We start from the raw sequence: 288,358 nt of genomic DNA, 5'->3' as shown, positions 1-288,358 counted from the left end.
TACAACATGCGACCATAGGCAATCAGTGAAATGGAAGTTTAAGGTTGACAGATAGAAATTTTGATCCAGTTCTTGGGTGGCATTAGAGATGGAGGTTATGAAAGATGTGTCTGAGATGAAAGAAGGCAAAGAATATACCTGATGATGAGAAAACTATGGGGAGAGACAGAGAGGAAAGAAAACATAAAGCACGATCAGTTTTGTTGAAGGCGAGGCCATTTTAGAGGAGCAGCGAGTCATTGAACTGGAAAGGTAGGCAGGGCCTGACTGTGGAGCATTTTAAATTCCAGCTGGAAAGTTTAGCCCTTAGTAGGAAGGCAGCAAGGAACCACTAATGGCTTTTAACAGAGGAGTGAAATAAAGAAATGTGTAGGAAGATTTTAAACCAGTGGTAATGTGCAAATTCCTGGAAGAGGCAAAAACAAGAGGCAGGAAACTAGGATGGTAGCACAAGAATCAGAGCATGACAAAAGGGGACCAGTTAAGATTGTGGTGGTGGGAATGGAAAAGTAGGGTCAGAAGGAAAAGCCACTAGAAAAGAATTGAAAGGAAGTGGCCACCCATAGGAATGAAGATGGCAAGACAGATGAACTCAAAGGTGACCCCAATCTAAGCCCGGGTGATGGAAATGGCTGTGCAACCAACAAAAATAAAAATAGTAAAGACAGGGAGTTGCTGGTATGGACAGAAAGGATGTACAGGTGTTCCTCACTATGGTGTCATGACAGCCCAATAAACCCATCTTAAGTTGAAAATATCCTAAGTTGAAATGCATTTAATTCACCTATCGGACATCATAGTTTAGCCTAGCCTACCTTAAATGTGCTCAGAACACTCATATTAGCCTACAGTTGGGCAAAATCATCTAACACGAAGCCTATTTTATAATAAAGTGTTGAATAGCTCATGTAATTGATCGAATACTGTACCGAAAGTGAAAAACAGAATGGTCGTCCGGGAGAATGGCTGTTAAGTGTGTCAGTTGTTTACCCTCGCGATCGCCTGTCTCACTTGGAGCTGCGGCTCACTGCCCAGCATCACGAGAGACGATTGTTCTGCATATCACTAGCCCAGGACGAGATCAAAATTCAAAATTCAAAGCATGGTTTCTACTGAATGCATATGGCTTCCACACCATCGTAAAGTCAAAAACTCGTAAGTCAAACCATCTTAAGTCAGGGACCATCTATAGAGGAAAAGTGAAGACACGAAGTTTAACCTTCATCACGTGCAGTTTGCAGAGTGAACAGTAGTCCCTTGGCAGGAAATATGGGACTAAAATTCAGGAGAGAAGTTATGGGCTTGTGATCAAAACTTAAGGGTGAAAAGACCGAGGGAGAGGTTGAATCCATAGATGTATAATCAGCCCAAGGAAGTAGGTAACTCGGCGAAAAGAGCACAGGCGTCTGGGGGTGAGGGCAGCGGGGAGCGAGAGAAGAACAGAAAAGAGACTTCAAGGTAGAACGTTGGGAAGTCTGCCCCCGCCCTGACCCGTGCGGGTGTACCTTCCTCTGATTCATTTGGGGGAGGGAGTGCGTGAGGCATGGCTGGCCCGCGATCATCATGTGTTCCCCTGACCCCCTCTCGGCACCGCCTTGGGCTGCTCACACCACTCTTCCTCACCTGGACTCTGGGTCCTGTTCTCCCTCAAGGGATACACCTGGGTGGGGTGGGGACCGTGCAGAGATGTCAGCGCGTCTCCTTCCTGGGCCGCCCCTTATTTATCCAGGAACCACTCAAGCGAGGCTCTGGGGCATGCTGAAACCTTTATTAAAGCTTTGGAAATAACTACAGGAAATGGCAATGTAGGAAAGAAGAAAACTCAAGTCTGATTGCCAAGTAGATGATTATAGCCCAGAATCCTAGAGAAAAGGAAAGATGTCACCCCTTTCCCAGGGCCTGCTCGCTTCCTAATCCTGCTTGCATGACTTGAAGCCCATCCTTCTCTCTCTCTCTCTCTCTCTCCTTAAAGAAAAGCCCATCTTACTTTGTTTTATTTCTGTCAAATCTCCACGCCTCTATTCTGGACCCAGTGGATTGTCTAACACTGCTCCACACTGACACAATCCAGGGCACACAGGAAGCTGCTGGGACATTCCCCAGAATGGGAGCTAATCAGTCTAGAATGACAATGCAGGTGGCTTCGGAACAGTCCACAGAGGGCTTTCCTGTTCCAAGTTCAGTCCCTTTTCAAACATCTTTAGGGGGAGGCAAGGAGCCCTCTGAATTGTCCCACAGGTAACATGAAAACACAATCTTGCACACCCTTTTCGAGGACAAACAATAATTCCCAGAGACCATGTAGTAGTCTAAATACACATTAAGGAAGAGAAATATTTTCCTAAAGGCAATATAGCCCATAAAAATTTCCCCCGTCTATCACTGAAATTGCTCTTCACGGCAGAACAATTTTTTCCCCTTTTTTTATCCTCCTGCTCTAGGATGTGCCTAGGGCCCACCTGTGAGAGGCTCGACTTTCCAACAACAGAACCATTCATCTTCCCCAAAGACCCTGCAGAAACTCTAACATTATAGTTGTTTCATAAGGAATGTGAGAAAGGCCTCCAGCTGCAGTGGCAGAGACATAATGGTCAGAAAGGTAGAATAATAAGGGGAACAGAGTTACACTTTAGGTCTAGGAAAAAAGAAATTTAAGGAAAAGTAGGTCACAGTTTCATGTGCTCCAAAGAAATCAACATAGAAGAAAATGACAAAAATTCATTGCCGACTTAGATGTCGTTGGTGACCATCTAACAAAGGAGTTTCCATAGTGAAGGTGAAGGTGGAATGGGAACCAGAGTGGTTTTCTCTTCAGGGAAGGATATCCATGTCAAGAAGGGAAAAGAGGAGCTGACAGCCTGAGATGGTAGGAAATTTGAGGTAAGGTTTTATTTAGGCTTTGTTTGGGGGTAAGGTACCTAGAGATGGTTGGAAGCAGCCCGACAGGAGAGATTGAAGACAGACTGTCCTTAGATGGTGAAGCAAGATGAGATGGGACAGAGAAAGCTGAGGCCATGCTAACAAGAGTTCAACCATTTTATTTTGAGAAAGGGAGAAAGTAGACAAAAACATGGGAAGGTACAGAAACACACAATCAAATAATAATTTAAAAACCAATACTGAGGCAGAGAGGAGGGCTTTGAGAAAGATTTGCTTCCTCAGTCGAGCAAAAAGCTAACACTGAGACAGAAGAACAGACGTTGACTTAGAAGCTTGAAGGTTGTGGCGAAGGAAACAGTGGCTCCCATGTGGAACCTGAGAGGCAGTAACAAAAAGGGTAGAATTAAAAAACCCATGGAAAAGAATATGAAAAAGAATACATATGTGTGTGTAACTGAGTCATTTCTCTGTACAGCAGAAATTAACACAACATTGGAAACCAACTATACTTCAATAAAATTAGAAAACAAACAAACAAAACCAGAAAGAAACTCACTCAGCTTCCTTTCCAGATAGTTCAGACCAAACCTCACAATGAGTACAACTAGAAAAGCAAACAAAATAGAAGAAGCAACTATTTGAAGGGGGTGAAAGTCTGTGAGAATTACTCAGCTAGATTCAGGAGATAATAATCCAGACAGGTGCGCCTGGCATTTGGATTCCTTTCCCCTTGAGGGTGTTTGTTAATTCCTACAGAGGCGTCTGAGCAGTGCTTTGGGCCTTATGGAGTTAGAAGGCAGACATAAACTCAATTAGTCAAATGCCCTAGGAGGATATAAGGCTGAAGGACCAAAGACCACAGTGAGGGAGAAGGGTGGATTCATGGATGTGAGAGTCTGGAAGAAGTAAGGGGTATTGCACACCAAAGAGAGCACTAACGTACACTCCAATGCAATGCAGTGTGTTGATAATACCACGAACACAAAACAAGCATCTTTTAGCCTAGTATTCACTCATTCGTTCAACAAGTATTTACAGTAAGTCCCTTACATACGAACGAGTTCCTTTTCGAGAGCACGTAAGTCCAATTTGTTCATAAGTCCAACAAAGTTCGCCTAGGTACCCAACTAACACAATCAGCTATATAGTACTGTACTGTAATAGGTTTATAATACTTTTTGCACAAATAATACATAAAAAACAAACACAAAAATAAAGAAAGCATTTTTAATCTTATAGTACAGTACCTTGAAAAGTACAGTAGTACAGTATGGCAATGGTATACAGGGGCTAGCATCGAGTGAACAGGCAAGAAATAAAGATACTGTACTACTGTACTCTATACAGTACTGTACAGTAAAATACACAAAAGCACACCACTTGTAGAGGATGCACGCACGTGACATGTACACCAGACACGTGAACTAACTCACGCGATTGGACAAGTGAACACATGTTCGCATCTTTGAAAGTTTGCAACTTGAAAGTTTGTATGTAGGGGACTTACTGTAATGAGTATCAGGAACTGTTCTAGGTGCTGTAGAGGATACAAAAAAGCGTAAGACAAGTCTTCTCTTTTGTTTTAACTAAGATAAAACATACTCTCATGAACATTTTAGTAATAATTTGAGATTCCAATGCCCAAAGGATAAAACTCAATCCCACTCATAGTATATAAACTCCACCCTAATTGGACCCCATCCAGTGGTACTGTTACCGACCCAGGCCCTTGGATTCTTTAATCAATAGAAATTGACAAGAGACCAGATGAGAGATTCAAGCAAGGCTTTACTGGGACTGGTGCTACAGCAGGAGGGGAGCGAAAACAAGTAACAGGTGCCCTTGCTTTCTCTTCAAGGAGGGTGACCTGGTTCCTTACAGGGGTGAGGGTAGGGGCAGATGGGTAGGTCAGGCCGGAGTGGGGGGTTTAGATGGTCTGCCCGCCCCGTTGGTGGTGCCGTGCGCAGGGATCATGCGTAGTTCCCTGCTTTTGCTCCTGGCACCTCAGAAATGGCAATTGGTTTGTGGCCTTTTGTATAATATCTTATTGTTCATAATTGCCCTGACTGCACTTGAGTGCAGTTATTTTTAGCCCCTTATAGTTTCTTTGTATTCTGTTGCTCCGAGAGACCTTTGCCCAGATGCATGCTCGAGCACTCCAATAGAGGGTCTCAGGTCCCAGCCTGTCTCAGTATTTCTCCCTGGGCATCTGCTCTTCCCCAGAGTGGTTCATTTTCACTGATCCTGTGACCACCTGGCAGGCAGGCACCTGGCAGTTCTATGCACTTTACATCTATTCACCTCACTTTGGGAGGTACGTACTGCTGTTATTCACTGTCTGAATGAGGTAACAGGCCCAGAGAAATTAAGTAACTTGTTCATGGTCACACAGCTTGTAGGTGCCGGGGCCAGGACTCCAGCCCTGGGAGTCTGGCTCCAGTGGATGTGCTCTTAACAACCACGATTGAACCACAGCCATCTTTCTCTTCCCTGACAAGTCCAAACCCTTTCATCTTACTGTGGCTTTGGATTGCTCCCTGCTGGCTTCTCCACGGAGAGAAATCTATTCATCTCCCCAAACCCAGCTTGAAGGCTGCCTTCCTGTGTAGCCTTCCATGGCCTTCTCCTCAGGGTCAGGCTCTCCCTTGATCTTTCATGGGCCTCTCCTAACTCTGAACAAGTCCCTGGATGTCCTCAAGGGCAGAAACTTTGACTTGTTTGTCTATCCATCTTCTCCAGAATCTGTCATACCTGAGATCACTGGCAATGTTGAATTGGATCTGAAGAAGAATGTAAACCCTAAATAAGTGTTGTCAACATTGACAGTCGTTAAAGTTAGAAGAGAGCGGCTTCTGAACCTTAAGGAATGAGCAAAACATGAGTAGCTAAGGATGATGGAGGGGGTGACCAAGACAGGAAAGGCTGTGTACACAGGCCTGGAGGCTGCAATGCACAGGTGTCTCTAGAGGTCGGTCTTCAAAGCAAACCCACCAGAGCAGAGGCTGCAGGCAAAGCAATCAGGGTTCTGGAGGCAAGCAGCTCCTAATACAAATACCTACCCCGGGAACCCTCAGAAAGTTTTGCTCCTTAAGTAAATCCAGAAAACTGGAATACTTCTAAGTACAAGAGACCTGGGGCACGGGGGGGTGGCGGGGGGAGGGGGCAGATTCCAATTTAATCAGATTTAGATTTTTTGGATACTTTTTATTGGATAATATGGTACACAATTAACTGCAGGGTTGGAACTGCCCTGAATCAGGCACTGTGTTAAGTGAATCAATATCAGCGTGTGGAGATTTTACTGCAGCCAGGCGGGCTGAGCTATTGCCATCAACCAGGGTTCAGCCCGAGATGCACACGGTGCCCACGTGATGCCCACCCAAGCCAAGAGCAAGCTTCACATAGTCGTGGTACAAACAGTCCTGCCACACACAGGCTCCAGCCAGGAAAGGGGGCACTGGCCATTCAAAAGGGGTATTTCGTGAGAGGGACTTGGCGTGGACTTCTTGTGGTTTCTTCTGGGGGGCCTGGAAAATATATGCCACTGGGTCTGGGTATGTATTTACTGAGGGATGTCTCTGCAAAGCAGACTGAACGGATGGGGAGGGTTGATCTCTACTAGATGGACGGTACCTCCTGTCCTGTTTAGCCCTTGCTCTTATGATCACCTTTCTTCCAGGTGAAAGTTAGGAACATCAGGAATATATTAATATTATTTTCAGCAGAAGTCTAAAAAAGAAACGCTCTCTGCTATTCCACAGAAGACCCCAGACCCATCGCAACTTCCTTAAAGTATGTGAGAGAAGCCCCTGCCCCCCAACTAAATGAGGATCAAATAGATTCAGTAAGGTCATCATCACATGAGAAAATCTTTCCTTTTACTTCTACAGATTTGCCTGAGATCCTTCACAAATCGTAACAATACATTTCACTGGCTCTCCTACATCTACGAATTACCTCAATGACCTTGATCTCATTTAAACTCATTGCGCAAACAAGCAAAAGTTTTATTGGTTGCCTAAGACTGCCAAGTTACTAAGTCGTGGAGTCAGGCCCAAGCCTAGGACCTGTGTCCAACTCTGTTCCACTTGAGAGCAAACACATTACAACATATTCCCATCCCACAGAACACATAAATTTTTGCTGTATAATTTTTATAATTCCAATTTGGAGTTTTCTTATAACATAAACGTTTTCTCATGATTCAAACGGTTCCATTTTTAGGTAATCACACAGGGTTTGAGTTGAGTAGCAGCTGACACTGATATCACGTTACATTTCACAGACTCCTAATTAAATATTTATTCCAATTTCAACGTTCTATTTTCATGGTCAGGAGCCAGTACATTATTTCCAGGTCTGAAATATTGCCGTGGGTCCTGGAAAGGTCACAGGGCACCAAGCCAAGAATGCCTCATGGCAGAAAGAGCCCTACTCTGGCTGCCCAGCACCCGGCCCCCAGCACAGGGGTGCGATGTGAGCAAAGGCTTTGGAGGCTGGGATACAGAAGGCAGGAAAAGGTGGCTGTCACAGCCTCAGCTGGCAGGCACAGAAAGGACAGGCTCCAGTCACAGGCTGGCCTTCTAACAGAAGCGTCTCTCTCTGTGGGTCTTCTCTGGGACAGTCTGCTGCCTGCCTTCAGGGACAGGCTGTGCCCTTATGTTAACCAGGCTATTAATCCACAGAGTTAAGCCAGCATCCAGAAAAACTTCAAACGTGATCAAAGGGAGAGTTTATTCTAGATGTAGAGTTCTCCCTGCAACAAACCTCAAGGGATTCGGGGATGCTAGTCTAGACTGACCTTGTCACCCAAAACCCCCAACCCCAGAGAGCGCTGGGATTGGAGAGGAACCCAGAGCAGGAGGGCGCCCCTTCTTCTATTGCCATGGAGACACGCAGACCCCTCCCACCGAGACGGGGAATTAAAGCTGTTTCCACTGCACCTCCCGGGGCCCCGGCCTTGCTTTATAGGCAGCACATTCCCAATAATTCTGAGTAAGCTGAGATTTTGTAAGATCCATTTTAAATGCACAGGCCAGGGAAACCTAACTATTTAAAGGCATACTGCTCCAAATTTGTTTAGAAAAAAAAAAAAAAGAAATCTTTAATAGTGTAAGCCATCACTCCCTGAATTCTCTCTTTGGATGTCCATATTTTTATGTTCTGCAGAGCTTCATTAAATTAGAACACATGACCACCATACTTGCTAAAAGCCTATTGCGTCAGGCCCTGGAATTTAGAAAGAGAAGCGAGTTGTTGTTTATGCCACTTCTCTTCAGTAACTGAAACAAATTTGAAGATAGAGAGAAACCTGGGGATTTGGGCAAAGCTCTGTACTCATCTACGCTTCTAGTTGCCATGGAGAATAACAGTTTTAAAGGCATCTTTAAATAAAGTCAGCCCCGAGCTGAAACCTCTCTTCTTGAGTGAGGTAGGCAGGGGGAGACAAGGGTCTTTGTGCTCCAAACAGCAAAATTATCCCAGGAAGACACTCCTGAAACTTGCACTAATTCAGAAGAGAAATTCATGTGGAAGAAAAAGCACGCTCCCGGGGCAGTGCGCCAGTCAGACTTTCCAGGGCCACCCTGTCACCTTCGGTATCCGGGGCCACCCTGTCACCTTCGGTATCCGGGGCCACCCTGTCACCTTCGGTATCCGGGGCCACCCTCTCACCTTCGGTATCCGGGGCCACCCTGTCACCTTCGGTATCCGGGGCCACCCTCTCACCTTCGGTATCCAGGTTCTGATCCTCGGAGCTACAGACTTCCTTCTGAGAGCTGGTCCTCCCCGTGTTCACGAGGCTCCAGTTACCAAACCTTCTGCTTCTGCGGCCCGTTGTCCTGGGGCTCCCGAGCACGTGGTCCACCCCATCACCTTGCCTACAGATAACTTTCTTTGCCCATCTTCCAAACTCTCCCCCTCCTCCTTCAAATTTCCCCTCCGATCCTTCATCCCTGGGGGGGGGGGCCTCTTTTGTTCTGTTTACCTTAAGGAAGGAGGGGGCTAGCTAGTCATAATCACAATCATAATAATAGACATTGATTAAGCACCTATGAAGAACTTAACGCGGATTTTTATTTTATTTTATTTATTTATTTATTTCGCCGTGTCACGCAGCATGTGGGATCTTAGTTCCCTGACCGGGGATCAAACCCGTGCCCCCTGCAGTGGAAGTGCAGAGTCCTAAACCACTGGACCACCAGGGAATTCCCTGGATTTTTAATCCATGGATTTTTTTTTAATGGATTTAACATTTTTTACCTCATTTTAATCTTCCAGCAATCTTAAGATAGGTCCTAATTCTACCCCATTTTACAGAGGAAGAAACAGTTTTAGGAAGCATGATCAGCTTGGCCACATTGTTGGCAGGCAGCAGAGCTGGGGTTCAGCCCAGACTGTCCAACTGCAAAGCCTCCACTCGTATTTTCTCTCCATCGAATCATTCACTCATTTACGCACCCAAAATTGATCAAGCCCTCACTATGGGCCAGACGCTGGTCAGGGTATATACAGCAGTGATCAAGGCAAAAGAGGATTCCAGCCTCATTCGGGTTCTTTGATTCTAATAAGGGGAAACAGACAAGAAATGAACAAATAAATTAAATAATTTCAGAGTGATAGGAGCTGTGGAGAAAATACTTGAAGGAATGGGACAGAGCAGTGGTCCTCAGACTTGAGCGTGCATGAGCTCCCCTGGGGGGCTTGCTGAATCGCAAATTGCTGGGCCAGCCTCTCAGGGTTCCTGGTCCAGGTTGGCCGTGGGGCCTGGGAACTTGCATTTCTAACAAGCTCCCAGCTCAGGCTGAAAGCGCTGTTCTGGGTCCATGCTTGGAGAATCACTGGGATAGGGAGTCACTAGGGTTGGAGTGGAGCGTGGGGAAAGCTCTCTCGGAATGTGTGCTTCTGAGCTGAGACCTGACTGAGGAAGATGAGGAAGCCACCTGGAGACGTGAGGAGGGGTTCCAAGCAGAGGGTCCAGGAAGTACGATAAAGTCCTCATGGTGGAAATGAGCCCGGGCATTGGACGGACAAAACCAAGATTTGCGGGGAGTTGAATGAGTGAGAAAGAAGAGAGACAGACGAGGGCCAGCTTAGACCCAACACAGCTTCATCATTTCTTTTCCTTCTGGGCTGTGTTGTTGTAACATGAAAACCAGACCGTCATTTTTTTTTTTTTTTTGGCTGCGTTGGGTCTTTGTTGCTGTGTGTGGGCTTTCTCTAGTTGTGGCGAGTGGGGCCTTCTCTTGTTGTGGAGCACGGGCTCTAGGTGCACGGGCTTCAGTAGTTGTGGCATGTGGGCTCAGTATTTGTGGCTTGCGGGCTCTAGAGCGCAGGCTCAGTAGTTGTGGCGCACGGGCTTAGTTGCTCCGCGGCATGTGGGATCTTCCCGGACCAGGGCTCGATGCCCTGTGTCCCCTGCGTTGGCAGGTGGATTCTTAACCACTGCACCACCAGGGAAGTCCAAGCAGACCGTCTTTAACCAACTAAATAGTTGCAGTTAGGTGACTTAAAATATAAAGATCCTACGTAAGATGACTTTAAGTGGGCTCCCCCTATGGCATGTTTAAAATATGATTTCAGTTGCTCTTCACTCCAGTGCAATTTTCAATTGTAATTTTTCAAGTAAAAATAATCTATCGTGTTCTACGCAATGTACACCAGCGTTATATATCTTTTAACTTTATTTTTAAAATCTGGGCCGTCTGTCAAATCTGCAAGTTGTTGCAAAAGATCAAAGAGGGATCCATGCCTTTTTTCCCCCTCACTCTTCCACCTTAGTGCTTTCCAAACACAAATGTACCTAGAATTGAACTCACCTACCCGGCGCCCTGGAAAGGGGCATTTAGGAAGGAAAAGTGACCTGGGTGAAGCTCGTTCTTCCCAGAGCCCCTTGTCTCCAGACCCTCCCCCCACCCGCCCCTGAGATGCAGGAGTGCATAGCTGTGAAAGGATGAGGCCCCGGCTTCCGCTGGGGTCTCAGCCAAGGTGAGCCTGCCTGTGTCAGGATCTCTGTCTCCACTCTCTCGGCAAACACACCTGAGGCTCCTTCTGCGGCCAGGGCTTCATTAACTTCCTTTGCTTTGATCTGTTCTGATGAAGCAATGATGTTCTGCATGATTGATAAAGAGAGACTGTTCGTCTCATTCCTGAAAGAAATCGGGGCAATCTATCCAGCACTGGGAATTTCCCAAACATGGCGCAATGGACGGTTGGAGCTCCCAGAAGTTTACTGTTGGTGAGTGCAATGGGCTGAAATGGGCTGAATTGTGTCCTAACCCCTAGGACCTCAGACTGTGACTGTATTTGGAGGCTTTAAGGTTAAATGAGGTCAGTGGGTTGGGCCCTCTGTATGACCGAATGACCGGGGTCCTTATAAGAAGAGGAGATTAGGACACAGACACTCACAGAGGTAAAACCACGTGAACATGCAGTAAGAAGAAGTCTATCCACAAGCCAAGGAGAGAGGCCTTAGAAGAAGCCAACCCTGCTGACACTTTGATCTTGGACCTCTGACCTCCAGAACGATGAGAAAATACATTTCTGTCGTTTAAGCCCCCCCGGTCTATGGTACTTTGTTATGACAGCCAGAGCAAACTAATATAGTGAGTGTTTGTGTCTTAGGTTTTTATAAAAACTTTGTTATCTTTTTCATTCCGTGCTATAAATTTTTTTGCCTTTTATAAAATAAAAGTTAAGAAAACCAGGCCCCTCCTCTGAGCGTATCTTCAAGGTTTCAGTTCAGCAGGAAGCCTGTGGACCAGAATTAGCGGGAGAAACTCCCCTCCCTGGTCCTCCCTTCCCTGGGGCAGGGGGGTGGGTCTCTTGCCTCTGCTACGGCCCACAGTGTTCATGTCTTTAGCCCTAAGACAGCACCATCCCTTGCCCTCAGTTTTACTGACTGGCCTAGTCAGCAGACAGAGCATTCCTGGGGTATTGTTTCTGCTTCGTATTTCACATTTGGTTGAAATATAGCCTGACCAGATTAGCCCACTTAGTTCAGGAGAAACATCCAGGAGGTGCTGAGGAGGGCCTTTGCCTCTGAGGGTTGTGGAGTGCTGAGAATGAGCAGCCCTTCTCTATGCTGACAGTGACAAAGTGTTGGGGGTCCAGGAAAGGAGGGCAGCCAGGATGTGAAGGGGACACCAAAGTTAGCCCCAGGGTCCTGTTGGGGGAACTTCCTGTCTGGATAAGTCAGGATATTTTGGCAGGTGACAGAAAACCAACTCAAAGTAGCTTAAAACAGAAAAGGGTTGTGGGTGGATTTAGGCCTATACAACTGGGATGTTCAAGACATGATGGTTTCAGGTACAGTTTGATCCTGGGTTCAAATTCTGTCATCAGGAAGCTGTCTACCTCTCTCTAACTGGAGACTCTGCTTCCCTATGTTGGGATCTATCCTTAGGCAAGAACTCCTGGTGTGTTAGCAAGGATGGCACAGACTTATTAGCCATAGAGACAGTGATCCCAAAGAAAAGAACATGTCTCTTTCCCCAGAATTAGAGCAAAATTCTAGGGGAGGCTCCCATGTGGTCCAGCTTGGGTGGTCAGCTAGTTTCTAAATCCATCATTGTAGCCAGGATGGTAGAGGACTCTGGGCCACGTGACCCTCGTTTTGGGACTGAGAAGCGGGGTGGAGGTGGTTGGCCCCCACTAAGTCACTGAGAATTCGGAGGGTTGGTTCTTCGGAGATGTGCCAGGAAGAGAAAGAGTAAGCCTACAAAACATTAATCTAGCGCTACATTAGGCTGGCTTATATAAAGTGCTTAAGGGACAAATTAATTAAAAAAAAGGGAAGTGTGCTGTTTCAAAAATCTGGAAGATTCCACTGTCACGTGGAAGAGAATGGAGCGGAAAGAGGAGGAAAACTACACGTGAAAGTTACACGAGAGGCAGATTTCAGCCCAATGCAAGGAAAAGCCCTTCTAGAAGTGAGGGCAACAGAAAGGGGTTCTCAGGAAGTGGTGGGCTCCCCTCCTCTGGACGATCCCAGTGGGGGTGAACGGCCACCAACCAGTGAGGCAGAAGAGGGGGTTCGCAGTCAGGTGCGTTGGGGGACAAATGATCCCAAAGACCTCACCCAACCTCAAGGTCCAGTGATGCCCGAACTACTTGGGCATCAAGTAGAAAACACTGAAGCAGTGAGGAAGGTGCAGCCGAGGGTGCACAGCGAGCAGCATTGAGGTTTGAGGATATCTTTTAAGTTAACATTTGCTGAGGCCTCACTGGGTACCAGGCACTGGCTACGTGCTTGCATCCCTCACCCCATTTCATCCTCACAGCCAACCGTGAAATAAGTTTTAGCGACGCCCATTTAATGAACGAGGAAACCGGGGTACGGAGAGGTTGAGTAACTTGCCAAAAATGACACAGTAAGTAGTGGAGCCCAGGTCCAATTTAATTTAATTTAAGCCCAAGCTCTTACCCTCTTTGGTGCTGGGGCACAGGCAGGCCTGCTCCTTTCCAGAGCACCATACCCCTCCCTCCGTTCACCTACTCCCTCCTGCCCGCTCGGGATCAAGGTCGACAGGGTCCAGATGGCGGCAGGCAGGTCTAATGAGATGTGAAGGGTATACACACAGGGAGCCAAGAGTGGTTGGGAGAGAATCCCAGATTCCCGTCTCCCCACTTGAGATGTCAAGAACACACGTTACGGCCATGCATTAAAAATGAGCCCAGCTACAGAGCCAGCATGGTCACGGAACCCTTTCCAGCTCCCGTCCCTCTGGTCGCTGTGGTCGGTGCATCAGGTAAGCCAGGCCCCTCAACTCCATCACCCTTCTGGGTTTTCAGAACAAGTAACTTAGTTTTTCAACACTTTCTCCTTTTTCCACCCTTTTACAAAAAATGATTTCAGTGCAAACTTAAAGAGCTATCGGGGGAAAAAAAAAAGGGTATCAGGAAGGGAGCAGATTATATTCTGTTTTCATTGACCTCTTTGCTTACCAAGCAAGTATTTATTTGGCACCTACTGTGTGCCAGACCCTGGGTTTTGCAGCAAAGACAGATCATTGTTTCACTTAGCAGTTGAAAACACAAGTTATCTTGAGTAAATAATAGAAGAATCCATAATCGAAAGCAGTACCATTTACCTTGACAATTCCTGGTGGCATCAGTAGTTAAACTATGAGAATTCATGTTAAAAGCTGTGACGGATGGCCTGCACTGTTGGAAAGAGCCTTCCCAGGAAATATTCAGCTGGGAACTGGACAACTGCTTCCTCAAGTTGCAGACAGAGATGAAGGGTCTTGTGCTGCCTTCAGGCCTCACGACATTCCAGGTTTCTATGAGATTCTCTTACACGCTCTCCACACAGGTTGGTAGCTTGCTGTAGAGCAAAACAGAGTGAGCAAGATGGCCTCCACGTTCAAAACTCAACCGGCCCCAGTCCAGGCTTTCCCTAGAGAGCACGGGAAGGAGGCTGTCAGACCCAGACGGCAGCTGAGGAGGCTCGAGTCCGCCTGGACCCTCACTCCCATCCCACACCCCCTGCGCCTGAGCCCCAGTGCCCATTAGGTCCTTTCCCTTTGTGGCCGCAGGATTACTGACGAGCCAAACTCTTTAAAAACATCATTTCATACACCAACTAGTAAGAGAGGTGAAGAAGTAAATAGACAAAGAAAATACACGAAGCATAAAAGCATCCAAGCTTAGGGAGAACCACTTCCTGTCCTACTGCGTGGACCTACACATGCACCAGGTTCAGAAGCTCTATCCCAATCGTTCTCAACCCTGGATGCAGGTTAGGAGCACCTGGAGAGTTGTGTGCATGGGTGTGTGTGTGTGGGAGAGAGAGAGAGAGAGATACCAGTTTCCTGGGTCTTACTCTCCAGTGGTTTGGGAACTTGGCTGGCTGCCCTACGGACTTGCGGACCTCCCGCAGACTCTGATTTGCTTGTTCAGGTGTGACCTCACCACAGGTATTTTTAAAAGCTCCCACGTGATCTAGCATCCTGCCAGGTTGGGAACCCCTGCCTTAGACCGAATGAAACAGAATGATCTGGACACTTGAAAAGCTCCCCAGGCATAGCTGACTGTCCTTCTAGAGACGGTGTAACCTTTCCTCCTGGCTCTTCTACACTGTGTCCTTGATAGGGCTCTCCTTTAAAGGCGGAGTCTGATTGCCCTCCCCTTCCCTCGGCCGGGCTGTGGGCTTCAGCCAGCAGATTGCGGCACAGGTAAGGCTGTGTGGCCTCTAGGGCTGGTGCATAAAGACCACGCGCTCCCACCCGCTTTGCCTGGGACGCTGACTGCCCTCCTGGAGACTCCGGTTCCTCATGGAGTAACACAGTAACAACAGAAGCTAGATCTTCTCACGCCGGAGCCCTCAGTGACGCTCACCCATCAGCTCCTTGAGGCCCGTTGGGAAGAGTTTTACCCATTCTTTAGGGCCTTCTTCTGGATACCACTTGTCATTTCCTCTCAAACTGGTGGGAAATCTCTGCTAGGAGACCCACCTGGGAATTTCTCTTGCCCTTTCTAAGAGAAGGCAAATCTAGAAATAAGACATAGACAATATGGCGGCCTCATGGAGTGTGGCCCCAAGTGTGTATTGTTAGCAGGGATTGAAAAGAGCTGGACGTAAACAGTCGCACCCAGGCTGCGCTCTGGGAGGCCCAGGTGTTGGCTTTCCCCACCCCTCCTGTGTCTCTGCCTCTCTGGGCCTGAAGCTGATGACCAGGTTTCCGGGTTGGCCACAGTTCCAGAAGTTTCGCTGAGACTTGGGGGGATCTGAGCTTGTGGCCTTTGTTCTTGCTTCATCGGAAAGCTCTGAAGTCAACGATGAACAATCTAGCGGCCACCTCATCAGGTCCTTGCTTCTGAAAGGCCACCCGTGATTGACAGGAGAGCTCAGCAGAGGCCAAGGCCGCGGGCTTTTTACGGTAAGCGTGGGACGGCTTTGTCAGGAGTATATTCTGAGGGGTTAACATCGCAGCAAAGAGAGAGACGGGCGGGTCTTAACTCAGGCCCACCAGCTTGGCAACCTGAATTTGACAAAAGGCGAAGTGAGTTTTGGTCTAACAAGAGCCATTGAAACTTTCTTCCTGTAAATGCGTAAGCCTTAAAGGGAGCGTTTTGAAGAGAAAACATCCCAGTACTGTGTTGGGGAAAATTATGCAGGTGCATTATTAGAATACACCAATTAAATGTAATCACATCAAAACTAGATTTACAATGAAATTCAAGTTTCTTGCTGGTAACAATGGCAATGACTCATCTTCTATGTCTTTTTTTTTTTTAATTAATTAATTAATTAATTAATTAATTTATTTTTGGCTGTGTTGGGTCTTCGTTTCTGTGCGAGGGCTTTCTCTAGTTGCGGCAAGCGGGGGCCACTCTTCATCGCGGTGCGCGGGCCTTTCTCTATCGCGGCCTCTCTTGTTGGGAGCACAGGCTCCAGACGCACAGGCTCAATAGTTGTGGCTCACGGGCCCACTTGCTCCGCGGCATGTGGGATCTTCCCAGACCAGGGCTCGAACCCGCGTCCGCTGCATTGGCAGGCAGATTCTCAACCACTGTGCCACCAGGGAAGCCCATCTTCTATGTCTTGAATAAGAGTTCTATTTCAGGAATACTTTATTTTAAAACCACAGATTTGAGGATTGACTTCCATTCAGTCACCTAAACAGTACACACTGCCCAGAAAGAATGAAATTGCATCTCAGAGACCTACATGATACGGTTAGAGCTGGTAAGGGGAGTGTGTGGGTTTTAATGCCTCCTTCTTGTTTGTTCTTTCCTCAAAGCTGCTCCCAATAAGCTACTCCTGGGGGATACAGAAAGGCCCTTTTCCGTTTTGAAAAAAACGAACACTTTTATAAAGAATTATTGTGAAGATTTGAAGGAGACTTTACTGCAGCCTCTCCATCTTTTTTCCCCTCATTTTCCCCAGGGGGAAAAAGGAATTTCTGTAATTCAAAATCTAGTCACAAGAAAGGAAGCACCTGAGATCGATCTGGTGGTGCCAGCAATCAGGCAAATAGATATAATGCTCTTTCGATTTCCGAAGGTTAGTTCAATTAAAGAATAAAACTGTCAGGTAACATTCACAGGACACCCAAGGTGTGATCAAGGTGTGATCCCTAAGTGAGTCTAACATTTTAAAGATTAAAAAAAAAAGACAAAATAATTCCTAGGTTCTTTCTCCAGGGATTACTCTGCCTTAGAAGAAACAGCTGTGTATCTTCATAGGTTAAATAGAGCTAAGAAAGGGAGGCATCAGAACGCACCTGGACAAAACCAACTCCATCAGTTCTGGCTTTAAAAAATGGTTTTCTCATTGAAGATAACATACATACAGAAAAATGCCCATACACCAGGTGTCCAGCTGAGTGAATTTTCACAAACTGAACACACGTGTTTAACCAGCACTCAGATGTAAGAAACAGAATATAACTAGAAGTGCCCTCATTCTCCCACTCCAGGGGGAACCGGCTTCCTACTTCTGAAACCATTGATGAGTTTCGCCTGAGTATGTGCTTTTTATACATGGAATCCTGCGGCATGTCCCCTTTTGTGACTGCTTTCCTTCACACATTTCATGTCCGTGACAGTTATCCAAGTAGTTAGAGATGGTTGACTGTCTCTGTTGGCGGGTATTCCATCGTGTGGATACACTGCAATTTATTTCTCCATGCTACAGCTGATGGACATTTGGGTAGCTTCCAGTCTGGGGCTGTTATAAAGAGCCAGCTGCATGGGTTTTTACACTGGTTGTAGTGTGCTGGTATCCAGGATGCTGCCTCAAGTGAATGCTTCGTGAGGCCATTTGGAACAACACTGGCCCCCGAGCCCTGGCCGGCATTGTCAGTTGGGTCCTTCTGCTGGCAGATGCAGACCTGAGAAGAGAAAGGCCGCAGCTCTCCACCTGTGAAAACTGCCTCTTGTTTTCATGGAAAAAAGGTTTTAGAAAAAATCAGCAGCTGAGAACAGAAGTAAGCATTGTTTGCATTATCGTAGAGACCCAAGCAGCTGGCCATGGGGAATTTGGATCGGAGATAATAAGGTAACTTATCTTATTGAAACAGGATACAGCCTAACAGTCTTGAACAAGGAGCGGGGCATGTCCAGGGAACTGGGGGATCGTATAAGCTGGGAGGGGAAAATGTTGCCAAGAAAACTTAACTGAACCATCTCATCTCAATGGGTTACGGGTTTAAAATGAGGGCCAAAAGCCAAGATTCTTCACACACAGAATCAAGAGCTTAAGTCTTCCCTGAGAGAGGAGAGTTCAGATCGCCACTCTGGACCGCCCAGGGGATGCTGCCCGAACTTTCCATAAAGTTCTGCTCCTCATCTCCAAAATGGGGGTGATAAGCGCACACTTGCGGGACTTCAGGGTCAAAGAGACACCAAAGGTGGAAGTACAGGGAACAACGAATAGAGGCTGATCAAATGCTGTGTCCGCCGCAAGGGTCGTGATTTAGGTGGAACAGAAACTCATTTGCTTAATTGGACTATAATGTGGGAATTAGAGGAAAGTCAGAAGATCGACTGCTTGTTCCTTTTGAAAATGCAAAAGAAAATATGTGAAAAGACCGCATTGGTGCCAGCCCATGGCAGAAGGGTGGGTGGGGAGGGGATCTCAGTTCTCCGAAGGGAGCAAATGGTAGCTGGGGAGGCACGATGGGGGCGGGAGAGGGCCGTGCATGGAGCTGCCCGCCTGTCTGTCCTGCTGGGCTTCGCTCTCTGCCAGTCAGACTCTGGTTGCCAAGAGAAAAGCCTCTATTGTTATTTGCATCTTCGAGTATTCTCGCCTGTCAGGACAAACCCTTCTTAAGCACTCGACCACCTGGCCTGGTTAACAGAGGGAGGCCTGAGGTCTCAGGATTTAGGTGGCCCCTCCCCAGAGCTTCTCTGTGTGGTCCCCAAGGCGGTAGCTCCAAGACAGCCCTTTATTTTTCTGCTGCAGGTGGTGATGACAAGTTTGGATTTTATGCAAAAGACAGTATTATCTTTGGAAATAAATGGGGGGCAACACAATGATGTGGAGGCCCTGCAGCCTGAAGCATCTCTACTGCAGCTCGAGCTGAGCACCGGTTTCCACCGGGCCTGGAGATGCTTCACTGAGGTTTGCAGCTGGGCGTCAGCCCCGCCCTGTGAAGAGGCTACAGCAAACAGAAAGAGCTAGTGCTCTGCAATCAGGTGGGAAAATCACTCCAGCTCAGCTGGTTTCCCCGCCTTAAGGGAGCCTGAGGTTGGAATCCCAGCCGCAGTCATAACAATACTTCACACTCACTCAGTGGATGTGATGATGTTTTCTGGTCCTCAAAGCTACTAATTTTATCCCAACGTGAAAGAGATAAGGTGCATCTCATTACACCCATTTTACAAATAAGCTCATGCGAACCCAGAGAGAGTAGATGATTGGCTCTTGCAGGAAGAGCCAGAGGCCGTAGGTCCAGGTTTCCTGGATGTGCTCACCAGACCATACCTTCCAGAAGGACAGACGTGAGTCTCTGACACAGGCGGGTGTGGCCACCTTTCAGGTTCTGCATTATCAGACCCCAGATTTAGGGGTCAGACAGTGGCGACTGATGCCCGTGTGGGGAAGATTAGCTTCCTATCTAAGAAAGTGAGGTGAACGGATTTGAGGGATGTTTGGGTGGCAGAGCAAACAAGAGTCAGTGACAAACTGCTGGGGAGGAGGGAAGTCCAGATGGCCCTAGGTTTCCAGTCTGGTTCTGCATAATCAAGGCACCCGCCAGCGCTGGGGGTCACCCTTGATCGTAGGGAATAACCAACTGGATCTCGGCAGCCATCGTTCGTCTGTTTCATGACAAACCTCAAGAGCTCTAAGTGCCAAGCCCTCTAGCCGAGGCCGAATCGCATGGGGCTGGAGGAATTGGTGTCAGGAACCATTCCCCTGAGAGCTGACAGATGTGCTCAGAAGTCACCCCTGGCTGCCCGCTGCATTCGCATAAAACTGGGGCTCCTCCCCCAGCTCCCCCAAACCACACGGGAACCAGCCTCTGCAGACCGTCCCACCTCCTCTCCCTATTCTCCCTCTGACCTCCAGCCTGGGGTCACCTCCAACCCTGGAACCCTTTGAGCTTGTTCCCATCTCCGGGCCTGTGGGTTTGAGGCAGGCCTGGAATCTTCTTCGACGTCCTCAAATATCACCTCCTCAGAGAGGCAGCCCCCCACCTCCCTCTTGGATCACCCTCTAGCCGGTTTCTAGGCTTTTCTTCATAGCACTCAACAGTCTAAGAAACTTCCTAATTTATTGGTCAGCCTGCCGGTTAACCACTTCCCCAACCAGGTGTTTTTTTTTTTTTTTTTTAATTGAAGTATAGTTGATTTACAATGTGTTAGTTTCAGGTGTACAGCAAAGTCATTCAGTTATACATACATACGTATCCATTCTTTTTCAGGTTCTTTCCCCGTATAGGTCATTGCAGAGTACTGAGTAGAGTTCCCTGTGCTCTACAGCAGGTCCTTGTTGGTTACCCATTTTGTATAAAGCAGTGTGTCCCAACCATTCTTCATGTTCCACGTCAGAAGGCAATAGTTGAGCAAGATTGTGGGCCCATGGTCACCCTGGTAGAGATGGAGAGAAGTGAGCGGGGTCATTGGGGTGACGTGTGGAGGCACAGCTGACGGGGTCTGTGGGTCAGCCTTCGAGGTCTGCGTGCATGACGGTGCCCATCACTCACCCGGCTTGCCCCAGCGGGGGGTGAGGTGTGGGTTTGAAAAGGTCTGAGTCAGGCTTTCCGCTTACAGATTCTGCGGCACTTGAGGCATCCGGGGGGGGACCTGCCAGGCATGCAGGGGCTCCCTGGGTCTGGAGCTCAGCGGAGAGCTCTGGGCTGGAGTGTAATTGTGTGAGTTGCTATGTACGGCTGCGGATGGGCACAGGGGCCATGGATGACGGGGCTGTGTGAGGGCAGGAGACGGAGAGGGCGGCGGGGACGGCCCTTGGGCTCGAAAAGGAATCGGGGAGGTAGAGGAAGAAAAGCAGGCACGGTGGCCAAAGACAGAAGAGTGTGTTGGGGTGTGGGCGGACTCTTGGGGCTCCCAAGTTGGACCCCTCAGGAAGGTCATCTCCAGCCCTGACAGCGGGATGCTGGGGCTTTCCAAGTGATGCATGACATGGCCTTGACAAGTGCTAACTCACTAAGGCCTCACAAGGACCCTGCCCATTACTTTCCCCCAGTCTTCAGGGGAGAAAACCAAAGCACACAGGGAGTAAAAGACTTGCCCAAGTCACCAGCCAGCGAGTAGAGGTCTCAAGATTCAGCCCAGACTCCACGGTCTTTGTCACCACGCTTGCTAACATCCCCCCCTCCACTTTTTGCAGGCTCCCCTTTTGACTGGGCTGATCCAATATCAGACAATTTGCGATTGCCAAACTTCATCTTTAGTAATCAAAAGAGCTCTGACTGCAGACACAAGGTATGAGCCAATGTTCTCTTAAGCCTTTGGTTAAGACCATGATGCAATCTTGGTCCCTTTTTTTTATTTTTGAATTGCTTTGTCACCATCTGGGATCGTTCCTGAGCTCTGGGAGGCTTTGAAGAAGTTTCTGAGGACCTTGCACAAGGACCCTGGGCCATTCGGGTCCTCCTTTCCCTCCCAGGTGGTGGCAGGAACACCAGAGCCAGACCCACTGGCGTTGTTCACGGTGAAAGTGGCCGCCCGGCTGGCCTGTGCTGGCCACCCCTGTACACGGCAGCTGGGCTTCTTGACCAGCCCCATTGGGCTTTTTTCAGTAATGGCCTGGGTGAGAAGGCACTAACTCAGGGAGCACCTCTGATTTTGTATGACTCTTGTAACAAGCTGTATCCTTCAGCATCCTTCAAAGCATTCTCCCTTCATGTGACATTGATGACCAACATCTCTTTGCTGCCACTCCCCTCACAATGTCAAGAGAGTGTCTTTAAAAGTTTGAAAACTTTGCATTGTAAATGAAAAAAAAAAAAAAAAATCCCGATGGGCAACCAATCTTGTCTTTCACCAGACTAAACAGGAGTTTCCCTTTGGCTTCATCAAATCCCAGAACAGCCAGCCTTCGGGTATATTTTAGTCCCTTCGTATCCAAATAACACTGTGTGATTTGGTGAAAAGCTGTGTGTTTATTATCATGAAATATAAATGTGTTGAAAACATCAAACTGCTATCGTGCAGGCTCTTCTAATAGCCTATTGGAACCTCCTTCACTTCAGAAATGACACACTTTGGGGTAGAACTTCCCATTTTAAAAACCACATAAACTCCCCACCCGTTCCCCTTCCAACACTTCAGCAGTCAGATTACGTAGTATTTGTCTTTCCCACTTCAACTGACGCTTTACATCAAACATTACCAAGCTCTGCAAGATGCACAGGGATGCAGTCACACTAAGGTAGAGTCACTTTGGTGTTTTTGGGTTTTTTTTTTTGCTCTTAAGGTCACCTATTCATTATTTCCACCATTCGGCACAAAAGTCAGGATCTGTCTGGAAAATGTGTTACTGCCCCATGACCAGAAGCCAGAGAGAAACATGTTCGCCTTTAGATGGATGCGATGATTATGTGGATTGTGTCGTTTAAAAAGAAAGCAACTCAATTTTGCAACTGCATTCTTTGTAGCAATCTGGCCTTTGGTTGACTAATCTCATCAACCAATTAATCCCACACTGATTACCCTGCTCATTCATTCTCAGCAACAAAATGTAAGCAAAACTTGCAAAACTCCCTTGAAGTCTCACCTGGGCTCTGTCTGGCTTCTGACACTTCCTCTGGATTTATGTTCATCATGGTGATTCTCAACCGCAACTCTGATTGGCTGGCCCCTCCTCTCGTGGTATCAGTCTCAAGGGCTGTGGAAGCAGAGGACCTGAGTGCACATTCTTGCTATACAGTCAACTGTCTAAGCCAGAAACCTGTGGCGGGTCTTCCTTGACCTATCCCTCCCCCTCCTCCCTCCACAGCCAGTCAGTCACCAAGTCCTGTCCATTCTGTATCTTGAATCACTTGCCTCCCCTGCTTCTCTCCATGGCCACATCCTGGCTCAGCCTCCATCACCCATAGCCTCATATTAGTCTCCCAAGGGGTCTCCCTGCCTCCATATATGGGGTCAATCCATATACAGTAAGTCCCTTACATACGAACCTTCAAGTTGTGAACTTTCAAAGATGCGAACATGCCTTCGAATGTCCAATCGTGTAAGTTCACGTGTCTGCGTACATTGTCACGTGCGTGCATCCTTTACAAGTGGTTGTGCTTTTGTGTACTTTACTGTATAGAGTACAGTAGTACAGTATCTTTATTTCAAGCCCAGGGTGTCCAGAAGCAAGTGTAAAAGCAGCAGTGATGTAGCTGGTATATACTACTGTACTTTTCAAGGTGCTGTACTGTAAGGTTAAAAATGTTTATTTTTTGTTTTTGTTTTTTATGTATTATTTGTGTGAAAGGTATTATAAACCTATTACAGTACAGTACTATGTAGCTGATTGTGTTGGTCAGGTACCTAGGCTAACTTTGTTGGACTTGCGGACGTGCCGTCAGAACAGAACTCATTCATAGGTAGGGAACTTACTGTAAGGGCTCCTTTGAAAATGCAGATTCGACTATGCCACCCTCCTGTTTAACACTCCTCAAGGCCTTCCATCACCTATAGGTTATAGCAGAGGCCCCTCTTCGTCACCCTGAAGCTCCCTCCATGACGTAACCTGGTTATCCCAGCACAGAGCTTATGGCCTCTAGAAACCCGTGCTGTATCCTTGCTCTGCACTCCACCCCAGCCCCACTCATTCCTCCAGGCCCCCCGAGTGCCCATCTCCCGAACTTCCTGGACACCCCTCAGTTGATGGAATTTCTCTCTGGGTCTACCTCATCTTCCAGGCTGACCTCGTTGTGGATGAGGGCAAGCTCTGGTTTTTTTCCTTTATCTCCAGCCCAGGACAGAATCTGTCACAAAGCAGGCATTCACTAAATGCTTGTTCCTTGGTGACATGGCTGGGGTTCAAGGTGGTTCTTAGGGTACTGGACTTCCATCTATGTCCCGTAGGAAGCTCCATTTAGGTTTCCACAAATATCTGATTCAGATTTCATGTTTTAAAGATTGTTAAATTATTTTGCATATTGTAGTGTAGAATAGATTCAAATATGTTACTGACAAACATGTGACACACTGCCGATCGGCAAGCTAAGTGTGTTGCAAAGAAAAATTATCTTCATGAAGACTCTGAATAAATCTGTCATTTGTTGGTTCCTTAAATCCCAAGGTTATAAGGCTGGTTATTTTTAAAAATTGTTACAGTGTACTGCCATTTATCTGTGTGAGTTAGGAATTTCTTATTACAATATGACCAAAGCAAATGGCGGAAATAAACTAGACTGAGGCTGACATCAGATTGCAGTGGTTTCCCACAACTACAGTTCCGACTTTTTCTCATTTATTAAAACAGCCTGTAATCCTCACTGGCTGGTTTCACAGTGCGTGAGTACCAGAGGTCTGAGGTTATAATGGAAATGTATACCGATGAAATGTACCGTCAGCCCCTGGATGTTTTAGGGCTTCCTCTAAGGCGTTGTTTGAAAGATGGGCTTAGCCATTTCTTTAAAAGTTTGGAAACTACTGGCCAGGGGGAAGCAGGGTGCTGGGCTGAGGCTGCCCAGAGATTCAGCTCTCAGTTCCCAAGGAAACGAGGCACCTGCCCAGGACTGGGCCGGGAGGGCAGTGGAAGAGCTGAGGGAACTGGGAAGGACTTAGAGATCTGCGGAGGACGGGGGAAGATCAGGGAGCAGCTCTGTGTCCCCTCTAGGGGATCCCTAACCTCCTCCAGCACCCTTAACCTCGAAGGTCTGTAGGTCGGCTCAGTGCCTGCTTCACGGGGCCGGCTGCTCTGCTGGAGGGCAAGTGATGGGGGAACAGATGCTCACAGCCTGTGTGCTGCCTGCGGGGAGGCCAGTCCCCGTCCCTCCAAATCTGCAAGGGGACTTCCAAAGGGATGGGGGGAGAGGAAGCCAGGCCTCGGGCTCTTTACGGGAACCTGTTGGAGCTGAACGGAATTCAGTGGCTGCCAGCACCTGGGGCCAGCACAAAGAGCCCTTCCTCCTCCTAGACGTCAGGCCAAGCCACTGCTGTGCGCTAGCTCTCCACCTGGGCTTGGTGCCCTTCCCCTGGTCCCGGGAGTTTCCTTCTCACTCATTTAACCAATGGAGATTGGTTCCCTCTCTGGGGTTTCTACAGCCATGCTCGCCCAGGACTCCCTACATACCACCCTAAAAACGTCCTTCCCTTGGTTCTGCTTCCCCCTCCAGCTACCGTCCTATCCCGTCCCTGCCCTTCATACTGAAACTTCTTGAAAATAAGGATTCTCCATCCCTAGACCATCGTGTCACCTTCCCCCCAACCTAACTGCCCCTGGTTTTCCCCTGCTGCACCAATGACATCTTTCTCAAAGGTCACCAGTGACTTCCTGGTGTTAAAGCCCAGCAGCTTTCCGTAAGCCCTGCATCCTCACTGGCAACCGGCATCCACCGCCCACCCCCATCGCGCAGACACTGTTTATTTTGTGACCTGACCTCCTGCTTCCTCCTCTTCCTCCCTGACCACTTCTAGCCAGTCTCCAAGGACTTTTCTGCCTCTTGTTCTTCTCAGGGAAGGTGGCTGTGTTTGCTAGGACCTGCTGGAACGAGGTACCACAGGCCAGGGGCTTAAACAGCCGAAGTTTATGTTCTCAGTCCTGGAGGCTGGAAGTCTGAGGCCACAGTGGCAGCAGGGTGGGTTTTTCCTGAGACCTCCCTCCTTGGTGTGTGGACGGCCGTCTTCTCCCTGTGTCTTCACATGGTCTCTCCTATGTGTGTCTGTGTCCTGATCTCGTCCTCTTATAAGGACCCTAGTCTTGCTGGATTAGGTCTCCCCTTGATGACCTCATTTTAACTTAATTACCTCTGTAAAGACCTTATTTCCAAATACAGTCACAGTCTGAGGTTCTGAGGGTTAAGACTTCAACAGGGCATTTGGGGTGGGGACATAATTGAGACAGTAACAATGATCTTGCACAGATTAGGTTCTTGACCCTTTTTAACGTTACTTCCTACAGCCATTTCTAAAGCGCGTGTATTATTATTGAGTAAATGCTTTTGTCAATTTCATTTTTTTAATTTCAGTTTTGCAATTTCATTTCTTAAATTACAAAAGTAATGCCTCTCGTGAAAATAAAGTGGAGCAATCCTCGAGTGTTCGAAGAAAAGGTTAATCAGAGGATATGATTTCCAAGTCAATAACTATGTCTCCAAGTTCTTTTCTGAGCTTTAGGGTCAAATTCCCAACTTGTTGTCAAGCACCTCCCTGGGAGGGCTGGACCATCACATGCAGAACCACCATAGTACTCTTCATCTCTTCACGCAAATCCCCAACGCTTTCAATCACTTCTCCCCTCAGCCCCACTCCCTGACCAAGCACTTCCTTGAGCCCAAATGTCCGCCTCTCAAGCATATTTTGTGAGACTCAGTTCAAAATCGGTGGGGCTCTTTGTTCAAAAGCTATTAAGAATTTCAAGACAGTGACAGCAGAGCACTTGTTTTTTATTGACATAGAGTTGATTTGCAATGCTTCAGGTGTACAGCAAAGTAATTTGGTTACTTTTTTTTTCAGATTCTTTTCCATTATAGGTTATTAAAAGATATTGAATAGAGTTCCCTGTGCTCTACAGTAGGACCTTGTTGTTTATCTGTTTTATATACAGTAGTTTATATCTGCTAATCCCAAACCCCTAATTTATCCCTCCCCCACTCCCTTTCCCCTCTGGTAACCATAAATTTGTTTTCTATATCTGTGAGTCTGTCTCTGTTTTGTAAATAAGCTCATTTGTATAGTTTTTTTTAGATTCCGCATATCAGTGGTATATGATATGTGTCTTTCTCTGTCTGACTTATTCCACTTAGTATGATCATCTCTAGGTCCATCCATGTTGCTGCAGATGGCATTATTTCATTCTTTTTTATGGCTGAGTAATATTTAAAACCGAGCCCAGGGCCCCTCAGAGAAGGTCACACATCCTAAAGGGGGCCAGCCCCCCTCCATTATCCCCTCCATATCCCGCTGAGCCCCACCCCCATCAATGCCCTGGGTTTCCACCAGGGCCTCCTGGGACCTCACATCCATCCCCCTTCCCCTCCCACCCCTCTGCCTGGTGACGCCTACCGTCACCGTCTGCACATGGTATACTTTGCTCAAAGCCTTTGGCGTGCCCTCGCCTCCACACTGGGCACAGCTCTCCAGGACAGCACTTTAGGCCCTGATTTCCTGACTTGACTCCTTCTCATGCCTCATCCGGACACACAGCGCGGCGTGAACGTTCTGGTCTCTCCCCTGACTGTCCTCCGTGCAGCTCGCCCTGCAAGCCCTGTCTCTCTGAAACCCTACCCTCTCCATCTGTGTCAGTGGAAACTCTCCAAACGCCAGGGCCTCCCTCTTGCAAGTGTTTCCTGGCCTCTGACCTCGGTGTGATGGCTTCTTTCCGGTCGGCCCACACGTCCTGCAAGGGCTGGCGTGCTTTCATCCTTTAAACCTCCCGCTCGCCCAGGGCCAGGCTCTATTTCTGTCGCCTGCGGCTTAGCGGGGCCGGTAACCTTGCACAAGGCTACTTGCACCGGCAAGCGGAGGCCTAGGGCTGCAGCCGCTCCGCCGCCACAGTCTGGCTCAGAGGCCGTGCCTGTCCCTTGCCTTGTGCCGCGCTGGTCCTCCAGCATTGCTCCTGGACCCGCACTAGACAGCGAGCTCTTTGCAGAAAATGGATCTTTTCCATCTTCGTTTTCCTTGAGGTGCTTTGTTTGTCTCTACCTTCAGCCCGTGTGTTTCTGTGATGGAGCAGGAAGTTTTGAAACACTGGGTTAGCCCAGGAAGAGGCAGTGACCAAATATGTTATCTTACATTTCCGAAAACTCAACCAGTTAAGGATTCTTTGGTGTGACAACAGCCCTTTTCAAAAGCAATGTCCTTTGGGGACCATTTAGGGAATGTGAATTTGTCAGTCACACTTAGGAATCAGTAGATTCAACTCTGTGCTGGTTGCCGGCCTTCCTTCCAAATGAGAGCCCTGCGGGGGTGGGGGGATCTCTGGTGGGAGGGAGGTGGTCCGGGTCCCCCCACTCTTACCCTTTTGTTGGGTTTTGCGTTAACCACTGTCTGCACCTCAAACTCCCCCTCCCCCGAGGCTAAGCTATCAAAGCTGAAGGAGAAATCCAGATTTCTTAGTCTCCTGATATTTCTTTTCTTCACACTGGATCTGGGGGAGCCAACTTCTTTTTTTTTTTTTTTTTAATTTATTTATTTAAATTTATTTATTTTTGGCTGTGTTGGGTTTTGGTTGCTGTGCGTGGGCTTTCTCTAGTTGCGGCGAGCGGGGGCTACTCTTCGTTGTGGTGCACGGGTTTCTCATTGTGGTGGCTTCTCTTGTTCCAGAGCACGGGCTCTAGGCACTCGGGCTTCAGTAGTTGTGGCACGTGGGCTTCAGTAGTTGTGGCTCGCGGGGTCTAGAGTGCAGGCTCAGCAGTTGTGGCGCATGGGCTTAGTTGCTCCGCGGCATGTGGGATCTTCTCGGACCACGGCTCGAACCCATGTCCCCTGCATTGGTAGGCAGATTCTTAACCACTGCACCACCAGGGAGGTCCTGGGAGCCAACTTCTTCCAGAGCTTCTGTGAGGCCCAGATGGGAGTGGTTCTCATCTCTCCTCCTTTGTCCCTTAGGACCAGTGATGCAGAGTGAAAACTGAGGGGGGTTAGACAGAGGGCAAGTGGTCAACAGAAATTTAGAGGATATGGGACTTCCCTGGTGGTCTAGTGGTTAAGATTCCACGCTTCCAATGCAGAGGACACAGGTTCGATACCCGATCGGAGAACTAAGGTCCCACATGCCGCGCAGCCAAAAAATTAAAAAAAAAAAAAAAAAAAAAAAGAGATGTGCAACAATTAAACACATTGTAAAATAATATCTAATGACATGGAAAATGTTCATCATATATATAGATATATATAATATATATATATTTTACTTTTGACTGTGTTGGGTCTTCGTTTCTGTGCGAGGGCTTTCTCTAGTTGCGGCAAGCGGGGGCCACTCTTCATCACAGTGCACGGGCCTCTCACTATCGCGGCCTCTCTTGCAGAGCACAGGCTCCAGACGCACAGGCTCAGTAATTGTGGCTCACGGGCGTAGTTGCTCCGCGGCATGTGGGATCTTCCCAGACCAGGGCTCGAACCTGTGTCCCGTGCATTGGCAGGCAGATTCTCAACCACTGCACCACCAGGGAAGCCCCATCATATATTATTGAGGGAGGGAACAAATGGATTACAAAGCAGAATGTGTGATAGAGTCCCATTCTTATATTTTTATATTTAGATAAATATGTGTGTACTGTACTTTACCCATAGACATTTGGGAAAATACTTATTGTAAAAAGGACAACAAACTTTCCAAAGATATTCACCAAAATGTTTTCAGTATCTGGGTAGCAAATTTTGAATGAAACAGTCTTCCCTTTTTTAAAAAATTTTCTCCGCTTACGGTGTGTTACTTTGGGACGTGTGTTTTGCATGGAGCTGGAAACTTACAAGCAAATCTGCATCTGACACATGGGCTTCCTCTGCTGGCATCCTCTCCTCACCTCACCTCTCACAATCCCCCCGCCCGATGCTGTCCAGAGAAAGAGGAGGAAGTAGGTGCCACCAAAGGCCCTTCCCTGCAGTCTGCAGGCATGTGATTGCCTTGCGGGGCAGGAGCTTAGTCAGGAGTGCACCACTTCCCCTCCTGGCGGGAATTCCAGGGCTGAAGTGGTGATGTGATTTGACCTGTGAGGGTGTGACCGCCAGGAGGAAAAGGGAACTGAGCTGAGCTGTCCTGACTCCCCGGTCTGGTGTGGCCACCGCAGTGCCCTCCTTGCTGGAGTTGCCTTTTGCCACGCTTGGGGCTGGATGACAGCCCAGGGGTCCCTGGCGGTTCCCTTTCTGGGACCCTGTGAGGTAGGGACAGGGAGTGATGGCTCAGGGGGTGCCCTCCACCCTGCCAGCTAAGGCCCCTCCCTGGCCCTCTAACTCTCCTACTCCAAAAGTCCATCAGCCGCCCTGCTCCGACCTCTTCTCTGCCCCCCAGGAGCTAGCCCACGGTGAGCATTCTAGAAATGCTGGCTCCGAGCTCCACCCTGATTCCACACTGCTCGTCACACCTCTGCTGGGACAGAGATCGCTTCCTAACTCCGGCCCTCTCCCTCCCCCCTTGCTGGAAATCCAGCCTAAGGGACGAGAAGGGAGCTCACTTCAAAGCACACCCCCTCCCCACATCTCCACATGCCCCAGCTTCAGATAAAAGGAATGGGGAGAGAAAGCATGAACACGATGAAATCAAACCCAGAGCATCTGAAGAGGTGGACACTGCGTCCTACTTGTCCCTGACGGCCCCATCGGAGCTGAGACCTGCCCGGTCCGTGCTCGTGCCCCTCATCCTGCCTGGACGGCCATCCCCCTGACTTCCTCCGTCCCCTCCTTCTGCACAAAGCTTCCCAGCCCACGTCAGCTCATGATAGCTGCTCCCGCCAGGGCTTATACTATGAATTCACTGTTCATCTGTTTATATCTCATCTCCTCCCAGAAGTAAAGCTCTTGGAGGATTGAAAGCAATTCCTGGATGCAGTGAAATGCACTGGTCTTGGGACTGAGACCAGGGCAAACGCCCGGCTCAGCCCCATGGTGGTTCTAAGACCCTGGGTAAGTCGCTGCCTCCGGGCTTGGTTACCTCATCTGTCAATCAGGCAGCAATCATCTCTACCTGGTGGAAAGATGAAATGAGATAACAGGTGTAAGAGTTCTGGTCATTTAGTTATTTCCTGAACATCTGAAACAGATAACATCATTTAGTTATTTCCTGAACATTTCCTTGCCATCCTTCCCAACACCTTCCCTAGCGCGGGGCCTTTCATGTAGTAAATGTTCAATACATGTTCACTGATTGAGTGACAGATCATGAATTCCACTCCATTCCTCCCTGCATCTTATCTGCATATCTCAGAGAGTTGGCCCTTAGGACTGTGTCACAGAAGGGTTTGGATGTATACCTCGATAGCCACCAGAAATTGGAGATAAATATTACTGATTTTTACTGAATCCATCTATAAAGTGGTCTAAGGGTTTTGTTGTTCCATAAGTTTATTACACCCAGAGAAAAATATCATGAAAATAACATGTTCGAGAGAAAGTCTATACCAGACACTCCTAACGGAGTAGGACTTGTATGACCGACCAGTAGTCTCTTCCACAAGAGAGATTTAAGACAATGGGACTATTCAGTGGAAAGTAGTGTGCGGGTCAGGGGGTTGTCCAGAAACAGATGGCATACCCAAAAGGGGTACCTGGAAAAGAGTTTGTTAAAACGCATTTTATTTACAAAGGGTGGTGAGAGACTAAAAAGGAATGTGAACTACTCTGTGTTACAATGATGGGGAGTTTTAGCTCTCCCAGACCTGAAGGGGCCAAGGAAAGGAGGAGTGACTGGTACCCAGCAGGACCTGTGCCTGCCAGAGGGCCACCGACATGAGCCGCCTCTCTCCATCAGAGGAACGCAGACCTGCAGAGAGGGAGGTGGTGGAACCGACAGCCTGACTTTCCTCTCCAATTGTCCTCCAATACCTGCTGGGGTTTCCATTGGCTCGACGCAGCCAGAAGCCAAAAGGAAGTGGGCTATATTGGTAATCCACGGAGGTTAGTCCCTAGGGCACAAGAGTTGGGTGGGCAGTGAATCTGAAAGGCAAAGCAAGAATATCCAGCCTGATGGGAAAAGAGAAAGAAAAGTCAAAAGAAATTATAGTGGGGCTTCCCTGGTGGCGCAGTGGTTGAGAATCTGCCTGCCAATGCAGGGGACACGGGTTCGAGCCCTGGTCTGGGAAGATCCCACATGCCGCGGAGCAAATAGGCCCGTGAGCCACAACTACTGAGCCTGCGCGTCTGGAGCCTGTGCTCCGCAACAAGAGAGGCCGCGATAGTGAGAGGCCCGCGCACCGCAATGAAGAGTGGCCCCCACTTGCCACAGCTGGAGAAAGCCCTCGCACAGAAACAAAGACCCAACACAGCTAAAAATAAATAAATAAATAAATAAAATTTATACAAAAAAAAAAGAAATTATAGTAAATAAGAACACCACCACAAAATAGGTGCTAGAAATGAATCCAAATATTTTAGTAATCAAAATAAAAGTAAATAGATTAAAGAGACTCTCAGATTGAAAAAAACAAGATCACAGACTATCACAATTTCCATTTAAAGGAGATAAGTCTCAGGTGGGATAGGGAGGGTGGGAGGGAGGGAGACACAAGACGGAAGAGATATGGGAACATATGTATATGTATAACTGATTCACTTTGTTATAAAACAGAAACTAACACACCATTGTAAAGCAATTATACTCCAATAAAGATGTTAAAAAAAAAAAAAAAGGAGATAAGCCTCCAGCATAGAGATATCAATAGGAGGAAAATAACTAGAAAAAGGTATAGCATGTAAATATTAACAAAAGGAAGGCTTCTCCTGTAATATTAGTATCAAACCTGAGAGAATTGAAGGTGAAAATTTTTCATGTAAATGAAGAAACAAATACACCAAAAAGATATAAAAATCATGAAATCATACCTATTTAATAGTATAATCTTAAAATTACAAAGCTAAAATTGATGGATTTACATGGGAAAATTGACAAATCTGTAATCACAGCAGGAGATTTTAAAGCATATCTCTCAGAAACTGACAGATAAAGCAGACCCAAAATTATAGGAAATTAAGGCCCTCCAAATTTGAAAAAAAAAACAAAAAACATTTAAAACAGACTAACTCTAGGGGGTAACATTTAGGCTCCTGCACCTGTCAAATAGATGACATACATTTTTTCCAAGCACAAATGGAACATTGTCACAACTTGATCACGATAGGCCACAAAGGAAGTCTCAACAAATTTAACGATTCAATATCATAAAGGCCCATGTTCTCTGAAAGCAGTGCAGTATTAGTGATTATTAGAAATCACCAATAAAAAGATATCCAAACCACTTCGCCCATGTATATTGAAACTAAATGGCACATTTCTAAATACTTCCTAATTTAAAGATAAAATTCAAGGGAGGGCTTCCCTGGTGGCGCAGTGGTTGAGAATCTGCCTGCCAATGCAGGGGACACGGGTTCGAGCCCTGGTCTGGGAAGATCCCACATGCCGCGGAGCAACTGGGCCCGTGCGCCACAACTACTGAGCCTGCGCGTCTGGAGCCTGTGCTCTGCAACAAGAGAGGCCGCGATAGTGAGAGGCCCGCGCACCGCGATGAAGAGTGGCCCCCGCTTGCCGCAACTGGAGAAAGCCCTCGCACAGAAACGAAGACCCAACACAGCCAAAAATAAAAATAATAAATAAATAATAAATTAAAAAATTTAAAAAAAAATTCAAGGGAAATTATAAAACATTTAAAACTAGTAGTTATGAAAATTCAACATATAGCTCTTGGAACGCAGCTAAAGAAGCGGTTAAGGGGATAATCAGAGCCTTTAATATGTATATTAGAAAACAAAAATCTAAATTAATGAGCTGGGAGTTAAGCTCACAAAGCTAGGAAAAAACAATAGTGAATTTAGCATTTGTCTTAAGGAGAGTTACATTTCAATGGGATGACATGTATATACATATATTTTTCTATCCAACATGCAGCAAATTTATAAGGTGCTCTTTTCTGTTGCTGTAGCTGTTATGCTTACTTTGACTTAGCACAGAATAGATGCTCAATACATTCCTTTTTTTTTAACATCTTTATTGGAGTATAAATGCTTTACAATGGTGTGTTAGCTTCTGCTTTATAACAAAGTGAATCAGCTATACATACACATATATCACCATATCTCCTCCCTCTTGCGTCTCCCTCCCACCATCCCTATCCCACCCCTCTAGGTGGTCGCAAAGCACCCAGCTGATCTCCCTGTGCTATGAGGCTGCTTCCACTAGCTATCTACTTTACGTTTGGTAGTGTATATATGTCCATGCCACTCTCTCACTTCGTCCCAGCTTACCCTTCCCCACTCCCCGTGTCCTCAAGTCCGTTCTCTATGTCTGCATCTTTATTCCTGTCCTGCCCCTAGGTTCTTCAGAACCTTTTTTTTTTTTTTAGATTCCATATATATGTGTTAGCATACGGTATTTATTTTTCTCTTTCCTTTTTTTTTTCATCTTTTAATTCCTATGGGGTTCATCATTTCTTTATCAGTTAACATTCTCATTGACAAAAACCAATTTATATTAACTATAGTTATATATAACATATCAAGGGAGTACATGGGAAAATCAGAACACAAGACTTCATCAGCTAAATAAAGTTCAACCCAGTTTGCTGTTATGGGGACAAACAAGATAACAAATACACTGAAGCATAAACAAAATATTACACTCAGAATAACAGCATTCCAGAAGAAAACAGAAAGCTGAAGATACAATAAAGGTCTTTAATTTATAATATGTATAATTATATAATTTATTAAAATCAACATGATTCATGTACAAAATATTAACATGGCAGTCATAAAGTTTGTGAAGCACTTCAAATGCTGAAATGTTAAAACAGTAAAACTACAGTAAGCAACTTTTGCATCAAGGGATCTAATCTAGCTCACTAGTTCAGGCTGAACATTCACTCTCCGTAGTATTTCTTCAGGCATGCAAAAAACAAGGCTAACAGGTTTAATCTGTTCTTCTCCCAAAAGTGACAATCCAGCAATTCCAAATAGAGTATGAAAAGGATCTACCATATCTCCTGGCCTGTCCGCAAATCCTCCCATTTCTTCATCTTGACATGCTAAAATGAAACTGCGCAGTTTCTCTCTGTCAATCCAATGAAGCCTTCCAATTATCTTTAGGGAAGCCAACACCCACTAAGAGTAGCATACATCTGGTAACTTCTCTGGCCTTCCATTGAGTCCACCTGATGGAAGCTGTCGTTCTCAAAGCCACCAACCAAGCAAATCAGAATTTACTCGATGCAACTGACTAGTAATAGCCAGGAATCCTGTGCAATAATAGATCTGCCCAACATGGGATTCAGAACCTGGCCTGCAACCAAATCTTCCATCAAAGTTCATACATGATAAAACAAATTCGATTGCCTTTTCCACATTAATAGCATCCAGCTTCCCCAACAGAGCCAAAGTTGCCACCGCACAAAAAGAGAATCTTGTATCTATTTCTCCCCAAATATCTCCAGCTAAAGAACCATCTTCTTTCTGTAGACTCTGAATATATTCTACAACTTTATTTACATCAATAACATTAATACTATCATAGTAAGAATCTGGACAGCACTAAGAGTGTACAAAAGATGAGGATCATGTCCAATACTAGCACGTATTCCACCACACTCGTGTTGACAAAACTTAATAAATGTCAGCATTTCTTCTCTATTCGTGCGATGTAGCTGTCCCATGAGACCCATTACAGTCAGACCCCAATAGATGCCACTCATTCTCAAATATTCAGACATACAGTATTCGTATTCATCTTTCTTTGAGCCATAGGATGCTATATAATCTGGATGCTTCTCCACTAATAGGGTGTCGGGTGCATCTGACTTGATAATAACATCCTTCTGTGGTGTGCCATGCTTGAGAGTGAAAGGAGCTATTTTTCTCTTTCTGACTTACTTCATTCTGTATGACAGTCTCTAGGTCCATCCACCTCACTACAAATAATTCAGTTTCGTTTCTTTTTATGGCTGAGTAATATTCCATTGTATATATGTGCCACATCTTCTTTATCCATTCATCTGTTGATGGACACTTAGGTTGGTTCCATGTCCTGGCTATTGTAAATAGAGCTGCAGTGAACATTGTGGTACATGACTCTTTTTGAATTATGGTTTTCTCAGGGTATATGCCCAGTAGTGGGATTGCTGGGTCGTATGGTAGTTCTATTTTTAGTTTTTTAAGGAACTTCCATACTGTTCTCCATAGTGGCTGTATCAATTTACATTCCCACCAACAGTGCAAGAGAGTTCCCTTTTCTCCACACCCTCTGCAGCATTTATTGTTTCTAGATTTTTTGATGATGGCCATTCTGACTGGTGTGAGGTGATACCTCATTGTAGTTTTGATTTTCATATCTCTAATGATTAGTGATGTTGACCACCCTTTCATGTGTTTGTTGGCAATCTGTATATCTTCTTTGGAGAAATGTCTATTTAGGTCCTCTGCCCATTTTTGGGTTGGGTTGTTTGTTTTTTTGATATTGAACTGCATGAGTTGCTTGTAAATTTTGGAGATTAATCCTTTGTCAGTTGCTTCATTTGCAAATATTTTCTCCTATTCTGAAGGTTGTCTTTTCGTCTTGTTTATGGTTTCCTTTGTTGTGCAAAAGCTTTTAAGTTTCATTAGGTCCCATTTGTTTATTTATGTTTTTATTTCCATTTCTCTAGGAGCTGGATCAAAAAGGATCTTGCTGTGATTTATGTCATAGAGTGTTCTGCCTATGGTTTCCTCTAAGAGTTTGATAGTGTCTGGACTTACATTTAGGTCTTTAATCCATTTTGAGTTTATTTTTGTGTATGGTGTTAGGGAGTGTTCTAATTTCATTCTTTTACATAGAGCTGTCCAGTTTTCCCAGCACCACTTACTGAAGAGGCTGTCTTTTCTCCATTGTATATTCTTGCCTCCTTTATCAAAAATAAGGTGACCATATGTGCGTGGGTTTATCTCTGGGCTTTCTATCCTGTTCCATTGATCTATATTTCTGTTTTTGTGCCAGTACCATACTGTCTTGTTTACTGTAGCTTTGTAGTGTAGTCTGAAGTCAGGGAGCCTGATTCCTCCAGCTCTGTTTTTCTTTCTCAAGATTGCTTTGGCTATTCGGGGTCTTTTGTGTTTCCATACAAATTGTGAAATGTTTTGTTCTAGTTCTGTAAAAAATGCCATTGGTAGTTTGATAAGGATTGCATTGAATCTGTAGATTGCTTTGGGTAGTATAGTCATTTTCACAATGTTGATTCTTCTAATCCAAGAACATGGTATATCTCTCCATATGTTTGTATCATCTTTGATTTCTTTCATCAGTATCTTATAGTTTTCTGCATACAAGTCTTTTGTCTCCTTAAGTAGGTTTATTCCTAGGTATTTTATTCTTTTTGTTGCAATGGTAAATGGGAGTGTTTCCTTAATTTCTCTTTCAGAGTTTTCATCATTAGTGTATAGGAATGCAAGAGATTTCTGTGCATTAATTTTGTATCCTGCTACTTTACCAAATTCATTGATTAGCTCTAGTAGTTTTCTGGTAACATCTTTAGGATTCTCTATGTATAGTATCATGTCATCAGCAAACAGTGACAGCTTTAGTTCTTCTTTTCCGATTTGGATTCCTTTTATTTCTTTTTCTTCTCTGATTGCTGTGGCTAAAACTTCCAAAACTATGTTGAATAATAGTGGTGAGAGTGGACAACCTTGTCTTGCTAAGTACATTCTTGATGCATTAATGAATGGGTGAATGCCCAAGAAATTTCCCATTTTCTAGCAGCCATGTTAAAAAAATGTAAAAACACAAAACAGGTAAAATTAATTTTAATATTATATTTTATTTAATTCACTATTTCCAACACATGATCACTTCAACATATAATCCATATAAAAAAATCTTGGAGACATTTTATGTTCTTTTTTTCATACTAAGCCTTAGAAAGCCAGTGTATATTTCGTACTGAAAGCATATCTCAGTTCAGATGCTAAATTTTCATCAGAAACACTTGACTGGTTTCTAGATTTCATAAAATTTACCATTGAAAAGTATTTTCACATGCCCAAGTTGTTTGAAAATTACTTCAAAGTTTTCTAGTAACTGAATTGTCAGTTTTTAAATTCAAATACTAAAATTAAATTAAATTAAAAATTCAGTCCTCCAGTCATACTGGGCACATTTTACATGCTCAATATCCACAGGTGCCAGAGGCTACACTATTGGACAGTGTAGGTCTAGTCCACATAGACATTCATGCGTCTAGGAATTGCCCTTTCCAAAGATTGCCACCTTCCCTTGTCTGCTGTCCTATGTTGGGATCTGGAACTTTCCATTCCGACTTCAATATAAAGAAACTTTCCTGCCTAAGCTACTATGTAGAAGTGAGGTAGCCTGGGACTATCAAAGCCCTCCCTCCCCCAATAGCCGGTGAAATTTCTGTTTAACAATAGCACTGATTGATGCTATTTTCTTTCTTTGCCAAGGATTAGTGGACTATACTTCCAAAAAATATTAAAAACCTTAACTAAGGGAAGCAGAAAGCAGTGAGAATTCCCTGGGTCAGCTCTCTCCCCAGCCTCTAAATTGAGACCTTCTGAGAATGACATAGAAGGAAAGCTCCACCCCCAACCCTCCCAGAGCCAGGCCACCTGTCTCCTCCTCCCTCCGCTAGGCTCAGTCAGAAAGGAGGACTTATTTCAGCTAAGAAACTGAACACCACAATCAGGGCATTCTTTACACTTTGGCATAAACTCAAGACTTGCAGAAGCCTTGGAGTCTCCTCACCTCCAGGCCATGCCCTCCTAGCCTCTCAAGGCTGGTCCTTCCAGCTTGTGGGAAGAGAAACAGAATCAGTTCCAGGGCTCTGCCTCTGGGAGGCCACTGCCTTGCAGTGAACCTGGGGCCAGTCTTTTTGGCTGAGATTCTAAAACAGGAATCAGAAGGGAATCGGGTCTTCCCTACTTATATCATGGACTCCTGTGAAGGTCAAAGGAGAATACATATTCCATGTAAAAATACCTGGAAAAATATAGAGTATTTTGTGCACCTAAAGTATCAATTTTTTTTGAATTTTATTTTATTTAGTTATTTTTTATACAGCAGGTACTTATTAGTTATCTATTTTATGCATATTAGTGTATATATGTCAATCCCAATCTCCCTGAAGTATCATTTTAAAATCATATTGGGGTTTCCCTGGTAGCGCAGTGGTTAAGAGTCCGCCTGCCAATGCAGGAGACACGGGTTCGAGCCCTCGTCTGGAAAGATTTCACATGCTGTGGAGCAACTAAGCCCGTGCACCACAACTACTGAGCCTGCTCTCTAGAGCCGGCGAGACACAACTACTGAGCCTGTGTGCCACAACTACTGAAGCCCACTTGCCTACAGCCCATGCTCCACAACAAGAGAAGCCATCTCAATGAGAAGCCCACACACCGCAATGAAGAGTAGCCCCCACTCACCGCGACTAGAGAAAAGCCTGCACACAGCAACGAAGACCCAACGCAGCCAAAATTGAATGAATAAATAAATTAATTAATTAATTAAAAAAATAATAATAAAAAAATAAGGGGGCTTCCCTGGTGGCGCAGTGGTTGAGAATCTGCCTGCCAATGCAGGGTACACGGGTTCGAGCCCTGGTCTGGGAAGATCCCACATGCCGCGGAGCAACTAGGCCCGCGAGCCACAACTACTGAGCCTGCGTGTCTGGAGCCTGTGCTCCGCAACAAGAGAGGCCGCGATAGTGAGAGGCCCGCGCACCACGATGAAGAGTGGCCCCCGCTCGCTGCAACTAGAGAAAGCCCTCGCACAGAAACGAAGACCCAACACAGCCAAAAATAAATAAATAAATAAAATAAAGAGGAAACATTTTAAACTAATAATAATAATAAAATAAAATAAAATCATGTTGGCTGCAAGTCTTCCAACATACGCCCAGGAAAGACTTAAAAGGTAAGCCCAACAAGTTTTCTCAATTCTGGTTGGGGCTATAAATCAGAAAAAAACTTTTTGGAGGGAAATTTGTCAGTATCTACCAAAATGTTAAATGTTCATACCCTGGGGACCATAAATCCCACATTTGAGGGTAACCGGAGAAATACTCTGTTAAAAAAGATGTATATACAAGGGTTTTACTGCAGCGTAGTTTGTAATAGCAAAAATTAAAACCTGCCTCAATTTCCAACTGTAAAAGAGTTAATAAAGAAAGCTATGGAATGACAGAGACCTGTGTGCTCTGTGCAAAAGAGGCCATAATATTCTGATGGTTTATAAAAGCAGATTACAGATAGAATGAATAAATACGTTATTCATATTGCACTAAAAGTGTGGACAACATCAGTAAATAACCTCTTAGGAGATGGGCCTGGTTAGACCTTTCACTTTTTACTTTTTGTTTCTATACTGCTTAAATTTTACTTTGAGCGTATGCCACTTTTTGATAAGCAAAAGAAGTAAAGATGTTTCCATCGTTAAAACAACGAAAGAGAAAAAATTAGGCCAAAAGTGTGCTAGCCAGTGGGGATTTAAAATGATTTTAAAATATGGTCCATTTCCTTGAGGGAGTCACAAATCAGCCAGGCATATTTAAAGAAAAGAGCACTTCCTAAGTCACTTCCTAAAATCATTATCTCGGCTTTCCAAATCACTTTGTAAATTTTATTTTTCGACGATTACATGAGACCTTCCTTCCACAATTTTTTAAGCTTTTTGTAGCTTTTGACGTTTCAAGATATACTTTACTTGACTTTCTCCTTTGTTGTTCATTCAGGAAATGTTTCTCGTACACCTCACAGCCAGGTACAGCCAAGGCACTGTACCGTGTGCCATGGTAGAACCAAGGGATTTCGTCTTCTGACGTTGCAGTCTGATGGGAAACACAGAGATTTATGTAAAGAATAAAAATGCAAGACAGAAAAGGGTAAGTACCCAAAGAGATGCACCAGATTAAGCATTCCAGGGCCTCAGAGAGCATGTCCTGGGGAAACAGGCAAGAGGATGGCCAAGGCTTTGTGAAAGGGGGCGGGAAAGAGTGGTAGGATTTGCAAAAGCAAACAGCACTTTCCAAATTTAGAGATGAACTGAGAGATGTATAGTAGTTACAGCAAGTGCTGAAGCTTACTGCTGTAGTTTTTATTTCCAGTGACTAAACCCGACCCTCCTGCACACACCCACTCCTTTGTGTCGTCAACCAACACCGGAGCACGGGGATTGGGTGCCACTGGTGGTCTCCACTCCCCTGCCCCCAGTAGCATGACCCAGGGGTGGGCTGGGGGAGCCGTGGCTGAGTTTTGGCAGCGCTGCTTCAGTGTTACCACCCCTCGTACCATAAAAGCAGTTCTTGGATAGACTTTTCTGGTAATTGGAAACCCCTCAGCAAACCTGATCTCTGAACTGAGTCAAAAGTCACATGTGTGTGAAACCCACACTCCGCCTCCTGCACATCTGAAAAGAGCTCAAGTTCACCGGGGCCCTGACACCAGCAGCATGAGTGGAACCAGGCCCTTGAGCAAACGCCTCTCTGTGAAGCAGCAGCTCTAATAATTTCCTCCTAAATCCTTATTTCAACATTCTAGAACATCCCTCAATAAAGATGCTCGTTTTCTCTTTAATTTGTTCTCACCGTGGTTTAAGGGAAGCTTGCGTGAAGGTCACCCCTTCCTCTCCCGATAACCCAGAGGAGCCGAGACATGCGGCTGGTGGCTGGGATGGAATAAAACACTCTAGCAAACGCTTGGGAACCACTGAGACTGTGAGCACAGATGTTCCAGGGCACAGTTGCCAGGATGGTTCTCCTCCATCCTGTTCTGTAGACATTTGTTAAGCAGTGAGCATGTCCCAGGCACAGGGGATGCAACAATGATTGACCTGGTCCTTAACCTCCAGACAGCTGCGGGCTGGTGACAGAGACGTGGCAAATCAGATCAACAGCTGCCTTTATCTGGGGCTTCCTCTGGGTCAGATGCTGTGCCAGTGTGGATTCAGTCTTACTCTACAGCCCTGCAAGGTAGGTTTTGTTAGATTCTTTCCACCGATGAAGCGGCAGAGGGCTCGCGGAGCCCAGGGGAGGTGAGCGGAGCAGGGGAGCGCGAGGTAGAGGCTGGGGGAGAAGGGGTCTGTCCCACAGACAGCTGAGGGGCACCCAAGGCCTGCAGGGAGGAGCAGGAAAGCGCACAGAGCCTGGGGATTCGGAAAAAGCACACAGGACTGTATGAGGCAGGTGGGCAGGTGGGCAAGCAGCCCTGAGACCAGCGAGGTCTACAGGGACAGAGTCCCAAATCCAGGAGCCTGGAGAGAAATGGCCATGCGCGTGACCAGGAAACATGCAAGGGCCCTGCTTCCAGAGCAGAAGTGCCTTGAGCTCTGTCTTCTTTTCATCCAAGAATTTTCTTCCCCTCGGTAGCCTGCTTACCTCGCGCATTGTGTGTTCGCCACAGACCAGATTCTCCAGGGGGAGGGAGTGGACCCTTGGGCTGGTCGGCTGTGCACTGATCCCAGAGGTTTATTTACCTTTTCCCCCATTTCCCAACGGCTTTGCTGGTAGTGGTCAAACTCGACCTGTGACACTGGGCAAGACACACTTCCTGTAGAGTCTTGTTGACTCATTTGTATAACGTTCAGGGTTGGACTCAATGATTTCCGAGGTCGCTCCCTGCTCTCAATATCCAGAGGCCTCAGTCAGCATTTTGAGAAGTAAGATGCCTTCTCACACATCTTCACCTCTATTTGATGAGCTATTTTATTGCAATAATCAAACCTTACACATGAAAAGAAGTATCCTAAGTCCTAAGCATCTTGTTACACATGGGGGAAAAAAGGTATCCTAAGCCCTAGTGTATTGACAGAATATGGAAATGTAAGTTTTGAAGATTTTAAAAGTAGCTGGTGGGACTTCCCTGGTGGTCCAGTGGTTAAGACTCCACGCTCCCAATGCAGGGGGCCCAGGGTTCAATCCCTGGTCAGGGAACTAGATCCCGAATGCCGCAACAAAGATCCCACATGCTGCAGCTAAGACCTGGTGCAGCCAAATAAATAAATTTAAAAATATTAAAAAAAAAAAAAGTAACTGGTGTCAGAGAATGCAGGTTTTAATCTAAGTCCTATCACCTATTGGCTACTGAACTTTAGACTCTGCCCGAACCCCAGTTTCTACATCTTTCAGTTCTAGGAAAGCATCTTACCGTGTAGAGCTGTTGCAAAGATGAAATAAGATGATGGATATAGAAGAGTTTTTGGAAAGATAAGAAACTAGACAAGTGTGTGTTAGGAATGGAATTTCCGGCATTAAATTCTTGATGGCCCATGATTTGGCTGGCACGCAAACAACAAGAGGAAATGTACTACGGGTGAACACAGGCAATTATGGGTCAGGACCTGGTGAAGTGGGGGAAAGCTTGCTGACAACATGAGAATTGGAAAAAGGTGATTCGATTTCAGCTGAGGAGAAGGGTGGGAGCGCTGGTGAGCGTTCGGAGAATTTTAGAGGCAAGATAGAAATTCATGAAGCAGGTTCTTCTTTATGTAAACATATCTCCTCCTACGGGAAACCAAGCACGGGGTCAGAGAGTGCTGGAGTTCGCGGTGCTTCTCAGATTGCTCTCCTTGGGATCATATGACCACCCCAATCACAGCGTTTAAGGATGAGGAAACAGACCAGGGAAGGTGGGGTGACTTACCCAGGGTCACAGGAGTGGGAGCAAACTCAAGGGACTCAGGAAAGGAAACATGGACGAGTGAGGGGGGCGGTCAGCACTTGAGCCGGCGTCTGGGGTTAGACAGAGGGCAGATCTCACCTCATTCCAAGGGGTTGTACAGGATGCCACCAGTAAAGGATTCTGACATCAGATATTAGAGTTAGGAGGCGACCTCCTCTGGGGTAAGAAGCAGGCTAGAACCAGCAGGACACAGGTATATGTCTTAAGCTGTATCAAACTAGGTTCCATGACAAAAATGTAAGTTTATACATTACCCACCTCTATACAATATCAGTAGATTCCTCACATCACGGTGAAGTAATTTTGCACCTTATGTGGCTTCCCTGGGCACAGGATGTGCAAATGAACCACTGACAGTTGGTTTGTTGTGGTCATCCCCATTAAAATGGTAGAAATTGGGACTTCCCTGGTGGCGCAGTGGCTAAGACTCCGTGCTCCCAATGCAGGGGGCCGGGGTTCGATCCCTGGCCAGGGAACTAGATCCCACATGCATGCTGCAGCTATGAGTTCACATGCCCCAACTAAGGTGCCCACATGCAGCAACTAAGACCCGACACAACCAAATAAATAAATAAATATTTTTAAAAATTATTAAAAAACTAAAGGAGCTTAAATACTAATTGAGAGGGGAAAAAATGGTGGAAATTATTATTGTGTTATAACTATTATATACTCAGGGCCTTCGATGTGTCCTGTGCTACACTATTATCTATATAACCCCCAGTCTGCACAGGGACCCATTGACATAGATATTTGCAGACGAGGAAACTGAGGCTCAGAAAAGTTAGGTAATTTGCCTGAGGTCACACAGCTGCTAAGTGGCAGAGCCCAGGTTTAAACCCAGTCATGCCTGGTTCCAAAGCCCAGCCACTGTTCCTCCCACCAGTTCATGATGCTCTAGGTCATGGTGATGGCCGAGAAGCAAACGCAAGGGCCAAAACTCTGGACGGTCCTTGTATCAAAATCATTAAACCAATCAAATGCTTCAACTTAAATCAGCAATGAAAATCATCATTTCCTGGACTGAGAGTTTGGGATTAGCAGATGCAAACATATATAGGATGGATAAACAACAAGGTCCTACTGTATAGCACAGGGAACTATATTCAATATCCTGGGATAAGCCATGATGGAAAAGAATATGAAAAAGAATATATATGTATAACTGAATCACTCTGCTGTACAGCAGAAATTAACACAACATTGTAAATCAACTATACTTCAATAGAATAAATTTTTTAAAAAATCATCATTTCCACACTGTATCTAACTACTGTTCTGCTTCTTTCAGGACATTACTTCCTAAGTTTGGTGTCGAGAGCAAGTGCCAAGGTAGCAAGTAGTCCATTAACATAGGACCTCAAAGTAGATGAGGACCCATTTTGGGGGGTATTGTTCATCGGACAGGAAAATATTTATCCTCAGATAACATTAGCTGAGTAATTCAACAGGCACTTTTTGAGCATCAGCAATTACTAAATCCCATGTACACTACCTGGGAAGGAGTGGTTTCTTCATAAGACCTATAGGTGACACTTAAGAAGACAACATCATTATATTTGACTAATGTTTATGAAGTGTCTTGGGACTCTTTTTAGAGATCATCTGTATTAGCTGACTCAGTAATTTCATCCAGCTGGGCCATGGAAGAGGACTGATGAAAAGAAGCCCTATTTTCATAACGTGATTCAGAAGTCTAGAAGGAAAATAAAGAAAGAATTAAATTCAAAGAGATAAGTTTGGAGACAAGAATAAGTGTCTTAGGCAAGATGAAGGGAAGTGTCCCCAAGTTGCTACTGTGGGGATGGCCAGAGGCACTGGCCACGGAAATGCCCACATCCCTCGCTGCTCCAAGGCCACTCCTGTTATCCTTTCACAAATGTCAGGGACCTGGCAAGAGAGGGGCATCAAGCCAAGCTGGAAACATTCTTGTGAGGGTAGTACTGGGTCTTAGGGGTCCCTGACCTTATTTCAGGAAACTCCCCCTTTTAAAATATCCATCAATAAAAATAATTACATTTATTAAATATCTACTAAGAGCTAGCCCCTACAGCAATGTCCTCAGATGCTATTTCTCTATTTTGCCCACTACCTTGTGAAGTAGGTTTTAATATCTGATTTTTGGACATGAAGAAAACAAATTCAGTGAGGTTCACTTGACCAAGTTTACATATCCAGGATTTTCACCCTTGCTTTTCCAATTCTAGGACCCAAGCATTTCCCTCCATTTCATGCAAACTTCCTCTCTTTAAGCCAACCAACATTTACTGAAAGTTCGCTCTGAGTAGTTGCAAACTGTTGTGGAATTCAAGAAAGCGAAAAACATACTTCTGGACAGCAGGGAGCTTAAAATCTAGAAGAGCAGATTTTAAGAAGATTATAATACAATACCTAACACTATGAGAGGCAATAAAGAGAATTAAATGAATGAATGATATTGGCCTATAATTTTCTTTTTTTTGTAGTATCTTTGTCTGGTTTTGGTGTCAGGGTGATGGTGGCTTCATAGAATGAGTTTGGGAGTGTTCCTTCCTCTGCAATTTTTTGGAATAGTTTCAGAAGGATGCGACAGACAAAGGATTAGTCTCCAAAATTTACAAACAGCTCATGTGGCTCAATATCAAAAAAACAAACAACCCAACCCAAAAATGGGCAGAAGACCTAAATAGACATTTCTCCAAGGAAGACATACAGATGACCAAGAGGCACATGAAAAAATGCTCAACATTGCTAATTATTAGAGAAATGCAAATCAAAACTACAATGAGATATCACCTCACACCAGTCAGAATGGCCATCATCAAAAAATCTACAAACAGTAAATGCTGGAGAGGGTGTGGAGAAAAGGGAACCCTCTTACACTGATGGTGGGAATGTAAATTGGTGCAGCCACTATGGAGAACAGTATGGAGGTTCCTTAAACTAAAAATAGAGCTACCATATGACTCAGCAATCCCACTACTGGGCAAATATCGGGAGAAAAACATGGTTTGAAAGGATACCCCAATGTTCATTGTAGCACTGTTTACAATAGCCAAGATGTGTAAGCAACCTAAACATCCATCGACAAATGAATGGATAAAGAAGATGTAGTAGATACATACAATGGAATATAACTCAGCCATAAAAAAGAATGAAATAATGCCATTTGCAGCAACATGGATGGACCTAGAGATGATCATACCAAGTGAAGTAAGTCAGACAGAGAAAGACAAATCTCATGTGATATTGCTTATATGTGGAATCTAAAAAAAAAAAAATGATACAAATGAACTTATTTACAAAACCAAAACAGACTCACAAACTTAGAGAACAAACTTATGGTTACCAGGGGGGAAGGGTGGAGGTCAGGGATAAATTAGGAGTTGGGGATTGACATGTACACACTGCTATATTTAAAGTAGATAACAAACAAGGACCTACTGTATGGCACAGGGAACTCTGCTCAATATTCTGTAGTAACCTAAATGGGAAAAGAATTTGAGAAAGAATAGATACGTGTATATGTATAACTGAATCACTTTGTTGTACACCTGAAACTAACAGAACATTTTTAATCCACTATGCTCGAATACAAAATATAAATTTAAATAAGTAAGTGCATGAAAAGAGGGGCTGGCAGCTTACAGATGGGGAGTGTCGCCCCACACAGAGGGGGAGTTGGGCAGGTCCTGGAACTGGTCTTTGAGGAATGAATAGAAATTAGATAGGAACAGGAACAGAGGCGGGCTTGTGTGTTCTAGCAGGAAATACCTCCACAGTGAGCTTCCCTGCTTCAGAGAAAGCAAGGGCTAAAATCTTGGTACTTTTGAAAGTTTTTGCTCATAGCATGAGCATTCTGAAGATATTTTTGAAAGTCTTGCTAATTTTCTTTTTTTCAGTTAAAAAGACTATGGAGGATAAAATTTACATAGAGCGAAATGCATAGATCTTAAGTATAAATTCGATGATTTTGATAAAAGTACATACACTTGCGTAATCACCACTCCAATAAAATTTAGAACACGTTTGTTACCCTAGAAAGTTCCTTCCTACCCCTTCTCAGCCAATCTTCACTACCTCACCACCACCCACAACAGGCAACCACTGTTCTGATTTCTATATCCATAGATTAGAACTTAAATGAAAAGAATCATATAGTCTGCGTTATTTTGTGTCTGGCTTCTTTTGTGCTGCACAATGCTTTTGAGGTTAGCTCATGTTGCACTAGCAGTCCATTTCTTTTTATTTCTGAGTAGTGTTCCATTGTATGGATGTTTTCTTTATTCATTGTTCTTCTGTTGATGGACATTTGTGTCGTTTCCAGTTTGGGCTACTGTGAATGATGTTGCTATGAACATGTTTTCCCCTAATATCATTTTAAAATCCATGTTCTAGACTCTTCTTTTTCCTTCCTTTGTCTATTTTCCGAGAATTCAGATGACGTCCTGCATAGACACTAAAAGATCTGGAGCTGAAGTCCTTTTCCTGTTAAGAGTAATTACACCCATGAAAGCCTTTATGTCCAGACCTAACCATACAAAATAAGAAAAATCAATAATTTATATGTACTTTATTGTTTTTGTAATGAGTTTTGATGAACTTGGATGAAATTATTTGCAAGTTTTGGAAGAGTAGATCTGAGTCCTTTATAGGGACATTCGAAACTAGAAGACAAAGATTCTACGCCTTCAAAATTCCAGGGGAAATTATTTCAAAACCAAAATTCTACCAAACGCCAGTTGAGGGTGAGGGTAGAAGGAAATTTCTGAAACGTAACCTCACCTGTCACCTCCCATGTCTTTTCTTAAGGAATGCTGTGCTATGCCAAAATGAGGGCGCGATCCAAGCTGAGGATCCAGGAATAGGTACCCTGACCCAGGTGAGAGGGAGGGGCGGCCCCATGCTGACGGTGGGGATGCCCTGCTTGCTGTGGCCGTGGAGCGTCAGACCGGCAGGCCACCAGGGCCAGTAGGAACAGGAGGACAGAGGGTTGCAGAAGGGCTGGCCTCAAGGGAAAAAATGAAATTGGTAAATGGCCTACTATATTTGAACATATTGAGAGGCAATGTACATACTGGGAGATTTATAAGAATTGAGAAAAATTAGTAATTGGCATAGTGAAATCTAAATAGAAAAATTAAGACTGCTATTATTCTCTTAAGAAAGCAAAAGCAAAAAAAAAAAAAAAAGGTCAGACAAGAAAGAAAATGTAGTTAATTTTAGTTAATTATAGTACACCACATGGCTAAGCTTTGAGTAATATTTCCATAGCCGTAGTAATATAAATACAAGATACTGATTTCTACTTAGCAGAATATATTTTTTTTTATTGGGAGGGAAAGTATAATGTATGAGACCTAATTCTTTTCTTCCACAGAAGGGAGACAAAGGATAATATCAAAGCAGAAAAAAATCAAGAAATAGCAGCATAAGCAAGTTATTTTCAACATATGGAGGCAAAAGTCAAAATAAACAACTAAACTAGTTGGAACTAGGAACCTCTTGAAATGGGAATCAAGGGTGGGCAGGCTGGCACGGGGGCTGCTGCTTTTGTTACAAGCTTATACAGCGATTTCACTTTCTGGGACTTCCCTGGCGGTCCAGTGGTTAAGACTCTGCACTTCGAATGTAGGGGACACAGGTTCGATCCCTGGTCAGAGAACAAAGATCCCACGTGCTGTGCAGCGCAGCAGAAAAAAAAAAAAAAAAAAAAAGATTTCACTTTCTAATGTATATGTATAACTTTAAAAATTAGAATTTTCTAAAGAAAAGGTAAAAGATAGGTTTCCAGGCATCTTTAAGTGTCTAGAGACACGAGCACATTAAATGATGCAGGATATGACACATTTCAAAACCCCTGTCCTGCAGGACTCAGCCACCCACAGGTCCTCAGGGTGACATCCCAGCCTATTCAGACCCTCCTCTGGTTCCTCCTTCCAAGCTGGTCCTTAGGTCACTAAAGACGGATGGATTTGTCTTTGGAGGTTTATACCCAGTGACCAGGATGCATGCTCTAGCGACAGTCCTCTGTTTATTTTTAGCATGAGAAAGAAATGCATAGGTTGCCGGCGAATGAACTAAACGTTATATTTAGCTGGGAAGATAACATATCCCTAATGTCTGGATTTATCAAAACAAATTCCAGATGGCAGGCAAGCCATAGAGAGGGGCCATCTGCTAAGTTACAGCAGGGCTCGTTTTTTTTAAAGGTGATAAGTAGTAAATGTCAAAACTTCTGATAGTGAAAATATATCTATCTATTGCTACTACTGGAGTAGCCATCCTGAGCTGTACATCCTATATGTGCTAATTTAAATATCTGTCACATTATGCTCTGTCAAATAACTGAATGATGAACTATGTTTTTAAAAAAAACAAAAAAACAAAAAACACAGTGGGGACTTCGCTGGTGGCGCAGTGGTTAAGAATCCATCTGCCAATGCAGGGGACACGGGTTCGAGCCCTGGTCCGGGAAGGTCCCACATGCCGCGGAGCAACTAAGCCTGTGCGCCACAACTACTGAGCCTGCGCCCTAGAGCCTGCGAGCCACAACTGCTGAGCCCACACGCCACAACTACTGAAGCCCGTGTGCCTAGAGCCCACGCTCCACAAGAGAAGCCACCGCAATGAGAAGCCCGCACGCCGCAACGAAGAGTAGCCCCTGCTCGCCGCAACTAGAGAAAGCCCACGGGCAGCAATGAAGACCCAACGCAGCCAAAAATACATAAAAAAACAAAACCACACAGTGAATATAGTAAGGTCTTAATGTATACCTGCTAAACATATATTGTATGGCGATAGCCATAACCATTTCACAGGCTACAATTACACAAACTGAGAGTAGAAACCAGTAAAAACCAACATTTTTTTCAAAATGATTTAAGATGTTGCTGCCATTTTTGATTTAGTGGAGCAGTGCTATTTTTAGTGCGTTTTCTGTTTGACAGGATGTTTCTTGCACATATTTTCTGCCCTCCCCACTCCCACTGCTGCCTCTGAAACTGATCATTACATGCCTGTGTTTATTCACCCCCTCACCCCAAGCCCCGGGCCCTGCTTGCACACAACTGCCAACTTAATCTTCTTTAAACATCACTCTGTTTATATAACTTCCCAGCTCGAAAAAGTCAATACCTCTCCAACATCCAGAAGATAATGTGCAGGCTTCTACTCACTGACACCCCACTGTCCCACCCTGCCCCTCATGTAAATCCCCCCATCTCCCCAGGCTGCAGCTAGGCTCTCCTCCCCAAGAACTGGATGGAGCTCTGTCTCCAACCTCAGGGCGTTTGGCGGGGACCCTGATTCTCTCTGATGGGCCCAGCAGCCTTCTCCCCAGGAAGTTTGGATGTCGCGCCCTCTACCATGAGCTGAATCCAACACGCCGTATCTAGCGTGAAGTCAAGAGTTCCTCCAACACAGACGCTTCTGTGGCTGAGGCCACCTCCAGGTCAGCTTCCAAGGGTGATGTCAATACTCCAGATCTAATGTGATGGAAAATGTTGGTCACCCCACTGCTAGTCTCAGTAATGGCCTCCCAAAGATGTCTATGTCCTAATTCCTGGAACCTGTGAATGTGTTACCTTACACAGAAAAAGAGTCTTTGCTGGTGTGATTAAATTAAGGATCTTAGGACGAGGAGGTGATCCTGGGTTATCCCAGGTGGACCCAATGTAATCACATGGGTCTTTATAAGAGGGAGTCAGGAGGGTCAGAGTCAGAGAAGGTGGTGTGATGACAGAGGCACAGGTCAGAGAGAAAGAGAAATTTTGAAGATGATAAACTGTTGGCTTTGATGATGAAAGGAAGGGACCATAGACCAAGGAATGGAGGCACCTCTAGAAGTTGGAAAAGGCAAGGAATTGATTCTCCCCGAGATCCTCTGGAAGGAACCACTCCTACCTACACCTTAACTTTAGCCTAATAAGACTGACTTGGATTTCTGACTTCCAGAACTGTAAGATAATGACTCTGTGTTGTTTTAGGCCACTAAATTTGTGGTCATTTGTTTTGGCATTAATAGGAAACTAACACAGCCTCTGCTGGCTCTCCTTGTTCCAGCCGTAATAATCCTGGCCTGTGCTCATCTCTCTGCGGGCCCTTAGTGAGGTCCCAGCAGGCTTAGGCTGAGATTGGTTAAAAGCTGCCTGGGGGCTTCCCTGCTGGTCCAGTGGTTAAGACTCTGCCCTTCCATTGCAGGGGCCACAGGTTTGATCCCTGGTCCTTGGTCGGGGAACTAAGATCCCACCTGCTGCACAGCCAAAAAAAAAAACAAAAACCAAAAAAATCTGCCTGGTCCGACACAGTAACCACTAGTCTCATGTGGCTCTTTATATTTAAATTTCACTTAATTAAAATAAAATAAGACATTCAGTTCCTCAGTTATACTAGCTACATTTTAAAGTGTTCAATAGTAGCATGTGGCTAGTGGCTACTGGATAGTGAAGACACAGAATGATTCCCTCACCACCGCAAGTTCTACGGGACAGTGCTGGTTACAATGGTGCCGTGTGCACCACTAGTTTTTCATAAGCCATGGGAAACCTTTAACCAATCTGATTTTATCTTTCTCCCAGTGGGCTATGGGGTAAACGGTGTAAGTTTCCTGGGGGACATTCCAGGCTGGGGAAACAGGGCTTAGAAGTGGCTGAAGTGAGCACACCTGGGTAAGTGCACCTCCTGAAATGCTCAAGCCCACCCACCTACACCCCACTGCTGGGGGGTGGGGTCTTGAACAAAGCTGAGGAGGTCCCTCCAGGGCATCTCCTAGTGCTGGGTCTTGGCCAGGGGCCTGCTACCTGCCTCCAGGGACCCCATCTGGTTTTTTGAATTGCTTAGGAAATCTGTCCTCATTGTTAAGATGATAAAAACATTCTTCACTATTTCCTTCTAATAAGCTCAGAAGTTTTTACTTTAAAACTTGTTTTAATTCATCTGAAATTTATTTTTGTGTATGATATCAGATAGTGATCTCTAAGTTATTTTCCCCCTTGGATAGCAAATATCTTATCATTCTTTCCCCACAATTTGAAATGCCACTTTGGTGGTGTAATAAATTCCCACGGATAAACAGATGTTTTTCTACTTATCTACCCCTGCGTGACTAGCATCCCACTTTACCTGCAAGAGCTTTGCAGTTTATTTTGTCACCTAACAGGGCAATTCCCTCTCATTGTCCTTGTTCTTCAATATTTTATTTGTTCTTGTCGTTTCCTCTTCCTGATGCACTTCAGAGTCAGTTTGCCAAGTTTCATCTAAATATCCAGTGGATATTTTTTTAGAATCATTTTGGATTTAGACTCATGAGCTCATTGACATCTTTAAAGCATTGAGCCTCTCAATTTAAGAACAAGATTTGCTGTTCATTTATTTAGGTGTTTCTTTTGGTACTTCTTGAAGGTTTTGTATGTGTCTTCATTTCATTGGAAGTCAACTTACAATGCAATAATAAGGTGTTTGTTGTTGCTAATGTGAAAGGGTTTCTTCCCCCATGGGTTTTTTAATTGCTTATTATTAGTGTGTAGGAACTGCTGATTTTTGTGTATGGCTCACTTACTGAACCCTTTTTCAATTTAATAGTGTTTCTGTTGATTCTCTGGGATTTTCTAGATAGATTATCATCCCATCTACAAACCAAGGCAGTTTTCCCACTTTTGTCCCTGCGATCTTTATCTCTCACTTCTTTTTCTTGGCTTGACTCATAGGAATATCCAGTGCGCTGTTGAATAGGAGTGGTAACAGCTAGCGTTCCTGTATCTTCCTGGCTTTCTAATTGGAATATTTCTATTATCTCACCACTAAGTGTAATGTTGATTCAAGAAAATTTCTTTCTTTTTCTAATTTGCTCAGAAAGAGATGTTGAAATTTAACCAGGAGAAGAGGGAACCCTCTTACACTGTTGGTGGGAATGTAAATTGATACAGCCACTAAGGAGAACAGTATGGAGGTTCCTTAAAAAACTAAAAATAGAACTACCATATAACCCAGCAATACCACTACTGGGCATATACCCGGAGATACATGCACCCCAATGTTCATTGCGGCACTATTTACAATAGCCAGGACATGCAAGCAACCTAAATGTCCATCAACAGTGGAATGGTTAAAGAAGATGTGGTACATATATACAATGGAATATTACTCAGCCATGAAAAGGAATGAAACTGTGTTATTTGCAGAGATGTGGATGGACCTAGAGACTGTCATACAGAGTGAAGTAAGTCAGAAAGAGAAAAACAAATATTGTATATTAATACATATATGTGGAATCTAGAAAAATGGTACAGATGAACTTATTTGCAGGGCAGGAATAAGATGTAGATGTAGAGGACAAACGTATGGGCACCAAGGGGGAAAGGGGGGGTGGGATGAATTGAGAGATTGGGATTGACATATATACACTACTAAGTATGAAATAGGTAACTAATGAGAACCTACTGTATAGCACAGGGAACTCTACTCGGTGCTCTGTGGTGACCTACATGGGAAGGAAATCCAAAAAAGAGGGGATATATGTATACATTCGGCTGATTCACTTTGTTGTACAGTGGAAACTGACATAGCAGTGTAAAGCAACTATACTCCAATAAAAAGAAAAGAAATTTAACCAAAATATTATTTTACATTTGAGATGATTACATGGTTTTTTCTTCTTTAAACTGTAAATGTTGAATTACAATAACAGATTTCCTAATATTGAACTAGCCTTATATTTCTGGAATAAACCCTATTTGGCCAATCACGTTAGAATTAGCCTTTAAAGACACATAAACTTCTTTGAGTTTTGTCCAGTCCAGTTTATCTTAGCCTTGTACAATGATTTGGGAAAGTTCCACTTTTTTCTAGCCTCCAGAACCTTTATATGTCCTAAACTTCTGGGAGAACTTTGCTGTAATTGTCTGGGACAAATAGCTTTTTAAAGGTAAAGCCTTCACCAGTTTAACTTCCATAGTGGTTGGTCTATTCTGTTTTCCTGCTTCTTTAAAAGTCACTTTGACTCTCGTGTTCATTATACCATTATTCCCAGTAGCCAAAATGTAGAAACAACTCAAGTGTCTACCAACAAATGAATGGATAAACGAAATGTGGTCTATACATACAATGGGATATTACTCACCCATGAAAAGGAATACGTTTGTGATATATGCTGCAACATGGATGAACTTGAAAATATGCTATGTGAAATAAGGCAGTGACAAAAAGACAAATATTGTATGATTCTATTTATATGAAATATCTGGATAGGCAAATTCATAGAGACAGAAAGTATAGTAGAGGTTCCCAGTGGCTGGGAGAAGAGGGGAATGGGAGATATTGTCTAATGTTTACAGTTTCTTTTTGGGGTGATGGAAAAGATTTGGAAACACAGAGCAGTGATGGTTGCACAGCAGTGTGAATATAATTAATACACTGAATTGTACACTGAAAATGATTACAATGACATATTTTATGTCATATATATTTTATCACAATAAAAAAATTTTAACCCACATAAAGTGCTTTGTGTTTTAAAAAGGTTATTTTTGGTAATTTGTATTTTCCTAGAATATCTTCCATTCCTCTAGATGTTTAAATGTATTGGTGTAAATTTATAGTTTTGTCCATTTCCTTAATTTCATTTGTTAGTATGTCTTTACTTTTTTGTTGTTCAGGTTTGCCCAAAGCTTGTCTTTTATACTGATTTTTTTAGCCCCCAGGAAACAGCTTTTTGTTTTATTGATGATAATAATACTGTTTTTTTTTCTTTTCAATTAATTCTTCCTATTATCTTTATAAATTTCTTTTTTAGGAGTAATTTCATTGTCTTTTTTAGCTTCCTATTTTGGAAGCTAGTCCCTCACTGTCCTTTATTTCAAAATAACTCACAATTTTAGTTGAAATTTCTTTTTTTATCCTAGGGATTAAACATTTTCAAAAATTTATAAGCAAATTGATTTTTTTTTGCTACCTTTTTGTTGTTGCTTATTTCTAATTTTACTGCCTTATGGCCAGATGATGTATCCTGATTATATAATTTGAATTTTTGAACTATTTTGAGATTTTCTGTGTAGTCTAATTCATAGTGGCTTTTATGAGTGTTCTGAGGTCAACTGAAAAGAATATATGTGAATATATGTATGTATTTGTAAATATATGTACGTATGCGTGTGTGTGATTCAGTAGTGAATTATATTATTCAAATATTCCACATACATTCAGAATTAATTTTTTTGCCTGTTTAATCTTTCAATTTGGGGGGAAAGTATGTTAAAATGCCCCCCTAAGATTTTTGATTGTCATCTCTTTGTGTATTTGCATATATATTAAAGCTATGTTGTTAAGAGGGCAGCAGTTCATGACAATGTGTTTTCTTAGCAGATAGTAGCTTTTACCATTACAAAATATCTTTTCTCATTCTATCTAATACTTTACTCTTAAATCCTGCTTTGTCTGATATTAATATTGCCATACTTACTCTCTTTAAATTATTTTTTAATCTCAAGAAATTTTAATTTATATGGGTGCATGGTTTTAAAAATAAAATAATTTTACAAAATGTATAACAAAATGAACTTCTTGCCTCACCCCTCCCACTCTTATTTTTCTCTCCCTAGAGACAACCACTTACTACCCTTTTCATTGTTTCTTCGATTAATTGCTTCCACATTTCTAAGTAATAATCTTCCTGCTGCGATATCTTGATTTTTCAGTTTTAGATTTTATCCATTTCCTGTGGTGGAACATTATTATTTAGCTCTCTTAAATGATTCCATTCCCCTTTCCATTCCCAAATCCTCCCCAAATAGTTATAATTTGAGGTTAGATCAGTATTCAATATTCATTATTATATTTATGAAAATATGATTCACAGCCAAGTTCTTTACTGTATTATGATTATATATCCTTTTAGGTATAACTTTCCATTTTCCCTGGAGTTAATATATCTCCCCCTTCGCGTGGTTGTTTTAAGTATCTATCATTATTTCATCCTCAATTTTTCAGCAGAAGTTAAACCTGTGCCCACATTACACAGTCTATTCTCTGCCCTCTTGTGACGTTGGTGGGTCTCAAGGCCAATTGCATTGCTGGTCTCCTCAGACTCTCTGTACCCTCACCTCTGGCATTCCCTTGATCATTCTCCTGTGTCTTCATTCCCTAACCCCATGGTGGACCCTATCCAAAGCCTCTTAGGACAGGGTACATGAGGGTGGCCTGTCTGAACTGTCTTTATTGTACTCTTACATTTGGTTGATTGTTTGGGGGTCATGTGTAGGAATTCTAGGTTGGAAGTCATTTTGCCCTCGAGATTTTGAAGACATTGCTAGTTCCTAGTCTTGCTGTTGGGATGTGTTGCCAATCTGATTCCCACTCCTTTGTCTGTGGCCTGTTTTGTGTCCTGGAAGCTTTTAGGATCTTTCCTTTGTCCCGGGTGCTCTGAAATTTCACAAGGAGTTGCCTTGGTCTGCATCTCTTTTCATCCACGGTGCTAGGCACTAGTCGGTGCTTTCCTTCTAGAAACTCATGTCTCTTAATTCTGGGATTTTTCTTGAGTTGATGACTTGATAACTTCTTCTAATTGATTTTCTCCCTGGAACTCCAATTTCTCAGGATTATGAGCCTGTTAGACAGATGCACTGATTCTCTGTATTTTTAAATCCATTTTCACTCTCTTTCTTATGCTCTTCATTTCTTACTTTTGGGGAAGCTTTCTCAAATTTAACTTCTTATCCTTTCATTGAATTTGTCATATGTGCTATTGTTTTTTATTACCAAGGCAACTTTTGAATGTTCCTTTGTTTGTAGCCTACTGGTCTCTTTTTTTCGTAGATACAATTATCTACGAATTCTACTACTCTGAAAATATTCCTTTGTTTGGCTTTCTAAGTTTCTTATACTTCTGCATTGTTTCTGTCTCCCCCAAATTTCATTTTTCTCTTTTGTTGAGTTTTTGTTTTGTTTTCTGCCTTTGTGTGGAAGCTTTCTTCAAATATCTGGTGGTCCTGAGACGATTTTTCAAGGTCAAGAGGGAGTCACTTAAAAGCTTATTGGGAACTCTCTCAGTGGGTGTGGCTTGTTTCCTAGTTGGTCCACTTTAAGGACATCTGGCTGGGCAGTGTAGCTACGGAACCCTAACCACCAGTATTTGAAGGTCTTTTCGCCTAGGTTAATCAGATTCCTGGGAGAGATTATCTCTAATGCCTGGGAGTAAAAGTTCAGACTACCAGCATTTTTGGATCCAAATGGAGGAGGGAGACTAGGGGTTTTACACTTTATACTATGTGGCATTTCCTTTACACCTGCTGTGTTTAGTATGGTCCCTCATTCTTCACCTAAGCCCTGAGTCAGTGTCACTCTAGTTCATTATCTTTCTAGTGTTCTGTAGAGGTGGGGAGGATGGTTGGAGATCTAAGTACATCCTATATGGACTTCAATCAATAATCCCATCTTTAGCTGCACATAGACCCCAATGACCATACTCAGTGCTACCTCCTACTCGTGAGACTTTCTGATAGTTTGTGGCACAAAGCTGCCTACTTCTGGGTGTCCCATGGCCCAACAGGCGTTAGCTTTTTCTGTTTTGTTTTGTTTTTTCAATCATTTACTAATTGGTTGTCTAACTGCTTTCCTTTGCCAAGACGTTGTTGCATCTCTTGGTCCTTATTGGTCTATTCCTATATAAGACCAGTCCTCTTATGGCATCTTCAGTGGGTTTTCAGATGGCAGTGGGAGCACCTTCGATCTATCATACTTAACTCAGTGCTCCCTGTTTATTTTCATTAGTATTTGCTTGCTCTCTCTTTGCTTGTTTCTGTATTTTCAAACTTTAAACCTGTCATTCTGTTTCAGGTGTCTCTTACAGTAACAAGATCTGACATTTATTGACACTATTTGCTAGGCACTTTACATGTACTGTACCTGTACATACATGATCTTATTTATGACTCATGACAACACTCTGAAGTAAGTACTACATACTACTCTTATTCTCACTTTATGTGCACCTAGTAAACAGTGGTGTACTCAAGATGGAAACCCAGAGCTTGTACCACTGTACTAATCAGTACTGTAACAGTAATGGCACCTGGATTTCTTTTTTAATACATTAGAGTCTTTGTCCTTTAATAGGGGAATTTCAACCCATCACATTTATTGGGCTAAATGATATGTATGAGTGTATTCTTACTATCTGTGGTGAATTATGTCATTACTAGTAATTATTCTCTCTCTTTTCCATCTGAGAGATGATTATACTTCAGTAAGCCCTCTGATGTTGGGTTTAGATATGTCTTTGTTTTAGTCAACTGAATGTAGGTGCGACTCTCCTTTCCCCTCTGCCTTGAACACAGGTGTATCTCAGATAATGATGCTCCTTCATTCCCAGAGTAAGAAAACAAAGGAAGAGACCCATAGCCTGAAGTGGAGCCATAGCCAACCCATGGCTCTCATGCAATGTGAGCTGGAAATAAATGTTTACTGTCATAAGATACTGAACTTTTTGAATTATTTAATATGGCATCTCATCTTCTAATTTCTATAAAAACTTGTTTTCTTTTGCTGAAGTACACTCTTGAATAGTATCTTTTTAAGAGGTCCTATGGAATATAAACTTTCTTAGTCTTTGAATGTCTAAAATTGTCTTTGTTTAGACCTCCCACTTGAATGTTAATTTGGCTGGGTATAAAATTTGAAGTTTGAAGTAATTCTCACTTGGAATTTTGAAGTTATTTTTTTCTTTTTTCCCCTTTCATGTCTATTGTTTCTAATGCCAACCTGAATATCATTCCTTTCTGGATAACCTGTTTTCATCTTCTGGAAGTTTTAGGAATTTCTCTTTATCCTTGCAGCTTTAAAATTTTAAGATGACATTTCTGGATCATTTTTCCTTTCTTTCTTGCTCAACACATAGTAGACTCTTGAATCTGAAAATTCATATTTTCCATCAGTTCTGGGAAATTTTCTTCAATTATTTATTTGAATATTTCTTCCCTTCTTTTGTCTCTCTTACTTTAAAATTCCTGTAGGAAAAAATGTTCAATTCTCTCTCTTCCATGTCTTGTATTTTCTACCTCATGATTGATAATTATCATTACTTCAGCACTATATTGAGGGAAAATTTCTTGGGTTGATCATACACTTTCAGCTGAATCCATGCTTCTATTTAGCCCACTTAAGTTTTTATTTCATAAATCATTAATAAGTGTTAGGGCTTCCCTGGTGGCGCAGTGGTTGGGAATCTGCCTGCTAATGCAGGGAGCACGGGTTCGAGCCCTGGTCTGGGAGGATCCCACGTGCCGCGGAGCGGCTGGGCCCGTGAGCCATAATTACTGAGCCTGCGCGTCTGGAGCCTGTGCTCCGCAACAAGAGAGGCCGCGATAGTGAGAGGCCCGCGCACAGCGATGAAGAGTGACCCCCACTTGCCACAACTAGTGAGGGCCCTCGCACAGAAACGAAGACCCAACATAGCCATAAATTAAAAATAAATAAATAAATAAGTGTTAGAGCCAGGATTCAAATTCAGAGCCTGTGCTATTAATTACTACACTATTAGTAAATGGTATAAAGACTTTTTTATTTAGCCCAAATAGAGATTTTGTCCTTTAATAAAGAAATTTTAACCCACCTACATTTATTGGAATAATTGATATTTATGAATGTACTTTTACCATCTTGATTTAAGGACATGAAAACCTTTAAAATTTCTTTGAGGATATCATTTATAAAGATTTTTTCCCTTTCCTCTATTGAGGCTGTTTACTCAGGGTTTTAATACTTTTTTCCAATGGGATGATTTTGATGCATTTCTTTTCTCAGGGTTGCTTTTCCACAAATACTAGAGTGTTCATATTTGAGGTTACCTCTTCATCTGTCATTTTTTTAAAATTTATTTTATTTATTTTATTTTTGGCTGTGTTGGGTCTTTGTTGCTGTGTGCAGGCTTTCTCTAGTTGTGGCGAGCAGGGTCTACTCTCTGTTGTGGTGTGCAGGCTTCTCATTGCAGTGGCTTCTTTTATTGCGGAGCACGGGCTCTAGGCACGCGGGCTTCAGAAGTTGTGGCTTGCGGGCTCTAGAGCACAGGCTCAGTAGTTGTGGTGCACGGGCTTAGCTGCTCTGTGGCATGTGGGATCTTCCCGGACCAGGGCTCGAACCCGTGTCCCCTGCATTGGCAGGCGGATTGTTAACCACTGCGCCACCAGGGAAGCCCTCATTGAATGTTTTGATTAGGATAGTCTGCCTCCTTCTGATTGCAGAGAAGGATCAGGATTTGGGACTCATTGGGTGTGGGAAGGTTGTCTTCTGGGTCTCCCTCCCTCCTATAGTTTGCTAATTCTCTGGAGCCTTAGCCCCATTACCTATTCTGTGGGTCTCCTGTGCCAGATTTCCCGCTTAGGAGAAGTACTCTTGTACTTTGGAAACAAATACTGAGTCAGCATTTTCCACGTCTTTCTTCTGTCCTCCAATGTCCCTGTGAGGATCTGGAGGTCCATCAGAGTCCAGTTGTATCTTTCCTTAATTAACCTCAACATAATAAACATTTCTCTTTTGAAAACGGTTCTAAGGGCTTTAACCTGGGGACACATGGTGCACTGGATGTGCACAGTGAAAGAAGGGGAAGAGAAAGGACTGCTCCAATTAAATTTAACGAATTGCCCTGCCAATTGCTAGAGAGTCCAGGCCTGTTCATTGTAATCATTTATGCTGAGTGTGGAGAAATTTTAGAATTGCTTTTGTGGCCCTGAATTTTAAACAAGATTTTCTTGTTCTTGTTTTGCTACCAATGCAGTCTTATTCATTCTTTGTCTACTAGGAATTCCTAAAATTTCTGGACTACTGAAATTTCTTTCTTGTGTTTTTTTGTGTTGTTGTTGTTCTATTTTAGTTATTTCTTTAATGGAGAGAGGGATAAAACATGTCTTCTGTTCTTCAGTTGGCCAACTTGATTCAGTACTCTCTACTTCATTTTAAAAACACATTCTTTGTCTCCGAAACAAAGTAAGTAGGGAATGGGAAAGAGGGTACATTTGTGGGTAAATTGCCTCCTCATGGCCACTCCCAACAGGCTTAACTGAGGGCCCTTTTTCATCAGCTTCATGGCCCACACCCAGTGGAGACTCTGGTGCTTGGTCAAACCAGTTAACTAGCTTTCTGATCACTTATCATACGCTCCCTTTTTGTTTGAACTTTTCACTCGTTCTCCTCTGTCCGCCTGCCTCTCACTTAACTTGAACATCAGAGTTGTCAAGTAGCCTACTTTCTCCTGTATAGAAAATCATCCAAGACACTAATTTGCATTAAAATGTTAGGAATTTAATATATTTTCCCTGCCAGTAATATGTGTACTTTAAAACTGATGAAAGAAGGAAAGCAGGGCTCACCCTAAGGGGTTGCTATGGACTGAATGTTTGTGTCCCTGCAAAATTCACATGTTGAAATCCTAACATCAGAGTGATGGTTTTGGGGGGCAATACCTTTGGAAGGCAACTAGGTCACAAAGGTGGAGCCTCGTGGATAGGGTTAACGCCCTAATAAAAAGACATGAGAGCCCTCGCTTCCGCTCTCTCTGCTCTTTCTGCCTTGGGGACACAGTAAGTCAGCAGTTTGCAACCTGGAAAGAGGCCCTCATCAGAACCTTGATCTGACTTCCAGCCTCCAGCACTGTAAGAAATAAATTTCTGCTGGTTATAAGCTATCCAACCTATGGTATTCGGTTATAGCAGCAGAGGTAAGACAGGGATAAATAGGTAATAGTGGCACTAGAGATCATCAATGCACAATTTTCAGGCCACTGCCCCTTTGCCTGTTCATTAAGGTAGCCCTGCCTTCTAGAAATGGGATCCGCCTCTGTGTTAGCCATACTTTATTCCTTGCCCCGCCCCCCAGCCCCACTGCCCTGTCAGAATCAGAGGCAGTGTCAGGGGTCAACACGCTCTTTTCCCCTCCTGGGTGCCACCGCAGTTACTTCAGAGGCACCAAAACCCAAGCAGCATCCAAGTCCCTGCAGAGCTGTGGCTACAACTCACTTCTTTTATCAACTGTCTCTTGCACTTTAATACCGTGTAAGGGAAGTAGGTGTTTGGTAAAGTTTGGATCATGTGGTGTTTGTGTGTATGTGTGTGTGTGCATGCGCGCGTGTGTGTGTAACATATTAAATACATCTGAAATGAGCAGGCAAATCTGGGAATACTCTCCAAGGTTTTCTTTTTCTTCGTCTTGAATGAATTTAAGTGCACATCACACACAATGATCCCTGACATTCCAAAATGGCGCACAGAATCACACTTGGGGTTGAGCCTGTTTGCCTTTGTTTGGACCAACAAACTGGGCATTGTCTTTGCAAAGGCGGTCAGAGCTCTAAATAGCTGTCAAGAATGTGTAACCAGACATGTAATTACCCAAAGTGCCCCTTCTTCAGACAGCATTGTAACTGAGTGCATTCCCCTCATTTCTCATGTTTGCCAGGCTTGTTGGCTTCTCAAGATTGAAAGCCCAAAGATCCAGAACCATCTGTATCTAGGACAGCACCTATTATGTGGCTGGAATTCAGCAAATGTTGATAATTACGTGCACAGCAAGTTCAATGCTTCCTTAAGATAATGCCAAGTATTTCACCTGTCAACTGATAGAATCGCTGACATTGAGGCTTTCTTCTTGAGGAGAGACAGCCTGATGGAGCAGAGCAGGACAAGCCAGGTGTGGTCCAGGTGCCTCTGCAGAGAGAGGTGTGATTTTTTTTTTTTAATTTTTATTTTTTTATTGAAGTATAGTTGATTTACAATATTTTGGGTATACAGCAAAGTGATTCAGTTATATGTATATATTATATGCTTTTTTGTATTCTTTTCCATTTTGGTTTATCACAGGATATTGAATATAGTTCCCTGTGCTATACAGTAGGACCTTGTTGTTTATCCATCCTATATATAATATTTTACATCTGCTAATCCCAAACTCCCAGTCCAGGAAACGATGATTTTCATTGCTGATTTAAGTTGAAATATTTGATTGGTTTAATGATTTTGATACAAGCACTGTCCAGAGTTTTGGCCCTTGCATTTGCTTTTCTGCTATCCCTAGAAGAGCATGCACCGGTGGGGGGAAGAGTGGCCAGGCTTTGGAACCAGGCATGACTGGGTTTAAACCTGGGCTCTGCCACTTAGCAGCTGTGTGACCTCAGGCAAATTACCTAACTTTTCTGAGCATCAGTTTCCTCATCTGCATATATCTATATATTAATACATTCTTTTTCAGATTATTTTCCCTTATAGGTTATTACAAGATATTGAATATAGTTGCCTGTGTTATACAGTAGGTCCTTGTTGTTTATCTATTTTATATACATACAGTAGTACGTGTATGTTAATCCCAGACTCCTAATGATTTATCCCTCCCCCGCCCCTTTCCCCTTTGGTAGCCATAAGTTTGTTTTCTGTGTCTGTGAGTCTACTTCTATTTTGTAAATAAGTTCATTTGTATCAGTTTTTAAGATTCCACATACAAGTGATATCATATGATATTTGCCTTTCTCTGTCTGACTTGCAGAGAGGTGTGATCTAAGTAAGTCATGTACCTCACCTAAATCTGACCATCATTCTCTGCAAAATGCCAATGGTCATAAAGTTGCATGGGCAGCTGCAGCTTCCAGGGCTGCGATGAGTAACAGTGGAAACAGTGGGCAGGAAAACCCCTTGTAAACTAGTAAATGTCCGGCCGTCTTCACTCACTGAGGAGCAGCTGTCCCAGGCTTCTCAGGGACCACTGAACTCACAGCCGTGAGCTGGGTGGGCAGTGCAGAGCCCTGGTGTAACACCCTTTGTTCCAGCTCTTCTCCACTGGACCAAGGGTCCTTATTGGGCCCCCCTGGGAGACATCAGGCGGCTGCCCATAAAGTATTGAGAAGTGATGGATGATCTACGTTCCCCATGGTGTTATGGAGTCCAAACTCGTTCAGCTCACCGCACGAGAGGCCGATAAATTGGGAGACAGAGGTGCTGGGACAAGGAAAAGAGACTTTAGTCGGAACGGCTGGAGTCTGAGAAGATGGAGGACTGATGTCCTAGAGAACCATCTTACCTGAGTTAGAATTCAGGCTTCTTTTATATTAAATGGGGAGGGTGTGTGATTGGTTGTCGCAAACTTCTTGGTGCTGGAATCCTTTGTTCTTGCGGTCATCCACGTGGGTCAGGTGATGATATTCCTGTAAACCTCCAACAAAAAAAAGTTATTCTCTGTTCCGCAACTTTTTTATCTCTATATGAATAGAAAAGTGTCATACCCTGAAAGTTCAGAGCCTTGAGAATGGGCTCTCCTATATATTTCAGGCTATAGGCAACATTCTGAACTTGAAGCAAAAGCAGTAGAATACAAAGGTTAAGGTAAAAGAAACAGATCTAATAGGAACATGGATTTGTTCTTCCCTGTTACAATGATATCTCCCTGGAAACCCTGTACTAGAACTTGAAACACCCATCTTTAAACCTCCCCCTCTCTTAATTTGGCAGAGCCATTTTGGAAGGAGTTTGACAAAATATACCAAGAACCTTACAAATGCTCAAAGTCTTTGATTTTGTAATTCCACTTCCAGGAATTTATCTTAAGGAAATTACTAGCATATGTGGTATTTAAAACAGTGACTGATTAGAAACAACCTAACTATCCAACACCATAAGATTGGTTAAATAAATTACATGGTAGTAAGTACTGCCATTAAAAATTAGCTTGTAACAGGGTATTTAATGACGGTAAATGTTTGTAATACATGAAGTGAAAAGAAGGAGGTAACCATACAATTCTGATTACATTAAACACACACAGCCTTAAGAAAAAGGACAAAAGAAATATATTAAGAATTAATGATTGTTGGTAAGGATTATAGGTGAATTTTTTATTCTTCTCTGTATTTTCTTTATATTCTGTATTCTTCTTTTATACTTCTCTCTTTTCTTCAATGAATATGCATTATATTTACCATCAGAAGAATGTAATTTTTCTTTAAAAGTCCCTCTGTTGTGTTTGGAAATTGGCTCTTCCAAGACTTGGTTAAAATGCATCAGTTGGGGTTTCCCTGGTGGCGCAGTGGTTAAGAATCCGCCTGCCAATGCAGGGAATACGGGTTCGAGCCCTGGTCCGGGAAGATCCCACATGCCACGGAGCAACTAATCCTGTGCGCCCACAACTACTGAACCTGCGCTCTAGAGCCCGTGAGCCACAACTACTGAGCCCATGTGCCACAACTACTGAAGCCCGTGCGCCTAGAGCCCGTGCTCCGCAAAGAGAAGCCACCGCCATGAGAAGCCCGCTCACCTCAAGGAAGAGTAGCCCCCGCTCGCCGCAACCAGATAAAAGCCTGCGCGCAGCAACGAAGACCCAACACAGCCAAAAAAAAAAAAAAAAAAAAGCTTCAGTTACCTAAAACTTACTGGTCAGAAGTAGGGGTTGTCCACATGAATCTGGCTTTTAAACCTGGAATAGCTACTTTCTGAATGTGCAATCATGGCCAAATGAATTCATGCCTCTAGGTCTTGGTTTTCTCGCCTGTGAAATTAGGAAAACGGGAGGGCTGGCTACATGGGGTTGCGTGAGGCTTAAATGAAATAAGTCAGGGAAAGTGCTGAGCAGAGCACCGGGCCCAACACTCAACAAGGGGGGTGGCACATAGGAACGGTGGCAGTGCTGGGAGAGCCACCCCTGTCCCAGTAGCACGCAGGTAGTTTGTCAGTTTAACTGTGGCCCTTCTTGCAGAGCAGAGAAGAGGGGTTAGGAGTGGAAGAGGCTGAGGACCCGGGAGATCCTGAGCTGGTGGTAGATCCTGAGCTGATCCTGGCCCCATAGTCCTGTGCACAGAGTGGGAAGAACTGATACTCTTTTTATCCCAACAGAATTCCTTTGAGGAAAACTGCCCCCACGTTAACTTTTCTGGACATATCACGTTCAGAGTAGCCAAACACCAGCTGCTGGGAGAACAAATCCTAATTTCCTGACGTGTATAGTGAAGTTACATTGTACTGACATAGTTTTGTATTTAATTTCCTTAGTGTTTTAGACACAAAACATTCACCACAAGAAAATAGAAATAAAAGGGAATAACTGCACAATGGGATACACGTGCTGATCTGAAGATGTCACTGAGAGTCTCATAAATACTCTATATAAATGCGTGTGTGTAACAAGTGAAATAAATATTTTTGCTTCCTAAGGAGTGCATCAGCAATGTAATTGTCTTTAGAAAATATAAAGTGGTGCTTGCTTTATCCATGCCACACTATGGTCCCTTATTTATATTTTTATGTCAAGCAATTCTGCCAAACTTAGCAAAAGACAGCATTCTTTCAAAAAATTAAATAAGCATGGTTAAATTTCTATTTAAAACAATGAACATGTTTCCAGCCATGCTGGGGGTAAAAGTCCCAAAGAACAGTTCAAAGCCAGTAAGACAATATTTTAAAACAGTTAGCGAATTCCTAAATATCCCAACCAAACCAGAGATTACTGAATGCTGAAAAAATAGTCTTTCTGTCTTTAGAACAAGCAAAATTAATTTCTATTTTGACCTATTTCTATTTTAGTTTTCTTCCTTGTTTTCCCCATATCATCTGTTATATATTTGTAAGAAGGTCTAAGAAATTGTTTTTTACAAATCTAACCTAAAGGTAATTCTTTATAGTGATTTGCAGACTGAAGTCATTGATTATAAAGTCAGTCTGTTTGAAAATTGCAGTGTAGATGAAAGCAACTTGTTAGAAAAGAGTTTTGTGTGATTTTTTTTTATTTTGATAGATCAACACAGTGCTATGAACTCAGTATGTGCCTAATAAATACGTGTTAGAAAATGAGAGGGGTCACAAGAGAGAAGGTGAGGAAGTCTTAGCAAAAACTATCAAAGTGACCTACACTTACCCATGTGCTAAAATGTGGAAACCTGTTACATCAGAATGAGGAAGAATAACGGTCTTCAACCTCTGTAAAAACATCAAAGTTGTTAACTTATTGTTATAGATTGAATTGTGCCCCCCTCACCAAAAACATGGTATATTGAATTCCTAACCCCTAGTATCTCAGAATGTGCCCTTATTTGGAAATAAAGTCATTGCAGATGTAATCAGTTATGTATAGACAGCGTGGAGTAGGCTGGGCCCTTAATCCAGTACGACTGGGGTCCTTATAAGAAGACTTGACACACAAGGAGAAAGCCCTGGCACTGGAACTAAGCAGCTGTCAGCCAAGGACCACTGAAGAGGGGCAACCACCGTTAATTACCTAGAGGAGGCAAGGAAGGCTCGACTCCCCTCCAGGTTTCAGAGGAATTGTGGCCTGCCAACACCTGATTTCAGACTTCTGGCCTCCAGAACCGTGGGACGGTACACTTCCATTGTCTTAAGCCACCCAGATTGTGGTACTTTGTTAGGTCAGTCCTAGGAAACTAATGCAATTAGTTTTACTTATTTCAATAGTAGTTTCTTTTATTTATTTAAAATTTCATTTTATTTTAAAATTTATATTCTTTTTAAAAAAATTTTATTGAAGTATAGTTGACTTACAATGTTGTATTAATTTCTTCTGTACAGCAAAGTGACTCAGTTATATATATATTTATATTTTTTTCTTTTTCATATTCTTTTCCATTATGGTTTGTCACAGGATATTGAATAGAGTTCCCTGTGCTCTACAGTAGGGCCTTGTTGTTTATGCATCCTATATATAATAGTTTGCTTCTGTTTATATTCTTTGGCATAAAATATCACATGCTCATAGAAGAAATCTGTACAATCACATGTCCTGAAAGAAGGAAAAAAAAAAATCACTCACAGTTTCCATCTATTGAAAGCTACTAAAATTTGATGTATTTCTTCCTAATTTTTCTTATGCATAGTTTTAGATTTTTATGCAGCTATGACTATAATCTCACACCAGTTTTGTATAGTGATATTTCCAATTAACATGACAACATACATTTCTACATTACTACAAACTTTTTGTAAGTATCCTTTAAGTTTTTCGATATAAGCAATGTTGCCCAGATTATTGTTGGGCAACTCTACTATCTACATCATTTTGGTCGATCTTTTGGTGTTCATGAATGAAAAATGTTTTTGATTATCTCATCAATTCTCTCTAAAGTGTGCTGTGTGAGAGACAGGAAGTAGGTTATTTCATAAAAAAACAGGTCATCAAATAGACCCTAAAAGGCCGTGGTCACACTCACATAGTCGGGAACAGGGACACAGCTGTTCCTCACATCTGTGTATGAGATCTTGTTTGAGAGTGAAGCTTGTGCTACTTAATGAACGAGCAGTTTGTGAATACTTGGTCCCATGACATCAGGCTGGGTGTTCTAACCACCGTGACAGTGGAGATTCCGGTAGAACACATCCAGCGCCTAGGTTCCTAATTTCTCCTCCTGTATCTTCTCTACTGCTCTGCTCAGGTCATGGCAATGATTTAAAAAGTGCCTCTAGTGCTTAGTTTTGAACTCAGCAGAACTAGATCTCCTAGACACCTGCCATGTGATCATGCAAATCTTGGTGCCAAGTATACTTTAGCCTGTGATTTGCAAACTTTTCTTAGCAGTGAAAATCTTGTCTTAATAAACTATTACTCATATTCCCAATGTCTAAAACATATAAAAGCAGAACTGGGGTGGTGGAAGGAGGAAGGGCCGGGCAGTGCGAGCTCAGGGGTCCCCTTACGAACTCCTCCACCTCCCTTGGGAAATCCAGGGAGACCCTGGGAACACAGTTTGCAGAACAGAACACATACTGCTGCTCTGTATCCACCCTGCGTGGAATGGCCACGCAGAAAGGGACTTTCTTAAGGTCCAAGGTATGTAAAGAATTACCAGTTATCAAACATTGCTTTTCAGTTTTTCCGAGGCCACTGGTTCCCTCTTCTGAGTGACTGCCTCATTCCCAGTTCCTGGAAATTTCAAAAGTGGGTGTATGTTGAGTCCATACCCAGATCACTCCCTTTTCAATTCCTCTTGTCAGTTACTGGCATCCCACATCCTCTGCATTTTCTCCTCTCTGTAGAGCTAAAAAGCTAAGCTGTGGTTTTAAAGGCCATTTTTGTGTAGCACTTCTCCATGTGTACTGTTTGAACGCTGAATACATTTTTTACAAGCAAGGCGGCTAATAATAATAAGTTCTAAAGCAATAAAAGATGCAATTCTATAAGAATAAGTGGTCTTTCCTTTTTGCGACTCTGAGGTGCATTTCCAGGAGACGTCAAGACTCCATGCTGATACAGACACATTTTCTTGTTCAACTCTTCCCCTCCCCCACCCCTCAACCTCCAACTAACCTCAAGGAGCTGTCTGTACTCGAGAATTAGGACAAATCCAGGTGATCCAAGTCAGTCAGTCATGGCTGGCCCCTTGACCTGGCCCTGACTACATTTTCTAAACTAGCTGGCCACCGAATATGGAATGCAGACAGGGAAAAGAAGATGAAGATGATAATTATGTTTATTTAAGAGAACAGGACAGGCCTTCACATTTTGTAATTCATCCATGGCATTTGCAGTTCATAGTTTCTCATTGGCATGTCACCACTTAATCTTTCATCATAGGGCATAGTTTAGAAGATTTTGAGGCTGGAGTCACTATAATTAACTTAGAACTACAAATCAATAGGCTGGACCAGCTTGCAGGATCCCTAATGGAGACCTGTGGTTCATTCGTTGTTTTTTTTTTTTTTTTTAATTTTATTTATTTATTTATTTTTTTATACATCTTTATTGGAATATAATTACTTCACAATACTGTGTTAGTTTCTGTTGTACAACAAAGTGAATCAGCCCTATGCATACATATGTCCCCATATCCCCTCCCTCTTGAGCCTCCCTCCCACCCTCCCTATCCCACCCCTCTAGGTGGACACAAAGCACTGAGCTGATCTCCCTGTGCTATGCAGCTGCTTCCCACTAGCTATCTATTTTACAGTTGGTAGTGTATATATGTCCATGCTACTCTCTCACTTCACCCCAGCTTCCCCCTCCCCGTGTCCTCAAGTTCATTCTCTATGTCTACGTCTTTATTCCTGCCCTGCCCCTAGGTTCATCAGTACTATTTTTTTTTTTTTTAGATTCTATATATATGTGTTAGCATATGGTATTTGTTTTTCTCTTTCTGACTTACTTCACTCTGTATGACAGACTCTAGGTCCATCCGCCTCACTACAAATAACTCAATTTCATTTCTTCTTATGGCTGATAATATTCCATTGTATATATGTGCCACATCTTCTTTATCTATTCATCTGTCGATGGACACTTAGGTTGCTTCTATGTCCTGGCTATTGTGATGCTACAAAGGGATAAACCTGATTATGACTGACTCCTTTCTAATGGCGCTTCTGATACACGTTGATGCACATTGGCCAGAATCTGATACATCATATTCAAACTCCAGATTCTAACATTTCATTTGTGACCTATTCAATGGGTGAGCATCAGAGAGGCCTGCTGCTCTGGTCACTTTCTAAGATTTAGCTGCAGGGGCTCAGGACACAAATGTGGGCTCAAGTATAAATAAGCCTGTTGTCTCTTCAGCTAGCAGGCCTGGCTTGTCCTTCCCTCAAAGCCCCTGATTCCTGTTGCCGGACTACCTATCAAAACCTGACATACCTGATAACTATTTAATGTCCCTGTCTGGCTTCTCCCAACCACTTCCTATGGCTCCCATCTTGATTCCTAAAGCTGTCAGGCTACCTCTGACCTCATTTTTGAGGCCCCTTGCGGATTTTTGCAGGTTAAGGACTTTTCGTGGCTGAACTTGATTTAAACAATCCTTACATATAAAATATAAATTTACAAAAAGGATAAGTTAAGGGAAGTAATTCTTTTTATAAAAGATTTCAAATAGGTCTCTAAAGCAAGTTCCTCTGCATTTAAAATACTACTTTTTAAAAAATGTTGACAGAAACCTTTACTGAGATCACAGGTACACATAAAATAAGGTCAGTCTGCATTCTCTCATTTCCCTACCATCTAGGTACATCCGGCCCAGCTGCCCAGTGAACGCTCTGTTCACTGGCGCATCTCCATCCCATGTTCCTTTTTTCGTTTTGTTTTGGGGTTTTTTTTTTTTTGCCGCACCCTGTGGCATGCAGGATCGACCAGGGATGGAACCTGTGCCCCCCTGCATTGAGAGCACGGAGTCCTAACCACTGGACCGCCAGGGAAGTCCCATCCCATGTTTCTTTTTCCCTTTTCGCTCACTTGTGCTTCCCGGGACCATCTCCCAAATAAACTACCAGCACCCAAACCCTTGTTTCCAGATTTGCTTTTGGGAGAGATCTGAGCTCACACAACTTCCTTATCACAGCAGTGGCAACTGCACGGCCCTGGTAGCTGGGGTACGATGTCTGTCTCGCCTCTGGTCTGCTTCATCTTTTTTTTTTTTAAAATTAATTAATTTTATTTATTTATTTTTGGCTGTGCTGTGTCTTCGTTGCTGTGCACGGGCTTTCTCTAGTTGTGGCGAGCAGGGGCTACTCTTTGTTGAGGTGTCAGGGCTTCTCATTGCGGTGGCTTCTCTTGTTGCAGAGCACAGGCTCTAGGCGCACAGGCTTTGGTAGCTGTGGTGCACGGGCTCAGTAGTTGTGGCTCGCGGGCTCTAGAGCACAGGCTCAGTAGTTGTGGCGCATGGGCTTAGTTGCTCCGCGGCATGTGGGATCTTCCCAGACCAGGGCTCGAACCCGTGTCCCCTGCATTGGCAGGCGGGTTCTTAACCACTGCACCACCAGGGAAGCCCTGCTTCTTCTTCTTTTGTTGCCCTTTGATCTGCTTCTGCACCCCAAGCCTTCCATCCTGTTGTGCACTAGAGGAGTTACTTCCTTTTAATTCAACTGATCGACTAGTTTAAAAAGATTCTCTCCCAGTGCTCAAAGATGGCCTTTAAAGGGCTGAGCTTGGCTGCTGAATCTCCAGCATGCCACGTGTTCTACTAACTTCCATTGCTCATGTCAACCCTCTTCTACTCGGCTAGGAGGTGTGAACAGTTCCAGGGCTGAGGCCAGGTTTCTATAAATCTGAGTCTCTAACGTCTCAAGAGGACCTTTCGATCATTTCCACCCAATCCCGGGTGTTAGAAAACTGAGGGGCAGAGAGGGTGAGCTTTTGAACACTTTGTCCATCAGAACTCAGATCTCTGACTCCTAAACCTCTGCTTTTCCCTTTCTGAGCTTCTGAACATATCTCACCCTCGTTTCCTTGCTTGACTCAATTCCCCTTGCTGATCACTACTTCCACCGTTTATTTCCAGTTGCTCTAAGTCTTCAATGACCCTGAACCCTTGAATTACATTCATGCAGTCCAGTTTCATGGCTCTGTGGCCCCCCCCCTTCCCCTGCCCCATTCTGAGGTTGAAAATCAACTTCTACCAACATTTTTGCAACAAAGAAAAAACGAGGAAATAAGTAAAGTGATGTCCGGGGGACTGTCCGTGTCCACCTCTTGCATAATCAAGCTTCCTCCGGAATTTCTGTGACTGGAGGGGAGATGACTGCCAGTGTACACTGGGAAGATGCAGATTTGTATCCATGGCTTGCTGAACTCAAGAGCCTCTCACCTGCCATCTGAGCTCTCAAGAGCCAAGGCTTTACACATTTCCTAATGTGTAAAGTTCTTGACTTGACTGATAATCCGGGATCTGCCCAGGCCTCGGTTTTGTCCTCTGGTCCCACCTAACCTGCCTGGCTTTCTCCGAACTGAGCCCTCTTGCCCAGTGTGGCTGGTTTCCTCATTCTCTCAGCTCCTCATTCTTTGTCCAAGCAAGCTATTTTTTCCTCCAGCCTAAAATGCCAGATTGGTATTTATTTTCCAAATTATGATCTTGATAATCTTTTTGGGTGGGTTTATTTGTGTTCTCAAACAGACGCTGGAGGACAAGGCCCTGACAAATCTGCTTCCCGGTGTCACGTAGGACACCTGGCTTGTTATGGACTAATGTGTCTCCCCCTCCCCCAACCCCGTATGTTGAAACCCTAACCCCCCAGTGTGGCTGTATTTGGAGAAGCGGCCACTAGGGAAATAATTAAGGTTAAATTCATAAGGTCATAGGGGTGGGGCCCTGATCTGATAGGATGGGTGTCCTTATAAGAAGAAACACCAGAGAGCTTAGTGTTCTGTGACACTAGCACTGAGGACATTAGCCAGAAGGCAGCCTTCTGCAAGCCAGGAAGAGAGCTCTCACCAGGAACCAAATCAGCTGGAACCTTGATCTTGGACTTCCAGTCTCCAGAACTACGAGAAAAGAAATTTCTGTTATTGAAGCCACCCCATCTGTGTATTTTGTTATGGCGGCCTGAGCTAACACACGGCTGTTGACTGAGAACATGGTCCCCAGCCTCCGAGCTGGGCAGGTGTACACTGCTTCTGCACGAAGAGTTAACTATCTTTGCAGAGTCCAAAACCAAACCTTCCTTTGCTACCACCATTCAGGAACTCCCATCCTTTCCTCTACTTGTGACAGCATCCTCGCAAGCGTGAACAAGGCTCTGAACCACAAGCAAATCTTTTAACTCCTCGTCTATTCTGCCTCTGGCCTTCCATTAGATGCCAAGTCTAAGAGCATCTCCTGGCCCGACACTTCTTGTATCTCCTTTCTCCAGGCCTTACTACCCTGGCCTGTGCTCTTGAGATGGCCTTTTAACTGTCCTTACCCCCGTCTTTATCTAGTGGACAGAAGAGGAAACGACGGAGGCTCAGAACTTAAGTAACAGGTGTCAGCTTGCATAACTGGTAAATAATAGAACTAGGTCCAGTTTTGCCCCCAACACAGCATACTTTCCACTAGACCTGTTTGGTGCTCTTTCCAGCTGGCTAGAATTTATAATGTTCCGACTTTAACAATAGCGATTTATGAAACTGTCCTACACCCATTAGCAGATTGTTAAGCTCTTTGAGGGAAGCAGATTGTAAACTCTGTCCTGATCTTCCTTATATCCTGGGCAAGGGCTAAGCCAGTGCCTTGCCCTGGGTAGGGACTTAAGAAAAGGTACTGGATTGAAAGTAAGAAATAATTGTCACAATGGTAATATGGGAAAGAGCAGCTTAGGAGAGAGATTTAGAGAAAGCTGGTAGCAAGAGGAGTTGGTTTCTGAATTGAGCTTGAGGTGATGAAGAGAACTTGGCTAGGCAAAGAAGGGGTTGGTCTGGGGTTGGTCTCAGTGTCATGAGGTTAGAGTTGAGGCTGTGAACCCGTGGAAGGAGGCTGGCTTGGGGGGGTCCTGGAGTTTCTGCATCGGGTTCAGCTGTGAACACCAAGCAAGTCAACTAATTTCTTTAGACGTTGGTTTCCTAATGTGTAAAGTGGGAAAAGTAAGAGTACCTACCATTTGGGGTTAATGTGAAGAATAAGGAGATAGTATATGTAAAGGATTGAGCACATTGTTTGGACCCAATACCTGTTACCTATTATTAATAATAAATACTATTAAAATATTATTACTAGCACTGTGGTCTGAAAGTTCACATGTGCACCAATCTAACGCTCTGAGTAAATTATTTATTTTATACTCATAGATAATTCCATTGCTGTTGGTAGATTAAAAAACAGAATTATTTAAAGGTACCACTAAATTCATAGGAACGCTTTGGTTACTATGATTTTCCTAATCAATAGACTCCAGGAGTCCATGAATATATTTTAGCCTTATGAGAGATTCTCACAGTCCAAAAGTTTGGAGGGACTTCCCTGGTGGTCCAGTGGTTAAGGCTTTGCCTTCCAATTCAGGGGGTGCGGGTTCAATCCCTGGCTGGGGAGCTAAGATCCCACATGCCTTGCGGCCAAACAACCAAAACATAAAACAGAAGCAATGTAGTAGCAAATTCAATAAAGTCGTTAAAAATGGTCCACATCAAAAAAAAAAAAAACAACAAAAAGAAGAAAATCTTGGAAACCAAACTTTTGGGAGGCAGGAGAGTGCTAAACATATTCTGGGTAGAAGACTAACTTGGCCGAATCAGAGACTTGGATTTTGGGACTAGGCTGACCTGGTGAGAATCCCTCCACTTCCAGGCTATGCCTTTAAGGGATTTAGGAAAGTTCCTCGGCTTTCAGTACTTTGGTTTCCTCATCCCTAAAATGAGGATAACATCACCCTTAAGGCTAAAGGAGGGGTTAAATTGATACTGTAAGTAAACCCAGAATTGGTAGACAAGGATGATGGTGTTTGTGAAGCCCAAGTAGAAGGGCCTTGGATTTTCGTGAGGCCCCCTGTTCTCAAAGTGTGATCCCTGTACCAGCAACTCAGCATCGTCTGAGAACTTGTGAGAAATTCAAGTTCTCAGGCCTACCCAACACTTGCTGAATCACAAAGTCCGGAGGTGGGGTTGGCAATCCATGCTTTTACAATCTCTCTTGGTGATTCCCGGGCGGGCGCTCACGTTCGAGAACCCGCTGTGCGGGAATAGGGAGCCATCGAAAGTTCTGGACAGTGGAGTGACAGTGATACAATGACTGCTGTGCAGACCATATATTCTCGTTTAACAGGATGAAACTGCCTAACTGCTGACTAGCTTCCAGAGTTGCCGGAAGAAGCCCGTCTGTAGGTCCTCAGTGATCTCCAGGCACAAAACCTGGGTTAGGACTCCTGGCCCCTGACACGGTGCTCAGCTACTGAGCGAGGTTCTCCTCGGCACGAGGCAGCTGGAGGTGATGCTCCGGATTCAGTTTCCGCTGAGAGTCTCGGGCGGGACCCGGCAGCCGAGGGATGCTCAGTGAAGCCCCAACCTAATCAGGCCACCGCTTTAGCCCGGAAAAGAAGAGAAAGGACAAGAAAACCAGGTAGGGAAACCGGAAGCGAGGGTCTTAAGGGGCCAGAATCTGGCGGTGGGGGATGGGACGGGATGGGAAGAGCGGGAGCGGGGGCGGGGCCGGGAGGACCCTCCTCCTCGGGGATCCCGGCGGAGCCGGGCGCGGCGGGCGGGGCGGGGCTCCGGGAGGGCGGGGTCGGCCCGCCCCTCCGCCCCTCAGCCCGGGGGTCCGGGCCGGTTTCCCTTTGTCGCGGGCGCTCCCCCGGCTCACCCAACCCCGCACCCGGCCCCGCGCGCGGCCGCCGTCCGGGCCCCACCCCTGCTGAATATTCACGCCGCGCCGCGCCCCTCGCCCCCCGCCCGGGCCGGCTCCGGGCGCGAGCGCGCTTCCGCCCGCTTTTCCTGCCGGAGGAGGAAAGGGGGAGCTGTTTGCTCTCCTCAGAATACGTTTTCGGTGTCCCGTGTCTCCTCCTCCCGCGCCGCCGCCCCCCGCCGCGCGCCCGCCTCCGCCTCCGCCTCCCGGTCATCTTTGTCTGGCGGCCTCGCGCTCCGGGCTCCACTCTCGGCGGCGCCGCGGCCCCTGCTCCGGGCCGCTCGTGCAGGCGCGCGGCGGGGCGCGGGGCCGGGGCCTGAGGCGCGGGCGACGCCCGGGGTCCTGCCGGCCGCCCCAGCCATGGAGTGAGCGCCGCCGCCCGCCCGCCCTCCGTCCCCGGCCTCGCCCGCGGGCTTGCGCCGCCCGCCGGGCCTCCGACTCCCAGAAACACACCAGAGACCGATTGATTGTGGCCGGGTTTTGGGTGGCGAAAAGGGAAAATGGCGAACGACTCCCCTGCAAAAAGTCTGGTGGACATCGACCTGTCCTCCCTGCGGGTGAGTGGCGGCCGCGGGGAGCGGGACGCGGGGAGCCGGGAGCGGGGCGCGCGGAGCCGGGGCCGCGCCCTGGCCGGCCGGGGGCTCGGGCGCCGCCGCGGGCAGAGCCGCGGGCGCGGCGGCCCCTTTGTCTGCCCGCGTCGGCGGGTGCGGGGCCCGGGGCGCGACCCTCCGCCGGAGCCGCCGCCCGGGACCCCGACCCCGCGCGCCCCGACCCCCATCGCGGGTCTCGGGCGCCGGCGACCGCTCCGGGCGAAGCCCACCTCTTCGGTCGCCGCCCTTTCTCTCCCGCTGCCCCGCTTCTTTTATTCATTGTTGTGCTGCTTTCCGATGCTCACCCCTCCCCTCCTTCTCCTCCAGGATCCGGCTGGGATTTTCGAGCTGGTGGAAGTGGTGGGAAATGGCACCTACGGACAAGTCTATAAGGTCGGTGCGGGCGCCTCCTTTGTTTCCCGGGGACGGGTTGAAACTTCTGGTTCGGGGGCGACGGGGAGGCTGATGGACACGCTGCCGCCCGGAGGCCACGCCGCTCGGCCGAAGTTGGGAGAGGGGTCTCGCCTCGCCGTCCCGCTGTTTTTCCGCAGAGTTTATATGCACACTGGCCTGAAAAGACCTCATTTCCTGGCTCTCAGATAAGGAAATAAGCTCCACTCTTAGGCATGCACTTTTCTCCCATGAAATGGGCAAGCATTTTTGCATCAGACAGCCTACATTTTTTCTCGTCTTTCCCAGATCTGGCCTTCGGAGTTGGTGTGTTAATTATAATTCAGTAGAGGCAGGCCTTGCTTGTGATTATCCCAAAACACTGCCTTGGCCTCCTTGAGAATTGTCTTCGTGTTCCCTCGTTTGAATGCTCGCCAGGCGCCCAGGGAGCGGAGTTCGGTGCTACTTGCTTCTCCTTTATAAGCAGCGTACATTCTACTGATGGGTACATGTTTTGGGGAACCGGGGAACGGTGTGTGTTTGGGCAACAGGAGCAGGAAGAATTACAGTGTGAGGATTATACGGTCTGAATTCCAGGAATAACCTGTTTGACAGGTGTGTAATTGAAACAGAAATGAGGCAGAGCCCAGGAGTGGAGAGGGTGCCCAGATTTTACACCCACCCCAGGTCTTTCTCTTTTTTTTTTTAATACCCGCCCCCTCGCCCCCCGACGGTAAATGAAATTAACAAATCTGGAGACTCTGAGTCGGCCCTGAGTAGCTGACACCTCGTGAGGCTAACCCGTGCTGCACATTTTATCCAGTGCACATTCTAGAGATTATGAGCAGCTCTAGGTAATGGAGGCGCAGGCCTTGAACGTTTGAAACAGAATGTGAAATTCTCCCTCTCCTGATTTGTTTCTTATTACTGAACGCTTTCTCAAAGTTATCTGCACCGGGGGTGTTTGGTAGCAGTTAGTGTTTTCTAGCTGGGTACAAGGTTGGGATAGAATAAAAAAAAAAAAAAAAAAATCTTATGAAGCAGGGCTTTGTGGTTCGCTGTGAAGAATTGTCATTGTCTCGTTAAAAATGGAGGGGGGGTTGGAAGCTAACTGTAGGCATTTTCTTCGCCCAAATTAAGTGTGGATCCCATTGTCTGTTTTCTGCTCTGAGAATAGGGTTCATCTGTCTCTTGAAAGCCTCTCCCCAGCCCTGACTTCCCCTGGCCTGGGCTGTGTCCCGGCCTGTGGCCTGAACTGGATGGAGTCAGTATTCTGAGGTGCTCTCAAGTGAATCAGCATGTGTTTTGTTGGTTAACTGTTGGGGCCAGGGCCAGATTTTTGAATTTGAAAGAGAGCCCTGTGAGCTCAGCCTGCCGGCCTCAACTGAATTTGGAAGCTTTTGGAAATTTTTGGAGAAGATTGTGTTGCAACTCCCTGAGTGGTCTGCTAACTGGCTGAAAGATGTTCTTTCCCGAGCCCCAGTGTTTGTTTAAGCACCAGTCGGTTTTTTCTAACCCAGTTTTTCTGGCCAGATCCGAGTGGTGAGTGTGCCCTCATCCAAGTGAACTAGCCAGAGCTTGTTTTTGACCTGGTTACACAGTAGTTGGATTGTTTGGCTCTTCTTTGGTCAGGGTGGATGTGAAGGCTGGGGAAGTAAACCAGAAGCCAGTGAAACCTGAATGGGTCTTGAAGGGTTTAAGAGCTGGGGGTTCTTTATAGGAGCACGTGGGGCAGGTTCACTGCCGAGGGTTTCCCCTCCTCCTTCCCCCTTTGGTTCCATCCCCTCTTCCCCCAATCTTTTGAGATAAGATTTGCTGAGCACAACATTTGGGGGAAGTTGGGATCCTCAACATTTGGGGATCGTGGCAGTGACCCGGCTCTCTGGCTCTCTCCCTGTAAAGTCAGTACAGTTGAGGAGAAATTCACAAATTATGCAAACCCGAGGAATTAAGAAATCTGTGCAACCGTGCCATACAATCACGAGCAAGAGTGCTTGAGATTTTGCTCGCCTGCAGTTGTTTTATTATTATGGAGAATTTGAACCAGACACTAGGGAGAGAGAGATCACCAGTTTAACAGTTACCAGCACGTGACTAATCTGGTTTTGTCTGTAGTCTTCCCTCCCTCCATCCATTATCTTCACATAAAACCCAGATACCATTTCACCCATAAATACTTCAGTATGTATCTTTTTTTGTTTTTTAGATAGTCTCAATGCTGTTCTCACACCAAAAAAATTAATTCCTTCCTATCAAATATTCAGTTTTTTTTAAATTGAAGTATAGTTGACTTACAATGTGTTAGTAAGGTGTACAGCAAAGTGATTCAGTTTTATACATATATATAGACATGTATGTGTGTGTGTATATATATATATGTTTTTCAGAGCCTTTTCCCTTATATGTTATTACAGAATATTGAGTAGCGTTCCCTGTGCTATACAGTAGGTCCTTGTTGGTTATCTATTTTACGTATAGTCGTTTGTGTATGTTCATCCCAAACTCCTAATTTATCCCCCCCACTTCCCCCTTTGGTTACCGTAAGCTTGTTTCAGATGTTCAGTGTGAACATTTTCCTGATTATCTCATACATGTTCTCTTACTATCATGAGAAGCTCTTTCATATTTATGAACTGATCCTGGGAAGTTTAGTCTTAGAGATGGTGGAAATAGCAGAGACAGTTAACATTTCCATTCTTTTTTCTCTTTAAATGTGTACTTTCTAGAACCGTTTACATCATGCCTAGGAGTTTAGGATTTTTGTTGGCACGATTTGCATAGGGTGGTTTTGGGATTAGATTATTGACCCTGTAGCATTTGTTTACCGTTGCTAAACATCCATTAGTGTGACCAGCATCAGAGTTTGGAAAATACTTGTGTCTAATTTGTTTTTTATAAAGAAGCTTTTTTTTTTAAACATTAGGTGAAACACCTGTAAGCTGAACAACCTGTAGTCCTAATTTATTTCATTGTTATATTTTCTATTTTTTGTTCTTTCTTTGAACTTTTTTAGTCATAGTGGTTGCTTATTTTTAGAAGACTGTGTTTACATGAAGTGAATGAGTCGAGAGGGAGTTTTCTGAGTTTTGATATGTTCTATGAAAATGGCTTTCTTGGGGATAGTTTATAATTTTCTCCATCTCTGACAAAAATGGTAAATAGTCTGGGTATAGTTGAACAGTATGTAACTTTATCTTTAAAAAAGGAGTTGAGACAGGCTGTATTCTATTTAGAGAAATTTATTTTTGGCTTTAGGTTTCTGAGGGATCATAGGGAAGGATACTCATAAATTAAAATGTGAAAACAATTGTGAATTTCTGTTCACAGGGTTTCATTCAGAGTACCATATATTTATAAAAGAAGTGTCTATAAGATGATCTTGTGCATGTTGAGTAGATACAGTGAATTTTAATTATTTTCATCAAAGGGAGAAATGGTAATGTGAAAAATCCAAACCAGAAATGATAGATCAAAGTTTGTTTTTGTGTTTTTGGAGTTTGTTATTTTTAACGTTTATTTGGCCATTTTTGTTTTTTTCTTGGGGTGGCTACTGTTATTTTGCATTTTGCAGGCGTCCAGTGGCCAGTGTTCCAGAATGTCTTGGCTAAAGGCAGGAAAGTCCTGCATCTGGAATGGCATGGTAGGGGGCCCGAGGGGAAGTTAGGGAGTTGAGAACCCAGCAGGCGCAATGCCTGGAGTCAGGGCTTACTCACCGGCCAGATGGAGAGAGCATCTTGACTCTGACCCTGTCTGACCCTGTCCTTGGAGGAGAGGGCCTTGGTGGATTGGACACCTTGAAGGCTGAGGAGGAGGCTACCCTAGGCCCGAAGATGGTAAGCAGAGCTAACCTGAGAGCTGGCCACCTGTTAGGCGCTGTGCTAATGCTGTCCCCCTCTTTTATTGAAGAAAGGGGGGTATGTGTGGCCAAAGGGCTGAGGGTGACCTTTGGGAATGGTAGTAGGGCTTGGGGGTAGTGGGCATCTCGAGGAGGGGTTATTCGTGTTGGCATTGAGGAGGTCCATCATTCCCTGGCACTGAGGAGCCATTGAAAGTTTTGTCGGGATTGGGGATCCCTGGGAGTAGGAGACTTGGTCAGATGAACCTTGGGGAAGGAACAGGTAAGGTGGTTGGCCTGGGGCAGCGGTCTAGGAGAGAGGAGGGGAAGGAAGGCCGGGGCAGGGCAGTAGAGAGAAGAGTGTTGGGGTGAATTCTGGGGCTTTCCTCCTTGCTAAATTTACCCTCCTTGCTAAATTCACACCTTCTCTGCAAGCTTTGGTGTGACCCTTTAAAACGGGTCCACTGTTTGCCTGCTGGATTAGGAGGAGCCTTGGGATTTGTGAAAGTGCTAAAATTGCTTTCCATTGCTCAGCAATAAAGTGCCATGTAAATTGTGTAGCTTTTAAAGATCATCACTGTAACATTTTGGAGCAAGCACTTAAACTTTTGGGAGGGGCGTTCTGCAAATGTTGCTTTGTCAGGGTGACATCTCTTGTTCTTAAATGGAGGTAAAGACATCCACTGGGGCAAAATAAAGTTTGTAGAACTGGATGTTTTCCTTAGGAGGAGGGTTGATCGGCCTCTGAGTGGCATGTACAGACTTGTTCTGAGACACAGAGTTCCTTCACGCTGGAAGGATTCTGGCCCTGGGTTAAGGGAGGGGGGATGAACCAACCCTGTTGAACACACACAGGTGTGTGGCTGTCTTAAAAAATATCAACCCAGACTTCCAAAAACTGTTTTGGCCCTAAACTAAATCAGGAACGTCAAAAGCCTTGCAGAAAAACCAACCACCAGATAAAACCCTGCTCATGATAGTTTTTTAACTCCTTATTGCTTGAAACTCTGTAATACAGTGTTTATTTGCATAGCTTGCAAACTTGTATTTTGCCTTTTTTCTTGACCAATTTTGGATCTATGTCTATTTCTACATATTGATATTATCTGGGGGCGCTTTTGGTACAGTGTGTGTGTTCATAGATTTTTGTGGATTGACCTTTGAAAAGCAAAGATGATTTCTGAAAAAATATATCCTACTTTGGAGATAATGAATCCTTGAACAGGTGTGCTAAGCCAAGGAATAATCTAAGGGGTTTCATTCCCAGGGAACTAAAAATATTATAAACTAAAATACATTTTAACCTAGAGATGGGTGCTTTGACACATGCATTTCATACATGGTCTTTTGTTTCTTTGCCTTCTTAGTAAATAAATACTTTCACCTGGTTGTGAACAGCATCTTGAGCCAAGACATTGCCCACCCTCAGAGCATCAAGTGTTTTCCATCTCTCAGCTGCACTAAGTTTAGATGCCTGTGCTTCTTATCGTTAGTAACAGTGCTTTCACTTTTTCTCTATTCTAATGATTTAAATTGGCAGACAGCAGTGCATGTAAATGATTGTGCAAGTGCACTGCTTTCAGACCCAGGTGGTTCCGGTGCTGAAGCAGGACTGTTGCCCAGAGGGCAGCACTGATACGTGATACCGTGGAAGCTTCCCTCTCATCTTATAAAGGAAAATGTACAAAAGTTCAGACTGTGTGGCCATTCACTGTGTTGGAGTCAAGAACTTAATCTACAGTGAGTTCTCAGGGTCAAACACTACCTATTTAGAATTTGTGATAATTTTACGGGTCAAAACAATATTAGGTCACCACCTCACCTTTTAAAAATCAGTGTTTTAAAAACTTTGTTTCTCGCCCAAGTAGCTAGATATATAGCTAGCGGCTTGTGGGTCATCCTGTAAAGTACTTGCAAATAATTGCTTTCAATATTTACTACAAACAGATTTTTTGTGAATTCAAGTTGGTTTTAATACTACTCTGAATAACCAGTGTTAAAATATTAAGATATATTTAATATGTAATTTGGGACCTGATTACATAGTCATTGGGACGTGATTATCAGAGGGTAGAGATTCCCAAGTACTTTTGGAAGATTTGATTGACAGTTATTTTGCTGTAATAATATGATAACACAAGAATTGAATCAGGATACATTTTTTTGGACTTAGAGAGGGATGGCCAGGAAGAGAATGGAGACCAGGGCAATGTTATATTACCAGTGACCAAAGTCTTAGGTTTTTATGATATTCTGTTAGGAGGCTGGCTCAGTAATAAAAGTCCGCTGGCATCATTCAGAAGAGAAGTGAGTGATGTGTTGGCAGGGATAGAGTTGCGAGGCCCTGTTTTCTGTTAAGAATTTCAAAAGGAAGGACAGAATGGTAAGTTTTAGGACTTCTCTAAAGTTTAAAAAACTGGGATCTTAGAAACTCTGACATCTGCGTAGCATTATGAGGAACTTAGAACTAATTTGGGGACACCAGTTAACCATACAGGGCTGGTTTCCTGCCACTTACAGTGTTCACTGTGCTGCTACCCGAGCTGGGCCCTGCCTGCGTGGTCCGTGTCCACACAGCAGTGCAGGAAGCAGGCAGTGTGTTTACCCTCCGGGGGTGCAGGGAAGACGGGGTGGACACAGCGTGCCAGATGTGTAACATCAGATGTGTACCATCTTGTGATGGCTCTGTCTCCCCAGGCCCTCCACCCAGACACAGCCCGTGCGCCCGACCCCAGAGAGCTTTCCAGCCTCCGCAGGGCTGAAATAGTTCAAACACGTGACCAGAAAAGCGAGGTGAAAAAGTAGACACGGAAAATGCCAGCCTGAATCTTTTTTTTTTAATATTTATTTTATTGAAGTGCAGTTGACCTACAACGTTGTGTTAATTTCTGCTGTACAGCAAAGTGATTCAGTTATATATATTACACATTCTTTTCATATTATATACACATTCTTTTTCATATTCTCTTCCATTACGGTTTATCACAGGATATTGAATGTAGTTCCCTGAGCTATACAGTAGGACCTTGTGGGGTTGTTTTTTTTTTTTGGCCGCATCGCGTGGTGTGCTGCGGGATCTTCATTTCCTGACCAGGGATCGAACCCGGGCCCTCTGCAGTGGAAGCTTGGAGTCCTAACCACTGGACTGTCAGGGAATTCCCAGAACCTTGTTGTTTATCCATTTCTATATACAGCATCTTTTTGTTATTAGAATCAAAGGACATCATGTCACCCTCTCAACTTGCTATAAAAGTTTTTCCGCAGTTGTCAGTATCTGAAGTTACCTGGTTGTCCCCTAGTCAGCAGAACGGACCTGCGGGAGCCCTGAACTGGCAGGGTCGAGTCTGCACAGGGCTCTCTGTGAGCCCTTGGGCTGATGTGTTGCATTAGCGAGAGAATTGGGGGCCTTGTCCACGAGGAGGAGGGAGCCGGAGCCCAGGCTGCTTCCCTCTTTCTGCGGAATTGGCCCTCCATCCCTGGGGCATTGCAAGTATCTCAGATGTGGCCAAGTGTTGACAGGTTTTCCTATCCAATTTTTAATTTTAACTAATTATTAAATTATTAAAAAGGAAAAAGGCCCTCACTTTTATGCTATGACTTAAAAACTTAGACAGGACCTTCAAACACTTGCCAAAGTTAGGAATGCACATAGTTGCAATCAGGTGACAAACTAAAGTTCTCTTATCAAAACTTGGAGTTGTCCTATTCCCAAGGGACATCTATTTTCAGTGCTTTTAGTTGTTCCATTTGAAATTGACTGCTGTATTTCTAAATTAGATGCTTACATGGCTTTTTCTTGATTTTTGTGCACTTACTGACTTCTTGTGACGGTGGTTACAGCTCTTGAACTACTGGAGTGGTCCCATGTGAAGAATTAGCTATTATACTTGTTCCCCTCCCTTAAATGAGTATATCATAATTTGGGGTTAAAATGATAATTGTTTGTATTATACTGTTTATCTCTGAGCCAAGCAATCTAATATGATTACATTTTCTTTTTTAAACACTCCTTCCCCCGTGTGTTGCCTTTTTCGTTTGCTTAGTTTTCTAGGTACTTGTCATTACTTTCCACCTCAAATGCCCTGAAAGTTATATCAAGTGCCTAGCATAGTTAAGCCTTTATCAACAGTTTTTCTAAACACTTAAACACGTTAGATGATTCATGGTTTCAGATAACCTGTAGGTTCCGCTTTTTTCTCCCTGGAGGGGAGCTGGCCAGGTATGCTTGGCCTCCCACCTTGGTGCATAGCTCTGCCCCTGGACCATCTGTTTCCCGGATGCCACAGTCTTTTTTTTTTTTTTGGTGTACTGCCTTTCTTTCCTGAAGCACATCCTCCAGTTGCTTTGTAAGTAAGGGTGCCTGGGGTGTAAAGGTTTTAAGTCTTTGGATGACCCAAAATGCTTTTGTTCTTCTTTTACGTGGGATTTATATGTTAGCGGGTGGAAAATACTCTAGGGTGAATATTCATTTTTCTCTTGGAATTTTGAAGTCATTGGTCTTTTGAGTGTGACCTGTTTTAAACTTCTTTGGGGAAGCTTTTAGGATATTCTCTTTATTCCTGGTGTTCTTAGATTTTATGAGTGTCTTGTGTTGTCGTTCACTGTTCCAGGTGCTTGGTTAATTCTTTTTCTTAGGAGCTGCCCTTTTTTTCTGGGAAATTTTTTTTTCTTCCCCTCCAAATTCCCTGCCTTCTCTTTCTGAAAGCCCTGTTAGTCACCTCTTTGATTTATTTTCTTATCTTTTCCTCTATTTTTGTCTTTTTGTTCTGTTATTATGAAATGTCTTTGACTTTCCGTTTCAATATTTCTATTGAATTTTTAGCTTTGTCATATTTTTAATTTATAAGAGAAACCCTCTTTCACAGTTTTTTTATTAAAAAAACCCGCGTCTATTCTTTCATGAATTTATCTCATCTCTCTGAGGATACTGAGTGTAGATACAGGTATTTTCTTTTGGTTGGTATTCTTGTGCTCCGGTATTCCCCCCCACCCCCACCCCCACCCCCACCCCCACCCCCACCCATTTCCTCCAGATTTCAGTTTTCCTATTTGTTTATTTGGGTTATTTATTTATTTATTATTTGGCCATGCCATGTGGCATGCGGGATCTTAGTTCCCCAACCAGGGATCGAACCTGGGCCCTCGGCAGTGAAAGCCTGGAGTCCTAACCACTGGACCGCCAGGGAAGTCCGGGGTCTTTGTCTTTAACGCTGAAGATTGTCCTTAAATACTTGGAGGTGGGTGACTCTCCTCATATTTGACTGAGGCACCAGCAGTGACTTGGAGGCTGCTGACTGCTGATAATTCAGTTTAGGGGGTGCAGGTGGGCCCAGTATATTCTCGTGGATGGGGAACCCCACTGCTGAACATCTGAAGGGCTTTTCTTTGGGGTTTCTCTAAGAAGAACTCCCAGAAGCTTTTCCTGCTTAGGGGCCGTGCATGTGTTTATTGGCCTGTGGGGCTCAGGTGGAGGAAGGAGGCTGGAGATGTACCGTCTGATATCTTAGCTTTGCAGCCCTGTGGCCTGCCGCTTTCCCTCCTCTGTCATCACATCTGGAGCATTTCTCCTTCAGCTTCTTCAGGGCCTGAACCTCTGGTTTCCTAGTGGTGTGGAGTGACATGGGGCGGCCGCCAGACTGTGAGGTAGAGAAAGGGGGCCTGGGGCGCTGTGCCACTAAGTGTCCCCTCTCCTGATTTTAGCCTCATATTTCGTTTGGTATCAGTTGCTTCCAAATGAGGATCTCCTCAGGGTTCTGTGCAAATTGCCTCACTTTTGGTGTCCCCTCAGTGGGCACTTAGATTATAACTTTTTTCTCTTTGCTCCATCCATTTAAAAAAAATATTATTTATTTATTTACTTGGTTGCACCGCGTCTTAGTTGCGGCAGGTCGGCTCCTTAGTTGAGGCACATGGGCTCCTTAGTTAGGGCACGCAAACTCTTAGTTGCGGCACGCGTGTGGGATCTAGTTTCCTTACCAGGGATCGAACCCGGGGCCCCTGCATTGGGAGCGCGGAGTCTTAACCGCCGCGCCACCAGGGAAGTCCCTCCATTTTTTCCTTGCATTTTATTTTATTATTTATTTTCTTTTGGCCGCACCTTGCCGCATGCAGGATCTTAGTTCCCCGACCAGGGTCGAACCCGTGCCCCCTGCAGTGGAAGCGTGGAGTCTTAACTGCTGGACCACCAGGGAAGTCCCTGCTCCATCCATATTTTAGCGGTCAAAACCTGATAGTAACAATCTGTGCCGTCGTCTCTTCCCCTTGATCTCTTTATGCTTCTGTTTACCTTATACTCATTTTTATGGGAATGAACCCCTGTGACTCAAGTGATCAGTCCCCCGGACCAGGAGTCAACTAGAGGTTGCGTCTTTGATTTCACACCTGTGGTTTTGTTCAGGTGTGGGCTACTTTTCATCCGGAGCAGTAACCACAAAAACAGCAATGCCAGCAACAGAAACGAAAACAGGAGTGGAACAGTGCCGTAGTGCCGATACTTAAAGTGGGAGACGCAACCCAGGGGCGGGGGCCGTGCCGGCGTGCCGGGTGGGCGTCCCCAGGCTCGCCGCGCTCCGCACCAGCCTCCAGGAGACACGGAAGTTTGTTCGGCAGGTTTGTTCTTTTAAACAGCTCTATTGAGGTGTATTTTATATATCACGGGATTCACCCGCCTCAAGCCTGCATTTCAAGGGTTTTTAGTAGATGTGCTGAGTGGCACAACTGTCCCCACAGATCAGCGTTCAGCACTTCCATCGCCCCAGCAAGATCCCTCCTACCCTCTCGCAGTGAACCCCTGTTCCATCCCAGAGCTTCAGACAACCGCCCGGCTATTTTCTGTCTCTGTAAATTTGCCTTTTTTGAACATTGCATATAAATAAAATCATGCCACGTGTGGTCGCTGGTGTATGATTCCTTTCACTTTGCATAATGCCTCTGAGGTTCGTTCATGCCGCTGAGCGTGGTCGTTTGTTCCTTTTCACGTCTGGATGGTGTCCAGGGTATGGACGGGCTGTGTTTTGCCCACCAGTTCGCCAGCTGATAGACGTCACAGTTATTTCTAGGTTTTGGCTGTTGGGAGGCGTGCCTGCAGCAGGTGTTTGGGCCTCGCATCTCAGATGCTTTCAGAGGAGCTGCACCGGGGAGCCTTACATACCAGGAGAAAAGAGGGGACATTTGTCTGCTTGGGTCTACCCCTTTCTCGTCAGTATAACTCAACACCTCCTGGTTCTGATGACCCGGCCGCCTGTCTCTGCTTCCCTGAAACCTTTACCTTCCCCACTCTCAGTATTAGTCATCACTGCATTTAGGTCATTTCTTTAAACATGAAAACAGTTTCTTATCGCCATAAAGACAAACTGTTCACTATCAGTGAGGTCATTGGTATCAGGAACTAGACCAAACCGGTTTTTCCTTCTCACATTTTATTGGGGGAGTCCATTGTCAATAGCCAGCCCTTTGCCATGTGATACTAAAGACTGGAGTTTTCCTTTATCTCAGACAGAAGCTATTGACTCACCAGGATTTGAAAAAACATAACAAAATCTATTATCTTTGGTCAGAAGGACGTATACCAAGTTAAATAAATGATTTGTTGCGTTACATGGGGGAATACAGTTGCTCATTTGATTTTCTTCAGGTGTACCTTTTACAGTATTTTTTTCATCTTACATTTTAAAGAACTTTTTTTTTTGAATTTTATTTTATTTATTTTTGTATACAGCAGGTTCTTATTAGTTATCCATTTTATACATGTTAGTGTATACATGTCAGTCCCAATCTCCCCATTCATCATATCTTTTATTGGGGGCTTCAGTGCATTCAGATCAAATCTAAATTTAATATTAGTATACTTTTGGAAAATTCTTATACTTAGAGCTATAGTCTTACCTGTTTATGATACTAACTGAATACTGTTGACAGCCAGAACCGTTGCCCCATCAGTAACTCTGGGACCCTCTGTATAGTTGCGGTGTAGTTTTGCCGACTATTCAGTTTGGAGATCTCAAGTCAAAGACTGACTATTACCCAAGTCAGGGTTGTGCATCCAAGGGACATAGGAGTTATTGGGATCCCGAGTCAGGCAGTGAGGATGGCCCGGGGCTGAGGATGGCTCAGTGGCGCGGGGTTCACTGAGCGTGTTCACTCACCTGCGGGGGCCTGCCTGCAGTTCTAGGGCCTCTCCTGTTTGAACTTGGCCTCTCCGCGTGTCCATGTGCTCCCCATCCGTTCTTGTTGCTCCTTCCCTTAGTTGCCAGAAAAGCCTTGGGAATGTTCAGCTCTTTACTCTTTAGTGACTTGGGGGCTTCGTATCTGGTTTGTGTGTCGCTGTTTGTGAGAGAGCTGAGCCTGCTCTGCTAGGCGGCACTCTGTTACTCCGGAGCTCACTGCGGACGCGGTGTGTGCCGGGCACCCCTCGAGGCTCCTTGCTGGTGGCAGTGGGCAAGAAGAGCGGCCAGCGCGTGCCTTGTGCAGCACGTAGTTTGAGGAGGAGGATGTTGGCAGGTGGGGAAGAGCGGGGCCGTGGGAGTGGATAGCTAAGCTGGACCTGGTACAGGAGACACGTGGTACACAGTGAGGCTCTATGGTTTAAGTTCCGAGTCTCTGGCTGAGGCCGAGAAGGGTGAGGCGCGTGCAGCTGATGGCTCATCGTCCTGGTTAACAGAACCCTGAATAGAGATAGGAGAGGTGCGTTCCACTGATTATGGTACTTGCCTGCCCCTTTCAGCTGCCTGGAGCGTCTGTCTCTTGGCAGGCCTTGCATCCTCTGTCTGCTGCTGGTGTGGCGTCCGGTCTGTCCTGAGTTGGGAGTTAGCAGCTGTTGGTCGAGCACCTTCAGCATCCCCATAGAGAGTAGGGCGGGGAGGGCGCTCCCATCAAACCTCAGGGCGTCCTGTGAGCAACACGTGGTGCTCATACTTGGCGATGGATGGCCCGGGGGGGGGGGGACATGTGGCGGGATGGTTAGCCGCCAGACCCCCGAGCTTAGGGCTGCAGGCGGCCTCTGTGAAATGGGAACGCTGGTGTACAGACAGCCTTAGGATACTCAGATAGCTTTTAATAAGTTTCTGGAGTTCAGGTTATACAAGGAAATGATTTCAAAGATGAGGTTTTGCTTTTTTTTTTTTAGGTGCTGTGTATTTGCTTTTTGATACTACAGATAAAAGATGATTTTCTTTTCCCGAGCTTACTGAGTAAAATGGTCTTGTGGGCTTTTTTGAAAAAAATTTAATATCGAGTGAAATATTTCTAACCTTTCTCTAATCACACTGGAAAAAGACCTTTTTGATTGCTAATGCCAGCCATCAAAATGTGAAAAAAATTTTGTTTTATTTTGTTTAAACAAGGCCTCCGTCAGTCATCAACCCCAAGGTTGAATCAGACATTTCATCAGTTTGCTACTCAATTAGCTGAAAATATATATTCTCTTTTTTACTTATTATATGAAAAAAGTGATTTAAAATGCTAAATTTTACATAGGATGTTGATTTTTTTCCTTGACCTTTCTTCTTTCATTTCTTTCTGGCTCTTTCTACTGAGGACTTTGTCTCTTTGGTAGTTTGTCTTTTTCCCTTTTTTCTTTCTTTTGAATTAAATAATTGAGTGTTTTTTTTTAAATTTTTTATTTTATTTATTATTTATGGCTGCGTTGGGTCTTCGTTTCTGTGCGAGGGCTTTCTCTAGTTGCGGCAAGTGGGGGCCACTCTTGATAGCGGTGCGCAGACCTCTCATTATCGCGGCCTCTCTTGTTGCGGAGCACAGTCTCCAGACACGCAGGCTCAGTAATTGTGGCTCACGGGCCTAGTTGCTCCGCGGCATGTGGGATCTTCCCAGACCAGGGCTCGAACCCGTGTCCCCTGCATTGGCAGGCAGATTCTCAACCACTGCGCCACCAGGGAAGCCCTTGAGTGTTTTTTTGTGATTCCATTTTCTGGCTTATTAGCTGTAACTTCTACTTTATTGTTTCATACATTACTTTAGGGTTTATAGTACACACTTGTAACCTATCACAGTTTACCTTCAAATGGTAAATACTTCACATGTAATATAAGAACATTACAGTAGTATCACTTCTGTTTCTCCCTAGCTGGCCTTATAGTATTTTGTTATATATTTTACTTTTATATATGTTATAAATCTCAAAATATATTGGTGCTATTTTTGCTCAGTCAGCTATCTTTTAAAAAGATATAAATAGTAAGAAAAATCCCTAATACATGTACCCACGTGGTTGTTAGCATTTCCGGTGCTTTTCATTCCTGGTGTAAATCCATATTTCTATCAGGTACCATTTTCCTTCCGCCTGAAGGACTTATGTTATCATTTTTTGTAGTACAGGTCTGCTGGGTGATGAATTCTTTCAGTTTTCGTATGTCTGAAAATTTTTGTGCTTTTGTTTTTGAAAGATATTTTTGCTGAGTATAGAATTCTAGGTTGCTATTTTTTTTCCTTATCTTAGAGATGTTACTCCACTGTTGTCTCACTTGAATTGTTTCCACTGACAAATTTGCTGTCCTTATTTTGTTCCTTTTCACATGTCTGTTTTTTTTTTTTTCTTCTTCTTCTGACTGCTTTTAAGAGTCTCCATTTATCCCTGGTTTTGAGCAATTTGATTATGATGTGCCCTGGTGTACTTCTCTTCATGCTTCTTGTGCTTGGGGTCTGGGAGCTTCTTGGATCTGTGCGTTTAGAAGTTTCATAAAATTTGGAAGCCTTTTGGCCACTGTTTCTTCAATTCTTTTTTTTCTTCCCCCCTCACTTCTCTTCCCCCTTCTTAGTCTTGGGGACTCCCATTGAATGTTTATTAAGCTACTTGAAGCTGTCTCACTGATGTATCTTTTTTTTTTTTTTTTGTCTTTTTGTGCTTCATTTTGGTTAGTTTCTTTTGCTATGCGTTCGTGTTAACTTATCTTTCTTTTTCATTGTTGACTCTGCCATTAATCCCATCCCACGTATTTTTCATCTCTGATGTTGTATTTGCATCTCTAGAAGATTTGGGTGTTTTAAAAATATTTTCTGGATCTCTACTTTTGCACATATGAATACAGTTGTAACAGCTGGTTTAGTGTCCTTGCCTATAATTTTAGTATCTGTGCCAGTACTGGGTGGGTTCCGATGGATTGTCCTCACTCTTGGTTATGTCTTCCCATCTGGTAATCTTGGCGTGGATGTGAGACATGAATTTTACCTTGTTGGGTGCTTCCTGTAAGTATTCTTGAGCTTTGTTCTGGGGTGCAGTTAAGTTACATGGAAATAATTTGATCCTTTTGTGTCTTGCTTTTATGGTTTTCGTTAAGGAGATCTGGATCAGTGCTCAGTCTAATGCTAGTTATATCCCACTGCTCAGGCAAGACCTCTCTGAGTTCTCCATTCCCCCTGATGCATGAGTTTTTCCATTTGTTTTAGTGGGAACAGGCACTATTTCCATCCCTGTGTGAGCACTTGCACCGTTCCTTCTAATCCTTTTGAATGTTTTTCCCCCCAGCCTTGGTAGTTTCCCTTGCATGTGCTGATCATCCCTTGGACGAATATAGGGGGGCCCTTTGCAGAGCCTGGCGGTTCTTCTCTTTGTTCTCACTGGAACTCTAGCTGTCCAGGTTTACCCGGACTCTTAGCTCCTGCTCCCCAACTCAGGGAGTCTGCCGAGCTCTGCTTGGGTTTCCTCTCCCCGTGCCGTGCCCACAAACTTTGTAAAGGGAGTAAGTTCAGGCAGTTGTATGACTCACCTCATTTGTTTCTTACCTCAGGGACCACTGTTCTTCATCGCTTGATGTCCAGTTTCTCGAAAACCTTTGTTTCGTAAATTTTGTATGGGTTTGTTTTGGTTGTTTCAAGTGCAAAGGTATATCCAGTCCCCGTTAACAGCATCTTGGCCAGAAGTAGATGTTCAGTGGTATGTCCACTCTGTCTCTTTATTCACCATTCATTCATTAGGAGGCATCAGCAACATGACAAACTGAAAACAACCCCGCCCCACTTCTTTGATGGGAATAGTAGTGAGTAGGAGGAGAACAACCTTGGATTTCAAAAACACCACTTTAAAAAAAAAAAGATTTATTGAGACGTAATTCAGACACCACACTGTTCACCTATTTAAGGTGTCGAATTCAATGGCTTTTAGTATATTCCCGGAGTTACGCAGTCATAGCCACATTTTAGAACATGTTTGTTGCTCCAGAGAAGAAACTGCATATCCCAGTCCTCCTATCACTACCTTTCTCCCTTCCGCCACCTCAGCCCCAGGCTACTAGTAATCTACTTTCTATCTCTATAGATTTACCAATTCTGGACCTTTCATGTAAATGGAATCAAACAATTTGTGTTCTGTGAACACTTAGCATGTGTTCTAGGTTCATCCGTGTTGTAGTATGTATTGGTGCTTCATTTCTTTTTGTTGCAGAATAACATTCCATTGAATGGATATACTGATTTTACCTGTTATTCAGTTGATGGGCAGGTGGATTGTTTCTACTTTTGGACTATTAGGAATGATGCTGCTATGAACATTTGTGTGCAAGTTTTTGTATAGACTATATTTTCATTTCTCTTGGATGTATATCTAGGAGTAGAATTCCTTCTCCTGTCATGTGGTAATGACAAAGGAACTCAGTTCCTTTGGAGGAACTGCTAAACTGTTTTCCAAAGCAGCTGGACCAATTGACGTTCCCACCAGCAGTATATGAAGGATTTGGTTTCTCCACCTCCTTGCCAATACTTGTAATTACTTGTCTTTTTAAAATTACAGCCAACCTAGTTGTATCTCATTTTAGTGGTTTTGATTGCTTTTCTCTGATGACTAATGATGTTGAGCATTTTTTCATATGCTTGCTGGTCATTTGAATATCTTTGGAGAAATGGTATTCAGATCCTTTGCACATTTTTAATTGTGTTATTTGTTTTTTAAACTTTTTGAATTGTAAAAGTTCTTTATGTATTCTAGATACAAGTCTTTTGCCAGATGTATGACTTGCAAAAATTTTCTCCCATTCTTTTGAGTTGACTTTTCACTTTCTTGATGGTGTACTTAGAGCACAAAAGTTTTTAATTTTGATAAAGTTCAGTTTATTTCTTTTGTTGCTTGTGCTTTTGGTGTCATATCTAAGAAACTACTGCCTAAGCCAAGATTATGAAGATTTACTCCTTTGTTTTTCTTTTAAATTTTAAAGTTTTAGGTCTTATGTTTAGCTCTTTGATCCATTTTGAGTTAATTTTTGTGTAAAATGTGAAGTAGGGGTGCAGCTACATTCATTTGCATGTGGATATCCAGTGGCCCAGCACTGTTTGTTGAAAGGACCATTCCGTTCCCACTTAGTTGTTTTGGTACACTTGCCAGAAACCAATTGACCTTAAATGTGAGCGTTTCTGAACTCTTTTTTTTTTTCTTTTTCTTTCTTAAATTTCTGGACTCTAAATTCTATTCTATTGATCTCAGTATTTATCCTATGCTAGTACCACACTGTCTTTTTTTCTTAACATATTTTAAAATTTATTTTATTTATATTTATTTTTGGCTGTGTTGGGTCTTCGTCGCTGTGCGTGGGCTTTCTCTAGTTGCGGCGAGCAGGGGCTACTCTTTGCAGTGGTGCACGGGCTTCTCATCGCGGTGGCTTCTCTTGTTGCGGAGCACGGGCTCTAGGCGCATGGGCTTCAGTAGTTGTGGCACTTGGGCTCAGTAGTTGTGGCTCGCGGGCTCTAGAGCGCAGGCTCAGTAGTTGTGGCGCACGGGCTTAGTTGCTCCGCGGCATGTGGGATCTTCCCGGACCAGGGCTCGAACCTGTGTCCTCTGCATTGGCAGGTGGATTCTTAACCACTGCGCCACCAGGGAAGTCCATACACTGTCTTGATTACTATAGATTTGCGGGAAGTTTGGAAATTGGGAAGAGTGAGTTCTCCAAATTTGTTCTTCAAGAGGACCTGCTGATTTTGCTAATCTTTTTACTAATGACTGACCCTGGCACATACTTTCAAGACACTTTTTTGGCACTTGACGCAAGCTTTGTGAATTGGGACTTACTCCTCTCATGATGAAAGATTTACTGTTTTGCAGACTAATGTCTTCATACACATGTCCATATCACACAGATGGTAGACCCCCGACCCCGACTGCCACCCTGCTATGTTTGTGAGAGAACAAATCTAGAGTGTCTCAATTCCTCTTCCTCTTGCAAATGCATTAAGGAATAATTTGATAATGTCACTGAATTCTTTCAAAATCCTTATAAATTAAGTACCATATAGCACAGAAGAGGAAAATGTAAACCATGTAAGGAAATGGAACCAAGTCAAGCTATCTAGATATGAAACAACTCTACCTAGATTATTTTATCATTTCATATGAAATTTTCACTGTAAAAAGTCTATTCCAGAATACGTACAAATTACATACGTAGATAACATACCATCATTATCAGAAAAGTATAAAGAAATATGTTTCTTAAGGAAGATCAAAGACCCTGGCTCCGAACCACTAAGAAATAGTTTGCCTTGAACCTCAAGTGTTGATTAATCAAAAATTTCTGTTAAACCAAAGTCTTTGGTATGCTTAAAATATTTCATCTAGGAGGAAAGACGTGCATTGTGAGCCCAATATTTCAGTTTGACAACGATAAATGAAAAAGTTCCTACCTCCTTCACCAGAAGTGACAAATACCCAAGGAGATTTTCATTGCAATTACATTGAAAGTCAGCTGGCCTTGGGACAGAGCAGGTTGTTGAATATCTTTAGGAGCCTCACTCATACGATGCAGATAAATCTCAAGTCCATCCCAGGGTGATGCTCTTAGAAACCAGTGACTTCAAGGCACGTTGGAAATCTGATGGTGCTACGTGAACGTTAAATAATGGTCTTGTCAGATTTAGTTCAACACTTATTATTTGTATACTCTCAAAACATAGTTTTTATTTAACTTTTTAAACTACTTGTTTATAAATATTAGCAAAAGAGGAACTACCCAGAACACAGGTTTCACCTGAGTAACCTGCTCAGACTAAATTACAGGGAAGGAAGCTTTTGCTAAAATACATTTCCTCTACTTGTGAAGAAACTGTTGAGAAACAAACTTTAACTCTGAGAAAGTTATGCCATCTCTCTGCAACCTGTTTATACTTAAGGGACATAATTATCTTATGTTTCAAATGAGGTTCTTTGAAGAAAGAACCCTCTCAAGAAAGCCCCTCTCCCTGCAAAAGACTATAAGAAATATATTCCACAACTGTCTTCTGTAACTAATTGTACGAACTCTGCTTTCATCAGCAAACTGTGGGAAAACTATGCTTCCTGTGAAGTTCATCACTGATATCAGCCAACCCTGAATAAGAATGGGAATTAAAACTCCTTTTTAAAAAATTAATTAATTAATTAATTTTTGGCTGCGTTGGGTCTTCATTGCTGCACGTGGGCTTCCTCTAGTTGCAGCGAGTGGGGGCTACTCTTCGTTGCGGTGCGCGGGCTTCTCATTGCATTGGCTTCTCTTGTTGCGGAGCACGGGCTCTAGGTGTGTGGACTTCAGTAGTTGTGGCACGTGGGCTCAGTAGTTGTGGCTTGCGGGCTCTAGAGCGCAGGCTCAGTAGTTGTGGCTAACGGGCTTAGTTGCTCCGTGGCATGTGGGGTCGTCCCGGACCAGGGATCGAACCCGTGTCCCCTGAACTGGCAGGCGGATTATTAACCACTGCACCACCAGGGAAGTCTCAAAACTCCTTTTAAAAATCATTTGTGGAGTTCATTTGACCATTCTGACAATTATTTCCACACGTACTTGTTGAATGTTATGGCTCTAAGGAGGCTTGAAGATTATCTATTTCAAACTTTGGTAAAAGAATGGATCTAAGATTTGTCCTAAGAGAGTCCAGACCCCTCCCCAAATCAGAGGCCTCGTCAGTCACATAGATGGGACCAGAACCCCTCCTCCTCCTAGTTAAAAATCAGTTTGAAAAATTACTTGCCATCCAACATTTCTTCTGTAGGAATTCCTCAGTAATTTTGTCATTTTTCAGAGAATGTGATAGAAATACGGGGCCACGAGAACCATAAGAAGAAATGTAAGTGAACTCCATACCTGTACTCGTTTGCTTGGGGTCCCATATGAAAATGCCATGGACTTGGTGGCTTAAACAACAGACATTTGTTTTCTCATGGTTCTAGAGGCTAGAAGTCCAAGATCATGGTGTTGGTAGGTTTGGTTTCTGCTGTCTGGCTCTGCCCTCACATGGTCTTTCTTCGTGTGGGTGCCTCCCTGGTGCCTCTTTGTGTGTCCACATTTCCTCTTAGAAGGAAATAACTTTGTGCTCGTACGTACTAATGGTTTATTAACTAATAACTTAGGAATTTCATTTTTTAAAATCTAAGAAGTACATGTGGTCTTCTGTTCAGTTATGTAGCATATCCAACCCCCATGTCACTGCAGACTCTGTTCTAGAGCATGGAGATACAGAATTGGCAAAAAAGACACAGTCCATGCTTTCATGGAGTTTAAGAAGACAGAAAATAAAATATCTCAGGTGGTGAAAAATGCCTCTTTCAGTTGCCTTTACTGGGTAACAGGCCGCCCCTGAAACTTAGTGGCTTAAAGCAACCGTCATTCTATGTGCTCAGGATTCTGAGGGCCAGCACCTGGGGCTGGACCAGGCTCTGCACGGTGGTTCTTCTGCTGGTCTCTCCTCCAGCCCCTCAGGCCCCTCAGGCCCCTCAGGCAGCTACGGTCAGCTCACCAGGGGCTGCGGCTGGCAAACTTCTTATAAGTGCCCTGTTGTTTTCTCTGTCATTTCAGTTCTCTCTTTCTCTTCCCTTTGTCCTTCATTAAGGAAGAGTCAAAAGGTTTTGGATATTGTGGAAGATTCCATTTTTCGGCATTGAGATGGAGAGATAACGCTGACCTTTTTAATATCTTCATTTTACAGAAAAGTCTCATCACCCATTAATTGCAGTGTTACCACATGTCCTGTTTTACAGCTGGGAGTTAGGATTTTTTATCTGTGTGTTTGGATGGGATGATAATAGGAAAGGGATAAGTAAGTCCTACGTTGGCTATGGTTTTAGGGGCTCAAATGCCTCGATTCATGCGTGGCAACACTAGACCTGCTTTTCTTAGCTCAACAGGAAATGAGAGTCGGGCCTGGAGGAAGTCATGCATCCCCAGCTTGTAGTTGGCAGGCTTCTCATTGGCTGTTTAGGAGAGTAAGTGAAGTTTACTTCCTTCCCCAAAATGCTGATTATGAAGGGGAAGTGAGATCCATCTACAGGTAAACGAACCAGATTGTGTCTGATGTTTACGTGTCAGAAGATGAAGTTTGAAGATGAGTTCAGTTCTTAGGAAGAATAAAACAAATGGTGGGATTTGAGGGTTAAGTGCCTGAGGTTAAGACTCTCTTACTATGATGCTTAATTTCTTTGCGTGAATTGATTTTTCACTTCAGTGGGTCAGACACGTGGGGAGTGTCTGGGGTACGCCTTCTGCAGTGTTTGAGAGTTGATGGTATTCCACAAACTGATTTTGGTGGCTTTAGAAAAGAATCAGGATGTGCTAAGCTCAGTGAGGACTCATTAGCCTTTGATACAGTAAGGTGATCGTATACGTTAATGGAAATGGACAGGTGGAGACTCACAAGAGAAAAAATGCTGACATTGCAGGCTGGACGGATGCGTGGGAGCTTTGGAACCAAAATGATTTATTTGAATTAGTAAAGAGAGGGGGCATCTTGACAGTGTGTTAAAAAATAATATCTATCTTGAGTACTGACTCCATGAGGTTTTTGTATATGTGTTTCCTCATTTTTATCCTTATGTCACATACGAGTAATTTGTGAGGTTGAGTAACTTGCCTATAGTGACATAGCTAGTGGGCAGTGGAGAAACTGGGCTTTAAGGCCTTTCAGTCTTGACTTAAGTCTAGCACTTACCGTTTGCCAGACTGTTTCCCAGGGTATTGGTAGGTTGGGTCGATAGGTGTGACCAGGCGGGAGGGCCCTGGGTGATGCTGGGAAGAGGGGTGGGTGGGAGTAGGGGTGGGATCGAGGGACAGAGGAGGGCAGACGTTGCTGCCCTGAAGGTTTCCTTTCCCCACAGTTTTCTGTGCCTCATTTGGTGCTTCTCAGCCTTCACTGTGCACTTGAATCAACTGGGGAGCTTGTTAACGTGTAGATGGTCGTTCCGCGGGTCTGTGATGGGGCCTGAGAGTCTACGTTTCTAATATGCCTCCTGGTGATGCTACAGCAGCTTCACACTTGGGATAGTAAGGACCCAGTAAGAGGTTCCAGGAAGTGGCGGTGGTTGGCAGCTGATTTAGACATTACGTTGGAGCACAGCTGTTAGGGTGGCTTAGTCGGGCCGGGATTACGTTGGGTCTGTGTGGTGTCAGGTGTTACTTGGGTCCATGATTTTGTGAAGCGACCATAGCATTCCGGTGGGATCCTAGTTGCTCTGCGCGTCACAGGATGTGGATGTAGGGGAGGCTTCTAGAGATTCCATAGCCTGACCCCGCAGGTGACAAGTGAGCAGTGAGGGGCCTTGTGGCCTGGTCTGGACTAGGGTCCCAGAGAGCTGGGGCCCCCCCGACTCCCCACCCCGGGTGCTTTCTCTCTCTCTCTGTCTGGATTGAAAGCAGTGCAGTGGGGCGCTCTCCCTCCTCGCTCCCCCCCGTTTGGTGATATGGTGACGTGATTCTCATTCCGTTTCAGTTTGCAGCGCACTTCGTGGTACAACAGGAAGTGTTTCAGAGGGTAAAGGAATGAGCCGAGTTCCTGGGTGAGGCGGTCGCGGAGTGGCTCGGGGGCTGGGCACCGCCGCCGAGCCCGGTGCAGGTTTCCAGTGAAGTAGACCCCGCCGGCGCGGCGCCCTGGGGGTGCTGCAGACCCCAGCGCAGGCCTGCCGGATGGCAGGTGGGCTTTGAGTTGGGGTTGCAGGGCAGGGAGGCAGGTGTGAATCTCATCAAGTGGAGAACTCGGGAGAGACTCACTTTTTGGTTCTTGATCGCCTGCTCTCTTGCAAAATTGGGAAGCAGGCAGTAGACAGCGTCCCTGTTGAAATAGGAACATTCACAGCCCTGGCTGCGAGCGAGCAGAGCGCAGCTCTGGAAGCGGGGCCGCCGCATGGAGGGTGGGTACCGCCTGGAGGTGTGGAGCCAGGGCTGTGGAGGAGGAAGCGAGGGAAGAAGTGGGTGTGGGCGGAGAGACGTGAGGCACAGTTGTCCTTAAGTGTGTGTCTTTTGTGGGGCTAGTGGGTGAGGCCAGTGGTTTTTATGTTGATGTCTCACAATCATAGGATGGTCGTTCTGGGAAGAACTGGAGAGAACCGGTAGTTCCCCCTCCCTCATTTGCCCAGAAAACCCCCAAAGGACCCAGAGAGCTGGAGGGAACAGTGGCTTACTTACGAGGTGAACCAGCCTTGGAGGAGATTGCCAAAAGGGCTTTGACGTTTTTGCCTAAAATGACCTGTTGACACTCTCGCTTTCTCTCCTCTTACTCATTTAAAAAAAATATGCTTTTAGTGACTGTTAGGTGCTGGCACTGTGATAAACATGGTGCTTTTTGTCATGTTCCTTTGACTTTCAAATGGTGCTTCCTGAAAGTTCAGATATTCAAGCTAATTACTTCAGTCACCTTTTGTTACTGTTTGCTTAATGTGAGAATAATTACTAGATTTGTCTGTTTTAGGCTTTAATTTGGAAAGCAAGTGGAATTATTGCGGAATTTCTGGTTTTGGCAGAATTAATATGCTATTTTGCAGTGTGTTGCATCAGGCCGGTCTTTAGAGAACAACATTTTTAATACTCGATTTTTCTATGCGTCACATTAATAAAAACCATATTTAAAATTCCGTCCTTTGAAAGCTCTGTACCCTAGCTGGATTGCCTTTAGCACGAATCGTTGGAGCTTTCCTACCATGAGTTCAGCTCTCCCAGCCATCTAAACAGTAGACAAGTAACACTCCCATCTTACAGACATGCTTTTGAAATTTAATTTCCACCTTAGAACATGTCAGTAGGCTCTACGGTTAAAAAACAAAAAAGGGGAAAACCTAAATTGTCACTGTTTCATGGGAGGCCCTGAGAGAAAGGTAACCCCTAACGCAGCCTTGAGAATCCAGACCCTGCTTCTGCGCGGTGGCGTGGGAGAGGTGCGCTGTTTTCCTCCGTGTCGGTGTTGGAGAGGGGAGGCTTTCGTGCTCCGGGGGGGCGGGCTGGCTGCGTGGAGAAAGGCGCCGGGAGGCGATGTGTATGGGAATGTCTCTGGTGTGTTAAGGATGGCGGCGGCAGGTTGTGTTTGTTTTTTTTGTGGTAATTCACATAGAGTACGGGTTGTTGTGAAGCTGCGGGGTGCTTTCCTCCCACTTTCCCCGGCAGGTGCCCAGCGGGAAGAGCCCCTCTGCTCTTCTCCTCTTCCCTCAAAACTCAAAGTCAGCAAGACAGGAGGTCTAACTCCAGCTCATGGCAGCTTCTCTGGCTAGTTCATTCCCTAACTCCAGCTGCACCTGCTACACAGAGGTCCTAACGAGACCACCTTCTTTTTTTTTCTTTTAATTAAGGTATTCTTATGTATTTATTTATTTAAAAACTTTTTTATTGGCGTATAGTTGATGTACAATGTTGTGTTCGTTTCAGGTGTCCAGCAAAGTGAATCAGTTATACATACACGCATATCCCCTCTTTTTTCTTTTTAGATTCTTTTCCCATATAGGCCATTACAGAGTATTGAATAGGGTTCCCTGTGCCCTACAACTGGTTCTTATTAGTTAACTATTTTATATATAGTAGTGTGTATATGTCAGTCCCAGTCTCCCAATTTATCCCCCCCTCCCCCATCCCCTGGTAACTGAAAGTTTGTTTTCTGCATCCTAACGGGACCTTCTTGCCTCGAAGCCCTGACCCTGGTTTGCAGCAGGGCAAGGCCGCCGCCGTGGGGAGTCTGAAGCAAAGGCCGTGGGCTCCCGTTCTCACCCTCGCGCTCCTTGGGACTGCGTTGCGGAGCTTCTGATCCTCGCCGTGAAGCCGCGGTCCCGGCCTGGCCTGCACGTGGCAGTCACCTGGGAGCCTACACACCCGATAACTGTGCCGAATCCCCAGGGACTCAAGCTGGCCTGTCCTGGGGGTGCCGCCTGGGCGGCGGGGTGGTTTGTCAACACTCCTAGGTTATCCTGAGGAGCGTCCGGTTCTAAGCTGAGGGTCTTGGTCCACACCGGCTGCAGGAATTGGTCCGTTTCCGCCCTGGGCTCGCTCTGCTGGCTGTTGGATTTGGAAGTCCTTTGTGCCTTTTCCTCCCCTTGTTGTTCCCTTTACTAAGCATCGTTTTTCATAACTCAGTTTGGGGGAACACAGGTTCAGTTGATTGCGGAAATTTGCTGCTTCGCTAGTTTGAAAGAAAAAGGTAAATCAAAGTCTGCTTTTTTCCCCCTTTCACCACCCCCGTGCCCCCAATTCCCTGGATGGCAACATCATGAATTACTGTTAATTTTCTGACCGGTTTAAAGTTTTCAACTCCGTGTTACATTGGAGTTTCTTCCTTTGGGAGTTTGTTGTTAATTTTCGTGGTTTGTATGGACTTCTCATAGGTGCGACTTTATATATACCTTTATCAGAGGGCATTTCCCAGGGGCTGCCTGTACTGGTTTTGGAGGAAGAGGCCATGGAAGCTCAGGACTCAGAGGGTTTCAGAATCACCTGTTGACTGCCCACGTCCTCCGCGATCTGCAGAGTCATTCTTGGTGGAGTTGACCTCGCGTGTACTAAACACTGACACTGTGGTGGAAGTATACACGTCTTATTGGAGGATGTTTCCCCACATTTTTTGCATATGATACAAACATCTTGTATAAACTAATACACTAGTAGTGTTTTCTTGTAAATGCTTGTAGTAAACATAGGAGAGAATTACTGAAGATGTCTAGTTGTATACAGCAGAGGTAAGAAAATAGGCTTTGGATAAGCGCAGAATGTGGATCAAGCAGATTATGATCTGCTTTTTGCACAGCCTCTGGGACTCCTAGAATCACCGTTTCTGTTTCACGAGGTTACGCCTGAGGCGGCCTCTGCCCCGTGTAGCTGGTGTGCTTCTGTGCCGGGCCCCTCTCCCGGTGGGTCAAGGCTGCAGGCTTCACATTAAGAAATTTAACAATGATCTTTCTTTGAAGGTTCACAGCGTTAACGACTTACTTACCTTTAAATTCTTTGTTGCCAGCCTTGTTTGGTCCTCTCAACTTTGTCGGGAGAGGTTGAGAAGAAACCGTAAATTGCCGTGGTGGCGTCAGGTAAGCCTGATGGTGGAACGGAAGGAGCTGGGCTAGTCTGTGCTTCCTCCTGCCGCCTTCAGGAAGCCCCTCCCCCAGCACAGCGTCTGGCCGGTCCTCTGTCCTTGTCCCTTGCAGACTCAGGGACCAGAGCTCATGGCCACCATCATTTATGTCACTCACGGTTGGAGATGTCAGCCAGTATTTTCTTCTCGGCAGCTTCTGCCCTGGCAAGTGATGACTGGCCAGGTGATGGGGGCCTCACTCCTGTGTCCCGAGGGCTCCTTAGCATTAGACCAGGCATCTTCAGTCCTTCCGATGGTCTCTGTATGTCTGACACGTCCCTCGTGTTTGAGATGATACCTCCGGATGTGTTCAAGTCCATCATGGCCTCTGTGACGGCCGTGGTGCTCGGGAATGGACCCATGTCGGTGCTGTGCCTCTGGTGTGCAGTGCAGGCTCTGGACGCCGGGACGGTCCTGGAGGACTCGGGTAACTGGCAAAGCCCTGAGGTCAGAGAGCGACAGAGCCTCAAAGTTGGATTTCCTTCAGTGCTGCTGTGATAGGATCAGTGTCCTGAGCTGGTCATGTCATCTCTTTGGGCTTCAGGTTCCTTTTCTACGAAAGGAAGGGGTGGGCCAGCATCGGGGCCCATTTATCTCTAACATTTGGAGTGCTTTCAAAAGGCAGCCCTTTTTGAAACCTCTAGTACTAGCAGGTGAGATTTAGGGCACCTGGTTCCACTTTGCAGGAGGGCTCTGGATAGTGTTTTAGGTCTAAATTGGTTTCTTGGTTGGGTATTTTTGCCACGTTTTCTACATTCCAAAGATTCTCTCTTCGGAGGGAATGAAACAGAAATCAGCTTTGGGTCTAGAACTTAAGGAATGGTTCTCTCCCAGCTATGGGATATTGACCCTGAGAGATTACAAAACAGATTCCAGGACCCCACCCAGACCTGCTGATGCGTTGAGGCCCAGAAGTGGGTATTTTTTATAAAGGTCTGTAAATAACTGCACAGCCAGGTTTGGGAAGTACTAACTTCAGAAGCGTTTGCTTCTTATAAATAGTGAAGTATTTGCATATGAAACGATACATGTCTGGGATTGACTTCAGAATAGCCCAGTGCAAGGAGGATGTGGGTCAGAGTAAAGATGAAGCCAGCTTGGGCGCGTCTTGATGATTTTTAAAGCTGGAGGGCACGGGGCTTTATTCTCCTACTCTCTCTACTTCTGTGGCGAGTTTGAAGTTTCCCAGGCTAAAAGGTAAGCTAAAAAAAAAAAGTTTTACTTTTTGGAACCATTTATGCTCGCCTGTTGTGTTTATTCTGTAGTCACAAAATGTAAATGGTAAGGTGGGCCCCGGGCTCACCTCACCTGAGATGGACTCGAGTCAGATTCCGTGGGTCCAGGCCTTTCCCTCGGCCTCTGCGCGCACACCTGGGATCTGTTAACCACTGCCAGGACGGGCTGGCCCATCGCCGTGCGGCTTCAGGTCTCCAAGATAACAGGAGGAGAGACATCCTCTCACGTGGGGCTCCTGTGCCGACGTCAGCATCGCAACACTGCTGGGTGTGAAAGGGGAGCGGGTGGGTGGCATGTGTGGCGGATGATCTGGGGCGGAGCCAGGACACCTGCGGTCGCGTGACAATCCTCGCAGGGGCGTTCGGCATCCTGCGGGACTCGGCTCATCCCTCTCAAGCTTGTCTGCTCCTCGGAGCCCGTTTCTTGGCGGGCACCTCCTGTTTCTGTTGGTGGAAGCCTGGATAAAAGCCGAGTGTCTTCACGAGTCCCCTGCATGTCCGGGGACCCACATGGGGAGTCCTTGTCCTGCTGTTTCTCAGCTTCACAGCTTCCTTGGGTTTGGGTGCTGCTGCGGGAATGGACTTGGACTCGGGCTGGGGTAACTACGCCTTTTCATCTCTTACACTTTGACTGTGGAGAGAAGCTGAGCAGATCGATTTGTATCTTAGAGAGAGTTGCAAACGTCAGAGTTTTGAAACAGCTTTATTATCTCTGAGTGAGGATTCAGAATTTTAAAGGGTCTTTGGGGCTTGCGTGTGTTTCTGGTGATTCAAGGACTTTGGAGGAATTGCCATGAAAATTGCCTTTGAGGAAGAGCAGGTTTGAAACCATCACTTGGCCATCACAGGTCAGTCGGTCTGTGTTAGGTAGGCAGGTAGACAGGCGTGCTCTGCCACAGAGAAGTGCCAGTAATTAGCTAATTTATGAGCCATTCTCTTTTGCATTTAGTTTTGATTTTATTGTTGACTGAAAATCCATTAGCTTTAGTTAAATATCAGCTAATATTAGCTAATCATCTTGGAGTTAATTGTGGGTTTTTACTGGTTGTTGGTAAATAGTTTTCTGTTCAGTTTTCTGCTCTGCAGTTGGCCTGGCTGATACTTTCATACACCATTATCAAGGCTTCAAGTCTTACTTAGAACATAAATAACTTTATTTTGGAATGAAAGGGCCTCCGTGGATAGGATTATAGAACATGTTCCTTAAACCAGATAGGACAGAGCAGGATGTTCTTATGATTTGTTTGGCCTGCTCTACATGAGATAGGGGAGGAATTCAGTTCCACCCTCTCATAACTTGCTAATGCTATCTGTTTTAATAGTCTGCAGATGATCTATAGAAATGCAAGTAGAACACTTAGCATTTACTCGGGTAGCTCATTTTCAAAAAGGAAAGGATTTATTTCTCTAAAACTCAGTGGAGTGTACTTTAAAGGTCCTGTGAGAATTTAGGGAAAAAAATATTATTTCAACAAACACTGTTATCTCAAAATATCCAGAAGTATAAAGAACCTTGTATAGTCAGTGAGATTGTCTTTTGATTGTAATTGTGGAACTCCTTAAAGATAAAGCCAGTTTTATTTATTTTATCTGAAAAAAACCCCCATTTTTTGTCAGATGTAGCTTTTTACCAAATAACTGGCCTCTGTCTTAGACTCTGTAAGTTCTTTTTTGCAAGTATAGGTTAATATAGAATGAAAGAGAAATAAGAAGCACTTACTTGTTTGTTGATTTGGCAGTTTGCTCTTGTGTTGAAAGTTGTGAAACAGAATGACAGTGGTGAGACCACAGAAGGAGCACATTTAGGACTCCACGTAGGAAACGTGTGGAACCAGAGAGCTAGGAGATTATCGGTTCAATTTGCTGTCATGAAATAACTGAGGAAACACCCAGAGTTGGTGACATTAAGATTACGGCCCCCATCATTTCCCCGTCTAGACATTGCTGGGGTTTGGTTGGAGCCTGGTCTGTGCAGCACGCTGGCACCGTCTCCACCACCGCCCGCCTTCCCTGGGTGCTTGTTGGGCACGGATGGCTGGGTCCCGCCTCACAGATCCTGGTGCAGTCAGCCTGGAGTGGGACGGAGAATCCGAGTTTCTAACAAGTTACTGGGTGCCATGGAAGCGGCTGGTCTGGGGACTACACTTAAAGGAAATGTCTGAATATAATCGTCTGGGGGAGCTTTCCTCCCAACAGTTTATTAAGAAAGAATTGAAACCTACGTAAAAGTTAATAACTACAAAATGAATACCCATACCTATCTGCCTCCTAGATTTTATAACTAATGTTTTATTATATTTGCTTTCTCACAGTTATCCACCTGTCCATCCATCAGTCTGTCCTTTTTTGTTTTATTAAAGACAGTTTTCTTACAGCAGTTTCAGGTTCACAGCAGAATTAAAAGAGGGCGCAGAGATTTCCCGTATAGCTCCTGCCTCACCCCGCCAAATCCAGAGCCTCCCCCATTATCAGCACCCTCTCCCAGATGGTACCTTTGTCACAATTGATGAACCGGCATGGATGCGTTATTGTCACCTGGAGTCCAGCGTTTACATTAGGGTTCACTCTTGGTGGTGTGCATTCTGTGGGTTTAGAAAAATGTATAAGACGCGCACCCACCGTTAGGGTATCATACAGAGTGGTTTTACTGCCCTGAAAAGTCTTCTGTGCTGCACCTGTTCTTTTCTCCCCACCCCCCCAACCCCTGACAGCCACTGATCTGTTCACTTTTTGCAGGTTTTGCCTCTTCCAGAATGTCATATAGTGGGAATCCTACAGTATGAGCTATTTCTTTTTCTTTTTTTTCCTTTTAAATTTATTTATTTATTTATTTTTGGCTGTGTTGGGTCTTCGTTGCTGCGCGCGGGCTTTCTCGAGTTGTGGCGAGCGGGGGCTACTCTTAGTTGCGGTGCGCGGGCTTCTCACTGCGGTGGCCTCCCCTGCTGCGGAGCACGGGCTGTAGGTGCGCGGGCTTCAGTAGTTGTGGCACACGGGCTCAGTAGTTGTGGCATGTGGGCTTAGTTGCTCCGCGGCACGTGGGATCTTCCCAGACCAGGGCTCAAACCCGTGTCCCCTGCATTGGCAGGCGGATTCTTAACCACTGCGCCACCAGGGAAGTCCTGAGCTATTTCTTTAAAGGCATTTCAGAATAACTTGCTGAAATCAGTAGCTTTGCTCTGAAACATTTCAGCTTGAATATTATTACATGGAGTGCAGTGTTTATATACAGTTTTTCTTAGTGAAATGCACAGATCTTAATGAGTTTTGAGGACAGTGCAAGCAGTAGTTTAACCCAGCCTCCCCATCGAAATATAGAGCATCACCATGACCCCAGGAGGCTTTAAAATCTTAGCTGGTCCATGGCCCCGTTGATTAATCCGGGATGGGGCCCAGGGTGATATTTTTACAAACAAATCCCCCAGCTGATTTTAACGTGCAGCCCCGTTTGGAAACCACTGCTCTGGAGTCTTTTCTTGTAGTCTGTGAAAGAATTGATTTATATTTGGAAATCTGGCAAAGTTAAGAAGTCAGTCTGTGACGTGAAGAAAACAGGTAAGTGTTGCACAGATGTTCAGTCTTCAGGGATCTGTGAAGATGCTAAAAACGAAACAACAGATGAAGGCAGAAGCAGCCAAGAGTTACGGCTCAGAAAGTGATTGGTTGCTTGTGTGTTGTGGCCCTTCCTCCCCATCCTTTTCTCTTTAGGATTGCCTCTGAAAACAATCCGCTTGACATTGCACTCAGAAAATGGAATTTTTGTTTAATATTAGGCGTATAATCTCTTGTCCTCGATTTTTGCCTGCTTTTCATAAAGTGACAAAGGAGGACCGTGTTTCTCTGGTTGGGGGTGCACTCCATTAGTGGGTAGCGCAACCAGTTAGTTGGTCAAAACTATCATCTTTCTTTTAACTGGGTAGAAAATAGAGTGTATCAGATGTACTCGGTGGGTGTTTTGCAGAACTTTCAGAAATGTTTATTTTGATGAAAAAATATGTGTTATATGTGTATTGGGTGGTGGTTCGACATGTATTTTTTATTAGGTTGCACTCCAGATAGTTTGAAAGCAAATGAACCGAGGGATGCTAGGTTTCTTTTAGCAAAAGGGAGGAATGATTAAAAAGAACACACTTTTATTAACCGAGTAGACATTTCTTCTGGATTGAAAGCAGCCACGTAGCCCAGTGTTCTCTGCACTTCGGTCCTCGTTCTGTTTTGTCCCGTCTGGCCTAGGGCTTCGCCGTGAGGACACCTACCAAGGTAGTCCCTCCACTTGCCCTCCGGGAGCGGCGCTCACTCCAGGGCCCTCGTGAAATCCCGCTCCCTCTCCTCCTGGCCTCGCTCTCTTTTGGAACTCGAGGTGTTTCCTGGCTCGAGGGTGGTCCTAACTAGTGCAGGGATGACCCAGATGCCCAGCTGTCCTGTGTCTCCTCCCGCAGCCCCCCGGGCCCTCGTGGAGGTCCCGCACGAGACATCACATCTTCCCTGAGAGACGCAGACTGGGAGCTCGAGTGGGTCCAGGGGACAGAGGAAAGGCTTATTTGGTTTGGGTTCTGTTTTTTTTCATGTATTTTGTATCTGAAACAATTTTTTTCATATTTCTAACCAGCCTTCCTAATCATTGGAAATGGCTCATGGCTTTCTTCAGAGTTCTACTGTTGTGACATCATAGGACAGTTTGCTACATGGTTTATTTGCAGGTTATAGTCACAGCCTGAAGCTACTTTTCCGCTTTTCCTCTGGCTGTGGGAGCTTTTGTGGGGATGCAGTGTCGAGTCTGGGGTGGGGGAGGTGTGTGAAGCTGGGTGGGAGGCCCGCCCTCCGTGACCGAGGGGCCCACTCTTCTCACGCACTCCCTTTCTGATGGCAGGGGGGGACAGTTGTTCAGATCACGTGTTGGTTATAGCAAAAGAGAGCAGAGGTTACACTCTGGCGAGTTGGTTTAACTGCAGAGAAGTCTGCTGAAGCAGGTTGGGTGGGAGGAGCTGGTCCTGCCAGCTCGTGCCCTGTGGTCCCAGGGGTCACGGTCACGTGTCACAGACACCGGATCATTGACTCCGGGGCTCTCATGGGACGAACGCCCGTGAGCTCCAGACGTGTCTTCTGCAGGGGCTGTTCCAGTAACATCCAGAATGACGTGAACTGGTTTTAGCATGGTTGAGGGTACTTCTTTTTTCTTGAGGATATCACAGCTTCTTAACATCTAATTCTCGTCAGTCACTTCAACTCAGAAATGTGTCAGAGAGAACATTTACAGTGATTTGAATGGGACGGTACATCTTAAAAAATTATAAAGCCAAGAGCAGGAAATCATCTCTTTTGCAAATGAAATGACGTGTGTGGAACCTGAAGGAAAGGAGAGGATTTTGAGGAGGAACCTGACATCACACCCTGTTTTTTATCCACTCGAGATTCCTTTTGTTTATTTATTTTTAAAATACTTCCTTTTTGATGAGAACTCTCTTAGCAACTTACAAATGTATGATACAGTGCTATCGACTGTAGTCACCATGCTGTACATTACATTTCTAGGACTTATTTATTTTATAACTGGAAGTTCGTACCTCCCCCTCCAACCCCCGCCGAGCGGCATGTGGAATCTTAGTTCCCCAGCCAGGGATCGAACCTGGGGCCCTGCAGTGAAAGCTTGGAGTCCTAACCACTGGACCGCCAGGGAATTCCCAAGATTCCTTTTAAATGAACTAAGTTTTGGTTCCTGTTGGTGGATTTTACCTTTCTTCTCACCCTCCAGAAATGACTAGGAAAATTATTAAAAGTCCCATAATCTTGTGTGGACTTATCCAATATAGTGACTCCTTCCCTTAATTTTGAATTCTTCTTCAGAATTGGGGGGGAAAGCTGGTTCCACCAGTTTCTGTGGTAACGTGTATGGTCAAACCAGCACTGAAGGAGTAGGTGTGGATTTTAATATAATTTATGATTCATTTTAAGGTCGGTGGGAGATGAAATGGGCTCAGAAAGCCCACGCAAGTAGCTGGTGTGTGACTTCCTGGGGTCCTGGGCTGAGGTAGCCCACACGCCCTCGCTTCATAAGCTTTCCAGAACTTACTGATTTTATACTGATTTTATTCCTTTGGGAATTGCTTACCCCTCGGGAGTGTAATCACTTGTGGGGGGTGGGGCGGGCCGGAGAGAAATGGCAGTGACCAGCTCAGAAAAAGTGCTTTTACCGTCTTGCGATTAGTACTGATTGAAGGCTAGCTCCTCCGAAATGGGGAGTGACAGGGTCCAGGGGGTGTGCTGTCTCTCCCACCCCCCCGGCCTCCTCGCCCCTCGGGGCTGCCGGGAGGGAGGAGGGGGTGATTCCCAGCAGCTGGCAGCACGATCGCCGTCCCGACCCCAGCTGTGTGCTGGTGAACTTGGACAGTCCACAGCGCAGTCTCTCGGAGCTGCTGTCCTCGTCCTGGGCTGGGCCTCGGGTCCCTCGGCCTCTGAGCCAGAGCTCCAGCTTCCCCGGGGGAGCTTTTCGGGTAACTCTGGGGCTCTGGCTTGAAGCTGATGGGATCCCGAATTTGAACAAAACACCCCACCTGGTGATCTAGAAGCCAGCCTGCCATCCGCAGGCTTTCCCGACGCCTGTGGCCCTGGGCAGGGTCCTCACGTCTGCAGGAGCACGGAAGCCGCCGAGCCCGGACCTGACCCTGTGTGATTGTGAGGAGGTGACACTCAGGGACGGTGGGTCAGGGATTCTCCAGGGCAAGGTCGAAGGGGAGGTCAGGAAACACTGAGCACGAGGCTTGTGCGGGCTTGCGTGCCCTCTGGTCAACTAACCTCATGGGGCCCAGAGAAGTTCAGCTCCTTTCACGAGGTCACCCGGCAAGTTGGTGTCAAGTCTAGAACTGAGAACTTGGGTCTCTGAAAGCTGGAGGTGGGGAGGTGAGGGGGTGCGTGTGACGTGTGGTGGCTGATGGAGGAACAGCAGCAGATGCCCTGGTGTTGAGGGGACGGGAGGGGACGGGAGGGGACGGGAGGTGCAGGTGGCGGGCCTGCGCTCTCACCTGGTCAGGCCGAAGGGCAGAAGGTTTGGTGAGCGCGTGGGGCAGTGGGAAGAACGGGAGTTTTGGAGCCAGACAGACTGAGGTTTAAACACTCCTTCCACCCCTTGCTAGCTTGCAAACCTTGGACTGGCTAATGTATGTATGCTCTCCTTGAACTCTGATTTTTCTCACCTGAGAAATAGGGGTCGTGTCACCTGCCCGTCAAGCTTCACCCTGCAGATGAAACGCCCTGAGTGCGTTCTTTATCTTTTTTCCTTCCGTTATCGGGTCTGTTGATGGAAAGAGATCCCATGAGCGAGTTGATTCATTATCCGTTATGTAGGGAATCATACTACAGTTTCTTTAGTAATAGAGAAAATTAACATTTTGAAATGACTTTTGTTTGAAAATCTGTATAAGTCAAACATTATGAAAACATAAAGAAAAGAGTGACCTGGTAAATGTTGTGCCCACTCCCACCCCCTTAATTTTTCTTTTATGTTCTAGTAGCTGATTGCAACATGCACAGAGTTTACTATTGTATTAAAAAAAAAAAAAAAAGGCCCCAAAACTCACAAGATCAATCTGAAGCACGTAATTATCTATATGATGGCTATTATGCTGAGTGGTAATTTAGTACAACCATCAGGTAGTTTACTTAAAACCTTATAATTAGCCTTGTTACATAGTAAAGCAAAATTTATAAATATACACACATATATATATTGTTTCCTTCCCATTTCCTTTCTGTTGTGTCTGTACTCACGCACCAGCTCAGCCATCACTAGTTTGCCTGATGCACAGGGTGTGAGGAACTCGGGTACCAGGGTGTTGCTTTCGGGACTGGCCTGCCTTCCCCACGCTCCCGTGGCCTCGCCTGCAGAGGGTCAGCTGCTTGGACCTGGGCAGCCTTCTCCCCTGCTTCCCGGCCTGCCTTCCGGGGCTGCTTAGGGAGCGCGGCTCTGGGTCTGTGCACCGGTCACACTGTCCAGGGAACAGAATGGTCACCACGCTGTGTCTGGCCGGAACCGAATGGAGCCTGGGGTGGCTGTGGAGGAGAGAAGGCTCCTGAGAAGTGGGCTTGGGGGGCCCTTGGCATCCGAGGCTCTCAGGGTGTTGCTAGTGAGAGACCTGAGCATCTGTGGACCTGCGGGAAAGGGATGGGGGTCAGAAGGGTCCAGGCCCAGTCAGCTTAGGTTTTGACTTGTGTTTGTGGCCAGGATGGTGTTTAGAGACAAAGAGAAGGCACCAGACTGAAATGCCACCTCCCCTGTCACTGGCCAGAACCAGAATTTCTTTGTCCAGCACTGAAGCCCTCTGTTTTCCCTTTATGTACAGTAAAAGGCTTACCATGCAAATGTACGGTGTAGTGGCTGAGTTTCAGTTGTTGTATAAACGAGGTCCCTGTTAAGGTGGCAAGGGGGGGGTTAGACTGGAAAGCAGGAAGGTTGTAGGGTCATTCTTGCAGGCACAAGTGGGGTCACCCGTGGCAAACTTCCAGACTAACCGTTTTGCCAAGGCTGGCCCTGTTTATCTTCATCTCTGTATCAGACCAGGGAAAGTCGTCAGAGGGCAAGAGTCTTTCTCTCTCAGACAGTGGCTGAGCAGGGGGCTTCTTGCATGGCCCGGCCAGGGCACCGAGTAGGCACCACCTGCATTATTTTTGTACTGGAGTTTCCTGCTGAGAGCAAATGAAGGATCTGTGGTTTTTGGAGTAAACCCTTCCCAGAATACCCTAAGTCACTCTTCTTAGGCATTTGTTGGCGGGTGGGGCAGGGCCGTGGCAGGGAGGCAGACAGGGGCCAGCCGGCCCATGGGAGGCCCTGTGCGTTCAGCCGGGGAACTCGGGCTTCATCCTGAAGTGGGAGGCTGAAGGGTTTGAAGCAGGAGAGAGGGCAGTCAGGTTTGTACTTGGAAAGAGCGCTCCGTCGGCAGTGGGGAGGGTGGCGTGGAGCGGAGCGTGGCTGAAGGCAGGGACACCAGTTTGCGCGCTGTTGGAACAGGTGCCAGAAATGGACTAGAGCTGGGGTGGATGGAAGGGTGTAAATTCCAGAGTTGCGTGAACGCGATGGGTGAGCTCTGGCTGACAGCGCACATTGTGAGCGTGACACAGAATTCTCAGAAAGCACTGCTTTAGGTGGCTGCCGACAGATGCTCTCGGGGTGAGTGGCGCTTTTTCTGCAGGGGAGAAGTTCACTTGTCCAGCCTCTCTTTACTGATGCCGTTCTCCCGGTTACACCTTCTGGAAGTCTACTATTTGCAGCCGTGTGACTCCACCAAAAGCAAGTTGATATCAACTACTTTCAAAGCTGAAAATCCTAGAGCCGCTCCTGCTGCTGAGGTCAGAATTCCTTCCCACTTGTTCTCACACAGTTGCCGGCTGCGGGAGCCTTCATCCTAGCTGGCCTCTCCACATCTGACCTGTTCCCTGCAGCTCAGCTGTAAGGCTCTGTTCCAAACAAGACCTGGATGGTGTCACCCTCTTTCAGTGGTTACCCATCGCTCACAGGATAAAGGCCAGACTCTAATGTGACTCCTGGCCCAGGCTGGTCCAGGCCCCGGCCAGATGCCGCGGTGCCTCTTCATCTTTGTGCTACCACCGCACTGACCTTCTCGTCCCGCTCCCGCCTGTCTGCCAGGCACTTACGACTGCTGCCAGGCGGCCCCTGATGCCCGCAGCTGGGTCCTGCTCACAGACCTGGCGCTTTGAGAGCCGCCTCTTGCTGTCACAGCACTTGGCTCAGTTGCCTTTTCACATTTGTTCGTGGAATCATTGATCAGTGTTAGAGAGGGATCACTGCCCCTTGCCAGTCACATAACTGGTCCTTATGTATTTTGAATTCAACTCTGGCACATTAGCCTAACTCATCCTGTTCATTGTAGACCCTCAGTTATTCAGAAAGGTTACGTTAAGTAACTTCTTTCTGGTTGAAACTCCTTTGCAGTGTGCCCCCTCGTGCCTGGCCTAACTTGGTACCACTCCTCACGCTGTACTGCATTGTTGATCCCTCCCGCCAAGGTGTCAGCTCTCTGAGGGCCTCAGAGCTGGTGCTGGACACTTACAGTACTCTGTCTCTGGTGGGTACTTAATAAAGGTTTGTTGGCTGAAAGAACACTTTAGAAAGAAATCCATTAAAATGAAAGTAAGGAGAGCTGTGGCATCAAAAAGGTTAACCAGTCCCTCTCTCCCTCCCCCTTTCCTCCCCTGCCCTCTCCCCCTCCCCCCCCCCTTTGACAGCTCAGTTTTACTGTCACAGTTCTGCGTGCTTGGCTGTGCTATCATGAGCTGTCCACGCTCAGGAAAAAGGGTCTGTTGGGCAATTTGGAGTTTTGATTATGAGACGTTAGTCATTGTTACAAACCCGTGAAACACACATGATGAAGCCACTAATAAAATTTAATCTTGTGAAATTTATGTGCCACCTGGAAGGTACTCGGGGCCTTTTATTTCGGTGGAGGTGTGTGTTTCTGTTGGCTGTGAACGGTGTGGGGCTCCCGGGAGACGGGAAGTGGGGCCAGGGCTGGGCTTTGCTGTGACGAGCTGCCGCCCTCGCTGGGCTGATGAGGACCAGGCCTCTGTTTAATTCCTGGATTAAATTAAGGTGGTTATGTGGTTCCAAGGAATTTACAGATATACCTTATTGCTCCAAATGACCTAAGTCGGTTAGGACTTAATGTGAGCGGTCCTCCGCCGCCATTACTAATATTTTCTGTATTTCCTGTTACTAATATGTCTCTCTGATGGATCTGAGTGTGAGCCTGGGAAATGTTCAGAAGTAGTCTCCGACAAGGGGCAGGGCTGCTTGGTGTGCCATGAAGCATGCTGGTGGGTGCGCACATTAAAGACCACGGGCGAGTCTTTTCCTTTCTCTGCTGCTGCTTTGGCGTTGCTCAAGGCCGGGAGCCTGTGTCTCAGACAGGTGACTCAGAAGAAAGAAAGTTTGAAAAGGAAAAAAGCTGTTATTTTCTGGTTACTCACTATCATCATTCAGGCCCCAATTATGCCTTTTCTGTCTCCTCTCTCCGTCCTTCTTGCTCCTTCATTTAGATTCCTGTCTCCTTGAACCTTCTCTGCACTTTGTAAAAGTTTGCCAGGAATGAATGGAAATGGAAAGGAATGCTGTGGATTTGTTGATCCTCTGCTCTGTGGCTGGCTCTGGAAACACGAAATTCAGAGAGGTTACCCACCACGCCAGTGTCACCCAGCTTGTAGGTGGCCGAGGGAGCTGGCCGGGACTGGGGTTGGCTCAGAGCTCAGCTCTGGACCACGTGCCAGGGAAAATCCATCCACTTACAAGTCAGTAGTGACCACTGCCTGCCCCGCTCCTTTTTACTGCTACTTCTCTGAAGTCACTAAAGTACCTTCCCAGATAAAGACTGGGGTACTTCAAACACCGAGGAATATCTGCGTAAACCTGGACCCTCTCTTAGTCCACTGAACCAAGGGAATTAGGACATCAGCTTCTGACCAGAAACTCACTTGGACTCCTAATGAACACAGGCCAGCCTGAGGAATAAAAACATCCTAGGCACAGAATACTGAGAAAGAAGTGCCTTCGGTCCATACTAGAAGTAACATATGCAGATTGAAAAAAAGCAGTAGGATGTCTTTTTTTTATACAGGGCAGTTAAAGTCAGCTTCAGTTGAACAAAATTGGTAGTAGTTGCCTCTGGGAAGCGATTTAGTGCTTTGAGATTCATAGGGTGAAAGAAATAGGATAAGGATCTACAGAAGGTTTTTTCGGTTCAGTGATTTTTTTCTAGACGTCTCGAATCTGTCTTATCCCCACATCCTTCTGTGCTGTTGGAGTGCGCTAGGGACCTAGACCCAGTGTCCCATGTCTTTTGCAGAGTCTGATGACCTTCCTTTCCTGTCTCGGCCCCTGTCGCTCTGCCTTGCTCCCCGTCCTTGGGCTGATCTATAATAGTTTAAAGGACCAGTGGTGGAAAGATCACCGCCTGGGCTGCCACCAAATAGGCGGTGACCTAGGGAAGGTGAGTGAACCCAAGAACCCCTCTTTCAGCTGTAACTTAGGGCTCATCACAATAGTGCCTGTTTTATGAGGTGGTGGTGAGGACTGTGAAAGATGGATGAAGCCAGACAGTGAAGTGGTCAGGACAGACTCTGATCTGTAATAACTGTTACTGACCTTCCCTTTGTACAGAGGTGACCAGGCGTTTTAGAGGGAGAGTGAGGGTGTAGGGAAGGGTGAGTGGGTCCCCTGTCATGTCCGGCAGGTGGGGGTAGGTCCATGTGAAGTCCATCTGGGGCTGCTGACCAGCACTTTCTGAACTTGGCTCCCAGCCCCCCTCCCCGAGCCCCGCTCCCCCCTCCATGGAGACTGAGATGGGCCTGATCTCCAGGCATTGGCTGAACAGTCAGTTCTTCTGGCAGCTGGAGTTTTCTGAGGCAGCAGCTTTTAGGGGGGGCCAGGGTCCTCCTAGGGACGCGGCCTTGAGCTGTGAGAAACGATGCTAGTGTTTGTTCCCGTCTCGATAGGTCTAGTTGAGAAGAGGCTCAGAGGAGGCTGGCTGCAGTTTAGTCCAGGAGGGGATCTCTGTCAGCGTAGATGAGGGCGTGTCCAGAGGTGTGATGCGTGTCCGTGTGGTGGCCGCTGGCCATCGTGTCTGGGAGGACGTCTGCCTTGCTGTGCTTTTCTCATGGTTGTGTCCAGGTGCGCTGTGACTCCTGGTGGGCAGATTCCATGGCTCAGAAGATGGTGCGTGGCCTGGGGGGAGGCAAGAGGGGAAGCTGCTGTGATGGCCCCGTGACGGGTTCCACCAGTGACTCTGCACTTGACTCTCAAATCAGCTGGCGGTCAGCACAGGATTGCCTTCCTTGCGCATAGCTGGCATTCAATAGACAGAAATATTAAATCAGGGCGGTGGGCCTCTCAGTGCACAGGTTTTCTGTGTGGCCCCAGATCCTGCTGTACATGAGCTCCAGCCCCCAGAACTGTGTCCCCGTGTGTCTCGGTGCTGCTGGCTCTGTTGGGAAGGTGCTACTTCTGTCACCTCTGGTTGGCAGCATGGATAACCCAAAGGGAAATGCATTTATGAAGACATTTTATATAGGATATAAATAAACACATTTATCTTCTTCATTGGAGGAGTCCTAACGATTTTTCCCCTGAAATAGCGCTTGATTCTGAAGGGTTTTTTTTTTCTTCTTGTTTTTGGTTTTTTGCTATTTACTTTTGTAATAATTCAGTACAATTAAGAAACGTAAAGCAGAGGATACTTCTGTAATAGTGGGCGCACTGAGCTTCGGGGTCTTAGTCGTTGAAATTTAAGTTCCCTGGAGGGTGCCAGCTACTTTCTCAGTTTGAACACTCTGTGCTTTACTGAATTCGGGTTTATTATATAGATTTACTTTTCATAAGCTCTGTTGACTAAAGGTTAAAAAAATAACTAAATAAACCTGACTCTGAAAACTTGTTTCCTTTGCAGCATGGCAGATAGGAGAATTTCCAGTGAATCTCTAAACTCCAGAAATGAATCCAGAATGCACTCAGACAGATAGGAGTTGCTAATTACTTCCAGCTTTATTGGGGAAGTCAGCTGTAGAAGTGTTGGGCGACCGGCCTTGGGACTGTCAGAGTGGCTGCTGCCTGCTGCCTCTTACCCTGTAAATGAAGAGGGCCCCGTCAATCCCTGTTAGCAGAGGTCTTCCCCCTCCATGTGCCTGAGCCTCTGGCCCGTCCTGCGCTCTCTGCGGACGCCCGGCCCCGGGGCATCGAGCAGCCTGACTGCTCAGCCTTCAACAGAGCATGTCCCATGTCTTTGGCTTCAAGTGATTTATATCATCACCTTGATATATTTTCCCCTGGCCATCCTGATCAGAAGCCTACCTTATTGTCTTGAGCATCTGACTTATTACATAAATTGGAGCCCCACACAGTTGAGGTCCTTTGCGACGTCCAGCCACACCGGGACTTGAAGGAGTACTCTTCGACCGCGATGCCTGCGGTAAATGCTCTTTTCAGGCTTGCTGCGAAAACGGGAAGGAGTGTTGACATCAAATGGGAAAATAAATATTTGCAGATAAGGGTTAGTTTTTCTCACTTTGCGCTGTCAGCATAAGCAAAGACCCATTCCTTATTTCCTTTGAAAAGAGCCTTATTTTTAGAGGAAGGGGAAGGAAACACGTCTGTTGAGAAAACCTTGCTGTTTTGTGGAAGTGGACAGTTCTGTCCTTAGCCCGTCTCTCCTTTCCTATAGCTGATAATAATAGCAGTGATTACAGTCCGCATCTGAGTGTTTACGAGCCAGAGGCTGTGGTGAGAGTTCTGCCCTGAAAATACTCCATTAGCTGTTACACCCATAGTACAGATGAGGAGACTGAGGCCTGTGGAGGTTATTGCTCTCACCTAAGGCCATAAAGAGTTTAAGGAAAAAAAGGAAGAGTGAGAATCAAATCCAACTTTGTGATGCTCATGGACTCTGGACACTGTTTTAGTGTAAACTTTGCAGTTTCGACTCTTTCGTTTTATATGGGGAGGTGTGGAGGGCGATAGAGCTTTCCCCTCGAGCATGTCACAGACTCCATGTTAATAGGGATTCCTTATCAAGGGAGTTTTACTCTGGTTCCCCCCTTTAATGACTGATTTTTAATTTCTAATGCGGTAGATATTGATATAACCCACCTAAACAAAAAGCTCTTTGGAATTTTCTTGAGTGTAAGGAGATCCTGAGACTAAAAGGTTTGAGAACCGCTGGCCTAGTGGTTAAGGGTAGGCTTTGGGGTCAGCTGTCCCTGCTATAGCATTTACTAGCCACGGGCTGTTGGATCTCAGCGTCCTTAGTTGAAAGATGGGGCCCATGGTAGTCGTTGATCAGGCTGTGAGGGTTCAGTGCAGTGACGCCTGCCCCGGGGGTCTGTCTTGGGGGGTTACCGGGTTCTGAGGCAGACAGGGCCCATGTGTCGGTGGGTGGGAGGGTGGTGGCCCTCAGGGGAGAGCGTGCTGTTGGTGCTGGTTTGAGCTCGGGGGAGAGATGGTAGGCCTGGGAGGGACCCCGCTGCCTGGGGGCCCCCTGTGTGGCGGCGGGGAGGGAGGGAAGGACCCTCCGGAGTCCCGCAGCCCGGGGTGGGGCCTGAAGAGGGAACCTGGCTTGCGGGATGCAGGATCCCAGGCCGGCACCCACGGGTAGATGGAGGAGGAGCTGGGGAACCTGGGGCCCTGCTCCCTGCTGTGGTCCCTTTGGACCAGCTGTTTCCTGAAGCCTTTGGAGTGAAGTGCTTCTCTCCTGCCCCCGCCCCCTGCTCCTCTCTGTCTGTCTCTTTGTCTGTCTGCTCCCTCTCCTGGATGTTTGTGATGGAAAGTGTGCACCTGAGAGTGAAGCCCCCTTTTGCTTGAGCACCAGCTTGGCCTGACTGAAAGGAATGAGCCAGGCTAAGCTGCTTTGCCCTCCTTTCCCCTCCCCCGCCCGATCTTCTTAAGGAAAGAGTTGCTGTTCAGCAGCCCCCTCCCCGCTGGGCTCTGACTGGCGGCTGAGGGATGCTCTGAGCACTGGCGTGCGGGCACGGGAGATGCGGGCACGGGAGATGCGGGCACGGGAGATGCGGGCACGGATGCGGGCACGGGAGATGCGGGCGCGGGAGATGCGGGCGCGGGAGATGCGGGCGCGGGAGATGCGGGCGCGGGAGATGCGGGCGCGGGAGATGCGGGCGCGGGAGATGCGGGCGCGGAAGATGCGGGCGCGGGAGGAGGCGGGTGAGTCATCGCTGCCTCCACGGGCGGGGCGGGGCACCAGCCTCACCGTCGCCCCGTGTATGTGTGCTGTAATCTAGAAGCCTGAAAGAATGAGCCCATTTGTCTCCAGGTTTTAAATCTGAAATGAAATGAGATGCTTTCATCTGGTCCAACACCCACCCCTACTTTTTAAAAAGGGTTTACTGACTTAAATAGATTCTTAAAACTAGGAAGCTGTTTCCATTCAGTTCTGACTTGGAGTCAGGCGTTCTGCTCGAGGGCGCTGGTGAGCCTAGAGCACGGTGCACCCGGACTCTCTGAAGACAGAATCGGAGGCGTGTGAGAGGGGCCCCTGCTAACCCCGCCTTAAGGTGTCCCGGGGGCAGCTGTGAAGGGGAGGCGGCCTGAAGCTTTAGGGCCGTAACAGCCAGTGCTTCCGAAAGGCACAGGGCTTACATTTGGTCCCTGAGGTGGGGAAGGTAACAAAGCAGAGCTCTTCATAGCAGAGCTGTGACCCTCCCGTGTCTCAGGCGGTGACTTTGAGGAGAGCAGGCTGATTGGGCCGTCTCTGGATCGAGTGTGTCAAGACCAGCCCTGAATGACAGCGACCCTCTCCCATGTGTCGTCTGCGCCCGTCCCCCAGGTCGCGGGGAGCTCCCGACAAGATGCTGCTTCCCTCATCTCCACCCTCCCACCCAGACGCCACCCCCGTTTTCACCAGGGGTGAAAACACCCCACACTGTAAACCACTCTCAGAATCAGGTAGCATTTGAAAGAGGAAACCCATGAGGGTCGTGGACTGCCTGATTTTCTTCGGGTGTTTCTGGCACTTTTTTCTTTGCTGCTCTGAGAACGGTGGGTGTGGTAAAGACAGTATGATATTTATCAGTGGGATTTGTCATAACATGTTTAAAACCCAAGAACAGGGAGGTCTTGAAGGGGCTCCTGAAAACGGACAGGGCAGATTTAGAGAACTCGATCTCTTTATTACTCAGTGAAATCCAGTTCCCCTGCAGAGCCTCCCCTCTGACCACCAGCACAGGGTTCTGACCCTCCTGAGCTTTCTGTGGGGACGTTGGAGGCCTGAGCCGACCGGTGGCCTTTCCCTTGGGCCCCGTGCACCTCACGGCTGATCCTGGCCCCCGGGGCTCCGGCCTCACCTGGGGACACAGGGGTGCAGGCAGTGTCTTCTGACCATCTGCTCTTTGCGGACCTCTTGTTCCTGAGAACAAAGTTGGGTGTCTTGAAACTGCAGTGCAGTTAGCATATGGTTCTGAATCTCTGAAACCTCTGTTATTTGAAAAAGGCAGGAAATGAGTTATTCTGAGTAGTCAGTTTCCCAGAGAGCAGCAGAAGTTTATTTAGTAACTTTCATGGTAGGAAGAGTTCTGGGTTCTTTTGTCGCCTATAACGGGGTAGAAAATTTTAATTTCACTACTTTTAAATACTTTTTAAGTAGTCTCATATTTTTAAATAGTCTAGTATTTTTAAATAGTCTAGTATTTAAATGGTCTAGTATTTCACCAGATGAGTAGCTAGTATAGCAGATTTAAATAGTGGGGACTTGATTTGTGAAAAAAGTATTTGATGGTGTGTTCCTTTAGTTTATTTGCATCTTTTTCGAACATGAAATGTAGCATATGCAGCCCGTGAAGGCATGTGGTTTCAGATTAGGTGTCACAAGATTTTTCCTGTAATAAGATTTCCTGTTATAAAATAGGTTGAGTCGGAGGAATAGTAAAAGATGGAAAAAAGTGGAAATATCCCCCCCCTCCCCAATAATACTGCTCCCCTCTTCCCTCCCAAACAAACAGTGCTGCTAAGCAGAGTGGCAGTTTCTTGTCTCTCACACATGATGCTTAGCGTGGTGTCATTCGCCCCCAGGTAAAAACAAAAGTAACAGAACCCACAACTGACTATGAATCCTGAATTTCTGCTGTGTTAACGTAGCTACCTTTGGGCTGTTGTGTATGTAACTCTCTGATGCGTCTATATTTGAAATGCCAGACACACACACACACACACTCTCACTCACTCACTCATAGGGGCTTCTTAGAGCCTTGGTCTGAAGCACGTTCCAGATGGGAGCGTGGGGCGTGTGCAGACCTGAGCACCCACGTGTGAGGGTGGTGAGGGCTGCCTTTCCGGTTGTGAGCTACGTACTAGATTGATTTCTGGAGCCGTTAGCTTGGGAAACAGAGCCCTAGGGTGTAAGCGCACCCTCTGTCCACTTTTGTTGCCTTCTCCTTTCCTTCTAAGTGGGTCTATTCCTCAGATTCTTACAGCCCCCAGGAAGCTGGCTTCCCTGCTGTTGCTGCCGCCCGGCACCCATGCTCATGCCAAATTAGTTGAAATCCTATCTTCGTGTGTCCTTTGATTGTTTTTTTTTTTTTGAATAAAATGTATGCTGATATTTTTACTGTTGGTATGATGAATGAATGCTACTTTGATCGTGAGAAACTTACATTAAACTTAACTTCATATTTTCTAAGTTTAAGAAGTGGCTTTACTTGTGGCTTGATTTGTTGAGCTGCCACAATAATGGATATTATATTCAAGAGAATTGACTGCTTCTCACAACTAAATCACAGGCAAGGAGCTGATTTCTACATCCTGTCCTCTGGGATAGCTTTTCTTATTGCAAGATGAGAGCTTGCTATAAAAATGCTGTTTTGGGGGTCTTGTATTATACATTTCAGACCATGCCTTTAACTATAAATGTTTATTTAAGGAAATTTAAACTTTAAACTACATTTCACTTTTGAGAACAGGATAGACCTTTGGAAAAAAATTTTTTTAGGCCAGATGTGGACCTGTTTCCTTAACTTCCCCCCCCTTCTGTTAATTTAGCTAGTTTCGATTTTTAGATCCATCCTTTCTTCTTTAAAATTTTTTTTCCTTTCCCTAATTCTTTATAGGAGCTTGAGATTTCCGGCATAGGATGTACTGTTGCTAAAACATAGGCAAGATTGAAGAACCCGGGTTTTACTTGAAGGGTTAATTAGCAGCAACTACCTTTGTACCTAAGCATTTTGTCCTTATGTCCCCGCCCTTTTCTCTTGAACACTTCTTGACGTTGCCGTCTGAAGATCCAGTTACTGTGAGAGTTTAGGATGAGGCCAGGAGCGTGGTCTGAAGGCTCGTCCCGGGGCTGTTTCTGTGCACATACCCTTGCTCAGCATTGGCGTCTGCTTCTGCTGGGTTTGAGGAGGGAGAGCCAGGAGTTAGGTGCCCGTAGCAAGAGTAGACATTTCAAGGGTGGCCTAATTAAAGACTTCTTTAAAGGAACAGATAGTCCCACCTTGTAATTAGGGACGGTTTGCGCCGCAGGGGCTCGCAGGTGAACACAGCTCAGCTGGGACAGGAGCTTGGATGCCGTAGTCCAGCAACCTCATCCACCTCGTCTTCCTTCCAGGGGATTTTTTTTTTTTCCTTCTAAGCCTCGATAAGGGACTAGAAAAGTTGTCTGAGGAAGCGAACAGATCAACCAACAAACAAAAAAGTCCCTGAATGTCATTTCATTACTAGATGTGTCCGATTTGGAACAAGAAGTGGGCTTGGTTACTCTCTGCAGCAGCCTTTGGAAATGACTGGAAACACTAAGGAGGGACTTGCTTGCACAGCGGGCCCTCGTCTTGTGGTTCTAGCAGGAAACGCTTTAGGGGCACCTGGAAACCGGAGGGGATCTCTGTTCAACTCAGGGTGGAGTTAGTTCCTTTGGAGAAGAGGAGGGACTTTTGATGTCTTTCTAGCACGTTGATATGTTGGGTGTTTTGTGGTATGTTTTCTACATCATATAGTTCAAAGGAACAGCCACAACCCGAGTCTTTGGTGTAAAGCAGAGCGTCTTAGTGTTTTGTGGGGTTTTCCAGAGAAAGTTGGTGGTACTGTATGTAAATAACACACGTATCTTGCTTTTTGTCTTCTGAAGAAGAGTCTAGAGTCCACTAAGTGAAGCTGTTCAAAGCAGGGCAGCCCGAGGAGTAGATTCCCATTTGCACACCCACCTTAAAGAGCTTGTGTTCACGGGAGCGCGCCTGTGTGTGCACCTGTTTGTGCACCTGTGTGCCTGTGTGTGCGTCTGTGTGTGCCTGTGTGTGTGCCTGTGTGTGCATGGGAGTAACGCACGCTCTGGTGTTTGCCTCGTAAAAGTACGCGAGCATAACAGCGAAAACCTTTCACCACTGTTCTGCGTTGGGGTTGAAATCAGAGTTGCTTACTGTCAGATGAGGAACTTAACGGAAGAGCTTTCCTGGGTCCGCTTTATGTTCACCGTGTCTTGATGCTGAACTTGGACTGTCAGTTGGGGGCTGCTTTTAGAAACGAGGAGCGAGGGCACCTGCCCGGGGTCTGCAGGATGGCCTCACAAGGGGGGATGGATCTGCTGGCGGCCCCTGCCCTCCGGTCCTTTCGAATCACTTCCTCAGGGCCCTCCTCTCGGCAGCCGCCCCCGTGTGCTCTCTCGTTGTGTCTGTGTGCCACTCCCACTGCCCTGCTGGTGTGTTGGCAAGTGCGGCAGGGTTTTAATAGCAGCTTTTCTGCAGGGAGTTCGGTCTTCCACAGGAGCACAAAATCCCATTCTCATCAGGTGACAGAGCAGGGAGTCAGCAGAAAAGGAGAGGAGACAACAGACTTCAGAAACGGGTAGATTTCAGTAGAATATATTAAAAAGAATACCGCCTTTGTAGGAGTGCGCCCTCCTTTTATTTTTATAAATAAACTGGGAGGCAGAATACTTGGACAAGAGACTGGCGCTCTCCATCTCGCCAGTGCTGCGTCCCAGCCCCAGCCTGGGGATCGGGAGACCGCGCGGGTTAGCCCGAGTCTAAATGTCTCATCTGCAGAACGGGGCTCAGACCAAAGACCAGAGCAGGTGATTCCTTAAGTCCCTTCGGTCATTCAGCAGGAATTTATTGGATCCCTGCTGAGTGAGGCATCGCGTCTCCAGGTGTTCAGATCTCAGGAGATAAAGGGAGCGGGTAGTGGGAAGTGGGCATTAAACAGTCGGTGGTGATGTGAGGTCGGCGCGGGGCTGCTCGGAGGTCCTGGAACTGCCCCGGGACTGGCTTGTATTACAAGACAGGCGACCCCTCCTTAGTGAGGGAGGGGCCTGACCACAGGCAGCTGCAGGTGGAGTTGAAGCCGAGTCTGGCTTTGAGGGGCATCCGTTCCCTGGGGACATGTGCGAGCCTGGTTGGGCGCCCGGGGTTTGCCTGCTTCTGAAGTTTCCACGCGCGCTGCTGTCACGGCGGAAGTGTTGGTGGGACTGTCAGGGTAGGTCAGCCCTGGTCAGTCTGTCACTTCTATCCAGGTCACTTCAGAAGGTTCCTCTTTTCCTGAGTGGCAGGCCTGCTAGTTTGTAGCTGATGGGGGGTGTGTGTGTGTGTTTCTTTTGGTTTGTTTTTGTTTTTTAATTTGAGGCTTGACATACTGCTTGGGGAAAAACATTCACAGATTCAAGCATAGTTCTACCCAGAGAGAATGATCTGGAGGTCTTAAAAGTGGAGGTGCTTGTATTGAAATTTGCTTTGCAGTGAAAATGGCACAATCTCTGCATCCTCATGGGGTAAAGGGACAGGTCTGCAGACCGGGGTGTGAAGTGTGGCCTGTGTTGGTGACCTGTGGGCAGGCCCCACAGTGAGACAGGGCTGGAGCAGGCAGGCATCTGCAGGCCAGGGCTCGTCTTGGCAGTTTTTGGTACGTGACCACCTCTTAGGTTTCTGCGTCGGACGCAGTGAAGATGAAGCACTTGACCTGTGCCCTCTTGGGAGGAGGGCCTTTGTGAGCAGTATCTTTGGTGTCCGGACGGTGGTCTCTTGTCCTCATTGTCGTCAAAGCACAGCCATGTCTGGGTCTCTCGAGGTCAGCAGTAACATCACTGGGGTGTGTCCATGTGTGACGGATTTTATGTCTTTAGATAGCACAGGCTCAAAGCATATTTCTGGGGGATAACCCGGGGTTGGCGGGGCTGGGGGCAGATGCCTTTGGTCAGGTTTGAGTGGCCTGTGGTCGGGACACCGGAATACTGTCCTCCTGACTCCTGTCCCTGGGGACCAGCTCCCTGGCCTGGTGCTTCTGCGATGGACAGTCTTCAGAGCACCTGCCTTTCTCTCGTCCCTGCTTGGACAGCGAGGGAGGGATGGGCAAAGGAGTAGGCAAGGCATCTCTTTTCTCCCAGAGTCTTTTGTTTTTTCAAATCTTCTTTCTTATGTAGCTTCCCCAGAATGGGGTAGGAGGGACTTGGGTGCAGTTTGGGCAGTGAGCGGGTAGAGTGGAGTGGAGGGGGGGGGGCACGTGTATAACTGATTCAACAAGTACCCTTTAAACTGCCTTTTGTACACCTTGAGCGCCCGCAGTCAGACCTGCGGAGCACGCTCACTTACACACTTCCCACGTGCGCCGGACTCCACCTCCGTGTGGTCTCGGGGGGCGGGGGGCCGGCGGGGCAGGTGTCAGCTGTCCTTACCAGGCTGGTGGCTCCTGCCCTCTCCCAGGACAAGGGACCTGGGGTCTGGAAAGCCAGCCCGCGGCTGTCCCCGAAGAGAACAGCACTTCCCAGACTCTGCAGTGTGCAGTTCCCTATTTGTTTTTTGTTATCTTTTTCTTCTGAACCTCCCTCCTTTCCAGGGTTGTAAAGTGGATTAAAATTAATTTTGTCTTGGAATTGAAAGTTTTATGACATGCCCTAAGATAAATGCGGTCACCCCAAAGTATGGAAAGCCTGGTCTGTGAACGAAAGATTACTCGACCGTCAGTGGTAATAAAACAGGCCTGGAACCACACGGCCACACAGGTTTAAAGTTCTCGGGCGGTGTTCACAGTGCACCAGCTCGGCTTTTATTGAACAGTTAGTTTCTCAGTGATTCATGTTCTTATCCAGCTGCGTGTTGGTTCATTCTTGGCTCAGGAGAGAATGCCACGCCCTGAATCAACCTGCGTTTTCTCAGGTCCTTTTCATATAACACCCAGCCCAAGTTCTGATTATCACGGTAGACAAGCTTACACCATATGCTAGAGGCACTTTGCATTAGGAAGTTACAGGGAGGAGGAGGAGGAGGGAAAGAGGAAAGAAAGAGGATGATATTCAAGGTACCAGGAGCCCGGCTCTGTGCGGGTGCTGTCACCTGGGGAGATTAGCTTAAATCAGCGGTCCCCACCCTTTGTGGCACCAGGCACGGGTTTCGTGGAAGACGGTTTTTTCACGGCCTGGGGCGGCGGGGTTGGGGGAGATGGTCCAGGCGGTAGGTAACGCGAGCCATGGGGAGCCGCAGGTGAAGCTTCCCTCGCGCACCACCACTCACCTCCTGCTGTGCGGCCTGGTTCCTGACAGGCCTCGGACCGGTACTGGGGGCTAGGGACCCCTGGCTTAGATGATGTGATATGTATCCCCATGCAGCCGAAGAGAAAACGGGAGGTGTAGCCAGGTTACGTTAGCTGTTTGTGGTCACAGAGCTTGAAGGTTCAGAGGTGGAGTTCAAGTTCATCCCCTAAACTGCACCAAGAGTTTTACGTAGTTGTCGCTGCCCCACTTCCGACCGTGAAGCCACGTGAATCCCGGTCCGCTTTCAGTGGGTCCCAGGCCCCCACTGCAGGGTACACCAGCAGACACTGCCGGCTCTGTGCCTGTTGCTGAGTAAATGATGCCAGTGACCAGCCTTTACTGCACGTTCTGTGCCTGCCAGCAGTTCCGTAGCTCCAGAAGTGGCGCGTCCTTGTACACGCGCCATCTCATCTGATGCTTCCGGTCAACGCCAGGAGGCGAACACTGTATCTCCACTTTTTAGATGATGAAACTGAGGCTTGGAGGCGTCTTTGCGATTTGCCTGAGACTCTGTAGAGCCGGTCAGGGGCAGAGCTGCCATCTGACTTCCTTGTTCAGCTTAAACGCCTTCCCCAGTTGGCCTTTGATTAAAACAGTTTCTATGGCGCACACTCCCCCCAGCACCCCATGGTTTTTCAGAGAAAGTCTTTGTTTGAAATAAACGGTTTTGAAATGTGCCTTTGGCATTTTGAACAGAAACATTCTCACTGTGCTGTTCGCAGGAGACCGTGGAAACACATTCCCCGAGGACTTGGCAAAATAGGGTAGATAGCCATCTTTTTTGTTGAGGTCCGGGATCCTGAGAAATCAAGTCATTGGCATCCTGGGGTTTACAAAGCAGGAATGTAGATCTTAACAAGTAGGTGTGTCACTTAGCATTTTTATGTGTTGTCCTTTCAGACAGTTTCGTCTGCAAGGATCCGCTGAGGTTTGTTTAATCTAAACTTGCGACTGTAGGACACCCAGTGAAAACATTTCCAAAGTCCAGTCTAGAAGGCAATTCATGTGTTTCAAGCAGTACTCATTATAGAAATTGCCAACACATTAAGGGATTTTGGTGATTGCTTTGGATTTAATCAGTTATGCACCTTTTAGACAGTTGCTGCAGCCTTTTGTGGTTTAAAGAGTTAAGGGCCATTCACACCAAGATGGTTTACCTCTTTAAACCACAGAAGGTTGAGGCAGTAGCGGCTTGTGGGCATCTTAGCTCCTGCTGCTTGGGGATTTCTCTGTGGGCCTCGCAGGAGCCACTGAAGTACAGCCCCCAGAAGGGAGGACGGCCAGCCTTGGGAGGCGCAGGGGCAGGGGTGGGCTTTTATTGTTGGTTCCTATTTTTCCGGTGAAACGAAGGGAGGGATGATTGACAAGCCAGGTGTGTTTGGCACTTTGTTTTCTTTCTATTAGTTGCAGAGATTCCATCAGAGAAGCGCTTTTGTTTTCCAGTGTTAGATTAACCTCAGACGCTGTCTGCATCTTCTGTTTGTGTGAATGTGAGATGCTCTCAAGGGTGGAGAGAATCTGCAGGTCGACTGTCAGATTCAGGCGCTGGCCACTGCCCAGCTCTGTGGGAAATCGCTTTCAAGTGTGGGTTCTGACATTGTCCTGGTCACAGTATAAAGTTGGAGGCTCTGAGTTGGGGAAAGCATTGTTGTTTTCACTAAACAGAGTGAATAAAACCACGCCCTAGAGTGTATGGGGGCCTGCTGGCTGGTCCCAAGGGAGCAGCATCTCCTGAGCCCTCACCGGCCCCTCGCTGGAGAGGTTGAGCCTGATGACTTCGGTTTCTGACGGTTTGGCAGGGAAAAGCGTGGAGATGGGAGGCGGGGTGGTGGTGGGAGGATGGGGTGGGGTGGGGGTCCAGGACAGCTTTGGTAACGGCTGCAGAGCCCCGGCTTGGATGCTGCCTCCAGACAGTGAGCAAATGGGCTGTGGTTACGTGTGTTTCTCCTTATTTATTGACGCCTTGCTCCGGAAGGAATTTGAGGTGACCGTTCGCCGTCCAGAGAACCTGTTCAGGTGAAACATTTGTGGATGGCAACGGCTGCTCCCTTAGGAGTATTATGTTCGCCAGGAAAACCCAGTGAGGCGTGGACCTTATTAGCTAGATTTGGGAATCACTAATGAGTAAGAGAGTGACACGGTTTGTCAGATGCTTTTTTAAATTTTAATTTGCTGTTTTGATGTCCTTTTTTTTTTTAAGCAGACCGAAAAATTCTCTATTCTAGGCTAACATTCTTAAAGCTTCCCTTGTGGACTTCCTAGTAAAGGCCCTTTGTGTGTCACGCAGACTCTGAGTTCACATGACCGGTGCTGGGAATGAATAACCCTCAGAGGCAGGGAAGGGAGAGGCTGGCCCGTCTTCTGCTCCTTTCATACTTGTTTACTCCCATCAGCACCCGGCGCACATCTCCCATTATCCCTGTCCCCAGGGCAGACGCTTCTGGAAGAAAACCCTTACTCAGAATCCAGGCGCCTGGGGCAGCTGTCGAAGGAACAGAAACTCCAGAAGATGATCCTTGGCGTATCATCCCTGTGTCTGCACAGATGACAAGATTTTGGTCTCTGTTTCTCTCTCCCTGCTCCCCACTTTTTGTTGTTGCTGCGTGAACCCTTTCTTCCTCGGCTCCTTCCCATCTGCCTGTTAACATTCCCTGATGAAAGAGAGGCGCCTGCTTAGTGGCGAGCACCTTGCCTTGGTACAGAGTCCTGCAGAGCGGTCTTCTGCCTTGAGCGGGAGCCCATCGGGGCCCGGGCTCGGGCTCCTGCGGCTGCTGGACGAGGCGGTTTGCTGCCCGCCTTCTCGTTGCCTGGTGACGTTGCTAAGCGCACATCTGTCTGTAGTAACTTCCTCCTGCGTCTGTGCGTGGCAGGGCAGCTTTATTCATAGCGTGATTCTCACATTTCAGGTGCTCTGAGTCGCTTTCCTATATGGCCCTTCTTCTGACCGGTTTATCCAAGCTGTAGATTAGCAAAGTCAGTTGCTCCGGGACCAGAAATTTCAGCCTAGGAATTCTCCGCATCACCCTTCTGCTTCTCCTTCTCAAAAGTTTTAAAGTGCTTTCTTCTAAATAAGAAGTAAAGCGTTTATTTCTAATTTAGACCTTCTTATAGATCAGTTTGCATTTTTTGAGGGGGGATTCTTTAAATTTATCATGAGAATTCCATGAAAGGACTTAAAGCTTAATTGTGTACCTTCAATCAGATAGTAAATCTCTGAGCCTTGTCATGGATCTCTGAGAAGGATTTGATTGCGGCACGCTCTTACTGAGGCCCCTTTTCTTTAGCAAGAAAGCAGTATTGACATACAACTCGGCGTGTTTTGTTGGAGGGGAACGTTTGCCCTTACGAACACTTTGGTGCCTTGAGCCATAGGCACAGGCGTGAGGCGACGGCTCCTGGCCCCTTGCCTTAGTTCACCGCCCGGGGTGGACCTGAGCGGGTTCACACTGTGTGGTGCTGCCTCCTCCCTGCTTCACAGGGGTCGGGGGGAGCTCAGGGCCCTCTTGCTTTCAGTGCTGGACCTACATGGTGGGACTTGCTGAGCTGGGATTTTGTGCCCAGGCTTTCTGGGCACATAAAAGTAATTTCCTGGGCTCTGCTTGCCTGGGAGACTTGGTTTCGTTTTGTCTCTGGTTGAGATGGGGTGAGGAGAGGTCGTTTCATTGTGTTGACGAGGTTTAAAGTAAGCTGACTACAGTGAAGAATTTGGAGTAGAAACGTCCACTCACTTTCAGTTTAAGTTAAAGGCAGAATCAAGTGCATCACCTCTGCCTTTTTCTGGGTCAGCTGTGTTTCAGGAGGTCGTGGAGACGCCTTGACCATAATGAACTCGTGGGGTCCCAGTGCTCCTTCTTAGACTTCCTGTAAGATTTTAGTGTGAGCCTTAGCACAGACCTGCTTAAGCTAAGCCGGAATCTGGACGCTGATGCCATCTTGCCCAAACTCTTCTTGTCCTGCTGCCGGAAACACCAGCACCTGCCTTCTAGCAGTTGAGAAATACCGCTGAAATAGTGTTGAAAGTCAGGGGTAAAGTGGTTGGTGGTGATGGCCTGGAGTCTGACCCGTGTCTCTTTTACCACGTGTGTTTGATCATCGCACGGCCTCCCTCACTTACAGACTACCCTCTGTGCTCTGAAGAATGTTCACGTTAATATTTACTTGGTGGGTTGTTTTTGGGAAGATCCTTAACGCTGTTGCTATTCTTCCATTTTACCTCGTGCAGAGTGCAGTGGGTTTGTTGGACTTTTTAAAAGTATCTGTGTGTCCCTTTGGGGTCAGGAGTAATAACAGGAGGGAAACTTCTTTCCTGTAAAAAGCTTAGCACATGAAGAGCCTTGGGACTTTGCTTTATATAATTACAGAGCTATAAGAAAGTCATTGAAATAATTACAGTTTGACAAGTGCTTTTGCAAATAATGATATATTAACTTTATTCTTTTAGATCATCCTCTGTTGATAGCCTCAGGATACTTTGTACAGTATGTAAAAAGTACTGTGTATATAATCTCTCTTTCTGTCTCTCTGTCTCTCTATAAAATTCGAGAATGCCTTCCTGGTCAATAATAATAGTAAGTGAATAGATTCGATCTATAGAAAAGTAATCTGTAGCCTGCTAGCGGTGAAAATCAAGACTTGAACGCAGTCCAAATTCTTTTTTTCAGTAAACAGACGTAGTAGTGATAGGTCATTTAATAGAGCCTCCATGGAAAAACAGAACTTTTAAAATAGTTTTTATAGTAATGAATATAGTCATGGAACCCCCCTCTATTCTTGGAAGATGATAAATCAGAGATATCTGTGTGTCAGAATTGTTGTAACAGTAGCTATTTCACATCCTTTTTCTGAAAAGCGGTGCCACAGAGGGGCTTGAGGACGCGCTGGATGCTGTCAGGTTGTGCCGTTCTGCATTTATTTATTTATGGTTCGGATCAGGTCGGTATCAAGGGCGATAAGTTTCATTATTTACTCAAGTTCTCCCAGGACTGGGGTTTTCCACCCGCTCTCCTGTGATCACCTTCACCCTGCCTGATGCCACAGCTTTGCCGTACACGCTCGTCCTCTTAAGATGAAACGTGTGACCTGAAGGAAGGAGAGGAAACACTTGGGAAACCTGGCAGAGGCCGGCAGTATAGACATTAGAGATGATCACACTCACGCCTCAGGAGGTACGTTCTCTTGGGGTTAAATTGATCTCTTGGGCGTTGGACACTATGAAAGGGGATTGCCGTTTTAACGTCAGAGATTTTAGGGTTCTGGTTTTCCTTGTGATTAGCCTGCAGAGGCTCATTAGGTCAGGCTAGACTTTGCTCTCTTTGAATAAAGTTTGCTTCCTTGGGTTTCCTTGGGCATTTTTCTCCTAGAAAGAGGTCTTATCTATTTCCCTTTTCCGTAAGGAGTCTCGCGTGACACCATCTCCTCGGCATTTCCTCCAAGTTTGCTGTCCGGAATTCTCCAACCTAGAGGAAGGCGGTTGGTTTGTGAAGGGGAACTGTAATTAACACAAGTGAAAATTAACCGAGCTTTTCCTTTAATTCCTTAAAAAAATTTTTTTAGACTCTTATTTCACTTAAGCCTTTAAAATATTTCTGGGTTTTGGTGCTCTCTAGGTTCTTAAATAGCTGGCTCCCAGACCCAATGAGACATCTGCATATGAACGAGATGAAAAAGAAAAAAAAAAAGCATTGGAGAAGCAGCCGTCAAATACTGTTTGTTAGAATAATACAGATTTTTTTTTTTTTAAATAGCTCAAAACTGAGTCTTTTAACTTGTTGGCACTTAGATAAAGAAAGACTAGATTGAGTCCAAAGAATCACCTTTAAATCTTTGGAATTGTAAGAACTCTGGGAACAAAGTAATGTTTAAGCAATAGTAACTAGAGTTTTATTTAAAGTGAAGCATTTGTTCTACGAACTTGCTATAGAAGATAAGATACCGTTGTGACAATACGGGTTTCTTTTCACTTGGTTTGGGTGTAAATGTGGTACTTTAAGATGATGTAAAATAAGGTTTTGGGGGCTTGTTGTCATTAGACCTTTTTTCTCATAATTTTTTATGGTTGTGTAGATTTTGGAGTCGGTGACGCTTGATCTCTTCCAGTGATCCGCCCAAGGGGCGACATCCGGCAGAATCGCTGCAGCATCTCCGTGTGGCTGTCGCCTGGGCCCCGGGGTATAGGCGTGAGTGGGAGAGTCAGCCCCTCTTCCCGAGACTTCTCACCTTGCAGTCAGGCAGTTAGATTCCAGTGAGGGTGGGAGCTCGGAGGAGAAAGGGACACTCAACCCCTCTTCAGCCGCCACTTCCCCGTCGCAGCACCTGGACAGAGGTGGAGGTAGGTGACCACACCTGGGCGGACTCCTAGTGGGCGAGTTAACTAACCCTCTCCATCTGCTTATTTGTCTGGAAAACTAGGGCTGGGGGTCCCTGCCAAGTAGGGTTGTTTTTAGGACTAGAAAGTGTGTGGAAAGTGGGTTGACTTTTAGTTTAGTGTCCAGTGAATGGTGTCATGATTCAGGTGATGACCTTTGGCATCAGGAACTGTGAATCCCCCATTCTGAGGGATTAAAAATCTGGAAGGAGTCCTCGTGGAGAGAAGGTGGGATCTGGGAATTGCCACCCCTTGATAAAAGTCTGCGTGTGGCCTGGCCTCGCTGTGTGTGTTGGGGGGTCCACGGCCAGCCCAGGCAGCACAGGGGTTGTGTCCCCTGCCCCATCCCCTCGGGGCAGAGAAGGCCCCCCCTGGCAGTGACTCGAGTTCCTGGGGTTTGGAAGGCCAGGGGAGCTGTCAAAGGCGGTCCTTCTGAACAGAACCTCTGTCCGGCCTGGGCCCTCATCCTCCCATTCAGGCCTGAGTACAGAAGCACTTTTGATACCATCTGCTGAGCTGTCAGCTCTTGTGGAGGTAAAATGGCTAGAGTGGCCCAGGGGGAGACTAGGAGGGGCACGGCAGTCTAAATGGGAGCCCTTTAACAAAAGTCTGGCAGTAGACGGGATTTCCTCATTCCACGTCGCTCTGAAGAGCTCCCGAAGCATGTGGTGGACAGAGCTGCTCTGTGGTCCACTGGGGGCTGGCAGCGGGCTGGACGCCCCTGACTTGACACCCTGCCCCCCTCCCTGTGTGGGTGTGCGTGGAGCTGGGGGGAGAGAGGGTGATGGGAAGCCGAGGTCTGCTTCCTGCTAGGTTGCAGCCGCCGGCGGGGGCTGGGCTGTGGTGGAAATGGGACTTATGATCGGCACCCGATAGGCAGCTCCTGGGGGTGGTGGCCGAGCGCCCCGTGCTGGCTTCCCCTCTCCGTCTCTGCCTGGCTGTGTCGCCGGGCCGCCTGCAGTGCGGGCAGCAGTAGGGCCTCGGACTCGGCTCCTGCACAGCTCCAGGGAGAGGCCCGTCCAGAGGGGCTGCAGAAGGAGGCCCTCGGGGACCCCCGTTCTTACCTTCCTGTTCTCACCCGCCAGCGGGTGAAGGCTCCGCTCTCAGGCTGCCAGGTGCTGGACCGGAGCGGGTTCCCAGCCCAGCCACCGGGCACCGCCGGGTATTATTAGTACAAGTCTTGACCCGGTCGGATGACTTTGGATGCTGTGTTTATATCATTTTCTCTGGATTTTCTCTTGATGGTTGTGATTTTCCTAGGGTTTTGGTGGCCAAGTCGGTAGGCTTAGAAAATAAAATTTCAATTAATTTCTTCCCAATTGAAGTATGACCATAGTTGTTAACAAGAATGGCAAACAAAGCGCAGAAGTCCTTCTTTGCATCTTCTAGCTAAAGAAACCGTGAGCAAAGTAGTGGTTTTCAGAAGATATTAAATCCACCCATAGTTCTGGCAGAGAAGTCTCAGAGTTTGTGGATTTGAGACTCCACAGCAGTGCAGTGAGATGAGTAATTGGAAAATTCAAAAGAACTCTCCTGGTGCATTTAAAACAGAACCTGACTTGAATAGGTCAGTGCCGGGCACAGGGCGCCTACGCGGGACTGTGGGTGGAGAGAGGGCCGGAGCGAGGTGGACCCGGAGGCCAGCCGCACACGGTGGGGCGCTGAGAGCTCCTGCCTGAGCACGTAGGCGCCGATGGCGGCGGTGCTGTCACATCTGTCATCCCCACAGCTTTACTTAGGTGGGAAGTCTGTGTGGGATTGATGCTCCTGAAAGAGGATTTATTTAACATACTTATAAATATTGTTTACTCAGAGGAACAGTGAGATTAAAAGAACTGTGTATTGCATATGTATATTTGTGCATGCATAAAACTGTACCTTACAGAAATAAAATAGGAACACGACGCCCATATAGCGTTGTACTGCACTACCACACGTAAAGGTGTCTCTGGAGAACTGTATCCACGTTGCACCTTGCTGTGAAATCATGACTTATTTTATTAGAAAAGTCGTTACACTGAGCGTCAGGAGACTTGGAATCTAACCTTCTTTTGACGCTGTGATCTTGTCTGATCCTGCCTTCCGGCTCAAGTTCCCATTGGTCGAACGAGGACAGGGACATCCTCGCCCTGCTTGCCTCCCTGGGGTTGTTGACGTGATCCATTTTGTGAGTATACATATGGGAAGGCGTGTTTGGGAAGCAGGTGATGACTTGGAAGACGGTGTGCTGTACACACTGCATACGAACATGTTTTAATGGTACCTGGGGAATGAGTCATGTGGATAGTTTCGTGGTGTTATTAATCCCCTAGTAGTTGTGTCTGCGCTAAAGCTCTTGAGATTTTTGTAAAGCTGATTATACCTGAATACTACAGACCCCTGACTTTCTGGTCATACTTGTTGCTCATAATTTGGCTAATTTAGTTGACGCAAACCAAGACCCTGACTTCTTCCATATTTTGGCTCGTTTGCTTCCCTTATTAATTATTCCTCTTTTCTTTCTCCTGCATTCTCCCTTCTTTATAAACATCCCTAGAAATCCTAAATGCTTTTAAGCGAAATAATATCAGATTAAAATGTTTATTTTACTTAAGTGATCAAATTTAGGATCACTAATAGTTGGGCAAGCTGACATGGTATAATCCCTTTCAATGCTGTAGAAATATGAGGTGTTATCCATGAAATACTGTTCCAGAAATGTTAACCAGAATCTAAGGTGAAATTGGGGCTAGAGGAACAGGTTAACAACACAAGTGATATAAAGGAATCATCAGATAAATCCAAAATGTGAGCCCTTCTGTGAGGCAGCTGGCCCTGTTTCTTCAAGAAGTCAGCACCGTGGCTTCAGAGGTGCTGGAGGGATTGACATGGAAACAAGCTCAAAGCGGGGTAGGGGCGTCGGGTACATTTGAACGTGGGCTGGGTGTTGGATAATCTGGGCATTGTTGTTTTTCTTCGCTGCGACAATGGTCTGTGGTGCTGGCACGAGGATACTCTCCTCTGTGCTTAGGATTGAGGTCTCTTGATGTTTACGGCCTATTTTGAAATGGTTCAGTGGGGAAATCTATCTTATTAGGAGAAATAGATAACTGTGAAAATGTTAATAAATGTTGACTGTAGGTATTAAATAATTGGATGTTCATTATATTTAGGATCATTCCTTCCACTTTTCTGTGTGTTTAGAAATTTCACAATGAAGAGTTAAGCAGTATTTCCATTTTGGAGGCAGTTACTCTACAGGTTGTATTTTAAAATGTAGGCGCAACATGAATTCTTTTAAAGGTATTTCTTTGCCACCCTGACTTTCGGCCTCTTTTCAGCTTACTTGTTTAATCTTTAACAGTAAAAGATTGTACCCCTTACCCCAAGGTGTGGGTGGTAGGGGGATGCTCTGAACAGGCCCCCTGACCCCCCGTGGCTCTCTCACCTGGGGCCATGGACCCTTCTTACCCTCCACTGCTGCTGGGAAAACTTCCTCCTTTACCCCATAAATTAGACTAACGTGAGCCTCTATGCTAGAAAAGTCTTTGGAATGAAAGAACACTGAGGTTATTGGCCTTGACCGTCCCTTCTCTTCCTGAGTGGCGGGGCGGTGGATGGCAGGGGAGCTGGTGGCCGCACAGGCGTCCTGGGAGGGAGGATGAGGGGTTTGTGCGTCGGGGAACTTGATTCGGTTTCTGTGTGAGGGGAGCGTCGCCACGTCTTAAGGGTGGGCTGTGAGGGCTGTCAGTCTTTGTGGTGTCACCCAGGTCTCTCTAAAGTGACTTCTCAGCAGGAGAAACAAGCAGCGATTTGAATCGAGTGGGTAGTTTTGAAGGAGATGAATCTTAAGCCTCTGATCTCCAGCCCCGATCAGATTCAGAGCTGTATCGTCTAAGAGTTGGGTGTTTTCTTTTTCATTTTGAAGTTGTCTTAAAACTACAACGTTGCGTGTTTTTTCCTAACTTGTTTCCGGCTTCAGGATCTCCAAGCTCATTTCCCTCTGTGTTTCCTGTGCTCGGAAATAATTCTTGCAAGCTCTGTCTGGTTGCAGAGGTTGAGGCGACTTCTTTCCCCTGGAGAGATTTTGTGGATGGCCAGTCAGAGGGGATGGCTAGGTGGGACCATGGGCAGGGGACCCCGACTGGTGAGGAAAACCTCAGGGCCGTGTTGGAGACTCTCCTTCAGGAAGAGTAAACCAACAGCAAACGTGAACCCTTACTGGAGGTTGGTTGGAGAGGTCCTATAATTTAACCTGGTTTTTATTAGAAATTAAAAAAAAATTAAATTGTAAAGAGCTTCTCTCTTCTCCCACAAGTAAGGCTTTTCAGAAGCTCGTCAGTTTGGAGTTCAGGCAGGTTCTCCTCGTGGCAGCCTGCGTTGGCGTGTCTTTGGCTTTGGTTGTGCTGAAATCTGTTGTCTCCAGGTTGGCCTTGTCCTCGAACTCTCAGACCCCAGGAAAGAACACCAATACTGAGCATTTGGTGTGAACAAATGTCTCGCCTTTGGAGATGCTTCTGCCCGTTTTTATCCCAACCAGAGTTCTTGGGCTGTGGCTCCAGACGGGTCTCCTAGACAGAGACGTCCCCTCTAAGTGACACTCCCTGTATGCAGGGTGTATGGCAGGAAATGTGCTTTAATAGTTGCTGTGACAGCTTGGCTTACCGATAGCTGGGCTAGAATGAGCTGTAATATTCTGTTGCTTGTTTTCAGACCTGTTATTTTTCTTTTCCCTTTTTCTTACTTGCCCACAAATAAAACTGGCTTTTGGATTTGGTGCCTTACTAGAAAGCGGTTCTGTTGTTCCCGTAAACGATTGGCTTTCAGACATTTTTGGAGTAGCTAACTGAAACACAGATTTTCTTTCTTTTTTTCTTAATTGTTACTTATTTATATGTTCCCTCTTTACATGTGGCTTATTACTGCAATTAAGCTGCCTTTCTAAGTATATGATTATCTTGCATCATAATCACAGTAATATTTTAATATCATAACGATTTGGGGACACTAAAGTGACTTTGTGTTTCCACATCCAGTTAGGGGGTACACGTTCTCCTTTTCAGTAATATTTCGACCTGTTTCCTGTGTAACTGACCAGTGGGCTTAGGAGATAGAGAACATTGTTTAAAACAGGCTGCTTTCCTTTTAAGAGTTGAAACTGCTTTTACAAAGGATCAAGTGTTGGATTAGAAAAGACAAAGTTAGCTTCTCAAGGAGCCAAATTTGTGCTTGTGTTGTGACCCGCCGCGTTCAGTGGCCAGGTTTTGGCTTAGCCTTGGTGCTTCTGGTTAAAGGCCCCACTTTAGGCATTGCCTGCTTTCCCTTAGCGTTAGTGTCTGCACAGACCGCGCACAGTCCGCTTTTGTCTGCGTGTGTCTAGAGATAACGTGGCGACGCCTCTGTCCCCCGCGCCCCAGACCCAGTGCGTGTCTTCCCTGGTGGAGGAGGTGAGGGCGGGTGGAAGAGGTGTTTGCGGCCAGCGGCAGTCTACACTGAGGGCGTTAGGAGTGGCTCGGGTGAGTGTGTGACACAAGACGCCCTCTCCCGGCCTGTCCGCGTTGCTGCTGCTCAGCCGACGGCACAGAAGCCTTTTGTTTGCTCCGTGGTGAGAAGTGCTCCCTTCTCGGGAGGCACGGGGCGCCAGTGCCCCCAGCTGGGGTCAGCCTCCCCAGACCCTTCCAATTTAACACTGTGGCGGTGTTTGGTTAGAAAGCGAAAAGGAGAAGGAGCTGCAATTTTATTTATTATGTACTAGTTTTGTGATTTTAGATGGAGAAGAACATCTTTGCTTTTTGCTTTTGCCAAAATCTTGTGCCTATGTTTGCTACATGGCTTCTTGGAAATCACTGTAATTCACTGAATCTTAAGTGGTGTTATTTGACTTGGTTTTTTCCTTTTTCTTAAAAAAAGTTTTTTTTTATTGCAGTATAGTTGGTTTACAATGTTTCAGGTGTACAGCAAAGTGATTCAGTTATACATATATTCTTGTTCAGATTCTTTTAAAAAATTTTATTGGAGTATAGTTGATTTACAATGTGTTAGTTAGTTTCAGGTGTACAGCAAAGTGATTCAGTTATACATATACATATATTCATTCTTTTTCAGATTCTTAGGCTTTTTTCTTTTTACTGGGAAATTTTTTTTTTTAACATCTTTATTGGCGTATAATTGCTTTACAGTGGTGTGTTAGTTTCTGCTGTATAACAAAGTGAATCAGCTATACATATACATACATCCCCATATCTCCTCCCTCTTTCGTCTCCCTCCCACCCTCCTTATCCCACCCTCCTTATCCCACCCCTCTAGGTGGTGGACACAAAGCACCGAGCTGATCTCCCTGTGCTATGCGGCTGCTTTACGGGGAAATTTTTAAACTGCTTGATTAATTTAGTCTCATTTGTTCTCATGTGTTCATTTAAACAAAAGAGTAGAGTGAGTTTCAGCTCCTTGTAACAAATATGTACCATCAGCTAGGTGCTAGAGTTGTAATAGTGAAAAGCCAGCAGGGTAAGGTCCCTGCCCTCTGCTTCCAGACATATGAGTTTGTTCCTAAATGGAGGGAAGGATCGTCACGGTGGATGGAATTTTGAGAAGAAATAAGGATAAGTTAACGGAGTAGGGTTTTTGTGGTATGTACTTGTGCATTATATTAGAAATGAATTGAGGGCTCATGTTTGCATATTAATGATGTAATAAGATTGTGGTATTGTGATGCTCATTCAGAAATGTCTTGGGATTTTGAGTCATGATTTTGAGCTATTTGTTGGGGGTTGTATATTTAAAAGAATATCTAAAGGAAATAGGGGGTGACCGACTAACAGCTAATTGATGTCAGTGAGATAGTTCTCTGGCTTTTATTAATTTGTTATGAGCAAAATTATATTTGTAAAAAAATTTCCTAAGAGGAGGAGCTAGCTTCATTCACATCTCTTGGTTACTGTTGATTTATCTTATTCCCCCTTCAATAAATAAGTTCTGTTCTTTAGCAAGTTGCTGGTAGTTTACTTCTTATTAACAACATGTTAACACAGTGTAGTTGGAGCCCTCAAAGGGGATCTTTTAAAAACATGTTTTTGGTCTACATTACACAAAACATTATATTTCTGTTGTAATTTTTGTAGAATAACAATATTATACTGTAAAACTCAGTGGTCATGCAGATTTAATTCGATTAGTGGCAACCGCTCGCCTTCTCTCCGGCCTCATTTCTAAGTGGAGGGTGGGTCTTCACGCCCCCATTGTCCTCCTGGCCCAGTCTTCATGGATTCGACTAAGGGGCCCAAGCTGGGGTTCCCAGCATTGCCTGGCAGCCAGCCCCAGGACCCCGAGCAGGCAGCTGTCGTCAGGTCCTGCCAAATGGTGGCAGGATCCCGGGTGGAGGTGGCACAGGTGGCCCCTCTCCCCGCCAGGGAGGAGATGCTGGTGCTTCATGGACGGGGCAGCGCAGGGGAAGGAGCCAGAGCAGACCCTCCTGCACCTTCCCGAGGTCGTGATTCACTTGTGGGGAGAACTCTTCCTAGAGCAGGGGCTGCGGTGGGACGAGAGGATGGCCTGGCCATCCTAGGGAGTCCCGGCCCTTTCGCTGTATCCCTTGCACTCAGGCCCCCGTCTTCCTGAAGCCTGTGGGCCCCGCCCCTTCGTCTGGTCCCCTTTCCAGGCGTCCTTTGCTCAGGTTCCTCTACGTACCTGCTGGAAAGAAGGGGAGCATTTCCCCACCGAGCGTGGCTCCCGGCGCCCCCCCTCTGGCTGAACTTCATTCCTGCCACTGTATCCGGAACTGCACGGAGGCCGTGCGGACGGCAGATGAGCAGTGTTGCTCTGCCGGGGCCCCAGTAAACGAGGCCAGACCCTGGGTCACATGATGGTCTGATGCACGGTGCTCCAGGGTGGGCGCCGTTGCCTGAAGAGTTGGAAGCTGCAGTGAGAAGATGTCCAATTGCCCAGTGCACTGTCAACCCTTAAATAGAAGCAAAACCCCTCCATCATCTACTAGAGGCCTAAGAGTGAAGCACGATGTCTGGGTGCTTTGTGATAGATTGATGGTTTGGAAACCTGATTTGCTGGTGGTCCTGACGCTGCGGTCCATGAGGGGTCACAGGACGCTCTCTGGGCCTCTTGGGTCTCCCTCACGTGGTGAGACCTGCCGTCCTTGTGCTATGCGATTGCTCTGCTAGGGTTCAGAATTCTGTTGGCTGAGAGTGTGTTGAACGGACATTGTCCAAATAACATTGCTGCCCTTGGCCTCTACTTGGGTGTGGCCCCTGATGGGGAGGACTGGGGAAGAGCCCCACAGATCTGTACCCAGTATCTCAGCCGCCTGAAAATCACTCACACAGGCTCCTTGTTTGTTTGTTTTTTTCTTATCCCCTAAGAGGGCAAATTGTCTCCCCAGGGCATACAGTCAGGTGTCCTGACCCATTTTAAACAAACCCTATATGTGAAGTTGTAGCTCACATACATGAAAAAGGACATCTCCCAAATTTCTTCAAACTTGGTGGACTTTGGTGACTATTGCAAAAAAATTCTTCTAAGTCCTGCTTTAGGGAATACACCTACTCATTGAGAAGAGGCATAACTGTAGAAATATTTGTCTCTGTACAAGTTTTGTTCCTTGTGAGTTGTTGTGACTCCCTTTCTAGAGATCCAGATGAGACTATCCTGTCCAGGAAAGGATGAGAAAGAGAAGTTGCTGTGGCGTTTTCTTAGTTATCCCCCAGCCTGGAGGAATCGCATGAGATGGGAAAAGTAGGGCGGAGAGCAAAACTCAGTGAGTGGAGGCCTCTGGCATTCGTGTTGCAGTGTTTCATCAGTTTCATACAAAGTAAGGAATTGCTTGTGCGTTTCTGTATCGTGGCCTGTGCTGGGCTTTCCACAAGCATCCTCGGAGGTGCAGGTGCCCGCAGGGGGACGGTACCGCTGCACCTGGTTGGCACCATTCAGTTTCGTTGCCTTGGGTTTTCACAAAGTGGGCACCCCCTCAGATGGCGTAAATGCTGCACAGTCTCTGGGCCCTAAGGGACCCTCGGCGGCCAGCGCTTCCCCGTCGAAGGTAGCGCCCGGGGCAGGAGTTAGACCTGCCCTGGCTTCCGTGTTTTACCCGGAAGTGCGGAAGTGTAACTTCGCTGCGTGGCGATGTCGTTAGAAGAGGAAGAAAAGTGAGAGGCAGGAGGGGGAGGAAGTGAAGACAGCCCTCACAAAGCAGAAGCCTTCGGCGGATGTGTCTGTCTGTCTGTCTGTCTGTCTGTCTGTCTGCCTGCCTGCCCGCCTGCCAGCCTGCCCGCGGGGCGGCCCCTGAGTAAACAGGAAAGAGGCCCCAGGTCCGGAGGTGCCCTGGGTTTTGAATCATTCCTGCTTCCCGTTAGTATTTAAACTTTATTTCACACCTTGTCATAAAGTAAAGTTGACTTTTGTTTTCTTTTGGTGTGCGCCCCTGTGAGTCGATTCTCGTGAGCACAGGCAGGACACAGGGCTGGCTGTCACCAGAACCCTTGTGATGTTCCCTTGGGGGTTCAGAGTTGTAGGCGCTTGGGGGTTTACAGGACTCCTTCCCCCACCAGGCTCCCCCTCGAGCTTCCTGCACGTTGCACGTTGCTGGCGAGTGGCTTTCCAGGGCCGCCGTTGCGTACAGGTCAGGAGGGGAGGGGCCTGGGGGCCTCTGCCCTTTGGGACCAGCATGGGGTATGGCTGTTCACCTGCCCCGGGAAAGGACGGCCCTGACCGGCCACCCCAGAGGCGGGTGCCCAGAGCCCTGCAGCCTGCGGTGGGTCAGCTCATGGTCACGTTGCCCCCAGTCCCCCTAATTGTATTTCCTGAGAAGGGTTTGTATCTCACGTTTTATCCCTGGAGGGTCTGTTGAGGTGGGGACAGCCATGGTGGACTTGCCGGGAAGCTCTCGGAGGACATTGCTTGAGGGACTTCAAGGACGTACCCCCCCCGTTGGAGGTGGTGGTTTGTGAAGGTCGTGTCTGTGCGTCACCGAGTGAGCCATCACACGGGTGTCCCCCGCCCACGACTCCTCCTTGGCCACTGAAAGCCACTGGCTGGGGCCCGCGGTGTGCAGGCCCTGGGCGAGGCGCGGGCAGGGGCTGGTTAATGCTCCTGGTCTCTGACTTAGCGATTCACCATCTCCTGTTGGGGTGATGAATCAGCGTGGTGGCCCCGGCAGCGGGGGCCGGGGGTGGGCGCTGCCCGGTGGTCTGCGGCCGGTGTTTCTGCCAGACTATTCTCTGGTGTGGTATCTGGTGCTGGTGCTTCCCTGCTGCCACGCTGTCACCTGTGTGTCTCCCACGTCCGGGAGGGGACAGGCATGCATTCGTGAGCTACGGCCTGAGGCTGAACCTATTACAGCACGTGACCCAGGGTGAGGGGGTTTTGGGGGCCTTTTAACTTTTTATGGAGAACGTGGGGTTTGGTGGTGCCTGCTGGCGTCTTTCTGACATTGTTCCTGCCGTCATGAGGCCATGGTTGCAGTGATTCTGAATTATTTAGGGGAGATTACAAGGTACGGATGCTCAGGCCCTACTCCTTAGGGACTTTGATCCAACAGATGTGGGTGAGGCCCAAGCATGTACAATTACAAGCAAAACAAAAAACATGCGGCAGCAGCAACAGAACTCTCTCCTGGTGACCAGTGGTCAGCTAGGGGTCTGCTGCTGTAGCCTCTGACCGAGGGCACTGGGTCCGCGGTCCCCGCTCGTACATGCATGAGGGTCCGGGTGGGTGGGAGCTGTGGGAATGGCTGGAGAGCCGCTGCCGGCCCGAGGGGGCCGCCTCAGCCCAGCCTAGCTCTGCACATCGTCTCCTTGGGCCTCGGGACCCAGCTTTAACGTATCTGATTTTCAAGAGAAACTGAAAATCTGGGTTTTAGAAATGTGCAGCCTCTTAACTTTTGGGACGTTCAATTAAAAAAGACAAAAAGCAACCATATCTAACCCCATCCCATCCCCCAAACCCACTAAAAGAAATGTGATGTCCAGTTTAGTCATGAATTATCAGGAAGAACCTGCTGTTAGCATCTGGGGAGCGGTTTCTGGCTGTAGAACCCGGAAGCATTGCCTTCGTAAGATGCCAGGAGAATCTGAAATGGTAGAAGTGCAACCATAATAAGACAGCACGCAGGCTGTTTTTCACGTGACTGTGTTCATTGGCTTTTGTTACTGTTCAGTAATTAAATTTTGTAACCTCACAGCCCAAGCAGCCACATACCAAATATTAATATGCAATGACGTGCACCGTAAATTTAGGGATTTATTTTTCAATCCGAAACATGATTCTCTGACTGTTGTCCTTAGAGAAAGAAGGGAGACTTTGCTTTCAATGTTCGGTTGGAGAATCATAGCCAGGCTCTGCCAGTAGAGGCCTCAGACCTCAACCTTGAGGCTGAGTTTTGCTGAAGAGAAGCGGTGTAGTCAGGTGGTCAGTGGAGAAATCTTGAAGCTTCTTTTGGCCGGAGCCTGTGGTCCTGCCTCTCGCCGCCCTCTCTCCATAGCCCAGGCTCAGCTTTGCGGGAGGGAGTGGCAGTGCTGGTCTGGCTTGGCTTGCCCGGAGAGGGTCCTGCCCTCCTGTGTGCTGGGCGGGCCTGTTTCACAGGCACCCTGCCGTGGGACGTCCCTGGGGCTGTGTGTGCTGCTGACAAGAGGGAGCCGAGGGTGTCACCACTGTGGCAGCTGGCATAGGACCTGCACGTCGCCTGCAAGCCACCGAGGATGCCGCCCTGGTCGAGGGAGGCCGGCGGCCCAGCCTGCGCGCCTGTGTGGTTGTTTCTCTGTGCAGGTTAGTTCTGGCTCTGAGGTCCTGCAGGGCAAGCCATTCATCACCAAATGACAGGGTACCGGAGGGAGAGGCCTCCCTGCCCAACCGCTATGAAATAGCGACCTCCCCCCGCCCCGGGCACGCCCTCTCCTCGCCAGGCTAGGTTTTCCCCTAGAGCCCCCTTTTTTTTTTTTTTTGGTAAACCATCAGCGGATTCACTTTTGTATGGCTTGTGTCCCCTCTTAGAATGAGGGCACAGACCTCACCTGCTTGGTTCATGGTGTGTCTCTGGTGTGTAACCCAGTGCCTGGCGAACCGTAGTGCCGGCCTGGGGAGCAGTTCAGAGCCGTCGACATTTCATGGTGAGATGGCCATGCTTCCGGGAAGTTAAGGGACTCATTCAAGGTCATCAATCTGTTTAGTGCCTGAGCGAGCAGTTGACTCAGGTGATCAAAATTTCTTTTTTACTTTTAAGGTCATGGGTTTAAAGCAAAATTTGGTGTATTTGTGGGTTGAAGAGTTTCAATTCAGTGTTCCCTTTCAGTTCTGTAGGTTAATTTTGGATGCTTGTGGCTGTAGGTTGAAGAGAGTACCAGCTCTGGAGCAGCGGGCCCTTTCACACGGGTCTCATCAAGGGGTTGATGAAAGGGAAGGTGGGCTTGGGCTGAACCACGGGCAGAGCTCTGTATCCCAGGGAGGAAAGAGTGGCGCTTGAGTTGATGGCGTGGGCGCATCATTTCTGGTGAGGGATCCTGTCAAGTGGAACCTCAAAGGGAATCTTTCTAAAGGTGGGTTTTCTCTTTTACCTCTTTTTAAAGGAGGAACAGGGAATTAGGAACAATGAATGAAGTATCTACTGCATATTCAGCGCAGGCAAATTAGGAGTTGTATGTAGAACAAACCTTTTATCTCTTTTTAGGAAGAATAGTGGAGTTATGAATATGTATGAAATATCATGAATTTTTAGCACGAGCAAGTTGAGTTGTATACAGACTTTGAAAACCAGAAGGAAAACAAACACTGCCCTTAGAGACCACATGCCAGGGAAGAATTATGCCTTCTCACTGTGCCAGTGCCGAAGACACAGCAGCGGAAGTGGTTCAGGTTCAGAAACCAGGTTATTCTTGTATCTAGAAATCGTTCAGTGAGACACAAAGCTGCATATAGTCTGACTTTATATAAATACTGGAAATATATCCAGATTCAAGGGCAGTGTTATTTTAGAGCCAGCTTCTTGAAGGGCTGAGAAAAAGTAAGGAACGATTTGAAAACCTTAATTGAAGGTTGGGCTGGTGATGACTAGGAAGGACCATGGGTGGACCAGGAGCCCAGAATGCAACAGGATCCCTCGCGTCACTTAACCTCTTGCCTTTCCACTTGTGTCTGAAACTCTTAACCTTTTACTCTAAGCCAATGAGAAGAGCTCAGTTTGAGTGCCTTAATGATGCTTAAAGTGATATTTCAGTATTGAAATTACTCTGTGGGGTATAATTCTAAAAATTGAGTGCATTGTGAAGTCACGGGGAGAAATGTAGGAAAACTTGTTGCAGGGGGAGGGGAGCAGCCGTGGGAGGAGGAAGGCGGCGGCCCACAGAGTTCTGTGCCTCGTCCTGTGTTCTGGGTAAACGGTCAGCCCCCGTGAGGAGGAGCCTTCCCATGGCAAGTGCACCGTCTGTGTGTGCCTCCTCCTGGCACCCTGGCGCTGTGTCTGCCCTGGCCTCACGCTGGTCGGGCCGTTCAGCCCCCCCTGGTTACGTTTTGGTGTGACACGCGCTTCCCCAGCTGGTCAGACATGCGGCCCAGCTCCCTCCTTTCCCCGATTCTTAACCTCCTCATTTGAGCAATTCAAGAATTAAAACTATATAAAAAAGTAAAGACAGGATTCCCTAGTTTGAAATAGGGGACTGTGGTCACCCTGCCTGTTGCCGAGGGGAGGCTGAAGACAGAGGAGTTCAGACTGAGGATTATATTATAGATAAACGTGGGTCGTTACTCTTGCAGTAATTAAAGTAATGGGACGTGCTATGTGACTTGAAGTGAGTAAGAAGATAGATCAACATCTAATATATCAATATCTAATTTTACATGTGTATACATACTTGATATACATATATATCAAGCGCTATTAATTTGTATGGGTCTCAAGAGAAAAATTCTGGGCATATATTTTGTTTGAAGTCGGAACGAATAGGCACAGTCAGTATTGTGTGGTAGAGTCTGTGTAACTAGGCCGATCCCCCCCGGAAGGCGTCTCACGCTGGAGGGAAGCATCTAGCGGCCCGTGGTTCTTTAGAGGACACTCCTGCTGTTAAAGCTGGCCTCTCACATGCTGTGACGGGTGACGCTGCTCCCTTCTGTGGTCCCACTGCAGTCCCTCCTCTCCCGTCACGGCGCTGTCCACCGGGACCAGGCCTGCTACCAGGTGTTCATTCTTTATCGTTAACAGGCCCTACTGCAGAAAGCTGTTTTCACCCCCGTTTTACAGAGGAACACAGCGGTGTCCAGAAAAGGCTGAGGAAGTGGCCCGAGGTCACCCTTGGCGTGCGCTGGAGTGAGTGGGGCTCCCCTCCTGGGCTCCTCGCTCCAGTGCCTGCTTTGGGCACCGTTATGCAGTATTTACACATCTTAATATGTGATATAAAGGAACTAATGAAAAAAATGGTTTCTTATTTTTCTCCTTGAAAAGTATTAACAAGTTTTAATCATAAAAATATTGACAACATAGAAAAGAAGAGGAAGGTGAACTCATTATTTTTAGTAGGTTCAGATAGTCAGCAAATGTGAAAAGAATGTATTTTATGTGCAGCTCTTGCTGCGAGAGCCCGTAAGTAGGTAGTGTGTGTTTCGTGGGTCGTGTGTGTGTCTCCCTTGGTCAGTTTTCTTTTATCCAGTGCTGAATCCCATCACCTTCAGGAGGGCAGTATTTGAATTTATCTTGTCCGCATCACATGGTTGGTTTCAGGTCTAGCGTTGCCAGATTTGACTGCTCAGCTGTGGAATGTGGTGCCTTATCTCTTAGTGGCTAAGGTAGAAGAATAGCTTCATACATAGGTTTACCTCTAGTAAAGGGTTTGGAGGTTTTTTCGTGCTGTTAAACCTTCTTTTGTTATTTTAAACTAAAATTGCTCAATCTGAAGTCAGTTGGGTTTTTCTGGTGAGTAGAGGAAAAGGCAATTGCAAGTGTGTAATAAATGTTAGCAATTTGCAGAATCCAAGATCTCCATTGTTTTCGATGCTTTGATATGAAGACTTGCCAATGCCTTTTCATTTACTATCAATGTGAGAATGGATATGCTAAGTTTTTGTCCTTCCTTGTGTTTGTGGGCCCTTTACTATTGGTGCTTTTTAATTTGCTGGTCTCCCTCTTACAACGTAATTCCTCACACTTGACGCCATAGCCCAGACAGTGGCTCGCATCTGTGCTGCACCGCAGGGCTGCTCCCTCCTTGGAAGGGGCACTGTCTCAGTTGCCCATCCACTGCCCAGGCACGTGCACGCATGTGTGCGCACGTGCACACACGCACGTGCACACACGCACACACCCCCATTTTGAGGGAATCACTTCTAAGCGCTTATGGTAGTGCCTCTTCCTCGGGCCCTTTCATTCACGCGCCCATCCAGGTTGTCTCCGCTTTGCAACAGGAGGGGGTGTTTGCTGCAGTGATCGCTCAGCTAACTGGAACTTAGCTTGCTGTCTGGTCAGCCTACCCCCCACCCCCCCATATCTGTTCTAGAACACAACCGAAAGTGACAGAACAGGCGTGCAGAGCCCAGATGACGGGGCCCTTTCTTTGTTGGAGTCAGAATGTTGCTGCCTGACGTAATATTCCCTGCGGCTGTCACTTAATTGCAAGGACAGGATGGTAATTGAAGTTCATAATGTTTTCCCTGAGCCATTAAGAAAAGCATCTTTAATGTCCTCAAGATTTCAGGCTTTAGAAGATTTCCATCCAGATTCATCTCTTAAAGAAAAAAAAAGATGTGTTGCCTAAGTTATTTCACTTTTACTACCTGCCAACTCAGCTGTGCAACAAAAAAGACTCGTTCATTGGGGGTGGGTGCTGGGTAGTGGGGGTCTTACCCTGCTATTGGTTTTGGCTGTTTCATTCTTCGTAGAAGTTAAGAGTCTGCACATTCTCTGCTACTGAGGCATAAATTTCTTTAAAGGGAGTGTTGTTGTAGGATGAGGCAGCTCCAACCTAAGAAAGGCAGAATTCCACATGGAGGTCTTAGTTTTAAACACTTCAGGGAATAGAAGCGTGGTTCTCTTACTAAATCACGAGTCTTGATCTCGTAACACTTGCATATTCCTGTGCTTTCTCTCTCTTCCTGCTCATCCACAGCCCTGAACACGGAACGGAGGGAGAAGCGGATGAACAGATCCTGATTATAGTAATAACTAGTAGTCACAATGATAAAGTGCCTGCCTCACCCGGGTCTGGGCTTTGGAGGAGGAGTGGGATCACAAAGTGTGTGTCACTGGTGTGACAGCATGTCACCGTCGCCCTTATTCCTGCTCTGGTGTCGGGAGGTGGCTAGGAGACTGCGTTCCTTCCCGAAGTGCTCTAAGCTCTCTCTCTCTCCCCCGTTAATTACCTGGTTCCTTATCTTACATGGCTCGTGGGGTGCTGTCTGGGTAACACACCCCCTCCCTCTGGTTACATGTTGGATTTTTTTGCGGACACTTCCTGGAAAAGAACACTCATGGGTGGGGTCTGTGGTCTTGGGATTTACAGTGCAGAACCAGATAAGCTTGGTCTTTGCCTTTGGGTGGATGGACGTGGAACCTTAGAAAGTGGTCAGTGCATTGCCCGGTGCTGAGCTCATGCTGTCCGTCACGTGGTCAGGTCGGTTTCATGTTTGCCCTTTAAAACAAGGACATATAAGGGGGATTATAATTGGAATTAAAGCATTTTTTAAAGACTTAATTTGTAAAGAGCAGTTTTAGGTTCACAGCAAAACTGAGAGGAAGGTACAGAGATTTCCTGTACAGCCCTGTTCCCACATTTGCATAACCCTCCCCCACTATTAGCACCCCTCCCCCCCCAATGGTACAGGTGTTAAAACTGATGAACCTGCATTGACACATCGTAATCATTCGCTTTACATTAGAGTTCACTCTCGGTGTTGTACATTCTGTGAGTTTGGACAATATATGGTGGCATAAATCCATCATTACAGTATTGTACGGAGCATTTTCACTGCCCTAAAAATCCTTTGTGCTCTGTCATCTCCCTACCCCACTGGAATTTTTAAGTTAAATGGTCAGTGATGTGAGTGAGACATCTGGGGAGAGAATTGACAGACCAGGTTTGGCTGAGCCGCTAAATGGTCTCCTTTTAGCTCTCTGGGTTTACTTTCTCATCTGTAAAATCAACCGTTTTGATGAACTAGGCTTGCCTAGTTCTTTGAGCTTTTGGACATTTCAGAACATAGTTATATGTTTTTGTGACACACATAATTGACATTTGTTAGAACATGTTTGTTACGAGTCTGACCTTCCCACACCAAAACCCCAGCTAAGACAATGAGTGCATATCTTTATGGTAACAAATACTATGTAGTCCAGAGAGGATACGAGAACTTGAATTTGGGCTTTCTCATACAAGCGCGGAGAAGCGATTTTCAAAATTCAGAATGCATAAGAATCACTAGAGACGGGGTTAAAAAGTCATGGATTCCTGCACAACACTTACAGAAGTCTCACGTTTGGCTCTGAATCATTGGGTTCCCCCCTTCCCCTGGCCTGGCGACGCCTACACACGTGTCCCTTTCCGGGATTTGGTGAGGATGCTTTCCAGTTCAGACCTCAAGGGGTCCATCTCCTGCCCCCTGAAATCTCTGGGGCTACCAGGCAGTCCTTGCAGACCCCCTGCGGCCCTCACAGTGATGTCTTTCTGACTATACCTTTAAAGGCACTTCGTGTCACCCAGAGCCATTGGCTTCACCCTGTCCTGTTTCCTGAGTGTTCCTGCTACAGAGTAGTGTTTTTCTGTCACCATGTAACGCTCCTTCTCGTGGACTGTTTTGCAGCCTTCAACCACCAGCTCCCTGAAGGCAGGGGCGGTGGGCTCTCCCTTCACCGTGCAGGGTGTGTCCCGGCCACTGGTTAAGTGCAGCCTGTCCTCCGCTTACTGAGGTTGGCGTTGATGGGCTTTGCTCTTAAGCAGATAGAAAGCCAATTGCAGGCAGCTAATCTGAAAAGTTTTCTTTCAGATTAAACTCAGCAGAAAGCAAAAGCATTCTATCTCCAATACTGTGCTCACATACCTTCAGATTCCCTAGAGAACTCCTTTGGGATGTTCTTTCATTGACTTTTGCTGATTTCTTATGAGAGAGAAAGGCCAGGGATTGAAAATCAGTTTTTATTATTGGCTACTGCATTGCCATGTTTGATTATAATCACTTAAGGTATTTAAGCTGTAGAACAGTAGCCTTGGCAGCCCCTCTGGAAGTTGGTTCAGTAGGACACCTGCGGTCCTTTCTCTCTGAAGGTCCACAGCCTGGTGTAGGGAACAGGTCTGCGTGTGAGTCCTGAGCCGGTTAACTTAATCCTCTCCAAGCCTCACTTTTTCCATCTGTAAAATGGGGATGACGGTACCCATGCTGGGTTGTGTGAGGAGTAAAGGATAACGCACACAAAGCTCTCTGTTCACTAAATGTCCCAAGAGTGGGGACATCCTGGTGCCCCGTGTCCTGTCCTCACGGCCTGTCTCCAGGTGTCCTTGCTGGAGTTCAGACTGTGAGTGCACACACACAAGTTCAGGCTTGTGGAGGCAAGAAAATAACCTGTCATCCCTAAGGTGTGTTTCCCTACCGCTCATCGTGTCACAGACTCAAGAGATCCCCTTCTCTGACTTTCCTGCCTGAGTTTCCTCTTGCGGATGAGACCCCGGAATACTTGCCTCCCAGTGAGCATACTTTTTTTTTGTTTGGTCCAGCAAAGTGCTTGCAACGTAACATTGATTCAATAAACATTTGTGGAAGAAAGGAAGTTCCAGGAACTGTAGTAAGAAAAGGTGACTCGTGATCCCTGACCAGAAGAAAATGAAATTAATATTTGCAAACCAATTAGACACCGTGATAACTGAGAAGTGCTGGGTCTGAATTTCAGTTTCCCTAACGTAGACTTTTATGCACTACAAAATATCAAAAACAGTTTTTCTTTCAGGGCCAATATTAGGCATTTTTTAAGTTTTAGGGGCAATAAGAATGTACCACTGAACTTTTTGCAAAAGATTTCTCCCTTCTCAGTTGTTTTCTGGAAAAAAATTTTTTTTAAGGAGTTCACAATTTCAGTCATAGAGATAAAGGGCTTAAATGCTTTATTTTGCTAATTGGAAGAGTTAAGATAAAAAAGGTTTACCAGTTCCTTTCTTGTTTCTCTGGGTCAGGGATAGGAAGGCTCTTGATGCCTAAAGGAAGGAACATAAATATCACTGAAATAATGCAAGAGTATAGAAAGGGTACATTAAATTTTAGACTTATTGCTTCTGCGTGAAAAAGTAAACATGGAAGTTGTGTTCAGTCATTTCAAACAAGCACGAGCACCATCCCAGCGAGCATACTTATTCATCAGATGTATTTTAATGGAGTTATTGGGGTTCTAGGTAAAGATTATGCAGCGTGAGGTAGCTTCCTAGTACTTGGCGATAGTGGAAAATTAGGAAGATAGGAACCTCACCATCTTTTTCTCTTGGGATTTAAAAGCTTCCCTTGAATGCTGTTCCTTCTACCGTTGGCTCCTCTCTGTGGCTTACAGACAGACTTCATTAGAGGCAGACAGACAGGCTGCCACAGTGCCCGCATCTTAAAACCATGTGGTGGTGTGTGTTTTCTTTTCTTTTCCTTCTTGGAACTTGTGTCATAAATGTAATACGTATTTGCAAATGCAGGGTGGCAATTTCGACTCAGAAACATGGAGGAGAGTTGAAAATTAGGGCATTTTCCTCAGCTTGGACGCCTGCTAAGGGTAGTTTGAGTTTTCTTTTTAAAAAGAGAAACATGCGTTTTCCTCATTTAAAGACCAGAAAGGAATCAGGTGCCACGAAGTTTGTTCCTTTGCACATGATCACACACATATTAACACTGGGTGCATTCGTCTGGAGCTTTCCTCCTCAGGCTATTTTGTTGGCCCTTTTGGTTCCTTGACACAAAGATAGCCCAACTCAGCACACAGGTTATGACTTCTGTTAGTTTCACATCTGGAGGTTTTCCTTTTTTCTTCTTCTTTAAAAAAAAATAATTAGAGAAGTACGTTATTTTAGCACCCCACTGTATTGGCCAGCCTTTTGAAAATAGAAATGGGCCGACCTTGCCTGGGTTTGAGAGAGTTGCAGATGGAACTAGGGAGGAGCAGGGTCAGGGAGTCAGCGTGGCTCTCTGGTTGTGGGGAGAGGAGGACCGTCCCCTGGGTGCCAGGGGTGATGTCTGGGTGGAGACGCCGCCCACTTTATTTATAGCCTGCCTTATTCTAGAAGGGGCTTTAGGTCCCTTAGCACACTGGATCCCACAGGGACCTTAGGAAGCTTGTAGAAGTTAAGCAGCTTTTCCAAGGAATTTACAGCAGTTGAGGAGGTAGCAGAGGAATGAGAGTCCAAGGTGCTGCCCAGTCCCAGGTTCGTTTCTTCCAGCATGTTGTCTTGATTCTTGGGAGGGAGGCAGAATTCTTAGTTTCCTGATTTAAATTTAAACTCAAATGGACCTAACTCTGAAAGACCTGGTGTGTTGTAGTGAAGGCTACTGCCTTTGCGTGGGCTGTCCTTCAACACAAAAATAATGATTTGCTGTTAGGTCCTAATTCCATCCTCCCTCAGTGAGGGAGTCTCATTCTACGTGAACAAATAGAGTGAACCCACGACCCTCGGCTTTCACACCATCGCCACACTGCTGAGGCTGAAGAATACATGGTGGCTTTGAGTTCAGGCGTTGAGGGAGAAAAGGAAGATGCCTCTAATTTAGAAACGTCTGGGGAGGTTTTTCTGTCGGTCTGTGGGTTTTCCTGAGGATCAGATGCTCAGAAGGCCGTCCTTCCTCCCCATCTCAACGACACGCTTCTGTCTCACCTGCCCTCTTGGAAAGCGGGGAAGCGGGACAACTCTCTGGACATTCCCTCTCATCACTTGGTTCCATCCGCGAGAAGTCGGATGTGGTAATTTGGACATGACCCCACTGCAGGAAGAGTAACGGGCATTTGTTTTCAGATGTGAGGGCTGAGCAGGGGTGAAGGAGCTGATCTTCGTGTCCCTAACGTGGAAAGGCCTGAAGGGCTACTTTGTCCTCTTAAGTTCTCCTCTTTCTTCTTGGATTCTCCGAAGCTATACCTTGGCCTCAGGACTGTGTTGCCCGTCATAGTCACCTGGTTGCTTGAGTCTGTGCTAATAAATCCATCTCCTGTCATTGATGGCGGGAAACGAGGTGCAGCCGTATTTTATCACCAGGGTTGCACTTGACCCTGTGCCATGTGCTGTCCTTGGCCCCTCGGTTGTTCTTACTGACACCCCTGTGACGTGGACAGCGCTGTCACCGCACCGACAGGGGATGGAAGTCCCCGAGTGGAGGAGGTGCTGGGTGGGCACAGCCGTGGTGCCCGAGCCGGGCCGGGTGCTCTGTCCTGCAGCTGCAGACGGTCATCGGCTCCGTGTGTCCGTGTGAGCACAGCTGTGGGTACCGCGCTCTGGAGGGTGAGCTTCCAGAGCCTGGAACCCACGGGTAGAAACTTGAAACGAGCGAGTCAGAGGTGGACACAGCCACGGACGCTGGCTGTTGGACAGACAGGGAGTAAGTAAACTGCGGCTGTTCGAGTTGGACACGTGGGCCCGGGTGCCGTGAGCAGATGTCTATTTCCTGACACAGGGTTGGTTCCCCCCCCCACCCCGTCTCCACGGTGGGGCTGCTCCCCGTGCCAGATGGCCCCTCGGGCCACGTCATGTGCCGAGTGGGGACAGACAGACAGGGTGACGTTCCTTTCAGGATTGTGGGTCACCCAGCTGTGAACAGAGCCGCGGTGCAGGCTGTGCCCTGGGCTCTGGGGATGCAGGGGAGCGTGATGTGGGCACGAGGGCCAGTGGGCCTGGGGAGGCTGGGTGGCTGGAAGGGCATTCGGGGACTGGCATTGGGGCCGGGTGACCAGGCAGGAGACAGGGCTCCTGGGACCGGCCCGCGTGGGTCCCCGCACCGCCTGCTGCAGAGGCCGAGCTTCTTCAGATGTCTGACTGTGGACGCCGGGATGGGGCCACCCTTCTGAGCCCGAGGACGGGGGGTCTGCAGGTGGGTGATGCTGGAACGAGGTTCCAGGCCTGTGGGCTTTATTTGTCCTGCTTTCCCGTGTCTAGGCTGTTGCCCAGCCCCGCTTGGTGAGCTGCTGGGCCGGTGCTGGACCCCATCCCGCTGTGACCACAGAGGGTTGAGAGAGAGTTGTAATTCAGTGTCATTTTCATGGAACTGTTTTGTCGGAGTTGTAATTTGAGTCCCTGCCCAAGCTTTCCAGAATAAGTGGGGAGCTTTCCTCAGGTTTCAAGTTCTAAAGTTCACAACTCTTTCCATCACGAGGCCACAAGCGAGGCCGGTTCTTGGAGACGGTGGGGACGTGCCTTCTGTTTCACCTTTGCGGCAGCAGGAGCATATTGCACAGAGCCCTTAAGGAGCCGGTGGTGCTCACCGTGTCAGGGTAGCTCTTTGCTGCTCTCCTGAGAGATGCCCGGCAGAGCCTTGCAAGGTGGGTAGGGATTAAGTCCCTCCCTCCTCGTCTGGGGGAGGGGACAGGAGAGCTGCATCAAGCTTGTTTGAAACGTGCGTGATATAAATGGATGACAAACGTTTAGGTTCTAGACTGGGAATGACGACACAGCTGTAAGGCCGCGCTCTCTGTGCCCCCCGTCTCTTTGTGTACCCCCTTTATGCCGAGTAACTCTGCTCCAGCCTCCCTGCATTGGGATCACAGCAAAGCTTTGAAGAAGACTCTCAGTGCACCTCTTGTAAAATCAAGTAACGGGTATTGGGGGTATACAGACGGAAAATGACTGCTACCCGTTTTTGACAATAAATAACATCCAGACTTTTTTGGTCATTTCCTTCATGTGGAATGTTGAGGAGGGAAGGCTGGTCAACCTGATGTATGGAAGAAGACATTATTTACGTCGTTCAGATTGAGAAGTAATGATATGTAAATGAAGCCCGGGAAAGAAAGAGGGAATTGATTCCTTATCAAAACTCCTTTGTTCTACTAATTGTTTGGTTTGTTAAGTGTGGTTCACGAGTCTTACAAACCAACAGAACCATACTGTTCTGTTGGAGAGCATAGGACTCTTTCGTCATCACTTTTGGGGGAATAAGTACAGAAGAGGTGACTTGTCGAAACCTCAGCCATTCTGTACTAATGACTGTGCAGAACAGCCGTGCCCATTCTCTTTCTTTTTTCTGTTTTTCAGGGTCGACATGTTAAAACAGGTCAGCTGGCAGCCATCAAAGTTATGGATGTTACGGAGGTAAGCTTGGGTCACAAACGTTTTTGAAGAAATCGTTAGATAAAAAACAAGGATCCCCCTGTCTCTCCAGCCCACCATTTAAAAGGAATTGCTGTGTTTGGAGAATCGATCTCAAGCAAATTGCACTCATGTGACACCGTGGGTTCAGAAGGGCCAGCAGATGGGCCCCAAGTAACTAAGAATAAGGAACGTTTTCTTTAAAAAAAAAAAAAGCACATCTGAGTGATGTCATCCTTGACAATATAATGGACCGTAATTGGAAACATCTTCTCTAATGGAAAAGAAAAGATTTGAGAAGGGATCACAGAGGTCACCTGAGTAGGGAGGTTGAGGTTGGTGGGTGGGAAAAGCTTCTCTGGGGTATTAGGGCCATTTCTTTTATTTTTAACATGGGGAAGGAAAACAGATACAGCCAAGTTCCCAGAGGTTTGAAAACAGAAACATCTGCTAGAATGCTGAGCAGATTGTTGGCAAAATTTAGTAGCAAAAAATAGTCCTTAAAATGGTCACATGAGGATTTACTGTGTAGCTTTAGATGGGAAAGAGGAGAAATGAACTCTAAGGAAAGGTAAGTGTGTGTGAGCCTACGTGTGTGCGTGTACATATACTCACGAGTCCACATTTAATTTAGAAAAAAATAGCCATGGGTTATAATGAGCCAAATCCATCTTACTTTAAATCATTTTCATCTGAAACTTTATCCGCTCATGATTGCTTCTAACTTGCCTAATTATGGATAAGATTTACATCATATATCACAGATTCTAGCGTGAGTTAACCAGAAACCGTGAGGATTTGGGATGCCTTTAAATCAAGCCCTAATCTCCTAAGTCTGGGGTCCATTGAGGGAGAAAATGGCTAAACTGGTCGCACGTGTGCGGTTGATCATCTAGAGGGGCTCCTTCTCCACCCTCTTCTCCCCTTGGTCTCTAGTAACATCTCCAGCATGCATATTGTTTTAGTAAGAATTAGAAAATGTGGTCTCTGGACCATGGGGCAACTGGTGGAACCTTATACAGATATTTGAAGATGTGACGTTTCATGCGGTGACTGCTCTCTTTTCTCTGTCATTTTTTAATAATGGAAAAGTACCATTCCTTGGCTGGCCAGAAGATTCTCGTAACCTCCTGGGCGATTCTGTTGCGTTCTAGTGATCCTGTTGGATTCTTTCCAGTTAAATGTTAATTTTAAGATTACAGAGCAGTGAAGGAGCCGCAAATTCTGACTTCCTGTGATTTAAATACCGCAGTCGGTTATCGATGAAGTGCCCTGTGCATGGACCGATCGGGGCCCTTCCCGCCGGGCCTCTGTCCACGCTTCCGTGCAGGTGGCTGGTGGTGTAGCTGGAGCCTGCTGTCGTCTGACAGTTATCCGCACCCGCCTGACTCGGTTACTGCCAGACGTGGGGTACCATTTTAAACGTCATCTTTGGGAATTCTGTGACGCATTTGCCAGCCCTGAGAGTTGAGGTTCTTTCCTGGCTTCAGCCCATGCTGCCCTGGCTGACATGCTGCTGACATCTCCAAGGGCATCGAAGTGAGCTTGTCAGCCCTGTGGATGTCCTGTGCAACGTACGATCATTGCTTTAAAAAAAAAAGTGTGCAATATAGGAAAGTAAAAAGGCACGTTAAACCCTCATTCTTCCCCCACTTAGAGTCATTGCTGTTGGTGCCCTGGTGCGTTTCCTCACCATCATCTCTCTGTGAGCACGGCTGTAAAACACGTACCCATGTGTGTAATAGACACTTTTGGTGAGCTGCATACAAGAGGTGTTTCCTTGCCTGAAAAAATCAGGCAGTGTTGGACAAGTGCATTTTCAAGATTCCTTTAAAAACAATTATGCAGAACCCCTGTGTTCAGGTAAAATGAAAACCAGACGGTGAGTCTTCAGAACAAAATACAAACCCAATCAACCATTTACTGTGTTGGCCTCTCAGTACTGTTTCTTGTGTGCTGTTTTCATGCAGTGACCTCTCTACAGAGTGACCTTGGTGCTGTAGCCTGGGGCACACTCGGCGCCCCCAGCAGGTGTGATTGCGGGTGGAGAGCTTGTGCAGCGGGGCCCCTGGAGAGCAGGCCTCCCACCCTTCGCATCAAGGGCCTGCCTCTCGGCTCTTCTTGCAAAGCTGAGGGCATTGGCCGGGGTGGGACCTGGGAGCAGGCTGGCAGGAGGGAGAATTTGCAGCCCATGTTTCTTGTTGCAGCTCCAGCAGGAGGGGCTGTTGTAGAGGGTTCCGTGGCTGAGAGCCGGCTCCTCCGTGGTTTCATCTCAGGAGCAAAAAGGTGTGACGCTTATCCTTAGGAGGCATCACAGACTCGTCCTGCTGGTTGAGCCTGTTCCTTAGGTGAAATTGGGAGGCAGTTACTGGGCTTCTGGTTACTCCTCAGGTTCCGAAGGCCAGGGGAGAGCAGGTGTGGGGAGGGAGGTGGCCCGGCGGCTCTGCCCCCAGCTGTCAGCTGTCAGCAGCCCTGAATAAACGCGCTCCAGGCCGGCTGCCCCAAGTCCGCGTCACCTGCTGCGCTTCATTATGTGACCCTGGAAAACAAAGCAGACCGAGAATTCACGTCCCACCCTGGGGTGAGGTGCCAGGGGCTGTCTGGGAAACTGAGGGGTCTGGAAAGGAGGCATTTATTTGCTTGAGACGGACAAATGTCTTTATGTTTCTTCTTGGGCTTGAACTATTTTAAGAATCGATTTTCTTTAGGATTTTGAAGGATTCTTTTTAAAGAAAGCGTGTCATTTATCTGATTGGTGGTGGGAAGGGTTGAAGGACGTGTTCAAACTGGAGAAGACCAGGACGTGAGATCTATAATGTGTTGTTTTTGTTTTTTAGATAATTATAGATTCACAAGAATTTGCAGGAAAGTGTACAGGGAAGCTTCTTGTACCCTGCACCCGGTTTCCCCCAGGGGCAACATCTTGTATAACTATAATACAGTGTCACAACTGAAGTCCTGCACAAAACAAAGCCAGCTAAGGATTTGACCAGGACTCCAGTGTTAGATTATAGCAAATATGTCTGCCTGCATGGCTTAGAACCAAGGCAGCCACGGAGAGTCGCCACTGATACGGTCCACAGAGCTTATTCAGATTTCCCCAGTTTGACATGCGCGTGTGCGTGTGTGGTGTGATGCGTTTTGAGGGATACTTGAGTTGGTTGTTTGAATTCTTGATAGCCCCTTCATTTCAATCTTTGTGTCTCAATGTCAAACTTGTATGATTCCCATCATGCATAAGGGGCTGAGAGTTTGTTTCTTGCAGTTGGGGTATCACATTGTTTCTATTTAACACTCTGGAAGGTAAAAAAAAAAAAAAAGAATTATCTAGATCAGTAATTCTCAACTCGAGGTCCATAAACTCTTTAGGATTTGTTTCTGAGAATTGAATTTTGTGTTTTCATTTTAATAATTCCCACCCAACTTTTTATTATGAAAATGTTCATAATTACAGAACTGTTCAGAAAATGAACATTCTCTACCCTTCGCTAGATTCAACAACTGAACATTTCATTTGTGTGTGTGGTACATGCGTATTGTTGTGATACCAAGATGCTTCACTTGTAAATACTTGAGCACACTTCTCTTAAAATACAGTCATAATCATAATACCACCTGAGAGGATGAATGATTTCAGATTGTCACCTAATGTTGTCAATTTCAATATCCTCAGTTGTGGCGAGAAAGGTTTTCCAACCATTTTTTCACGGTCATAGTCTGGTGGAGGTTTATGCATTACATTTGGTTATCTTCTCGCTCTTTTTTTAAGATCTTTTTTAAAAAATTGAAGCATAGTTAATTTACAGTGTTGTGTTAGTTTTAAGTGAACAGCAAAGTGATTCAGTTATACATACACACACACACACACACACACACACACACACACGTGTATATATATATATATTCCTTTTCAGGTTCTTTTCCATTATAGGTTATTCCAAGATACTGAGTGCAGTTCCCTGTGCTGTGCAGTAGGTCCTTGTTGTTCACCTGTTTTATATATAGTAGTGTGTTTTATGTCAACCCCCCAAACCTAATTTATCACCCCCCCCCCCATTATCCTCTTTGGTAACCATGAGTTTGTTTTCTATGTGAGTCTGTTTCTGTTTTGTAAATAAGTTTATTTTTACTGTTTTTTTAGATTCCATGTATGTGTGATATCATATGATATTTGTTTTTCTCTGACTTACTTCACTCAGTCTCTGTGTCCATCCACATTGCTGCAAATGGCATTAGTCCATTCTTTTTTATGGCTGAGTAATACTCCATTGTATATATATCCATCGACAGATAACTGGGTACAGAACATGAGGTACATATGTATATACAACGGTTAGCTTCTCTCTTGTCACTTTTGCTCTAGATCAGTTCCTCTGCACCTCCATGTCCCCCCTACTCTTTTTTTTTTTTTTTTTTTTTAAGCGAAATCGACTTTTGGAAGAGCTCAGCCAATTGTTTGGTAAAATACCCCACATTCTGGATTTGTCTGATAGTTTCCTCATGTTGTGCTTTAACTTGTTCCTCCTCCTGTATTTCCTGTAAACTGGAAATTAGGTCGAGGGCTTGATTAGACACAGAATAAGAATTTTTTGGCAAGAACACCTCATTGGTGGCATTGGGCTCTTGCTATTGCGTGACCTCAGGGGGGCATGTCCATCCTGATTGTCCCAGTGTTAGTGAAGCCAGTTTGACCTCTTGATGGAGGAGGCGACTGCAGAGTTCCCCATCATCGAGGGGCACCCTCAACTCTGCACTGGGAGGTAATCTGCAGGTGATGCTGTGTGAATAGTTATGATTGCAAGGTGGTGGTTTTTTTTTTTTTTAAGAAATTCACGGTCTTTTATTTATTTATTTATTTATTTATGACTGTGTTGAGTCTTCGTTTCTGTGCGAGGGCTTTCTCTAGTTGCGGCAAGTGGGGACCACTCTTCATCGCGGTGCGCGGGCCTCTCACCATCGCGGCCTCTCTTGTTGCGGAGCACAGGCTCCAGACGCACAGGCTCAGTAATTGTGGCTCACGGGCCCAGTTGCTCCGTGGCATGTGGGATCTTCCCAGACCAGGGCTCGAACCCATGTTCCCTGCATTGGCAGGCAGATTCTCAACCACTGCGCCACCAGGGAAGCCCAAGGTGGTGGTTTTCAGATTCTGTCTTCTAGGCTTGTTAGCTTGCATCAGTCTGTAAAGAAGCGTTTCCTTTCTTACCCACTCCCACCCTTTCTTGTCTTCTTTCTTATTCCAGATACTGCTGTAGACGTGGGCAGATTTATTCATTCAATGTGTTTCCATCAGTTGTAGCTGCCATTAGTATTATTTAATGAAATCATGCCAGATCTGGCCACGGGAGCTCTTTCAGGACTGCCTTCTGTAGCCCTTTCATATGACCCCATTAGTTTTTGAGTATTTCCTTGTTTTTTGGCACAAGTAGATATTTGAGGCTCATCTTCCAGAATCTGCATCCCTTCCTCTGAGGAGCCTTAGTTCCTGTCGGTGGGAAATGCATTTAGAAACCAGTATCTGGGTGCTAAGCGTGCTCGTTGCTGATGAGGCTTTCTGCTTCTAGGCCCTTTTAGTAGATGGAGCTTGGGAATATATTTTTCAAAATCAACTTTTCCTTAATTTTAAAAATCTTGTGTATTTTACATTTCTTTCTCTTTTCTCCTAGCCTGAAAAATCTTGGTTCCTAATAAAATAATATGTTTGTTTGCTTTATCCTTTGATAAACATAAAATCATTTCAGAATTACAATAACAGTGTTACTAACAATGTTACTACTTATCAATAGGCATGGAGTGAAGTTTGATTTCTCTGGAGCTGTTTTTGTCCTTAGGCTCTATCTGTGACGGATTTACAGAGTGCTATATTCAGAAGTTACTTGAAATACTGATTTCTCTGTATGGTTTATCAATTTGATATGCAGCTACTGGCTTCAGTTTCTATTTTGATTCATTTATAGGGTTTCCTTTTTCTCCTGATTTAATTTTTGAATGTGTGAATCATTTACATGTTTCACAAGTCAAAACTATATGAAAAGGCGTATATTTCAAAATATAACTTTAAAAAGCTGAGGCTTGATCGTCTGGGTGATGGGCCACCTTATACCCAAATACTGCCATGCGGTTCCGTGCCCTTATTTGTGTTTGATAATTGCTTTGGGCAAAGGGGGGCTCATGCTCTTGGGCTGATGCAGAGAGAACAGAGGCAGACAGTATGTAGCGCTTTACGGCAGAAGAGGTGAAATGGTGCTCTGTGGGCTGATGTTTCGCTGCAGCCCGTCACTGCCCCAAGTCCGGTCTTCGGGCTGAACTGGCCCCAGGGTCCTTCCATCACTAGGCCTTCCTGGCGTAGGATGGGGTCAAAGTGGCAGATTCTCCAAGTGTGGTCTCCCAGGAGGCGCACCTGGGAATTTGTTAGAAACGCAGTGTCTCAGGCTCCATCCCAGACTCCTGCATCGGAAATGCTGGATTGGGGCCCCAAATTCTGGGTTTTAGTAAGCCCACTAGGGGATTCGGAGGCACCCTCAAGCTTGAAAACCCTTGTTTTAATGGACCCTAAGGAAAGAAGCCGCCCCCTCACACCTGCAGGTTGAAGGATTCCAGCGTAGAGACCCTGACCCTCCGTGCTCAGGAGCACATTGCGAGTTGGATTTCATTGACTAGAACTCAGATCTCTGACTCTCAACTTACGGAACCTTTGAAAGTATTAACAGTTTTAAATGTCAGGTTCTCAGTAGGCTTATTGAGAGAGCTGATAGGATCTGGACCCTAAGGGCTGGGTGGATATTGCCCATCAGATCAGCCAGCGCAGACTGTCTTTTAGTCCTAACAACTGAAGTGTTGGTGATTGGAAATTGAGGCATATTCCTTGGAGGACGGGAAGTGGACGGGAAGTGCTGGGCCTGATGCCCACGGGGGTGCAGGACGCTGGTCGGCAGGTCTCGGCGGTGCCCTCCCTACCCCTGGCACCATGCTCCTAGAGATGGGAGAGTGAGAGCTGTGTAAACCCCGGCCTCTGCCCGTGCTCAGGCTGGGGAGGCAGGTGCCACAGAAGAAGCGGCCCCATGTAGGGCATGTCTGATGGGCTCTCATGGGCTTTGAGCGCCGCCTGAGCTGGGTCCACGGAGGAGGAGACAGGTGCTCGCTCCTGGGGCGTTCGTGCTCAGGCAGGAAGGAGCAGACCCGCTCACCCCGGTGACAGAGCAAGGCCCCGTGAGGCCTGACAGCTTTACCGCTGTTCAGGTGGAGGGGAGCACGGTGTACTGAACGTGCCGTTCTTGTCGAGACAGGAGTGAGAGCAAAAGGAAGGGAGGGAGGTCTCCGTGCACTGTGACCTCTTGTCCCTTCCTCCGGGTCCTCAGAGGCCCGTTAGACGCTGCAGGCCTCACAGCCTGCTCCTGGCTCCTGGCCCCAGCCTCCCGGGGCTCCGGCAGGCTGGCCACGGGCCTGACCCCGTCGTCAGGGGAGCGGTCCGTGCATCAGTGTCAGCTATCAGCTTCAACAGCAGGCCGTGTGCCCCCTCTTCCAAATACTCTTCCCTTATCTTCTGTTTCCTACCTACCTTAACGAACTACCTTCTCTCTCTTAGCTGCTGAGAGAGAAGTGATGTACAGGCTTGTGGGATGCTAAATTTTATCTGGCATTTTCTTACCTTCAGTAACTTCTAACTTAATTTGAATGATCTTGATATTAGATTTCAGCTTCCTAATTTGCATTGTCTTCCTTCCTCAGCCTTTTTATAGATAAAGGTCACAAGTTGTACCTCTCTGTTATTATTTTAATACTGGTATAAGGCAAGTCCTTGAGGAAAAGTTCTTAAAGTTAATTAGAAATTGATTAAGCTTTGATTTACTATAATTAAAAAATATGGCAGTAATTTTGAGAACCAGTAGTCCCACTGTGTCCCCACCAATCACACCCTTATTTTCACAATCACCTCCCTAAGAAGACTTACAAGATTTTTTTTTTTCCTAATCACCCCAATGAAAATTTACAGTCTGCACACATCTGCTCATGTACTGTACGTGTATCTTTATACATAAAAGTGGTAGGTTTTTTCCTCCACCTCTTAGAACCACTTTTCATCCCCTTAGAGGGCGATGTCACCCCGTTGAGAACACCTGGTGTAGAGCAAATAAGCATGGACCTTTCACAAAAGAGCTAGGGTGTGTTTTGTACTATTTCTAGTACTTCCTTCTTTAAAAAGTTCACTAGATACTAGAATTCATCTTCAGTGATAAAGTGTAGAGTGGATGCAGTGAACTGATGGCTTTTAAGGACTTGTGCCAGGTGTTGCATCGGGCGTGGCACAGGCTCGGCTGGAATTCACGGATGTCCCTCTCCCCTGCATCTACAACAGATGGAAGAACAGAGGTGGGACTCGGGCCACAGGAACAGACTGACTGTAAAGCTTGCTCCTCTTCTTTTTTTTATTTTACATTTAAATTTTCTTGAAGTATTGATTTACAATGTTGTGTTAATTTCTGCTGTACAGCACAGTGACTCAGTGATACATATATACGTTCTTTTCCACATTCTTTTCCATTATGGTTTATCACAGGGTATTGAGTATAGTTCCCTGTGCTCTACGGTAGGACCCTGCTGTTTATCCACCCTGTATATACTAGTTTGCATCTGCTAATCCCAACCTCCCCCAAACTTACTTCTCTTCCTTCTGAATTCCACTCTCCTTCTTTCCCTAAAAGTAATATGAAGTTAACTTGGGGTTAAGCCAGACTGCTCAGCAAGTAGGTACCTGTGGATGTGTTTTAAAGATAACTCTGCTGGTGAAGATGTGACAGTGAGATTCTGTAAAGGATTAGATTTTTTGTTTTTGTCAAGGATAGAATGTGTTTCTATTTGGGATTGATTTCTTCTAATTTAAGAATGTAACTGGGAACTTACAAAATATGAAAATTCTCCTGTACTTGTCTATTTCATAAGTAAATAAGTAGAGGAAGGTTAAGACTAGGTGAGCTGTATACTTTAGACGTTGTATGTTTTCCACATCGAAAAGCCTTCATTTTATGTACAGATGACAACATGATGTTATGAAGGTGATTGATTGACCTGGCCAGAGTTCCATAGCTCACTGCCAGAATAGCACCCCGATCTTCTTTTCATTGCGCTGTGACATCTCCTACTTCACTCTGGGAGCACAGCTCTGTGTCCTGTACTTGGGGTTTAACTAGCACCAGGTAACTAGTCACAATGCCCAGTAAGTTGTAGGTACTCAAATCTTTGATGAATTGAACAGGGTGTTCTGGTTTTGGTGGGCACTTGGAGAAACATGTAATAGTTGTACAGTCAGTATTGGTTTCATTGTCCAAGAAAATTATAGTAATGTTGCAACAGAGAACTCTTGGAGGTATGACCGTGTTTTATAGCATTCTCATGTTTTGTAATAAAAAATATTAAAAATAACCGTAGGTGTTACACATTAATCATAAATAAATAATAGTAAAACCTGCTCTTCCCACTTGAACTACATTCCTCTAGGAAAGAAAATAAAGGAGTCTCTTAAAATTACTAGTGGTTAGAAAGAGTGAGTACCTTTCTGGCTTTTGTTTTTAGAATGGTCACTGAACTAATAAAAATGATTTATTTACTTTTGTCCTTTTTCCTGTGAACATAAGTTTGAGGCCTATAAATATTTTTCAAAGTGAATTTATAGTTTATGAGCCTCATCAAAAGTCGGCCGCATTTATTTAATAGTCACGTCCTGGCTTTTACTGTAAGACAGTGTTAACACCTTTGGTAGACTAGGGCCTAGAGTTCAATTTAATAAAGCTTCAGCTTCCTTACCTGTAAAATGGAATAATAATTCCTACTTCACAGGCTTTTGTCAGAATTAAAATTATATAATAGATGTAAAGTGTCTAGCGTATAATTTTTCCATGGTGAATGAGGGTTTCTTTGTTCCCTTCTCATTAAAGATATGAAAACGATATAACTCATCACTTTTGCTGAAGGCGTTTTAACACACACACCTGCCCTCCTGAGCGGCTGTTCTCTGACCTCTCCAGGTGGCCCTCCTCCTCTGTGTCCATCCTCTCTGCAGGCTCCTGCCTCAGGTGGCTTCTTTGTCCCCTGGTGTAGTCACACTGTCTGGTTCTTCATGACCACTTTGGCCCTGTGAGCTGTCTGCTAGGGCTGTTTTAATGGCTACCTGGAGAGCAGTTTCCACATGATCGTTGCATGCTTATGTTAATTCTGTACTGGGTTATAAGCTCTGGGGAGCTAACTGTTTTAGGATTCTCATAGCCTTTCCAGGCTTTAGACAGAGCCCGTCACATGGGTGGCGCTCAGCTTCTGTTTGCTGCTTCTGAAGAATGTCCTAGCAATTTTGAAGGAGAATTTCCAAAGTGTTTTGAGTGTTGGCAAATATATATATATATATATATATATATATATATATATATATATATATATATATATACACACACATATATACACATTCCCTTTTATAACAATAGAGACAGTCCTTATTTTCATATGTATGTATTTTTTCTGTTGCTTTGTGGTTTACAAAAAAGAAAGAAAATTAAATCGGAAAAGAAAAATATTACCATCCATTCTTACTGGAGATAAGAAAAAGTACTCGTGGTTTTGGTCAGATGCAGTTGTGTTCATTGGGACTGGAAAGGGCATGTGTCAACCACGGTTTGCGGGCTTTTGTTTTCGTGTCTTTAAATGCTGTTCATGAAGTTGCACTAACTCATTCATTTAAACAATTACTAAACACTTAGTCTTTTTAATGCAGACTCTTCTCAGATGTAGGGTGGCATAGAAAGATTAACTTTGCTCCAGAAGGAGCTGTTCTTAATCTCTTGGTAAAATGAAACTTGCCGTGAAAGGGAGCTCTTTGTAATCGTTGATGCGCCCCCTCCAGGCAGAGGCAGCTTCCCTGGCACTTCAGGAATCAAAGGCATTTTTCTAAGGAAAGCAAAATTGTTGAATTTAAAGAAAACACCCAGCAATTTTTGTACAACCTAAATTGCTGTTTTTAAAAATATGGACACTTTACTTTAACAATCCCATCCTCCCTCCCCGCCAGCTTTTTTTTTTAATTTGGGGGCTATAAATGCAAAATTTTATTTTGAAATCTTGATACTTCCCTTCTTCCATTCCTAGCAGACTTACTAAAAAAGTTGTGCATTGGAGGTCTTCAAGACCATCTTCAGGCTTAATGATTCCCTAGAAGGACTCACAGGGCTCCGTCTGTAACTGCGCCCTCAGCTGTGATCTACAACCAAGGAAGGACACAAAGCAAAGTCAGCGAAGGGAAGAGGCGCGTGGGATGAGGTCCAAGGGAATCCATGCACAGACTTCCAGGAGTCCTGTCGCAGTAGAGTCAGGTACATAATTCCTCCAGCAGTGAGCTGTCCTAACACGTGTGCAGTGCTTTCCACCAGGGAAGCCCCTCAGAGACGCAGTGCCTGGGGTTTTATCTGGAGCTGGGCACGTAAGCACCCTCTGCCTGGCATGTACCTGAAATTTCAGACTCCCTGCAGGGAAGTAGGTGTTCAGCATAAACCGTACAGTCTGTTCAAACAACCCAGGCACAGGGAGCCACCCTTCTCAATCCAGGGGATGGTGGGAACCCTCTCAAATCCAAGCTCCGGGTGCCAGCGCAGGGCGCGGCTTTGCACACAGGCCTCTGCAGGGGTAGCAGCCTCGGGCCTGGGGACCAGACTCTTCTCCTGGACTCTCTGCAGCATCTCACCGGATGTCTGGTCTCCTGTGAGTCCCTCGTCCTCCCCCGAAGCCTGTTCCACCCACAGCCGTGTCCTTTCTCCGTTGGGGGAGAGTCCCACCTTCTGCGCAGGGCACAGAAGCCCTGGCGTCCTGCGACCGCTCCCTTCCTGCCACGTACCGCTCCCCCCGTCTGTTAGGAAATGCCGTCAGTGCTGCCTTCAAACGGTATCCAGTTTGGCTCAAAATCGTCGTGGCCGGTGGTGGCCAGTGGGACGGCTGGGCCGTGGGTCAGTAACTGTTGACTCCGGATTAGAGGTACAAGAGGGTTTGTAAGCTATTTTTTTCTACTTCTGTATATTTGAAATTCATAAGAAGTTAGCATAGTTTTTGAGTCTGTAAGAAAATCTTACACATGTGCATCTTGCCTCTGTGTGTGTGTGTGTGTGAAGTAGGACATGCATACAAAAAAGTGCACAAATGACAAATCCAGGACATTTCTGAAAACTGAACTCACCCCACTCACGAATCAGCAAGAAACGGAGCGCCTGGTGGCCCCTTCCGGTCACCACTCCTCCCCCAAGAGTAACCACCCTCCTCACGTGTAACACGATCCGTTACGTTTGCTGTGTGTGGTGGATGTGCAGGGACCACAAGGTACTGCCGCGTCTGCTGCTTTGACTTAACCTTACGTTTGCGAGAGCCGTTCATACTGCTGCACGTAGAGAGCGTTTGTTTATTCTCTCTGCTCTTAGTATTCTGCGACGGCACACTAGCTTCCGAGAGAGCAGTCTCCTCCGGGGGGTGTGGAGCTGGCGGAGTAGCCTCGAGCCTTCTTGCATGTAGCAGGTGCTGAACTGAATTGCTGCAGAAACAAGGCAATCGGCCTGGTGGAGGAAGTTCTCCTTGAACGGATAAACAAGAGATGCTCAGGTGCACATTGTAGGGAAAACAGACCGTCGCTTCTTAACTTCTCGTGTTTTGGGCATGATTAAATATTTCTTTTCTGGTTTAATTTTATCTGCTTAACTGCAAGAGTCAAGAGAAAAGTCGGTGTCGCTAACTTCCGATGATCAGGGATAGTGTTCTGTGGGAACTTCTCTCTGAACTCCATCTCCCTTGGCTTTGAGTTTCGCTGCTGTGACAGGTCTTCAGCAGGGACTTCTTACCCAGCGCCCTTGAGGAGGCTCGCTGTCACGCCGCTGTTGACTGTTCATCCTCCTTGAGCCGCCGGTCATTTTTCTGCTGACCCTGCGATCTTGGCGGGGGTCGTCCCCTCCCCGCTTCAGGGGTAGAGGTTTGGGGTGACACGCAGACGGGGAGATGGACCCTGACAAATGGGATTCCAGGCCGGCCCGAGTTCTCGCCCCCCCTGCCCTGTCCAGTCCCCCTCCCCCTGCCCCGGCCACCGTCCCTCCCAGACCTTCACGGGAGACCCTCTCAGCGCCCGCTCTCTCTCCTTTCTGGTGACAAGGGTGTTGTAAGACAGCACGCAGCAAAGCCTTTGGTGTGGCATTTGGTTGTAGCCTCAGGGCAGCAGGAACAGTCCTGTTAGGTCGAGGGCCTGTGCGGTCACGGTCACGTGGTGTGTCCTGAGGCCGAGTCCCCTTCCCGGGGCCCCTGGGTGACCACTTCTCCTGTGAGTGAGAGAGGGAAGGTGTTTATACCAGGAAACAGCTGGCTCCCTCCTTGTTGTGGTTTCATTTCAAGGAAACATCTAGTCTCCTCTTACTTTTGTTCACTTACTGGAGAGGCTGGATGTGTTTTTGCCTGAGGCTAGAACTAAAGAAGACCCCGTGGTCATTGTTTCTCCTTAAGTAGTTTAGAAAGAAGAAAACAGTTTCTTTGGAAAATAACTACAGAGATGGTTTTGTTCAAAAGGGGAAAGGAAAAGAAGACCCTTGAGAGAGAGGAGGTTAAAATTTGGAATCACAAGGTCAAGCAGCAGTGTCTCTCTGGACCTTTGTGAGAGCAGGAGCCGGATTGGATTCGCCAGTCGTATACGACGCCGTGCTTGCGGACCTGACTGTTTTGATGATGTGATAAATGTGGACCTGATATTCTGAATGAGGCACGTGGTCCTGACTACTGTCGAAGGTGCCAGGCCCGTGGACCTGACACTCGGAATGATGTCCCCGGGCACGTGGTCCTGACTCTGCCGAATGATGGGGGAGGTGTGGATGATACCGCTCACCCAGTTCCAGCGGGTTTTTTTTTCCTCTCGTTTCCCCTGCCTTCTTTTACCTAACACGACACGTCTTTATGCTGGTTTGAGGAAGGACAGCGACACGTCTTGCTGTGCTTGTGTAAGTGCTTCACGATGATACCATGGTTCACCTGGGGGGTGTGGTGGCAGGGAGGTTTAGGGTCCCTGCCCTTTTTCGCTTACTTCACAGACAGAAGGGGCAGAAGGTGGAACATTGAAGATGCTTCTTCATGGTGAAGTCTAGCAGAGTGAGTGGTTATTTCTTCAAGATAAGCCCCACGCCTTACCGGTAACGACCCGTTCTAGTTACTTGCCTCTGTGTTAGTGTTTTCCCCTAGGGGAGGATGGGGAGCAGATGCCCATTGCCCCTTTCTTTGCCGGTCGGGGTGGAGATAACGGGACCCGAGTGCTGGATGGTGTGGGCGCGCCGTGCGTGGGGTGGTGGCCTGGAGCTCGCGGAGAGGGGTTGCTGGCATTGTGCAAGTACGAGGACTCTGCCTCCCCCTCTTCCCCCGCAGTGCCCGTGGCCGTGGCCGTGCCCGTGCCCGTGCCCCTACCCCGCGTCCGATACAGCAGAGGTCGCAGCTGAGGCTGCTTCAGTGAAGCCGAGGTCCTCACAGGTGGAGAGTGTTTTCTTAACTGCTCTGGTCACGGGAGCTTAGGTGTTTCAGGTCTTCCGGGCCTTTGACGTTGCTGGTTAGTTCTGTTCATCCTCTCCGTCCCCCGAGAAACGTTTAGTACACTTAACGGTGGTGAGTTTTATGGTATATAAATTCTGGCTCTATAAAGCAGTTGGAACCAAAAGTTTAAATGACTTCTAGATTACTGTTTTTGTTTTTATTTTTATTTATGAAATGTAGATATTCTAGGGAGAAAATCCAGAGAAAAAGAAAAATGAAAAAAAGCATTTCATAATTCTGTCCCCTTGGTTTATTTACTGTTAACATGTTAATAGGTATTTTTCTAGTTTCATATAGAGGGAGATATGTATATATACATATACATGTAAAATTGTTCTTTAAATGGTGAAATAGCCTTTTCTCTAACATTAAAAGTAATATACTCATCTAGAAAATAGGAAGATGGAAACATGTTTTCCCTTACCCTGTGCCCCCTCCCCCACCGGGGTAAGTATAGTTGACTTTCTGGTGTGTTTCCAGTCTTCTCTGGTATTAAAGCTGTTTCTTAGTGCTGCTGACCACTCACCGAATTTCCAGTTGAACATGTGTGTTTATCTGTGTGGCTGCATTTAGTTTAAAAATAAGTTTGTGTTTATCTTAGGAAGATTTCTCCTAAATAATTTAGAAGGTGAATTCCTTAGCCTTGTCTAGTCTCAAACATACACTTCATATAACTTTTTTTTAGTCGCCACCTCACAGTAAACTTCTTCCTGTGAGCTTGTTAATAGTGCGCGTTTACTCGTTATATTCATGTAGTGGTTACTTCTTCTGTCCGTGTGCTGTGTTTGGGCAGTGTGTCCTTTAGATTGTAAACTACTTCAGCATAGGCCAGTAATTTCATAATACCATGTGATGAGAAGCACTTTTTAGTTTTAGTTTTTACTAAGATCTTGAAAAGTGGGCACTCATTGCCACTGTACATACTGGTTACTTAACATATTTTCCTTGACAGGTGCTCCTTAAATAACAAGGTGTTTGCCATTGTCTTTATTCTTTTAACTTATCTGAATATAAGGCAAAGTGAAGTTAGGGAAAGGAAGCAGCATGTGACTTAAAAAAGCCTGACTGTTTGAAACGTATGTACTGTTGGAAACCTCTTTGATAGATTCTGCGTATTTCTGTTGACACTTGACTTGTATCTTCCCTCCGCTGAATAGCTGAGGTGGTTCAGTCCCAGTGTTTGTTACCATGTCATCTCCAGCATCTGTTGCTTCCTTTGTGTGGGAGGGAGATGCTGGCTGCCAGGCTGTCTCTGAATGGGGCTGTGACCTCGTGCCTGATGGACGAGCACAGCTGTGGGGTCTCCATGTGCGCTTTGCCAGCAGGCACATCAGGCACAGCTGCTCTGAGAATGTAGTTATCTTCTCCTGCAAGTCTATGAAAATTATTTGCTGTACAGTGGAATAATGCCAAGGGTACTTACTTGATGGAGAAGGCACGAGTGATTCAAGAGCCCAAGATGGTTTTCGGTGCAGACTTGAAGATTTCAGTGAATTGAAAGTACCATTGTCTTACTGAGTTTTTGCCTCTAAATCACTTAGTGCAGCGCTGATGGAGACATGCTAATTTTCTTCATTCTAAGTTTAAGAAATGGTCATTTCGGTAAAACAGGTAGTTGAAACAGCAGGGAAGACTGTGGCCAAACAATCAGAGCGAATTTACTTTGATTCAAATCTCAGAATGTTTGCTGTGTCTGAGACACATTTCGTAGCAGCTCGTGTACATTTTTAGATGGAATGTTTAGGGAAGATTCCATAGTACCACTGGGTTTTTTCCTTTATATGTCTCTTTAATGTGTATATATTAATTTAATTATATTTATATTATATATTACGAATTACTACATACTATAATTTATATACATAATTAAAGTTAAGCACTTGTGGGGAAGCCTTTTCCCTGAATTGACACTGGTTTTTATAATATTTGAAAAAGTTCAACATGCTATTTAAAAACACATGTGTCTCTAGAATTTGTTACTTATTATATCTCTAAGATTTTATGACTTCCCCCCACCCCCCCAAATAGTTAAGGATGTCCTTGTCTTCAGTTAAAATTAACCACTGAGGGGCTCTTAGCTGTGAACAGCGAGCTTCAAATTAACCCTTTATTTACTCTGGACTCTTAACTCTGGAGGCATTTCTTTTTCTTCCCTTTAAAAGCCGTAGAGAACCTTACATTTTAAACTCAGTCTTCCCCCCTCCTGCATCTGTGCTTAGTTAGATAAACCGATCAATCTAATGAGTTCTGCAGACAGAAGCTACAGCGCTCTGTGTGCCTGTTTTAGCCCAGGGCTCAGTATTCCATCCATGCACAGACGCGAGGTTGCCAGCTTATCCTGAGCCCGGCAGGAGAAGAGGGTGTCTTCTGACTTACCCTACAGATGTGTTTAGTCTCACTGCTCACTCGGTCCGGGCTCTGATGATGTGGACGTGGTCCTGCGTCCTGTGAGCGTCCTTGCTGCGTGCTGTGTTCTGTGATTCCTCGGGTCTGGGTCCCAACTGTGCCGGCTCTTCCAGCCCCTCAACTCCCTCTGGAAGGTCTGCCCGCCTGCACCTTGGCGGGGCTCCCCTCCCCCGGGGGCAGCCTGATGCCCTTTCCTGCTGTGTCCCTCCGTCTCTGCATCCTGCCCCTGGCTGCCATCTGTTCAGACGCGGCCTTCAGCCAGCTGACTGAGCGCACGTGTTCCGTGGGTGAGCCTTCACAGGCACATGGTTCTCGCTAAAAGGCTGTCAGGAAATGTGACGTCGCAAACCCTCGGCCTTCGTGTGTGGAGTCCCGGCAGATGGTGCAGTTGGTGGTTTGTGCTGCTGGTTGGAGGTGGGTGGCGGGGGCTGCTTGCTTCCACCAGGATGACACCCGTCTTCGTGCGTGGGAGTTTGGGTTGGTGAGTGACCTTTCCGGGTTTCCACTGGAGAAATGTATTTGGAGACGGAACTGACTGGTTTGCATTTCGGTGGAGACGCCATTGAGGTAGTGACTTTGTACGTTGTGTTGGTGGTCACGGCCCTGGTTTCCTTCCCTTCCCTTCCTTTCCCTAGTCCAGCCCCATCGCCTTGAGGGCAGCACGGGGTCTCTGTTGGCTGACTCTTGGCCTCTCTGAGAGTTCCAGTTTTAAAACACCCACTCCGAGGTGGCCAGCCTGACCCGAGGGCCACACGGACTCTCACTGCGCGTGTTGCTTCACAGACACGCGGCACATGGGGCGGCGCTTGGTGGTCCCGGGGTCGGTGGGGGGCGTGCTGGGTGCTGTTTAGGGAGCGTCTGGGTGACCGTTGCGTCTGTGATGTCCCAGGCCGGCTTTTCCGGTCCCTCTCCAGCAGTTCCAGCCTGCAGCTTACTCTCCGCAGTGTGTGCGTGTGTGTGTGCGCGTGCGCGTGTGTAAAAGGAGGAAAAGTGGATTAGGTAACGTGATCTCGCGGAGCTATTTTTAGACCAGCATGACTTATTAGAGTTTTGTGAACTGTGCATGTAGTACCCTGCCCTGAAGTTCTGTATAAAGTGATTAATAACAAAAAGTTTGCTGATGGCTTATCTTTCCGGTGATGTAAAAAAAAAGGAATCTACACCTTCCCTTTGCTTTAAATAACTGCTGGTTGGGGGGATGCGGGACTATCTGAGGTAAAAGAAGTGAGGTTAAGATACGATATTGAAGTTGCATCTTCAAAATTTGTGGAAACTTTTTGTTTGCCTCTTTATAATGGATAGCCTTAATCCTGTATTATTGCCTTTCACTCTTAAAATTAAAGATGTTTTCTGGAAAACACTTTTTATTCCTGTATGCGATAAAATTCACGTTCAAAACAGTAACCCTGTATATCTTTTAAAGTCACAGTCAAAAGAAAAATTATTTTCTGATAAAATACAAATAGTACTCACCATCAGCAGTACCATTTATTGTGATCACAACATGTCTCAGAATGAAAATACTGGGAATGAAGCTGTAGCAGGGTGAGTTTGTCCCCCTGGTAGCTGTGACACTCCTTTAAAAGCTTCAGAATACAGTTGATTAATACCAATCTCAGCACTGAGTCATCTTCTTTCTAATTGAATCACATAATGAAGATAATTGGTCCTCTCTCTCCTCCCGTCTTTGTGGTATCTGGATTTTTGGCATCTCTCCACATTTTCCCAGGAGGAGCACCTGTAGTTTATCGGTGCGTCCTTGTATGAGCAGGTGACATGTAGTTAAGGACGCACGTCGCTAACTGTTCTTTAGCAGGAGACCTGAGCAGACCCTGCAGTCAGCTTAGAGTGGGGTGACCGTTTCAGGATCTGGCTGTTGGTCGCGTTGGGGGCCGGCACCCTTGCTTGGCCTCTCAGCCGTCACAGCAGTGAGTCGACAAGCCTGGCAAGTGTCCACATACCTGCTGCCCGAGGGCAGGTGACGCCAAGTTCACTGGTCTGAGTTCACCGGGGTTGCCCTTGACAGGCTGCTGCAGGCACGCTTCGTGCTCGGAGTTGTATTACATCAGTTCATAAAGCAAAAGGTAATTGTAGTTCGTTTTCCGAACATCACGTTTGAGTACCTGCTGTGTGCCGGGCACCATGGGGGTCTTTGCATGTTACCTGACTTTTCTATTCCTCCACCCTGGGGTGTGGCTCCCCAGCCAAGAATGGAGTAGAGTTTCCTCCTCTTGCGTGCAGGGAAACTGAGGCTCGGAGATTTACTCTTTTTAAATTTTTACTTCTTACTTTAAAGATCACCTGTCTCGGCAGCATCCAGCTGTGCACAGGGCACACGTTCAGTCGGACGGGGCCTGTCGGGGGCACGGGGTGAACAGGGCGGAGTCCCCGCCTTCCTGGAGCTTACGTCCTCACAGAGGAGGTAGATCTTAAGCGGATTTTTGTGGGGCTGAGTGCTGAGACAGACGACAATCTGTCTGTCCCCAGATGCATGGTTTTTATGCTACTGGAAGTTTTTGTTGCCTTTCTGGGTTCTTCTGGAGCTTGAGCCGTGCAGCTGGTGTGACTGGTGCAGAGCTGGGGGGAGGCGGCTGTGCTGGGGGGAGGGAGGGGTTCCTCCAGCCGGGAGGCTCGGGAACACATTTTATAAATTTCTGACGGAGTATAAAGCATCCATCAAGACTTTTCCCAGGAAGGACCAGCCGTACCGTGGGCTGTACCTGAATGGATTGGTCTGGTTCACAGCAGAACTTCCCTTTGGGTTTTATTAAGACTCGAGGTCAGTCAGCCGTCTATAGTCTAGGGGAGGCGGTGGATCCTACAGGGTCAGACCCCTCCGTCGGCTGGTCAGCTGCACGTCTGGGATTCAGGGTTAGGGTTCTGTATTCCTCCCATTTTCTCTCTTCACGTGATTTGGCATGTTTCTAAAAAGTAGGGGAAGGTAGAAGGGGAGAGGCATTTTAGATTATTTTCCTAGTTGGAATTGGAAAATAAGGAGGCGAGGTTTAATCACTGAGGCTATCCTGTAGCTTTTCTCCACCCGCGGTCATGAGGCGCCATCACTCACAAGCAAGGAGGGTTTTTGTTTTTTGTTTTTAAAGGGGTGGGGGACAGCCAAGTAAACTTTAAAAAAATATATATATATATGTTTATTTATTTTTGGCTGCGTTGGGTCTTCGTTGCTGCACGCGGGCTTTCTCTAGTTGCGGTGAGCGGGGGCTACTCTTCGTTGCGGTGCACGGGCTTCTCATTGCAGTGGCTTCTCTTGTTGTGGAGCACGGGCTCTAGGTGCGCGGGCTTCAGTAGTTGTGGCACGCAGGCTCAGTAGTTGTGGCTCATGGGCTCTAGAGCGCAGGCTCAGTAGTTGTGGTGCACGGGCTTAGTTGCTCTGCGCCATGTGAGGTCTTCCCGGACCAGGGCTCGAACCCGTGTCCCCCGCATTGGCAGGCAGATTCTTAACCACTGCGCCACCAGGGAGGTCCAAGTTGGGAGTTTTGAGAAGCACTGGGGCGGCTCCACATCCGTGCAAGTCCCCCTGGATGAGCGCGGGTGCCGTGTAACGTTGCCAGTGATGCACTTACCTGAATTTTGTTACCTAAAAGCTTTTGGAAAGGGGGTGTCTGTCAGGAGTTAGAGTATCTCGCTTCTATTTTCTGTTCTCCCCAAAGACTTGTGGAACTCAGTCCTTGTCTTCTTGAGTCACTTCTGTGGAAGCATCTTTGAGTCCTCAGAGCCGAGGGAATGGCTCTTTACACGTGGTTTCCATGAAGATCCCCCAGACACTTCTCCAGGCTGTAAAGTTGTGTCAGCCCGCTCCGTGGTATTTGAGTGGAAACCGCCGTTTCAGAGCAAAGAGGGGATCCCTTTCCAGATATGCAGATTACCCACAGTGAAGAGAATTATTTGAAAGCAACAAAACACACCTTTACACTAAGGCTTATTTCCTTGTTGCTACGATTGGCACACGATTGCAGATTTCTGTTATCCAGGAAGCGCCAGGAGCCAGGTTGGAGGTACTTACTTCCTATTTTGGCTTAACACCATGACACTTGCAAGATAGCTGACCGAAGGAAGATCTGATTACTTTTCTCTAGACTGTCCTTGCTTCTTTTTCCTCTTTCACTCACCTGCTGTGGTATATCATGATAACAGATCATATAAGCAGGAATTAGGGTAGCTCGTGAGGGTGGGAGGTGAGGGAGACAGGAAGGGTGAGGGAAAGGTCAAGGTAAAAGCATGAAACATACCCCAAAATCTTTGCTTGGCCACTAAGATCCTCGAGGTCAGAATTAGAAAATCACTGAGCTTTGTAAATACTGGCCATTGGACACCGTCCACCACCAATCACTACCCATCCCCACCCTGGCAGAGAACACGTCACTACCCCGGCAGAGAGTATGGTCTATTACTTGCTTAATTTTGGCAATTTCTATACTTTTGATTCAGGCATAAACTAAATAGCTTGCTTATAGCAATTGAGATCAAACAGAAGTTATTTTAATGATCTTATCAAAAGCATATTTTGCACATTAATTTTGTTCAGTTGATTTCCTATGTGTGACTTAAATTTTTAAAAATTATGATGATATTCCTTTAGTGGTGGGAAAGTGGGACCAGATGGTCTCTATGTTGTTGGGAGGTGAGGGTCTTCAGCCTTCCACCCTGGTAGAGGAATCAAAACATCTGTAAATCCAAGTTGTTGCGTTCTGAACACACTGGGTTCTAATTTAATGAGCCGTATAAAACAAATTGAATCTCAGATTCCTTGACAGGCAGATGCCCCAAAAGGCTTAGTGGTTATTACCTGCAAGGGTGTACGTTGTAGGCGGTGTGGTGTTTTTGTCTGCTGATTCCATTACCTGGGTTCATTTCAGTTGACCCCCTTCCACCACCACCACCCCCCCCACCCCCCCACCCCCCACCATGGGCATTTGTTCCCACTTCTTTGCACACCTGGTAATTTTTAATTGGATGCCAGCCATGTGATTTTTACCTTATTGGGTACTGGACATTTTATATTCTTATAATATTCTTGAGCTTTCCCCTGGGATGCAGTTAGTTACTTGGACTCCGTCTGAGCCTTTGAAGGTCCGTTCCTTGGGGTCAGATCGGCATTTAGTCTAGAGCTAGTTTTACGCCACTGTTGAGGCAGGAGCCTCCTGAATGCTGTGCCCAAATTCCTGTGAATGGTGAGATTTTCCAGTCTGGACAGTGGCCGCAGGCGCTGTTCCCCGTCCTTGTGAGCACTGGGTACCGTCCCCCGATCCTCTGGGGTCCTCCCCTGACCTCAGGAGGGCGTGCTGGGTGCTCTGCTCAGATCTCCTGCCCTGTCCCTGCATCCCTCCTCCCTGACCTCTGTCCTGCACGCTCCAGCTGCCCCTCAGCTCTGCATCCTCTGGGCTTCGGGGGGGTTTCCTCTCGCTTTGCTGCAGCCTGGAATCTCCCAGGGCAGCAGGCTCGGCAGTTGTAGGTCTTTCCTCAGGTTCCCGTCTCTCAGAGGTCACTGTCCTTCAATCCCTGGTGTCCAGGGTCCTAAAATTCTTTCATACGTTTTATCTATCGTAGTTGTTCAAGTGGGAGTATATCTGGCCCTTGACGCTCCTTCTTGGTCTGGAACAGAAGTTTGTCCTTTGTCCTTTTCACTTGTAGACTATTTTCAGAGCCAGCCTTTGACTGACTTGCCGTGTCAGTTGTATAAGCAGGGGCTCTGTGCGTGTGAGTGCACGATGGGGCCAGTCAGAAACGCACAGACGTGTGATGTTTTCCACACTCATATCTCCTCCAGAGCCGTGCCCCTTCTTGCCACCGCTTGCGAGGGCCTGGCTTTCAGGTTTTAACGTGTGCGCGGTGCTCTTGATGGAGTTCGCCCCTGGCTTAGGGAAGGGCGTGGGCACAGAGGCAAGACTCTGTCCAGGGCCCTCGGGCAGGTCAGGAAGGTGAAGCTGGCACGATGGCTGATCCCGGGCTCCAGGTACCTCTCCTTTGCTCCGGAAACAACTTGAGCTTGGAAATTTCTGATCTCAGGAAGTCATGGGCCTGGATTGGTACCATTGGAGCCAACAGGAAGACGTGACCGTGGAGGTCCGAGCTCTGGGTGACGCTGACCCAGCGGAAGGCAGGTTAACCAGCAAGGTTCCCGTTCTGCAAACTCCCATCACTCTCCCCGCACAGCTGAGCCCTGGAATGAGCAGCCGGAGCGGGGAGCTTGGCGGTGACTCGAGAACAGCAAGGGGGGCGTGAGGGGCCCCTGTCCAGGGAGGCGGGGGTGGGGGGCTGGACATGCGAACGGCCAGGAAGAAACTCATTTGGATGCTTATGGAGTTAACGCCTTTACTTGAAACTCTTAACTTTCCCCCACGAAGGAAAATAGTATTGTTGAAAATTAGACAAGTTAAAGAAGAAAATATCTGTAATCCAGAGATAATGTTTGGGAACAGTTCTTCTTTTTTCTTTCTGTGTACACATTGAAACGTGTGGAGTTACCTAAATATACTTGTACACTGGTGTTGCGAATGGCGAAATGTTGACGTTAAGAATACATCATTTTGTCATCTTCTGAGCATTTTGGATTACTGATCTCTTTCTGGTCTCATAATATAATTACCAGTTTGGTTATGTAGGGGAGGAAGAAAAACCTTTCCTTCTACCCTTCTAGGCTCTTGATCATGTAATAAAAGATTAACAAGAGAAAAACAAACAGGTTTGCTAACTTGTCTATCTCATATATACATGGGAGCCTTCACAAGGAAAATGAAGACTCAAAGAAGACTCTGTCTGTGTACTGGGTTGAACAAAGAGACGCCACTGTGGACCAGTAACTAAACCATATGGGACAGCTAACAGAAGATAAGAGGCTTGCTTGTACAGAATTCTTTTGGCCTCAACCCCCTGGCTCTGGTGATAAGAATGTTTTTTCCAGTTGGTATAGGAAGGATGCCTTTCATGTGGGAGTTTTATCGCTTGCTTTCAGGAAGAAAAGGGGAGGTCAGAGCACCTCTTTTGTCCCTGCTGTTTTTCAAGTACCTTTAGCTTAAAATAATCCTATGTCAAAGAAGCATATTTTGGGGTGACAATCAAGTGTTTTGTTGGAGGATTTGATTTTGGCGCTCTGGGCCTTACCCGGGAGATCTGCTTTCCATCTCTGTCGGGACCTAGGTTTCAGCTCCTACTTCAGGGGCCATACTTCAGGGTCCCCAGTGGAGGAGGAAAATGGATGGGTTCTAAAATCAAGTATTGATGTGACTTATTTCAAGTTAGACTATCGAAGCCACTGGTACCCTGGGGAATTGGTGTCCTGTAAATTGGGGCTTGACACTTTGGAAAGTTCTAATAGTTTCGTTTAGTTCCTGGAGAAAATAGCGATGGGTCTTACTTGACTTTATGGTGTGAGTTAGCTCACCGTGTTCATTCGCCATGCCGTGCTTGTTGGTAAGGGGTCATCCCAGAGGTGTGTCTTACCTGACTTTATGGTGTGAGTTAGCTCACCGTGTTCATTCGCCATGCCGTGCTTGTTGGTAAGGGGTCACCCCAGAGGTGTGTCTTGGCCTCCTGGCCAGCACCAGCCTCCCCAGGCTTTTCCTGAGTGAGCGATGTTGAGGACAATGGCTTGTACTTGCGTCCTGCACCGTCTCGTCGCAGTCTGAAGTTACCACCCCGCCACCCACCCCGCCGTGCCCATCCCGGTGGGCGCTGCTGCTCTGTAGTTCTCTTCTTTACCACGCTGCTCTTAGAGCCCAGTCGAGTGACACAGCCTCACTGAAATATAGCAGGTTTCACAGAAGACTTTGCTGAGTCAAGTAGGGTTCTACGCGGTGGTGTCTGTCGACAGAAAGAGCAGGTTAAGGGCTTCAGGGCCGTTAGACTTAGACTCTGGGACCTCAGAAGTCCATTGGCTCAGTAGCAAAACTAGGGAGCATGTCTTTTTGTCTGAAGTGTGTTCAAGGCAGTATTCTTTCTTGAGTAAGATGTCACGAGTGCCTGATTTCCATTGCAGCTATGTTAATTTTGTCATTTTTCTGTTGGGGTCTTTGTTCTGGAGCTGATGGATCTTCTGAGATGGACACGGATTAATTTTAAAGAACGTTCCATTCCTTCCCTCAACCAGATCCTGGACCTTCATTTTGCTCTAGAAGCTTCCCTGCAGAGTCGTGTTCACCTGTGTCTGGTTGAATTATCAGTGAATTTAAGTTGCAGAACGTTTCATATGTCTGAGTCATAAAAATCAATTTTGGTTAATTCAGCTTGGTGTGATACTGAATAACACTCTCAGATGTCACTGGGATTTGCCAGGTCAAATGTGATCTGCCCTCATTTCTCTGCCAGTTCACAGTCTCATAAAGAAGGGTTTGGTAGTAGTTAACTAAAACAAACTTGTAAACTTTTTTAAAAAATGGATATTTAATGGCTATTTTCATTCTAAGTATATACATTTTGGTGGTGAAATCTGCCAGAGATGCTTGCGTATTTCATTTTGTTAGTATTCTCTCCATCTAGTAAAGATAGAGTGAATAATGAATTGCCCTTCCTTTTTTGTTCAGCTGTTAATGAGTAGGCTTAATTCTGTAAGGAGAGGCTGCTGGGGAGAACATCCCCCCGACCTCCTGGGTCCTCCCAGTCGGCTCATTGGAGGTCCGCCTGCCGTCAGTGGAAGGAGACAGAATTTTGGTAACAAGAGAGTTTAAACAACATTTTAAGGAGTCATTAAGAAACCCCACTCGTCCTATGCACTGCTCTGTGCTCAGACTGTGGAGCGGACAGGGCTTTTCCTATGACTCCCAAACCCACAGCTGCTTTTGAAGATGACCACGATTCAGATGTGCCCTCCCTGCACCCCCCACCCCCTCCCCAGCAGCCAAGGAAGGCAAAGGAAAACTCCTCCCTAGTCTTAGCCCAGCCTGAGACAAAGACCTTTTCCACTGGGGAGAGTCCAGAATGCTAATTGGCATCAGCTGCCTTAGATCACCAGGGGGCTGGCAGCTGCCTCATCCCTGGAGGAGACCCAGAGGGGGCCTGCTCTCCTCCCCAAATGTCCTCTCTCCTCTCTCAAGTGACCCTTAATTTTTTTTTTTTTTTCCATCTGTACGTGACTGTGGCCTCCTAAAGAGGAGAACGAAGGGCAGAGGCGTTTGGACTCGGCCGGGATACTTGGATATATCACTTCCTCATGGAGCTCTGCTACATCCACTTTCTTTGCAAACGTGGGATTTGTCATCGTTTTAAAAATGCAGATAGTCTGTTCTAAGTCTCTTTTCCACTGTGTCTTTTCTGGCAAAACGAGGTGTTTGTTTTTGGTGGTGGTGTGTATGTATTTAAATACTGGAATGAGAACCCCAAACTTGTTTTCACCTAATGACTGAAGGGAGATTCGAACTCAGAAGTTGGTTTGTTATTACCCTAAAGACACTGTATAAGACACTATATTGTAAGCATTAGTCGTGATTAGGATTCCAGCTGTAGTTGGCTCCAAACTGTTGGTAGATTCTGCATTTCTAATGCTTTTCCTCCAAGGTGGGCACTCATAATTAGACAGTGAATAACAGTTAGTGGTGCTGAGTGCCTTTTTATTTTATAAACTGTGCAGTAGCCATCTATTTGAAAATCAGAGAAGCCAGAGAAGGAATGTTTCAAAGTATATATAATCCTTATCCTAAAATGATGATTTGAGAGGACAGTATGTTTTCCTCTCAGTATGTGTAGTTCAGTTTCATCTGCTTCCAGGATTTGACTACTTAAGACCCCGGAAATATTCTGGCAAGTGACATTGATCTGATTACTGTATTTTCAGAAAATATTTGGATGTTTCAGTCATATTAGAAAAGCTGTTGCCAAACTGTGTTTAAGCTGTTCTTGTGTCATATTTCATTGTTTGTAACTTGCAGCCCAGTTTCAAAGATGTTACAGCCTTTGTCTTAATGGTTGATGGTGAATCATAGTTTCGTTACGAAAAGTGATCGGGTGTCTGTCTAGCAGCATCTTAGGTTCAGGGAGATGTGTTGTGCCGTGATGATCCTCCAGCAGTACTACCCGTGTGCATATGAAGTGCTTTTCACACCGGTGAGCAGTACCGCATATAAGCCGATGGGGATCTTTAGATATGTAAGATGTGTGAGGATTTTAACTCCGCGGGCTCCAAAAACATCAGCTGCCGATGGAGGGTCTTGGTTGTTCTTATACAGAGCCGTGAACGAGTTAGATCCTGGAAGACACTGGTTTTTGTCACTAAAAGAAAAACTATGTCAAGACCCTTAATTATTGCTCAGGAAGCTTCTTGTGGGAGAACTGTAGGTAACGTTTGCTTTCTGTCCAGAAGTGAAACCTACTGGCAGAGCATCACAGGGACTAAAGACCCTGGGGTGACGTAGCCAGCGTGGGGGGCGGGTGGAGGCCGGTAGGAAGGCTTAGGGCTGGAGCAATAAAGTCCCGCCCTCCGTCCAGAAAGGCACACATTACCGCATGAAGTGAGTGGCTGTGCTCTTAGCACAGAAAATTAAAATCAGTAGTGTATTGATTTTTCCCTATTCTAGTTCAGCATTGTTCCTTTTGTTTTTGTGTAGTCTTTGTACCCCACATCCTTATAGGTTTACTGGTTTTGGATAAGAGGAAAAAAATCAAACCTTTAGTTGACTTTCTAATCCTGGAGTAACACCACCTCCCTTCCAGCAGGAGCGAGGCTATGTCCAGACGCGCGCTCATTTTTGTTAGGAACGTGTCCATCTCGACAGGCCTCGTTGGGGTGTCCTGGCTGCCCAGGAACCCAGAGACTGTGGGCAGCGGGTCGTGAGCTGCGATCCAGAGAGAGCAGGGCCCTGTGCCGGCAGGTGGTGGTCCTTCCACAGCATGGGTGCAAACGTGAGCGTAAGATAAAGCTGTGGATGGATGGGGCTTCCTAGTTCTGCTTGGGGCGTGCTTCCTTGTGCCCAGTATGAACAAAAGCTGTCGCCCCTTTATGATTTATAGTATAAAGTTTCTATACTATAAAGGTCCCAGATAGAGGTGTGTGATTGTGTGGTACTAGCCAGGCTAAGCACTGGTTTTGTTTAGAATTAAGCTAGTTAATTATCCTAGTTGTTCAGCCTCTCATTGTTCATTGCTGCTTTAACCATGGCCATTGAAATTCATAGGCATTTGGTGTGATTTACATATATATGGGTTTTGAATGAGAATTATTACACAGACGAGTGTCTAGACTGTACTTGGGCATGTGGCTCTGCTCCATATTTATGTCATCATCTGCCAAAGTCACATGACAACCATGCCTGTCATCTGTACGCTGTAATATTCTCATACTTATGTCTCTGGACCGAGCTGGAAGCCACCGCCATGAGAATCACTGGTGTCGGATGATTACATGTTTTGGTGTGTATTGGGTTTATTAAGCAGTAATGATCAACTGAAAGTTGTTTTTAAGAAGACGTTTTCTTTTTTCATTTGGTCTCACTGTTAATATCTAATTAATGATGTTGCCCTAAGAGCAGTGTTTGCAAACCAAACTTGCTTTAGGTCTGTGAGGCCTTATGAAAGGTTCTTGGAGGTGCTAGGCTGCAACAGTAGGTTTTGTGTGTGTGTGTGTGTGTGTGTGTGTGTGTGTGTGTGTGTGTGTGTGTGCGCGCGCGCGCATGCGCACGTGTGCATACACACGCACCTACGCGGCTCCGAATCCCTGAGTCGTCCCTGGAGAGGGAAGGATATCAGCTGAAGTGGAAGGAGTGTGTCAGTGTAGAAAAGTCAGGAGGTTTCAGGGAAGCACTCATCATTTCCCGTTGAAAATACATGAAATAAAGGGAATTCTAGAGATCTGGTTATGAGGCTTTTCTCAAAGATCTTCTTTATCTTCCCTCAAACACCTCTTTTCTAACCAAGGCAGATTTTCTCTATTCCTGCACATTCTTTTTTCTCGCTTTAATTCTGCTTTCCTCTCATTCTCGTGCTACCTGTAAACCTTTCTTCGGATGACTCTTTGCAGGTGGTCTGGCGTTACCCTCTCCCCGTGTCCGTGTGTGCAGCAGGGGACAGGACGCCCCCGGTGATGCGGTTTTCCCCAGGGCGGGGGGGAGGGGTTGGTGTGGGAGAAGGCGGAGACCTCAACATTCACAAGAGCAACTTATTTTTATTTCCTGGGCCTTTGTCGCCATCTGTCCCCTTCATTCTCCCTCTAATCTTCTCATACAGACTCTTCATTTCTTCCTCTGCTCATCTTACTTTAGTAAAGCGAGAGGCGGGGGGATGAGCCCGGTCTAGGGACAACCTGCCGCCACTGAGCAGTGTTTGTTTCCGGGCTCCTGGACTGGCCCGAGTCTCTTGGGGGCGCTGTCCGTCCAGGACCACAGGGCCCCTGAGCTTGGCCCCGGCCCCGACCCAGGGTGACGCTGCTGTGTGAGGCTGTCAGAGGTGAACCTTCCCTGCCTTAAGTGCGTCGGACGATTTATACCCGCAGATGTTCTCTAGAAAAGAAGCAGCCCTTCCTAGTCATTTGAAATCGTATCAGCCAGTTTCCTTTTTCCTCCCATTTTTACAGGTGAGTCAGTTGAGGCCCAGAGAAGTGGAGTGAATTGCCTGGGGTCGCGTGGCCCGTGGAAGAGCCAGGCCACGCCTGCCCTCTGCTCCTGCTGCTTTCTGTTTCATCTTTACCTTTTGTGCTTGTATTTCTTCTTGCAGAGCTTGTAATCACATTTCAAAGGATGCGTCTCCAAAAGTCCCCACTTACTGGCACAAGGGTAAAGTGTCTCTCCCTTGCTGGAGGGGCTGGGAACGTCTGATTGCCTGCGTGTGGAGAAAGTAAAATCCTGCATGTCGTTCAAAAGCTGCACATTTTATTTTTGTTTTTTCTTAAGGATGAAGAGGAGGAAATCAAGCTGGAGATAAATATGCTGAAGAAATATTCTCATCATAGAAATATTGCAACGTATTACGGTGCTTTCATCAAAAAGAGCCCCCCAGGACACGATGACCAACTCTGGGTAGGCAGACGTTTCCTGAGCGTTCTGTGGGGTTTCCTCTTTGATTGTATTTAAAAGGGCATTAAGAACCTTCCAGAGGGGGGAGGGGAGAGAAAAGCAAAGAAAAAGGGGTAACATCTGGTATCTTCCCTGGCCTTCTCAGTGGAAGGTGTCCTGAATGTTTATTTTGGTGTTGATTTCACATTGCAGGAAAAAGAGTTAACTTGGTGTTTTGGGACTAAAATGGCACATTAAAAAAAAAAAAAGTAACAAAATAGCAAGGAAATTAGTAGCTTGAAAATAAAAGCAATGTGATAAAACCGTTATGGAAATTAATTAGTGTGGAATCTCAACTACATGCATCTTTCTTTACTACCTTGGAATGAGAGACAAATTGCAAGAAAACAAACTTAGATCAGTAATTTATTAAGAACAGTGGACTCCAGGGAAATTTATAGAATTTATACATATTCAACCGTATCTCTTATTGAATACATTTCTATTCAAGATGATGACACCGAGATAGTGTCAGATCTGTGGTTATCACGTTATGCCAAAGGTACTGGACTTATAGGGCAGGAAGATAGATGAATACTCTTCTAATTTTTACAAAAGCCATTAGAGACTATTTGCAAAGTTAGGAAAGTAAAAGGGAAATAGTTACCTTTATTTCCATTGCCCGTATCCAAACACAGTTAAATTTTTAGAATAGTTCCACTCAATTTATTTTCTAGGTACTTTGAAAATATACTTGTGTTCGTATTGTTGAAGCATTTAGGTATTGTAAATAGTGTCTTTTAAAGAATGATGTGCTGCTTAAAAATAGTATCTCTTTTTAAAGAGAAATTTTAAAACTATTTTTAAACTGTACTAAACCCAGTTAATATAAAATAGTTTGAGAATCCCGATGTGTGGAAAATAGAACATTTTAGACACTGGCAAGTTGGAAAGCCTGTTAAGGAGTATTTGGACCAGATTTCTGGTGACTGGGCGTTGATTCGGAGCAAACGGTCCACTTGCATCTGTGCTCAGGAGAGAAGGGGGGCTTCAGGGCCTCTGCACGGGCTGCGCTGGGGAACATGCAGACGCCGATCTCCTGGACCAGATGTCCGTGCCGAATAGATGGGGTGCGATGAGATATGCTCTCAGGAATTCGGTGCCTCCACAGTGGTCGTGCGCCCAGACCTTTAGGAAAGGAGGGGTTTAGACTGCCCCCCGACCTACCCGGGTGTGTGCTGACATCTGTGATGCTCTGGCCACCGGTGGGACGTGTTGGCCACAGCGTGTCTTGTCTCTCTCCAGCTTGTTATGGAGTTCTGCGGGGCCGGGTCCATCACAGACCTCGTGAAGAACACCAAGGGCAACACGCTCAAGGAAGACTGGATAGCCTACATCTCCAGGGAGATCCTGAGGGTAAGCGGGGCGCAGCTGAGGCAGCCAGGCGTGGGCTTGTGTTTCCATTTCCATTTGCCCAGCCCCGAGGGTTTCTGTGCGTTAGTTGCGACCTGTACAGGTTATTCTTTTCGTGATAACCAAGGGTTCTGTATCACCAGCTGGCTTTGATAGTTTAAGCCACATCATGGTTTTGAGTCTGGCAAGTATCCAAAGAAACTAGACTTAGAATAGTCTTTTTTTTTTTTTTTGGTATTTCCCTGAATTCATCCTGCAGTTATGAAGAAGAAAATCAGAGTGGAGAGGAGGAGAAATAATCTCTAACTCTTGTGTTTATGGGAATCGTGTGTCTAAGCTTATAAAGCAATATTAATGGCACTAAATGCTGGCTTTCAAAATCGTCTTGTGGACTTCGGCATTAACTGTTAGAATCTGCTGCAGTATTTATGAGGAGAAGTTCTAACGTTTAACGTTATTTACAGCCAATTGGAAAGCTGGTTTATGATGTCAGAGCAAGTTCTTGGCTACCGTTTTAGCAGCTTCTAAATGATTCCTTTCAGTAGTAGAGCTGTCCTGAGAGCACAGGCAGAGTGTTTGAAAATTTCGTATTTGAAAACTGCATGTGAGTTGCCACTGGGCCTCTTCCCTCTGGTCAGCCGGCACAGTTTTTCTCTCTACTTTACCCCTCAATTACACACTTAAATTACTTGGTTGGATTTCATTTACCGACCACATTTTAAAAATAAAGACTATGGAGTTGAACTGGAATCTAATTCTTATGTTTCTGTCACTAATAAAAAAAAAAGTTACTTTATTTTTTATTTATAGATAAATTTACTCCACTTTTTACATTTAAGTTTCATAGAGGACTGCAGGTTTTAAAAAATGCTGTCTAGAATTCAGAGATAGTTTGAATTTCTTTTTATTTAGATAGTTTACAGAGCCCTTGACAATAGACAATTCCCTTAGGAAAACCAGTTGTAGAGGGTGAGATGGGAGACCCCGTCTTCTCATCATCACATTCAAATTTCATTATAAAAATATCAAGATTCTTTTATGGTTATTATAGAAGCCTTAACATGGGAAACTAAGCCTCCTGCCCTATACTGCTGTGAGGGAGTTCAGTGAGTGGGCAGGTGTATTTATTATCTTGATAACGTAAACTCAGGGTGGGCAGGAGAGAGCAGTGGCTAAGAGCATGGGCGTCAAGTGAGGTAGACTTGGGATTGAGTCCTGCCTCTACTGCTTACCTTTTGCACGTCCCCTGCCAAGTTACTCCACTTTCCAGACTTACTTTCTTCATATGTAAAATTTAGGTCCCAGTCCTATGAAGGAAATACCATTATTATGAGAAGTAAATGAGTTTTAGTGTCAGGAATCAGTTAATGTAACATGTGGGTAGGTAACTAAGTGTACACAACTGTTTTTCCACCATTGAACTCGAGACAGCATTTTTTGAAAGAAGCCCAGGTTGCTTGAGGCCCCAGATCAAGCCGAACATAGTAGCTCAATGAACATCTTTTCAAGATGCAGCAGATGTTTTCCGCCCCCGTGGGCACCTGAAACGAGAGTTTCCTTCACGTCACTTCATCTAGGATGGGAATTTTTCCTACGACGAACGTCTAAATGGACTAACCTCAAACAAAAGCTTCTGGAAGAGTCAGTGTCATGCACTCATGCGTGTTCGTCACGGGTCACGAGAGTCAGTGTTGGGAAAGAGAGAGCAGGGTGGTGAGAAGGCCGCTCGTGGGGAAGGAAAGCAGGGCGTCCCAGAGGCACGCCGGGGGCTGATTTCTGTGGTGACAGACGTCCTCATTCCTTGGTGGACGGTAGAGTCAGTTGCTGCGGAGTGAAGATTTCAGCAGGTTGAGAGTTGTGGGCACGCGGGCCTCGGACGGCAGTAGAAAAGCTCTCCCGGGCCCACCGAGAGCCTCGAGACACGAAGCCGCGTGTTTCTTCCGGCCCGTTTCCATGGTCACCATCCACACGGCAGCCTCGCGTTTTCATAGAAACCAGCATAGATCATCCTGAGCGTGAGCAGTTACAGCCTCTCCCAACCAGCACCGAAGACGGCCTTTGACTGCTGCTTCATCCTGTGAATGTGACGGACTTACAGGACTGTGTTTCCGAGTTGTGGACCTTGATTCATTTGCTCTTGGACGGACGCTGCCTGTGTACTGGACTTGCCATCTCTGCTGAAGAGGAAGGACTGCGGCTCACCGTGGCGGGGGCGGTGGAACGCGCCCTCCCTCCCAGGTCCTTCATTTGGGAAGACTGTGTTCGCTGCGCAGATCCTTGCGGCTCGGGCTCGCGCACTGTACGAGCTGGCAGACACACAAGCAGCGGGCCCTCCCAGAGGCGGCACCTGCAGCCCTAGGACAGGGGGATTGCTCGACAGGAACCAGAGTGCAGGCAGGCCACGTTCGTCTGAGAAGACGTGGCTACATAACGTCTGCTGCTAAGATAATTATGGAAAGTGTCAGAAGGGGGGTTTGTGAACCTTAAGAGAATAAAAAATGAACTGAAGTAATAAAAGTAGGAATTACGAAAGAAGGAAGCTGCAGTTTTTCATCTCTTCTTCCGCTGTTCAAAGGTACACCAGGCTGAAAGGAGGGAGTTTCTTCCTGACGATACCATGAAGATACCACATATTTTTAGTGCTTTTCCCCCTAGTTGGTGCTTTGTGGTATAACACTGCACATCCTGTGTGCTGGAAAAATACACAGAGCCATCACATAAGCTCTCTTCTGTTTCACAGGCAGACTGGTAAATGATTTTAGAAACCCCCATGTTAGAAAAATTAATGTTCTAGGGCAGCTGTTAACGTTTAATTCATATCCTACAAAGTAGTGATGACAATAAAACCCCACAAAGAAGTTAAACAGGACAAATCAAATGAATCGTTACTTCTAATCTACCCATTTTGGATTGAGACGTTTTGGAGTTAATAGGTTGCTTGTCGCTTACGGAGGCAGGCTCTAGATTTGGCTTCTCTAGCTAAAGTCAGGACAAGTAAATGGTTGTGAGAATGATGCCTTTTGGTCTTTCTGACCATATTTGGATGAAAACTGGATTTCTGTTCCCCCACCACCTCTCATCAGAGGCATGCTCTGGGCTTTGTTCCAGATACGAGGTCATCAAAAAGTGCTGTATGCCCAGTAGGATTTTATTTCCTTGGGAAAGAAAGATACTTGATTTGAACATAAAGCTCTCTTGATGGCGGAATTGTTTTGCACGTGGGGTGGAGGTCGGGTTGATCAGTAGCTAGCAGTTTGTCGCTCTTTGGTGGGAAAACCAGGCTGTATTCAAGGGCCAAACCTTAAAACCCACTCTCGCCCTTTGCTTTTCTCCTGGGATGCGTGTAGTTCAGATCTACCCCCAGGGTCACCCATTGCAAGATAGGCGTGCAGCGTGGGAAAGGAACCACCCTGTACACAAATAGCACAAATGACAGCAGAGACACTGCAGATGGTCATCGAAAGCGTGCCGTTGGGGAGCAGCCAGAAAGTGGTAACCCTGCCCCTCCCCCCCGGCCCTGACCCATTGGGATTGGGGGTGCTTCTCTCTGTGTGGTGTCATTGGTGATGTCTTGCTGGAAATGCACTGAGGTTGAACCGTATGTTCACAGAAACTTTTGGCCTGTGTGCACACTTTATTATAAAGGGTGTGTTCTGGGCTATTCACTTAGAGTGACAGAACTAAATCCAGATCTGTCTTTCCTGCCCAGGGACTGGCGCATCTCCACATCCATCATGTGATTCACCGGGACATCAAGGGCCAGAATGTATTGCTGACCGAGAATGCAGAGGTGAAGCTTGGTATGTGATGGGCGTGCCACGTGATCTAATACCCTGCCCGAGTGCGGTTAGCTGAAAACGTTACCCCGTTTCTCCTTCTGTCTTATCTAAGACGTGGGAGCTGGGCTTATTGTTTAGCCTGGCTCCTGGCTCCCTTCCCCCGTGCTCCTGGCTCATCCGGAAGTCCCTCTGGTGGTCGCTGTTGGGATGCCCAGGGTGGTGGCGGGCCCAGCTTCCCCGGGAGCTCCCAGGCTGGTTGGGTGTCTTGCCGTCTTGGTGGCTTGGCCCTGGAGAGGGTGCTTCTTACCCCTGTTGGTGGGAGGTTGCAGTGTGTGCAGTGTTTCTGTTTGGTTTGCTCTGAAGACCTCTGATCCTCACGTTCTTCACCTTGCCGTTGACCGGTTTGTTGATTGTGTTCTACTTCCCCTCCTTCCTCTTCCTGCCGCAGTGGATTTCGGCGTGAGTGCTCAGCTGGACAGAACCGTGGGGAGGAGAAACACCTTCATAGGCACCCCGTACTGGATGGCTCCCGAGGTCATCGCCTGTGACGAGAACCCCGACGCCACCTATGATTACAGGGTGAGGCGCCGGCCCTGCCTTCCTGCGGGTGGGGCTCCGCGGCCAGTCCCCCTCCCTGCTGCTTCACTGTGGACCACGTGGACCCCTGCTGCAGGGGCACGTCTGCCACGACAGTATTTTGAGGCTTTTTTTTTTTGGTCCATTCTGCATCACCCCTGTTCTGTTACTAAGTACGATGCTGCTTTCAAGGTGGGGTGGGGCTGTGTGTCACTCCGTTGTTGGTAGAAATTTTTTTGTCCTGAGTAAATTCAGTGCTTCTGCCCTGTTTGCTATTCTTTCTAACTTGAAGAGTATATTATAATCATATTTATGATTTTAAAAATACTGTCAGAATATACAGCAATAGCTTCATCTGTGTGAAATTTTAGAGTGTTGTTAAAGAGCTTTGCAGCTTTGCTTTGGTCACAAATATATGCAGACTATTAGAGTGACCTCTAGGGACTTGTATCAATAATGCACTTTTTGATCCTGATGTAAAACCCGTATTTGATCATCAGACTCAGGTTGAATATGTTTGTAAAAACTGCTTAAAAATTCTGTTGCCTTAAGTAAATGAGTCAGAGTGGTTGATGTACCTGTTAATGATACTCACAATTGAGTTCCTATCTTACAGCGTGCCGATGTATTTAGTATTTATTACAAATACCCAACTACTGGAACTCATTGTAAGCCTATGGTGGAGAGGAATATTTATTTTATGTTTTTATATGCTAAAATATTTTCAAATAGATTATAGACTTTAGGAGTTTTCACTCTTTGTTATGTCATTATGTATCTCTAAAATTTGAAAACATTTCTAACGCATCCAAAATATTATACCTAAGTAAATTAAAATTAATTCCTTAATGCAGAGTCCATAATTAGACCCAGCTCGTCTACACCTGGTTTGTCCAAACCAGTATTCAATATAGGACAAGACGTTGTATTTGGTTGTCTGGTGGTTGAGTATCTTTCAATGAAGAATATCACACCCTCTCCCCCAACTCCCGCTTTCTGCATGACACCAACTTGCTGAAGAGGCAGTGTTCCACCCTTTAGATTTATCTTACCATTTCTGAATTTCACCTTTCCAGTCTCGGTAATGTCATTTACCTTGTTTTCTGTAAACTGGAGAGGCTCCATCAGTATCGAGAAAAGCCTCAGCAGGATCCCCTGAGAGGAGGTGGGTGTGGTCTGTTTGCATCACCCCAGGGAGCGTGAACGCCTGGTGGTCCCGCCACGGATGCCGCCCATATTAGTTTCTGGTTAAGGTGGTGAATTGCTCTTTGTACCTGAGGGTATAGAAAACTCCGGAAAAATAAGGGAGCAAGCAGTTCATGGGCCTATCTTTATTCCTGTAATAAAACATATGTGCTTGAGCTCCATAGCATAGTTATAGGTTATTTAGGAAAACCCTTCAACTGATAAACTTTAAGTAATTTCTTTATTAGGATAGTGTCTGAACGAAAGAAGGCTAATGATGAAAAACCGTCTGTTATCTGCTTTTAGAAAATCTTGTTTGGATTTTAAGAAATTAGCTGATAAAACTTCATCTGTCATCCAGTGTATATTGAATGCCTACCACATGGTAGTCACAATTCTTGGGATACAAAAGTGAATAACACAGACAAAAATACCTGTCCCCATGGAACTTGTATTTGAGTAGGGGATAAAGTTAAAATTCAAATTTTAGGGAATTCCCTGGTGGTCCAGTGGTTAGGACTCCACGCTTCCACTGCAGGGGGCACGGGTTTGATCCCTGGTGGGGGAACTAAGATCCTGCAAGCCGCATGGCATAGCCCAAAAAAAAAAAAAAAAGTAAAATTCATATTTTAAAATTAATATTTTGGGGAATCAGAAGGAAAAGACTGCATGCACTTAACTTATCTCACACCCCTGACTAAGTTTGAAGGAAGAGTAGAGAGACGTGGCAGCATGATTCCGTTTAGTGAGCGAGGGTGGATTTTATTAATTCTTCTGAGGACCTTTCATAAAGAGTACTTTCTAGCCTTTAAACGTTTAACATCATAGTTAAGTTTGAGACATTGTCATAAAACATAAGAGTAAACATCTGTCTAGGCTGGGAGTCTAAATCATCAAATGCTTGCAAAGAAATGATGAACTGCAGAGCCCGCAGTGGGCGGGTAGGGAGAAGATGTAACGGGGACCCACCTTAGTTCAATCATAGATACGAGCAGTTCTAATTAACAATCAGTGTTATCTTTATTGCATCTTTCATTCTTTTGGAAGGTGTTCTTCCAGATGTGTTTGTACTTTTAATTTCCTGGCGAACTTCCTTTTGGTTCATACTCCAAAGAATGCAAGTGCGTCATTTGTGTGAATGATCAGCAGTGGGGAGTTGGTGGCCTCACAGCAAGGACAGTGTCCTAACATCCCGCTTTGTTTGCAGAGTGACCTGTGGTCCTGCGGCATCACAGCCATTGAGATGGCAGAAGGCGCTCCCCGTAAGTAGCTTGCGTTCCTTTTTAGCCCAGTTCTGTGTAACTTAAACCTAGTCTCAAGGCTTCAAAGAGAGTGGCTGCATGGATGAAACTGTTCCTGATGGGGCGTTCAGATGGAGGAATCATAAATACAGTGGAGTTTTCGATGTGAAAGGAATTCTTGGCATGCATTAGTCCTTTTGAAGATCTCCCTGAGGTCCGTGGGCTACGTTATCTTTTATTTAAGTTGTAATCAGACGTGTGACCTGAAATTATTCTGATGTCAGATAATACACAGTAATTTTTCTTTTCACAGTTTGAACTTAATATTCAGTGAAACTGGTCCTACCACAGGAAATTTCAGTATTACGTATGTTTTAACTTTACAAATAGAGGCACAGCCTTTTATCTGTGGAATAACTTTTTCCAGTATTATCTACGTGAAATTTTGCTTCTGCTTTGGATTAAATCAATGACAACTTCATGACATTGATTTTTAATCAGGAACAGGGTAGAATTTCAGAGAGCAAAGGGAAAAACAGCATTTTCTGCTTGTCCCCCGTTAAAAAAAGTGTATACAAAGAATGTATAACTTCCTGATACATAGTCGCTGCTGAATAAATATTTGTTGAATGAATGATAAAAGACTGCCCACAGCTAAGGATTAGTTTGCACTGCAGAAGCGGCCGTCTGTCTTGATCACCACGTGCTCCCTTAACCGAGGCGGGGAAGGACTGCCTGGCCCTTTGTCTCGGTTCTCTTTCACGGCAGGAACAGTACCCTCCTTTTCTTTGGCCCCCATTTCCCAGCTGCCTTGTAAGAGTCTCGTGAAGGTAAATAAACACTCGGAAATACCTGATGTGACATACTCGTGTGTACACGTGCACCTAACATGCCTTCGTTGGGCAAGTGATCGGAGAAGAGGCAGTCATTGCACAGAATTAAACAGTCCTATCTGGCGCCCCCCATTTTTGCTCTTCCATAGGCACACTCGCTCTAACAATCAGCAGCGAGCGTTCCTGGAAGGCTTAACACGTCTGTGTTCCAGGCGTTGTGTGAAGGCCTTTACGACCGAGTCTAATTTAATCCTCACAACAACCCTAGGAAAATAAAGTTATCTCATTGTCATCTGAGAGATGGTGTAGAAACTTAAGCTGTTAACTCCTTTAGGACGTTGAATCAATATTTATCTTTGATTTATGAAAACTTTCCAGTGTCTGCTTGAAACTGTATGTCCTTCTCGTCGCGCTTGTCCTCCTCACATTTTGCTGTGTTTAAGTGGGGGATTCAGGGTACGCCCTCAGCTGTGTAACTAGATGTGCGGACTGCCTGGCGTAAAGCATGCCGATCGGACGCTGGGCAGAGCGTGCGCCCCCAGAGATCAAGAATGAGCGACCTGAGCACGTACTGACACGCCCTCTCCTCTCCCCAGCTCTCTGTGACATGCACCCCATGAGAGCGCTGTTTCTCATCCCCAGAAACCCTCCTCCCCGGCTGAAGTCCAAAAAATGGTAAGCTGTGTGTGCTCTATTGTTGCTGTCCTTTTCCTTTTTTTAAAAAAAAATTGTTCCTTTTTCTAGTTTGACTTCAAGGCAGAATTCTGGCCGTTCTGAGTCCAAAAGAACACACGAGCCAGTGCCCCAAAACACCAGTTAAAAAGTGTTGTATCGCTTTATTTTTTAATGTTTCTTTTTCTTGATCATCTGTCCCTGAATGATACAATAGTGACAAGCGACCCTATGAAACACCAACACGTTAAAGGAAAAGGTTCTGTTTTAATACCTAAACCTACCTCTCAGTGTAATATATTTCTAAACATCTTTACACGAAGAAGCAAAGCTGTGTTGACTTGTAGTTCCTCAGCTGAAGTAGTGTCTTAAAATCCATGGAAGGGTTTGCCATAGTTATTGCAGAACTTTGAAGTCAGATGGGCCCCTGTCGTCCCAGCAGCGTGCACTGGAGGAGGGGTCCTCTCCCTGGGCCGCCCCCTTCCTTCTCCCTCGTGCATCTGCTAAACAGAATTGATCCCGGGGAGGGAGATGGTGATGACCTCCGTGCAGGAAAGCGTTCAGAAGCGCAGCGGTGCGGGGTGACGCTGGTTTGGTGTAGAAAGGGCAGTGCTTTGTTTTCTCGCTGGAGCATTCTGCCCACTTGTTTCCTCCCGAGGGTTCCTCTGAGTCCTTTCCTGTCGGTTCCTGTCTGCACTCAGGCTCTCATGCACTCGGGCCCTCCCTCCCTCCTCTGCCGTTCCTGTTTCCTGGGCTCTGCTGTCTGTCTTACCTACTGTGGGTTTTTTTTTCCTTTCTGAAACTGTTCTCATGAGTTTTCCAGGTGGTGTTGTCTCCTCTTAGGTTCTTGATTCTGATACTGAAATAGGCCAGAGATCTCCATTTCAGCCTCCTTCTGTCCTGGACTCGGTCTTCTGGCTGTTAGGTCGTTCTAGAGCCTCTCTCCCATCCGTGGGTGTAGACACGCACGTGTATCGTCACTCGTTTCTTTCCTGCTCCACCCTGCCCTCCGCATCCTTTCCCCAATACGTTTCACCATCCTTTCCCCACCTTTGTCTGCTGGCAGGGTTTCCTCCTTTATCCTGTCTTTCACCACATTCAGCTCTGGGGAACTGAGGTCGTCTGGTTCCACTTACCAGTAATTGGTGAGGTTCTTTAAGGCGGGACGGTTGCAACGATTTAGCCCCGGTTGGTCTCCTATGTTAAAACTTGATAACCGGGGGCGTCCATGGGTGGCCAGCCCTGGGAAACCAAATGTGGACAGTAGATGTCGCCAAGGAGTAAGCTGCGGGGCTGGGTACCACTTCATCCGGCTCATGCTGAACTGAACGACGCTCACTTTCCCCTTTCTTTTTCTCTGTCAGATTTTATTAAAGCGAGCTGATGCTCCACCTTCGGGGTATTTCACGGTTTTGTCAGTCGGCCCCCACTCTGATTGTTCAGTCCATGACTTGCAGGTTTGCATTAACCGCGTTTGTATAGTACAGTGAGATAAAGAGACGGATGTAGATGACAGTAGATTCTGCCTGTGCTCTTCCACCACACTTCCTCTAACTGCGCTTGATCAGATGCATTCTCAGCAGTTTATGTCACTGCCTCATTTTGCCCCGGTGTTCTGAGCGGGGAGAGGGTTACAAACGTCAAGTCCTTCTTCCTTTACGGTTGCTGTCTTTCTGTCCGCCAGATGTAAATTTCCACGACTGTTTTTGGAGAAGCGGCCTTTAAAAGATGATTAGTGAACTCTCTTTCAGCAGAATCTGGTCATCGACTTTCAAGAATACATTGCAGATCATCGATTCTCAGATGTTAATCTGTACACGGCACATGAGAATCCCTTTGGAATTTTTTAACTTAGGGCTCCAACCTCAAAGTTTCTAGTTTCTTAGGTTTGAGGAGTGACCCAGGCATTTGTATTTTTAATAAACTCCCAAAATGATCTTTGTGGGCAGTGGGGTTTGGGAATCTCTGTGCTAAGAGCATTCCATCACTGCTGTGTAGAATCTTCTGCATTCTTCCTTAACCATAGAATAAAGTCACAGCTTTAGGGCCCTTCTCTGAGCTGATCCTGACCTATTTCTTTTACCCTTTTCCACTTTTCATACTAGTATCAGAAAACAATTCACTCTTCCCTAGTACTCTGCTACCTTGTTCATGTGGTTTCTGTCACTCTGGAGCAATGGCTTTTCTCTCCCATCTTTGGAATGTCAGAAATCCTCCTTTTTCTTGATGTCTGACCCACTCCACTGTCGGCAGTAGTTCTTTTTTCTTCCTCGCAGTTTGGTTATACATCCGCTATTGTGTGTACATACATTACTTCCTATGTGTATCTCTTACAGAGCCTAGCATAAACAAATGTACGTCGTTGACACATAAATATTTGTTGAACTGAACAAAAATAGTAAGTCTGAGTAGAAACAGAAGACAATACAAATGATTCTTAAAAGCAGTGAAATAACTGGAAAGGACTGAACTAATTTTCTCAACCACATTTTTAAAGACTGAATAACTCATTCATTCAACAAAAATTTATTACATACCTATTGTAGTCTACATGCTCAGAGTTGGGCATTGCTGACAAATGGAGAAGTAGGAACCAGTCCTGACCTGTACCATTTTAAACCAGGAGGAGAGACAGAAACATAAATGTGAAGTGTGCAGTGTGTTACGTGCAGACAACCCCAAAGGAAAGGCTCCTGACCTGGGGAGGGCGGGGTGCAGTGTTGCCAGGAAAGGCTTACCGATGGGAGGGTGTCTGAGCTGAGTCTCGAAAGACAGGGTGGGTGAGAGTGTGTCAGCCAAGGCTAGGGAGGGGGTCACTGTGAGCCAGAAATGGAGAAACAGGCAAAAATAAAGTGGCTGGTGGGGTGAACGTTAACAGCAGGGTCATTGCCCCCCTCAGCACTATTATTTCTGCCTCTGAACGTTAAGCATAGAGAACTGATACGTAAACCAGTCTGAAACTGATGGAAACATCACAGTGACAGGATCAAGCCCCGAGTCACTTACTCGGCTCCCTTTCTTACTCTGTGTCTGTCCTTGTCTTTGAGGATCCCGCCATCTCTCCTCTGCCGTCTTCATGTTAGCAAAGACCTCCCTTTACCCCCTTGCCTCCTCCACCCCGTGATTACACGATCAGAAGGCAGCAGTAACTCCAGCTGCCTCCGAGTCCCCCTGTGTGTGGTGTGACTCCTAAACCGTGTTTAAGTGACGCTCCGGGCCCCGTGGTCCCTGCTTTGTTCCTTGTTTATCCCTGTGCCTTTGCAGCGTTGTTCACAGTGAATTCTGAAGCCCTGCTCTGTTTGCAAGCTTGTAAGTTACTGATATTTTGGAGCTTTGCTCTTTGTGGTAGAAATTTGATGATCTTTTTTACTTCCTCTTCTAGGTCAAAGAAATTTTTTAGTTTTATAGAAGGGTGCCTGGTGAAGAATTACATGCAGCGGCCCTCCACAGAGCAGCTTCTGAAACATCCTTTTATAAGGGATCAGCCAAATGAAAGGCAGGTTAGAATCCAGCTTAAGGACCATATAGACCGGACCAGGAAGAAGAGAGGAGAGAAAGGTATTAAACCTGTTTTTATTTTCATCTTAAAAAACATTTTTTTAGGTTTTTGCCAACCAGAATAGGTTATTCCTTTCCCACCCGCGTTTGTGCCCACCTGGCCGGGGCTTGAGTGGTCTGTGTCTGCCCTGCACCCAGGGACGGGCCGAGGGGGCAGCTTGGCTCCAGCATAGGGGCCCGGCGCTGTGCAGTGTATTGCCAGGCTGACACTGGGTAGTGGGCACTGTGGCCAGTCAGCACTCGATGCCGTCCTGCTCCTCCGCGGGGGCACATCTTTGTGGCTGTGCTTTTCTACTTCATTATGGACCTTGTGTTCTGTCTGCGTCAGGCAGGGCTCAGAGCGTCCGTTGGGAACATCACCGTCCATATGCTGTCCCGTTCCTCTCCTGCTCAAGAGCCCCAGGGCTTCCTACACTTCATGGGGGTGGTGTGGTCAGGCCTGGGCCCCGTCGGCCTGACTGCTTTTCTGTCTTTACCGCACAACATGAACATTCGCTTTGCCAATTACGTAAGGTTCCATTTGGTCCCCAGTGTCTGGGTTTCCTATCCTGACGTGTTCTGTGTCCACCTGCCTGGATTCAATGGTGCCTCCTGCCCAGCAGCGTGCAGGCCAGGCTTCACCACCGTCTTCTCTAAACTTTCTTCTTTGAGGCCTCTGGCTCCCATTGACCTTCCTGCTCCGTGAATTCTTAACAGTAACTTTACAGAACGACGCTGGATAACAGGCAGCCCGTTGCTGAACTTTTTTTTGACACTCAAAGTTCAAGGCCAAAGAAGAAACTAAAAAGAGCAAGTTCAGGGCAATCCCCGAGTGCTAAAAGTAACCAAATATATTCCTTACTGCCTTAGTTTGGGCAGTTCATCTCTTTCTTTCGAGTTTTGGCATCAGAGTGGACTTTGTGAATTTACTGATGCTCCAGGACCACTTTTCTTATGTGTCAAGGGCTCTGGAGCCCCTCTCACAGCCCTGCCCCCGCTTAGCCGTGCATGCCACAAGGGACTGTCTCGAATACAAGAGAATCTGCTCTCCTGGGGGAAGTAGGGCTGGCCCAGGGGACAACCACCATTCACGGTGGGAATTGGTGTCACGCTCCTCCTGCCCGCAAGTTCTCTACACGCGTTATTATTTTCTCAAAGAATAGATGGTTTTTATTTGGTGGTGGTGCCCTAGGAGATGCTTACCTGTACACGCAGTGTCATGACTCGTGAACTGACTCGTGTATCCTGTCCTTTTCTTTACAGATGAAACCGAGTACGAGTACAGCGGGAGTGAGGAAGAGGAGGAGGAGGTGCCTGAGCAGGAGGGGGAGCCCAGGTAATGACGGGGCTGCTCGTGTCCCTGCTTGATGGAGACACTGGTCCTCGGTGGTGCCGGCGCTGCAGGAGATGCCCATGTAGTGTGGAGGAGTCGTCAGCTACTTTGAAAGTGCCTTAATACCTTCCATTCTTCTGTTCTTTCAAAGACTCCCATAAACATTCTCCACCTCTGGAGCCTCTGACCCGGTGGTTCTTTACCGAGACTGCGTTGCTTCCCCTTCCCCCAGTCATTTGGAAACATGCAGGTTATGTCTGGTCCTGGGGAAGGGGAGCTTGCCACTGGCGTTTCTTGCTCCAGCAGGTGTGGATGGAAAACGTCTTGTAGCGTATGAAGCAGTCCTGCACACACACAATTTCCTGCTCACGGACCAGCAGGGCCCCCTTTGAAAACACTGTAGTCTTTCCCAAGACCTGTTGGTTGGTTGGTTGCTTGGTTTTGCTCTTCCCACCAGTGTGGGCATCGGCATTTCATTGCCTCTGTTGGGGTGCGTTCTGTCCTGATCCGTTCTGTAGTCGTTTTGGTCATCTCTGGCTCCCTGAGGTACAGTGAAGCAGAAGCTCGAAGATGTGGTAGCATGAACGTCACAGCGGCTCATTAATCAGGGAAGAGGGGATTTAAAAGCTTTAATAATGGTCTTGCCTGCCAGCTGTTCATGCTGCAGCTACACGTAGCTGACGAGCTAGACAAAAGGAGGGTAGGGACAGTGGCTCGAGAGACCTGTGGGGACCTGTGTGCAGAGAATGGGCGTTTGAAGAGAGCATATCAAGAGAGAAGAGAATGTAATTGAACAAAGCTCCATAGTTACATAAAAGATTTGAATCCATTTGAGACTAAAGTTTTTAGAGTAATTTGAACTGATTTCAGGAGCAATATAATTGTTTTGGGTTAGGGACGCGATGTAACGAAAGAAGCAGTTTAGGAAGATTGATTTGCCATTTGTTCTGGGAGTTTTGAAAGTGGAGAAGTGACTCTCAGCTGGGAGACCACCTAGGAGTGACGCTACTTTATCTGTGTGATGGCCCATCCTTGGGACCCACCTGGGCTCAGCTGCTGGCCCTGCAAGTAGAGAGCGTGGGAGGGGGTAGCGGACAAGGCATGGTGGGCCACGTGGAGGAGGTGAGGGGACGGCCAGTGCTGGAGACGACGCTGGCGTTACCGCCCGGGCAATCCCGGAACGTACGCTGCTGTTCCCAGTGGGACGTAAGGTGGTCACGGAGGGCCTGATGACAGGTGGAAGGAGGTGGCTTCAGCTCTTCGTCGCAAGTTGAGTTGATGTGAGAATCCCACGTAGAGCTGTCCTGTCAAGCGTCCAGGACAGAGATTTAAGATATTTATGAGGCAGGTGAGAGAAGGGGCGACGCTGCGGAACCGTGGGCTCCTTGTGCCCGTGGGTGTGTTAGTTTGCTGGGTCCCGGGGTGGGAGGAGCTCGGAAGAGGACGGGCGTGGAGGCGGCGTAGCCCGCGCCCCTGAGAGCCCCGCTTCCCCCTGCAGCTCCATCGTCAACGTGCCCGGCGAGTCGACGCTCCGCCGGGACTTCCTGAGGCTGCAGCAGGAGAACAAGGAGCGCTCGGAGGCCCTGAGGAGGCAGCAGCTGCTGCAGGAGCAGCAGCTGCGGGAGCAGGAAGAGTACAAGCGGCAGCTGCTGGCGGAGAGGCAGAAGCGCATCGAGCAGCAGAAGGAGCAGAGGCGGCGGCTGGAAGAGGTGGGGCGGCGGACGCCCGGGTCGGGCCTCTCGCTCTTCACCCACAGGCGTGGCCAGCGAGGCCCCCTCGGGAGGGGAGGGGCGCTCGCGCGCTGACGGGCAGGACCCCGCACTCCTGGAGGCCCTAGAAATGTGTTCCCCTCCTGTATAAACCTCAGGGGCTGCCCCCGATCACTCGTCCTATTTGCGTGGGATGCAGGGCCCCGAGGCGGCATCGCCCCGGCCCCGTGCCGTGTACGCTGTGGTCTGAGTTGGCCAGCTCGGCCTTGACCTCGTTTCCGTTCCACTCTTGGCCTCTGGGTCCCAGCTGGTGTGTACATATTTTTCTGAAAACACATGTACACAGGAAAAACATTTCTCTACAAATTCCTTAACTTCAGGTACATTTAAGAGGAAGGGATGAAGAAGAGAGTTATATTGGGCATGATACAACTGCTATTCTGTAATCTAGCTGTTGTGCTGGGATTAGTTACTTGTTAGGGCGGGGGACACATTTTGTACCACCTGCTCGTTGTTTTTGTTTGTTTTTGTTTTTGGCTGCATTGGGTCTTCGTTGCTGAGGGCGGGCTTTCTCTAGCTGCGGCGAGCGGGGGTTGCTCTTCGTTGCGGTGCGCGGGCTTCTCATTGCAATGACTTCTCTTTTTGTGGAGCACGGGCTCTAGGCACGCGGGCTTCAGTAGTTGTGGCTTGTGGGCTCAGTAGTTGTGGCGCACGGGCTTAGTTGCTCCGCGGCGTGTGGGATCTTCCCGGACCAGGGCTTGAACCCGTGTCCCCTGTACTGGCAGGTGGATTCTTGACCACTCAGCCACCAGGGAAGCCCCCCACCTGCTCGTTTAATTCATTAATACTGTCGACGTTGGTAATATGGTTACCCACAGCTTTTTCATTTTTAATTCACAAAGACATTATTTCCCTATATTTCACCTGGGGCTCAAAAGAGTCTTTTTTCATCTCCTGATTGCCTTTTACTGTATATATCACAGCTTCAGATTTCCCATTCATAGTAGTTCGTTTCAATTTAATTCATACATCTTATTGTTTCACCTTTATCCTTCATGCCAGAAAAAGAACCCCAAACAACAGTAAAGCCATGTGTTGATACTGTACAGTGGAGTTTAATTTAAATGACAACACATGCTTTTTCCCGAGTTACTTAAGGGTACATTTTGTGGGGAGAATCTTTGCTTCGTTTTGTGTGTTTATAGTCTGAATTCTGAAACTTTACAGTTTGCCCTGGTTTAGAAAACCAGTGTCTGTCTGTCTAAGGAGACTGGAAGTATTGGGCCAGCGCTTTGGAAGAAAACACAGGGCACAGCCTTGCCCTGTGGGAGGGGCGGCATTGCTCTTTATGTAACTTTCTGCAGTTTACTTGCAAACGCTCTTCTAGTATTTTAAGACTCGGTGCTCTTTGAACATAACAGAAACCTTGAGTGGTTCCGAGGTTTTTCAGGCTGTACCTGGACCGTGTGGACTTAGTACACGAGAGTGCTCGAGTTCTGACGCTCTGGCTGTTTCTAGTTGCTTCTCTATGCAGTATCCTCCACGGTCCTTTCTAACCCTGGGCTGTACTTCCTTCAGCTCAGCGACGCAGGGGAGTTCGGTGGTTTATAACTTGAAGGATCAAGGACTGGGTCAGCTGGAGCCCCTTTCTAACACAGGCCCTGGAAACTGCTTTCAGGCCTAGTGACAGTGAGATAGGTGTCCATCATCCAGGCTCTGGACACGATAGGGAGTGAGGATTATGGGGTTAGGCCAGCGATGGCTCAAGGAAAGGAACTGAGGTTTTAAAGCGATTTGTTCCGTCAGCTAAATAGAGGCTAGAGAATCAGGGTTGTCAGCCAAGTGAGAACGTGGCACTTTACTGGCTTCAATTAGCCCTGTAATTTCAGCTTCTCAGTAAAAGTTCAAACTCACAGTCACCTTTTTAACCTCTTAATGAGGGACGATGGAGCAGGGTCCTGCAACGGTGGCGTTTGCAGGAACAGAATCCACTGATTTGGATTCTTGGTGATCCAGTGCCTTTTTGTCAGCCTGGTAATTAAGGCCCCAGGAAGTGGTTTGGGAATATTTGCACCATAAATGATTCGTAGCCCTTTACTGGCATTAAAGGTATGAGGAATAGGGATTCCTTTTGTTTTTATTAACAAAGTAGATAAAGGTGGTCATTTTCACTCATAAGATAAATGATGCTTAAAACTGAAAGGTGATAACTTTCTGTCAGCGACTGGCAAAAAAATGGTCCCGAAGTCGAGGCTGTAGGGAAACAGTGGAGCTGTTCCTTTCTCTGAAAGTGCCATCAGATCCGGTGTCCTGGGGCTAAGGGCTTCTCCGCACCCCCTACTGTCTCAGAACCTCGCCGCAGGCAGGGGGAGCGGTCTGCCCCTCCTCGTAGGCCCTTCATCTGTAAGAAGTCCATGTGGTACATACATCCTCTGCTCTTGCTTGGTGCCCGTTGAGATTTGCTCCTGCTGGGATCTCTCTACTTTGTTTCTCTTGCTTTCTCTTCCTTGGCTCCTGTGTCACCTGGAGATCTTGGAAGTCCTCGTAGATATTTTCAAGTCCGTCTGCCAGTTTTGCTGAAAATGATGTTTCTGATTTTTCTTGTTGCTGTTGGATGGTCCCAGGAGGAAACTGGGAGCATGCTGAGCTCATGCGGCTGAGTTCACACTGGTGGTTTCGTCCCCTCCTCTCCTGCCCCTCACACTTGTCCTCCTCGTCTGGATGTTTTCTCAGCTTACTCTAAGTCTGTTACCCAGATTCAGAGCCCCGTGTGATAATGATCTCCCTCTATCGAAAAGTTTTAATATTACTCTCTTACCTTTTATATGTAGATGTATCATCACACCTTGGGAGCACGTAGAGCTTTGCCTCTAGCTAATTTCTTTTCCCCACCCTGGCCAGCTTTTTTTCCCAGTCTATTCTTACTTTTTCTTTTTCTGTTCTTTTTTTTTTTTGAGCAGAAGTGAAGATTATTTCATCATACTGTCATTTTATCCTAATGGTTTTGTGCTCTTTTTTTTCATTGACTCTTGCCTTGGTACCTACTACCTACTCCTCCCATTCCTGTGACATCCACACATGATCACATCTTCTCATGCCTTGTCTAAGTTTAATAGAAATATTATACAAGACGTCCTGGAAAAAACCTCATTAGTGATCTAAGTTAAGGTGACTTTGTTAGCTGTTGTACTTTGGATATGTTTTTGAACCTGTTACATATTGAAGTCACTTATGTCCTAATTCATAATTTTTCAGTTTTGACCTCGTGGAGACTGTCAAATTATTGGTAAAAGCAAGATACATTTGTCTGTGGTTTGGTGTGCTACTTTATTCAAAAAAAAAGAAAGAACATTTCTTAGGGAAGATTTGTTTTTAGCAAACCTATGATACTATTGTAACAACAGCACATTAAAAAAAAACTGCATAATCTTTTTATTACAGATAGACAAAAACTTTTCATTTGAGGTTAGAACTTATCCTTTTCTTAAAAACAAAAGACGAAAAAAGGGAGAACTGCAATTCCCTGTGTGTTCCCGATCTTACCCGTTTGTGCAGACGACTGTGTGCTCTGCAGACTTCGAACCCGGCCAAGGACTTCACTTAGAGGGCCAAGTCCCCTTTTCTGCTGCTTGCGTCTCCCTTTCTGTTCTTGAACTGCTGGTAGGATGTTCCAGACTCCACACTGTCAGAATTTTTCTGCCGGTATTTAAAAAAATAATCCCTTCTCTTTACGATCTGCCCGAGTTTTCGGCCCCGGAGATGACGTAGTCCCTGTGCTCTGGGGTCTCCGCTTCCCGCAGAGAGGGGCGCGTGTGGGTGTGAGACCAGCAACTCCTCCCTCTGCTTTTCTTCTACCAAGAGGACACATGCTTACACTCGTCTCTCTTGTTTCTGCAGATCCCATAATGACCCCAGTTTTAGAGAGGTGGGTGGAAGTGGAAGGAATTAAAAACAAAGTAAAGTAAGAGAAAAAATTTTGTCTGACATCAGCCCCAGGCTTCGCGCTGCAGACGTGCAGCGAGCTCAACACGGGGGAGGTGTGGGCGGTCGCGCGCGTGCGCGTGTGTGTATGTGTGCGGCGTGTGTGTATGTGTGCGCGCGCCGGTCAGGACGTGCCGCCTCGGGGCGGGGCGGGGCGGGGCAGCCACGCAGGTGATGCCGCTCACGCCGTGGGCTCGTGGCGCGAGCTGTCCCGGCCTCCCAGCCTACCCTCCTCGGCTGCCTGTTTGTGTTGGCCTTGGACACATGGCGGGCGTTTTACATGGGCGGGCTTAGCGGAGGCCCTGGAGGCTGCTGCGGATGCCGACCACAAACCTGCAGGCGCAGTCAGGGTAAGTCAGCCCCTCTGTAGGGGGAGCCATGCTTGAGCCCTGACCGGAAGGCCGCGCTTGCTTCCTTTTTTTATTGCCGCACGTGGCTGTCTTTTGGCCTCCGCACTTGCAGGAGAGCTTTCACCTCGAAAATGAGCCCATCTGGCCCAGCGGAGGTGCGATGCCTTTTTAAAAAAAAAAAAAAAGAGAAGAACATTTGCGAGAAGTGGGATTCGTCTTGAAGCTAAATTGTAACACTAGGAAAGCCTGGAGCGTTCTAAGAAAAACGGAGCGAGCCGTGGCAGGCCTCTGTGGTTGTCTCTTGGCTGTGAGATCTCAGAAGGACAGTGCGGGGACCCGCTTCACCCTTCTGCCCAAACAGAGGCCCCTGCTGGGCGCCTCACTCGTGTCTAACGGCGAGTGCGTGTGAGCACAGGGTGCGCCTTCCACCCTCAGCTCCAACCGTGCTGTGCGCGGGGGCCTTGCTTTTGCCAGGGGGCTGCTGTCTCGCCTCTCAAGTCCTCAGCTCTTAAATGTTCTTTTGGCGTCCCAGTCTAGCGTTTTTTTCCTAGTTAAGTTTTGTAAGCGCTATTTTAATTCAGCAAATGTTATTTGTTGCCTAAAGATGGGGAGGAGTTGTCTTTGGGGAGAAGCAAAGTAGTTTAGTAGTTTCTCCACTAAAGTTCATCAGAACTTGCACTTAACAAACTCAAGGGTTGCTGGTACACGTGCAGCCACGTGACCTCCAAAGCTCTTGGAAATAGTCGAACCTGAAGAATAGATTTGTTTTTTAAAGTTTAGTTTCTGTTAAAGCCCGTAAGTCCAGTGGAGTGTCTGTAAATGGACCCCACTATTATCAGCATGACCTATTTAGAAAAGTTCAAATTGTGAGATGAAAGCATTGCTTTTAAATACCAATCTAGAAGGAGAACTTAAATGTAATTAAAGCATAGTTGGAAAAGTACATATTTACTCAGGCATGCTTAGAAACATTTAAGTAATAAGGAAATCTCTATAATTTGAGAGATTTGGAAATCACTTTACAGCATCATGCAGTTTTTCAGTTTGTTTGATTTTGTTTTTAAAGAAAGAATGATTTAAGAAAATAAGAATGACAGTTTGAAAATGCTTCAAAGGATTTATATCATGTTTACTGCTCTTAATGGGGTAAACCTGAGCAGGCATGTTCATTAGAGTCTCCTGGGTTTTGTTGCTTGAAATCACAGGCAGAAGGTTAATCTAGTGTGGATTGATGTCGGTTAGCTGATTGCTGATGGTATATATGTTTCATTTTTGACCATTTTCTTTTGAAGTTCTGTTACAAGAGGCCAGCTTTTCACATTAGTAATCTATTAAGGTATTTACTGAGGGCTTTCTTTAATCTTTAATTACCCCCGAACACACACACATACACACACACACACCCCAGTTAAGGACCTGTTCTGACTGTAGTGGTTTGTATGGTTGGAGTTTAAATTTTTGCTCTTGGTCCGATTTACAGCTTCAAATACTACAGCATAATGTAGAGGAGGACTCGGTAACTACATTGTTCTTTGCCTTGACCATCAGTCTCCCGACCAGGGCTTGCTGAGTGGGCACGTCCAGGGAAACTTACCACGTTCCACGTTGTCTTGTGGATTTTCTAAAAGTGTGTGACTTACCTTACCTATAAGACTTGGAGGAGAGGGGCTGTGTCTGATTCATCTTTGTGTACCCATGGCGCTTCACAAATACTTCTCAAATGGAATCAGCATTTGTGTCCTTGTGTATGTCTGGAAAGAAAGGACTTGTTCTGTAAACTTACAGCCATTCTTCAGTGAACCTTTGGGCTTGAGATCTCTGATTGAGTTCCAGAGCCACCTTAAAGGGCCTGGTAGAACATCCTGAGGCACAAAGCGTGTGTTTAAAGTGTGAGGCTCTATTCAAGCCCGATGTGCACTTACTAGGTGATCCTGAAAAGATGGCTTTATGATTTGGTTGGATTTTGTAGGACCTGGAGATATGGGTGGATTCTTTAGTCTTACTCTAGATGCTAAATGTTAGAAAATCACGGCATCTTGGATATTTACAGGGAGCGGGGTGGAGATGAGCGAAACACGGTCCCTACTTTCAAGGAGCTTATGGTCTTTGTTTGTGTGTTGATCTGGTAACCAAGAGTATGATACTTCCACAGGACCAAAGAAGAAAAAGCCTTTCAGAGGCTTTCACTTGACAATTGAGATCGTTAGTTGTAGCCTGTCCCTGTTTGCAAGGTGTTTGCTTACTGTTATTTTAAGACGTGCATTTTGAATTAAACTTACTATAATAATTTTAGATTATTTTAATTAAGTAATTACATAGTAACTTTATTATATCGACTTTGGTAAAGAGTTGAACAGAAACAACTTGGTGTCTACCACACTTTCATTGAGAAATCCCAGTGCAGTGACCGCGAAGAACTGAAGATGGCCTAAACAAGGAGAACAAGAATGGAAACCCAGTTGTGGACGTGAGTGTGTGGTAGAGCGTAGACCGTGGCAAGGTTGCTCCTGCCAGTGCTGGAAGAGAGTCCAACGTGGGAGGTGACGAGGGGGCCAGAAGCAGGTGTATGTGCGCGGTGGGCCCTCACCCCCTGCAGCAAGGCTGCTCTGCTTCCCCTTCTCAGCCGACACCTGCCACCTGGAGCAGGCGAGCAGCGGAGATTCAGGCACAGCTGAGGCCGCGGAGAGGGAGGCTGGGACGAGGGCATCCGTGAAGAGCTAAGTGCTGATGAGCGTGACGGCAAGCGCACCCGCCTCGCCTGGAGCCCATCCGCTGGTGCCACGCCCGTTCCAGGCGCCCCCATCCACTACACCCTCCCCTCACCTGCGGACTCACTACTGCACAGACCCCTCTCTTCAGAGGCTGACCCGCCCAAGGGAAGAGGTCACGCTGCCTCGCAGTCACCTAACTTGGAAGCCTCACAGCCACAGCTTGACGGTTTGCTTTTCACTGCCTTGCATGTCGGTAGATGGCCCAAGACTGAGGACACAGAAAAATCTTTAACTTGAAAGGTTCCAAGATACATAGAAAAAGGAGCTTGAAGGAAATAGAGACAATGTAGGGAACAGAGAAAATATCTCACACACATACATATACACATGCACAGAAATCTTAATATCCTTACAGAGAGAAGATATAAAAATCATGAAACAAGACTATTCAGAAAATAAATAATATTTTTTTAATTTTTAATAAATTCAAACTCCCAGAAAGTGGGGAGAGAAGATAAGTTTAGGGGGACTAGAACAGAAGAAAAACAGAATCAATCCAGGTGGTTTGACTTCCATTTAACAAATGGTCCAGGAAGTGAATACCAGAGGGAGAACATGCGGCAAGAATTCGAGAGAAGTTTCCAGAACTAAGAAATAATTTCTGAATTGAAAGGCTTACTGAGTACCCAGCCCAGAGAATGAGAAAAGACGCCATTCAGAGGCACATAGATCATCTTGAAATTTTAGAAACTCAAGGATGAAAAGAGGATCGTAAAAGCTGCTGTCAGGGGAACAAACAGATAGAGGGGTGTGGGTGTGGGTGGTACTAAGTGTCAAGGATCCTAATGGGCTCAGATTCTCCAGAGCAACATCAGAAAGTAGGAGGTGACACACCAGTGCTTTTGCAACTCTGAAGGGAAATTAGTGCCTCCAGCCAGAAGTATATGCGCAGCATGGGAGCAGAGCTTTTGTGACTTACAGAGTCTCTCAAGTCTTCTACTTGTCTTCACGCTTCCTCAAGAAACTACTAGAGGATGTGTTCCAGCAAATAAGAGAGAAGTTGACAGGGGATCCTGTACAGGAGAGGGTCCAGAAGTATTCCTAGGAAGCAGGTGGGCAGGAGGATGGGATGCCTGGAGAGCAGCCTGTCTAGGTTGGCCCAGGAGAAGAAAGGGCTGTGAGAGGGTTAATCTCGAGAATAAAGAAAGAATACCCGACCCATTTGACCATATGGAAAGGAGTCTTATGGTGTAGACTTTACAGATGATGCTATGATGGGCCCATAAAAAAACAGGCAAACAAACAAGCAAGAATAAGGCAATTTTTTTACTATTTATGTATGTATGTATGTATTTTGGACAAAATAACATAGATTTATTTACTCTTTTAAATATAAATTTTATTCTTTTAAATTTTTAAAATTGGCCTCAGATTTTTTTTTCTCCAGGTAGTCACTAGTTAACAACAATCAAAACGGCACATAGCATTTTAGATATAAATGATCATGGGGCGGCAACATAGCAAATGTTAATAAATAAAAAAAAGGTTGTTAACAAAGATGTATATCTTATGGCTTGAGGATGGTTAATTTAAAGTCTAGCACTTTGATTAAAAAATTTTAAACACAAATGAAAATGGAAAAGGCTACTTGTAAGGGCATTTAAAATTGAAACTTAAAAATTCTCAGTAGCATTCAGTTAGATGAAGTCAAGATTTCCCGCCGGCCTGGGAGCCCTGCCCTCAGTGTGGTTGGCGGTAACCCCCAGAAATGGCTTCTGCACATTGCACCACGTCGGAGCTTCCTGCCTGGAATGAGAACGAGTGCTTTCACTGAGGCCAGAGGATGTGCACGGGGGCCCGCCCCTCGCCGGGACTCCGGGTGACCACAGCTCAGGGGTGCGAGGCAGGGGGTGAGCCGAGAAGGCTCCTGGGCGTGGGCTGGACCAGGGTCAGCCCTGCCCTCGGTAGGCGGAGGCAGCTGTAGTCGCTGGTGAGGGGCCGGCGTGTGGGAAGCCGGCTCCCGTGCTGCCTCACTCCCTCCCTCCGCTCTTCCTTTGCGATCTCCCGTTGTCTTCTCTGGAGACAGAAATTTGAACCTCGAGGCTGGTGTGAGGTGGACGCTTGCCCGCGTCTGGACTTAGCGGCTGTGTGGCGGCCAGAGTGGAGCGCTGCTTCCAAGGCAGCGTGGCAGCTTCCAGGACTCTCACTGCAGTTTTTCTCCTTGTCTGGCTCTTTCTGGAAGAGTCCTTGCTGATACCAGCCAAGGCATCGGCTCTGCTTTTTTTGAACAAAAGAATTTTTCAAGATTCTGTAAATCACAGGAGAGGAGAAAGCAAGTGAAGCCACGGCTCTTCTTTTTGTTTTGTGATCCCACGGGGCTAAGTGGCACCTTTCCTTCAGCATCGTTCCTAAAAATTAAAGAATTTTGGTAGCCTGTGTGGTCTGTAAGGGCAGGGCAGCGGGTGCATCTCTGAGGCTATTGCGGTGGTGTCTGTGGTCACGTGGCGTTGTTTAGCGCAGTGCGGCATCCCGGAAAGGTTTTGAATGTTGCATTCCATCAGTAAAAAAAAAAAATTGAGCATGTATCTGGTAGAGACATATCTAGTAATTTTGTATAGTACTGATACGTACATTATGAAATGTGCAAAAGTAGCTATCTTGAAGAATGAGCTGGGAGTATAAGAACATAAAAGTTCTGGGTGTGTTTTTTGTTTTTTCCCCTCAACTCCGGTTGCCTTGCTGGCCTGTAGAGCCTGCTGGCAAACATATCATCTCCCCTGGGAGGTGGGGAAGGGCTGACCCTGGTCCAGCCCACGCCCAGGAGCCTTCTCAGCTCACCCCCTGCCTCGCACCCCTGAGGGAAAGGGAAAGCCCAGACCTTTCCAAGGGGGACGGTCCTCTGACAGTTCACTGCTTGTGAGACCTTGGCTCATAAGCAAGTCATGTCGTTACCTGAAGGTGGTAAAATACAGTGTATGATATTCTTTGCCTCTTCTGACCTGTTCGCTTGAATCTGATTGGCTTGAAAAGCTAAGGGGGAGTTTTGAGGGGTTGACACTGGTTGCCTTTCTTCTCTCTTCTGTTTTCCTTTTGTCTGACTGACTTTGAGGGGAATTGTTAGTCTCCACCTGCCTTCCTCTCTTGTGGTTGTGGTTCTAGAGCTGTGCTAGAGACTATTTAAATGTAAATTAACTTTAGTAAAATAAAATGAAAAACTCAGTTCCTCCCTCATGTGCTGGGCACATTTCAGGTGCTGAGTAGCAGTCTGCGGCCAGTGGCCGCTGTGCTGAGATGGGGCACCTCTCCATCCCAGGGGGGCTGTGAATTGGCTGCATCACTTTGCAGGCCAGCACTCTGCACGTTTGTGGGAGGAGTTGGTTGATTTATACTCTGTGCGGTGGCAGTGCTTTACTGACAGATAGATGTCTGGGGCTGGATGAGAAGGGGTCAGACGTGTGCCCAGGGTCACGCTGCCAGGTACCGAGGGGTTGACAGATGGTCTGTGTTAGGAAAGGCTGTCGGAGCGAGTCTGGTGACTCAATAGCACCTTCTGTGCTTGCTGATGGGGTGCAGGATGCTGTCTGATTAACGGCGGGAGGCATAGTGGCCCTCGACCTGGGGGCTTACCACCCAGGCGACTCCGGACAAGTCGCTTCTCTCTTCTTGAATCCGTTTCCTCCTCTGTGGAGTAGGAGTGAAGTGCTTCCTAGGTTTGTCATGAGAATTGTATTAGGTAAAGGACATGGAAGGAAGACTATCAGATACTTAGCACCATGCGAGACACAGAGTGAGCTTGTGCTCGTGGTAGTTTTTATATTCATGGTAATAATAATAGCACCTCTTATTCTCGTTGGTGTCACTTCTTCTCTCCCTGATGTGTGCTTCTTTTTTCCTCTCTTAAGTATTTCTCTCCTTTCTCTGCCCTATTTCTGTTCTCCTGTATTCATTTCTCTTCTTTTTCTTCTGACTTAAGGGCCCGGGGTAGCCCTGTTAGTGATACTCACGGATACAGAATTCCCTGTCCCCTCCCTGCTGTGGTTCAGCGAAGAACGGGGAATAACTGATATCCAGTGAAACCCAGCTCTGACTGGTACTTACAAGGAAGCTGGTGTATGTGAGCGGAGGGGCAGTGTGGGAGGAGCTGGCCGGTGCGGGTGGGGTCCCCGAGCTCTCCCTCTTGGCCTCTCCCCGTAACCGGTCAGCAGACTGCCCTGCGTGCTGTGCCGTGGCTGGAGAGTCTGCTGACTGGGTGGCTTTACTTCCGCAGCAACAAAGGAGAGAGCGGGAAGCCAGAAGGCAGCAGGAACGTGAGCAGCGGAGGCGAGAACAGGAGGAGAAGAGGCGGCTGGAGGAGCTGGAGCGACGGCGGAAGGAAGAGGAGGAGCGGAGGCGGGCGGAGGAGGAGAGGAGGAGGGTCGAGAGGGAGCAGGTCAGTCCTCAGGGGGCGTGCCGGCCGGGACCTTGGAGGTCTGTCGCTTCGCAGAGTCCGGGGATTCGGGGCCAGAAGCACGCACGCGTGTGCACGCGTGTTCACGACTTTAGTCTGAAAACGCAGAAACACAGTTGGAAGCATATTCCCTTCGATACGTTGAATCTCTTGTCTTTACCAACAGATACAGAAATCATTACACTTTAGAAACCTCTTGAAACCAGCAGGGAGGCCTCCACTAGTATGATGCCTGAAAGATTTCCGAATGTGTCTAATGAAATGTGAAACCAGCTGTAGGACACTTCCTATGAGAAGTGTTTGAAGTATCCAGAGACTCACTGAATATTTTAAGATATATTTGCATATAATTCAGTATGTACATACGTAACGTTAGAACAGCTGGTAACATTAGCCAAAAGCGATCAGATTTTAGTGACATTTGCAGCATGTTATTAACGTCAGATAAAGTTGCCTTTAGGAGTCTGATTCCCGAACCACCTGTGCAAGCAGAAATTGTGCTTTTCGTTGTCTGCGTTGTCCACGTGAATCCCATCATAGCCTCTCTGCCGTTCATGTCTTTGAACTGATCATTCTTTGTTATGAGCTTTGAACAAGGAAAAAATATATGAAGGGAGACCAATTTAAATGATAGCTGAAGTTCATACTTAAAATGCTTGTAAACAATGGTATTAGCTTCCAAATTTGATTATTCAGCTACCCTCCCTTGCCTTGGGTTTTCCCAGTGTTGGGTCTACATACTATTTTTCTGTTGAAATTTAAGTGATTCTCTTGATCTCTTACTTTACTGACATTGTTGGCCTGTTAACTGTGGTGCGTTTAGTTTAGTTTTCATGTTCTGATTTATACTTGGGGACTACAAAGAGGAGAAAACATGTAAACTTGAAACAGTTAAGTCACGGAGGGATAATTCTCCGAACTTGATTGGGAGAAGAGGGTGTGAATGTAATACTAACCTTCAGTGTTCTAACGGAGTCATTGGCTTTTGTGTATAGCAAGTATTCTTCACCTCTTCTTTTATAAAAACAGCATCAAAAGTCAGTTTTATTCCAAAATACCCCCCGTGTCAGCCGTGCTGTAGGAACCTGTCATTTCTGCATGAATGTGCGTGTTTGTGTACATCTGTCATTGTCTGGTTGTCCCTGTGATGTGAAGGCAGAAAACCAGTGATACAGTGACCTGAGCTCGCAGCTGTGGTTCAGCTCTGTCTGGCTCGGGGGAGAGGGGAGCTGGGAGTCGGCGTCCTCTCAGTCGTCGGGGTTGGAGCGGCTCTTGGCCAGCCTGGCGGGGCGGGGCTTCCAGGCCCGGGACTGGAGCCTGGGTTGGAACCAGGGGGGCCTTTGCCAGCGGCCCTGTGGATACACTTTACCCCAGATTGGCGTTTTTGGGCTAAATTTGTTTTGTAAGAAAAAAAGTTCCTGAGGAAATTTGTCATGACTTCTGCCCAGCATTCTCTCCGCCAGGGCGAGCGGTTAACTAAAACTCCTGTTCGGCCCAGATGTATGACTGCTTTTATCTTAAGGTGTGCACCTCAGTCGGCGATAGACACTGTAAATAAATAATCTGAATTTCAAAATAAAATTGCTCCTCCGAGACCCCTCAATCTACTCCTCTTCCAGAGTAGTGAGCTTTTCCCCTGTTGAAAAGGAAGGAGATGTCTTTATTTGTAAAATGTTCATACTTTTCGAAGTGATTTCATGCCTGTTTCATACTTGAGCCTCCCAAAAAATCCTGAGAGTTGGGATTTCTTGATATTCTTGATACGGGCTTGCTAGAGACTAATCTGTTGTCGTAGATCAAGGTCTCCAGCCCATCAGATATGCATGCCCTTTCAAGGCTGGGTTTTTCCTCTTTATGTAACGTCCTTTGGATGTGTTTTCGTTGTTACAGAGGTTTATCGTTCTCTTCCCGTTGAAAACGCGTCACCTCACCCCCTGTCTCCCCTTTCTCTCTCTCTCTGTCTCTCCCTCTCTCTCTCCTTTTATCTCTCTCATAGACTCACACACACACGCACACGCACACACACACCCCATCGCTGAGCGCGTGTCATCATTTATTAGACTCTTCAGATCTTAGAGACTAATTTGAAGTTCTGGGGCAGATCCTCGGCGATAGGCTTGTCTCAGCCATTGATCGCTGAGTGGATCACCCCAGATGGTGGGGGCGGACGGTCCTGGCGCCTCCCCTGGGGACCCGCTGACCGCTGGCCGATCTCTGTGTGACAGGAGTACATCAGGCGGCAGCTGGAAGAGGAGCAGCGGCACCTGGAGCTCCTTCAGCAGCAGCTCCTCCAGGAGCAGGCCATGCTACTGGTAACGCCCCGCGCGGCCCCGTCCCGCCCCGTAGCTAGGGCCCCCCCGCGCCGGGCGGGGCCGCCGGGCTCTCGTGGCCACGCCCCCTGGGGTCGCGCTGCTTCGGGCACACGTCCAGGTCCAGGCGGCTTCTGTTTATCTCTCTATTTCCCGTTGCTGAGTTAACTGTTCTCGTTTGGTAGATAGACGGGGTTTTGCACAGCACCTGGCATTCGGTGAACAGGCTAGAATGCCAAGAGCTGGCGGTTCAAGGCGCATGCCGTAGGACCTGTACCTAGAGTATCCAAGTGTCCTTTGAAACCGCCGAGACCAGCGTTCCCTTGGTTCTCTCTTACTCTGTCCAGTGACAGTATGCTTAGCGACAAGCTGTCAGATTTTCCCACAGGTAACCTGCCATTTCACGTCCCGGCCGTCATGCTCTGTCACGAAACAAGCGTCAGTGAGCGCTGTGCAGGGGAGAAGTGAGCCGGGGCGAGGCGGGCGCCAGGCCCCGGACTGAGTGTCCCTCTCCCCCCAAGGAGTGCCGCTGGCGGGAGCTGGAGGAGCACCGGCAGACGGAGCGGCTCCAGAGGCAGCTGCAGCAGGAACAAGCCTATCTCCTGTCTCTACAGCATGAGCCCCGGAGGCCCCCGCCGCCCGACAGGAGCAAGGCCGGCCTGCACGGCGCCGAGCCCAAGGCCCAGCACGAGCCCGCTGACCGGGCCCGCGAGGTACGGGCCCCGCCGTTCCGTGCGCGCTCCCAGGGGGCAGGGAGGGGCCTCTTCCCTGCTTAGTGTTCGTCTAGAGGGGAGCGGAGCGCCCCAGAGCGTTGCAGATCTCAGGGCACCTGGACGCTGACCAAGAGACGGGAAGAGAGGAGGCTGTGTGGCGGCGTTTTCTTTATACTGTAAACGAGGGGCAGGGCGGCCTGTCATCTCTTTTTCCAAAACTGCCGCGAGGACGAAGCCTGCCTGGGCCCGATTCACTGGCTTTTCGGTGATTGGGGTTTGCTACTGAACTGGGGCGTCTGGGCTCCCAGAGCTTCCCAGTGAGGATGCGACCAAGCAGGACCGCGCCTCGGACCCTGGCGGGGTGGACTGGGCAGGCTGCAGAGCGCGGGATGCTGGCCCGGGCGGGGGCGTCCTCCCGCCGTGCCGGCCCTCACACGGCACGTTCTGGGAGCACGTGTCCTGCTTGTTCTGCCGTGCCTTTATGTTTCGTGGAATGAAACGTGTGTTAGATTCCTGGTGACGCTCTTTTAATCCGTGGGTTTAGTTGGTTGCAACAGATTAATTCTTTTCCTAGTTTATCTTCACGTGCAATCCTAGACTTCTTGTTGGGGGAGATTTTAAAGGCTGCCTCTCGCAATTTTTATCTTCGTGAATGTTCCGTATTCTGCATCAGACCCTAGTCCAGTGTTATATGCCTCCTCTCTTTTCTTGTAGTTGAAGAAAACAGAAGATTTCCTTTTAGACTCCTTCCACTTTCAGGCTTTCTTCGGTATCTCTGCGTTTTTCTACTAACCCTGAGTTATGTCTTCTAATTCTCTGACACAGGTGGAAGATAGATTTAGGAAAACTAACCACAGCTCCCCTGAAGCCCAGTCTAAGCAGACAGGCAGAGTATTGGAGCCACCAGTGCCTTCCAGATCAGAGTCTTTTTCCAATGGCAACTCCGAGTCTGTGCACCCTGCCCTGCAGAGACCAGCCGAGCCACAGGTAGAACGGCCAGTTGGCTGTGGGTCAAGGAGACGCACACAGAGGCTCACTGAGCCACCAGCCTGCTTGAACTGCTCAGTTTGGTTTGTTACCGCATTTAGAGAGACAAGAGAGTAGCAGAGGGAGTTTAGACTAAGGAGGACTTAGCCTCAGTTGATAGGGAAAAACAGGATTTTCTTTTTAAAGATTGTTGTTGTACTTATTAAGAATATCTGGATTCAGTGATTTCTTCTTTCTGTCTAACTTTTTGCCTTCCCTGACTCAGATGTTCATAAACAAGTGCCTCCTTACTCAAATACAAAGACTTCTCAGTTTAGTTTTTAGAAAGTTAGTGTCATAAGTACATAGAGGGAGACTTTTTCTTAACCTGGGGTCCTTGGCTCCCAGCCAGTTCTATGAGTGGGCGGCCCTGAAATTCCACGTAGAATTTTTTTGATTTGTCCAAATATACATATATTTTGGGGAAAAGGGCCTTTTATCAGATTCTCAAAAGGTTCAACATCCAAAAAAAGGGTTACGGCCCGGCGGGTTGAGTGTGGGTTTTCCTGGAGTAGGTCAGGATAGAGGCCACTGGGTCGGCCTCAGCGTTCGGCCTCGCCCAGGTGGGGGACGTCCGTGCTGTCTGGCGGAGAAAGCAGACAGCAGAGAAGACCCATCTCGGAGGAGATCCTTACGACGCTGGTTCCCACTCTTGCTGAGGATCATTGACTTTCAGGCATTTTGCTCCCTGCAGCCGCGTCATCCGGAGTACCGGGCACAAGTCCTTGAGCCCGAGTTTACCTGTCACTGATGTTTGCATGTGTTGGGGGACGGTAGAGGTAGCGGTGGCGTTCACACAAACCCGGATGAGGACTTGAATGCACTTTACCATAAAGATCCTTGGTATGGAGCAGTTCTACAGTAAAAAGAAGACCCAGGATTAAGCTCAGCGGGGCGGGTGTTGGGAGGTTGGTGTTTACGTGAGACCGGCAGCGTCTTGATTCACAGAAGAGCTGATGCACAAGCCAATGGGCAACTCCAGAGAGTGAGGAATGGAAAGAAGAAGGATGCAGAAGAAAGCGGAACAGGATGAAGGGGGAAAGGGAGGGGTAGGGGGCCTAGGAGAATAGGTTTGATGGACGTTATCCTTACCGTAAATAGAAAATCTTTATGTGGCCACTAACAGTTTAGAAAATAGGAGTTCATGAATTATGTAGACTGCTTTTTATACTGCTGATTAATTAACGTAGGACCAGGAAAAAGAGTCCCTTTTCTATCTAAAGTTGCTTTTGGCCGAAAGCTGTACTTACGAAAACATTCTTTCGGAACTAATTCTGGATCTTAACGCTTGGCAAGGTTGAGCCAATCCTGATTTGGTATTTCCTGTTTTTATTAATTGTGATGATGTAATAGATATATAGCTAGAATTATGTAAATTTCAACATTGAACAGTTATTTTAAAACAAAAAGTGTAATTTCAAGAAAATGCAGATTGTTTCAGAGATTGCTTTTCCAATTTAAAAGTGACCAGATGAACTCAGTTGCCAAGGAATTGTCTTATTTCTTCAGTTGTCAAGTAGAAGGATTACCCACCTCAGCAGTCCATTTAGGGAATCCTAGTGCTGAATAGGATACAAAGAAGTCAAAGTTCTTTTTTTTTCTAACTAATACAAAGATACGTGGAGTTCTATGGGGTTGGAGTGTTTTAAGACTTGGGACGAGAAAGAAGGAAAATTGGTGGTGTATTTGAAAAGCTGGCTGTTCTAAGTTACACTCTCATAATCTGTCGAAACACGCGGGGTTGGTCTTTGCACAGTAGACATGTGGCTCTGTTGTTACTTGGTCGGACGTCTTGCCCTGCCAGGTAACGGGAGGGTGGGTAGAGAGGTTTGCACGTGTGGCGGTGTCCGTCCTGCGGTTTCCTGCCTCTCTGCCTGTCCACGCTGCTTTGACGCAGAAATGCATGCCACACGTTGCCCCTCAGACAGGAGCGCTGTGAGGCTTTTTTTTAAATCTTCACGTTTACTGCTCTCTAACATTTGTCTGGATATGAAGAGTTTTCCTTAGAAACGTACCTTTGTTCTCTTCTGCATACTGTGCTCCCCAGACCACCTCTCCACTTAAAGCGTAACTGTCGTACCGCTTGGCTGACCTAGTCCTGAGCCGCCTCGTGTACGTTGCCCCGCCTCCCGCTTTGGATTTGGTATTGACCAGAAAAGCGTTTTCTGCAGAACGCATTGAATGTTTTGTGTTTTGTTTTCTTGTAAGGTACAATGGTCCCACCTGGCATCTCTCAAGAACAGTGTTTCCCCTGTCTCGCGATCCCATTCCTTCAGTGACCCTTCTCCTCCCAAATTTGCACACCACCATCTTCGCTCTCAGGACCCATGTCCACCTTCCCGCAGTGAGGTGCTAAGTCAGAGTTCTGACTCTAAGGCGGAGGTACCCGACCCCGCCCAAAAGGCTTGGTCTAGATCAGACAGTGACGAGGTGCCTCCAAGGGTAAGAAGCAGGAAGACAGATGTGTGCTTCTTTTGCCTTTTCGTTATTTTTTTTAAATTATTTATTTCAATTAAGGGTGTGGTGACGTCACCAGAATTAAGGGGCAGTGGCAGAGGAACTTTTGACGCTGGGGAGAAAATTCCATAGTGAGGCAGTTAGGTTCAGCCATCGGCCAGTTAGCTTTTCATTGCTGTCGCTGACTCTGTACTTAAGCACAAGGTACCAAAATAATTTAGGAGTACATCTGTAAAGAGTATGCTTCTAGAACAGACCAGATCAAAATTTGTTTTAGCAGCTGTCGTGTTAAGTTTATACAAAAGCTATCAATTACTTTGCACCATTAATTAATATCAAAATTTTCAGAAAAGGTATTATAAGGGAAAAAATTAACATAAATGTTTCAAAAACTGATTTTTTTTAATTGAGGGATTTTTGTTTTTGTTTGGGTGTTTTTTTAAATTTCATGTTTTTAAAATTTTTGGTTTGGTAATTACTTAATGCTGAAATTAAACAAAAAGGCACATTTTATTTTTCCTCCACTTGGAATTTGCTTCCTCTGAGTATTTTCTTGCTTCCTACATTCTTTGTTTCTTGCTGATCCATTTGTAGGCCATTGTTTGGTTCCTTTGAGCTTGTTTTCCTGATTCTCACATTATCTCAGTAAAATGCTTTTGTACGTGCCCTGCCACCAAGCTTCAGTGCCAACATCATTTAAATGTGGTTAGGAGCATAGAAAGGTTGTCCCAGTGCCTTTGACGGCTTGGACTACTCTTCTGTTGTATCGCTGGAGGGCAGAGAAGGATCAGGGATTGGGGGTAGGTCGGTGATAGCAAGGCTAAGGTAACTAGGACTGCCTCAGACACGTGTTTGGTAGGGAGTAGTCTTTTCTTCTCCTCCTCATGTTTTCAGTAATTTAATTGCTGTATTTTGTACCCAAAGGTTCCTGTGAGAACGACGTCCCGGTCCCCCGTCCTGTCCCGTCGGGATTCCCCGCTGCAGGGCAGCGGGCAACAAAATAGCCAAGCAGGTCAGAGAAACTCCACCAGGTAAGAGAAGAGCGAAGCTTAGGGACAGATTTACTACACAGTGTCCTGCAGTCTTATACCGTCTGCTTGCATAAAAGTGCTCATAAACATGGAAGTTCTGGGGCAAAGAGGTGATCCGTTTATAAAGAAAATGCCGTAAAGTCCATTCACATGAATGACATCACATTGATCTGTGGTGAAAAGAGAGATTAAATCCGACTGTGTATTGCAGCAGTTTTAAGGTGAAAACTACCTGCCTCAGTGAGAGTAACAGGAAAGAAGAGCAGGGAAGGGGGGATTCTAAGGGAACTGTGACCCGAGAGGGCTTGTCATCCAAAGAATGTCTGGGGGCTCTGGGAGTGTACGGAAATCACACACAGGCTACGGAAGAGAGAGAGTGGTTGACTCAGCGTTGGCAATAAACTCGTGCATTAACCACAGAGTATTTTCAGGTTCTAGAGCCGTTCTGTTTTATATGGTAGCTGTTAGCCACATGAGGCTACTTAAATTTGAATTGAAGTTAATTAAAATTACATAAAATTAAAACTTAATTTCCTTAGCTGCACTAGCCACATTTCAAGTGCTCCATAACCTCATGTAGCTGGTGGCGACCGTATTCTCAGCCGTAGAGTATTGTCATCATCTCAGTTCCGTCAGCCAGCAAGCACCGTTTCAGCGGTCGTGTTGAGTGTTTTGTACTCTGATCATCACTGAACCTCTGTACTTGCTGTCTCGGTATAACATGAGGAAGTGGAACGAGTGACAGCCCAGAAGCTGCAGCGAGAGAGCTTTCTGAGCCTTCAGTGGTCAGGGTGGGCTGCGGGGTTCTCCCACGCCCGAGTCCGTGTGTTAATTCTTACCTAGAAAACTCATGCTGTGGTGTGTTGACGGCAGGGATACACCGTGGCCCGTGTGCGGTCACATTTCCAGCCCAGAGCACGAAAGAATGAGTGTGCTGCCTAAGTGTCAGTTCTTGAGAGCCGTGAGGGGTGGTGGTCGGTACTGGGAATTTGTGTGTAATTTGATTTTGTGTGTAGTTATGTAAGTGGAATTTTTCATAGTAAGAAACTGAGTTTGTAGCTGAGACAGAACTAGTGACACTTCTAGACCAAACAGTAGCGTTTCCTCTCACACCCAGAGGAGATTTGTCTGCTAATGGTAGAATGTCTTTTAGCGTTTTGGGTTTGTTAAGATATCTGAGATAAAACCAATGAATAATGCCACTATAACTTTCGGTGAATTTCACGTTAAATGCTGTTGGTAGGCTGATTTTCTCATTATCCCTGCGTTCGAATGACATGGTGCGCGTGTTTATAATTTGACCCTGCGTCTTGGGATAATGCATTAGCTGTTCTCGTCATCTTCTCCAACAGCAGCATCGAGCCCAGGCTGCTGTGGGAGAGAGTGGAGAAGCTGGTGCCCAGGCCCGGCAGTGGCAGCTCCTCGGGGTCCAGCAACTCAGGATCCCAGCCCGGCTCCCACCCTGGGTCTCAGAGCGGCTCCGGGGAGCGCTTCAGAGTGAGATGTAGGATGCCTGCCTTTCCTTTTCCCTGTGCCTGTTCACCGTATCGGGCTCCAGTCAGTACAGTTGACCCTTGAACACCCAGGGGTTAGGGATACCCCCCACCAGTTGAAAATCCTCGTCTGTAGTCGACCCTCTGTACCCACGGTTCCTCTGCATCCGTGGTTACACACCCACAGATCCAACCAGCTGTGGATCCTGTAGTACGGAATTATTTACTGTTGAAAAAAATCCACACGTGAGTGGACCTTCGAAATTCCAGCCCGTGTTGTTCAAGGGTTGACTGTATTTTGGAAATCCTTTTCAATCATGGAAAAGACCTGTGATTTTTCACAGCTGCATATTATGAATACAAAACAGTGTTTCAGTGTAGGTTTGCTAGTGACACTAGTGATAGTCATCACAATTTTAATAGTAAAGGGTGAGGTTTTGAGAGCTTACACATGCGAGCACTGTCCGTGCAGTGTCTCATTTAATCCGTACAGCAACCCCAGGAGGTGGATATATATTGTGTCTCCATTTTACAGATTCAAGTAACTGCAGTTTAGTCAGTTTACGTAACTCGTCCAAGGTGATTAGCTAAATATCCAAGCTGAGATTTGAACCCACTCTTCTGAGCCTAAACTCCATCAGTATTGTCATCAATATTGGTTATCTTAACCTACTCATAAGAATAGATTAGCGGAAATTCCCTCTACTGTGTTATTGATGTAACGTAACAAGGGGTTGTGAACACGTGTTAGTGCAGCGTGACAGTCGAGGGTTCTCGGGAAGGAGTCACAAACCCCGGGGTTCAGACCAGCGCGTGGAGACCTTGCTGTGAGCGAGGCTAATGAGGGGAGAGGACGGGGGCCAGGTGGGCTGGGTGGCTTTGTGGCCCACACTCAGGTGTTTACGTGACTCGGCCTTTCTTGTCTCTGAACTTCACAGCATCATCCAAATCTGAGGGCTCGCCATCTCAGCGCCTTGAAAATGCAGCAAAAAAGCCTGAAGATAAAAAGGAAGTTTTTAGACCTCTCAAGCCCGCTGTAAGAATTGCACAAAATCCATTTTACTCATTTCAAGCTCGAGTGAGATCTTTCTATTAAAGCCTTCTCCTTGCGCGGCCTGCAGGCCTCCCTGTGGGGTCTCGCAGGTTTGAGGGGTTATAAGGAAAGCTGTAAACCTTGGCCCACTTGTGCCGCCGCCCCGGCCCCCCCCCCACCCCCCCACCCAACCTTAGTCATTTAAAAAATACAGAAGAAAGAAAAGCTTTCTGTCTCTTTGCTTGGCATCCACCTTTACATGCTCTTGATGAGTGGGCACCTAAAATACTGGCTTTTGGAGGAGATGTTTTTCCACCACCTCCGTAAACTCTCCCGTGGTTTAATTCTGCCCTTTGGTACATGGGGCGGCAGTGTGGCTGTTCCTCTTCTCCGTAGCCCTCCATGCAGTAGCTGCCCCGTCACTGGGCACACCGGGGGTTTGAGCCTGCTGGGGTTTTGTCTCCCGCTTGCATTGATTTCTGTGCCCCCCTCCCCCCTTCTTTCCTCCCTGCTTCCTGTGCTGTGTGTTCCTCCTCACCGATGGCTCCTCTGGCTCGATGGGACCCCGCTGACCGAAGGGCGAAGTGGTAAGCCCCGTCTGAACAGTTCAGCGTCGGAGCAGCGTTCTAACTTTAGCCTGTATTCGACCTCCATGCCTCTTCCTTCCTCAGCTTGCTCTTTTCTAGAATTAGAAACCCTAAATTTTTGCCTTGTGTTTTTTAACACCCCAAACTTGCTGCATGCGTTCATTCTTACTATTAAACATGGCTTTTTAAAGTCACTTTAACAAAAAGCCGCAGCTGTTCTCGTGAAGTCGCGAGCAGGAGGACGCAAGGCCAGTCCTTGCTCACTTGTCTCAGAGGCTCAGGCTCAACGGGAAGAAGCGTGTTCTTAACTGGTGAGAAGAAGAGACTGCCAGAGGGAAAAGGAAGAGTGGCCACATAGCCTGCCTTCCAAAAAATCATTACTTTTTAAGTAAAAATTTTAAGTGGAAAGATACATACGTTGAACTTCTGTATGAAAATGTAGACTAGAGATAATAATCAAGCTCGGAAGTTATATTTGGATAGTTGAGTGGGTCTTACGGTGTCTGCATATAGAAGAGGAAAGGGAACCGAAGCCCTCGTGAACAGCAGCGTTTATTTTACCCTGGGCCGCTTCTCCCTCCAGCCTGCATGCTCGTGGCAGCGGCAGGGTAGCCTGCCCAGCTGCCTTCCCACGGCCAGACACACTGCAGCGCTTTCTCACAGCACACGTCAGGAACTTTGTTCACGCACGTGGCAAGTTGTCGACACCCGGTTAAGCCAGATGTGAGCCATACCCTGTGCTCACTTCACTCTCATTTTCCTGCGAGTTGGAAATTTTTAAAAATAAAAGTTGGAGTTAAAAACCTCACCAAATAAGTACTTTAAATCACCCCTGTTTAACTAAAATCTTGCTTTCTGCAAAATCTCCTCAAAAGAAGACTTTGTCACAGGGGCGGGCGTCTTTATGACACACTACCAAGGTCTGTCTGCACACATCTGTTGATCCAGAATTTTATAGTCGGAAAAGAATGCTCTCGGCTCTTTTTTTTTTTTTTTTTTTTTTTTTTTTACGGCTGTGATGTTTGAACTGTGTACAACACCTTGGACTTTTAAAAAAATCTTTTCTATTTTTTGTTTTATCTTTTTGACTCTTCTTGGTCTCGTCTTTTCTATCGAAAGCTTTGAGAGCTCCCCTCCGTGATACCGGTAGACGCCCTACAAGACAGTTTGGCAAAGCTGGCGTGGCCGTTTGATGGATAGTGAGAACGAAGCGCTTGGCCCTGTGCTGTTTCCCCGTCGCCCTCCCGCCTGACCCCCTTTTCTGTCTCCTGCACTAGGACCTGACGGCCCTGGCCAGAGAGCTCCGAGCGGCGGAAGACGTGCGGCCGCCGCACAAGGTGACAGACTACTCCTCGTCCAGTGAGGAGTCCGGGACGACGGATGAGGAGGACGACGACTTGGAGCAGGAAGGGCCCGAGGAGCCCCCCTCGGGGCCGGAGGACGCCAGAGCCGCGTCAGTCCCGCCCTGCTTGAGGGAGGATGAGTGTCCCCATTGGGCCTTCTTTCCACTTGGGACCAGTTGTTGTAATCCTGTCCTCTGATCCTGTGAACGTGTAACGTTTCCCCGTCGTGGAGTCAGCAGCAGACGGCCTTTCTGTTGTCCCCCTTCTCTTCGTTGGTGTGTGTGCGCGTATGTCAGGGCCTCTTCCAGTACCCCGTGTGTTTCATTTCTTCTTCTTAATTTGAGGCTGTGAAAAAAGGGAAAACTGCAGTTCATTTTCCTTGAGGAAACTTTATACCTGTAGCCCGATCTCATCTTAGGACTCCGAGAAGGTGAAAAATCTAAACGGTATATCCTCGGCTCGGGGGTTATGGCCCTTCACGTCTGGGTTTTGTCTCAATAGGTCATCTCTGAACTTGAGCAACGGTGAAACGGAGTCCGTGAAAACCATGATCGTCCACGACGACGTGGAGAGTGAACCAGCCGTGACCCCGTCCAAGGAGGGCACCCTGATCGTCCGCCAGGTACCCGCGTCCTCTCTCCTCGTTGGAGGCCAGCTTCTCCTGTACTCATTAACCCACTTGCTCGTTCACTCGCTCATGCTGTTTCCACATCATCGTCTGTTCTCACCTAACGAGACACCCGGAGGGTAGCGTCCTCTGCTGCGTGCCCTGAGGCGGCCAGCAGGGCCCCCGCCCCGCCCGCCTGCATGTCACGCGGCAGCCCTCCTCCCAGCAGCCCGCGAGCCCCACGGTCTGCGTCTGAGCGCAGAGAAGCCGCAGGGGGCACGCCGCGGCCGGCAGCGGGTCTGCAGCCGGGCAGCGGGGGTCTGCACGGAGCTCTTGGCTCCGAGGCCGGGGGTCTGCGGCGGGAGCCGGCTAGGCAGGCAGGCAGGAGCTGCCCGGGGCCGGGAGCCGGAGCAGGGGGGGCCTCTCTTCTGTGCTCCGGGCGTTACGCTCCTCCCTCGTTGAACATTAATCGTGTGCCACCCGGCTGTGCTCCGTTTGGATTACCAAGTTTTACAACGGTCTGTTCATTTCTTAGCTCAGATGGAAGAAAGGGATGTGCTTCTCATTTAAGTGGAGCAGGGCACCTGTGTAGCACTTCGGACTTTTCCCTGAGTGTGTTTCATGCTCTGGCAGTGCATTTGTATGGAAAGCGGGAAGGGCCTGGTCCGGACAAGACCAGGATTCAAAGAAGTGACGGGTACTTTCTAGAGCTTTAGACAGATTTAACAAGGAAAGAGAAAAGCCAGTGGTTTTGGTAACAGCAGCTCATGTGGCAGATAAACCAGATTAAACACCCGCTGTTTGGGTTCTGCAGTCACCAGATGAGGTGCTGTGAATTCTGTTCGCTCAGCCTAGGCATTTGGCGAGGAAGCGTGAGCAGCTCAGGCTGATTTCCTCCAGTCGTCCCTTGATGACGTAACAGAGTTGAGAGTCACACAGCACCGCCAGCAGTCAGGTATCGGTAGGGTCTTCGGCAATGTTAGCGGCGCGCGAGCGAGACCAGTGTGCCTGTTTTCTCTGCAGAGTGCAATTGACCAAAAGCGCGCCAGCCATCATGAGAGCAATGGCTTTGCCGGTCGCATTCACCTCTTGCCAGATCTCTTACAGCAAAGCCATTCCTCCTCCACTTCCTCCACCTCCTCTTCCCCATCCTCCAGCCAGCCGACACCCACCATGTCCCCACAGACACCCCAGGACAAGCTCACTACTAATGAGGTATGTCTCGCACCACAGCTGGCTGCTCTCCCAGGGTTAGACCAGCACTGCCTAGGAGCTAGTTTGCAGAGCCCTTCCCACACCCTCACCTCCCCTCCCCGCCCGCCTTCTTCTGTCACCTCCCCTTCTCTCCCACCCCCTCGAGTAACAAGTTTCAGATCTGCATACAAACCCCTTAACCCTGGAGCGATTTCCCTCCAAACTTGCCAGTTCACTGTTTACTTTTCTCTAGATAAGTGTAGTTGCATGGCTTTCCTCATTCAGTTTATTTTTCAAAAAAAAGTCTAAAACGATTGCTATGTTGTCAGATGCATTATGTATTTGGCATGAAATTCTGGTAGTCATTTGTGGAATCTGCCTTTTTCATTCTTTTTATCCAGTAAATCAAATATAGAAACATTTGGTTAAGCGGACTTGGCCTTATCAGGATAAATGTGTTGCTCTGTACAGGAAGCTCCTTCCAAAAGGGCTGGATCTTTTTTGTTTGTTTGTTTGTTTCCGGGGTGGGGGGGGGCGTTGTTGGTTGGTTACTCTTATTTATCTTTGCCAACCTTGTTGAAAGGAAGTCTCTCCTTGAAATTTACAATCACTCAGTTTAAGAGGCCAAATTGCTTTTGGGGGAAACCTAGAAAATTAGGATGTTAAACAAGAAGGGCAAAGAGCTGAGCGTGCTTTTAACGTCAGATTTGGGATGGGAAATCCTGTGTGCTTGTTCGAAGGCATGGCTGCGCGCTCTCAGTCTGGGTGCCGTTTGGAACAGGGTTATGCCCCAAGTGCAGGGACAGTCCCCCGTGGGCACCCTGTCCTTAGTTAAGCAACTGATCGTTTTCATGGGAGGTTTGGTTTAAATGCCTTTGTCTAACCGTTGAAGGAGGTTGCAAGTGGCACGTAGCTTCAGCCAATCTTGTCAATGTAAGCATTGAACTGCCAGCCTGCCCACCTGCTCCTATTTTGGTTCCCTCGTTAGAAAGAATCAGAATAATCCTCTCCCCTTGAGGAGCCAGGGGCAAGTCGACTGCCAAGGCAGGCCCGGCATCAGATTGGCCGCCATCGGCTGGATGGGCCCCAGATCGTGGGCCTGGGCAGGAAGGCTGCCAGCAGGCAGCTGTGTCAGGTGGGAGGGGAGAGCTGAGGAGGGGGTGGGCTGCCAGGACTTGTGACTTCAGCTGCCCAGGGGAGTGAAACGGTACAGGACAAAAGCACGTGGTCAGACATGGTTTGTTTTCCTCCGTTTATATATCCCACCTACACTTACATCCCTTCTTATATTTACACTTGGCTCCATTTTGCTCTAATGTGTAGTGTTTACAATAACCCTTAACTCACTAAACTGGCAAGTTTATTTTTTCTGTTTGTTTTGTTTTTAATTGTCATTACATTTCCACTTAACAATTTGTTTCACTTTCTTTGTGTCGTTTTTTTGTTTTTTTTTTTTTTCTGTCTTAAGTTACATTATTAACCAAAACACTCCTATTCCTAAAAGAGCAAAAGGATATGCCTTACTCTGTATTTGCACCTTTCACTAATGAGCCCCTATCTGATACGGATTTTATGATGATGCACCTAAAATGATGGTGGCCAAAGCTTCTGTAGCTTTCTGGCAAGAGGCTCACTTTAAAAGAAACGGTATAAAATTAAGATTTGCCAGTATTCCAACATAGATTCATTGCACTTTTTTGGGGGGCAGGAGAGTAAATTCAAAAATTGATGAATTGAGATCAAGACATTTCAAACTTCCTTTAGGAGTTTTCATTATAATTATTTATTAAAAACCGGAGGAGCGTGAAGTATAGATTATGCTGGTAGCTTGCGTGTTCCGTCTTAGAGGAGCGATGTTTCTGAAAAGAGGGGTAGCTCTCTTTGGCTCCCGGTTAAACAGCCTGTGTTGGGGGGTGTGGGGTACACATGCAGAAGCACCTCCGGAGCATTTTGGGGGAGGAAGCGGGGGGGTAGGGCTTTTGTATTGGGAAGCAGTGCATTGTAGAGGTGGATTGAAGTGTTTTTATGTTTGTTCCTTTACTGTCATTGTATTAATACGACTGAATTTACATTGCAGACTCAGTCCGCTAGTAGCACACTCCAGAAACACAAATCTTCCTCCTCCTTTACACCTTTTATAGACCCCAGATTACTACAGATTTCTCCATCTAGTGGGACAACAGTGACTTCTGTGGGTAAGTAAAGCAGCTGACGAGCGGGCTCGGGCACTTTGCGCCGCTCTTTCTGGTGGCTTGGGCACGCATGCTGGTGGCTGGCAGGTGCAGACCTCGGACCAGATGCCCAGCCTGCTTGCACTGCCTTATTTGCAATGAGCTGCAGAGTCAGTTCCCTTTTTCCATGTACATTCCTTACAAGTTTCTCTTCCTAGGCAAAGAGTTGGTTGTGACATGAATATCTGCTTGAGGCGTAGTGGCGAAGGGAGCAGGTCCAGTGCTCGTGGAGACACAAAATAATTCCAGTGTCCTGTGTTTCAGTGGGATTTTCCTGTGATGGAATGAGATCGGAGGCCATAAGGCAAGATCCTACCCGGAAGGGCTCAGTGGTCAATGTGAATCCCACCAACACTAGGCCACAGAGCGACACCCCAGAGATTCGCAAATACAAGAAGAGGTTTAACTCCGAGATTCTGTGCGCTGCCTTGTGGGGTAGGTATCTCACTGTGACTCTGACCCTTTCGCTTTTAGTCTCAAGGGTGGACCGGTCGTTTATAGGTAGTGCAGGTGTTTTTGGAGGCGTCGTTGGCGGGTGAGATGGAAGACTCTTGACGTCCGTCCCCGTCCCCTGTCCCTGCAGGAATCCTGCAGGGACACACACAGGCCTGCCCTTGTTTCAGCCGTCGGGTGTTGCAAAGAATGACTCATCTCCGTTTCTTCATATAAAGAAGAAAAGGGAAAAAATGAGAAAGACATTTGATTTGGCCCATATTTATAGGGAGAATGAAGAAATCTGTCGAATTTGCTTTTCTTTAAATGTTTCAGTTTATCATTTTTCCCTCGCTCTTTGTGACTTGGGCCTAACCTCTGAGTGGAGCTCTTAGAAGCAGTCTGCCTGGGCCGAGGGTGTGCTGGAGGGGCCGTGAGGCGCCTTACCCGCGCAGGCTTGTGTGGACGCCGCGAGAGGGGATTCTCCGAGTCTGCGGCGCACACAGCTCTGCCGCCGCCTGGCTGTCACCCCCGTCCCACCTCCCCCAGCCCCGCCTTGACCGCGCCTTCCGGTGCCACGCCTGTGAATGCTCCCTGAATCCTGCCGTGGGCTGTCTGAGGAGCCCTGCCACTGTATTCAGAAAAGCTTCCTCCTCCTTGGACGTTGCCGTGCCAACGCGTGAGGACACAGCACATCCTCTCACGGGCTCTCCTGGGGTGTCCACGACGGCTCTGCCGTCCCCCTGTGACCCCATCAGCTCTTCTCACTCCCGGCCCCTCGCCTGGCCCAGAGCGATGGAAGCAGCCACGAGGGCCTCGGGGTTCACCTGCTGAACCTCGAGATGGTCCTCCCTCCTGTCGTTCCGGAAGGGCCCGTAACTTGATAGACTGCCCTCCTCATCCGCCTCCTGGGCCTCGGTCTGTCCTGGCTTCCCTTGCCCCTTCCGTGAGCCCCCACCCCCGCTCCCCCGAGGGCTTGGGAAGAGCCGTCTCTGCCCATTGCAGGCACAGTTTTCTTCATATTAAAGACCTTCTTGGGGGTGTTGATATCATCAAAATGATTACATTATGTTCAACGTAGAAGTAATGTTAAATATGTTAGTTCTTTCCAAATTGGCGAAGTAATTTGTGCCTAGGATGTTTGCCCTTGGTAGCAGTGTCACACTTAATTTATAGTCCTCTAATGTCCTGCGAAGTGCTGGGCCCCATTCTGTGTGCCATTATCTGACTTTTTGTTTTTAAACTAAAATCCTTCTTTTTCCTAATTAACTTCTTCACTACCTCTGAGAAAAATAGGTGACTCTCTCAAGCCTGTGTCTTTTAAAATGCAGTAGAACTCTCTGTTTCATCATTGTTAAGAGAGAGGGAGGTGACTTAAAATAGGTGACTTCCATATCTGAGTGTGTTTGAGTTGCCCCGTGTCTGGGTCACATCACTGGTGGATTTCCTTAGATTGCTTGGGATAGCTGGCATGAGTTACCTTTTAAGTGAAGTTAAAAATAAGTCTCTCGAAGACACAGACCCGGAAAAGTTAAAGCATGTGCTGCGAGAGCTGTCCCCCGACAAGAGGGGGAGGTTCAGAGGAGGCTGCCGTGCTCGTGAGGTGGTGGAATGGACGCATTTGTGTCTTGCTGACCCGCGTTAGGGTAGTGTTTCGTGTACCTTCCTAGAAAACGCTAGCAGTGAACATCCTTCATCGTACTGAACTGACTTTTGTTTTGTAAATTACTGCATATTTATTTAATTTTTTAGTAAGGCCATTTCTCCTTATTTACAGCCAGAATTATTTTAACACATCTTTTGGATGTGATAGTTTCCATTCTTCTGATCATGAAGAATTGTGTGCACTTACTTTGCTGCTTTGACTGCAGTGTAATGGATCGTAGAATTGAAAGGAAATTTTAAATCACATGTTATAGAGCTCTTAGCCATTTCTTCCATCACCCTGCACCAGATTCCTGTGGATACAATTGCAATTCCTAGCCCTGCTTACCTTTGAACAATTAGCATTATAAAGTTTAATTATAACTAACAATTGTAAGGTTAAAAAAAAGTACATTTATAAAAAAAATTGGTGCAGCATGCCACAGTTTTTTTCCATAGGCCCATAATTTCCAAGGTTGCTATTTTCCAGTGACTGTATTCTTTTGACTGCTAGCGCTCAGTATTTTACAAAATGACACAGTTCTTGGAAATATATACTGGAGAATTGGAAAATATGGTAAATGCTAAAATAGCTACAATTTTTGTGTATATGAAGATTTTTTTCAGCTCTTTTGAATCTTTATTCTTTCTTGCTGTAAACTCTTGATGGAGGTTTGAGTGGTGTTTGTTTTTGGAAACCACAAATAATAGATTTCACAGTGCTCGTCGTATTTGGTGTAGTTGTTACACATTTGGCTAGTTGACGGAGAATCTTTCTAGCTTCTCAATATGGAAGATCGACCAGGAAAATGTTGAAATATTGTATGAACTGGGACCTTCGGAATGAACTCCTTGGCTGTCAGCTAAAGCTGGACAGCAGTTTAGCTTGCAGCATACAGCGCTTCCGCGTGCTGGTAACCGCACCCATGCGTGCCTGGCACCCTGCTAGTTGCTAAAGTAGCGGTGATGTGAGTACCTGTGTAAATGCCGGGTTCCCCGCTGTCCCCCAGGACCCAAAAGGTGTTTCTGGTTTCCTCACAAGGTTTCCTCGGGTAGATGCTGTCCTCCTGGTGCTAGGGTTCCCCCACTCAATACCAAATAGGCATGGAGCTGAGGGGGGCGGGGAGGGTGCTTTCCCGTTGCCTTCACAATTGTTCTTTTGAAGTTTTCTGGGAAAGTGTGTGTGTGTTTGAATAAATATGGATGACGTGGTTCAAGAAGTACATGCTGTTCTCCCCTGTCATTCCATCTGCCTGAAAATACTGATGGGGCGATTACTTTGTAAAAGCGCACGTACTTCGTTCCTTCCCTCAGCGAGTTTATTATCCAGTTTAGGGGCTCAGTGCAAACATAGATGTGCCCAATCCCCTAGGAGGACAAGGTGCTCTGTGCTGCAAGTTACCAAGTTAGTTTAGGCAACCGAGGTTATAGACCAAGGAAGTCAGTGTAATTGGGAAAGTAAGTGAATGATAAAGTCGGCTTGAGGGGCAGAGGGTTCTGAATGCTGGATGGAGGCTTTTGTACCCTCTCGGAGAGAGAGTGAGCCGTTTCTGAAGGCACAGTATGGCCCGATGAGTGTTGCAGGAAGGTTCGGGCTGTTTGCGGTACAGTCGCAAGAAAGTGGAGGGAGGGAGGGGGTCGCAGCAGCCTCACCTCAGGCCTCTACCCGTCCGCGGTGTGAGGCGGCCAGAGCAGAGCGGGGAGAGCAGAGGAACGGGAACGTGAGGGGGGGTCTTCTCGGGCGGGGTCAGCTTGGCCGGCTTCATGGAGCAGCTGTGCTGGCCCAGGTGCTGCTGATAGAAACGGCAGGGCTCGAGAGGCTGGTCTCGGTAGGACTTCAAGTGGACGGACGAGCCGGGAGTTGGGGGTGGAATCAGGAGTTTCTGGTTCTGAGGTCCTGCTCCAGCAGACCGACAGACAGACAGACAGACAGCAAGGGAGACGCCCGTGCTTAGGAAGCAGAGAAGGTGCGTGGAGACCAGGGGTAGACCCGACGAGGCTGGAGAGGGTGGAGCCTGGAAAGGGTGGAGCCGGGATGGGCCCGCGGCCGGGAGGCACGGCCAGCCCCCCGCCTGAGCACGCGCACTGCTGGTGAGAAACCGCGGGAGCGAGGACCGAATGCTGCTGTTCTTTTCTCAAGGATGATGGAGGGTGGTCTTTAAGAAAACCTTAAACTGAGTGATAGACGCCGGAGCAGTCACAAACTGTTAAGGAGTAAGGGGGCTGTGTATGGCTCGTTCTAGAAGTTTGCCCGTGAAAAGACAGGTGAAGGAAGCAGGCGGGGATCGTGACATCAGACGAAGGTTTGTTCGGGTGTCTGATGTGACGGATGAGGTGGAGAGTCTGTGGTACCCAGGAGACGGTGGGCTGGGACGTCCTGGGGCAACTGAGGAAGAAGCGGAAACCGGAGGGTGGTGAAGGTAATCAGGGGGATGAGGCGGGCTCCTCCTTTTTTACATGTAAGTGAGTATTTCACCCTGTCTCCTCTATGGTGATTTGTTGCAGTTTGGGTACTTTAAGCTCTCTTGTTTGTGGGTGGCTTGAGGAAACCACTCTTTTCCAGATAGGCTTTGCTATCCGCTCCATACAAGGCTGTTTGTCAAGCACAGTGTAAAATTGTGGGCTTTCTGTGTCCATGAAATAGGAGTGAACTTGTTGGTGGGTACAGAGAGTGGCCTGATGCTGCTGGACAGAAGTGGCCAAGGGAAGGTGTATCCTCTGATCAACAGAAGACGATTTCAACAGATGGACGTCCTGGAAGGCTTGAATGTCTTGGTGACAATATCTGGTAAGCGTGTGTTCGGGGAAAGCAGGCCCCCAGCACTGTTTAAAAACGTGGTAGTTGCTGGCACAGGACTTGAGTGAGTTCCTCTTCTGAAGTAATAGCTAAATGACCTAGAACCGTAGCGTGATTTTACAGTAACGTGATAGGAAAATGTATTCAGACGGGGCCCACGTGTACACATTTGCCTGGGGCTCTGCTGAGCGGCGCCGGGGAGCCCAGGAGCCTGCACTTCCTACGTCACGCTGCCCGCCACCCTGCCGCCGCCCTCTGCAGCCTGTCCCGCTCTGAGTGTGGGTTTATGTCCACTCCCTCCCACAGGGCTCTTTCGTGCACAAGGAACTGTTCTTTGCCATTGGTGGTAAAAGTATCGTGGGTTTTTTTTTAATGTCAGTCAACACTTACTGTAAGTGTCTTTTTAGAAGAGCATTTTTCTTAGTATAAATTATATGTGTTCATTGTAGAAAGTAAGAAACTACTGCAGAAAAGCAAATGGGAGAAATAAATAGTAAAATCATCCAAAGATAACATCAGTTAACTTCAGTTTTTAATTTCCAGTCTTTTAAGCATACACACACTCAGAATACACACTTAGGGGGGAAAAAATCTCCATAAAAATAGTTATGCAACATTTCAAACATTGAGAGAATAATATGACACCCATATACTGACGAGATAGTTTTTAACAGATGTTAGAATACACTGCCGTGCATACATTTGGCGTCTACTTGCCCTTGGTAACCACTGTCCTGAAGTTTAAGTGTATCCCATCCTTTCTTGTTTGTCCAAACCTTGTAGGCTACTCTCCCTGTCCCTGAACGTTCCTTCATGGTACCCATTCTGCACGGCTACAGGATGTTTCTTTGCATAGATGTACTATAGTTTGTTTACTAGTTTTCTGTTGTTAGTCTTTCCATTTATTCCTTTTCTTCCCTCTCATGTAAACATTTTTCACAAGTATCTTTGCAGCTCACTTAACCATCGGGCATATGAATCCATGTTGCCTAGATCATAATCTCCTAATAATTTGTGTTTTTGCTGGGGTCAAAGAGTATGTAGAAGCGTAAGACTTGTCCTCTGATAACCAGCAGTGATTTTGATTTAATTATCTGCTAACTCAAACTTGTTATATTTATTTATATGTAACAAATTTCTGGCAGTTATTTTAGTTTTCAGATAGGCTTTTGGTTTAAGTAAAGATGTTCATTGAAATGCAAAAATTTCACCATCCGTCTCATACTGAAATGCGAAAAGAACCATTTAAAACTTGAGCTTTAAAAAGTGATGGAAAATAGGTTTTAGAATTGTAGGAAAAATAAATCAGCTAAAAAATGGTTTAAACTTCATTTTGTGATCCAGTGAGCAAGATGATTCATGGAGATCAGTGATCAACTGATACCATTTTTTTGGTCTACTTTTCTGTATTCTTTTCCTCTTTATAGCTTTCATTGGTTTTCAAAATCATAAAACTAATTAATACATGTCAGTTGTAGGCAACTTCGAAAACAGAAAAAAACTTAGGAAGAATAAAATAAAATGTAACCCCCATCTCAGAGATACCTCTTGTTAACATTTTATTGTATTTCCCCCTCCTCGTTTCTGTAAATATATTTCATAGTGTGGGAATAAAACACTGTATATAAAACGATGTCGTCTTTGTTTCACTTAATATATTATTTTCCCACATTCACAAATTCTTCAAAGCTTAAGAAGATTGTGTTGAAGTATAAGGCGTGACACAGAAAATGCACAGACGTATAAATGGTGTACAGCTCCGTGAAGAGTCACAGTTAGAACCCATCCACGTAGCCCCCCACCCTGGGGACGAGGGGAGCCATCCCAGCCCCCCGGTGGCTCCCCTGCACTGCCCCTCCTCCCCAGAGGGAAGCCCTGTCCTGACTTTGAACACCTTAGAACATGCTAGAAACTCTTTTGTGTCTGGCTCTTTTCCTAGAGCAGTTTTACGTTTACGCAGAAATTAAACGAAGTATAGACAGTCCCCATCTTGGCCCTCTCCAGTTTCCCCTATTCTCTCGCATTAATGCACATTTGTTACAGCGGATGAACCAATATTAATACTTTAGCTAACAGGTTAGCTGAAGTCCACAGTTTGCATTAGCGTTCTCTCTGTGTGTGTGTGCTCTGGGTTCGACACACGCATAATTTTATCCACCGTTACAGCATCGTACAGACTAGTTTCACTGCCCTAAAAATCCTCTGGTGCTGCACCTACTCCTCCCTCCCTCAAAGCCCCTGGCGACAGCTGGTCTTTTTTACTGTCTCGATATTGCCTTTTCCAGAATGTCATAGGTGGGCTTATGCAGTCTGTAGCCTTTTCAGACTGTTGAGAGCAAGTACCTTTTTATGAATCTATGCGATAACATTTTTTGTCTGTTCTAGGTGCTTGCTCAATACTTCTGCTAGGGTATCTCTCTTCTAATTGATTTATAGGAGTTCTTTACGTGTTCTGGGTGTGCGTCTTCTGTCAGCTCTGTAAGTTGTGCCTATCTGCAGTTTATGGCTGACCTTTTGCTGGATTCAAGTCCCCGAGTTGGGTGATCTATGAAACCCTTTTGTGCTTTCAAATGGGAGATAATAGTTACACCAGAGGGTTTTGAGAATCAGATGACGTAATAGCTTGAATTGAGTTTCTAGTGAAACTGATACAAAATGGTTCCCTCGGGGGATGATATTTACTGTTTATTGCAGTTTCTTTTGGTTACTATTGTTGTTAATGATGATACCTGCTTTTGAGTATGCATGTAAAGTACTTATATTTGTTTTGCTAGGCAAAAAGGATAAGTTACGTGTCTACTATTTGTCCTGGTTAAGAAATAAAATACTTCACAACGATCCAGAAGTTGAGAAGAAGCAGGGCTGGACAACCGTGGGAGATTTGGAAGGATGCGTACACTACAAAGTTGGTAAGTTCCACGACGGGCGTAAGGGTTTTGTTTTTCCAAGGTTTAATTAATCTTCCATTTAAGATCCGTGTGTCTTTGAAGCTTTTAGTAATGAACTTGTCGCGGAGACTTGTAACTCATTTCTGTATCAGGATGTTTCTGAGGCACCTTCTAATCCTGAGGCCTGCAGGCCTGCAGTTAATCTTAACTCCGGCTCTCCGTGCCCTCTGTCCTGAGCCTCTTCTCACGCTTTCCTTGGGCAGTCCACACTCTCTCTGTAAGATGTGGCTCACATCTTGCAGAGAAGAAGGAAGCGTTGCCAGAGGAGAGACAGCCGATTTGGACTCCTCCTTTGCGCTGTAGGCTTGTCCTCACTTGGAGGACTCTGGGTCCTTGGCAGTCACTGATTGAACGTTGAGAGTTTGCCCAAGTAGCTGTGGCCTGTCGGTTTGAATTAAATGCGCTGTACAGAGCTACTCTGCTCATCACTAAGAAGTGAATCTTGCTGGCCAGTCAGTGTTTCATGGCAACTGTTTTGTTCTTTCCTCCTCAACATGCCTGCCGTGCTTCTCATGAAATAAGATCTCACAAGAACAAAACCAAAATAAGTTTTTTCGTGTTGGGGAAAAAAATCAAAATATAGGTACTAATGTTGGAAATAAAGGGGAAATCATGGAGCTTAGCCCAGTTACAGTTTTATGGGCGAGATGATGTGTTCTAATTAAATTTGAAATGGGAGGTTGAGAAGGTTAGCAAATGGTACAAGTCTTTAAGTATACAGAGACTGTATACTTAAGACTGAGTAACGTAAGGGGTGTATTGAATGTTGATTTCTGCTTGTGTGTTTTCTTTTCCTCTGTGTTTATGAAACTACGTACTGTAGTCAGTGCCTCTGCTCCCAGGGACATTACAGTCCTTGGCGTTGTCGTCTTGTTTATGTAACCTGTCCACGGCCCTCAGCTCGTTGGTTACTAATGAGTGCGGCTGCCACCCCGGTAGTGGACTGATTCTGAGTGATCCTGCAGGGTTCTGTCACCTCGGTATAGGTTTCGGGATTAGGATTTTCTGTGTTGTGTTTTTATGTAATATTTTTATTTGTTGATATGTAACTGAAATCATCTAAGGCTAAATGTAATGAAATGGCTCATAACAGCTGAAATGTCCCTGAATAGATGGCCCTACAGGAGAGTGAGAGGCAGATGCGTTAAACTGAGCTGGGCTCAGAAGGCGGGGTGGGGGGGTATTTAAATTTATATGTAAATTAATTAACATGAAATAAACTTTAAAATTTCTTTCTTCAGTGACATTAGTACATTCCAAGTGCCCAATAGCCCCATGTAACTTGTGGCTGCCGTATCAACAGGGTGGACATAAAACCTTTCCATCACAGAAAATTCTATCCCATCAGCACTGGTGTCGACAGCCTCTTATAATCCTTTGTATCTTAATAGTCATGTGATTCGCTTGAATAGTGACAATATATGAAATAACAAGGAGAGTTATCAAGTTAACAAGCCATGTCTCATGGTCAAAGGCAGAGTGCTGCGGTTTAGAGAGCCCATGAAAACACCGGGAGTCTGCACCAGCCAGTAAGTCAGGTGTGGCCAGGGCCCCTCCGGGTATCTTCTCTAGGCAGAGCTGCTGGCTGTGAAGAGGACTGAAACAGCTGTGTAAAGGAGGCCTATATATATATATATATATATATATATATATATATATATATATATAAGTTAAAGAGAGATTTTCTTTACTTTTGGTACACAACTTTAGCTAAAATCCTAGCAATTACTACTGTTTCTATAGCTCAGGAAGTGGTTTGAAATGATACTTGATCTTGTACACAGAAATAGATAGAATTCAAACTCAGTTGATGAGTATTTTGTCGTAGCGTTCTGTGTTCCTCCATCTGTAAGCCCCACGCAGGACTCAGGAAAGGCCACGTGGAAGATTTGACCTCTTGCTGGGATTTGGGACCCTCTTGTCTGATAAGTCACATCATTATCCTTTTGAACTAGTACTGAGCCCTCGAGGTGGTAGGGTGGAAAGGCTGACATTGTCCTTGATTATTAAGTACTTACAGCCTAAGAAGGTTAGGGACATCGGCGAAAGTGCTCGTCGATGGCAACCAGGGTATGGCGTTGAGTCCAACACAACACGGAGGAGGATGGGAACAGCCTGAATTGTACATTAAAGAATCGGAAAAGTGAACCGTGAGGCTTGAGCTCTCGGCATTTTTCTCTTGTTGGTCTGGGCGGATCAGCAGGAGGCATATGTAGAGAGTTTGCAGAGGCCAGCTGAAAGAATTTACAGTCCCACGTCGATTCTGACCTGTGCTCCTCTTATTTGTTGTTGCAGTAAAGTATGAAAGAATCAAGTTTCTGGTCATTGCTTTGAAGAGTTCTGTGGAAGTCTATGCGTGGGCACCCAAGCCATATCACAAATTTATGGCCTTTAAGGTAACAACATCAAGTGCACTTAAAAGTAGCATCAGCCGTTTCACGCTGCGGCCGAGAGCCAGGGAATACGTCTAAAAACCCCGAATGGTTACAACTGATCATTTAAAAGCATGTGCTGATATTGGTATAACTTTATCATGAGAGAGGCCATTTCTAATGGAACAAGCCGAGCTATCGGCTTTCTGAGTCCTTGGAGTGCGAGAGAGGAGCGGAATGTTGGGCAGACACCTGGATTGAAAGGACACACTGACACCACCTCCATTTAAAAAGCAGACCTTGACCTTCCCCCTAAAGTCATGGACGTGTATAAAGATTTAGATGTTTATGTTTTTGACAGGTATCCAGCAATAGGCAGCTTTAAGGTATATCTATTCAGTAGAGGACTAATTAAAAATGAAGTTGCAGAAACTCTTGATGACACAAGGAATGCATTATTACACATTAAATAGAACAAGTATTAAAATATGTATAATATACCATTTTTGTTCAAAGAAAAATACTGTAGAAAAATATTAGCAGTTATTTTTGTGGATATTTTTAATATTTCTTTTTTATACTTCTAGAGTTTGCACTAGATACAAATTTATAAAATTCTTAATCAAAAATGATATTACTGTAACATTAGATATTATAAATCACTTAATAACAACATTTCTGATATTAGACAAAAAACCTTAAGCATTGTCCCCCCAGGGCTGTTTTAGTGCAGGGCAAGAAGTTAAGAATTTTGTATCCAAAAAGATTCTATTTACTTATGTTTTTAAATAGTTTCGACATATTTTATTAAGGGTAGGCTTCCATTATTTGGAAAATTGACATATTTAGGTTGCTTATTCCTTGATTCCCCAGTAAAGCAGTATAAATGGGGTTATCATATTTGCTTTAAAAAATAAATAAAGCCACATATTATTGACTAAAAGCTGTTGATTGTATAGTTACAATTATCTTCTGAGATCTGGTCTTAATTACCTTCATGTACCAGGTACCAGGAACTGTACTAGTTGCTTTTATAAATAAATACCTTGTTCAAATCTGCCTTATGAGCTATAGGTGTTGACGTTAATGAAAAACTGAGGCCACCCAGGCTGTTACGGTACATGGTAGCCTCTCGTTAGCTTTATCACTCTAGCTGGAAAATTAAAGTGGAGGTTTGAGTAGCTCAGCAGAGACAGTGATGATCACACTGATAAAATTCTCCTCGCGTGTATCGTGCAGCAACTCTCTCTCCATTGTCTGCGTTGGAGTAGCTGGTGCTGACTGACAGATAAGAGCAAAATAACTTAAAGACTTACTGTACAGAGTAGTTTTGCTTACGGTTTTTGCCGGGGTGGTTCAGTAATTGAGTAACGGCGTGCCTGGGTCTGGCGTCTCCAGATTGAACCATCAGAAGTAAGTTCTGCTGCGTCTCACAGCTGCTCTCTCCGTTGCTTCTTTGTAGTCATTTGGAGATTTGGTGCATAAGCCATTACTGGTGGATCTCACTGTTGAGGAAGGCCAGAGGTTGAAAGTGATCTATGGATCCTGTGCTGGATTCCATGCTGTTGATGTGGATTCAGGATCAGTCTATGACATTTATCTACCAACACACGTAAGAAAGAACCCACACTCTATGGTTGGTTGACTGGCTTCATTTTATTTTGACTTTTTTCTTTACTCTGCTTAGTGAACTAACACAAGCAGGGATCCCTTGCTTTCCCTGTGCTGTGGGGGTGAGTATTTAAATGGCGCCCCTGTTCAGTAGCGCTCTGCTCCGAGCCAAGTGGAGACCCGCTCTCCTGGCTCTGAGGCCCTCCTGAAAAGCTCCTCACCCTGCTTTCACTAACACGGGAGGGTTGGGCAGCTGCTGGCAGGTCAGAACCTCCGTGGGTCGGGACTGGTTAGAGGAACATAATTTATTAAATGGAGCCCCCAATCCAGATATGTCCCAGGGGCTCAGAACACGTGAACTAGTAGATGATAGGACCTCTCAAAGGTGGACTTGCAGATCTATATATGTATGTATATCCCATGGGTTTTCCACAGTGTTATCCAGTGCTGTGTTTGTCACCAGGAATCTGAACCAGTGCATTCCCCAAGACGTTCTTATCGAGCCCTTTTGCAGGGATGGAAGTAGCCACAAACGTGCTTGCCTGTACTTTGTTCCTCTTCTCTAGATCCAGTGTAGCATCAAACCCCACGCAATCATCATTCTCCCCAACACGGATGGAATGGAGCTTCTGGTGTGCTATGAAGACGAAGGGGTCTATGTGAACACCTATGGAAGGATTACCAAGGATGTGGTTCTGCAGTGGGGAGAGATGCCAACGTCTGTAGGTGCGCGTCCCTGACAGGAAAAGGCCTTTCCGAAAGAGGCGTGTAGTTTGCGTACTGATTTTACGTGTTCTTCAGACCCTTTGGCCACTTAACAGAGTGGCTGGCAGTAGATGGTGGAAAGTTAGATTGTAGACCGGGACACACGTAATAGTCTTATGTTAGGACAAAATCCAAGTAGTTATTTTTTAAAACTCTGTCGTTCACAGTCCTTCATTTAATCTTTAAGACAGCCAGGGGAAGTAGGGCAGGTGTAGCTGTTGACTGATGTGTGGGAAGTGAGGGGAGACAGAAGGGTAAGTGATCGCTCTTGCCATTCCGTGGCCCAGCCGCAGTCGACACTCGGCCTCCTGACCGTCCCTGTGCGTTCAGCAGCGAAGGCTGACCTCTGGAACCCTCATGGCTCCAAGTTTATATCCCCAAACTGTTTTGGTTTAATTGCGGTCACTGGTTCTGTCCACTTGGCTTTGCTTCTCGCTGCCTCCCTGGTAACTAGTGTGATGAAAATACGAGCTAAGCTATGGGGTGGGGCGGGGGGCGGGAGATGCTCCGGCCTGAACTGCCTCAACTGTTGATTCAAAATACCGCCTCCCGGGATGGACCACGAGGGTGCACATGCAGAGTTCCTTGCAAACGAAACCCCCAAATACTAGCTGTGTAGAGGGGTGCGGTGTGTGTGTGTGTGAGAGAGACCTGAGCAGTTTCTTTCCACGGCTGTTTCCTTACCTTTAACAACATGTGTTTTCTCCTCTCAAAAAGCGTATATTCGGTCCAATCAGACGATGGGCTGGGGAGAAAAGGCCATTGAGATCCGGTCTGTGGAGACCGGCCACTTGGACGGTGTGTTTATGCACAAAAGGGCTCAAAGACTGAAATTCTTATGTGAACGCAACGACAAGGTAACGGTTTCCTTAGAGATTCTTTTTAGTTGCTACTATCTTTTAGCAATGGTTTATTTTCCATGAAGTTTGGTGAAGCCTTTCCTTGGGGTTTTGATAGATTCTGAAATAAATTTATCAAGGAACTTTTCAGTAGTGACTTCTTAGGCCTGTTTATGGAGGTCATGATATATTTTATTTTGTTTTTGTTGAGGGGGTGGAGATGTTTTATCTCTGCAGAAATCATCCTATGTTGGGTTTTTGTTTTTTGTCTTTCGGGGTTTTTTTTTCCCATTAGGTGGCCTGCCTAGGCTACGTTTGGTTTAGGGATAGAGAAGGTTAAAGCTACCAGTTTAGATGTATGGAATTCTTTTGTGATTAGAAGGAACCCTCGTGCAAATTTAAGTAACAGGGTAAAACTTCCTCTCCCCTGATACGTACCAGAAATACACCACTTGTTAGTCTACCTTTTGAGTAGTGAAATAACTTCATTGTTTGTGTGGCATAAATGCCTAAGAGGGGAAATCATTTTATGCAGAAGTAGGCGTACTTCCTGCAGGTGAGACCCCGGGGCATCAAAGCCCCAGTTAAAACCTTTGCTTTTTGAAACTGGCTGCATCCTTGTCTTCTCTGGGATTGACTCCCTCCCTCCCCAAATCAGCCTTGGAGTGAAACAGACACTGGCCAATGGTGTTGACCCCTCTGACCTTTTCTAAGCCCAAATTTCTCTGTCTTCTGTCACTTGGATAAAAATATGTCTGACCACCTGGGGCAGCCCACTGCAGCCTTAGAAACATTTCCCCCTTTTGCTTCACGTTAAAATATATTAAAGCTCCTAGCAAGCAGACCTCAGGCTGACTTCTCAGATGAAGAGAGCGGTCGCTTCTCCTTGTCAGCTGGGCCTCCTGCCCAGCCACGCGCTCTCCTACTCAAGAGCTGCATCACCACCAGCCCACTTCCTCCTGCAGTCCTCTAGCCCATTCGCCGGTGCACTTGACCTTTTTTTCCTACATAATATCTCCTAAATCTTTTACCTTGAAAATCCATACAACCTCAGACCTAACCCAGGATTTTGCCAGCTTTTTGGCTTCACTTTCCTAAGTATGTTCAGTGGAGCCAAAACCGTGATATTCTTTGAACTTCAGGCATTTAAATATTTTTATCATTCATGATGTCACATCCATCGGGGTTTATTAATAAAAGGCACAAAACTAAATTATATTACTTTGACTGTAGAGTCACATGAAATAACTAATACATCTCAGCTTCATTTTCTAAGAGAGAAAAACCAGGTGGCTGAGGAGCCTCCCATTGGCAACTGCACATTGAGTGTGCCAATCCCAGTTATCTTTCAGAAGGTATTAGCCGTGGAGGTGAACACAAATGGTCCCGTTCGGGAACACCGCCTTTGTTCCTCTGCGTTCTCAGGATAGGGCAGGACGTACGAGGAGTCATCCGTCGGCTAAGGAGCCTGTCTGGTCAAGATGAAAACGGGCTCCTTCACAGACGAATGGACGTCATCCCAGATTTCCTTTGGGAGGGGCCCCTGGGGCTGTGGGACCAGGGTCCTGCTGACCCCTCCCCTCTCCTCCCCTCTCCTTCTGCAGGTGTTCTTCGCCTCGGTCCGGTCCGGGGGCAGCAGCCAGGTGTACTTCATGACGCTGGGCAGGACCTCTCTCCTGAGCTGGTAGGAGTGGCGGGCGGGTATGCTGGCCCCGGAGTCATCGAGATGAGAACCTGGAATTCCTGGCAACTGGCGCTCGGAGCCGCCCGGGCCGCGCGGGCGGGGGTCTCCTCTCCCCTCCCGCCCGTTCTTACCAGTTCATCTCCACTCCCTTCTTGTCCTGTTCGAAATAAATCAAGGCTGCAACGCAGCTGGTGCTGTTGAGACTCTACCGTCAGGTGCTATCGGTGTTGGAATCAAGCATCAGGCAGAACGCAAACGCCTTCCCTCCAGCTCCAGAATTCCTCGTCTGTGACTCTGTCCCGGCGTGTCTGCAGGTGGAGAACAGACACGCCGGCGGGTGGTTAGAAGTGGGCACAGCGGGTGTAAAGTGTGCTCGGACGAGCAGGTCACTGAAGCCAAGGGCAGATTTAATATAGTAACATTAACAATGTATTTAATTGACATTTCTTTTTTGTAATGTGACCATATGTGGACAAAGAAGAAGGTGCAGGTTTAAGAAGTTAATATTTATAAAATGTGAAAGACACAGTTACTAGGATAACTTTTTTGTGGGTGGGGCTCGGGAGGTGGGGTGGGTGGGTTAGGGACCCATTTGGCATTTGGTTTCTTGGGAATTCTTTTTTTTTTTTTGGCCAAGAACTCAGTCATTTTCTGTGTACCAGGTTTTGCCTAAATCATGTGCAGATAATTCTTCAAAAAAAGAAAAAGAAAAAAAAAAAAAAGGAAAAGGTGTGCATTTGTATCCTGGCCAGAACCTTGTTGTGTGACAGTATTAGCACTGCCTCGGTCAAAGGTTTAATTTTTGTTTAAACCTAGAAGTGCAACAGCAGTTTCACCACGGTCTGCACTTGCGGAGGGAAAAAAATTTTTTTTCAGCCACGTGTTTATTTTTTCGCCTACCTCATTGTTTTTAATGCATTAAGAGGTGGTTTAGTTTATATGTTTTTGGAGGAAAACATTAATGTTTAATTTAATCTTAATACCAAAACTATCCAATTGAAGTTTGACTGTTATTTCGTCACAGGTCTCAGTAGGCACAAGAGAAATTGTCCCTGAAGGTGGGAAACAGCCACGAGGCTTGTCTCACTGACGGGCGCGTCTGCTTTCTCAGTTGAGAGAGCAGATCGCGCTGTGTCCACCAGATTCACCCGTGGTGGTGGACGGGCGGCCATCGCCCACAGCACGAGGGGCCTCAGTGTTCTCAAATCGGGGTTTGCAGACAGGTGGTCATATGGGGACAGCCCCACAAACTGTTAACAGTGTTGCAGGAACCTTTCCTTGGGGCCGGGGGTATTTCCCTTTTTCTAAAAAATGCAATGCACTAAAACTATTTTAAGAATGTAGTTAATACTGATCATTCATAAGATAGCATCTTCTTGTGTTTTGGGTGTGATATCAAAGCCCTGGCTTTTCTCGTTCTCTCCCTTGCTCTCCCGTTCTCTCTCTGTTTTTTAAACCAGTTTTACTTTATGAATATGTTCATGACATTTGTAATAAATGTCTTGGGTAATAATTGGTTTCATGGCTTCTGGTCACTCGCTTCCTCTGAGGATGTTAATTAACTTGGTAAAGGAGCAGCGCTCGGCGCCATGGCTCTGCTGGCCGCCTTTCCTGTTGTCGAGTTCTGATGGGAATGTCGCGTCCACCAAACAAAAGCTCGGTGTTTCATAGGCTTACTCCTCCTCCGTGGTGAATTTTCTTTTATGACGTGTAAGTGGAGGTTTTCCTCCAACAGTCACTTGCACCTGTTTGCTGAGGCTTGGCCCAGCATTCGCATCCCGTTTGGCATCCATTTTGACTCGTCATTCGCTTCCTCCTGGGTCAGCATTTTTGCCGGAGGCTCTCCTATGAATTTCAAACCCTAGTGAAAAGTACATACACTCACAAATGCAGAAACAACAGCTGGTCGCGTACACGCACCACGACAGGACCCACTGAGAAAACCCGCCTCCGTACTGGAAGGATAAGGCCGGGGAAACAGGTTTTCCGTGTGTGTGACTTTGGTGTAGCGCTGATGTCTAAGGCAGAAAGAGCTAGTTCTTTTCTACTAATTCATACTGAACATAGAGAAGATTGGGGAGTTAATCCCACCCTTGGAAGGGACTTCTGAGACAGGCCAGACTCTGTCATCACGGGACTGCAGTCACAATCAACATCACTGCTGGCGATTCCCTACTCGGTTTGGCTTTTGACCCAAGATGAAATGTGTCTCAGTGAACACGTGCACCAGGAGGAGAAAGGACCACGTGGCGGGGTCAGTTGTAGCCCCCTCCCATGACTTTAGCGAAAGGTAAAAGTTGGGCAGGTGTCTTTGAAAAAATACTAAACTTCTGATACCGACATGGAAGATATAAAAAGGGATGAGGCCTCGTGGTCTGCATCATCCGCAGACTTGAAGCTCAGTGTCTGTAAGTCAAGGGCCGTGACACAGACCACGCAAATGGTGTTTCATTGGAATTGCCGAGTACTGAGAACTTGACAAAAGCCACGATTCCCTCAGGGGCGATGGGCTCCGAGCTCAGGTCAGGGTGGGCCTGTCCTAGTTGGGCAGCACCTGGTGGTGTTGGAGTTGAATGTGATTGAATCCATCGCCGGGCTTAGCTGACCGAGGTCAGCCGGCCACTGGTCCCCTGGGTGGGTGCCTGCGGTGTGCTTTCCTCGGCCGTGATGTCCCTCCCTCCGTGGCCTCCCCGCCTAGTAGATCAGACTGTGTTGCTACAGCTTCAAGCAGGCGCCCGGTTAGGTTTCTCCATGAAAGATGGCAAGCTGTCGCAGTGTCTTTCTTCTAGAGAAAGGGATCTTTCTCCTTTAACAGGGTAGTGACTTCACAGAAGTGCCAAGATGGCAGAATCAACAGAAGAAGATGGTATTATGCCGATACCGTTAAATGTGGAACATGGAAAACTATGACAACTCTTCCAAACAAAATACCAATATGGCTCTAGGTTTAGTAGAAGCTTTAATGAGTGATACCTTCCTGTGTTTAAAGCAGAGTCTCTCTGTGTCGGGCGCAGTGTTTTTACTTTTTCTCATGCCCATGTTGTGTTGAAGAAAATGTTTACAAAAAAACGGTTTTGTTACACTAATGTGCATCACGTATTTATGGTTTACTTTTAAGTGATCTTTTGTGGGTTATTTAGGCTTTTGTCTTAGTTGTCGTCCACTTACGGTGATTCATAATCCCCAGTTTCGCCAATTATAAATTTGCTAAACAGTAATGCAAATGACAAGCTGCATTGTTTACTAATCAGAGCTGCAAAGCAGACTGGTGGCAAGTACACACACAGCCTTCTTTTTTCAGTGCTAACTCGTCTTCTGTGTATTATGAAAATTACTGTTGCCCCTCTTCTCCCCTCTTTTGTCCTTAAATAAAATAAAAATGACACCTATTTCACGTGGCATGAGTTTCAAATATATTCTCTTCCTTCCGAATGTTTCCTTCCTCTACAGGTCCTCCTTCCCCCGTGCCACCCCTGGCCTGAGCGGGCGGCTCCCAGATCCTGCCATCTCCCTAACAGGGATGGCCCAGGGGCTCACCAGGCACAGGTTACGAAAGCAGCAAACATTTGTTCAAAGATCTTAGAATGAAATTGATGGGTGAGCTCTTGATCGCCGTGTTCCTGAAGCCAGAAACGGAGTAAGGCTCATTTTACACGCATGCTATCTGTTCTGTAGCTAACAGGATGATGAAAGGGACGCTTTCTCAAATTGGTGCATAAACTTGACCTTAGGCCTAATCACTGGAGCTCCTTCAGTGCAAGGTCATCACAGCCCCGCCCACGGGTGTGCCCCATCAACCCCCATAGCCTGGCGGGAACGTTCCTCATTGGCTAGATGCCAGGCCGTGGGTGTCAGCACCCTGCCCGAGCCCCCTCCCCCGTTGCATGCGTTAGTCAACTAGCTCCTTTGTGCTTCGTACTAGAAACGCGTTCTTTCTCTAAGGTGAAAATAAACTCGTAAATACCTCGGCCCCCCCAAGGAGCAAGTTAGTTCTCTTCCTGCTTGTTTGTTGCAGCTGGTGTGGGTGACAGGGAATAAACATCTGGTGACCCCGTCATTCATGGCCCCCGTTCCAACTTCGCTTCATCGGTGGAGGTTTCACTTACAGGAGGCCACCAGGGTCAAGTCAGCCCCTGTAAGGGGTGCCAGCCTGCTGATCTGGTGTCACATTCAAGGGTGTGGCGACGTTGCTGCTTTATCTGCCTTCTAGGATCAAACAATGCCCATGCTTCATTTTAGGAGAAGTAGGTAGTGTGTCTTGTAAAGGGAAATGGCTAAGGAATTAAGTTGGGAACAATAGTTATTACATTTTCTTATGGGAGAAGTAACGTGCGTTCAGACAGGAGAGTCTCACACCCGGTCTGCCTCGCCCTTCACTATAAGATGATCTTGTCGTATCTGCGTTTCAGAATCTTCCTGGAACTCTTGCAGCTTTGCCTCTGCCTCTCTTCACTTCCCTGTGCTCATACTTCACCTCATTTATCCTCTCTGATACCCTGACGACAGCGCGGTGCTGTCTGGTTCAATCTGCTTCTATCTGAATACAGAGCCTGCATATGAGCTCAGATTGGTTCTAACTGCTCTGCTCCTCAAGAGAAATTCCTGGTGGCTTGCTTCAGTAGCTTGAAATAAAAACCCTGATGTTAATCTAAGGATGAAACCAGCCCCCTGTGCAGCGTGGGGCTGGTGAGGAAGTGCACTAGGGTAGCCAGGCCCCGGGAGGGCTGTGAGCGTCTCACATGCTGGGCATGGGCCACCCGGGTCCCGTAACAGACACACCAGCCCCCCGGCTGCAACTTGGCTTCCTGTAAGAAGAGCGCAGTTCCTTGATGCTGAGTCTCATCTCCTAGTTTGCTTGGTTATGGGAAATTTGAATTTGATGGTCCAGCACAAAATGATACAAAATTATTGTTTTTATTTTGGTCTGAGTTGTGAAATTCTGGCAGCATGCCCCCCAGGAGTCTTGCAAAGGGATGACGTGGATACAGCTTGAGCAAAGCAATAGCGGCTCTTTCCTTAAGTGTGTTTGGAAGTCAGACGTAACAAACCTTGGAAAACAGTACTAAACTTTTCTACAATAAACGATATCAAATCCTGCCTTGATTCTTTTATTAACAGCTTTATTGAGATAAACCGTACCACACAATTCACCATTTAAAGTGTACAGACAGGGATTTCCCTGGCGGTCCAGTGGTTAAGACTTCGCCTTCCAATGCAGGGGGTGTGGGTTCGATCCCTGGTCGGGGAGCTAAGATCCCACATGCCTCGCGGCCAAAAAACCGAAGCGATATTGTAACAAATTTCAATAAAGACTTTAAAATTGGTCCACATCAAAAAAAAAAATCTTAAAAAAATAAAAAGTGTACGGACAATTTGGTGGCCTTTAGTCCTTCACAGCTGTGGCTACATCACCACAATCCATGTTTAAACATGTTATCACCCCAAGAAGACAGCCCACACCCCTTTGCCGCTGCCCCTCAGTCCCCTCCCCTCCCATCCCCCTAAACTTCATGCAACCCCTCGCCACCTTCTCTCGATGTGGACGTGCCTCTCCGAGACGTTCTGTGTCGGTGGAATCCTGCAGTGTGTGTCCTTTGTCACTGGCCCCTTCGGTTTCACAGAGCGTCTGGAGGTTCACCCTGTTGTAGCATGTGCTTTGCTTCTTTCTCTGTGTCTTTATTCTTTGTTTCTTTCTGTCGACATCCTTGGTTCTTCATCTTTGACCCTGATGCCTTCAGCTCTAGGACGGACGGACCACGTCACTGCCAGCCAGCTGGGTCCCAGCCCCCAGTGAGAGCTGCAGGGTTAACCTTTCACCCCTTGGGGGAAGCAGCCTGACAAGCTGCCCCGGAGATGGTATTCCTGCTGCTGAGACGTGCTTCCACCGCGAGCTCTTAGAAACCCAGAGATCCCCTCCCCGCGAGACGTTGATGCTAGACATCAGGCGCTTCACAGGTCAGGTGGTGCAGGGTGGTCACGTTTGGGACTGGGGGGAACCTTCCAGAAGTACAGCTGCCATGTCTAAAGACCCAGCACCTACCTGCCCACGGAGGGCCAGCCTCCAACCCTGGGAAGCTGGGGTCTGGGTCGGGTCCTCAGGTCATCCCTCTGGCTTGCGTGCTTGCCCCTAGGAAGGGCCGTGAGAGCTGTCCTGCTGAGCCAGATGCCTTTCTCGTCCTGAGCAGGTGGGCTCAACTGTCCCATTTCCACAGGGCCTTGTCCTGTTGGGGCCTCATGTCTCTTACTGTCATCGAGGACATTTCCTCAGTGCCGCCTGCTGGAAGGCCTTCTAATTGTTCCTGAACCTGCCCTGCCAGGGTACCTCGCTGAGTAGGTGTGGATGCTCGTAAACTTCCGGGAGCTTGGTGGCATTCGGGTGAGTCGGATGGGTTGAGCATCGCTGGGTGCTGTGTGTCTGGAGGTGTGGTCCTCCTGGGGGAAGTGCCGGGCGCTGTCTACAGGGGCAGCTCCAAAACCAGTGCTCAGTGCGCGCTGGATGTTACAGCAGAGCCTTCAGTAACAGCGCAACCGGAAAGGTTTCTACTTCTTAGCAAAAACAGCAATGTGGCTGCCAAAAGAGCCGGTGTGTGTTTGGACTGATTGCAGAAAGCGGTGAAGTGGGAGAAGATGTCCCCGTTCCGGTCAGGTCCCACCCGGCCGGATGCACCCATCGTGGGACCCAGACCAACCACAGCCTCGGCACAGGTGAGGGACCGACTGGGAAGGGCCCCAGACCAGTTCCCGAGAGGACTGGTTTAAAGAAAAGGTACCAAAGATAATTAGGAGAAGTCATTATAAACCTCTGAAGATTGTTCCACTAATCAATCCAGTTTGGAGTCAGTAAGAACAATGGTGACAGCAAACACTTCGTGTGTGTCTGCTAGGCCCCAGGCATGTACTAAGGGCTTTTACACATGTCTGCTTGGCCTGTAGAAGAGAAGACGGGGCACCGCTTGTTGACTTTATTTGGAGAGAGAATTAGAGGCAGGAGGGGTAGCTCTGTGAGGTGCCAAGTGGTAGATCTAGGAAAAGTGGGTTGAACCCATAGACAGACTCTGCTTTCAGTATGGAAGGGACCATAAGAAGGAAATGGGCAACTTCCATGGCCGGTCAGGCCCATGCCCTTGAGGCTGACCTTGTTGGGATGTAGAGGAGGTCCCTTGAGGTTTGTTAGGATGTAGGGGAGGACCTTTGAGGTTTGTTGGGACTGGATATAAACAAGGCTGGTAAACAGTCCATGGGCCATTTGAGAACATTCTTGAGCCCAAGTGCAAAACGGCCTTGGTATTCCTTGTAAACAGGAATGAACCTCTGAGCAAGTAGGTATTTAGGCAGCGATCTGGAGAGTAACTGCAGCAGGAACGGATTGGCAAGGGCATGGATGGGAACTTCCTCCAGGACACGCCGAGGTGCTCACTGCCCTGCAGAGCTCCCCTCACGCCCCACCCAGGGCCCCTCTGGGAGCCTCACTACCTTTGATTCCTCTTTCCCAGTACCATGGCTGGCTCCCCAGGGAACCCTGCAGCTACCAAGTAGGAATCCTGGGACTTTCCCACCACGGGAAATGAGCAGGTCCTCCTGGACCTGAGACCATTTGGTTCTGGGGGGCTTTCTGCCTTTAGTCAATCCTCTCTCTTGGTTGCAAAAGAGGACTGATTGCATTTTCCCAGATCCAAAACTGTCTCAGATTTCCAGCCTTGTTTAAACAATGGGATGCTAGTGTATAAAGCAGAGAAAAGAGGTATGGGTATAGATATTAAGTTCAAATGTACAATGTTCTTCAAAGATCCAACAGTGAGAACCGATACTGCTTTGCTCTTAGGGTTTATGAGTAATATCTGTCAATGTCAATATCAGATTTATTTTTCCTTTTTAGTTTTCTAGTATGGTGATAATTCTGACAGGTGAATAATGGCAATTTTTAAACAGTTAACCTTGCAAGAAAAGAACCCCAAAAGTATATGATGTCAGCAATCTTGGGATGCTTTTTAATGACTTGAGTAGTTGCAGCAGCAGCAGCTTTTAAGATGTGAACACGAGTAAGTTCAGCTGGCAACATAAACCATCACTTTGTCAGTCTCTAGTGTAAGACACAACATATACTTAATTGTGCCCATTTTAATATGTTTTTAGTTAACTCAATATATTCCAAAATGTAATTTCAACATGTAATCAAGACTTCAAACAATAGGATAGTTTACGTTCTTTTTTCCACACTGAAATTGTGGATTTCACACAGCACATCTCAGTTCTGAGCCACTTTTTTAAGTTCTCCGTCACCACTCGGGGCTAGTGGCTACCATTTTGGACAGTGCATTGCTAGAGGCGTTATCTACCTTATCACAGTCAATCCCCTCTAGAATCATCTGAAGTAAATATTGTTGATACATTCTACTGAAGAAGATACTGAAACTCCTAAAAAGTGAAATAACCTGCTAGGGGGTAGTTCTAGCGAGACTTAGGACCTGGTCTGTTCATCTCCAGACTCTGGTTTTTCTACACCTTAGTGCACATTATTTTGATTGGTGTTTTAAAATAGTTTTTAAAAACACTTTAATTTTTTTACGACAGCGTTCTACCAGAATGATACCTGGGATGGGGAGGCAAAGGAGGTACAGATTCTGCTCTATTTTAGCTTGTTCATATTTTCATCAAGAAAGCTGGATTTTAGAAATTTTGATTGTTTTCATTAAAACAGAAATGTGAGAGAGGCCAGGATAGGCAGACCACATAATTGGCAAATATCAGGGGCCGATTTGGCAGTGCCTGATGGGTAAGAAGCCCTCGCTCTTCCCCGTGAGACTGATGTGGTGCCCTTGGTAACGTTGTCTTCCCTCCTCGGTGAGCCCTTCATCGCCCCAAGGCCAGGAGGAAGGAAGGGCAGCAGCCCTGCGATTCCACATGCCCCACAAGAAGTCGCAGGTTCTGTGCAGCTTGTGGTCAGTGTTTAGACAGAAGGCCCCGTCCAGTGCCGGGGAGCGAGTTCAGCCAGGACCTCTGAGTCACGGGGTGGGAGCTGAGCGTGAAGTGGTCAGAGGTTCTCGTACTTGTGGGGAGAACCCATCCCACCTTTGTGTCCAGACGCTGCTTCCTGCCACTGTGAGATCCATACGAGCATGGGACCTGTGCAGAAACTGAGAAACACAATGGTAGCTCTGTGACGTGTGCATCATGGCATATCCAGGTATAACCCAGTGACTGACGAGAGCTGAGTATTCCATTCCTCTTGACTCACCCTGTACCATGGCCAAAATGCAGGGCAGGTAGCTATCGCCTAAGAGTCCGGGTCATAATCTCCCTTGTGTTGAAGTACAACACCCTTGTTTTAATTTATACTCCCAATCCTTTGATATGATTCTGGAGAACCAGATGCAGGAGTTTCCACCGCACTGTTTGTGTTGAAGCCATTGTTGTGAATTGGGTGTAGCCTAAGAGAATGCTCCTCCTGGAATCTGCCAGAAGTAGGACCAAACTCTTGTCTTAGACAACAATCCCCCAAGATCAGATCATCAAGTTCAGCCATCTGAGAGCATATGTGTAAACTCCATAAAACCGAACGTGAAGCATCTGCATCAAGGTAAGTGTTTTTATAGTTTTATGTACGAAATAGTTTATCCATTCAATCAATATTTGTGAAGTACCATACTATGTATGAGCCACTGTGTTGCATGCTGAGTTTATTGTATAACGTGAAGGAAGAGGATCTAATTGTAGCTCAGACTCCAAAAGGAAGTTCATTATAAGGAGTTGAAAAGACATGCCGGCCTCCCTGCAGTCGTGGTGAGCCCCGAGGCACCCCGAGGAGAGGGCTGGGGCTCAGGAGAGAAGAAGGAGCCGTGAGGCTGCACGGCCCTTCCAAGTGTAGACACCTCAGTGGTCTAGCACATCCTGAGCATGTGTCACAACACTTAGAGGGTGTGTTAAAACCGTTTGCCGAGCCCGATCCCAGAGTTTCTGGTTCAGGAGCTCTGAGGTAGGGCCAGAGAGTTTGCATTTCTAACGGATATGCAGGTGGTCTGGGACCACGCTTGAGAACCACTCTTCTAGAGAAGTTGTTAGTAAAAACAGGAAGAGTAAGGACGTTGGAAAATGGGTAAGGTTAGCGTAGTCATTTGAGCCAAGTTCCACAATCATATAGAAGTACAAAGAATTCCCAGAGGGGAGAGAGCCTGTCACTTGCCCACACCTCTTATCCCTTATTAGAAGGTTCCTTAGCGAGAAGGAATCAGAGACTGTCACCCCTGTGGCTTAGTTGGCATATGTACATTTATTGATATAGTGTATGTTTTGCTCTTGAAACTGTGAGAAATCCCAGAAGGGCTCATATTGGTTCTTCGCACCCCAAGGCAGCCAGGCCCTTGCCTCTCTCATCCCTGCAGTCAGTGATGGGTTTGCGCTTCAGGCCAGGTGGAGTTGCCAGGCACCCGGAAGACATGTTCACTGCAGAGACCTCTGTTTAAGAGTCCAGGCCCACTGGGGAGGAGCAAAAGGGGGCCTGTTGTGGACTGAATTGTGTCCCTTCAAAATTCATATGTTGGACCCCTAACCCCCTACATGACTCTATGTGGAGTTGAGGCCTTTTTAGAGGCAGTGGAGGTTAAATGAGGTCATAAGGATGGGTCCCTGATGCAATAAGACTGGTGTCTTTGTAAGAAGAGGAAGAGACACCATGAGTGTCCACACAGAGAGAAAGGCCACGTGAGGACACAGAAAGAAGGCGGCCGTCTGCACGCCATGGAGGGAGGCCTCAGGAGAACCCCAACCTGCCGGCACCTTGATCTTGGACTTCAAGCCTCGAGAACTATGAGAAAATAAATCTCTGCTGTGTAAGCCACCCAATCTGTGGTCTTTTGTTATGACAGTCCAAGCAGGGTCCAACCAAGGGGAGAGGTGACGGCACCCCTGAAGAGGTGAAGTGTCATAGGAAATGAGTGCAAAAACCTGAGGTCTGGCAGGGGGCAGAGCCAAAGATCCCCAGGTGACGGACAGACTCCACAGGCTTGAATGGTGAATGTTTCCACGGGCTGAAGAATTGAGACCTATCTGCTGTTTTCAGATGACATGTAAGCTCCAAAGATTCTGATATGATCCTCCAGAGAAGCACCATCCTCCAGACAAGATTTTGTTTGAATTTCTTAACATTTTAACCAGTGGAAGCTTAGAGGATTGGATCTGATTTAAAAAAGAAATCATGCATCACTTCTGGTGCTGAATGTTGTTGGTTAAATTCATATCTACTATGCAGTGTATCAATAAATAATCAGCAAAGCTTATAACACCTTTTAAAGCCTTATTATGGAAAAATGTAAATGCATACAAAAATAATAGAAGATGGACCCCTGTGTATCCATTACCCTGCCTCAGCTATTACCCATGGATGGCCATTTCTTTCATCTATCTTCCCACCCCATTCTCCTCATGGAGTATTTTGAAGCAGTTCCCAGACACTGGGTCATTTGGTCCTTAAATATTTCAGTACCACTTCCAAATTGACTAAATCATTATCACACCTAAGAAACTAACAGAAATTCCTGATTTCTGCAAATGTCATTCAGTATTCAAATTTCCCTCGTTGTCTCAGTGATTTTTTAACAGTGGGTTTGAATCAGGATCTACTTAACACATTGTAATTGATATATTTTTTTTTAAAGTCAGAATTGTCAGTGCTCCAGTGGTTCTGCTTTGGCCAGTAGGAGCCTCCTCACGTTGACTCCTTGGTATTTTAGACATGAGCGTAGTGGTCTTTGATTTTGAGTCAGGAAAGCTTCCCCAATCCTGGTTATAGAGTAATTTGCTCACATTTGCTTTTAGTATTGGTATGGATTCTTTTTTTAAAAAAAATGCTTTATGTTTGATTTGTCTGGATTTATTCTGATGCGCAGTGTGAGGAATACATCTGCTTTTTATCTTTTTCCATATGGTTATCCTGACACTTTACAGCACATTAAGAAACCCAGCTTATCCCCTCTGGTTTGAGAGGACATCTTTATCATATGCTAAGTTTGTATACACAATTGGGACTATTTATGGATTTTCTGTTTTGTTCTGTTAGTCTACCTATGCACAAATGCCACACTGTTTTAACGGGAGAGACTTTCTAATTTGTTAAAATGCCTCTTTTCTTGATTTACCAACTTTAAATATTTATTAACTCACTGTTGAGAAAAACAAGGCTTTGACTAATTTATCCCTCATTTCTTAGTCCTCTCCTCCCCAGCTTTTCAGAATTGTGTATTTTTATTCTTCTACTTGTTATATTTTTAATTTAATGTTTAATTCCAAAGTAGCTACTGAGGTATAATTTACATACAATAAAATGTAACCATTAAAAATGTACATTTTGATGAGTCTTGACAAAATTGTATACCCAGTAACTACTAGCGCAATCCAGAGGGGGGGGGGAACATGTAAACATCAATTTTTTGGTTGTACCAAATTTAGTCAGGATGTGTTACTTCCTTATGGAGTAAGATGAGAGCACTAGCCCCATGCCCTTCCCTGTACCACGTTTTCTATCTTCTACCTCTCAAGTTTTGCTTTATAATTTTTTTTTTTACTATTTCATACTGAATAACATGTTTTACTATATTTAAGTCTTCCATGCTTTGTCTATGGGTTGATTATGAAATTTGAAAATAGGTGTACGGTGTTTACATTAGTCCAACTCTAAATATTGATACTATTCTCTGCCTAGTCAAGAGGTTGCTAGAACTACTTTTCCCTCTTTACAGTCAAATGTTATGACCTCTATTCCACTGAAAGGAAGATAGTTCTGGTATCTGGATCAAACTGATGATCTTTTTCTGTACTCTATTAATTACTCAAACCATGGTTTATGTTTTAACCATGATTTTCCTAAACAGAAGTTTTTTTCCTAGAATCCTGAAGTACCTTTAAAGAAAGATGTCTTCATCTTATCTTTCAAGTCACCCAGGCTTTCATTGATACCACCTACAGAATGCAATCCACCTTTCTCAGAGACATCCCTGAGGACCATCGCAACCTCCTGGTCTAGCCTGGACCAGTTGCTGTCTATGAGAGCGGCCAGTTCTCATTCCGGAACTTCCCTTTACTGGTCACTGCCCCTTCCCCTACCTGGGTTATACTAACTGCTTTCTGGATTTCATTTCCTTCCCTGGCTTGTTTTCCTTCCTTATTTTCTTGAAGCATATCCTTGAGTAACTTCCTCAGAAAGGGTACATGGGAAGAAAACTTTAGGTCTTTGTCTTTCTGAAAATGTTTATGTTCATTCCATGTCTCATATTTGATTGATAGTTTGCCTGTGAATAAAATTCTATATTAACATACATTTCCCTCAGAATTATGAAGGTATTGTTCCATTGTCATATCATTTGATTATTGCTGATGTGAGGACTTGTATTCAGTATGATTCTCATTCCTTGGTACTTGAAAGTTTCCCCTTTTGGAAGCATCTAGGATTTTTCCTTTACCTTTGGTATTCTGAATACTCATGAGTCTTCTTTCATTTACTGGATTTTCCCCCCAATTATTCCTTTAGTGGTCCCTTTCTGTCTGAAGTCTGGTGAGTTTATTTGATGCTGGGACCTTTTTTTCAATTTTTCCCCACTTTCACTAGCTCTGACATCACAGGAACTCCTCTATCAGTTGGATGTTCTACCTGGTGGATTGACTCATTTTTTCTCTGTCTTTTTTATTAAAGTTTTTAGCATTTTCTTTCAGCTTGCTTACAAATTTTTCCTGACTTTGGCCTTCAGCCTGTGTACTGATTTCGTTTTCTTTTTTTTTTCCATTTTAACAATCATGTTGTTATTTTTAAGTGCAGGTAAAGGTATCAGACAATGACAGAATAGCATGTTCCAGACCACTGAGAACAACTAAAATGCCATAAAAGGTAGAAGTCAAATCAGTTTGAAAGCATTGGAGAGCTATTAATGCAGACAGGATTTAAGGGGCCGTGATGCTATAGAGAAGGAATTATATACAGGTGAACCTAATATTCTTCAGTGCTTCTACCCTTGAGGGATTTGCTAATTTGAAAGTGGTATGGGTCCAAGAGCAGGAAGTAGCAGCAGAGGCTGGGAAATTGAGTTGAACTTTCAGCAACCTCATAATGACTGGAGAGACAAAATGTAGACGTCAGGGCTACCAAAGCAGCCAAGACTTACGAGTGTAAAATCCCAGAGATAAAAGCCACATTGAGCTGAACTCAACATTTTGTTCCACTTCTCCCTTCAGACATTTGCTGATTCGGAAGCAGCATGGGTGCCAGAAGCTAAGAAGCTGGGAAACTAAGCAGAGCTTTTGGCAGTCTCATGAGTCTGGGGAGGCAAAAATTTCAGTTAATTGCCCACTAAGCAGGAGAAGCCCTGGTAAACACCCCAGGCTTCCTCTTGATGCCATGCGAGGGCTACACGTGAGTTAAGAGCAAACCAGAAAAAGACTAGCCTTTCCAAAAGACTGAAACTCAACTTTGAATCATTCAGACCCAGACTGGATAAGGTGATGTGTCCCTATTCTAACTGCCTGACAGAAAGCAAAATATATTCTTTGTGGAGGAAGATAACATTAGTGAACCTCAAATTTTGTCTACAATTTTTCATACACAATGTCCAGCATGCACTAAAAAATTATCAGGCATTCTAAGAAATCACAAAACAGTTAACCAAACCAGGAAACAAATGTACTAGAGAAAGAACCTACAAGTGATGCAGATATTGGAGTTACACTGGATCATTTCATTATCATGTTTAATAAAAGAGATGAAGAGATTGGAAATTTCTGCAGAGAACTAGAATGAACGAAATAGAATCAAATAAAAATTCGAAATTTCTGCAGAGAACTAGAATGAATGAAATAGAATCATAAAAATTCAATAACAGAAACCACTGTTAAAAACCCCATGGATGTGAAACCACTGTTAAAAACCCCATGGATGTGAAAAGACAACCTACAGAATGTGAGAAGTTATTTGCAAATCACTTATCTGATAAGGCAGCGGTCCCCAACCTTGTTGGCACCAGGGAACGGTTTTCGTGGAAGACAATTTTTCCATGGAAAGTGGTGGTGGGGGGGGGCGATGGTTCAGGCAGTAATGTGAGCAATGGGGGGTGACGGTTCAGGTGGTAATGTGAGCGATGGTTCAGGTGGTAACGCGAGCGATGCGGGGGAATGGTTCAGACGGTAATGCAAGTGATGGGGAGCGGCAGATGAAGCTTCGCTTGCTCGCCTGCCGCTCACCTCCTGCTGTGCAGCCTGGTTCCAGCACCAGTCGCGGCCCGAGGGTTGGGGACCCCTGTGATAAAGGGTTAATATCCAGAATATGTAAAGAACTCCTGTAACTCAACAACAACAATTTTTTTTAAACCTCAATTAAAAAGTGGGCAAAATCTTGACTAGATTCTCCAATGAATATACACAAATGGCCAATAAACATATGAAAATATGGTCAACATCACTATTCATCAGGGAATCACAAGTCGAATCACAAGTCAATCCACAATGAGATACCACTTCACGCCTATTAGGATGGCTATTATTTTTTTTAAAAACCATTAAAAAAAAACCCAAAACACAATAAACCCCCAGAAAATAACAAGTTTTGGCAAGGATGGAACCCTTGTGTGCTGTTGCTGGGAACGTAAAATGATGCAGATGCTATGGAAAACAGTATGAGAGTTCCTCCCCAAAATTAAAACTTGAATTATCATAAGATCCAGCAATTCCACTTATGAGTATACACCCCCCAAAATTGAAAACAAGGTCTCGAAGAGATATTTGTATACCCATGTTCATAGCAATGAATTGAGAGATTAGGATTGACGTATATACACTACCATGTGTAAAATAGATAGCTAGTGGGAACCTACTGTATAGCACAGGGAGCTGAGCTCAGTGCTGTGTGATGACCTAGATGGGTGAGATGGGGGTGGGTGAGAGGGAGGTCCAAGAGAGATGTGATATATGTATACATATAGCTGATTCACTTCATTGTACAACAGAAACTAACACAACACTGTAAAGCAGCTATACTCCAATAAAAAAAAAAAATCTAATCTGCATGGCAACATAATTCACAACAGCCAAAAGGTGGAAGCAACCCAGTGTCCACTGATGGATGAACCAATAAGCAAATGTGGTCTATAATACAGCAGAATATTATTCTGCGTTAAAAAGGAAATTCTGACGTGTTACAACATGGATGAACCTTTAAGGACATTAAGCTAAGTGAAATAGTCACAAAAGACATACACTACACGATTTCACTTATGTGAGGAATCTAGCTGAGTCAAGTTCAGAGGGGCAGAAAGCAGAATGGTGGTTTCCAGGAGCTGGGGGTGTGGAGGGGTGGAATAGGAAGTTATTGGGTAATAGGTACAGTGCTTCAGTTTTGCAAGATGAAAAGAGTTCTGGAGATTGACTGACCAACAATGTGAATGTACTTAACAGTACTGACCTGTACACTTAAAATGGTTAAGATGGTAAATGTTGTTACATTTTTTAAAAAAATAAAATAATTTAAAAAAATACAACCAAAACCAAGAAACTTCTCAGATGAGTTTAACAGCAGGTTAGATACAGCAAAATACAAGATTAGTGATCTGGAAAGTAGGTCCATAGAAAATCTCCAGAATGAATCACACAGAGAAAAAGCATGGGAAATACAGAAAAGAACATAAGAGACATAGGGAATGCAGTGTAAGAGTCTTAACATATGTAGAGACTGGAGTCCCAGAAGAAGAGGAAAGTAAAAATGAAGCAATATTTGAAGAGGTTGCAGGCAATGCTATTTCCACGTTGATAAAAAAGACATTAAGTGAATAATTGAAGAAGCTCTGTAATCCCCAAGCAGGTAGAAAAACACACCTAGATACATCATTATAAACCTGCTAAAAACAGGATAAAGAGGAAATCTTAAAAGCAGCCAGAAGACAAAGATAAATTACAGTCCCTCCTCATTATTTTCAATTTCCGTATTTGTGAAGTTGCCTGATTGCTAAAATTCATTTGTAACCTTAAAAATGAATAATCATGGTGCTTTCACAGACATGCACAAAGGAGCAAAAAACTTGAGCCACCCACTGACTGAACCTCTTGCAACCAGTGATCTTTTTACTGTAACCATAGTTTTCCTCTTCCAGAATCTCATAGAGTTGGAGTCTTAGAGTATATATCCTTTCAAGACTGGCTTCTTTCACTTAGCAATTTAAGATTCTTCCATGTCTTTTTGTGGCTTGACGACTCATTTCCTTTTTTTTTTTTTTCCTGCTGGAAAATTTATATTGTATGGATATACCAGGGTTTCTTTATCCAGTCACCTATTGAGGGACATTTGGGTCCTTCCAATTATTGGCAATTACAAATAAAGTTGCTATAAACATTTGTGTGCAGGTTTTCGGGTGGAGATGAGTTTTCCTCTCATTCAGTTAAATATCAAGGAGAGTGATAGCTGGATGGTATGGTAAGAATTTGTTTAGCTTTGTAAAAGATTGCCAAACTATTTTCTAAAGTGACTGCACCATTTTGCATTCCCGCCGGTAATGAATGAAAGTTCCTGCTGCTCCACACCCTCGTCAGCATTTGGTCTTATCAGTGTTTTGAACATTACCCATTCTAACAGGTGGATAGTAGCATCTCATTGTGAATGGTATTGTGGGTGGTTTTTTTGTTTTGTTTTTGGTTTGTTTGTTTTGTTTTTGGTTTTGGTTTTTTTTTTTGCCACACTGCATGGCTTGTGGGATCTTAGTTCCCCGACTAGGGATTGAACCCAGGCCCATGGCAGTGAAAGCGCTGAGTCTTAACCACTGGACCACCAGGAAATTCCCAATGGTATTATGTTTTTATTTTTTAGTTTTTTAACATTTTTTTGATGTGGACAATTTTTAAAGTCTTTATTGAATTTGTTACACTATTGCATCTGTTTTATGTTTTTTGGTTTTTTGGCTGTGAGGCACGTGGGATCTTAGCTCCCTGACCAGGGATCAAACCTGCATCCCCTGCACCAGAAGGCGAAGTCTTAACCACTGGACCATCAGGGAAGTCAAGGTATTATGTTTTTAATTTTGGATTCCACATATTTACTTTTTGTACATAAAAATGTGATTGATATTTGTGTGTTTATACTAGCAATGAACATGTGGAAACAAAAACACAATACCGTTTACCATCTCTCAAAAAAATAGAATTATTTAGGTATAAATTTAACAAGTCATGTAGAGAACTTGTATGCTGAAAACTACAGAGTACTAATAAAAGAAATCAAAGAAGATCTAAATAAATTAGATGTACCATGTTTAAGCATTAAAAGACATCAGTATTATATTACATCAATATAATATAATTAAAAGACATCAATATAAAAGATGTTACTTTTCCTCAAATTTATTTATAGATTTAATGCAATTGCATAAAAATCCCAGAAAGAATTTTTTTGTAGCTCTAGACAAGTTTATTCTAAGCTTATTATATGGAAGGTAAGGAGCTAGAACGGCAAAAACAGTTTTGGAAAAAAAAAAGTATAATGTGGGAAGAATCACTCTACTTGATTTTAAAACTTTCTTCATAGCTAGAGTCATCAAGACAGTGAGATGTTGGCGGAGGAATACACACACAGAAGAGTGGAACAGAATAGAGAACCCAGAAACCGATTCACGCAATAATGCCCAGCTGATTTTTGACAAAGATGCAAAAGCAATGCAATGAAGGAGGACAGACTTTTTCACAAATAGTGCTGGAGAAACATGACATCCGTAGACGGGAGAGAGAGAGAGAGAATCTTGGTCTCAACCACACTACTCGTACAAGATTTAACTCAATATGTACCATGAACTTCCATGTAAAACATAAACATTAACACTTCTGGAAGAAAACATAGGAGACAATCTTTGGGACTTAGGACTAGATGAAGAGTTCTTAGACATAACACCAAAAGTGTGATTCAAAAAAGGAAGAATTGGGGCTTCCCTGGTGGCATGGTGGTTGAGAATCTGCCTGCCAATGCAGGGGACACGGGTTCGAGCCCTGGTCTGGGAAGATCCCACATGCTGTGGAGCAACTAGGCCCGTGAGCCACAACTACTGAGCCTGTGCGTCTGGAGCCTGTGCTCCGCAACAAGAGGGGCCACGATAGTGAGAGGCCCGCGCACCGCGACGAAGAGTGGCCCCTGCTTGCCACAACTAGAGAAAGCCCTTGTATAGAAACGAAGACCCAACACAGCCAAATAAATAAATAAATAAATAAATAAATAAATAAGTCAGGAGCTCTTTAAAAAAAAAAAAAGAATTCATAGATTAAAATTCATCAATATTAAAAACTTTTGCTCTGCAAAAGAAACTCTTAGAAGGATGAAAAGATAAGCTTCAGAATAAGAGATAATATTTGCGAACCTTATAGTTGACAAAGAACTCACATCTAGAATACATAAAGAACTCTCAACAGTAGAAACACATACCACCCAATTAGAAAATGGGCAAAAGACACGAAGTGATATTTCATCAAAGAGGATAGATGGCAAATAAGTACTTGAAATTATTTTCAACATCAATAGCCACTAGGAAACACAAATTAAAACCAAAATGAGAGATCACTATAAATGAACCTATTAGAACTAAAATACAAAATAATGACAACATCAAATGCTGGTGAGAATGTGGAGAAACTGGATCACTCATATATGACTGGTAGGAATGCAAAAAGTCTGTAGCCACTTTGGAAATAAGTTTGGTCAATTCTTAAAAAACAAAATATGCATTCCCCATATGACCTGACACTTGCACTTATTTATTCTGGGGAAATAAAAACTTATGTCCGCAAAGAAACCTGAAAGTAAATGTTCATTGCAGTGTTTTGTTTTTGTTTTATTTTATGTTTTGAAAAACATTTATCGAAATATATTGGGTTGGCCAAAAACTGCATTTGGTTTTTACTTACAAATAAAAGACACATTTTTCATTTTCACCAAGAACTGAACAATGCATTCCCCCTTTTGTTCCACTACCTTCTGCCATTTTTCAGGCAACTTCATAATTCCATCTTCCCAAAACTTTTAATCTTTTTGAGCAAAGAACTGATCCAGGTGCCTTTAACAGTCTTCCAGGGAATTGAAATTTTTTCCGCTAAGAGAATTTTGTAAAGACCTAAATAAGTGGAAATCTGAAGGTGTGCAATGTCTGGTGAATATGGTGGATGAATCAGAACTTCCCAGCCAAGGTGTAACAGTTTTTGCCTGGTCATCAAAGAAACATGCGGTCTACAAAATAGAGGACCTGGAAGTAGATCACTATACATACAACAGTGTTATATATGAAAATTCAATTTAGGAGAATGAGGGTAGGTTATTTAATAACTAGTTCTGGCACATCTGGCTATTAAATTTGGGGGAAATAAAATTGGATCCCTATCTTATACAATATACAAAAAATAAATTCTACATGGAAAGAATAATAAAGATTCTGCACTAAAAAAAAAAGGAAAAAACAAAAACATACGGTCTCGTGTTATCCTGATGAAAGATTATGTATTTTCTGTTGACTAATTCTGGATGCTTTTTGTCGAGTGCTGCTTTCAGTTGGTCTAATTAGGAGCAGTACTTGTTGGAATTAATCGTTTGGCTTTCTAGAAGGAGCTCATAATAGAGGACTCCCTTCCAATCCCACCATATACACAACATCACCTTCTTTGGATGAAGACTAGCCTTTGGTGTGGTTGGCGGTGGTTCATTTCACTTGCCCCACGATCTCTTCTGTTCCACATTATTGTGCAGTATCCACTTTTCATTGCCTGTCACAATTTGTTTTAAAAACAGAACGTTTGGGGCTTCCCTGGTGGCGCAGTGGTTGAGAATCTGCCTGCCAATGCAGGGAACACAGGTTCGAGCCCTGGTCTGGGAGGATCCCACATGCCGCGGAGCGGCTGGGCCCGCGAGCCACAACTACTGAGCCTGCGCGTCTGGAGCCTGTGCTCCGCAACAAGAGAGGCCGCGATAGTGAGAGGCCCGCGCACTGCGATGAAGAGTGGCCCACGCTCGCCGCAACTGAAGAAAGCCCTCGCACAGAAACGAAGACCCAGCACAGCCATAAATAAATAAATAAATTAAAAAAAAAAAAAAAAAAAAAAAAAAAAAAACAGAACGTTTTCATTATGTATAAGTAGAGAATCGGATGCAGAAATACGGTCAAAAAGGTTTTTTTCACTTATGTGGAACCCAAACATCAAAGCCATTAACATAATCAAGCTGGTGCAAATGATTTTCAGCGCTTGATTTGGATATTTTGAGTATGTTGGCTATCTCCCGCGTGGTATAATGTTGATTGTTCTCAATTAATTTGATCGCTATCAACTTCACCTGGTCTACCCGACTGTGGAGCTTCGTTCAGCGAGAAATCTCCAGCATGAAACTTCGCAAACCACTTCTGACGCGTTCAATCAGTCACAGCACCTCCATACACTGCACAAATCTTGTTTTGCTTTTCGGTTGCGTTTTTACCTTTCTTGAAATAATAAATCATAATATGCCAAAAATGTTGGTTTTTTTCTTCCATCTTCAATTTTAAAATGGCTACACAAAAATTCACCAATTTTGATGTCTTTTTTTTTGAGCTCTTCTGACTTTTTTTTTTTAAACATTTTTATTGGAGTATAATTGCTTTACAATGGTGTGTTAGTTTCTACTTTATAACAAAGTGAATCAGTTATACATATACATATATCCCCATATCTCTTCCCTCTTGCATCTCCCTCCCTCCCACCCTCCCTATCCCACCCTTCTAGCTGGTCACAAAGCACCGAGCTGATCTCCCTGTGCTATGCGGCTGCTTCCCACTAGCTATCTATTTTACATTTGGTAGTGTATATCTATCCATGTCTATCCATATATCCATATATATCCATATATCCATATATATCCAAATATCCCATATTTTACATTTGGTAGTGTATATATATCCATATATATGTATATATATCCATATGTACACTACCACTCTCTCACTTTGTCCCAGCTTACCCTTCCCCCTCCCCGTGTCCTCAAGTCCATTCTCTAGTAGGTCTGTGTCTAGTAGATCTGCATCTTTATTCCCATCTTGCCCTTAGGTTCTTCATGACCTTTTTTTTTTAGATTCCATATATATATATGTTAGCATACGGTATTTGTTTTTCTCTTTCTGACTTACTTCACTCTGTATGACAGACTCTAGGTCCATCCACCTCGCTACAAATAACTCAATTTCGTTTCTTTTTAAGGCTGAGTAATATTCCATTGTATATATGTGCCACATCTTCTTTATCCATTCATCTGTCAGTGGACACTTAGGTTGCTTCCATGTCCTGGCTATTGTAAATAAAGCTGCAATGAACATTGTGGTACATGATTCTTTTTGAATTATGGTTTTCTCAGGGTATGTGTATGCCCAGTAGTGGGATTGCTGGGTCGTATGGTAGTTCTATTTTTAGTTTTTTAAGGAATCTCCATACTGTTCTCCATAGTGGCTGTATCAATTTACATTCCCACCAACAGTGTATGAGGGTTCCCTTTTCTCCACACCCTCTCCAGCATTTATTGTTTATAGATATTTTGATGATGGCCATTCTGACTGGTGTGAGATGATATCTCATTGTAGTTTTGATTTGCATTTCTCTAATGATTAATGATGTTGAGCATTCTTTCATGTGTTTGTTGGCAATCTGTATATCTTCTTTGGAGAAATGTCTATTTAGGTCTTCTGACCATTTTTGGATTTGATGTCTTTTTTTAAATGCACACTGATATGATAGCCGTCACATACAATCTAACAAGATTGTTTTTAATGAAGTTAAAGACAACTAAGTGCTACTAGAGCCATCTTATGGAAAAAAACCAAACGAACATTATGGCCAACCCAATAGTTGGTTTACAATGTTGTGTTAGTTTCAGGTATATGGCAAATACATATATTCTTTTCTAGATTCTTTTTCATTATGGGTTATTACAAGATATTGAGTATAGTTCCCTGTGCTATACAATAGGTCCTTGTTGGTTAACTATTTTATATATATAGTGTGCATATTTTAATCCCAAACTCCTAATTTATCCTTCCCCCACCCCCTTTCCCTTTTTTTTTTTTTTTTAAAACACTACACTAGTTTATTTATTTATTTACGGCTGTGTTGGGTCTTCGTTTCTGTGCGAGGGCTTTCTCTAGTTGCGGCAAGCGGGGCCACTCTTCATCACGGTGCACGGGCCTCTCACTATCGCGGCCTCTCCTGTTGTGGAGCACAGGCTCCAGACGTGCAGGCTCAGCAATTGTGGCTCACAGGCCTAGTCGCTCCACGGCATGTGGGATCCTCCCAGACCAGGGCTCGAACCCGTGTCCCCTGCATTGGCAGGCAGATTTTCAACCACTGCGCCACCAGGGAGGCCCCCCTTTCCCTTTTTGTAACCATAAATTTGATTTCTATGTCTGTAAGTCTATTTCTGTTTTGTGAATAAGTTCATTTGTGTCATTTTTTTAGATTCCACATATAAACAATATCATATGATATTTGTCTTTGTCTGACTTCTCTTAGTATGATAATCTCTAAATCCATCAATATTGCTGCAAATGACATTATTTCACTCTTTTTTATGGCTGAATAATATTCCATTGTGTGTATATATATATATATATATATATATATATATATATATATATACCACATCTTCTTTATCCACTCATCTGTTGATAGACACTTAGGTTGCTTCCATGTCGTGGCTATTGTAAATAGTGCTGCTATGAACATTGGGGTGCATGTATCTTTTCGAATTAGAATTTTCTCTGGATATATGCCCGGGAGTGGGATTGCAGGATCGTATGGGGACTCTATTTCTAGTTTTTTAAGGAACCTCCATATTGTTCCCCATTGTGGCTGTGCCAATTTACATTCCCACAAACAGTGTAGGCGGGTTCCTTTTCTCCGCACCCTCTCCAGCATTTATCATTTGTAGACTTTTTGATGATGGCCATTCTGGATGATGCGAGGTGGTACCTTATTGTAGTTTTGATTTTCATTTCTCTAGTAATTAGTGATGTTGAGCATCTTTTCATGTGCCTGTTGTCCATCTGTATGTCTTCCCTGAAGAAATGTCTATTTAGATCTTATGTCCATTTTTTGATTGGGTTGTTTTTTTGATATTGGGCTGTGTGAGCTGTTTGTATATTTTGAAAATTAATCCCTTGTCAGTTGCATTGTTGCAAATATTTTCTCTCATTCTGTAGGTTGTCTTTTTGTTTTGTTGATGGTTTCCTTTGCTGTGCAAATGCTTCTAAGTTTAATTAGGTCCCGTTTGTTTATTTTTGTTTTTATTTCCATTACTCTAGGAGATAGATCCAAAAAAATATTGCTGCGATTTATGTCAGAGAGAGTTCTACCTATGTTTTCCTCTAAGAGTTTTATAGTACCTGGTCTTACATTTAGGTCTTTAATCCATTTTGAGTTTATTTTTGTATATGGTGTTAGAGAATGTTCCGATTTCAGTCTCTTACATGCAGTTGTCCAGTTTTCCCAGCACCATTTATTGAAGACACTGTCTTTTCTCCATTGTATATTCTTGCCTCCTTTGTCATAGTTTAGTTGACCATAAGTACGTGGGTTTATTTCTGGACTTTCTATCCTGTTCCATTGATCTATAGCAGCTTTATTTATAGTAGGTAAAAATAGAAAACAATCCAAATGTCCTTCAGTGAGTGAATGGTTGAACTTTGATACATCCATACCATGGAATGCTACTCAGCAATGGAAAGGAAGAAACTTGATACCAGCAACAAGTTGTATGGATGTCAAAGGCATTACACTGAGTGAAAAGAGGATAATCTCAAAATATTACATACTGTATGATTCCATTTATTTAATATGACAAAAATATAGAAATGTAGAGCAGAACAGTGGTTGCCAGTGTTTGGGGATGTCAGAGGTGGTGCTCATACTATAATGGGACAGCTTGAGGGACATCTCTGTGGTTATGGCACAGTTCTTGTATCTTGATTGTGGTGGTGGTTACATGAATCTGCACATGTGATAAAATTCATAGAACTATAAACACACATAAATAAGTGCATGGAAATATGTGAAATCTAAGTAGATTGTGTGGATTTCCCAGTTTTGATATTGCATTATAATTAGGTAAGGTGTTACCATTGGAAAAAACTGACCTGGAACCTCTCTGTACTATTTTTGCAACTTCTTGTGAAAGAACTTTACTTGTAGTACTATAATTATTTCAAAATAAAAAGGTTTTAAAGATCAATTGCATTTCTATTCAGCAGCAAAAATTCCAAACTAAGAAACTTGAATTTACTATTTACAATAGCTTAAAATATTAAAGTGCTAAGAATAATTTCAATGAAAAACATGCAAATCCTCTACACAGAAAACATTTTAAGGAATTTTAGAAAACTACACAAATGAATATGCTATGTTTGTTGATCAAAGGGTGAAAAAGATGTCAATTCATCCTAAATTAATCTATATGGATTTAATACAGTCTCAACCAAAATCCCAGCAGGTTTTTTCTTTTTCTCCCCCTCCCCCTCCTCCTCCTCCTCCCCCTCCCCCTCCTCCTTCTTCTTCTTTTTCTTTGTGGAAATAACAAATTGACGCTAAAATGTATATTGAAATGCAAATGGAAGATATATCCAAGACTATGATGGAAGGAGAAAAGCTGGAATATTTCCACTCCTCATATCAAGACTTACTACAACTTTACAGAGTGGTATTGAGACAAGAATAGGCAAATAAACCAATAAAGTAAAAGTTCAGAAATAAACTCACACATATGTGGATACTTACATTTATGATAGTCCAGAGTAGTTGGGAAAGAGTTCTCTTCAGTAAATAGAACTGGATCACTTTTACACTCACACCTCACCCAGTACACAAAATCAATTCTAGATGATTGTTCTACATGTGAAAGGTAAAACAATAACACTTCTAAAGCACAATATGGAAGAAGTTATTCTGAGTATGAGACAAAGATTTCTACAACAAAATACAAAAAGCAGTATATATTGTTTTCTTGTACTCTTTATGGATTTTATTCCTTTTTCATAGCACCCTCTTCTTGTTTTATGGATGTAATATCTTCTCCATGGTGATATAAATTAGAATCTTTTAACTTCTTGATTTTCCAAGTTCAGTTTTTTGCTTGTTTACTTTTTCACATTCCTGGTGTCCATATATGTCTGATGATTCTGTTTTCCTAGGAGTAGATTGCTTTTAGGGTACCGATGTAAGTTTCCTCTGCTGTTGTGTAAGTAGGTTTGTTTCCTCATTAGGTCTGAATGGGAAAGCTGATGGGGAGCTCTGGGTACATGGCTGGATGGACAGCCTTTTGGCTGGGGATCTCCAAAATTTCAGGTTTCCTAAACCATTAGTCCATCTCCACCCAACCAGGTCAATTTCTCTAAAGAAAATCTCTCTGGCTTCTTTGCCTGGTGATAAACACTGGACTGCCAGCCTCTAGGAACCTCACCATCTCTGGATCTGAAGCCCCCTGAGTTTCTTCAGGAAGGATCTCTTCCCTGACCCCCTGTAGCCCTCTTTTGCATACAGCCTTGCCTCTGGCTTCCTCATTATACCTTCACCATAATACCTTCATCCACTTTCCTTCTCCCAGAAGTATGTTAAAATCTTTCATCCACTCAAGACCCTTCCTATTTATTTCATTATTATTGCTGTTCTTTTTTTTTTTTTTTTTTAAAGCTGTGTTTTGGTTTTTTTTTTTTTTAAGATATCTTTTTTATTTTTTTAATTTTTTTTTAAATTTATTTATTTATGGCTGTGCTGGGTCTTTGCTTCCGCGCGAGGGCTTTCTCCAGTTGCGGCAAGCGGGGGCCACTCTTCATCGCGGTGCGTGGGCCTGTTACTATCGCGGCCTCTCTTGTTGCGGAGCACAGGCTCCAGACGCGCAGGCTCAGTAATTATGGCTCACGGGCCCAGCCGCTCCGCGGCCTGTGGGATCTTCCCAGACCAGGGCTCGAACCCGTGTCCCCTGCATTGGCAGGCGGATTCTCAACCACTGCGCCAACAGGGAAGCCCTATTGCTGTTCTTTAACGGTAACAAGTGGAGATGTTTTCAATCTACTCTTTTAAAATGGAAGCTTGTAACTTATCTTTCCTTTAACTAGCTTAACCTAGTATTTGGCAACATGACTTAGATATATTATCTTAACAACATCCAAACAGAATATATATTTAGAAACGTTGTATATAGGTGTGAGGGGATTATGGGAAAGTTGATCAATCTGCTTATGGGAATAAAAATTCTTGTGTCCTTTATGAAGAAAACCGGGTCAGCATCCCCACTTGTAGACTTTTTGATTGTCCTACATGTTCCAGTAATGTGGCTTAGACATCCTCTAGGGTGAGAAATCTTAATAATTGAATACCTTTCCTGGGTGGTAAAGTGAATCTAAAACTGCTTCAAGGAAAACTCATGTTCTGTCCACTGGTACTCAATTCTCTTTAGGGCAAGAAGCCTGGTTAGGCTTCAGAACTTTCACAAAAGATCACCAAGTCACCTAGTCTCGTGTCACTGCTCTCCATCTGTCCCTCTGCCTTCAGCCATGTGGAAAATCAGAAGACTGACTTCTCCTCGGAGAATCTAATCTCAACCTGTCAGCTTTGCCACTCTGATCAAAATCCAGGATAAGGAAAAACATTTTAAGAAAGAACATCTAAAGTGTGTTTCCCAAACACTGTTCTGCAGGACACCAGTTCTGCCAGATGTTAACAGATCTTCACAGACAAAAGTTCCATGATTAATCGAATACACAAGTGCGTATTGAAGGGTCTGAAAGGAAAGCCTCACAGGAACCAGCCTGTTTAACTTGGTTTATACCAGACTTTGCCCACAATATCTGACTCTGGAACTTTCCTGGGAGGTTTTACCAGAAGCACACATAGGAAATCACTTCTCCATTTGTTACACAATGCTGCTGGAAAAAATCATCTTCTGTGATACTTACTGTCCAAAACACTCCACAAAACAATTGTCTTTCTGAATTTTGCAGAGGGGTGGGTGGGAGCAGGCACTTTTTTCTTTCTGGTGAGCAGAGCTATGTAACTTCTGTTCCCCTTTTTGCTCAAGGAAACTCTGAGTCAAACTTGATATTTAGTGTTCATGAAGATATCAGGCTCTGTGATTAGCATACTTTCTTCCTCTTTCCATATTCTTAATTGTTTTGATTTTAACCCTGTTACTACGTCCTATGGTAAGCTCTCTCAAACACATTTTAGGAACAGTCAAGGTCACTTGACCAAACTATGACATTTTGTTGATATGTGATCATGGAATATCTATGATCATATATAGATCCAGCAATACGATCATCATGTTATCACACACTGTGACAAGTTATTCAGACTTCAACTTTAATGTGTGTTTCCATTGTAAGAAAATATTTGGCTTTAAAAAATAATCACTACTGTGTTCTTATGCCCTGGTGAAGTATTTGATGACAAAAAGAAAAACCTCAGGGAAGTGATAGTTTTATATTTCCATTTCATGGGGGAATGTGGACTACATTTAACTAAGGGTATCATTTAGACTTGTTTTATTATTTATTTATTTTTGAAATAGTTGATTTACAATGTTGTGTTAATTTCTGCTATACAGCAAAGTGACTCAGTTTTATATATATATATATATTTACATATATATGTGTGTGTATATATATATATATATATATATATATATATATATATATGTATATACAGTCTTTTTCACATTCTTTTCCATTATAGTTTATCACAGGATATTGAATATAGTTCCCTGTGCTATACAGTAGGCCCTTGTTGTTTACTCACTGTATATATAATAGTTTGCATCTGCTAATCCCAAACTCCCAATCCTTCCCTCCCCCACCCCCCTCTCACTTGGCAGCCACATAGACTTGTTTTATTTCAAAATGCAAATTCATCCTCCGTGGAGTGGGGGCCTGTTTCTTTAGGCTTCTCTTGCACATATTACCACACACAGTGCACTTGTCAAGCTGTTCTTAGGAAATATATTCAGTTAGCTTTAAAGTGACAACACACAATCCTGGCAAGTGGGGGAAGGGAAGCAAGGAGGTAAAAAGAGGATTGAGAGCCGAGGCCTTCAGTAACAAACATCAACAGATTAATTGACCATAAATGTGTGGGTTTATTTCTGGGCTTTCTGTCCTGTTTCATCAGTCTATATGTCTGTCTTTGTGCTGGTACCATACTGTTTTGCTTATTGTAGCTTTGTAGTATAGTGTGAAGTCAGGGAGCATGATTCCTTCAGCTCTGTTTTTCTTTCTCAAGATTGTTTTGGCTATTCAGGGTCCTTGTTGTTCCACACAAATTAAAAAAAAGTTTTTGCTCTAGTTCTGTGAAAAATGCCATTGGTAATTTGATAGGGATTACATTGAATCTGTAGATTGCCTTGGGTAGTATGGTCATTTTAACAACACTGATTCTTCCAATCCAAGAACATGGTATATCTTTCCATTTGTTTATGTTGTCTTCAAGTTCTTTCATCAGCGTCTTATAGTTTTCAGAGTACAGGTCTTTTGCTTTCTTCGGTAGGTTTATTCCTAGGTATCTTATTATTCCCCTCCCTAGAGTTCATATGGAGTTATAATTAAACCACTTTCTGCAGGACATTAAATCATGGGATATAGGGAGAGAAACCTAAACACTGTATAATACGATACTAGTTAAATAAATATGGGGCTGGCCAAAAAGTTTGTTCAGGTTTTTGTCACATCTTACAGAAAAACACAAATGAACTTTTTTGCCAACCCTATAATAGTGGAATGTTACAAAGTAATAAAACTGAATTATATAAAACTATTGAACAGCAGTTTTAATGCAGCTTTGAGCACTCATGAATTTGGAATAATAAGTATTTAATCTTTTGATTTTTGTTTCAGTTCCCATTTGCCATATTTAGTCAGAGATACTGAAACAAAAAAGTTAAAATGTATTACTCTGACTTCAAGAAAATAAATAAGTACAAAAGAAATGTAAATAAATGATGCTATTTTGTAAATTTGTAGATTTATACTTCTACTTTTATTAAAGCCAGCAACAGCCATAAGACGTTGGAGACCCCCTGTATGATGGATTGAATAGTGCAGGCTATTAACAATGTGTATCTTTTTCATGCCTTTCTGTGTTTTCCACATTTTCCATGGTCAACATATAGAATTTTTAATAGGGAAAGAAAAACCTTGAGAATGTATGTGGTGTAATACATACATTCTGGTCATCTGCCCTTTCTCCTTCTGAACTGAACTGGTTGGGTTCAGGTCTATGACCACATGCTACCCACCGACTCAGCCAGGGCTTGATGGGGCAAGGGGCCCCCCTCGCCTGCAGGTGGATGATCAGGAATGGGTATGTGGTTGACTTTGACCACAAAACAATGAGCAAGCTTGCTGGAAATTTCTGAGAGAAGTGTCCTCACTTTTGATCAAGAGCTGCAGGAAGAGATCACTGCTTTCTGTTCCTCTGAAGTCTTTTAGCAGGTGGAGAGGCCTGGACTGGCTGCATCCCGGGGTGAAGCCAGCACTCAGGGGGAACAGCTGGGGACCTCAGGATCCGTCAGCATGGCACCCAGGCCGGAGCCCCAGCACCAGTCCTCATATTCCAGCAAATTCAAGCCAGAATTTCTGTCTCTTCCATCCTAAAGCATCCCGTCAGAGACAGGCTCCTAAAATGCTCGCTGCTGTTGGCCATTGATTGTCAGCTCCAGCAAGTGACCAAACCTCCACTGATTTGAGGCCAGTAAGCAGATGGGGGCTCCCAGTTTTTCTTCCTGGAAAATATATTTATGACATGGAGCTTAAGGTTTTTCCTTTGTTTTCTTTTCTAAAGAAGGGTATTTATTTTTAATGCACGGAGAGGAGGAGTGAGAGGCCCAGAATCACTTTCTCCAGGTGAAACTCCACTCTCTGAGCTTTTCCCTGTGCACTAAAATCAGATGGTCCGGCTGTGGTCTCGTCTGTCTGTCTGTCTGGTGTCCTGAACGAAATGTTTAAGGAGTGGAGTGTCAGCCTGGATATCATGGAACAGCACAATCTCACGTGTCCCCAGAAGTGGGCAGGGGAGTATCACGGCGGGAAAGAGCTGGTGCAGATGTGCTGGGGACCATGCAGTGCCAGCAGGTGGTCCATCCAGAGAAGGCAGCAGCCCTTCTCTTTGGGGAGCCCATGGTCCACACAGGGTGGGGCCTGGCTGCCCATTCTGGGCTGCCAAGAGCCTGCTCACATTCAGACACTGCACCCCAGACGTGCTCTGGTCAATTAAGGGCCCAGTGTATCTGCCCACCATCTGAACAATGCGTTGTAAATAAAGCCTCCTGTCCTTGTACCATGGGCCGTCTCTGAAGCTAAGTCAGCCCAAATCCCCAGGACATCCCTCCAGCTACCTTCAAGCTGGCCTTTCCCAATCTCTACATAAACAAGGGGAGAAAAAAAACATTGCCCTTCCAACATTTAACTGCATGCACACCTATTTCGTAGTAAAATCATTTAATGATAATCCAAATGATAAATTATTTTTATGTGTGTTCTTTATTTCTTGTTTTGAATTTGTGTTAGATAAATGTCCAAGAGAAAGACCATCTGGTTAATGGCATCGATATTTTGTAACTCTCAATATGGACATAATAGTGAGGGCTTTTGGGCTTCCCTGGTGGCGCAGTGGTTGAGAATCTGCCTGCCAATGCAGGGCACACGGGTTCGAGCCCTGGTCTGGGAAGATCCCACATGCCGCGGAGCGACTAGGCCCGTGAGCCACAATTACTGAGCCTGCGCGTCTGGAGCCTGTGCTCTGCAACAAGAGAGGCCGCGATAGTGAGAGGCCCGTGCACCGCGATGAAGAGTGGCCCCCACTTGCCACAACTAGAGAAAGCCCTCACACAGAAACAAAGACCCAACACAGCCATAAATAAATAAATAAATAAAATTAAAAAAAAAAAAAAATAGTGAGGGCTTTTTTTTTTTTTTGGTTTTGGTTTTGCCTGTTTCGTCTTACGCAGGATTTAGAAAATTCTACCTTGTTAGTTTAGAACCATAATCCTAATTTATAAAAAATTTTCCTGCATCTAAGCCTGTTGTCCACTAAATTAACTATTGCTTTGTATCATCTCCATGTTTGAGAAATAAGTATTGATATGCTCTTTTGGTTATGAGGCGGACCCCAAAACAAGTTTGCTTAGGAGAGGGTTGGGGTGATATGACAGCAGAAGCCACTTTCTTACTGTTTAGTTGATAAAAACCCATCTGAGGGGCTTCCCTGGTGGCACAGTGCTTGAGAATCCGCCTGCTAATGCAGGGGACACGGGTTCGAGCCCTGGTCTGGGAGGATCCCACATGCCGCGGAGCAGCTGGGCCCGTGAGCCACAACTGCTGAGCCTGCGCGTCTGGAGCCTGTGCTCCGCAACAAGAGAGGCCACGATAGTGAGAGGCCCGCGCTCCGCGATGAAGAGTGGCCCCCACTTGCCGCAACTAGAGAAAGCCCTCACACAGAAACGAAGACCCAACACAGCCATAAGTAAATAAATAAATAAATAAATAAAAATTTAAATGGAGATTTCTTAAAAAAAAAAAAAAACCCATCTGAGGGGTCTATCACCAGGTCTACATCTCTCCACCTTGTCCAAAAGGAGGAAAAAGAAGACTTAATCCAATACCTTCCTGCATGGGCAGAGCATCCTTGGCTCACCTGGAGCCCTCTCATAAAGCAAGGAGATGAGTGGGTGCCCAGACTGGGGTTCAAGTCGTTAGTCTGTGTCAGACTCCATAAGGTTCAAGCTGTCAACTTGGAAGGTGTTCTTGCTTAAGGAGTCTTCTAAACTCCTCAGAGGTAAGTAAAATTTCCTGAATGTTCTTCTTGGATTTGTATTATTTTATATTTAAGTTTTAATTCATCAGGAGTTTATTTTTTGTACATAGTGTGAGATAGGGGATTCAGATTTCTTTTTTCCCAGGTGATAGGCAATTTAGAAAATATTTTTAATATTAATTAAAATATTTCCATCTATTATCATAAGAACCATTGGTCTACCCTTTCCTTTCCTTTTAATCACTGTTACTATTGTTATAAAGTTTTGTGTTAAAGTGATGCTAGCTTTGTAAAATAAATTGAGGATGTGGCAATCCACATTTCTTTAGTTTGAAATAGATTAAATGCATGAGTATTAGCTGGGAATTGGGGCTCAGTCGTGAAAACATCTTGTCCCAGGTACTCTTTTCAGTGGTGTATTTTTAATCGCCTTTTCAGGTTAATCTATGGTAATTGATTTATTCCAGGTTTCCCCTTCTTGGTTTAATTCTGGTAATTTTTACATTTCGCAAGGGAACCATCTGTGTCCAAGTATGTTGCCAGAGGGTTGTAAGTAGTGTTCTTTTACAATAGTCTCACCTGTCCCTGGATCTGTGGTTATCTGATTTTCTCATTCTACTCAAGCATATTTTTGCTGTGTCTCTTTTTGCCTTTATCAGTCTCACAAGAAGATCATCGATGTTATTGATTTTTTTAATGAAATGCTTTTGGATTTGTATGTCCTTTCTACTGTGTTTGGTTTCTATTACATAGATTTTAGCCCTTATCTTTAGTCATTTCCTCTTCCAACTCTTTGCAGTTTGATGTTTTTGTTCCGTTACTAATTTCTTTTTTTTTAAATTTTTATTGGAGTATAGTTGATTTATAATGTTGTGTTAGTTTCTGCTGTACAGCAAGGTGAATCAGTTTTACATATACATATACCCACTCTTTTTTTAGATTCTTTTCCCATACAGGTTATTACAGAGTATTGAGTAGAGCTCCCTGTGCTGTACAGTAGGTCCTTATTAGTCATCTATTTTCTATATAGTAGTGTGTCTATGTCCATCCCAATCTCCCAATTTATCCCTCCCCCGCTTCTCCCCTGGGAACCATAAGTTTGTTTTCTACATCTGTGAGTCTATTTCTGTTTTGTAAGTAAGTTCATTTGTATCACTTTTTAGATTCCACATATAAGTGATATCATATGATATTTGTCTTTCTCTGTCTGACTTACTTCATTTGATATGATAATCTCTAGGTCCATCCATGTTGCTGCAAATGGCATTATTTCATTCTTTTTATAACTGAGTAATATTCCATTGTATATATGTACCACATCTTCTTTATCCACTCATCTGTCGATGGACATTTAGGTTGCTTCCGTGTTTTGGCTCTTGTAAATAGTGCTGCTATGAACATAGGGGTGCAGGTATCTTTTTGAATTAGAGTTTTCTCCAGATATATGCCCAGGAGTGGGATTGCTGGATCATATGGTAGTTTTAATTTTAGTTTTTAAGGAATCTTTGTAATGGTTGTTCCCTTGCTAATTTCTTTAAATGGGAACTGCTGTGGGTTGAATTGTGTTCCCACAAAAGGAAATGTTGTAGTCCTAACCACCTATACCTCAGAATGGGACCTATGTGGAAATAGGGCCATCGTAGATGTAAAGTTAAGGTCACACTGGACTCAGGTGGGTCCTAATCCAATATGACTGGTGTCCTTACATAAAGATGGGCATGTGAAGACACAGAGACAAAAGGAGAACATTGTGGAGGCAGAGATGCTGCCAAAAGCCAAGGAACATCTGTATCTACCAGAAGCTGAAAGAGGTAAGAGAGGATCTTTCCCTAGAGGCTTTGGAGGAAGCATGGCCTGGCTAACACCTTGGTTTCAGACTTCTAGCCTCCAGAACTGTGAAACAATAACTTTCTCTTGTTTTAAGTCACACAATTTGTAGTATTTTGGTGTGGCAGTCCTAGGGAACTAATACAAATACTAAGCTCCTTATTTATTTTTTTAGCTTTTCATCTTCAATAATGAACGTATTTAAGACTTAAAATTTTTTTCTGAGTAAGCTTGACTTTGAATGGCTGATATTTTCCACTATCCATATGGATTATATTTTCAGCTTGATTTTTCTTGATCTGAAGTTTATTTAGCTCTGGGTTTCATAATTTCCAAGTAAAAAAGTATGCTTTTATTATTGATTTCTAATTTTATTAAATTATTATTAGAATATAGGTCCTATCAAATTCCTAATTTTTAAATTTCTTAAAATTTTCTGTGTGCCTAAGAACTTAATCAATTTTTGTCAGTGTCATATGGACAAATGGGAAAAAAATGTTTTCTCTATTTGAGGAATGTAGCATTGCATATGCACCTACTAATTGACTTTCTTGATCATTTTATTAAATCTCTCTATGTCCTTATTCACTTTAACTTGATTCAATTTTCTAAGCAGTAGTTTAGAATTTCCCTTTATGATTGTATTTTAATTTATTTAGAAATTTTGATTGAGCTTTTTACTTTAATTTATTTATAGATTCACATGCAATTGTAAGAAAGAATATAGAAGAGTGATATTGCTGAAAATGATGGAGTAGAGGTCTCCAGGGCTCTGTCCTTCTATAGAAATAATAAGTTAAAATAATGGTCAGATTCAACATTTGCAGCACTCTGGGATCTAGACAAAACCTTACAACAACCAGGAAACAGCTCAAGAAAGAAGTTGCTTTATTGTAGTAGGTGAGTACTGTGGTTCTTTAAATTTTCTGTTCACCTTACCCCACCCCTGATCAATGGCGGCCATGAAGATGACAGCCTACATTCCTAATGCAGGTTCCTATAGAGCACTTATTCTCAAGAATTGTTGTTGTGTGTTTTGACCTGTCTGGCAGTTCCCTGGAGGACTGGTGTAAGGGCTTGTCTTATTTCACCTATCTCTGAATAGTCAGAAGAAAGAATTAGAGAACTTGAATGTAGGTCAAGTCTGAGGAGCTGAAAGATAAAATAATGACTTGTGGGGACCCATCAAGTAAATTAACAAATGTAAAAATGGAAGTCCTAGAAGGAGAGGAGAGAGAGAAAGGGGAAGAAAAGATATTCCAAGAAATAATGGACTACAACGTCCCAAATTTGATGAAAGATATGAATCTACACATCCAAGAAGCTCAATAAACTCCAAGTAGGATAAATTCCAAGCGATCCATATCCAGTCACATTATAATCAAACTGTCTTAAGACACAAAGAAAGAATCTTGAAAGTAGCAAGAGTGAAGCAACTTGTCATCTACAAGGGATCTTCAATAAGATTAATAGTAAATTTCTCTTCAGAAACCATGGAGGCCAGAAGTCAGTAGGATGACATATTTAAAATGATGAAAGAAAAAAAAACTAGCAAAGAAGTATTCTATATATGGCAAAACTGGCTTTCAAAACTATCTTTCAAAAGTGTAGGAGAAGTTAAGACCTTGCAAGATAAACAAAAACTGAGGTAGTTTGTCTTTAGTTGATCTTCCCTGAAAGAAATGCTAAAGAGAGTCCTTCAGGCTGAAATAAAAGGACACTAGGCAGTAACTAGAAGCCATATAAAGAAAAAAAGCAATGGTAGCTACATAGGTAGGTAGAAAATCCAGTATTATTGAATTTTTGGTTTGTAACTCCTGTTTTATTTCCAAAAAATGCAAAAAACCAATAATTATAAATCTATGTTAATGTATAAATATGTCATTTGTGAGAATAACAACATAAAGGGGTAGATGGAGGTGTAAAGGAGCAGCATTTTTATATGCTACTAAAACTAAGTTGATTAATTCAAATTTGATTGTTTTAAAGTTAAGATGTCAATTGTATTCCCCAGGGTAACTACTAAGAAAAAAACAAAAAAGGGTACAGAAAAAGAACAGAATAAAAATTGTACACTAGAAAAAATTAATAATAAAAGAAGGCAGTAAGGGTAGAATTGAGAACAAAAATGATATGACATATAGAAAACACATAGTAAAATGGCAGAAGTAAGTCCTTCCATACCCATAATTACTTCAAATGTAAATGGATAAAGGCAGAGATTTGTAGAATGGATGAAAGACTATGATCCATCTATATGGTATCCATAAGATACTCACTGTATATCTAAAGACACACACACAGGTTGAGAGTGAAAGGATAGAAAAAGTAACCAAAAGAGAGCTAAGGCGGCTATTGTAATATCAGATAAACACAAAAATTGTTATAAGAAATAATGAAGGACATTATATATTGATAAAAGAGTCAATCCATTGAAAAAAATTAACTATTATAAACATAATGGTTTATAAAAAGAGAGCCTAAAAAGAGAGCCCCAAAATATGTGAAACGAAAACTAACAGAATTGAAGGGAGAAATAGATAGACATTTCTCCAATGATAGTTGGAGACTTCAAAACTTCACTTTCAGTAATGAATAGATAGAAGATCAATAAGGAAACATAGGACTTGAACAACACTACCAACCAACTAGACCTAATGAACAGATACAGAACACTCCACCCAACAACAGCAGAATACACATCCTTCTTAAATGTATATGGAACATCTTCCAAGATAGACAATATATTAGGCCACAAAATGAATCTCAATAAATTTATGAAAATTGAAATCATACAAAATATCTTCCCCAACCACAATGGAAAGAAATCAGAAATAAATAACAGAAGTGGAAAATTCACATATGTATTGAAATTAAACCACACATTAAAAAAATAGTGGATCAAAGAAATTACAAGGGAAATTAGAAAATAGAGACAAATGAAAAGTAAAAGACAATATATCTAAATTTACGGGAAGCAGTGAAGGCAGCGCTCAGAGAGAAATTTATAGCTATAAACACCTACATAAAAAAAATAAGATCCCAAGTCAATTACCTAACTTTACATCTTAAGGAAATAGAAAAAAAAGAGCACACTAAACCCAACATTAGCAGAAGGAAGGAAATAAAAAAAGATTAGAGTGGAGATAAACAAATAGAGATTAGAAAAACAATAAAGAGAATCAATGAAACCAAAAGTTGGTTTTTGAAAAGATCAATAAAATTGACAATCCTTTAACTAGACTGACCAAGAAAAAAAAGAGAGAAGACTCGAATTACTAAAATCAGAAATGAAAGTAGAGACATTATTCTAGACCTTATAAAAGGACTATAAGAGCAATAATATGAACAATTATAGTATGAACAATTATATTTCAGATATTAGTCTAGACAAAATCGACAAATTCCTAGATATACACAAACTACCAAAATTGACTCAAGAAAAAATAGAAAATCTGGACATAAAAAGTAAAGAGATTGAGTTGGTAATCAAAATCTCCCAACAAAGAAAGGCCCAGGAAGAGAAGTCTTCTCTGGTGAATTCTATAAGTCAGTTAAAGAAGAACTAACACCAATCTTTACCAAACTATTCCAAAAATAAATAAATAAATAAATAGAAGACTAAGGAACACTTCTTCATGTACTCTATGAGGCCACCATTACTCTGATACAAAAGCCATATAAATACATCACAAGAAAAAAAACTACAGGCCAATGTTCTTTATAAATATAGATGCAAAAGTCCTCAACAAAAGTACTAACAAACTAGATATACAACATATTAAGAGGATTATAGATCATGACCAATTGGGATTTATCCCAGGAATGCAAGGGTGGTTCAACATATGAAAATCAATCATTATAAAACACCACATTCATATAAAGAGGAGAGAAAAAATACATGATCATCTCGGTGCAAAAAAAAAAAAAAAAGAATTTGAAAGATTTCAACACCCTTTCATGATAAAAACACTCAACAAACTAGGAATAAAAGGGAACTTAACATGAAAAAGGACATTTATGAAAAACCACAGCTAATCTCATACTTAATGATCAAAGGCTGAAAGATTTTCTCCTAAAAACAGGAATAAGACAAGAATGCCTGCTTTTGGCACTACTATTCCACATTGTATGGGAAATTCTAACCAGAGCAATCAAGCAAGAAAAAGAAATAAAAGGCATCAAAATTGGAAAGAAAGATGTAAAATTATCTCTGCTTATAGATGACATGTAGACAATGTATAAAAAATCCTAAAGAATCCACAAAAAATTATTAGAGCTGATAAACTAATTCAGCAAAGTAGCAGGATATGAGATTAATAAGCAGAAATCAATTGTATTTCTCTCTATAAAGATGCATGATACAAATAAGACATTAAGAAAACAATTCCATTTATAATGGCATCAAAAAGAACAAAATGCTTAGGAATAAATTTAACTAAGGATGTGTAAGATTTGTACACTGAAAACGACAAAACATTGCTGAAAGAAATCAATGGACACAAATAAATGGAAAAGATATCCTGTATTCATGGCTTGGAAGACTTAATATTGCTAAGATGGCAATTCTATGCAACGTGACCTAAGGATTCAAAGCAATTCCTACCAAAATCCTAGTGGCCTCCTTTTTTCTTCTTCAGAAATGGAAAAGCTGATCCTACAATTCACATGGAAAGCAATGATAGCCAAAACAATCTTGAAAATATGAACAAATTTGGAGGACACACACTTCCTGATTTTAAAACTTACTACAAAGCTACAGAGATCAAAACAGTGTGGTAATGGCATAAAGATATAGCCAAATGGAATAGAGTTGGGAGTCAAGAAATAAACCCATAGATCTATGACCAACTGATTTGTTGGACAAGGATGCCAAGACCATTCCATGGGGAAAGAACTATCTCTTCAACAAATGGTCCTGAGACAAGTGGATCTGCACTTACAAAAGAATGAAGCTGGACCCCTACCCCATGCCATATGCAAAATATCAACTCAAAATGGATTGAAGACTTAAATTTAAGAGCTAAAACCATAAAACTCTTACAAGTAAATATGCAGTTAAATCTTCCTGACCTTGGATTTGGCAACAAATTCTTAAATATGACACCAAGAGCAAAAGCAACAAAAGAAAAAATAGAAAATTTGGGCTACATAAAAATGAAAAACTTTTGTGCATCAAGAATGTGAAAAGACAACCTGCACAGAGAAAATATTGCAAGTTATATAGCTGATAAGGGTCTAGAATAAAGAACTCATTTTTTTTTTTTGGCCACACTGCATGGCTTGTGGGATCTTAGTTCCCTGATCAGGCATCAAACCCGTGCCCCCTTCAGTGGAAGCGCAAGTCCTAACCACTGGACAACCAGACAACTCCCTAGAGTAAAAAAATCTTAAAATTCAACAACAAAAAGAAAAAAAAATTAAAACAGGCAAAGGACTTGAATAGACATTTCTCTGAAGAAAATATACAAATGTCCAAAAAACACATGAAAGGATGCCCAACATCATTAGTCATTAGGGAAATTCCATTAAAACTACACTGTGGTAACTTCCTTTAGTCGTTCTTTGAGGGTAATTCTGCTAGAAACAAATTCTCTTACTTTTCTTTAGTCTGAGGATTATCTTTATTACCCCTTCATTCCTGAAGAACAGTTTTGCTAGATATAGTTCTTGGTCAACAGTTCTTTTCTTTCAAGACTCACTTGCAAAATATGCTGGTTGTTCTGGCCTCCTGGGTTTCAGATGAGACGTCTGCTGCTGTTCAAACCATTGTTTCCTTCTAGTGTGCTGTATTTCTGTGGCTGCTTTAAAATTTTTCTCTTTGTTTTCGGTTTTCAGAAGTTTAATTATAATGTATCTTGGCATGGATTTCTTTAGGTTTATCCTATTTTGTGTTCACTCAACTTCCTAAATCTCTAAGAAATTGTCTTTCACCAAATCTGGGCATTTTTCAGCCATTATTTCTTTGAATACTTTCAAAATCTCACATTCTTGCCCCTCTCCTTCTAGGATTCTGATGACGCAAATGTTAGATCTTTTGTTATTGTCCCACAGATCCTTGAGGCTTTGTTCATTTTTTTTTTTTCAGTCTATCTTCCCTCTGTTGTTCAGATTGAATGAGTTCTATTGATCTGTCCTCAAGTTCACTGATTCTACCTTTTTGTCACCTGCACTCTTCTACTGAGTCAATTCAGAGAGTTTTAAATTTCAGTTATTTCTTTTTTCATTTATGTAATTTCCACTTCATTATTTTTATTACTCCTATTTTATTTTGCTGAGATTTTACATTTTTTCATTTGTTTCCAATGAATTTGTAATTACTTATGGAGACAATTTTAGGATGGGAGCTTTCCATTTTGTCAGATGGGTCCAGCATCTGATCTATCTCAGCACTGGAATCAATCCTGATTTTCTTTTTCCATTCAGGTTATGGCTTACCTGGTTTCTGGTATGATGAGTAATTTTCAATTATATCCTGGTCATTTGCCTATTATGTTAGGAGAGTCTTGATCCTACTTCAATTTTTATTTTAACAGGCAATCATCATGCTTTGGTTTAATGTTTAGGTTCTTGTCTTATTTTATGGGCTGTAATTCCAATGATGACTTAGTCGCTGAGACTCTAAAATGCTGTTCTGGTCTGTTTCATTTTTCTGGCTCCACTTGAGCTCCTGTTAAATCCCTGCTGGTGCTGCCTGAGGGAGTAGAGGGTGCTTCCCTGGGCCTCCTGGTGTTGTTAGGCGGGGGTGGGTCATGCTGGACCTGGAAGACAGAGAACAACGTTGCCCTTGGCCTTTTCTCTGGCCACCTGGTGCTGCTGGGCTTTGCAATCTATCCCTGCCAGGGCTGCTACGGAGGGAAGCCTCTCTTGGGCCACCTTCTACCACTGGGTGGAGGACAAGAGCCATGAAATCTAAGATGCTATCAGCCCCTAGGTGGAAGTTTGGGAGACACTGGGCCTACTGGTGCCACTGGTACAGGTAGAGGGGCTCTCTTCCCATCACCTGGGGAGGGGACAGTCCCCCCTGCCTGGGCTCCACTGTTGCTCACGCGGCCGCAGGCAGGTCAGGGCTGCCGCCGTGACATGTGGGTGCTTCCACTACACCCCTGCTGGGCTGCTCCTTTCCTGGCCCTCTGGCAGAGAGCACAGGATTTTCTTATGTTTATTCATTTTTTTTGTCTATGCCTATTGGCAGGTCTGGGTTGCAGGTCTCTCCAGCGCCCAGTCGGAAAGTACCTGGAAGATAAAAAGAGAAAACTCAGGGAGCCCACAATGGTGGTGTTCCCAACGTCCAAGGCCCCTATTCAATCCACCTTCTTTCCATGTTTCAGAATCCTTTGATGATTGTCTGTTGACCTGTCTCCAGAGAATTCAGTAGTATTAAGATGGAAGGAGTCGGGAAAAATGAGTCTGTGCTATCTTGTCCCCAAAATGCAATATAATAGTGTTCTTAAGTTCTCCTATACTTCTTTTGTTTTTTAAGGCTTGCTTGTGTATTTGATCACACCACTTATTGTTACTTGTCACCCAAGTTGGGGTCATTTCAGCACTGATTATTTGGTTTGTTAATTAGAACCTTAGCATTTCAGAGCCAGTGGGGACCTTAGAGACGGCTAGCTCACAGTGCTTTAAAAATTTTTTGTTTTATTTATTTTTTACCGGGGTATAGTTGATTTATAATATGTAA

General features: G+C 45.5%; 1 protein-coding gene and 1 pseudogene across 37 annotated transcripts; one reads left to right on the top strand and one right to left on the bottom strand.

Annotated features, from left to right (window-relative positions):
* Positions 1 to 33,906: 33,906 nt before the first annotated feature.
* On the bottom strand, positions 33,907 to 35,923 carry LOC309643746 (geranylgeranyl transferase type-2 subunit beta pseudogene; annotated as a pseudogene). Its single transcript has one exon. The product of its transcript is annotated as a geranylgeranyl transferase type-2 subunit beta pseudogene (transcript).
* A 40,406-nt stretch (positions 35,924 to 76,329) lies between these two features.
* Positions 76,330 to 249,428, top strand: MAP4K4 (mitogen-activated protein kinase kinase kinase kinase 4). 36 transcript variants are annotated; one of them, XM_082426713.1, is made up of 32 exons: positions 76,330 to 76,890; positions 77,251 to 77,316; positions 157,191 to 157,247; positions 187,055 to 187,180; positions 188,462 to 188,572; positions 192,279 to 192,369; positions 192,797 to 192,927; positions 195,317 to 195,371; positions 196,780 to 196,858; positions 200,238 to 200,413; positions 201,656 to 201,728; positions 203,224 to 203,434; positions 214,744 to 214,905; positions 217,149 to 217,235; positions 217,847 to 217,945; positions 218,771 to 218,932; positions 221,180 to 221,413; positions 222,353 to 222,459; positions 223,812 to 223,963; positions 224,891 to 224,988; positions 226,850 to 227,025; positions 227,417 to 227,537; positions 228,546 to 228,737; positions 230,794 to 230,911; positions 231,212 to 231,382; positions 235,668 to 235,811; positions 238,595 to 238,729; positions 241,064 to 241,164; positions 242,603 to 242,776; positions 243,318 to 243,477; positions 244,234 to 244,373; positions 245,960 to 249,428. In XM_082426713.1, the coding sequence occupies exons 1-32, from the start codon at positions 76,834 to 76,836 to the stop codon at positions 246,041 to 246,043; spliced, it is 4,050 nt and encodes a 1,349-aa protein (XP_082282839.1). In that variant the 5' UTR covers positions 76,330 to 76,833; the 3' UTR covers positions 246,044 to 249,428. The 36 variants fall into 36 exon arrangements, with proteins under 36 accessions (XP_082282839.1, XP_082282819.1, XP_082282838.1 ...); XM_082426693.1 differs by having other exon boundaries at positions 217,754 to 217,945; positions 223,815 to 223,963; XM_082426682.1 differs by having other exon boundaries at positions 76,333 to 76,890; positions 217,754 to 217,945.
* Positions 249,429 to 288,358: the final 38,930 nt, after the last annotated feature.

The sequence above is a fragment of the Balaenoptera physalus genome (genome assembly GCF_965194825.1).
Source record: "Balaenoptera physalus genome assembly, chromosome: 15".
Classification (NCBI taxonomy): Eukaryota; Metazoa; Chordata; class Mammalia; order Artiodactyla; family Balaenopteridae; genus Balaenoptera; species Balaenoptera physalus.
This window is presented reverse-complemented; position numbering and strand designations above follow the sequence as displayed.

Excerpts from the sequence above, each read along its gene's own strand:
- MAP4K4 (XM_082426682.1), top strand. The coding sequence starts at position 76,834 with ATGGCGAACGACTCCCCTGCAAAAAGTCTGGTGGACATCGACCTGTCC. Across the intron at positions 188,573-192,278 it reads TCTCCAGGGAGATCCTGAGG|GGACTGGCGCATCTCCACAT; the intron begins GTAAGCGGGGCG and ends TTTCCTGCCCAG. Across the intron at positions 238,730-241,063 it reads ATGCGTACACTACAAAGTTG|TAAAGTATGAAAGAATCAAG; the intron begins GTAAGTTCCACG and ends TTGTTGTTGCAG.